The sequence below is a fragment of the Tachypleus tridentatus genome, chromosome 3, assembly GCF_004210375.1.
Source record: "Tachypleus tridentatus isolate NWPU-2018 chromosome 3, ASM421037v1, whole genome shotgun sequence".
In the NCBI taxonomy this organism is placed as follows: Eukaryota; Metazoa; Arthropoda; class Merostomata; order Xiphosura; family Limulidae; genus Tachypleus; species Tachypleus tridentatus.
The window spans coordinates 67,432,727-67,721,084 of record NC_134827.1 but is presented as its reverse complement, the minus strand read 5'-3'; the positions used below and the strand labels follow the sequence as shown (position 1 = coordinate 67,721,084).

The 288,358-nt window shown below is 33.1% G+C and overlaps 5 protein-coding genes across 13 annotated transcripts in view; 3 read left to right on the top strand and 2 right to left on the bottom strand.

Annotated features, from left to right (window-relative positions):
- LOC143247044 (acetylcholine receptor subunit alpha-L1-like) overlaps positions 1–24,801 on the top strand; it is a 100,511-nt gene extending 75,710 nt beyond the window's left edge. For all 3 annotated transcript variants that reach the window (XM_076494367.1, XM_076494366.1, XM_076494368.1), the window contains 2 exons: positions 21,610–22,437; positions 24,031–24,801. In XM_076494367.1, coding sequence (XP_076350482.1) covers positions 21,610–22,437; positions 24,031–24,228 — 1,026 coding nt within the window. In that variant the 3' untranslated portion in view covers positions 24,229–24,801. The remainder of the gene's footprint in view (positions 1–21,609; positions 22,438–24,030) is intronic.
- A 49,310-nt stretch (positions 24,802–74,111) lies between these two features.
- On the bottom strand, positions 74,112–76,572 carry LOC143246090 (uncharacterized). Its single transcript, XM_076492306.1, has one exon. It carries the CDS (start codon positions 76,502–76,504, stop codon positions 75,203–75,205), a length of 1,302 nt encoding a protein of 433 aa, XP_076348421.1. The 5' UTR covers positions 76,505–76,572; the 3' UTR covers positions 74,112–75,202.
- Positions 76,573–84,155: 7,583 nt separating this feature from the next.
- On the top strand, positions 84,156–133,059 carry DCTN3-p24 (Dynactin 3, p24 subunit). The gene is made up of 7 exons (XM_076494365.1): positions 84,156–84,465; positions 97,319–97,403; positions 102,679–102,765; positions 104,429–104,509; positions 118,106–118,164; positions 124,801–124,860; positions 131,591–133,059. The coding sequence occupies exons 1-7, from the start codon at positions 84,358–84,360 to the stop codon at positions 131,678–131,680; spliced, it is 570 nt and encodes a 189-aa protein (XP_076350480.1). The 5' UTR covers positions 84,156–84,357; the 3' UTR covers positions 131,681–133,059.
- Positions 133,060–142,776: 9,717 nt separating this feature from the next.
- On the top strand, positions 142,777–150,421 carry LOC143245890 (uncharacterized). Its single transcript, XM_076492143.1, has 2 exons — positions 142,777–143,290; positions 150,243–150,421. The coding sequence occupies exons 1-2, from the start codon at positions 142,777–142,779 to the stop codon at positions 150,419–150,421; spliced, it is 693 nt and encodes a 230-aa protein (XP_076348258.1).
- Positions 150,422–154,604: 4,183 nt separating this feature from the next.
- On the bottom strand, positions 154,605–241,634 carry LOC143247042 (ubiquitin-conjugating enzyme E2 Q1-like). Of its 7 annotated transcripts, none has more exons than XM_076494364.1 (11): positions 241,291–241,634; positions 224,500–224,633; positions 217,717–217,818; positions 199,295–199,383; positions 195,622–195,797; positions 179,833–179,984; positions 174,786–174,893; positions 160,439–160,540; positions 156,772–156,897; positions 156,061–156,127; positions 154,605–155,622 (listed from the first exon to the last, which is right to left on the bottom strand). In XM_076494364.1, the coding sequence occupies exons 2-11, from the start codon at positions 224,524–224,526 to the stop codon at positions 155,591–155,593; spliced, it is 981 nt and encodes a 326-aa protein (XP_076350479.1). In that variant the 5' UTR covers positions 224,527–224,633; positions 241,291–241,634; the 3' UTR covers positions 154,605–155,590. The 7 variants fall into 7 exon arrangements, with proteins under 7 accessions (XP_076350479.1, XP_076350472.1, XP_076350473.1 ...); XM_076494357.1 differs by having other exon boundaries at positions 224,529–224,633; positions 241,291–241,633; XM_076494358.1 differs by lacking the exon at positions 174,786–174,893 and having other exon boundaries at positions 224,529–224,633.
- Between the last annotated feature and the right edge of the window lie 46,724 nt (positions 241,635–288,358).

Here is a 288,358-nt window from a genome sequence, read left to right as displayed (position 1 = left end):
AAATAAACATAAGTATCTATAAATTATAAGTATCTTTGTCACTTATATAACAAACTTTATAAAATAAACATAAGTATCTATAAATTACTTTGTCACTTATATAACAAACTTTATAAAATAAACATAAGTATCTATAAATTACTTTGTCACTTATATAACAAACTTTATAAAATAAACATAAGTATCTATAAATTACTTTGTCACTTATATAACAAACTGTATAAAATAAACATTTATAAAATAAACATAAGTATCTATAAATTACTTTGTCACTTATATAACAAACTTTATAAAATAAACATAAGTATCTATAAATTACTTTGTCATTTATATAACAAACTTTATAAAATAAACATAAGTATCTATAAATTACTTTGTCACTTATATAACAAACTTTATAAAATAAACATAAGTATCTATATACTTTACACTTTATAACAAACTTATATAAAACAAACTTTATAAAATAAACATAAGTATCTATAAATTACTTTGTCACTTATATAACAAACTTTATAAAATAAACATAAGTATCTATAAATTACTTTGTCACTTATATAACAAACTATAAAATAAACATTTATAAAATAAACATAAGTATCTATAAATTACTTTGTCACTTATATAACAAACTGTATAAAATAAACATTTATAAAATAAACATAAGTATCTATAAATTACTTTGTCACTTATATAACAAACTTTATAAAATAAACATAAGTATCTATAAATTACTTTGTCACTTATATAACAAACTTTATAAAATAAACATAAGTATCTATCTATAAATTGTCTTTGTATAACTTATATAACAAACTTTATAAAATAAACATAAGTATCTATAAATTACTTTGTCACTTATATAACAAACTGTATAAAATAAACATTTATAAAATAAACATAAGTATCTATAAATTACTTTGTCACTTTATAAAATAAACATAAGTATCTATAAATTACTTTGTCACTTATATAACAAACTTTATAAAATAAACATAAGTATCTATAAATTACTTTGTCACTTATATAACAAATTTTATAAAATAAACATTTATAAAATAAACATAAGTATCTATAAATTACTTTGTCACTTATAAAACAAACATTTATAAAATAAACATAAGTATCTATAAATTACTTTGTCACTTATACAACAAACTTTATAAAATAAACATAAGTATCTATAAATTACTTTGTCACTTATATAACAAACTTTATAAAATAAACATAAGTATCTATAAATTATTTTGTCACTTATATAACAAACTTTATAAAATAAACATAAGTATCTATAAATTACTTTGTCACTTATATAACAAACTTTATAAAATAAACATAAGTATCTATAAATTACTTTGTCACTTATATAACAAACTGTATAAAATAAACATTTATAAAATAAACATAAGTATCTATAAATTACTTTGTCACTTATATAACAAACTTTATAAAATAAACATAAGTATCTATAAATTACTTTGTCACTTATATAACAAACTTTATAAAATAAACATAAGTATCTATAAATTACTTTGTCACTTATATAACAAACTTTATAAAATAAAGATAAGTATCTATAAAATTGTCTTTATATATAACAAAACTTTATAAAATAAACATAAGTATCTATAAATTACTTTGTCACTTATATAACAAACTTTATAAAATAAACATAAGTATCTATAAATTACTTTGTCACTTATATAACAAACTTTATAAAATAAACTTATGTATAAATTACTTTGTCACTTATATAACAAACTGTATAAAATAAACATTTATAAAATAAACATAAGTATCTATAAATTACTTTGTCACTCATATAACAAACTGTATAAAATAAACATTTATAAAATAAACATCAGTATCTATAAATTACTTTGTCACTTATATAACAACCTTTTTAAAATAAACATAAGTATCTATAAATTACTTTTTGTCACTATATATAAACAAACTGTATAAAATAAACATTTATAAAATAAACATAAGTATCTATAAATTACTTTGTCACTTATATACTGTATAAAATAAACATTTATAAAATAAACATAAGTATCTATAAATTACTTTGTCACTTATATAACAAACTTTATAAAATAAACATAAGTATCTATAAATTACTTTGTCACTTATATAACAAACTTTATAAAATAAACATAAGTATCTATAAATTACTTTGTCACTTATATAACAAACTTTATAAAATAAACATAAGTATCTATAAATTACTTTGTCACTTATATAACAAACTTTATAAAATAAACATAAGTATCTATAAATTACTTTGTCACTTATATAACAAACTTTATAAAATAAACATAAGTATCTATAAATTACTTTGTCACTTATATAACAAACTTTATAAAATAAACATAAGTATCTATAAATTACTTTGTCACTTATATAACAAACTTTATAAAATAAACATTTATAAAATAAACTTTATATAAACATAAACTATAAATTACTTTGTCACTTATATAACAAACTTTATAAAATAAACATAAGTATCTATAAATTACTTTGTCACTATATAAACTGTATAAAATAAACTTTATAAAATAAACATAAGTATCTATAAATTACTTTGTCACTTATATAACAAACTTTATAAAATAAACATAAGTATCTATAAATTACTTTGTCACTTATATAACAAACTTTATAAAATAAACATAAGTATCTATAAATTACTTTGTCACACTTATATAAACAAACTTTATAAAATAAACATAAGTATCTATAAATTACTTTGTCACTTATATAACAAACTGTATAAAATAAACATTTATAAAATAAACATAAGTATCTATAAATTACTTTGTCACTTATATAACAAACTTTATAAAATAAACATAAGTATCTATAAATTACTTTGTTACTTATATAACAAACTTTATAAAATAAACATAAGTATCTATAAATTACTTATATAACAAACTTTATAAAATACTTTAAGTATCTATAAATTACTTTGTCACTTATATAACAAACTTTATAAAATAAACATAAGTATCTATAAATTACTTTGTCACTTATATAACAAACTGTATATAAAAATAAAATAAACATAAGTATCTATAAATTACTTTGTCACTTATATAACAAACTTATATAATAAACATTTATAAAATAAACATAAGTATCTATAAATTACTTTGTCACTTATATAACAAACTTTATAAAATAAACATAAGTATCTATAAATTACTTTGTCACTTATATAACAAACTTTATAAAATAAACATAAGTATCTATAAATTACTTTGTCACTTATATAACAAACTTTATAAAATAAACATAAGTATCTATAAATTACTTTGTCACTTATATAACAAACTTTATAAAATAAACATAAGTATCTATAAATTACTTTGTCACTTATATAACAAACTTTATAAAATAAACATAAGTATCTATAAATTACTTTGTCACTTATATAACAAACTTTATAAAATAAACATAAGTATCTATAAATTACTTTGTCACTTATATAACAAACTTTATAAAATAAACATAAGTATCTATAAATTACTTTGTCACTATATATAAAACAAACATTTATAAAATAAACATAAGTATCTATAAATTACTTTGTCACTTATATAACAAACTTTATAAAATAAACATAAGTATCTATAAATTACTTTGTCACTTATATAACAAACTTTATAAAATAAACATAAGTATCTATAAATTACTTTGTCACTTATATAACAAACTTTATAAAATAAACATAAGTATCTATAAATTACTTTGTCACTTATATAACAAACTGTATAAAATAAACATTTATAAAATAAACATAAGTATCTATAAATTACTTTGTCACTTATATAACAAACTGTATAAAATAAACATTTATAAAATAAACATAAGTATCTATAAATTACTTTGTCACTTATATAACAAACTGTATTTATAAACATTTATAAAATAAACATAAGTATCTATAAGTTACTTTGTCACTTATATAAAAAACTTTATAAAATAAAGATAAGTATCTATAAATTACTTTGTCACTTATATAAAAAAAATTATAAAATAAACATAAGTATCTATAAATTACTTTGTCACTTATATAACAAACTTTATAAAATAAACATAAGTATCTATAAATTACTTTGTCACTTATATAACAAACTGTATAAAATAAACATTTATAAAATAAACATAAGTATCTATAAATTACTTTGTCACTTATATAACAAACTTTATAAAATAAACATAAGTATCTATAAATTACTTTGTCACTTATATAACAAACTTTATAAAATAAACATAAGTATCTATAAATTACTTTGTCACTTATATAACAAACTTTATAAAATAAACATAAGTATCTATAAATTACTTTGTCACTTATATAACAAACTTTATAAAATAAACATTAGTATCTATAAATTACTTTGTCACTTATATAACAAACTTTATAAAATAAACATAAGTATCTATAAATTACTTTGTCACTTATATAACAAACTGTATAAAATAAACATTTATAAAATAAACATAAGTATCTATAAATTACTTTGTCACTTATATAACAAACTGTATAAAATAAACATTTATAAAATAAACATCAGTATCTATAAATTACTTTGTCACTTATATAACAAACTGTATAAAATAAAATAAACATAAGTATCTATAAATTACTTTGTCACTTATATAACAAACTTTATAAAATAAACATAAGTATCTATAAATATCTATAAATTACTTTGTCATTTATATAACAAACTTTATAAAATAAACATAAGTATCTATAAATTACTTTGTCACTTATATAACAAACTTTATAAAATAAACATAAGTATCTATAAATTACTTTGTCACTTATATAACAAACTGTATAAAATAAACATTTATAAAATAAACATAAGTATCTATAAATTACTTTGTCACTTATATAACAAACTTTATAAAATAAACATAAGTATCTATAAATTACTTTGTCACTTATATAACAAACTTTATAAAATAAACATAAGTATCTATAAATTACTTTGTCACTTATATAACAAACTTTATAAAATAAACATAAGTATCTATAAATTACTTTGTCACTTATATAACAAACTTTATAAAATAAACATAAGTATCTATAAATTACTTTGTCACTTATATAACAAACTTTATAAAATAAACATAAGTATCTATAAATTACTTTGTCACTTATATAACAAACTTTATAAAATAAACATAAGTATCTATAAATTACTTTGTCACTTATATAACAAACTGTATAAAATAAACATAAGTTTATAAAATATAACAAACTGTATAAAATAAACATTTATAAAATAAACATCAGTATCTATAAATTACTTTGTCACTTATATAACAAACTGTATAAAATAAACATTTATAAAATAAACATAAGTATCTATAAATTACTTTGTCACTTATATAACAAACTTTATAAAATAAAATAAGTATCTATCTATAAATTACTTTGTCATTTATATAACAAACTGTATAAAATAAACATTTATAAAATAAACATAAGTATCTATAAATTACTTTGTCACTTATATAACAAACTTTATAAAATAAACATAAGTATCTATAAATTACTTTGTCACTTATATAACAAACTGTATAAAATAAACATTTATAAAATAAACATAAGTATCTATAAATTACTTTGTCACTTATATAACAAACTTTATAAAATAAACATAAGTATCTATAAATTACTTTGTCACTTATATAACAAACTTTATAAAATAAACATAAGTATCTATAAATTACTTTGTCACTTATATAACAAACTGTATAAAATAAACATTTATAAAATAAACATAAGTATCTATAAATTACTTTGTCACTTATATAACAAACTTTATAAAATAAACATAAGTATCTATAAATTACTTTGTCACTTATATAACAAACTTTATAAAATAAACATAAGTATCTATAAATTACTTTGTCACTTATATAACAAACTTTATAAAATAAACATAAGTATCTATAAATTACTTTGTCACTTATATAACAAACTTTATAAAATAAACATAAGTATCTATAAATTACTTTGTCACTTATATAACAAACTTTATAAAATAAAAATTTATAAAATAAACATAAGTATCTATAAATTACTTTGTCACTTATATAACAAACTGTATAAAATAAACATTTATAAAATAAACATAAGTATCTATAAATTACTTTGTCACTTATATAACAAACTTTATAAAATAAACATAAGTATCTATAAATTACTTTGTCACTTATATAACAAACTTTATAAAATAAACATAAGTATCTATAAATTACTCTGTTACTTATATAACAAACTTTATAAAATAAACATAAGTATCTATAAATTACTTTGTCACTTATATAACAAACTTTATAAAATAAACATAAGTATCTATAAATTACTTTGTCACTTATATAACAAACTTTATAAAATAAACATAAGTATCTATAAATTACTTTGTCACTTATATAACAAACTTTATAAAATAAACATTATAAAATAAACATAAGTATCTATAAATTACTTTGTCACTTATATAACAAACTTTATAAAATAAACATAAGTATCTATAAATTACTTTGTCACTTATATAACAAACTTTATAAAATAAACATAAGTATCTATAAATTACTTTGTCACTTATATAACAAACTTTATAAAATAAACATAAGTATCTATAAATTACTTTGTCACTTATATAACAAACTGTATAAAATAAACATTTATAAAATAAACATAAGTATCTATAAATTACTTTGTCACTTATATAACAAACTGTATAAAATAAACATTTATAAAATAAACATAAGTATCTATAAATTACTTTGTCACTTATATAACAAACTTTATAAAATAAACATAAGTATCTATAAATTACTTTGTCATTTATATAACAAACTGTATAAAATAAACATTTATAAAATAATCAAAAGTATCTATAAATTACTTTGTCACTTATATAACAAACTTTATAAAATAAACATAAGTATCTATAAATTACTTATGTCAAACTTATAAAATAAACATTTATAAAATAAACATAAGTATCTATAAATTACTTTGTCACTTATATAACAAACTTTATAAAATAAACATAAGTATCTATAAATTACTTTGTCACTTATATAACAAATAAAATAAACATAAGTATCTATAAATTACTTTGTCACTTATATAACAAACTTTATAAAATAAACATAAGTATCTATAAATTACTTTGTCACTTATATAACAAACTTTATAAAATAAACATAAGTATCTATAAATTACTTTGTCACTTATATAACAAACTTTATAAAATAAACATAAGTATCTATAAATTACTTTGTCACTTATATAACAAACTGTATAAAATAAACATTTATAAAATAAACATAAGTATCTATAAATTACTTTGTCACTTATATAACAAACTTTATAAAATAAACATAAGTATCTATAAATTACTTTGTCACTTATATAACAAACTGTATAAAATAAACATTTATAAAATAAACATAAGTATCTATAAATTACTTTGTCACTTATATAACAAACTTTATAAAATAAACATAAGTATCTATAAATTACTTTGTCACTTATATAACAAACTTTATAAAATAAACATAAGTATCTATAAATTACTTTGTCACTTATATAACAAACTGTATAAAATAAACATTTATAAAATAAACATAAGTATCTATAAATTACTTTGTCACTTATATAACAAACTTTATAAAATAAACATAAGTATCTATAAATTACTTTGTCACTTACAAATAAAATAAACTTTATAAAATAAACATAAAAGTATCTATAAATTACTTTGTCACTTATATAACAAACTTTATAAAATAAACATAAGTATCTATAAATTACTTTGTCACTTATATAACAAACTTTATAAAATAAACATAAGTATCTATAAATTACTTTGTCACTTATATAACAAACTTTATAAAATAAACATAAGTATCTATAAATTACTTTGTCACTTATATAACAAACTTTATAAAATAAACATAAGTATCTATAAATTACTTTGTCACTTATATAACAAACTTTATAAAATAAACATAAGTATCTATAAATTACTTTGTCACTTATATAACAAACTTTATAAAATAAACATAAGTATCTATAAATTACTTTGTCACTTATATAACAAACTGTATAAAATAAAATTTATAAAATAAACATAAGTATCTATAAATTACTTTGCCACTTATACAACAAACTTTATAAAATAAACATAAGTATCTATAAGTTACTTTGTCACTTATATAAAAAACTTTATAAAATAAACATAAGTATCTATAAATTACTTTGTTACTTATATAACAAACTTTATAAAATAAACATAAGTATCTATAAATTACTTTGTCACTTATATAACAAACTGTATAAAATAAACATTTATAAAATAAACATAAGTATCTATAAATTACTTTGTCACTTATATAACAAACTGTATAAAATAAACATTTATAAAATAAACATAAGTATCTATAAATTACTTTGTCACTTATATAACAAACTTTATAAAATAAACATAAGTATCTATAAATTACTTTGTCACTTATATAACAAACTTTATAAAATAAACATAAGTATCTATAAATTACTTTGTCACTTATATAACAAACTTTATAAAATAAACATAAGTATCTATAAATTACTTTGTCACTTATATAACAAACTTTATAAAATAAACATAAGTATCTATAAATTACTTTGTCACTTATATAACAAACTTTATAAAATAAACATAAGTATCTATAAATTATTGTCAACTTAAAATATATAACAAGTACTATAAGTATATACTTTGTCACTTATATAAAACTTTATAAAATAAACATAAGTATCTATAAATTACTTTGTCACTTATATAACAAACTGTATAAAATAAACATTTATAAAATAAACATAAGTATCTATAAATTACTTTGTCACTTATATAACAAACTTTATAAAATAAACATAAGTATCTATAAATTACTTTGTCACTTATATAACAAACTTTATAAAATAAACATAAGTATCTATAAATTACTTTGTTACCTATATAACAAACTTATAAAATAAACATTTATAAAATAAACATAAGTATCTATAAATTACTTTGTCACTTATATAACAAACTTTATAAAATAAACATAAGTATCTATAAATTACTTTGTCACTTATATAACAAACTGTATAAAATAAACATAAAATATCTATCTATAAATTACTTTGTCACTTATATAACAAACTTTATAAAATAAACATTTATAAAATAAACATAAGTATCTATAAATTACTTTGTCACTTATATAACAAACTGTATAAAATAAACATATCTATAAATTACATAAGTATCTATAAATTACTTTGTATTATATAACAAACTTTATAAAATAAACATAAGTATCTATAAATTACTTTGTCACTTATATAACAAACTTTATAAAATAAACATAAGTATCTATAAATTACTTTGTCACTTATATAACAAACTTTATAAAATAAACATAAGTATCTATAAATTACTTTGTCACTTATATAACTTATAAAACAAACATTTATAAAATAAACATAAGTATCTATAAATTACTTTGTCACTTATATATAAAATAAACATTTATAAAATAAACATAAGTATCTATAAATTACTTTGTCACTTATATAATAACTGTATAAAATAAACATTTATAAAATAAACATAAGTATCTATAAATTACTTTGTCACTTATATATATAAACAAACTTTATAAAATAAACATAAGTATCTATAAATTACTTTGTCACTTATATGTATACAAACTTTATAAAATAAACATAAGTATCTATAAATTACTTTGTCACTTATATAACAAACTTTATAAAATAAACATAAGTATCTATAAATTACTTTGTCACTTATATAACAAACTGTATAAAATAAACATTTATAAAATAAACATAAGTATCTATAAATTACTTTGTCACTTATATAACAAATTTATAAAATAAAATAAAACTTTATAAAATAAACATAAGTATCTATAAATTACTTTGTCACTTATATAACAAACTTTATAAAATAAACATAAGTATCTATAAATTACTTTGTCACTTATATAACAAACTTTATAAAATAAACATAAGTATCTATAAATTACTTTGTCACTTATATAACAAACTTTATAAAATAAACATAAGTATCTATAAATTACTTTGTCACTTATATAACAAACTTTATAAAATAAACATAAGTATCTATAAATTACTTTGTCACTTATATAACAAACTGTATAAAATAAACATTTATAAAATAAACATAAGTATCTATAAATTACTTTGTCACTTATACTTATAAAATAAACATTTATAAAATAAACATAAGTATCTATAAATTACTTTGTCACTTATATAACAAACTGTATAAAATAAACATTTATAAAATAAACATAAGTATCTATAAATTACTTTGTCACTTATATAACAAACTTTATAAAATAAACATAAGTATCTATAAATTACTTTGTCACTTATATAACAAACTGTATAAAATAAACATTTATAAAATAAACATAAGTATCTATAAATTACTTTGTTACTTATATAACAAACTTTATAAAATAAACATAAGTATCTATAAATTACTTTGTCACTTATATATAACAAACTTTATAAAATAAACATAAGTATCTATAAATTACTTTGTCACTTATATAACAAACTTTATAAAATAAACATAAGTATCTATAAATTACTTTGTCACTTATATAACAAACTTTATAAAATAAATAAAATAAACATAAGTATCTATAAATTACTTTGTCACTATATAACAAACTGTATAAACATTTATAAAATAAACATAAGTATCTATAAATTACTTTGTCACTTATATAACAAACTTTATAAAATTACCATTTGGAAAATAAACATAAGTATCTATAAATTACTTTGTCACTTATATAACAAACTTTATAAAATAAACATAAGTATCTATAAATTACTTTGTCACTTATATAACAAACTTTATAAAATAAACATAAGTATCTATAAATTACTTTGTCACTTATATAACAAACTTTATAAAATAAATATTTATAAAATAAACATAAGTATCTATAAATTACTTTGTCACTTATATAACAAACTTTATAAAATAAACATAAGTATCTATAAATTACTTTGTCACTTATATATTACTTATATAACAAACTTTATAAAATAAACATAAGTATCTATAAATTACTTTGTCACTTATATAACAAACTGTATAAAATAAACATTTATAAAATAAACATAAGTATCTATAAATTACTTTGTCACTTATATAACAAACTGTATAAAATAAACATTTATAAAATAAACATAAGTATCTATAAATTACTTTGTCACTTATATAACAAACTTTATAAAATAAACATAAGTATCTATAAATTACTTTGTCACTTATATAACAAACTTTATAAAATAAACATAAGTATCTATAAATTACTTTGTCACTTATATAACAAACTTATATAAAAACTTTATAAAATAAACATAAGTATCTATAAATTACTTTGTCACTTATATAACAAACTTTATAAAATAAACATAAGTATCTATAAATTACTTTGTCACTTTATATAACAAACTTTATAAAATAAACATAAGTATCTATAAAATTACTTTGTCACTTATATAACAAACTTTATAAAATAAACATAAGTATCTATAAATTACTTTGTCAATTATGTAACAAACGTTATAAAATAATCTATAAAATATCTATAGATTACAGTGTCACTTATATAACAAACTGTATAAAATAAACATTTATAAAATAAACATAAGTATCTATAAATTACTTTGTCACTTATATAACAAACTGTATAAAATAAACATTTATAAAATAAACATAAGTATCTATAAATTACTTTGTCACTTATATAACAAACAACATTTATAAAATAAACATAAGTATCTATAAATTACTTTGTCACTTATATAACAAACTTTATAAAATAAACATAAGTATCTATAAATTACTTTGTCACTTATATAACAAACTTTATAAAATAAACATAAGTATCTATAAATTACTTTTGTCACTTATATAACAAAGTTTATAAAATAAACATAAGTATCTATAAATTACTTTGTCACTTATATAACAAACTGTATAAAATTATAAAATAAACATAAGTATCTATAAATTACTTTGTCACTTATATAACAAACTTTATAAAATAAACATAAGTATCTATAAATTACTTTGTCACTTATATAACAAACTTATAAAATAAAAATAAACATAAACATAGTATCTATAAATTACTTTGTCATATTATATAACATAAACTTTATAAAATAAACATAAGTATCTATAAATTACTTTGTCACTTATATAACAAACTTTATAAAATAAACATAAGTATCTATAAATTACTTTGTCACTTATATAACAAACTTTATAAAATAAACATTTATAAAATAAACATAAGTATCTATAAATTACTTTGTCACTTATATAACTTATATAAAATAAACATTTATAAAATAAACATAAGTATCTATAAATTACTTTGTCACTTATATAACAAACTTTATAAAATAAACATAAGTATCTATAAATTACTTTGTCACTTATATAACAAACTTTATAAAATAAACATAAGTATCTATAAACTTTTCACTTTGTCAAACTTATAAAACAAACTTTATAAAATAAACATAAGTATCTATAAATTACTTTGTCACTTATATAACAAACTGTATAAAATAAACATTTATAAAATAAACATAAGTATCTATAAATTACTTTGTCACTTATATAACAAACTGTATAAAATAAACATTTATAAAATAAACATAAGTATCTATAAATTACTTTGTCACTTATACAACAAACTTTATAAAATAAACATAAGTATCTATAAATTACTTTGTCACTTATATAACAAACTGTATAAAATAAACATTTATAAAATAAACATAAGTATCTATAAATTACTTTGTCACTTATATAACAAACTTTATAAAATAAACATAAGTATCTATAAATTACTTTGTCATTTATATAACAAACTGTATAAAATAAACATAAGTATCTATAAATTACTTTGTCACTTATATACAACAAACTTTATAAAATAAACATAAGTATCTATAAATTACTTTGTCACTTATATAACAAACTGTATCAAATAAACATTTATAAAATAAACATAAGTATCTATAAATTACTTTGTCACTTATATAACAAACTTTATAAAATAAACATAAGTATCTATAAATTACTTTGTCACTTATATAACAAACTTTATAAAATAAACATAAGTATCTATAAATTACTTTGTCACTTATATAACAAACTTTATAAAATAAACATAAGTATCTATAAATTACTTTGTCACTTATATAACAAACTTTATAAAATAAACATAAGTATCTATAAATTACTTTGTCACTTATATAACAAACTTTATAAAATAAACATAAGTATCTATAAATTACTTTGTCACTTATATAACAAACTGTATAAAATAAACATTTATAAAATAAACATAAGTATCTATAAATTACTTTGTCACTTATATAACAAACTGTATAAAATAAACATTTATAAAATAAACATAAGTATCTATAAATTACTTTGTCACTTATATAACAAACTTTATAAAATAAACATAAGTATCTATAAATTACTTTGTCATTTATATAACAAACTGTATAAAATAAACATTTATAAAATAAACATAAGTATCTATAAATTACTTTGTTACTTATACAACAAACTTTATAAAATAAACATAAGTATCTATAAATTACTTTGTCACTTATATAACAAACTGTATAAAATAAACATTTATAAAATAAACATAAGTATCTATAAATTACTTTGTCACTTATATAACAAACTGTATAAAATAAACATTTATAAAATAAACATAAGTATCTATAAATTACTTTGTCACTTATATAACAAACTTTATAAAATAAACATAAGTATCTATAAATTACTTTGTCACTTATATAACAAACTTTATAAAATAAACATAAGTATCTATAAATTACTTTGTCACTTATATAACAAACTTTATAAAATAAACATAAGTATCTATAAATTACTTTGTCACTTATATAACAAACTTTATAAAATAAACATAAGTATCTATAAATTACTTTGTCACTTATATAACAAACTTTATAAAATAAACATTTATAAAATAAACATAAGTATCTATAAATTACTTTGTCACTTATATAACAAACTGTATAAAATAAACATTTATAAAATAAACATAAGTATCTATAAATTACTTTGTCACTTATATAACAAACTTTATAAAATAAACATAAGTATCTATAAATTACTTTGTCACTTATATAACAAACTGTATAAAATAAACATTTATAAAATAAACATAAGTATCTATAAATTACTTTGTCACTTATATAACAAACTTTATAAAATAAACATAAGTATCTATAAATTACTTTGTCGCTTATGTAACAATTTTTATAAAATAAACATTTATTAAATAAACATAAGTATCTATAAATTACTTTGTCTCTTATGTCACAATCTTTTTAAAATAAACATTTATAAAATAAACATAAGTATCTATAAATTACTTTGTCAATTATTTAAAAAAAAAATTTATAAAATAAACATAAGTATCTATAAATTACTTTGTCACTTATATAACAAACTGTATAAAATTAACATTTATAAAATAAACATAAGTATCTATAAATTACTTTGTCACTTATATAACAAACATTATAAAATAAACATAAGTATCTATAAATTACTTTGTCACTTATACAACAAACTTTATAAAATAAACATAAGTATCTATAAATTACTTTGTCACTTATATAACAAACTGTATAAAATAAACATTTATAAAATAAACATAAGTATCTATAAATTACTTTGTCACTTATATAACAAACTTTATAAAATAAACATAAGTATCTATAAATTACTTTGTCACTTATATAACAAACTGTATAAAATAAACATTTATAAAATAAACATAAGTATCTATAAATTACTTTGTCACTTATATAACAAACTTTATAAAATAAACATAAGTATCTATAAATTACTTTGTCACTTATATAACAAACTTTATAAAATAAACATAAGTATCTATAAATTACTTTGTCACTTATATAACAAACTTTATAAAATAAACATAAGTATCTATAAATTACTTTGTCACTTATATAACAAACTTTATAAAATAAACATAAGTATCTATAAATTACTTTGTCACTTATATAACAAACTTTATAAAATAAACATAAGTATCTATAAATTACTTTGTCACGTTATACAACAAACTTTATAAAATAAACATAAGTATCTATAAATTACTTTGTCACTTATATAACAAACTATATAAAATAAACATTTATAAAATAAACATAAGTATCTATAAATTACTTTGTCACTTATATAACAAACTGTATAAAATAAACATTTATAAAATAAACATAAGTATCTATAAATTACTTTGTCACTTATATAACAAACTTTATAAAATAAACATAAGTATCTATAAATTACTTTGTCATTTATATAACAAACTTTATAAAATAAACATAAGTATCTATAAATTACTTTGTCACTTATATAACAAACTTTATAAAATAAACATAAGTATCTATAAATTACTTTGTCACTTATATAACAAACTGTATAAAATAAACATTTATAAAATAAACATAAGTATCTATAAATTACTTTGTCACTTATATAACAAACTGTATAAAATAAACATAAGTATCTATAAATTACTTTGTCATTTATATAACAAACTTTATAAAATAAACATAAGTATCTATAAATTACTTTGTCTTATATAAAACAAACTTTATAAAATAAACATAAGTATCTATAAATTACTTTGTCACTTATATAACAAACTGTATAAAATAAACATTTATAAAATAAACATAAGTATCTATAAATTACTTTGTCACTTATATAACAAACTTTATAAAATAAACATAAGTATCTATAAATTACTTTGTCTTTTATATAACAAACTTTATAAAATAAACATAAGTATCTATAAATTACTTTGTCACTTATATAACAAACTTTATAAAATAAACATAAGTATCTATAAATTACTTTGTCACTTATATAACAAACTGTATAAAATAAACATTTATAAAATAAACATAAGTATCTATAAATTACTTTGTCACTTATATAACAAACTTTATAAAATAAACATAAGTATCTATAAATTACTTTGTCACTTATATAACAAACTTTATAAAATAAACATAAGTATCTATAAATTACTTTGTCACTTATATAACAAACTTTATAAAATAAACATAAGTATCTATAAATTACTTTGTCACTTATATAACAAACTGTATCAAATAAACATTTATAAAATAAACATAAGTATCTATAAATTACTTTGTCACTTATATAACAAACTGTATAAAATAAACATTTATAAAATAAACATAAGTATCTATAAATTACTTTGTCACTTATATAACAAACTTTATAAAATAAACATAAGTATCTATAAATTACTTTGTCACTTATATAACAAACTTTATAAAATAAACATAAGTATCTATAAATTACTTTGTCACTTATATAACAAACTTTATAAAATAAACATAAGTATCTATAAATTACTTTGTCACTTATATAACAAACTTTATAAAATAAACATAAGTATCTATAAATTACTTTGTCACTTATATAACAAACTGTATAAAATAAACATTTATAAAATAAACATAAGTATCTATAAATTACTTTGTCACTTATATAACAAACTGTATAAAATAAACATTTATAAAATAAACATAAGTATCTATAAATTACTTTGTCACTTATATAACAAACTTTATAAAATAAACATAAGTATCTATAAATTACTTTGTCATTTATATACAAACTGTATAAAATAAACATTTATAAAATAAACATAAGTATCTATAAATTACTTTGTTACTTATACAACAAACTTTATAAAATAAACATAAGTATCTATAAATTACTTTGTCACTTATATAACAAACTGTATAAAATAAACATTTATAAAATAAACATAAGTATCTATAAATTACTTTGTCATTTATATAACAAACTTTATAAAATAAACATAAGTATCTATAAATTACTTTGTCACTTATATAACAAACTTTATAAAATAAACATAAGTATCTATAAATTACTTTGTCACTTATATAACAAACTGTATAAAATAAACATTTATAAAATAAACATAAGTATCTATAAATTACTTTGTCACTTATATAACAAACTGTATAAAATAAACATAAGTATCTATAAATTACTTTGTCACTTATATAACAAACTTTATAAAATAAACATAAGTATCTATAAATTACTTTGTCACTTATATAACAAACTTTATAAAATAAACATAAGTATCTATAAATTACTTTGTTACTTATACAACAAATTTATAAAATAAAGATAATATTTCTAAATTATTTTGTCACTTATATAACAAACTGTATCAAAGAAACATTTATAAAATAAACATAAGTATCTATAAATTACTTTGTCACTTATATAACAAACTGTATAAAATAAACATTTATAAAATAAACATAAGTATCTATAAATTACTTTGTCACTTATATAACAAACTGTATAAAATAAACATAAGTATCTATAAATTACTTTGTCACTCATATAACAAACTGTATAAAATAAACATTTATAAAATAAACATAAGTATCTATAAATTACTTTGTCATTTATATAACAAACTGTATAAAATAAACATAACTATCTATAAATTATTTTGTTACTTATACAACAAACTTTATTAAATAAAGATAAGTATCTATAAATACTTTGTCACTTATATAACAAACTATCATATAAATATTTATAAAATAAACATAAGTATCTATAAATTACTTTGTCACTTATATAACAAACTTTATAAAATAAACATAAGTATCTATAAATTACTTTGTCACTTATATAACAAACTTTATAAAATAAACATAAGTATCTATAAATTACTTTGTCACTTATATAACAAACTGTATCAAATAAACATTTATAAAATAAACATAAGTATCTATAAATTACTTTGTCACTTATATAACAAACTGTATAAAATAAACATTTATAAAATAAACATAAGTATCTATAAATTACTTTGTCATTTATATAACAAATTTTATAAAATAAACATAAGTATCTATAAATTACTTTGTCACTTATATAACAAACTTTATAAAATAAACATAAGTATCTATAAATTACTTTGTCACTTATATAACAAACTTTATAAAATAAACATAAGTATCTATAAATTACTTTGTCACTTATATAACAAACTTTATAAAATAAACATAAGTATCTATAAATTACTTTGTCACTTATATAACAAACTTTATAAAATAAACATAAGTATCTATAAATTACTTTGTCACTTATATAACAAACTGTATCAAAGAAACATTTATAAAATAAACATAAGTATCTATAAATTACTTTGTCACTTATATAACAAACTGTATAAAATAAACATTTATAAAATAAACATCAGTATCTATAAATTACTTTGTCACTCATATAACAACTGTATAAAATAAACATTTATAAAATAAACATAAATATCTATAAATTACTTTGTCACTTACACAACAAACTTTATAAAATAAACATAAGTATCTATAAATTACTTTGTCATTTATATAACAAACTGTATAAAATAAACATAACTATCTATAAATTACTTTGTTACTTATACAACAAACTTTATTAAATAAAGATAAGTATCTATAAATACTTTGTCACTTATATAACAAACTGTATCAAATAAATATTTATAAAATAAACATAAGTATCTATAAATTACTTTGTCACTTATATAACAAACTTTATAAAATAAACATAAGTATCTATAAATTACTTTGTCACTTATATAACAAACTGTATCAAATAAACATTTATAAAATAAACATAAGTATCTATAAATTACTTTGTCACTTATATAACAAACTGTATAAAATAAACATTTATATAACAAATTTTATGAAATAAACATATGTATCTATAAATTACTTTGTCACTTATATAACAAACTTTATAAAATAAACATAAGTACATATAAATTACTTTGTCACTTATATAACAAACTTTATAAAATAAACATAAGTATCTATAAATTACTTTGTCACTTATATAACAAACTTTATAAAATAAACATAAGTATCTATAAATTACTTTGTCACTTATATAACAAACTGTATAAAATAAACATAAGTATCTATAAATTACTTTGTCACTTATATAACAAACTGTATAAAATAAACATTTATAAAATAAACATCAGTATCTATAAATTACTTTGTCACTCATATAACAAACTGTATAAAATAAACATAAATATCTATAAATTACTTTGTCACTTACACAACAAACTTTATAAAATAAACATGAGTATCTATAAATTACTTTGTCATTTATATAACAAACTGTATAAAATAAACATTTATAAAATAAACATAAGTATCTATAAATTACACTGTTACTCATACAACACTCTTTATTAAATAAAGATAAGTATCTATAAATTACTTTGTCACTTATATAACAAACTGTATAAAATAAACATCAGTATCTATAAATTATTTTGTCACTCATATAACAAACTGTATAAAATAAACTTTTATAAAATAAACATCAGTATCTATAAATTACTTTGTCACTCATTTAACAAACTGTATAAAATAAACATAAATATCTATAAATTACTTTGTCACTTATATAACAAACTTTATAAAATATACATAAGTATCTATAAATTACTTTGTCACTTATATAACAAACTTTATAAAATAAACATAAGTATCTATAAATTACTTTGTCACTTATATAACAAACTGTATAAAATAAACATAAGTATCTATAAATTACTTTGTCACTTATATAACAACCTTTATAGAATAAACATAAGAATCTATACATTGCATTGTCATTTATATAACAAACTTTATAAAATAAACATTTATAAAATAAATATAAGTATCTATAGATTACTTTGTCATTTATTTAACAAACTTTATAAAATAAACATAAGTGTCTAGAAATTACTTTGTCACTTATATAACAAACTGTGTAAAATAAACATTTATAAAATAAACATAAGTATGTATAAATTACTTTGTCACTTATACAACAAATGTTATAAAATAAACATAAGTATCTACAAATTACTTTGTCGCTTATGTAACAAATTTTATAAAATAAACATTTATAAAATAAATATCAGTATCTATAAATTACTGTGTCACTTATATAACAAACTGGGTAAAATAAACATTTATAAAATAAACATAAGTGTCTATAAATTACTTTGTCACTTATATAACAAACTTTATAAAATAAGCATAAGTATCTATAAATTACTTTGTCACTTATATAACAAATTGTGTAAAATAAACATATATAAAATAAACATAAGTGTCTATAAATTACTTTGTCACTTATATAACGAACTTTATAAAATAAGCATAAGTATCTATAAATTACTGTGTCACTTATATAACAATCTTTTTAAAATAAACATAAGTATCTATAAATTACTTTGTCACTTATAAACAACCTTTATAAAATAAACATAAGTATCTATAAATGACTTTGTCACTTATATAACAAACTTTATTTTCATGAATCTGCTTTTATCTCTTCATCGCTTTGATAAGCATTAAATTTTCCAATTAAAAAGTGAGCTACTGTCTTATCTAAGTCTTGGCATTTTCAAATTAAGTGTGATCGAATTTTCCACGATGAGAACTGAGCAGTAAGGAATTCATTAAATCATATCATTCCTAAAAATGTATGTGTGAACGTTTCCTCTTAAAGAGTGAAAAGTTAGGACCTCTCTAAACGATTTTATTTTTTGTAAAATACAAGTGAGCTTTTCTAGTTAATAAGTGAACTATGATGACTTGTTTAGGACATATTATTTGCAGTCGAGTACAATTTAATTTTTCTTTTTTCTAGTTAATAAGTGAACTATGAGGACTTTTTATAGGACATATTATTTCCAATAATGTACAATTTTATTTTTATTTTTTCCAGTTAAAAAGTGAACTATGGAAATCCTTGCCGTTCTTGATGCAACAAACAATAATTATACTTACCATTAATGATGTTACTTAATTGTTATTTTGTGTAGAGAAAAGTCGTTTATCTATTTTCAACTGATGTATTTGTGGAACGTCAATAGAAAACAAAACTAAAAGCTAAAAACAGAAAAACAGCTAAAATGACTTCAACCTAAAAGTTACTTTTGCCTCTAGAAAATGTACTAATATGCCCTATAAGAGTCATTGAAGATTTCTAACTAATAAACGTAAGGGAAAAGTTATTTTTATTGCTTCCGCTTTAGATTTTATGTGCCGGTTGGTTTAATATATGCATTATTTTGTGGATATATTTTATGTATATTATTTCGTAAATATCTAAATAAAGCAAATAAATCCTTTCCTCTTGATCTCAAAAAAATTTAATGACCCATCATACAAACGTTATTTGTTCAAAACTACAACTGATTTTCTGAGTTGACCTTGCCTATTTTGAAAGTGACGGAAACATATTTGTTTGTCTCGTTTTCTTCCAGGTTGATCTACGGCATTTGGAAGAAGTAGAAAACACCAGCCTCGTGCCTCTTGGAATCGACTTATCCAAATTTTACTTAAGCGTAGAATGGGATATCATGTCTGTACCAGCCAAGCGTAGAGAGAAATACTACGCTTGTTGTAATGAGCCATATCCGGATATCACGTTTAACATCACATTACGCCGCAAGACTTTGTTTTACACTGTTAACTTAATCATTCCTTGTGTAGGCATAGGTTGCTTATCTATCTTAGTTTTTTATCTTCCTTCCGACAGTGGAGAAAAAGTTACATTATGTATTTCCATTCTTCTGTCATTAATTTTCTTTTTCTTAGTACTTTCTGAAATTATTCCCTCCACTTCTTTAGCGTTGCCACTTCTGGGAAAGTATCTTCTCTTTACCATGATTCTTCTCACCGTAACAGTCCTGGTAACTATAGTGGTTTTAAATGTACACTTTAGATCTCCTTCCACTCATAAATTGAGACCCTGGGTCAGGAAGGTATTCATCCGAACGCTTCCGAAACTTCTTCTCATGAGAGAACCACAGTACAAAAATTATAATGATAATGACGACAAACAAGACGATAACCAGGATAATGCCAGAAAAGGTCGAACTTCTAGTGTTTCTGAGAGACAAGGGCCTTGTCAAGGTAGAGAAAATATTTCTAATCCTCTTGGTCGGTCTACAGCAGAGGAAATCATTATTCAAGAACTTGAATCGAGTCCAGGTTTTCTGGAAAGAAGATTACCGGAAAAAATGGAAAAGACCATTCATAATGCAATGTTTATTGCTCAACATATTGACAATCAAGATGATTTTGACAGTGTAAGTATTTTCTTTTCCTATGAAAACGTGCCCCGCATGGCCAAGCGTGTTAAGGCGTTCGACTCGTAATCTGAGGGTCGCGGGTTCGAATCCCGGTCGCAACAAACGTGCTCACCCTCCCAGCCGTAAGGACGTTATAATGTTACGGTCAATCCCACTATTCGTTGGTAAAAGAGTAGCCCAAGAGTTAGCGGTGGGTGGTGATGACTAGCTGCCTTCCCTTTAGTCTTACACTGCTAAATTAGGGACGGCTAGCGCAGATAGCCCTCGAGTAGCTTTGCGCGAAATTCAAAAACAAACTCTTAACGACCCCCTCCAGTACAGCGGTATGTCTCCGGATTTACAACGCTAAAATCAGGGGTTCGATTCCCCTCGGTGGGCTGAGCAGATAGCTCTATGTGGCTCTGCTATTGCTATAAGAAACACACACACACCCTATGAAAACATAGATTAATTCCTCAATTTCTTGCAAATCACAAACTATCACTTTGGAACAAGTAATTTCTGTTGTTCTCTTTATATTATTATTATTCCATAAAATATATTCCAATAATTTTAGCTGTTTGGATATACAAATAAATTTATAACAATAATCAACTGATGTTTTGAAAAAAAAGTTATTTCATAATGAAGAAAACACGAACTTAATTACATTAAACGTTTATAATACGTTTGGGAATCTTCTTTAATAATCTGTTTTGTACTTCTAAATTACTTGAAATTATGTTATGAAAATTCCAAAACTTTTAAACAGTTCTTCATGTAGTTAATTTCGTGTTTTATTATTATTATTATTAAGAAAATTTAACAATATTTTAGTCCGTTATATACCCCCCATTGAGTACATTATCTGGAACTGTTTTGATTGTTTAAATAAGCGACTCATATCACAACTACAGCCGGTATAAAATTAATATTGGATGCCATATATCATAATTACCTTTTGGCAGTATTTATTAATTTGTAGGTACTGTGATATCACCGAATATTGATTGCGTTTTTGAATGGTATGTAACACTCAGATTTTGGTTGGGTATTTAGATTTTCCAAGACGGGGTATCTCATGTATAACGTTGGGAGAACAAATGGGGATAAAATGGGGAGAACGTTGGGGATACAGATGAAATTGCTCGAGCCACTGGAAAACGAAACACTCATTCGAACTATTCCTTTCGAAGACATACTAATCAAGTCATCTGCATAACACAGAGTCTATGAATTTTTTTTTGCAATTAGACTTGAAATATATGCTGAAAAATGGTTGTTTTATTACACCATACATGAACATGGAAGTAAGAAGGGAGGGCTTGCCTTTAGTAGGTGACAACCTTCAAAAGGAGTCTTTTGAAATAGAAAGTAAACTGCAGCCTTATTATTGACATGGACAATCATCAAATACAACATGGCCGGAAATGGTCACATTGGAATTTAAAACATTCATGGGTCTATTTTTAGAAAATATTTTAAATACCAGAACAATACAAATTTAAATTTATTATTTTGCTATATATAAGTCGAAGGTTGTCATAGAATCATTTTTCTATTACTCAGAAAGTTTTCAGATATAATTTACATACTTTATGTATATTTCAGATAAAAGATGATTGGAAGTATGTTGCTATGGTGCTGGACCGACTATTCCTCTGGATATTTTCCATTGCATGCATTGCTGGCAGTTTCGGTATTCTTCTTCAGTCTCCTTTTCTCTACGACACAGACAAACCGATTGATGTCAGACTCTCCAAAGTGGCTCAAACACAAGAAATGCCTTATGACTGGCTTGAAATGTAGATTTATTGGAATTCAGTGTATTTTTAAGCGTTAGGAACAACTTTCAAAATCAACTATGGAAGAAATACAAAATTTACTAACATTTAGAAAATAGTTCAGTAGTGGTTCCTCGGAATTTTTTACTGTTCTAAAATCATCTTTATTTAAATAAGCTTGTTTCTTAAGTTTTCTGTATATTTGGTTTATTTTCAAAACATAATAGGTAAAGGTGTTTGTAATCCAACACTTGACGTTAGACCTTTTGAAAATATCATTAATATTCATAATAATTTAATGACTAATTGAACTTTCCTAAGAATAATAATTCGTGTTATAATAATTATTCTTAAGAATTTGTGTTAAAGACTTCATTTAAACTTTTGAACAAAATACAGTGTCTTTGCCAAACAGCATAGTCGGGTTACTTTCTAATCAGACAATTCTTAGTTTTTTGGAGTACAACGTAAAAAATAGGTAAACAGATTTTCTAATTCACGTCTTCCTACATATAGGTTTTATTTATTAATGTTGTTAGCTAAATGTCTTAGAAGTTTCTCCAGTAATAAATCCCAGTTTTCTTCATGGAAATGAAAATACTGTGTTGTGCTTTTTTACTGTCAAATTCACGCACTGTAAATAAAAAGGGATGTTTAGTTGAGGTGTTGTTGAAAATATTTTAAATTTTTGATTGATTTGAAATACATAAAACTTTATTGATGGAGCAAACAACAGTTATATTTCATGGTGACACCGTTTCCGATGCAACAAATAATGACTATATTTCACATCATTATAAGTCCACTCTTGTTAAACACACCATAATTATACTTCAAATCATTATAATCCAACTTAACTCTTAAAATTAGTTTGATTTTATGCTGACGATTTTTAAAGTTTCAAGTAACAAAGAATTACTTTTTATATTTGTTATGTATTAATATTTCAAATAGCCTGAAACTGAGTTAAATTTAAATTTAGAACTAAAACAAATACAAATATGAATCCTGTGATATTTCCCAACAAGTTTGATACAAACACATTCTTTTTCAATAGAAATAAATTTTGATAAACAAACAATAATAGAAGTTACAATAACGGTTATTACAAATAATGACCTATGAACAAAAGCTTTACAAACCCACAAACGATATAAAGTCTTTGTTTTTTAGTCTGGAATTTCCTTGATGTCTTATTAAGGTTAATTTCGAGTTGATGTAGGTACAATTCATTTAACAGAGAGCTAGCTAGATCTGAGTTCTTCATTCTTTGCTAATCACATGTCGAATGTTTCACCACTGAAGTTGTATAACGTCTTCGCAAAAAATACAAATGTCCGATGTGAATCCTCTGAAGTTGAATGCTTTGTAGTATTCGAAATCATTAAACATTCATGGTCAAATGTCTGAAGTTACAGATGTATAAGTATTAATCACGATTATAGTTTCTGACGTTTATAGTATACCAACTATATCAGACCGATAATATATACTGTCTTGGTGCATCGCATTTGTTACATTTATAAGCGCGAGGAGAGTTTCTAGAAATTTCAGTCTACACAAGACTATAGACGATACCCCAGTGTTTATGTTTACACACACATATATTGTTGATTATTACACTCAAGAATCTACTACTTTAGTGAATAAGCGGGAATTTTGCAATACAGATTAAACAGTATAAGTTGTGTACATTTCTAAATATAAATTTATCTCAAACAAACATTGTTTAAACCAGATATTTGCTAGAAGATCCGTCAGGTATCATACAAAAGTTATTTCAGGATAAATAAAGTAAACAATAATTCATAATTTCTTTCAAAAACTTGTAGAAAATGATAATAATTTCCTTGACGAGAAATAGTAAAAGCTTAAAACCAAACTTTTATAAACAAACGTCAACTGTACTATTTGTGTTATTTAAAACTGTTAACAAATAATCAATGTTACTGAAAATTATATAGAACTTATAGATATTTAGTCTTGCGCTCAAAAGCTGTTCACAGCTTATAAACTGAAAGTAATTATTTGTTTATTTTACTTTAGTTTTACCGGTGTGAGCTAAACAGAGTCCTGAGAGGAAAACTGTTCTTGAAAATCAGCAAGTTCTACACGATTAGTGAGGTTTCAACGAAAATGGAATATAAACAATACTAATTCTATGACCACAATCAAACTATAGGGACTAAGCACACCGTAGGCAGTACTAGTACATAAATATTTGTCCAGCACTTTTCAGAATGAATATATTCATATCAGTTGTAACTCGTCTATTACATATAATTTCTAGTTTCAAAGCAATAAAACAACAAGCTACAACCGCCAACATTCGTCAGTGCCACACGTCTCTGCCTAACTCCAACATGGCCAGGCCAGGCATGGCCAAGCGTGTTAAGACGTGCGACTCGTAATCTGAGGATCGTGGGTTTGCATCCCCGTCGCGCCAAACATGCTCGCCCTGTCAGTTATGGGAACGTTATAATGTGATGGTCAATCTCAATATTCGTTGGTAAAAGAGTAGCCCAAGAGTTGGCGGTGGGTGGTGATGACTAGCTAGCTGCCTTCCCTCTAGTCTTACACTGCTAAATTAGGGACGACTAGCACATATAGCCCTCAAGTAGCTTTGTGCGAAATTCCAGAAAATAAACAAACGAAAACAAACCAATATGGCCAATATTTATACCAGAAAAATTGTTTAAAATGGAGAAAAATTAAAAACGATTTATATCAGTGTTTGAGACCTGCATACAGATTGTTTAGTTCAAGAATTATCACTTAGTTTATTCAAAGATTTAACATTTAATAATTATTTAATTTTCATAATAAAAGTGTATTTAATTGTTGTACTAGGGATTTTGCAATATTGTTGACGTCACCTTACTCAAAGATTTTAAGCTTATCTCGTTGTGTTTAACATTGTTGCTGTTAGAGGGCTTGATATTTTAGATTTTTCTTTTTCGTGTTATAAACACGTGCAGATACAGAGAATAAGTAACTAAACTGATAAAAGTAAAAGTGAAAATAAGTTAGCCTACATGATTGTCACTTTGGTCATATCTAAAGTGACTTTCACACACTTTGTATTTTAATAACAGAGATAAAGGGGGATAATTTGTTTCGTCAAAAGTTGTTTTAAAGTAAATAAGACTGTCTGTGTGGACCTTAACAAACATAGAAATAATCATTTAAAGCTCTGGATACAGTTGTGATAATCAACGGTTATACTTGTGATTTTCAAGTGAGTTTCACAGTTTCTATTGTAACAGAGGGGATTCAGAAGAATAACTCATCTGGTCAATTTGTTTCTAAAGTAATGAACCAGTTTCTGTGGACTTCTGACGTAAAATATAATTATTGAAATCTCTGGGTACAACTGTGGTAACCCAGGGGGTAACATAAGTGAATTTATCACTCATCTCATTGTGATAAACAAGTGGAGGCAAAATAATTAGTTTTTTATCTGGGTTCTGAAGTAACTGAACAGGCCTGTGTGGACTTTTGACAAAAAGAAAGAATTATCTGAAGTCTTAGATCCAACTCTGGTAATCTATAATGTAAAGAATTTTACATACTGTTGACTTCGTTTGGATATATTATTTTAAATTATGATTTCTGTGACATATTGATCACCTGTGAAAAAAAGAAAAAGCCATCATTTTTTGTTTGTCGATGTGTAGAAACTGTAGAAAAATTCCTTATAAATTAGTTAAGATGACGCCAATCAATTAGCCAAGTATTCTCAAAATTAGGCACTATGTCAATACAGTTTGTTTCATGTAATTTTATTAAACGAATGTTGCTATTTTCATTTAAATTTCTCTAAATATGAGCGCATAAAGCTCAAAATATACAGTTTTTAGTTCTTTGATACCTAAAATCCTCACATGAAGTAAAACAAAAATAGATGTCTGAGCGTTCTGGATCATGTTTTAACCATGTCAAGTTCGAAGACATTCCGTCAAGGAATGGTTGTAGATTGGAAAGTTTTGGGGAGAAGAAAGAAGAAGAGAAAATAGCTTGTCTATATGAAAAGACATTGTAATAAAGCTAAACTAACTCTGAAGAGGGAATGATAATAAGATGAAAGAAGAGCCATTATGTATGATTGATAATGAAGTAAGAAAAAAGGCATCTAGCCCTTAAGAGAGAGATTTATTTCTTTTTAGCGCAAAGTCTTTTTGGGCTATCTGCTAATGTCCACTACTGAGAATCGAACCCGGAATCTAGCGTTGTAAGTCTGCAAGCCTATTATTGTTCCACTTGAGATATGGATAAACATATGGAAGAAGAGGCATTTAGTGGTTAATAGAGACTATTATTGATATTGGAGAAGAGACATACAGCCATTAAGGGAAACTGATGATAATATGTGAGAACATGAAAATAGCTGTTACATGAGAATTATAATAAAAATAGAGAAGAAACATCTATCATTAAGAGACACTGCTAATAAACTGTTAGAAGAAACATCTATCATTAAGAGACACTGCTAATAAACTGTTAGAAGAAACATCTATCATTAAGAGACACTGCTAATAAACTGTTAGAAGAAACATCTATCATTAAGAGACACTGCTAATAAACTGTTAGAAAAAAGATCTATCATTTAAAGACACTGCTAATAAACTGTGAGAAGAAACATCTATCGTTTAGAGACACTGCTAATAAACTGTGAGAAGAAACATCTATCGTTTAGAAACACTGCTAATAAACTGTGAGAAGAAACATCTATCATTTAGAGACACTGCTAATAAACTGTGAGAAGAAACATCTATCATTAAGAGACACTGCTAATAAACTGTGAGAAGAAACATCTATCGTTTAGAGACACTGCTAATAAACTGTGAGAAGAAACATCTATCGTTTAGAAACACTGCTAATAAACTGTGAGAAGAAACATCTATCATTTAGAGACACTGCTAATAAACTGTGAGAAGAAACATCTATCATTTAGAGACACTGCTAATAAACTGTGAGAAGAAACATCTATCATTAAGAGACACTGCTAATAAACTGTGAGAAGAAACATCTATCGTTTAGAGACAGTGTTAATAAACTGTGAGAAGAAACATCTATCATTAAGAGACACTGCTAATAAACTGTGAGAAGAAACATCTATCATTTAGAGACACTGCTAATAAACTGTGAGAAGAAACATCTATCGTTTAGAGACACTGCTAATAAACTGTGAGAAGAAACATCTTTCTTTAAGAGACACTGCTAATAAACTGTGAAAAGAAACATCTATCATTTAGAGACACTGCTAATAAACTGTGAGAAGAAACATCTATCATTTAGAGACACTGCTAATAAACTGTGAGAAGAAACATCTATCGTTTAGAGACACTGCTAATAAACTGTGAGAAGAAACATCTATCATTAAGAGACACTGCTAATAAACTGTGAGAAGAAACATCTATCATTAAGAGACACTGCTAATAAACTGTGAGAAGAAACATCTATCGTTTAGAGACACTGCTAATAAACTGTGAGAAGAAACATCTTTCATTAAGAGACACTGCTAATAAACTGTGAAAAGAAACATCTATCATTTAGAGACACTGCTAATAAACTGTGAGAAGAAACATCTATCGTTTAGAGACACTGCTAATAAACTGTGAGAAGAAACATCTTTCTTTAAGAGACACTGCTAATAAACTGTGAAAAGAAACATCTATCATTTAGAGACACTGCTAATAAACTGTGAGAAGAAACATCTATCATTAAGAGACACTGCTAATAAACTGTGAGAAGAAACATCTATCGTTTAGAGACACTGCTAACCATAAGGTTTCAGTTAAAGTAATGCCCGACTTTAGGTTCAGAAAAAGAGAAAGGATTTCAAACGCTTTTAATGTTATTTAATCAATAATGTATGTTACATTATTTGATCCAATTATGGACTTGAATTGAGTTTTACCAGTAGCCAGTGCTTCTTAGATGCTGAATAAAATTTAAAATTTCAAAAATCAATGGTTTGATACTATTATTTTAGCCAATTCCTTACCAGTCATATAGTTCTAATGTCTCAAACAACCAAAGTATGGCTATTGGAGCTTTCTGTCTCACTTTCAACATCAGATACTCTTCTTATAATGGCATATATTTTTAAGATTCTTGTAACTTGATTATGTTTGTATTTCTGTACTTTGTTGCTGAAATAAAATATACAACAGAAAAGATTAACTATATACAACTTTCTTGTAGTATTAGCAATTACTAAACTAGAATAAAACACTTGAAGAAAGAATGGTAAAAACTTTGGCTATGAGGTTGTACTATGTAAAAAATATCAAGTGTTGCGATGTTATCATGCCCATTCCTTCCTTGTTTCCTGACTTTTTGTGCTCCAATTCTTACTTTTTTTTCTTAAAATTCGTTTTGCACTAGTAAAACACCATAGTCATAAAATGAATTGTAGAATTTCAAATGATAAGTCATCCACGACTGTAGATAGTATGCTCTATATTTCGATCTTTATCTGTTAATTATTTTGGTAATGGAACTATTTTTACTAAAAGATATTTCATAAATAATCACCTACACATCTTGCTTTGTCACTTAATACTTTTAATGATACTATGTTAATGTTTTACAAAGAAACGTTTTTTATAATGAAATTACCAGTTTCTAACTCACTAGTACTTACGTATAAAAAAACTAGCATTATTCATAATACTGTTCGTCTAAACATTTGGAAAACTACCTGTTTTATAATAATTATGCTCTATTCTGTACGATTGCCAGGGTAGAAAAAATAATTGAAGTATAAGTTCAATTAGGGCTGTATCTAAGAGATACAGACTTCCATCTTGAACATTGTATTTGATAGTAATCAGTTTTCGAAAATTATCCAAATTTGAAAGTAAAATAAATAGAGAACCTTCTACTTCGAACATTACAGGTTGCCCCTAAATCATTATATGTCCAAAACACCAGTATTTCAAAATATAGATTCAGCCAACAACTTTAAGAGAAAAAAAAATACAAATTTCAAACATACATAAAGCTGACATTATGGTCCATTAGGGGGACTTTATATAGAGGGGACTCTAAAGACAAATACGCGATAATTCTTCTGACACTCCAAATAAAAACTCATACATTTTGTGCACACCCAAACAAAGTAAGTATTCATACTTTCCACACAGATAAATGTATACAAGTAACAGTTAACCGTCCTAACTAGCTTCTGTTAGGTTCGAAGGTGACTGTAGATGAATCAAAGACTGTTGCCCAATGGGAGAAGTAATTCTTGACTTTCAGAACTACGTAAATTGTAAGATAAACTAATATATGTATAATCACATAACTTAAGGAAACAAAAATATTATTTTTATCTATTCTCTCATTTTTGTTACTGGTATGTGATGAATACACAGTCGTAATGTTTATTGTAATATATGTGATTATTGTAACTTATAGGATTATTATGTAGGCCTTGGAACTCTATACAATCGCTAATTAGTGATTTGTACATTATTTAATACTTTGTAAATAAAATCAAAGTAACAAATGATTTCTAATGTTTTTACTTTTACTTTAAAAACAGTTCGTTTAAAGGCTACCTAGATTGTAAGTTAAACTAGTGTGTGAGTAACCATATGAGCAAATCACGACATATGCTATTCAAATGTACAAGCTGTACTAAATGCGTGTGTTTTATTATACCAAAGCCACTCGGGTTATTTGTTGAGTCTATCGAGTGTACGAGATGAAACGAAACTATTCATTTTACGTATTTAAAAGCTTTGCTCGTTAATAAATAAACGGATATTGAAGTAAAATAACAAAGTTGACCCTAAATATAATACAGAACCAATACGGTGTCCGAAAATTCTATGGGACGCCCCCTGGAGACTTCATGTAGAATTCTCCTTTCTCGGCAGCATTCTATGTACCTATCTGCCCTCCAGGCTTCATACGAATAACTACATTGAATCAATACACTTTAGGCAAATAAAAATACTTCCTAGAAAACCTGACAATAAATACTGATTTTTTTTTGTGGAAATTCTCCTTAAATATCTACACTTTACCATCGAACTTTAGAGAAATAATTAATTCATTTACTAAGGTGTATCCATACTTTGTGAAGACTCTTAGACAAATAATACACATACTGTCAACCAAGGACTATATATTCTTCACATACTATAGAATAATATTTAAAACGTTCAGACACCGTTTCACGAATAGTATCCACCGACATATTTATTCGTATTTGCCCATATTTAAGAATTCTAAATTTGAAAACATTATATTATTAAGCAAGAAGGTCTCCTAGTAAAACAGCAGATCACGCTCTAGGAACTGATGAAAATTTTCGTACAACAAATGGAATTAAGCCAACATTTCAAAAGAGATTGCATACATGTATAAATTTAAAAAAGTAATATTATGGGATTAGAATATCAGAAGTAGCAATATTCGTTTATTTTGTATCAACGCCTAGTCTTAACCATGATTTAACATTTCAGCATCTGTCTCATCACATGTAATTCATACAACAGAATATCAATGTAGAGTGTAGCGTATTTACTGTTATAAGTTTATTTTAATAACATCACAGAGTGAGCAGCACACTGAAGCACTGATTCCATGAAGCTAAAGATGCTTCCAAATAGGAAAAATATTGTGAACAATATGCCAACAACAGGCTTGAAGATGCAGGGCAACGTGACACATAGTAATACGAGCCCAAATACAATCTGAAGGGAGATGAGGATGCTGCTGCTCAATCCAATGAGAATGTTATGTGACTATAAAATGATAAAGGGAGGACAGAACATCAAACCACTATCCACTCTCTGACAATGACAAGCACACTGAGAATATCAGATAAAATGATCAGTGATCCATGCACAACCTTATTCCAAAGGGGGAAAAAGCACCAACATACCACATTAGAGACAAGATCCATTAACGAATAAATTGTGCACTAGGAAAGTTGTTAGCAGGATTGAAACTAAATTCAGTAACAATAGAGCAAATACGACAAAGGACATCACCCCAAAAGACATCATCCCAAAAAACATCAGAAGTGGAAAGAAACCAAACTCCAAATAATTCCAAGGCAGAGCTGGTACATTTCAAGCTGAAAGGTGTATCAGAAAAAGAAACTCACTAATCCAAACTTTGGAAGATTTAACTTTGGAATGTATATTACATGTGTGGTGTGGTTAGATGTCTTACACTTACATTTAACCACCATTTAGTTAGGAAATTTAACGATATGCAGATATGAACACACTATTAGTTCTTGTGTATTGTTTAGCAAGATAAATCTTATAACAATCTGAGCAGTAAACGCGTATTCTAGTCTGTCATCCAGTTTACTACTTTCACCGAGTTATTCGCTTTTTCAGTAAATTGCAAGGTTTGTTATTTATCTCAGAGAATATATAAGATTTGTATCTATTTATTTATATTAATTATACTGTATGGATATACTGTCATATCCATCTTACTCAAATGTTGTCTTGGAATCACTTTTTGTTTAAATATCCATAATTATTTTAATTTTTCTTTTCTTTATTGTTTGATTCTGAATTGGCTTTTAACTGGTTTATCGTTAAATCGAAGAATTATGTTGTATGAATGTTGTTAATATAAGAATAATTAAACTTTGAACACAATGAGTGGGTCAGATGATGAGAACTTTGCATATAGAAGTACGGTTTTAGGAAACCTAATTTAAGAATTTTAAATTTTTGGTATTTACTGTTCATATTTTTCAACAAAGCATAATAAGGAATGATACATTTACATTATTATTAAAAACATAAATGTAAAAATAAACTGACGGAAAATGCATTAACAATATTACGCCAATAAACATTAAATATCCATAACAGTGTTATATCCATAATCAATTAAATACATATAAAACGATTAACAGATATAAAAATCATATAATACCAAAGTACTAATACATGGGTTGTTACTTTTTAATTTAATTCAGTAAATAGTACTTATTCATTACATACTATTTTCTCACTTTGTTTTTTTAATTTCTTGCAAAGCTACACAAAGGCTATCTGCGCTAACCGTTCCTAATTTAGCAGGGTAAGGCTAGAGGGTTTGTTTGTTTTGAATTTCGCGCAAAGCTACTCGAGGGCTATCTGCGCTAGCCGTCCATAATTTAGCAGTGCAAGACTAAAAGGGAGGCCATTAGTCATCACCACCCACCGCTAACTCTTTGGATACTCTTTTACCAATGAAGAGTGGGATTGACCGTCACATTAAAACACCCCACGGATGAAAGGGTGAGCATGCTTGACGCGACGGGAAGTCGAACGCCTTAACCCATCTGGCTATGCTGCGCCTACTATGATCAGGACATGTAATTAAATGTATTATACTCTATATTTTGAAAGTACTAATTCCATTTTTTTCTCGAAGAGGATATATCAGATCAGTTAATATATAACGATAATATATCTCTGTTTTCAAACACACTCACTTTTGTGTTAAAATAACATCAAGGAAAGTTAGAACTTAGCAGCGAGTTCAAAATAAACATGTATTATTTCCATATTTCATAATAGTTTAATCTTACGTCGCTAGATAGCAAAACAATACACTAGTATATAACGATATTTCGGCACGCGTCTTTGCAAAAACATAGAATTTGAAAAAGCACTTACACTAAAATTAAATAAAGAGTTACCTTAAATAAATATATCAAACAGTTGAAGGCTTAACATAACTGACAGAGTTATGCACATGTTGTGTCTGAGTTTAATTAACGACAGTTTTTTCACTCTATAATGTACTGTTTTGGTAGTTGTCTTCTCACTATGAAATTTTCCGTTGTGCGAAACCTGGAGCTGTGTTCGTGAATTTTGGTGATCGTATGAAGTGTACTTGCTGACTGTTTACATTGTACAGTTGTTACATTTAGTACAAGCATATTTTCGCATTATAGTGTTTATTTCAACCTGCTTTAAGTGGACTGTTTCAGGGAGGTCGGGAATAAGTACTGTCTCCCCCACCCACCTGGCACAATCACCGTCAGTCAGATTTATGGTCGATTCAGACTCTTTACCGCCAACTTTTATAGATTCATTGTGTGTCCTGTTTCCTCTTTCCATAGTAATGTTGAAAGTAGGAATGTCAGTGTTAATATTTTCACTCATGGAAGTAACGTTAGTTTTTTTAATATTTATGTTCCTCCTGTTATTCTTTGATATCGCATGCTGATAGAATAGTCTCTAGGTTAAATAAGGAGAAAAGAATAGATTATGCTAGTCTGTGATACAGGTGGAACACAGAAGTGACAAATCAAGAGACATAATGGAAACGATGTAGTCTTTTAGAAGAAAAGGGTTTGACATGTTTGCAAGGGATATTAACTGGACTGGAAGCTAATTAGGAATAAATAGTGGTGAGGGTAAAGATAAACAAAACTGAAACGTAGTGGAAAGTTTAACTAAGGGAAGCAGTATTGAAGTAGCTATAAGAATAAGTTTAATTATGCTTGCAATGTTAAAAGCATATGAAATAAAATAGATACTTTTTGGCAATGGTAAGAATAGAAGATAGATATAATGTAAATAATTAAAACATCATTAAATGTGGATGATTTTGACCACAGGAATGTCTATGTAATACATTATTATAGGTTATTTCATCGAAACAATACTAAAGAGAGAAGAAGTAGCTTCATAAGTAAAATGTGAGTTACATCCTGTGTAAAATGAGAATACTAAAGATAACAGCAAGTAGGTTGAATTCATTTGGGTTTCTGTTAGTGGATATCAAGGGAAAATCTCCTAATAGAAATTTGTTTCAGACCATCACATGAACCTGATGGAATCTGTGAGAAACACTACAGTGAGATTAATATTTCATAATTATGGTTTATTTTCATTTCAGTCATATTGGTTAGGATATGCTAGAGTCAAACCATGAGAGAGAGAAACATGGAAACTATACAAGATTGGTTTCTTCACCAGTTGATCAAGGAACCTGGTAGAAATAATGCTATCTTAGATTTATTGTTTTCTTCTAATACATGAATGGAGAGGATGAAAACTGGGTAACACATAACTACAAGTTATCATTGCTCAATTACGTTCGATGTTTTGCTGCAATAATAATATTTGATTTTAAATGTCAAAAAAGAACATTTTGAAGGGGTGCAATATGAATTGTCTGCTATGAACTGGGCAGCTAAGCAAACGTGAAAAAAAATAAAGAACATATTAAATTATTTGAAATAAATATATAATTCTTACAGAAAGAAAAGAGTAACTACAAGTAAAAATCAGGTTACCTTACAAAAGATATGAGATAAAAGTCAAGAAAAGCATAACAAACTTAAGTAATTTAAACTGACTAGTATTATAGAAGGTTATAGCAAATCAAGAAATTTAGTCAAGCAGGATTTTAGGACATCCAAAAAATATGTAGGAAAAACGTTAGCTGAAAATAACTTATCAGTAAGGATATTTAAAATACATTAGTGGTAAAAACATGTTAGGATGGAAATAGTTCTATTGAGGGATGACAAAAGAAGGCTTAGATTTAATAATTATGAATTGCCTAGATTACAAAATTATGCTTTTTCTCTTTAGTATTTAAGAATAAAGACTTAATCAGTATTCTTGATATGAACAATTTATAGATGAAAACAAAGTTGAACAAGATAACTGCATAAATTCTGTGCTTGTTAAAATAAAACTGAGGAGTTTAAACAAGGAAAAGGGTCGTTGGAAAGATAATGTTTACCTTATGGTTTTGAAGGATTTAATATCTGAATCGCTTGCCACAATTTCTTTGTAAGTTCTTGAATATTAGACATGTATCAACGAATTGGAAATTACCTAATGTCACTCCTGTTTTCAAGAGAGGTAATTAGATATTGCACCAGCAATTATAGGCCAATTATCTTGCTTAAGTTGTAAAAAAACATTTTAGAAAGTCCGATAAAAGATGCTCTATAATGTAATTTGACAATGTTTTTTACAATGGGTTTTCTCATCATCACTGATTAATGTTTAGTATTTAATTGAATAACAACACTAAGGGAACATTTTGCCCGACAACCCTCTTAACATTCTTTGACGAGGGTAAGAGTGTAGATTTGTTATATCTGGATCCTCAGAAAGCATTTGACAAATACAACACTGGAGAAAACTTCTTTATAGCTGTGAGTAATAAATTGACTAATTGAATATAAAAGGGACTGGATGGAAGAAAGCAAAGAGTTGTTACAAGTGGAGTTCTGTTAAACTGGATTAATATCACAAGTGGAGTATCTCAGGGCTCAATCTTGGAATCTTTGCTCTTTGTGATTTACACCAATGGCACAGATAAAGTAATAGTAAATAAATTACTTGAATGATATAATAGATGTATTAAAGAATTGGATGTTTCTTGCTGTGAAGAGGATGCTACTGCTTTTCAAATGGATTTAGATCATTTAGCGACTTAGGTAAATAAATGGCAAATGGGCTTAAATTGTAATAAATGCAATATATTACATGTGGGTTATTATAATCTAAATTATAAATGTAATTCGGATGGAAATAACTTTAACAGTATCATGAAAGAAACTTCTCTCAGTATAATAGTTGATCAGTCCCTAAAAACCATCAAAACAATGTGCTGTCGCTATTGGCAAAAAAAAACAGATTTTCAAATTGTATGTACAAAAATATTTAATACAAATCTAAAGAGGTTATAATTTCTTTGTATAGGTCGTTAGTTACGCTACATTTGGAATATTTTGTTCAGTCTTGGACTCCTTACCTTAGGAAAGACGTCGAATTATTGGAAAAAGTTCAGAAGAGAGCTATTAGTATGGTATCTGTGATAGTTTGGTTGTTTTACAAGGAGGGGTGAAAACTCTCAAATTACTTTCACTTGAAAAAAGGAAAAATTAGAGTGAATCTGATGGCAGCGTTTAGGATTGAAATGGGAATTGGTAGTTTTGATGCATCATTTTTAGCATAGAACTAGGGGATAAAATTATAAATTTTGGCAGGGTAGGGGTTATCTTCAGCCATGTCACTTTAATCTTTTAAAAAGAATGCTTGGCTTTGAGAATGTTCTGGAAAGAGTGAATTTAAGTCACTTTAAAACTTTATAAGTGTATGACTGATAAGGACTGGCTTTAAGATTCGTTTTATTTATTTATTTATTAACAGTTTTAGTTTAGTTTAGAGAATGGAAGAGAGAGGATTATTAGTTTGTTTGTTTTTTGATTTTGCGCAAAACTACACGAATGCTATCTGCGCTAGTTGTTCCTAATTTATCAATGTAAGATCAGAGGAATGGCAGCTAGTCATCACCACCCACTGCTAACTCTTGGGCTACTCTTTTACCAATGAATAGTGAAATTGATTGTCACATTACAGCGCTCCCACGGATGAAAGGACAAGCATGTTTGATGTGACGGAGACTGGAACTCACGATCCTGAGAATACGTGAGGAGCGCCCAAACCAGGTGGCCATGCTGGTCCTCAGTCGAGATAAGCCAATAGGTTTCCTATTGTTCCTAAACATTATTTCTGAGAGTAACAATACAAACTGAAAAATAGTATTCTTTCAAGCGACTGGTTTAATATTCCACAGTACAAAGTTAGGATGGTTTACAGTTTATTTATGAGAATATTATTCTCATTACATTAATAACATGACGTTATTTATTTATTCCAGAAGGTTTTTAAAGAAGAAGAGTTTACAAACGTATTTCAACCACACTATTTCTGATCCATTTAAATAGTTTATCGTGAGAGTTAATCAAGACAAATATAACAAACAATTATGGTATGCTTGAAAGTTCTGTTTCTTGTAAATATTATATCGGTTGATTGACCAACTATTACAGTTGTATTAAAATATAGTGTGCTTAATAATAATATATTATGTAATTATAATTAACTGAAATCTTTCAGTCTATTCTTCTTTACACAACTTTCAGTACTTCCATTGTGCTGTCTTCCTTTATTTGTTGCTTATGAAGTTCTGAAAACAAATTGTGTTTGTCCTTTGGATCTAAAACAGAAACCAACCAGCTACCAATATTCCAAACAAATGAACAACATTAGTTTACACTTGACAGTTTGAATAGCCAACAGCCACTACTGACATCCAAAATAACCAAAGGAAAGACAACAGTTGGACATTCGAAAACCTAATGGTCTTTCATCAACTGCTATCTAACTCTACATATCCCACTTCAGTCTTTGGTTTGGTTACCTCTCCGAAGTCGTATTTTGTTAGTAGATAAACATTTCATAAAGCCACTTCGTACTTATTCGTGCCTTGTTGTTCTAGAGGGAAAATTTACACTTGTACCTACATTTAAATTATTGTAATAACCACATCCTGAGTTACTTATTATCATATTTGATAAGTTGTTTTATATTATCAACAGTATTATTTTACTTTCACATACAATCTCTAGTGAAATATAAAATTACCCATAAATATGTCGCATTGAGGAATGTTCACTAGCCAAAACTGATCTTTTACTTGTTCGTAATATATAATTTATGTCGAGGAAGCCAAAGGTGCACTCACTACTAAGAATAGTACTGTTTTCAATACTTCTATGTGATTAGTATAGCAACAGATAGTAATAGTGCAAATTTTCAATTCGGGACTATACTTTAGGTCAATCAATTTTTACTATAATAATCTGGGAACAATTCCGTAATATTTGCCTTTTGGTACCAACGTTTTCATAATTATTTCGAATATTTTACCTTTGATATAACATAATCCGCACCATTTTAATATGAAAGTTTCATAGTATGTTCAAGGACGATACAATAGAAAACAAACTTGAATGTAATCCATTTATTTAATAAAATATATTAACCTAGGACATTGAAAATAAGTTAAATGAAATAAAGTAACACAACATTTACTTTATTGAGAGGTGTTAAATTGTGATGAATAATTATTTTAACACAAATCTAGCTTCGTTACACCAACAATTTGACCATAGTCTTCGTAAAATACTAGATGTATAGTTTGTTCCACAGTAATGATAAGCTACTTCCTGCCATTTAAAACTTAACAGTAAAAGGCTAATAATGCAGTATGTTTAAATGCAATTCCTGTTTATGAATCGAGAGTTACGTCTACGTTATTTTAAAATACAACAAATACTTCTAAAATTATCAAAGTTTAACCCTTAAAATGCGTCCGTCATCAGTTGATGCTGCTACCTGGTGTTTGAGAGTTAAAATATTAACTTGTTTTTAGCAATAACTGAAATATTATGTTATTTGGACAAGCTTTTGTGTGTCTGTAGTTTAGCACATAGCTACACATGGGGCTATCTGCACTGTGCTCCTCACAGATATCGAAACACCGTTTTGAAATATCATAATATAATGTTCAGGGACAACAAGAAGCTTTATTGTTCATTTTGGCTGTCCCATCATCTAAGCCAAACTAAAACTATTAAATTAATAAATTTAAGAATTTGTAGTTAGCCCTTTTCATTCACACATCTGTTAAGTTTTATTTTAAACTTAACCAGATGTACTGTCTCTACAATATCCGAAGCAACCCTTTCCATAGGCCAACCATCCTGTTTGAAAATTCTTGCCTAAATCTAGATTTCTGTCCTAAAGTTCTGTAATTCTAGCTGTTAAGTATGAAACATTCTGATGCATGAACATTAGCAATACCTTTCACAATCTGAAACACCTCAATCAGATCCCCTTTAACTCTGTTTTCAAGAAAAAACAATCAAGGATCTTAATATCTCCTCATATGACACCTCTCCATCCCAAACACCATTCTATTAACACTTCTTTGAACCATTTAGAAGGGTTCAGTATCTTTCCCCCGGTACACAATACTCAAAGCCAGTGATCTATACAAGGAAATTATAACCTTCTGAGACCTGTATTCAATATTTCTGAGATACAACATAAAGCTCTATTTGCCCTGTCACAAGCAATAGCACACTGCTTGAATGGCTTAAGTAACTGATCAATCATTACACCAAGATCCTTTTCTTCAATGACACTGTTAAGGTTATTCCTATCCAAATCATGCTTACTATACAAATTATGATAGTTTACATGCAATATTATGCATTTATCGTACTTCAAACCCATCTGCCATCTATTAAGTGTTCCAGATGTGGAATACTGCTTAAATATTCCTTATTAAAAAGCCACAGAAGAAACAAAGTTTAATAATCCAGTCATCAGATACTAGATTTCCTTTATTATCCCATATTCTAATATTTTGTTTACCCTTAATGTACTTAAATAAATCCTTACTGTTAATATTTAACTTTCAGCCAACCTTTCCTCATACATCCTTTTTGATGGCCTAATTTTCATTTTAACTAAAGTTTCTTGATTTTCTATAACACTCTAAATTTTCTGCTACACCAGTGAATTTAAATATCTCAAATTTATTATGCTTTTCTTTAATTTTATCTCTTATACTCTTTCTGAGCTAACCTTATTTTTATTTGCAGCTATCCTTTTCTTTCTCTGAGGAAGATCTTTACCTCAAATTTTTTTAAAGCCACAGTATTTGATCAATATCTCCAACAACTCAAATGGATTCAATCTTCTTTCTATTATTTTTGATATCCTCAACTGTAACAGGATGTAACTCAAATTTTACCTATAAAACAACTCCACCCCTCTGTCATACTTTATCGTTTTAAAATGACCTGTAAACTTGTATTTCAAAAAACATTCTGTCATCAACATCATCTGCGTTTTACAATGTTTCGGTTGTTCCCATTATATCAAAATCATCCATTCCTCTTAGTGCTCTAGTCATCTGTTTTATTTCTTAGCATCACAATGGTAACAATTAAACCTGACCTTATAACCACTCCTATACTCATTTTGTACGATAAACTTTGTTCTGCATCTTTTTCTTTTATATTTAATTTATCCTGTCCTTCACCACTATATAACCCTAGTTTTAAACATTTTCCACAGACGAGTTAATAGTCGTAGCAAATAAGCCAGTCCCTTTCTTATTTAAATATAAACCATCTATTCCAAAAAGCTCCCATCAACTGAACATATCCCAACCAATCAATCTGTTCATCCTTACGTACTAACCTAAGTCTATTATTTAGCTGTAATGATCAACTTATAACTTCATTCCCACAGTTAATCCTGGGTAGCATACTTGACAAAATTAAATTATGGATTTGTTTAAATGTCTTTATCAGCCTCTTCTACGTATCAATTAGTTCCTCTGACCTATCTTTCCCTACATCATGAATGTGCAGTTTTGCTAGCCCCATTTATTATATCTCTTGCTGTGTCAATTATATCCTCCACTTGAGCCCCTACATAGCATCTTCTGACTCTTTTCTCCCTATCCCACAAACTATTCTATCCATATGCCATATCAATGAATCGCCTAACTTCTTTATAATCAATATCCTTCTCTGACCCTTTTATTTTTCTTCCCTGCAATAGTTCCTTGTCTCCTGAAGCCAAGAACTGAAAGTTGTTACACAGTAGAATAGTTACAACTACATTCAATATTTTTAGTGTTAACACTAATAGTACTGATTAGCAGATGTATACCTTACATGTAAACACGTAAGCTCCTGAAGTCATGTTGTAATTTCCCACAGTCTACATTTCTCTTTATCTGTTTTGATTAGGACAGCTTCTAACTCTTCCCCTAAAAGAAACTACGTACTGTCCTAAATTTGTAGGTTACTACTGCAAAGGACATGTGTAAATATTTCTGAAGACATGTTTGCTTAATTTGGTCTGGATATTCACAGAAACTTAAAGAGCGGCTATCCTGTACTAACTGCTATTATTTTTAAATTGATGAACTAGAAGGAAAGTAATTAGCTCACAAAAGCCATTACTAAATCTCTATATACCATAACCAAATAGTGGGATTTGACCATTACTCTTATAACCCAGCCTTGATCTACACGCAACTTATTTACCTGCAACAGAACGCAAATTATAAACTTGTGAATCAAGAGGCTTTATATTATCCATTAATGCGTGTTCTGTCAAAAGTGTGTAGGACATATGTCTAAGTTATTTACTCCATTTATCTGCATATCGTGTATTTTTAGCGCCCTACCACGATAAAGCGGTATGTTCTAACTCACACCGTTAGAATCCGGGTTTCGATGCCCGTGGAGGGCAAAGCATAGATAGCTCGTTGTGCAGCTTTGAGTTTAATTCCAAACAAATATTTTTTTAATAAAAGGTTTTGTGTCCCAACACAGAGATCTGTGTGGTACCAAAGTTATTGCAAACTGTTAATTCTTAAATAAAAACGTAAATATTCATTTGATTAAGGCTGTAGATTTAAAACTGAATCTGTTTCAATCCTTAAATCGTAGGATGTTTAATAAAAGGAGAAAACAACAGTAAACCAGTGATATAAAAAGTTACAACAGCATTTTTTAAGAATACTGCAAGGAGGTCACTGACTTCTACTACAAACATTGAATATTATTCAATTAGAGTCAGTTTATAAATTCGATATAACTGAATTTAATTAACATTCTGTACATTAACAACTTCCATTCCAGGGCTAATAATTCTACAAAAAATTCTACAAATCAATTATCCAATAGAACGTCTTTACAACAGAATATAAAACACAAAAACAAATCAATATTATATATTACAGATTTGTAACATGAACAGTGAATTAGTGAATGTTATAACAATGTTGAATAATCCCAATTATAAACAAATGCAATATATTAAAGAAACAAATAAACACTAATACTGTTACCATTATAGAGATACTGTAAAATGCACTTTTAATAATTATTACACAAAACTAGAACTCAAAATCAGGAATATAATCATGCATAACAAAATAATGTTTTATAAGAAAAGAAAAGATACTAATTCAAACAAGCAAAATGAAAAGATCTTCGTCATAATAAAATAAAGTAGAATACAGAATAATAGCACAATTATCAATACAAAGTTAGTCCTAATTAAAATAAACGACATGTATGTATAAAAACACATAAAATAAAATACATAAAGGCTGGTGAAACGTACAATAACTACAACACTTACTTGGAAAAAGAATTAAATAAACTATTCATAGGGATCACACATAAAAATGTGAAACACAGTTATTATTGTACAAAACCAAGATATAAAATACTGAAATGCAAAAATGTTAAGCATGTGAAAAATAACTACATTTATGAATAAATACCTCCACCTCCATAAAGAAATAACCAATGGAGATATCTATATTTACAACACTTACATACATGTATACACAGTTTCTCAATTAAGAGAGAAAGCATACAGAATATAAATATGCACCAATAGGAAGCCCAAAGTCCAATTCCTCTAATTTCAGCTTTATCAGTATACTTTTCAAAGTGACAATGACTAAACACTGTTTATGGTAATGGTCTGGATGAGATCACGCTAGGATTCCTTCTCGATTCTGGAGAGTGGGCTACCTCTCAAATACAACTGGTTCTATTCTCAATTGTACAAGTCTCATTCTTCAGTCCACTTTATGATTATCTTCTCCCAGTGTTGCTTAGGCATTGGAGTCTCTTGCGAGATTAGTTACACAGGCATGATTATAGGTACGCAATTGGTTTTCTATCGTCAACCATCTCCTGGACAGTGATATTTCAGCTGGAACTTAGACGAAAGACCCTTCTCATTCACCCAAAATTTCGTGGCTGCTAAAAATGTTGGTGCCAGAGCTGGAAATGGTACCTGACATGTGGTAACGCTGTGAGGGGCGATAAATAGGATATCTAAAGATAAATATTGGTCCTCCTCACTTGACTCCGGACGACAACCCTCAAGATTAGCTATTCTCAAAAACATCTTTGTGGTGTTGGAGTGTAGTGGACCCACTTGCAGTTCAGAATCCACTGATTTCTCAGCTGCAGGTCATAGAACCTCCAGTGTAGAGTGGAACTGGATTTGACCAACTGGTCCAAGTCGATATATGCTGACTGGCTTTGAAAGACCTTAGATTTGGTCCAACAACTGAAAAATTAAGTCCCGCAAGACAGATGTGTTGACTCACAATACATCTTTATTTTTACATTGTATGTAAGGCAATTATTGGACTCGTTTTTTTTTTGTTGACAGCTTAAGTCAAGTTGTTACCAAAGAGGAAGTTTTGGGTTTATTGGTTCTCATTGTACAGATTTTATATTACAGCATATAATACTGATGATAAGTCAGCAATACATAGAATCATTGACAACTGGTTAGGCAACTAAAAATAGCCAAAAGCATAAATAATTTGACTTGAAGTAGCAAACGACATTATATTTAATTAATCAGAAGAAATTCATGTATGTATGCAAATTGTAAACATACCGTACTCTAAAGTCCACATTCATGAATAAAATAATGAAAAATTTATCTTGATCAAACGATATTTTTGCAGGTTTCATATAAACTTACACCTTATTTGTCCATATAAGATGTATTCCTATGCGTGTGAAATTCTTGACCTGTAGAATGTACTGGGTCCTTCATTTCATTGACCTTTATAACTGTGTCAACTAATGTGGTAAATTACATAACTTTCGTCAATACAACTTACACCTCAAGCGGAAAACATTCCCTCAATTGAAAGTCAGAGAGATTTTGTATGAACAAATCACTTAGAACTTGGTAAATAAGTGTTACACAGTTGTTTCAGTCGAGGTTTTAAACATAGTTATTTTTGTACAAACTGTTGATGGTCTATGTATTATGTACATTAGCACCAGCTATTATAATGTCAGTTAAACAGGTATAATCCGATTTTATATGTACCTATCTTATATAGTGCTTGTTTCTAATGCAAAAGAAAATAATGGGGTATCTTCATTCCCTGGTCTGGCAAAAACAGGTGGATAATGCACTCAACTCGTAATCTGAGGTGGTTCCACGATTTTTACATAAGGAAGCCATTATTGATTTGTGCAAGAAGGTTAATGTTTCTGTTACTTTGAGCACTGTTACTTCACATCTGGAGGTTCTACATTCCACTTTTCCTGAGAGTCTGAGGGTTTTGCTTCTGTCTAGGTTACCAATCTATGACTTTTCCCACATAGTTTCTTTGTCTCTTTATAAGCCTTCTGCAGACGGTTATTTTAGCTTTGCGGGGTTGTCTATGAATCGTATCTATTGTATTATATTACAGGTTCGTATGCAACCCTTGACAGTAAATTATAATAAGATATTATCAAATAAGTAGAAAAAAGAATAACGAAAGACTTGTTTCGATGTTCTTGTTGGGTTTAGATAAGGTGTTTTACTTTGGCATTATGCAGTTAGAACACAACTGAACTCTGTTCTTAAGGACTTCCATCGAACTGGTTATTTTCCTTTGTCAGTTGTCATTAGAATATTTCACCAGTTTATTTTTTTCGTTGTGTGATTAGGTTCAGCAACTGTGTAATTTTGTTTTTCATTTAATTTCAACTATAATGGGTCCTGTTGTTTTAGAGAACGTGAGAAATGTCTATGTGCTTTGGTGGATTATTTTTAGAACACATCTAAGATTTATGCTCAGTTATATTATACTTTGAGTTAATTAGCTAAGTGGTCTATTTTTTATGTACGGAAGGTATTTTTGTCGAAAGGTCAATTTACTCATTTGTTATATTATATTAAAACACGATAAAAATAAGTTTTTAATTAGTTTTGTAGGTTTTCTCAGTAAAGTAACTTTGATGGTTATTATTTCCTGTATTCTACATGAGGTAAGTTGGTGAAATGTAGTTTTTAAGAGTTATATCATTGTGTCTAGTTTTACTTTAAAGTTTACTGTTGGAGTTTATGGAATTCGTTACATTATTTATTTATCCGCTTTGAGGTTGGTTCTTTTGATTTTGGTTGTTGTTGTTTTTAAAAAAATCATGTTTATTATATTTGTATTTTATTTGCCTGTTTTTACGTACCAATACTCTGAGCATGCCTTTTCCATGAAAGAGGGTTAATAAAGGGACAAAATCGAACCATGTAACATCTTGGAGGGCAACTCCCTGTTTTAGTAACTATTTATTATGTAATTAGTCTAACGTTGTATTCCTTTTACTTGTAAATATAGATTTTTATACAAGTACTGTTTTAATTTTTAAAGAAATACTTTATTTTTATCCATTTAAGATTATTTAAGTTATAATTATTTTGAGCATAAAATCATGGCAAGTTTATAAACATGTGAACTCTGATTTGTTTAATCTCTCTTGCTTATGAGGTGCTACAAAGGGCACCGATTATTTCTGGAAATCTCCAGCTTCTCTCGGAACCTGAAATTAAATCCTATATTTACCATTAAAAGAAGAAAGAACAAATTATGTTCATGTTGTAATTAAACAAGATCAAGATGCGTTTAGGGATCAAGCTATTTGAGCAAGCCATATGGTATAAAATTATAGTGATGAATATCTCGCCAGAATATGCAGTATGGTAAGTTCCGTTATAAATGAATATCTATGAACTTGTATGTTACTATTAGAAAAAAACAGCAATATATAACAACAAGGTGTTGTATGATGAAACAGTGAAGAAAAGAATTCAACAGAAAAATATAGGCCAGCAGCATCAAAACTACTTAGTTTTGCCTGGACAAGACTTCATCTTTAGTTCCAGTAGTTCCCAGTTGAGGGAATGAAGATTTTGGTTTGTTTTAAACCCTCATGAGCAGCATTAGTCCTCCCAAACCAACTAGCCCTTCACATTACACTGCTCTTTTCATTTGTTTGTTTTGTTTTGAATTTTGCGCAAAGCTACACAAGGGCTCTCTGTGTTAGTCGTCTCTAATTTAGCAGTGTAAGACTAGAGAAAAGGCAGCTAGACTTCACCACCCACTGCCAATTCTTGGGCTACTCTTTTACCAACGAATACTGGGATTGGTCGTTACATTATAACGCCCTCACGCTGAAAGGGCGAGCATGGTTCGTGTGACGGGGATTCAAACCCACGATCCTCATATTACGAGTCGAGTGCCTTAACCACCTGGCTATGCCTGGCCAGACTCTTTCATAGTTAACACGACCACAAGAAGCATAACTGTAAGCCCTCGCAGATTTATTGAACAGCAGATAAAGAGGCCGTATCTCTTAAAGTTAAAATCGTGTCATCAGCATGTTAAAAAAGAAGGACTTGTGAAAGTAAAAACAGAATAACCCAAAATAGACTTGCAGTGAACAAATATACAATACAAAGGTTTGCACAAACCACATTAAAAGTGCCCACAAAGAAAACCCATGGCGGATGCCATTAGCGATCGGAAAACAAACATTTGTAATATATATATAATCGTACTGACAATCTCATAATAACAAACGTGAAGCAAGCATAACACTGAGGACCACATACAGTTCATTGAAACAAGGTAAATAAATATACACGTTCAATCCTATAAAAAGTTTTCATTTGATTTAACTCAAGTAACAGCACACCTTTACCTTGAACTTTCAGAAAATCAGCCAGTAACTTTAGTAAATTCGTTACCTTCACAATATCTAGGCCCATAATTAACCTTATAACTCTAGGAAGGTATATTGTCAGGACTCTTGCGAAAATTTCAGAATACACATTCAACAAAGTAATAAATAGGTCGTTTGGTAGAAGTCAAACATCTAGGACAATCTTCAAGAATATGACTTATACAACCTTACCGCCTACATTGAAATAAACACTCATCACGAACTATCTCATTAATTACACCCACAAAATCGTCAATAAAACGTAATGAGGTGAAAACACTAGAAAATATTCAGAAGTAAAACCATCCAAACCTGAAGATATTTTATCAGTCATCCCAGATAGCGCTGATAAAAACTTGGTAGTCATATCACCATCTGCATTACTAATAAACTCATCAACATATGAAGAACATATTGTAAAGGGGAATCATCCACCCCCTAATTTCTTTACAACAATGAACAATACCGAAACAGAACCTGGTCTGTCTGACAGTCACTAACGTTTCGACTTCATTAAACAAACTTTTAACTTATATTGACGATGATGTTCAGAACGTAAAGAAATATTTAGTCGACACGTAGCCCTCTTCAATTCAATGAATACCCTCAGGTATAGCCCGCAGATCATACAACCGTAATGAAGACCTAAAACAACAATTCTCTAAAACCCGTAACTGTCGGTTAATAACTCGTTCTAAGAAAACTCGCCAGAAAAAGCACTTCCTCGTACCTCATGATTCAGTCTTATCATCTTTGCTCTTTTTGATTTACATGAATGACACAGATGAAGGAACAGTTAATAAATTACTTAAATTTGCAGATTATATTAAGGCTTTGGATGTTAATAGCTATGAAGAAAGTGCAGCTGGTTTACAAAAATATTTCAATCATTTATTGAGTTTGGAAAATAAATGGCAGATGGATTTTAATTGTAATAAGTTCAAGATAATACATGTGGGTTATTATAATTTTAAATGTAAGTATAATTTGGATGGTAAAACTTTAACAACGTTATGGGAGAAAGGGATTTTAGTGTAATAGTTGATCAGTCTCTAAGGCCATCCAAGCAGTGCAATGTTACTATTGGAAGGACTAATAGGATTTTATGTTGTATTCACAGAAATATTGAAAACAAGTCGAAAGAGGTTATAACTATATTGTATCATAATTCTATTATATAGGTTACTGGTTAGATCACATTTGGGACATTGTGCTCAGTCTTATGAAAGACATCAAATAGATGGAAAGGATTCAGAGAAGGGTTAGTAGAATGGTGCCTGAAATGGAAGACTTGTCATAACAGTAGAGGTTAAAATCCATCAAATTGTTTTCTCTTGAAAAAGAAGAGTTGGGGATATCTGATTAAAGTGTTTAAGATTGCAATGGGAGCTGATACCGTTGATGCATAAACTTTTTCTTCATATTTAACAATGACAATAGGAGGAATAAAGAGCACAACTTTAAATTTTGGCAGGATATGAGTCATTTTGAGCTAAAATAGCTTTATTTCTCTAATAGGATGGTTGGTCTTTGGAATGGGTTGCTTTCAGATGTTGTAAAGGCAAAAAACTTGATAAGTATATAAATTGTAAGAACTGACTTTAAAGGTTATTTTTATAAGTTAGTTTGGATTGTGAAACAGCCAGGATTGACTAGTAGGTCCCATGTTGTCCCAAAACGTTATACTAATTAAACATACAAAAGTGCATTATTGTAGTCACAAATGATGAAAGAGTAGTTGACATTAAATAAGTAACAAATCTCATTGTTATACACACTGTACAATCATGGTATTTTGTCTTCTGGAAGAACTACATTAACCTATGAAAGAAATGCATTTTTCTTGTTTTTTCAACATGTGGTATCTATATATCATGCAGATGTTTTAAATTGAACTATTATAATTTATTCTTTTTCATAAAAAAAAATTATACAGACCTGCATGAAACTTACATAAATATACATATCTAAATTTATAATTGTAATATAGTGATTTTGAGTTGGGTTTTGCAGAACAAAATTCTTTTTTGGTTTTTATGTTCCTACTGCCCCAGGGTCATTTGGCTGGTCCATCTAGGCTAGGGTCAACCGAGTATTAGTGTTGGACGTTCTCAACAGGTGTTTGGATGCAGCGCTCACGAAATCCTGGCGTTGCTGCAATGTTTGTTTGTTTTGTTTTGGAATTTCGCACAAAGCTACTCGAGGGCTATCTGTGCTAGCCGTCCCTAATTTAGCAGTGTAAGACTAGAGGGAAGGCAGCTAGTCATCACCACCCACCGCCAACTCTTGGGCTACTCTTTTACCAACGAATAGTGGGATTGACCGTCACATTATACACCCCCACGGCTGGGAGGGCGAGCATGTTTTAGCGCGACGCGGGCGCGAACCCGCGACCCTCGGATTACGAGCCGCACGCCTTACGCGCTAGGCCATGCCAGGCCTGCTGCAATGTCCTTGTTTGGCATTGCAATGTGTTCCCTGGCAAGGCTTCGTAATGGTTGGGGACAGTGGGCACTGAAATGCATTGTTTTTATTGTGGGTACTCCCATTCACGAAAAAAAAATGATAAACAGATTATCGGAAAACTACCACTCACAAACAATTCAGTCACCATTACAGTCAGATTCTGTACCTCGATTTCTAATTATGCATTCCTTATGCGAGAAATCCTTGACAGATGTCTCCCTTTTTATTTAAAAGGGATTAGACGGGTTTGCTGGCTCCTCCAAGTCAGTAAAGAAGTTACGCTCTGGAGACATTTTGGTGGAAACATTTTTACCACAATATACCAAACTCCTCTTGAAATCGAAGGCCATTAGGGATATACCCATCGATATTACTTCTCGTGCAAATTTGAATTCTTCTAGAGGAGTTATAGTTGAGAGAGATTAAAATAATATTTTCGAGTCGGAGATTCTCGCTGGTTTCCCTAGCCAAGGCGTTTCTACAGTGCAACACATATCCACTCTCAAAGATGGACTTATGATGCCTAGTAATGTTCTGATATTAACGTTTACATAACCACATCCACCTGCCACAGTCAAAGCAGATTACCTGAACTGCAAAGTACGGCTATCAATTCCTAATCCTTTCAGATGTTTCCAGTGTCAACTGTTCGGCCACTTAAAGATATCATGTCTTGGTTATTTAACATGTACTCGTTGTGGTGGCAAAGACCACGACGGCTGCAAGTGCAAACTGAAATCACACTGTGTTAAGGGTAGAGGTTCACACACATCTTACTCTTACTTCTTGTCCTAAGACAGTGGAGGAGGAAAAGGTGCAATGCATGAAGACTAATAAACAATATTTTCTACCCAAAGGGTCTGAAATTATTGTCCATCTCCATCTCAAACATATGCTGCTGCACTCTGATTCACTGCCACAGTGGGAATGCAGACAGATCTCTTTGTGCCTCCAGCAGAATAATTTACAAAACATCTGAAGAGTCTTTTGCTCTCAATGGTTGAAAGAGTTGACGAATTTACCTCTACTTCATTTCTGTCCCGCCATTTCTTCCAGTGACGGGCCGGTTACATTTTTGGCTTTGGGTTCGGATATTTCCTCGGGTCCAACCTCTTCTACAGCCCCGAGATGCAAAACAATTATTCATTCACGCCCTCAGTCGCTGATATCTTTGTCTACTCCACACAGGGCAGGATCCAGAGAGGTCGACAGACCTCCGTCCAATAAAGAAAACAAGCGTGGTTGAAAATAAATGGGCTCCCTGCCTCATATACCTCCAAATAAATAAAAATGGCCACTTTGATACAGTAGAACTGCTAGGGTTTCATTTGAATATAGATGACATTAAATATATGATTGATTCTTATCATCCTGTGTGTCTCTCATCTTATACAATTTTTTAAAATCCTGCTGATGCAGTCACATTTTAGCAGTTTTCTTTTTACAGAAATGACAGGTTGTGTGATGGACGAGTGCAAGGAGGGATGACACTGCTGGTAGATCAGCATGTGTCTACCCTGTCTTTGCCGCTGGATACACCATGGAAGATGTAGACATCCGTGTTTTCTTGGGTCTTACCATTGCTGTTTGTTCTCTCTACCTGGCTCCTGATGAAACCTATGATCAGTCAGACCTCAATAATCTTACTGAGCAGTTATCATCTCTCTTTTAATGGACATAATCCCCTCTTGGGTGGTGCTGATATTGATGGGAGGGGTTGTTCTATAGAGTGTATGCTCTCGGGTCACAACCTTTCGCTCTTCAATACAGGCTCTTATACTTATTTTTATGCATCTAGTCAGTATTTTACTGCTAATGATCTCTCTATCTGCTCCCCTCCATTTTTCTCTTACTTTTTTTGAATCATTGACAGTGATCCTTGGGGTAGTGATCATTTTCCTATCATTTTCAGAGAGACTGGCTATGGTCGATAAACACCCGATCCGCATGTCTGGCTGTCTTTACTGTTCTTTCGAAACTTGAATCTGCCGTCGTCTGCGAGCCATAAATAGACGACTGCGTGACAGCAGTGACTAACTGTATTTTCCAGGCAGCTGCTCAGTGTACTCCTAAAACATCAACATGTTTTCCTCAGTATCGTTGTCCGTGGATGAATCCTGCCTGCCACATGACGTGGATAGCCCTAAAATGGGTCTGGGATACCTTTCATAGGTATCCCACGTTTCTAAACCACCTTGCTTTTCAGTGGGCCTATGCACATGCTCGAGAGGTCAAATGTCAAAGCCAAAAGTAATCTTGGATTAAATTCTCATCTAACATCTCTTCTACCTCCAGTTCGAAAGCCATGTGGGACAATATTCGAAAGACCAGTGGACAATGTACTTCTGCCCCCTTCGACCTTGCGCTTTGATGGCCAGGAAGCTAATGATGCCTAGAGCATCATTAGTAATCTCGGCGACATCTTTTCTCGTGCATCTACCACTTCTGCTTCAATCCCCATTTGTTAGCTATCAAGACATAGAAAGAGCAATCGTGTCGTTCCTTTCAGACTGATCATTACTATGACTATGACCCTTTACGCTGGTAGAACTCATGATTGCTCTTCACCAGTCTGGCATTACATCAGTCAAACCTGCTGATATTCACTACGAGGTGCTGTGACATCTTTTCCTTTCTTTCTTGCTGTTCTCTGGCTGTTTGTAACTAGATCTGGTAAGAGAATGTTGTTTTTTTTCTGATGTTTAGCGCCAGGCTATTATCCTTCCTGTTTCTAGATCTGGGAAGTATCCCAAGATCCTTTCAAACTACTGTCCAATTGCTTTGACGAGCTGTTTGTGTAAGATCGGAGAGAATATGGTTAATGCTCATCGTGTTTGGTTCCTCGAATCGAACAACGCTTACCTAGTATGGGTACCGACGACAGTGCTCGATCATGGACCACCTGATTCGACTTGAAACGTCAATCAGGAAAACCTTTCTCAAGTGACAATATCTTGTTTCTGTATTTTTACCTTGAGAAAGTTCATGATACTACTTGGAAGTATGCCATCCTGCGAGACCTCCACTCATATCGGTTGCGTGGTCATTTTTATTTAACATTTGTTATGGACAGGCGATTCCAAGTCCGATGGGTTTAACACTTTCCCGTTCTTTACAACGGGAACTCGAAATCCGGAGTGTCACACTTTTCATTATAAAGATTAATGCCATCAGTGAACAACTACCCCTACAGTTGCAAACCGTCTCTATGTCGAGGACTTCCACATCTCGTGTCAGTCACCAAGAATGGGGTTTATTGAACGGCAGCTACAGGCTGCCCTCAATCGTTTACTGAAGTAAACCAGCAAATGGTTTGAACTTTTCTCGTTCTAAAATCGTTTCCATGCACTCTGCTGCCAAGCTCTGTTTCAGAAAAGCTGTGCTTCCCGTGGTCCATGAGGCCAAATTCTTGGGGCTTATCTTTAACTGTAAGATGACCTTTATTCCATACCTCAAGCAGCTACGTGTCAAGTATACAAGTGCATTAAACATCCTCAATGTCCCCTTTCCTACGTCTTGGGGAACAGATCAATATACTATACTGAAAATCTATTGTGCCCTAATTTACTTAGAACTGGACTACGAGTCTCCAGATTTGTCAGGATCTCGGCCATGAAGATGTTGGACACTGTTCACCAACAGGACTTTCAGCTCTGCAGAGGAGCTTTCCAAATTTCTCCAGTCCAGAGTTTGTACACTGAGTCCCATGAACCTCCTCTACACTTCTGCTGTTTGCAACTGTCTTTACTGTCAAAACTTCGGTCCATACCACAGCATCCCTCCTGGGGTTTTGTTTTCCTTCCTCAGTAAGTCATGCTTTTTTCAGAATAGACAGTCTGAAATTGCTCCCTTTGGCCTTTGTATTCAGGTGCAGTTAGATGAATTATGCCTGTCTTTAAACAACCTTGCTGTATCCACTGGTCATCTCATCCCACCATCCCTTACCCAAATGAGACTTTTCATTAATTCTTTAAGTCGTCTGAATATGAATACTTCCAGTTGGAAGTTCCCATCTTTTTTAACCATTCTTTCATTCCCATTTATACAGATGGTTCGATACCAGGTGGCTCTGTGGGCTTTGACATGCTTTGTTGTGGTTCAGTGGTTGCGTGCAGAAGACCCTCTACAACTTCTGTGTTAACTGCTGAACTATACACCATTTATCTTGTCATGGATCATATAGAACAGTACACGAACCATACTATTTATACCGATTCAATTCTCTGTTAGTTCTATAATCGCTTCATTTTTAGTTTTCATCCTGTTTTGTCGATATTTAAAATCGATTGACCCATTCCTCTTCAGCATCTACTTCTATCCAGTTTTCCTGGATACCAGGCCAACATAATAACAGGGTTTTCCAGATAAAACCTTCTGTTGGATTTTGGCCGTCTTGTTTCTGTAAGTTGTTCTGCATATTCGAATCCCCATCACACTAAACATGCTCGTCCTTTCAGCCGGTTGGCGTTATAAAGTAATTATCAATCCCACTATTCATTAGTAAAAGAATAGCCCAAGAGTTGGCAATAAGTTGTGATGACTAGCTACCTTCCCGCTAGTCTCACACTGCTAAATTATGGATGGCTAGCGTGTAGCTTTGCACGAAATTCAAAATAAGCCTTTTGCGTGAGAAGTCTCTGTATCCGTTAAATACTGAGAAGCAAATAATATATTACCACAGATATCACAAATAAAATTTGTAGAGCGCTTGCCTTGTGTGCAACAAGTATTACCGCATTAAAATGAAATAATCACACCAAGAAGCTTTATTCTACTTACTATGTGATACTTTATTTCAGTATTACATGATAAAACATGTAATTTTTTCATTTATTTCAAACATAAAACTGACATGAAACTTCCCTCTTCAGAGAGAGCAGTAGAAAAATAACATATATATATATATAGTGCATTCTTCAGAGTGAATAATTGAATAAAGCAAGCATATGATGAAAAACCAGGAAGCTATGAAGATAAAGTAAAGAAAGCAATAAACTAATTTTCCTACACTTGTTGGTCAGCTACTAATTTCCGTATAAGCGACGACGTAGACATGCTGAATAATGGAAGAATTTTAAGATATTTACTGTGAGATAACTTTGTTTTATCAGGATAACTGAATTCACGAGAAATAAAGAAACTGAAGACAACTGTACCATAATAAACAAATGCAGTAACTCATGTACTTCGTTTGTCACAATGGACAGTTTAGTTTGAAGTTGTAATTTATTAAAAGGAGATCGTCAGTAAGATTGGTTTTGTTGACGTACTTTCCAGACAAGATAAATGTTACGTTGCTTAGTTACCTGGTTAACGTAAAACTTACCTGGAGCTACTACCGCTACATATGTTTATTTATTTGTCTCTCACCTTTATATCTTTATATCCAACATCTGAGAACGCTCTCTATATTTCTACACTCAATTACACAACTGCATTTAAACATGTGGTCAGCTATCGGTTCGTTATCTCTTCCTTTCTTTGTAAACTTGACGATGACCGAAGAAGGTCGAAATGTTGTTCGCTCTTCTACATAGTGCTTTCTCTATCCATACTCTTTTTTACATATGTATTATTTGTCTACTTTCGAACAAAGCTATTCGAGGGCTATCTCTATTTAAAGTGATAGACTAGAAAGAAAGCAGCTAGTCAGTATCACCCACCGCCAACTCTTAGGCTACTCTTTATCAAGGAATAATGGAATTAACCGTTACATTATAATGCCGCTACTGATGAAATGAAGAGCATAGCAGATGACAGGATTCGAACTAGAAACCCAAAGGATGTCTGTCTAGATCTTTAACTACCGAGTCATACCAGGTCCTACTAATCACGTGCCTGCTGATTCTACTGACAGTAGAAAATATGACTAGTGACCATCTAACTTCACATATTACTAGTCATCTTCCCGCTATTTTCACCATGGGAAGACAATAAGATGATACTTGAGTTGAATTATAAATAATAATACGTAGCTAGAGAAAAAGGGAATGTTATTGTTTCTTTGTTATTAAGCACAAAGCTATACCACAGGTTTATCAAAAGAATGTCAAAATACAGTTCTGTTTTATATATCATTCTATCCTAATTTCATATCACCTGTGATTTTCATTTTCTGATTCACATATTCTAAGAAATTTAAAGCAAGTCATACATAACAAATAATTATAAAATACAGCTGGCTTATTGTTACTTGGATATCCTTTTACAAGTCTTTAAATAAAATACATTAATATACTCTTCAAAACAAGAAACGCAAAAGGGATATTTTTGTTATTTTAAAGAGAAATATATGTAATAACGTTACAAGCTCAGAGTATGTGATGTTACATGTGTTAAGGCAGTGATTGTCAGACCAAAATTACAATAAAAGTTGTGCACTTCGAAAACGGAGGAAAACATCGGATTTTTCGCCAAAACGCATGCGTGTCCAATAAATTTGTTTGAGAGATTTGCATGTTCTGCAAGTGCAACATGTACAAAATCCCTATAAAAGTGACGGGTTCTCGGTTTCCATAGCTCCGTGTTAAGCCACCGACAGGCAATACAGTTACGCCAAGACTGACTGAAGCACAAGCAACAACACCATTGGTCGCTTGGAAGCAGGCGAATCTCGATCAGTTGTTGCCAGAACTGTGAATGTCCACCCAAGCACCATCACAAGGCTATGGAATCGTCACCAAGAACATGGATCAACTCGTGACCGTCACACGAGATCTGCCAGATCGTGGAAGGTGACAGGACCACCATTGCGACGTCTACTGCCTCAACCATACCAGGGCTGCGTAGGATTTCCAATCAGACCATACACAACCGTCTACGAGATTCTTAGGCCCCATGTGCAACCCATCATGGTGAACGTCAACGACGTTTTTCAACATGACAACTCCCGTCCTCACACAGCCCGACTCACCACTGTCTTCTTGAGACACCACAACATCAACGTTCTTCCCTGGCCCTCAAGATCACCATATTTAAACCCCATCGAACATCTTTGGGACGAGTTGGACCGACGTCTGCGACGGCGACAACCTCAACCGCAGACTCTACCTCAGCTTGCAGCAGCTTTGCAGGTTGAGTGGACAGCCATTCCACAGGATGTGATTCGTCATCTCATCGCTTCCATGGGCAAGAGATGCCAAGCAGTTATTGATACTCACAGGGGGCATACTCGTTATTGACGTTGAGTGACGTTAAATTTCACCTAGTAAGCGTGGACTTCGCCTTTGCAGTCTTTGGAGGTTCAGCAGTGAATGTGCAAAGTTTCACACATGTCATACAGAACTACCCGGAATAAACTTGTTAACAACTTGTCTCATATTTTGCCTTTTGCATTTCTTTTTTTGAAGAGTATATATACTTTAATATATATTCACGAATTTCTACAGATTCTGCTACGGATATTTCTAGAATTTTATGAGATAGTTAGAATGAGTATTTAAATAAATTTGCTGTGAAAAAAGTAAAACTTTATTAGTTATCCCAATTCTGTGTTCAACTGAAAACGTTTCATTTTTACATGAAATTTTAAAATGTTGTACTAAGTTACTTGAAGTTATTAAATGTTGTGCCAAATAAAGGTAAAACAATTTTACCTTTTGAAGCTACGTATTTCATGTGTTAGTTATAAATCAGTAAAATTTATTTACTGTTAAGGGGTTAAAATATTGCTATTGTTCTTTGTCATTATATATGTGACATTTTCATGAAGTACTATTAACAGGTAACCACAGTTACTTAACATGTTGAGCACACCTCACTTTACCATTCGTTTTTATCACTATCCCAAGCGGTCCGGCATGGCAAAGTGAGTTAAGGAGTTCGACTCGTAATCAGAGGATCACGGGTTCGAAACCCCGTCGTACCAAACATGTTTGCCCTATTAGCTGTTGGGGCGTTATAATGTGGCCGTCAATTCCACTATTCGTTTGCAAAAGAGTAGCCTATGAGTTGGCCGTTGGTGGTGATGACTAGCTGCCCTTCCTCGAGTCTTACACTGCTAAATTAAGAACGGTTAGCACAGATACCCCTCATCTGGCACAGACAGTCCTCGTCCAGCACAGATACCCCTCGTCCAGCTTTGCGCGAAAACAAAACAAAACACTATTCTAAGTACTTAATGTCAACTGTATATAACACTGGCCTCCTGTGGTGGAAATATAATGCTTAATATTTCGAAACTATCTATATGGATGTTGTATATAACATACATTAATTTTAGATGTTGGCAGCTTAAAACAATTGCCTCTTATCGTAATCACACACAACGTATTGTAGAGGTGAGCTTTTTAATTTTTATTTAAAAAACTACGTGATTAGCAAGTGATATGTTATTTTCTTCTAAGTGTGGCTCTTTAAAAAGGTAAAATTTTGGTTTCACGATTAAGTTTTTAGAAAAATAATAATAAGAGTTTATTTTTATATTTTTTGTATCGTTTCAGGTGTGTCATTATAAAGGTGATTTGTTTGCCACATGACTACATCTTTCAACATTAGGCGATCAAACCAATGACGATTCAATGTTCTAATTATGCAAGCTTAGTATTTTTTTACTGGGGGGAATTTTAAGCTGTTAATTGGTTATTGCAATTTAACCTCGTAAAATTATCTGCATTTTATGCATTCTGGGTAAAATAGCATTTTATATTCAACTAATTTGATTTTGCATAACATTATGTTTGTATACATTACATTATGTTTGTATACACTCTGTGATGGCAGAATGAAATGTTCCTCTTTCTTTTCAGTTTAGACAGTTGAACATTTCCAGTTCACCAAATTTTTCAATAACGTCCTCTTCTAGATGTGTTTTGGCTCAATATATATCTAAGAATAGTTAGTTGGCAATGAAACATTACGTGTGCTTTCTAGTGGAAAAGAAACCCGTAGTATACACAGTTGCATCACATGTACGTATGTGTAGGCAACGATTATAACCTTTGATGACTCTTGTGAAAACTTGATCATCTATACCTGTTCCCTGTTTTGGTGTGGTAATGACCAACGTGTGGTTCTATGTGTAATGGATGGGCTTTGAGACATGACGCTTTTGTACTTTGTGTACAGTCATTATACTTTTTCAGTCATCTTCGAATTTTCTGAGACTGATTTTAGATCTGCCTTTCGATCGCATAATAACAACTCTCCGTGTAGAAAAGTGAGTTATTAGTTAATATTGCAAACTCGTGTCTTTCGTATTTTTGTTATTCTAATAACGATAACATTTCTCTTTTTCAAACTATCAGGTTCAAATATTGAGACTTAATTCGACGTAACACTTTCTGCATTCCATATTCTGTTATATATTCCACTAGTATAAGACTGGGAAGTAAGAGTAACTGACAGTTACAATATAAATCAAATTTTATGATCCATGGTTGCAGGGCTCTAAAGAACATATTTTGGCCTCTTTCAATACTTACGAGATTAAAATGTAATGATACTCAAACCCATTTCCAACTATTAAGAGTATAATCTAACAATAATTTTCTCGTCTACATGGCTTATTTTATTCGAACCTTTGTCTGTGAAGGAAGTGAACAATAAGAGAGAACTGACTACATCTGATCGTTTCCAAAAGTACTTCCTTCAATCTGGACAACAGTTTAAAAGCTTCCATATAATATTTCTGTTGAAAATGACTAGCAGTTGTTAGGTTTATGACTGTATAGTAATAATAGTGTACACTTTCACTACCAAAAAATACATTACTAAAATAAATCTGAGTAAAAATCATGATAAATATGATACCACCATTTTTCCCATAAAGCTACGTACAAATATGAATTATTAGGGACTTTGGAATAAACTCCTCAAAGGAAGAGGGGCAAAGGATCCATTAAATACGGAAAATCACAACATGAATCCTTTTTAATCAATCCAATAGTTCGTGATAAACACTTCTCAGACGTCTGACAGCAAGCATTGGAAGTTGTCTCTTCAGGAGTGACATTAAGCATTGAATATATACACCTTTTCAATGGGCTCTCAAGTATTAAATGTTGGCAAGTATTTTCTTTTTAAATCCTATTAAATGACACTTTGTTGAGGCAACACAGTTCAACACAAAAGTAGCAAATGCAAAAACTGAAAAGTTTTTCAAGTAAAGTATCATTATTTTATGTCGTCAACAATCCCGTTAATGGCTTGATCTTTGTCCTCTGTTCTGGTAACTTCTATTAACTTGTAACAAATACAGGATATGTATACTTTAATACATATGACTTCCATAACCCCTTTATTAATGTTAGTCAGGAGGCTCGTTTCACCAAGCTGAAAAGTAGCAACACGTAAAAGTTCGTGGCCTTTTAATGACGTGGCCTTCCACATGTCCCTAATGTTTGTGGAGAGGCAAGATTACTTCATTATCATTTGTCGTATCAATGAATGATTTAAAATTATCTTGGTCTGGTCATATCAATTAGTGATTTACGATTATTTTGGACTGATCATATGAATTGACAATTTAGAATTATCTTGGTCTGGTCATCATAATTAATGTTTTACGATTACTTTGGTCTGGTTATAACAATTAATGATTCACGATTATCTTGGTCTATCATATCAATTGATAATTTAAGATTAATCTGAGCTGTTCATATAAATTAATATTTTACGATTATTATGGTCTGTCATGTCAATTAAGGTTTTACGAATATCTTGGTCTGATCACATCAGTTAATGATATTCGATTATTTTGATTTGGTCATCATAACTGATGTTTTACAACGACCATGGTTTGGTTATATCAATTAATAATTTACGATTATTTTGGTCTGGTCATATTAATTAATGTTTTCCTCTTATTTTGATCTCATCATATCAATTAATGTTTTACGATTATCTTGGTTTGGTCATTATAATTAATGCTTTATGATTATCTTGGCCTGTCATATCAGGCCTGGCATGGCCTAGCGCGTTAAGGCGTGCGCTTCGTAATCTAAGGGTCGCGGGTTCGCGCTCGAGTCGCGCCAAACATGCTCGCCCTCCCAGCCGTGGGTGCGTTATAATGTGACGGTCAATCCCACTATTCGTTGGTAAAAGAGTAGCCCAAGAGTTAGCGGTGGGTGGTGATGACTAGCTGCCTTCCCTCTAGTCTTACACTGCTAAATTAGGGACGGCTAGCACAGATAGCCCTCGAGTAGCTTTGTGCGAAACTTCAAAACAAACAAACTGTCATATCAATTAATAACACGATGTAAAAAAAAAAATACTTTTCCTTATTTCCAATTGCTCATGCCTAAAGTAATTAGAAAAGACCTATTTTTCTCTTCAAACGTTGCTTTTGTGACCTGGGTAATGAAATTTTTAAATTTACCCATTTTCCAGAACATTCCAGGTAGATTCAGTGCTGAGTAGCTGATAGAGGCTTTTCTCGAACTTAAAAGAATTTTCAAGAACTTTCTAGAATGTTGTAGAACTTACAAGAATTTTCTAGAATGTTGTAGAACTTACGAGAATTTTCAAGAACCTTTTAGAATTTTCTAGAACTTTCCATATTAATATATATACAGGGGCTCACCACTCACCACTTCAGTTTAGCTCTAACTGTCTAAGTGAACACATAGACCTATCCAAGGAGGCTTTACCAAGTTTCCCTATTATCTTTGCCTTTGTGGCAGCAAGGACACTGCAGTTCACTACAACAGGTAGCACTGGCCACAACGAACAGTGTTCTCTGTGGGGAGGTACAATGTCAAGTTTGAGCTACTAGTGGACCTCTAAAAGGTGTTCTTCCCACCATTGCACATGAAATTGGGTCTTATGAAACAACTTGTCATAGCTCTTGACGACGAGTCCACAGCCTTCAGGTACCTTCAAGACTTCTTCCCTAAGCTGTCTAAGGCAAAGGTCAAAACTGGTGTCTTCGTTGGACCACAAATAAAGAAGATTCTGGAGTGCACAAAATTCCTCAAGAAGCTCAGTAAGAAGGCAAAAAAAGCTTGGGGCAACTTTGTCGTAGTGGTTCGGGGCTTCTTGGGCAATCACAAGGCCGAAATTTATGTGGAACTGGTTAAGGCTCTGGCGAAGAACTACGGTAATATTGGCTGCAGGATGTCCCTAAAAGTCCATATCCTTCACGCTCATCTTGATAAATTCAAGGAGAACATGGGAGCATACTCAGAGAAGCAAGGCGAGAGTCTCCACCAAGATATACTGGACTTTGAACGCCACTACCAAGGAGCGTATAGTGAAAACATGATGGGAGACTATATTTGAGAGCTGATGCGTGAAGATGATTTACATTACAGTCACAAATCTCGAAAAACTACTCACTTCTAAACATTTTGTATAACTTTATTATAAATACTAGTAAATCTAGATTCATATGTTGCTTTATTCAGACCTTATGTAAATGAAAATGTGCAAATTTGCCCGTTTTTACATAGAAAACAGATTAATTTCTCAATTTCGTTATTTAGGTCACAAAAGCAAAGTTTGAAGGGAATAATGGCCATTTTCTGTACTTTTACAACATAAGCAATTAAGAAATAACATATTCTATTCAAGAACAAAATTTGTGTTACATAGTGTAATTCAAGATTATCTTGGTCTGGTTATACAGATTTAATGTTTTACGATTGTTTTTGTCTGTTATATCAATTAATAATTTACGATTATCTTAGTTTTTAAATTAAATAATGTTTTAAGTTTTTCTCGGCCTTGTCATATCAGTTAATGCTTTACGATTATTGTGTCTGGTTATATCAGTTTATTCTTTATGATCATCTTAATCCAGGTTACTTCTTGCCTTCCTCGTAACATTTTCTTTTCAAACATGTCATGCATTCTCTTGTTTTTAATCATAACGTCTTTATTCTAGTTATTTCGTTTTCTTCATAACACTTTCTTTAGACTTTTGAATTAGTTCTGTATTATCTTTTTGAAGTATTTGAAACAAGTATTTATCCACTTTTTACCAGGGATATGTTTAAACAATGTGTATTTCCTTACTTCTGGCAAGTTGTTATTTACGTAAACATTTACTTCAGATCCATATGACTCACGTTACACTTAACCCTGTTTTAACATCTTTATATCTTCAGTGTTTATATTATCCGTTTACGATTTCTTACGTTCTCTTAATTGAGGCTTATTGTTTTACACGTCAATAAGCTCTAAAATTAAACACTTATGTAGAAAATATAATTATAGTCTTTAAAAAAATAATTAGTTGGATTAGGATTTTGTTTGAGTCGTTGTCATCAATAAATGGATTATACACTTCTCGTCTAGAAGTTTCCACGTGTTTAAGTTCTGAATACTGTGCTGACACAGGCAAATACGAAGATACCCAACTTCTCCTTCAAACTTCGATTATAACTGTAATAATTTTACGAGTTATTGTGTATTTTACGTTAGAAATAAAAGTTTCGACGGAGTTAAAGTTAATGGTTTAATTTTAAACACGAACATAGGTTAACCCTAGCTTGTGTTATAAAACATAATGATCGGTCATTTAGTTAAACACAGGAGACAACTTCATTTTATTAAATTAATAAATAAACAGGCAAAGAATTCTACCGTTAAAAAAATAAAAAACTCTAATTGTTAGGTTGTTAACAAATGTAACATTACAGATTTTAAACACACGCAAAAGTGCTGTTAAAACTTAAACCAAGTCATCTTTTTTTAGAACTGCTACAGATAATTTCTGTGCTCGACAGCCAATTTGAAGATAGGTAGATCGACAATTGTCAGTAAATGAGTTTTCCTTTGATCGACGATTTTGCTTTCATTGGTTTTTACCTACAATATTATAATTAATACTTAAACCTGTAAAACTGTTTCTAAAACTGTAAAACAAAGATACATACTAATATCAACTCATTCAGATCTTCGTATGTATAACGAAACTTTTACCTAGCATCAAAAACAATCGAAGTATATTTAAAAAATGACGTAACAGACTAGTTATGGAAACAAATTACCTAAGCCATTACGGTGATACGTCGTTACCGAAAATTTTCTGATATACGTAGAACTTATAGAGGCAAATAAAACGTCGATTAGTTTAACTATGTGGTTTTTATGTTATCTTATTGGAAATCAAACTAACATTTAGAGCTACATAGTACTATATCGAAACAGTCACCATAATAACAGCGTTACGTATTGATTACCCGAAACTACAGAATGTTAGATAATTCGAATATTCATGCTTAAAACGACGACGATTATCTTGTCAATAGCGTAACCTTTCATTGTTGTTATCAGAGCTTATATGCAAGTCCACATAACTATTACTTTATCGATATAGTTTTACAATAAAAGTGAGTTACATTTCGTATATATAGTCTTGACTTCAAGTTTATTGCTAATTACGTTACTCACCTGTAATTTACTAACCCTTGCTTATATAGATAAAGAACTGTGCTTCATTTTCATATTATTTCCATTGTCTTTACGCCAAGATTTCGAACTTTTATTTGAGTGCTCTTTTTCCTTCCATTTCCAACATAGACCATCACATTTAACCTTAGAAATCTAGTTTTCGAACTTAGATTTTTTTTCAAAAACGATTTGCTTGTGCTGCATATAAACAGTATATTTTACTGTTTAAGTCACGTACAAACAGTATGCTTTATTACTTATGTTGCATTTAAACAGTGTATTTCATACTGCTGGGTTATTTTTAAACAGTATGTTTTATTGCATATGTTATGTTTATACGTTTTATTTCTTATTTTATGTTTAAACAGTATGCTTTATTGTTTGTGTTATGGTTAGAAAGTATGATTGATTATTTGTGTTTTGTTTAAACAGCATGTTTTATTGCTTGTATTTTGTTTAAACAGCATGCTTTATTACTGGTATTTTGTTTAAACAGCACACTTTATTGTTTGTATTTTGTTTAAACAGCATGTTTTATTTCTTGTGCTGTGTTTAAACAGCATGTTTTATTACTTGTGCTGTGTTTAAATAATATTCTTTATTTCTTGTGTTATGTTTAAACAGAATGCTTAGTTGATTGTATATTGTTTAAACAGTATGTTTTATTACTTATGCTCTGTTTAGAAAGTATGATTTATTGTTTATGTCAGGTTTACACAGTAGCAGGTGACGGAGTACAACGATTTTAATATCAAGGCTTAGCAAATGTGAAAAAAAAATACTAGGTGATGGACTTAACGATGACGCCATCTCGGCCTTGCTTACACTTTATGACAAGCAATCAAGAAAATAGCCAATAAGATGATGATGACTCATACGATCATCCACAACCAACACTATCAGAGATTATTTAGTGCTTTGAAGTGGTTCTTAACTGGAGTGAAAGGCAGAAAATGCTATAACTGGAAACGTTATTCATCTGAGGAACATTTTGTGATTTGCATAACGTGAAACGTCGAAGACAACGCGACTGACTGTTCTTTTTAAGAAATGATTTGTGTTGCCTTATTATGGTAGACATGCATTGCATTTTGTATTTAATATTTCTGTTCATGTATTGTAAATATTATTCTTTAGGTGCATATACATGCATTTCTAACTGCAATCACTTTATATGTGAAATTCATATTTGTTATGTCGTGTAAGCCATGTGAACTGTGCTAAATGATGAATTACATACAATGTATGAAATACTGGGAAAAGAAAGGCCATATCTTTCACCAAATTTGACGATCTTTGCAACTAAATGTATCTCACAACCGCTGGTATGAGTATTAACACTCAATGATAAAGCAAAGAACAGCGTTTCAACCTTCCTAGGTTATTTTCAGGTTAACTCTACTTTATTTTAATAAATGTTTTCATACCCATACCAACCGTTCTAAGATACATTTTTATTTTAAGTGAGTTTCTCGTCATCAATAATTTGTAACGAAATCTAAAATAATGTAGGATATAACAACTATTATATACAACTATATAATTCCTTTCTACAGTTTTTCACCCATGAGGTGGTCGCGGAAACTTCGCTTCCATCGTTTGTGCTATTATGGGATCCGAGTGTAGTTCCTCATGCACTTCAAGCATTCCCAATTTCGCATCGTATTTCAATTATATTATTCACGGCTGTATGTGATACTTAACTTATATTATTGTTGGTTGTGTTTAGTATTTCGTTTATATTATGGACAGTTATATATTGCACTTTGTTTATATTGTCAATTTTGAAAACTATGAAAATTACACATTTGTATGACTTGAAAAATATCAGAGATTTCTGTATTGTATTCTCTGTTCGCAGTGAAAGAAACTGAACATAACCAAATGATCTCAAATACTAAATATATCTTAAAGATTATTGTTATTTATGTATTTGTATTTATATAGAATACTTATTAACGTTAGACTGTTTATGCTTTTTCATGTTTAGTATAGTTAGGCTTTCTTTTTTAATAATTCAGAAACTTTTCTTGTTCTTGAAAAATTACAAGATTTTTGTATCCAGGCGTTGAAGATAAAATTACAAGATGTACGTATCCAGGCGTTGGAGAATATAGAATAACAAGATGTATGTATAAAGGCGTTTGAGAAGGTAAAATTACAAGAATTATATAACCAAGCGCGTTCGCATCCCCGTCGCGCCAAACATGCTCGCCCTTTCAGCCGTGGAGGCGTTATAATGTAACGGTCAATCCCACTATTCGTTGGTAAAAGAGTAGCCCAAGAGTTGACGGTGGGTGGTGATGACTAGCTGCCTTCCCTCTAGTCTTACACTGCTAAATTAGGGACGGCTAGCACAGATAGCCCTCGAGTAGCTTTGTGCGAAATTTCAAAACAAACAAACTGTCATATCAATTAATAACACTATGTAAAAAAAAATACTTTTCATTATTTCCAATTGCTTATGCCTAAAATAATTGGAAAAGACCTATTTTTCTCTTCAAACGTTGCTTTTGTGACCTGGGTAATGAAATTTTTAAATTTACCCATTTCCCAGAACATTCCAGGTAGATTCAGTGCTGAGTAGCTGATAGAGGCTTTTCTCGAACTTAAAAGAATTTTCAAGAACTTTCTAGAATGTTGTAGAACTTACAAGAATTTTCTAGAATGTTGTAGAACTTACGAGAATTTTCAAGAACCTTTTAAAATTTTCTAGAACTTTCCATATTAATATATATACAGGGGCTCACCACTCACCACTTCAGTTTAGCTCTAACTGTCTAAGTGAACACATAGACCTATCCAAGGAGGCTTTACCAAGTTTCCCTATTATCTTTGCCTTTGTGACAGCAAAAACACTGCAGCTCACTACAACAGGTAGCACTGGCCACAACGAACAGTGTTCTCTGTGGGGAGGTACAATGTCAAGTTTGAGCTACTAGTGGACCTCCAAAAGATGTTCTTCCCACCATTGCACATGAAATTGGGTCTTATGAAACAACTTGTCATAGCTCTTGACGACGAGTCCACAGCCTTCAGGTACCTTCAAGACTTCTTCCCTAAGCTGTCTAAGGCAAAGGTCAAAACTGGTGTCTTCGTTGGACCACAAATAAAGAAGATTCTGGAGTGCACAAAATTCCTCAAGAAGCTCAGTAAGAAGGCAAAAAAAGCTTGGGGCAACTTTGTCGTAGTGGTTCGGGGCTTCTTGGGCAATCACAAGGCCGAAATTTATGTGGAACTGGTTAAGGCTCTGGCGAAGAACTACGGTAATATTGGCTGCAGGATGTCCCTAAAAGTCCATATCCTTCACGCTCATCTTGATAAATTCAAGGAGAACATGGGAGCATACTCAGAGAAGCAAGGCGAGAGTCTCCACCAAGATATACTGGACTTTGAACGCCACTACCAAGGAGCGTATAGTGAAAACATGATGGGAGACTATATTTGAGAGCTGATGCGTGAAGATGATTTACATTACAGTCACAAATCTCGAAAAACTACTCACTTCTAAACATTTTGTATAACTTTAGTATAAATACTAGTAAATCTAGATTCATATGTTGCTTTATTCAGACCTTATGTAAATGAAAATGTGCAAATTTGCCCGTTTTTACATAGAAAACAGATTAATTTCTCAATTTCGTTATTTAGGTCACAAAAGCAAAGTTTGAAGGGAATAATGGCCATTTTCTGTACTTTTACAACATAAACAATTAAGAAATACCACATACTATCCAAGAACAAAATTTGTGTTATATAGTGTAATTCAAGATTATTTTGATCTGGTTATACAGATTTAATATTTTACGATTGTTTTTGTCTGTTATATCAATTAATAATTTACGATTATCTTAGTTTTTAAATTAAATAATGTTTTAAGTTTTTCTCGGCCTTGTCATATCAGTAATGCTTTACGATTATTGTGTCTGATTATATTAGTTTATTCTTTATTATTATTGTGTCTGGTTATATCAGTTTATTCTTTATGATCATCTTAATCCAGGTTACTTCTTGGTTATGACAAGCTGCCTTCCCTGTTGTCTTACACTGCAAAATTAAGGACGGCTAGCGCAGATAGCCCTCGAGTAGCTTTGTGCGAAAGTCCAAAAAAAAATAGAACTTCTCGGTCCCGCCTACTCGAAACATTCTATATTCCAATTAAGCCATGCAAACCGCCATTATGAGGACAAAGAACAGCTATGTAAGTCATACCACTTTTTTTATTTTCTCTTCAGACTTGACATCAGTACAGCAATATACGCTAAACTTAAGATATCCGTATATTACATCTATGGAAGTTGCCACTTTTCAGTGAAATTGTTGTATAATGTTTCACGCGATACGTATGGTTCATCTCTAAAGGAGTTAACAATAATATAATTTAATTGTCTTCTCTTAATATTCGATTTTAAGATATAATGTATCTAATTGTATATTGAAGTATTTCACAAGGGGATTTCCTTCTGGCTGGAACTATTTAATCTAACTAATTAAAGTAGTAAACTATACAATCTCAGACAGTTTACTCTAATGAACGAAGTGACTCCAATCTGAAGTTCTTCTGTAATCGTCTTTCATTAATATTTCCTCAAGCAAATTAATTGTGAAGGTTCATGGTATGTTTTACGACATCAAAATATCGGATTCTTGAGTAAAGAATCACATTATGCTAATATAAAAATAGGTAGGTAAACAACGATTTATAAGTATAAAGGATAACTTTACTGATGGTGAAACATCTACATGTTTCAACAGTGTAGTATATTCCATCATCAATAAAATTATTCCTTGTACTTATAAATCGTTGTTTACTTACCAAACATTAAAATATCATATTATTTTTCTGCCTTTAATGTTTCATTCACGTTTCATAAAAATAGTCACTTTTGACTAATGTTTTTACTCGAAGCACAGAGCAATTGTGTACTTCTGTTGGAAACTGTTTTATTAACAATAGAGTATTTCACACAAGACAAATTATTGGCCATCCAGGAGTTTCATTTGGAGGAACGTTAGCAGTTAAATTACAGTCTGATTTAACTATAACTTAGGCATAGCTGTGTATTTTTTCAAATTTTAATTCTATGGCTATATATTCAATCATTTTTGCTAAGACTATTTCTTTTTGTAACATTTTTTGATTTAACTAACTGAACGTATATTTTCTGATATATGCACATGAGTAGGAGGAGTGATGTAATCGAAGATGACAAGGCCATAGTTTTAAGTTTTGCCACCAGTTGTATGATTCTAAACTGATGTCAAACCTTGATACTATTTAACATTACTTTACATGCATTTAGAGAGTTTATTAAACTGACTCATTGAAGGTAATTGACAGACGATTAAGAAAATACGCAGACTAGAAAAACCATCTGTTTAGAATAACAAAGGTCAGTTCTGAGCTGACCAAGTCTATGTGGTTTGAGAACACTTAATACGGGTTCGATAGTCTTGTAAATGTGTAATAGAAACGACGTTTAGAGATTTGTATGTGTTTAATGATAGATGAAAATCTTTAACCACTTGATTAAGCTAGTTTTAATTATCACTTCATTCTTTTTAGAACAGAAAATATAATTAACTAATAATTTAGGTCTTGATTTATACTTCAACAATAATTCTGAATTATTGTATCGTACTTTTTAGGAAAAAAATTAATTGTAAATGAATTAGTGTTAATTGTACGTTTTATGACTTGACTTAAATATAAATGAATTAGTGATCAGTATTCTTTTTAGTATGATTTGATGAACTGGTATTAAACGTGCTTTTGAGAGCGATTTAATTAACTAGTGATTCTACTAGCTGTATACCTGTCCTCAAGACGGAAATTAATGAAAGGGCATAAAAAATGCAATTTTGAATGTAGAAAGATAATATTATCAGTTGTTTGGTAATTTGAATCTTTGATCTTATTTTTATAATATATTTGTGTACTTTTAAACTAGTTCTCATTCATTTTATTCTCTAAGCTTACCATTTTTAATGTATCCACATGTGTTTTTAACTAGTACTCAATAAGTTGGTTCTTTGACCTTACGTTTTCTAATGTACTTACATGTGTTCTTAATTAGTTCTCAGCAATTTGTTTTTTTGGTCTTACCTTTTCTATAGCACACACGTGAATTATAAACTAGTTCTCATATTACTTTTGATTCTTTTTGTTTGGAATTAACCACAAAGTTACGCAATGGGCTATCTGTGCTCTGCCCACTACGGTTTCCGTTGATGGAGTCCAGTTAATTTGCCCCCCAGTGGCTCAGCAGTATGTCTGCGAACTTACAACGCTAAAAACTGGGTTTCGATACCCGTGGTGGGCAGAGCACAGATAGCCCATTGTGTAGCTTTGTGCTTAATTCAAAACAAAAACAACATATAGTTAATTCTTCAATACTTTCAAAAAGTTTATATAAGTACATATATATTTATGAAGTACCCTATAAATAATCTCGGAGAATAATTTTCCAAGTAACTATATACCTTAAAGTACAAATATAAACTACTGCTCAAAAAGGTTGTTACATGTTCGGAAAATGTGATTTTTTATCATTTACATAAATTCACTTTGTGTATTGTCCTTAAACGTTCAAGTTTTATTTCTCTGTTACCCTGCATTACCGGAGTTCATTTTGAATCGGTTTAATTCCTTGAACATGGAAGTGTTTTGTGACTTGTCCCAAATGCAGTGTCTGGGGTGAGGTATAAAAGCTAGGGATTTTGGTGTTACTTTTGTACCCTACCAGCTGGCTACGCGTTTTCAACTCTGTAAATATTTTAGACATTATGCCAGGTCCCGCTAACGTAGGTTTGAGAAATAAAATGGTTGCCTACAACAACGCTGGGTTGAAACGAGGCTATATTGCAAGACGACTTTGTGTATCCAGGCAGACCGTCAACAGAGTTCTCAGAAGAAGAGCTGCAGCCGGAAGTGTGAGTCCCAGCAGATCTATGGACTGTCCACGTGCCACTACAGCAAGCTATAATCGCCGAATCCTTACCATTGCTGGTCGAAATCGTACGATGTTTTCCAGGTCGACTGCTTCTGAGTTACGCGCGCAACAACTGATCTGGATTTCACTCCAGGCGGTTAATCGACGGTTGGTGCAAGCTGGATGGTCAAGAAACCTAAACTGACAGCAAGACATTGCAACAACAGGCTGCAGTGGGCTCAGCGATACCGTAATCTGACGATCGCACACTGGAATCATGTAGTTTTTGCTGACGAATCCAGATTTATGCTCTACCCCACTGATGGACGGATACGAGTGCGTAGGTTTCCTGGAGAACAGCTGAATGATGAAAATATTCAACCTGACGTTGCAGGATGCGGAAGTTCAGTGCACGCCTGGGGTGCTTTCTGTTCTGTAGCTGTCAGACAGTTGGTCATTTTGGATCAAAACGTCACTGGTGCTGTGTATCAGGATATCCTGGATCGCCACTTGCTGCCATTTGCCCATGGTATTTTCCAGGACACTTTTCGACTGCAACAGTACAATGCACCAAGCTCATAATGCTCGCAATGTGCAATATTTCTTGCAACTTCGTGGTGTGTCGGTCCATAAGCAACCACCTCTAAGCCCAGGTACCGACCCGATAGAGCATCTCTGGGATGAACTTGGCCCTGCAGTCAGGAATAGGAACGATCCCCCTACAACCCTGCAACAGTTACGACAAGCACTGACTGAAAAGAGGAACAGAATTCCAAATCCAAGACTCGTAATGTTAGTTGAGAGTATACCACGACACCTAGCGAACATTATTGCAGCATGTGGGTGCCACACACGTCATTGAGTAAAATATTATGATGTGATGTAATTGTTGCGCGTTTACTAAAAGTTTGAGATTGATACTAAATATTTTCACAAAATGACAGTCTTATTTGTTTTGGCTTAGAAGTGGAAAAAAAGTCAATTTCTGGTGATACAGATCTTTACTTCTACAGAAATTTTCATAAAAGTTTGTTTGTTTGTTTTTTGAATTTCGCACAAAGCTACTCGAGGGCTATCTGTGCTAGCCGTCCCTAATTTAGCAGTGTAAGACTAGAGGGAAGGCAGCTAGTCATCACCACCCACCGCAAACTCTTGGGCTACTCTTTTACTAACGAATAGTGGGATTGACCCTCACATTATAACGCCCCCACGGCTGAGAGGGCGAGCATGTTTGGCGCGATGGGGATGCGAACCCGTGACCCTCAGATTACGAGTCGCACGCCTTAACACGCTTGGCCATGCCGGGCCATTTTCATAAGAAAGACATAATAATGAAATATTATCTAAAGAAGAGGGCCCGGCATGGCCAGGTGGGTTAAAGCGTTTGACTCGTAATCTAAGGGTAGCGGGTTCGAATCCCCATCACACCAAACATCCTCGCTCTTTCTGCCGTGGGGCATTATAATGTGACGGTCAATCCAACTATTCGTTGGTAAAAGAGTAGCCCAAGAGTTGATGGTGGGTGGTGATGACTAGCTGCCTTCTCTCTAGTCTTACACTCCTAAATTAGGGACGGCTAGCGCAGGTAGCTCTCGTGAAGCCTTGCGCGAAATTAAAAAACAAACAAACAAAACTCTTTAGCTCATTACTTTAAAAAATACGAAATAAGTGTTTCTATTCTATTTTTAGAAAAACCCAATCTTAGTATTTCTTGTTGAAACATCTTCCTTTATTAATAAAACACTGAAGGTTGAAGAAGAATCTCACTTGTTGGTGCTGTGTGCCGTATTTCATGTTGAAACATCTTCCTTTATTAATAACACACTGAAGGTTGAAGAAGAATCTCACTTGTTGGTGCTGTGGGCCGTATTTCATGTTGAAACATCTTCCTTTATTAATAACACACTGAAGGTTGAAGAAGAATCTCACTTGTTGGTGCTGTGTGCCGTATTTCATGTTGAAACATCTTCCTTTATTAATAACACACTGAAGGTTGAAGAAGAATCTCACTTGTTGGTGCTGTGTGCCGTATTTCATATTGAAACATCTTCCTTTATTAATAACACACTGAAGGTTGAAGAAGAATCTCACTTGTTGGTGCTGTGTGCCGTATTTCATGTTGAAACATCTTCCTTTATTAATAACACACTGAAAGTTGAAGTTGAATCTCACTTGTTGGTGCTGTATGTTGTATTTCATGTTGAAACATTTTCCTTTATTAATAACACACTGAAAGTTGAAGTTGAATCTCACCTATTGGTGCTTACCATTTTAAAGCAACTGTAACATCATTTAACATGAACTATTTATTTCTCAGTAATGATAATATATTTATATTCCCTTGCGTTTAGTTTAATATCGATAAATCTATGACATATAAGGTAGAATAATAAAACAACTTTATCCAACATTCTTATGTTTGTATGGTTTGTAAAATCATTGTAAAACATATTTTAAAAAGCATTGGGCATTTTTCATTTGAGAATTAGATTTAATTTTGAAAAACCTCTTTTTAACGTAAGTTTTAACCTAAAAAATTTCTTAATATATTTAATTGAAACATTTTACTATCACTCGGAAACTTGCTGCTAAACTTTAAACGGATTTAATCGACTCTGGCAACAACGATTTGTAACCTCAATCTTAATTTGTAATCCTTAAACAGCGGGTATGTCATAGGTAGCAACATCAATTCATGACGGTCGCAGTTTAAGGGTTAAGATATTTCATTAAAACTGTCAAGTAATATTAAATGTAAATTGAAAAGTTCCCAATAATATATCACTAAATTACTAAGTTTTCAAAATATTTCAATCAAACTTAATATGGATAACAAGGTGTATCGTTTACATCCCTTTGAACTGTGCTACCACGACCCCGTAGGTGAGGAGCGCTCCTGCTATAGTAAGAATGAGGGACCTGTCTAGGGTGAAAAAGTTCCAGGCAGTGAAAGCAATCTTACTGTTCATCAGTTCCAGAGTAAGAGACTTCATCTTCAAGTCTGTGCACAAATCCATGGTCTGTAGGCTTCGAGTGAACAGCATGCGGATTTGTTGGAGAGATTCTTCTGATAAATCGGAAGTTGTTGCAGCGGTTAAAGTCATCAGAAAGAAGGTGACGACAGGTAAAGAGTTGAGAACAGCCGCCATCCCCAACGGCAGTATAAAGGATACCGCTAATCTAGAAAAAGCTATGCGATAGGTAATTTCATTTAGCGACACCAACAAAAAATGTGAACACCAGACAAACACTAAAGGGGAAAAAAGCGATTCCACCAGTAACACAGCATTTCCAAAGTTGCAATGCTCTTTCCGTAATGTCATAATCCTTTCTCGGAAATGTTTCTCTTTCTTGGGTTTTCCAGAAAACATCCTGCAGCTGTAATCGGCTTTTTTGTTCCAGCAGCTTAAAGCTAGTCCCATCAATGTACAAAGGGATACGTAAAAGGCCATTATGCCAGCCAGGACACCCCAAGTAACGACAACAAACAATCCCCGTTCAATTGCAATTAGACCGTATGACAGCCAAATGGGAAATGACAAACTGGAGAATCCAAAATAGTTGTATTGTAAGATACGTGGAAATTTCCAAACATAGAAGACGTTTAACCAAAGACAGGCCAAAAGAACTATTAAACAACAGGTGTAGGCATACTTTGTTGGTCTCAGAGTCTTTTGCACTATACGTCGCAAAGAATAATTTAATAAGGGGACAATCTTCTGTTCAAAGAATGTAATCAGGTTGACTATTTCTTGTTCTTTATAGACCAAAATATCCACAGTTATTGCTGCCGACAAGCTGTGAAAAGTATCCGTAATACTTTCCCAGAAGCCAAGGCCGTCATCCTGGAGCCACAGGAAGATTATCTGGTTGAATGCTCGAGCCATGGATAAGTGAAGGTAAATAATTACAAAAATTCTTCGCCACTGAAACCTCTTTCCAAAGCACAAACTTATGTGTTCTCCTTCATTCGGATCTTTTCTTGGCTTAAGGCCTAACAAACAACGTAATCTGTGCAAAACCGTGTAATCTCTTTCGAAATCAATATTTTCATCACAAACCGTTGGATATGAAAACGTCTTTTTATTCCAAGAATCTTCTTTCATAAAAAACGAATTTTTGGTAAACGTTTTATTCAGTGAGCTCATTTCCAATGTAGCTTTTATTGCCAGCACTTCGACTGGGAGAGGTAAGTTTCGCCACCGCAACTTGTGTAAACACTACACAGCCGAAATCAAACAACGTTAATTCCATTGATTACATTTGGCTACTTGAACACTTGAACATCCAATCAGTTAGAATCTTGATCTATGACGTACGTTTATAGCCTAAATTATATTCAAGTATATGTGTGTGTGTGTAGACTATTATTCAATTCGCAACGTAAAGCCGTTTGAAGACTAAAAAACTTAGAAGTTCACAACTACAACTTGAATATACTTAAAAACTTTATGAATTAAAGTTCTCCTACATGTATATGTATTCAAAATTTCCTAAGAAAATTACAAATACATAAAAAATATCTGTTTTGTTTCTGTTGCTAAACTTCTCCACCGTCGAAAGTGACGTAACAGTTGCACTTACCAGTTATTAGTTTGTTTTGAATTCCGCGCAAAGCTACACGAGAGCTATATGCGTTAGCCGTCCCTAATTTAGCAATGTAAGATTAGATGGAAGGCAGGTAATCATCACCACCCACCGCCGACTCTTGGGCTACTCTTTTACCAACGAATAGTGGGATTGACCGTCATATTATAAAGCCCCCACGGCTGAAAAGGCGAGCATGTTTCGTGTGACGGGGATTCGAACCCACGACCCTCGAATTACGAGTCGAGTGCCTTAACCACCTGGTTAAGGTATGGCGGGCCTGTTAATAATTGTGCCTAACCAAAACTCACAAGCATGGCCTGGCATGGCCAAGCGCGTAAGGCGTGCGACTCGTAATCCGAGGGTCGCGGGTTCGCGCCCGCGTTGCGCTAAACATGCTCGCCCTCCCAGCCGTGGGGGTGTATAATGTGACGGTCAATCCCACTATTCGTTGGTAAAAGAGTAGCCCAAGAGTTGGCGGTGGGTGGTGATGACTAGCTGCCTTCCCTCTAGTCTTACACTGCTAAATTAGGGACGGCTAGCACAGATAGCCCTCGAGTAGCTTTGTGCGAAATTCCAAAACAAACAAACAAACAAACTAACTAACTAACTAACTAACGAAATGCATTTTAATGAAAAAGAGAAGCCAGTTTTATTTTGCAAGTTGTTTTTATAAAGGTAAGTAAAATAACATTTTAACGGCCCAGTAAATTGAAGCATTATTGAAGATTCTGTCAGTTTGTAAGTTCTCTTAGTACTGTTTAAGGATATCAAATATATATAGTTAAAATTACACGTTGATATAGGTATGTACATTTACGTTTTATAGTTCGATATACACAATAAAATACATTTAATATGACAAGATTTCACGACCAGTGCTAAAAAAATTCAATTTTATTTTTCACGGTCTTTTCTTTCCAAACAATATATTCAATTATATAAAGTGGTAAACTTGGTACCACTTAGAGAAATTAAACATTTTATAGACTATTACAACTTTTTCTATTTACACACTTTAATAATTATCGATTTCAGTATTTGACACGATAGTTATCGTTTGCTAGCTATCGTGACTAGTTCTAGAATTTGTATATACTGTCGTGTGACGTCATTAGTGAAGCTTCCAGTCTTACACCAGTAAGTCTAAAATGCCAAAAATTGGGTTTCGGTACCCCTAGTGTGTACATCACAAATAACACCTTATGTAATTTTTCTAAACATTAACAATCATTATTTAAATTAATACGTGATAAAATAAGTATGTGTTGCGTTTACCATGACTGACGTATTAGCCAAGAGATAGATTATTACTGGTTAGCTACAGTATGTCTAAGATAAGTCTTGGAAGCTACAGTTGTGGTTACCTAATTTCTGTAGTAATTTGAACACTTGAATATACCTTATATATAGTTTTAACGTCCTGACTGTATAAGTATGTATCTGATGCTGGTGACGGTGAGATGTGACTTATGCACGAAGTTTGTAACAAGTTTTGCACACTACCACTTGTTTTATTGTTTTAGCTAATTTGTAAGACACACTACTTCCTTTTGTAGTTTATTTAACCTGTATTATGCTGTTATCGCATGGGAACATTAATTCTTGTACAAAATCTTACGGTTACAAAATTTACTTTATCTATCTTTCCCAATACCAGCTCCCCGCTAGTATAGCGGTAAGTCTACGAATTTCCAACGCTAAAAGCAGTGGTTCGATTCCCTTAGGTGGGCTCAGCAGATAGCCCGACATGGCTTTGCTATAAGAAAGCACACACACACACACCGATTATGTTCCTATGTGTACAAAGGCAAAGTTTTACAACAAGTCTTTTATCTTTGGCATCAAACTAATCGAAATTACATATTCCTTTTATAAATTAGTTTCCATTTGTCATTTGTCGTTCATAAGAATCACAAGAAAAGTTTTTCATAATGGTATCACACTGGATCAGAGAGAAGTTTCCGGACTTAGAAGGTAAAATCCACTATTCGATTCCTAATCAGTGGGCAGGCAGTTTTTCGGTGTAGAAAATACTGGATTATGTCGTCATCTCTAGAACCACCATCATCAGAACTATTTTATAAGTAAACATTCGTGTTTAATCATATTGAATCTGTTTTAGGTTTATGCTAACTGCTATAAAGGGAGAATAGTTTAAGATGGTAGTTGTTACAGGACAACAGACGAAACTGGTGAAAATGAGACAAACTCTTCAGTAAGATGAAGGATACAACTCTAATGAGATTATAATTATGACAAATTTTAATTCCAGACATATACGTTTGGAAATGACAGGGGCAAATCAGGGTGTGTGTTTGTGTGTGTTTTTCGTATAGCAAAGCCACAAAGGGGAATCGAACCCCTGATTTTAGCGTTGTAAATCCGGAAATCAGGGAAAGACGTGTTATTTTAGAAACTGTTTACGATGGTTTTCTTCACAAATTGGATGGTGAATCCCTTAGGAAGAGTTCTATTTTAGATTTATTGTTAACTTTTAATACAGAAATTTTTCAGTGAGTAGAAGTTGTGCAACATCTAGGTGCAAGTGACCATTTCTCAATTAGATTTGACGTTATGCTGCAAATGAAGATAAGAAATAATGAAATTACAATACCAAATATAAAAAAAAATTAATTTTAAAGAATTATACAAGAATCATCTTCTATGAATTGAGTAACTGAATTAATTGAAGATAGTGATTAGACGTAGAAAAAGTTTCAAAATATATTTTTAAGTAATTAGGAAACTATAAAATCGAAACACTATAAGGATAAAGATTGGCTGTAAATGTAAAAATTAATACTATTTACTTATTTAAATATATTAAGGATAAGCAAAATGTGAAAACGTAAGAAAGGTATTTAAGGAATGACACAGTATGATTATGAGAGTTTTATTATTAGTCTCTACATTTTCTTAAATGTATAAAAATAAAGTTTTAAATAAAATGAAAATAAAAATAAAATATTAAACAAATTTATCATATTAATTCAACGTTTAAAGAATGATACCGCTTTTGGGTTTGATAATATTCATCTGAAGGTTTTGAAGGAAGCCGTAAGGATTGAATATGTGAGCCATTTGCTACTATTTTTTGTAAGTTCTTGAAGGGCAGGCAGATGATAAAAATTATCCACGTAATTATAGACCTGTTAATCTTACACCAATGATGAAGAAAGTTTTTGTAAGTCTGATAACAGTTGTTTTACAAAGTCATTTAACAAAGCTTCAAGTTTTGTTGGGTTGTCAGCAATACTTCTCTCAAGAAAAATATTGCCTTACAAATCTTTTGACATTACTTGAAGAAGATTTAGTGGATCTAGATTTTCAGAAAGTATTTGATAAAGTCCATATAAAATGTTTTTAAAAAATTATATATTTAGGTATGGGGATATGTTAACTCGTTGGATGGATGGAAGGAAAGAGAGGATTGTTCTAAATGGATTTCAGTCAAACTCGATTAATGTCACAAATGGGGTACCTAATGATTTAGTGTTGGAACTTGTTCTCTCTTTGATATAGATCGATGACATAAATGAAGGAATGGTTCAATAAATAATTTAAATTCACTATCATATCATTTCACTGAAAGTAAGGAGTATTACGTCTCTTCAAGAATTGCCACAACATGTGCACAGTGATCCTAACTATCCTAACATAAAATACTCTGCAAATATTTTACCATGGAAACAAAACTGATAGGTTATAAGGCTGGTCCTCAGTATTATAGCTGTCGGAACAAAATACGTAGAGGCCAGTGTTTGTAGTAAATCAGGATTGTCAGCGGTGTGCTTACGAAAAGCAAGTAAAAATTAGGAGTTTGGAGTCATGACCGAAATGTTTTGTGATTAGTGTAAAAATTTAGGCCTGTTCCAATGCAGTGGGCACCATGCACAACGTGAAATAACATTTCAATAACTAACTTACGTGACCTTCTACTTTGGACCGGAAATTTGATCCAAGTTGGGAATATTATAAGCATTTTAATTTGTGTAGGAGATATAACTAACACCATCTTAATTGCTAATTGGTTTTAATTCTAGTTACACCAATTAGGAGGTAATATTCTAGCCAACCTCCTGAACAGTTTATAAGACTAGAGAGAAGGCAGTTGGACATCACCACCTACCACCAATTCTCGAGCTACTCTTTTACCGACGAATAGTGGATTGATCGTTACGCTATAACGCCCTTACGGCTGAAAGGGCAGGCATGTTTGATATAATAGGGATTCGTATCCGCGACCCTCAGATTATGACTCGAGTACCCTAACCACCTGGCCGTGCCGGGCCCTCTTCCCATTCATATTACGCAAAAGGCACGTTTCTTTTTTTCGAATAATCTGAATACGTTTTTATGATTTGAGTGTGTGAATATTTTTATGTCAAAAAAGAGATTTTATTACATTGTTTTCTGGTAGGAATTTAAAATCCTCTCACATAAGTATCAATATAAGGGCTTATACTAAAGCAACCTTTAAGGACTGGAATGCTTGTTCACATAACTTACTCTAAGTGATGTATCTACCGTAGTAGGATCCAATAATGGTAAGGCGATATTGTAAAGGTCGGTCGTGAACCATTGGTAGTACGACATTATGATATATAGATTTTGGTCACAAGTTGAAATCAATCTAACATCACTATCCGTATAAAAAAATAATCCTTTCTCTAAAAACAACATGACCAAGAAATTATATTTCTATACATATGAAAGTGCATTTTTCTTTTTCAAGTCCTTCTTTTTATTATTTACTGGAATACAATTTTCACTTTCTTAGCTGCGGACTTGAATATGGATATTTGTATCTCTTCTTCACAAGTAATCAGTTATAGAATAAAATCTGGTGTTTTTGCAGTATCGGTAAAACTTTCACACATTTCAATTATAATATACATTATTACCTTACTCAAAGTTTTATATAAGCTTTAAGAACACAGTATTTATATACTTATAATACGATGTTGTTTGGTCAGGGTGACTTTGTAGGAAGAGGTATCGGAAGTATTAATAGTATTTGTGTTTTATATTACCTGCTTTCAACATCCAGCTTCCAAAATGTTTCACGTGAGTAATTAATAGATGGTCATTGGCTGCAGCTGTGTTTTACGGTATGAAATTGTAAGGTCACTGGCCAAAGGAGGAAGTTCGTACAGCTCAAGAAACGGCTCTTCATATCAGTAAAAACTTAAGAGTAGAAACTTGAGCTAAGTTTATGAATTGCTGTGAAAATGGCAGTCATTTTGTTTTCATTACACTTTTCCATGGAGAGTGCTAATGCACTGTCTGAAATATGAGGCGTTTGTGTGCCCTCTACCACACTATGAAAATATTGTGCTGCTTGGAATTTAATAGTTTTCTTCGTTATCTGTGAGTGTAATTAATGTTAACTTACGTCTAAGATAATATATGCTCATTAACAAGGTTGAAGGAGATGGAAATCTCCAATTAAATACTCTTTATTTAACACTATCAACCCATAAAATTTCTTTCAGATTGATTTGGCGACGTAGGAGTAGTTAGATAACGGACAAACAGAGATGCAACAAATTTTCTTTTGTGCTCTCTCTCTCTATATATATATACATACACACACACACACACATGTATGTAATATAGCATCCAGCTACAAATTTTGTAAACGTTCATAGCCCAGACAAAAAACGAGTAACTCAGCTTGTGTAGAATAAATGATAAATTCAGAATAAATACTATAACATTACAAGAACTTATGTTGTTTGTCGTTTTATAAGTGCACTGCTATAAAAGGGACTACTTGCACTCTGTTCACATTGAAAGAAATGTATGATGCATTCATATTCCGCACACCAACCAATTAAAAACTTGAACCAACCAGCAAGTTTTGTGTTCATTTACCTTAGTTTAGTGTTGTGACGGACTAAAACAAAATGTCAATACAAAGTCGAACAAAAACAGTTTAAACTCCAGCAAAAAAATCCAAAATAAAACTTGAATACAAATGAAATACAAATTTTATCACTGACAAAAACACACAGTTAATAAATCCACGCATGGATTTACTTTTATACCTTCATTTTAATACCTATGTTTGTTTTAGTTTGATGCATGTCACATATTCTGTTGGATGTGTATTGCACAAATTCCGCCTGTTCTCTAAATTTGTAGAAGATTCTTGACAGATAGAATCAATCATATTTACTTTACGAAAACGATATTGTGTTTTCGAACATTGTTTAACATTCGAGAATCTCGCTTTAAACTACATAAACCAACGCGCCAAGAGACAGATTATTATTGGTTAGCTGCAGTCAGTCTAACATAAGTCTTGGAAGCTACAGTTGTGGTTAACACTTATTAATCGGAAAACTACAGAATTTAACAAGAAACGTTTATGAAATTCGAGCATTACAAACCTAAGAAAAGACAGCACTAGCTAAGGCGAAATGTTTGTTTGTTTTCGAATTTCGTGCAAAGCTACACGAGGGCTATCTGTGCTTGCTGTCCCTAATTTAGCAGTGTAAGACTAGAGGGAAGGCAGCTAGTCATCAACACTCACCGCCAACTCTTGGGATACTTTTTTACCAACGAATAATGGGATTGGCTGTTACGTTATAACGCACCCACGGCTGAGAAGGGGAAGATGTTTGGTGTAACGATTACAAGACGAGATGTGACAATATCAACTCAGCATTAATTTACCTGTCGTGGACCTGGACTATCGATAAAATATTTAGTTCTAGACCAGACGGAAGATTTAGTATAGTTCGTAAAACCCTTGTATGTATGCCATCATTTGTAATAAATATTAGTAAAAGCCTTTAATGTAAATTGATAAAGTGTATTATTATTTGTACATTAAAATATATTTGTTGTGAGAAAGAAAATCGTACGTATCAATCTTGTTAATACTGAATCTCGATTTCTAGCGGTATGTGTTTTTTATAGCAAAGCCACATCGGACTATCTGCTCAGCCCACCGAAAGGAATCGAACCCCCTGACTTTTTTTTTTAACCAATGCAGTGACGTTTTGTACCTCGTAAATTTTCGGAGCTATTCGAGCCGACACCGATTTTTATTTTCTAATTAGAAAAATACAGTCTATCTTTATTTACAGAAATGAACATTATTTATTATTTAATGAAACTTTTGCAAGTATTCAGTTTTATTAAATTTATTTAACGGTTTTGATGACAATAAACTCAAATCATATGACGTAATAGGCAATCTGGTTGGCATGATCGAGTGTTTTACGTGTATCGATAAGTGTTAAAATGTTGTCAGACATGTTTTGTATTTAGAAAATAATAATAATAATCATTTCGCATCTGGGGACTTAAATTGGGAAAGTTCTGTTCAGAGTGTTTGTCAGTAGCTTTAAGTGTAACCTTCAGAATATTAACTATATACATATATATTTAATATCGTATTATGTTTCAGCAAGAACAGACACTGGAATGTCTGGAGAGACGTATAGAAAAATTAGAAGACAGAATACATGGACGAAAGTTGAATAGTAACCACAGTTCAGAGCAGTCGGTAAGATACTAATATTGAAAAATAAAATTTAATTGTATACCTAATATTATATAACTGTATCTACATGTTTCTTTATGTTTGTTTTTTATTTATGAATTTAAAATTTTTTCTACAGTGAATGTTACCATTAGAAAACATGATACAAATTGTAATCTTTTTAACTGTTCTTGATCTGGAAGTTCCATTTTATATATACAGTACGTTTTGAGCTATTTTACTTTTATTAGTTATTTACTTTAACCTACTGAAACAGTTACGTAAACATAAAAATAGCATGAAACCGTGATTGCCAGTAAAAGCATTGACGAATGAATATATGACTTCCTAATCTTAGGCCTACACTGGTATAGTAAATAATGTTAAGCTGCATGCACATCTTTGGGCAACCTTACTTGCTATCTTAAAATTATTGCTTGTTTTCAGTGATGATAGACTTCTTGGGATATGCATTGAGTAATGATAATTTTACTGAAACATCTTGTCTGATAAGTTTGTCATCACACAACTCTCAGCTTAAAACAACTAAAAAAAGGCAGATGAGAAACAAAACTCTAGTCTATTTCTAAGGGGTGACTGTTAATTTTCCATTTCAAATTACACTAAATAAACCTGCAAATTTACAAAATATCAGTTGTTAAATATCATGGGGAAAAATAATTATTGAAATTTGACATGCAAGTGTTCACTTGACACTCAAACTGCTCACCAGTTGAAACAGGATTAACAGATTTTAATCTTTGGATACTTATAATATCTTATGGAAAAAGTGTACTCTGTGGTCTTTTAAGGCTAACCTTGCATAAACTTGATCCCTAGAACTGAGTGTATGTAACTTGTGTTAATCTGTACCTACTAGTCATCTTAGTAGTCAATCTTGTTTGTAATTGTGTAATTGTAATTTGTAATTGTAAGGCTCAGTATGGCCAAGTAGTTAAGGCACTCTACTCATAATCTGAGGGTCAGGGGTTCAAATCGCCATCACACCAAACATGCTTGCCCTTTCAGCTGTGGGAACATTATAAAGTAATGGTTAATCCCACTATTCATTGGTAAAAGAGTAGCCCAAGAGTCTTACACTGCTAAATTAGGGATGGCTAGCACAGATAGCCCTTGTGCAGCTTTGTACAAAAATCAAAAAACAATCTTTAGAATTTGACTTAAGCAATTCTAATCATATGCTTTGTCTCGATTACCTACGTTTTAAACTCCATACAATTTTTAGAATTATCAGTATCATGTAATGTCATATTATATTTCCTTTCTCAAGCAAGTAATTACTTTATTCAACTCATTCTTTTCTCTCACTTTTTGTAAGCAAAATATTTACTGACAAAATATTTCATAAACTTTTGCAAATGATAAATTAAGCTTTATATTTTTTATCCTGCATTGTACAACAAATACCATAACTTCTAATACTAAGAAAAACACGTGGTAGAAAAATGGATGTTTTAAATCTTTGTTCTACATCTTTCCAACTAAAATATTTCATATATGGATGTGTTGTTTTTTCAATCTCTATAAAACTTTTGTTTCAAAGACTATTATTAACTTTTGCATATTTTACATTTATTAGTTTAAAGAACTTTATTACAAATGAGAGTCCTTTTAGCTGAATCTTTAATACATGTCCAAGTGGGTTAAGGTGTTTGACTCGTAATCTGAGGTTTGCAGTTTGGAATCCCCATCACACCAAACATGCTTGCTCTTTCTGCCATGGGGATGTTATAAAGTGACGGTCAATCCCATTATTTGTTGGTAAAAGAGTAGCTGGTGGTAGGTGGTGATGACTATCTGCCTTTTCTCTAGTCTTACACTACCAATTTAGAGATGGTTAGTACAGATAGCGCACATGTAGTTTTGCTTAAAGTTCAAAACCAAACCAAATCACAAAGTAGAATTTTATACAAACAGTGCAATGCTTTTCTTACATTACCTTGACATTTCATTCAAAGTCAGTAAACTTGAGTAGAATAAAAAATCTTACAACTAAACATATTTTAAAAAATGTAACTTGTTTTGGCTGTACAACTATATCAGATGAGATAGTTTAAGATCTTGTATTGTTGGAAAACAAATTATCAGAATTTTATTTATGGTTGTACTAATTTTCAACAGTTTTCAAATATATCAACAAATTAATAGTCTGAGATTTTTAGTGATTGGTAATTTTCTGGATCAGTGATCAGTTTGCTTCTAGCAAATGAAACTTTAGCAGATGACTAGATCCCTCACATCCATCATTGTCAGTAGGACAACTATTTACAAGATGCCCATTGGGCCTAGAAGATGTCTGAGATGTGTATAATATTGTCTTCTGAATGCATGAGTGTCTTTTTTTCTTTTTTTGGCTTAATTTCTTTGCCTGTGCTCAAGTCACAATGCATGAAGGAAACTCATCTGGATTCCTCCCATCAACAACGTGATCCTTAGATGAAACAACAATTGGCTTGCTAACCATTTTGGGTTCAGTAACAACTTTTTTCCCCAGCCAAATCATTTCCTAACAATAATAATGCATTATTAATTGTCAGAATAGCTCTTACTCTAACCATAGCTGGTCCAGAAACTAGTTCTGATATTAAATAAATGTTATGAAAAGAAACATTAACAAAACCACCCTTAATACCTTGAACAGTAAAAACTGATCAGTGTCAGAACGTGAACCTAAACACAGTATACCTTCAAACAATGACTGAGTTACCTTAGTTTCATGTAGAATATGTATGGGCACACAGACTCAAGGTCTATGTTCCTCCCTAACTACATCAGCTTTTTTATTAATGACTGAAATGAACAGCATTTGGTGATCTGGTGAACTACATCCATGTGGGGACAAAACTGCACTAGGTGTTGTCTCCTTACTTCTCTCTCTCTCTTTCAAATGCTAATAATTGGACATAACATGACCAGTTATTTAACAGCAGGCAGGCCTTGATGATTTTGATAGTTTTATCCAGACTATTAGAAGATTTTGCATTAGAGAGCTAGATTTTTCAGAAGAATCCTCAAATTTAGTGATTTAAACAGGTAAACATTTTTTGCTGAGATGGCAGGAATTTCTTTTCATGAAAAATAGTTTTTAATTAAAAGTCATTGCTTCCTTTAGTGTTTCATCTTTATTTTCATCTAAGTAAATTTTGAGGTCATCACTTGTACAATGTTCAAATTCATCAATTAAACATACTTGGCTTGTTTTCTTGAAACTGTTGCTAGTATGCATAGAATTGCACTATTGATCAAATTAAGCCTCTATTTTTCATGTGGGAGAATTTCATATAGGTTTGATTATCTTGCTTTGATAAATCCAACGTTTAGAGATAAGCCCCCTCTATTTTAATAATTTATAATAATAATTTATACAGTCTTCTACAGCGAGTGAGTAACATAAGATTCTTATGCTGTACCAGTTAAAACACTGTAGTAATAATGACCATTTTTTAATGGGCCATTCCATGGCTTGGGCAACTTTCACAAAATGCTGGAGATATTTATCAACTTTATTTTCATTATTAAATTGTGGGACCTCCATATATTGGTTGAGTTCAAAGTTGTCATTTTGTCTTGGTCATTTGAAGTTGAGACTAATTTCCATTTTTTTTCAGTTTCAGTGCAAGCCTTTTAGGTCTTGAGATGTTTGTTTTCACTTTTACCTTTGACACGCTCCTCGGTGTGGATTCCTATACGTGGTGAGGGGACCTCCCAGGGAAGGTTCTGTTCTGTCTGGTTACCTTCTCTGGGATCTAAACATCTACCCACGTGTTTGCCGTGCGTGGCGACCTGTGAAGGGGAGGAGAGGATCCTGGTGGTTGAGGGGTCCAACCCTAACACACCACTTTGGCCTCGAATTCCTGTAGACGGGCGGCCTTTGGGTGGCCCCCCTTAGGTCAATCGGCTGGTCCACTTGGGCTACAGTCAACCAAGTACCAGTGTTGGAAGTTCTCAACGGGTGTTGTGGACATTGTACCTGATGCTGGTGTTTGGGTATAGTGCTCACTAAACCCTGGCGTTGCTGCATTGTCCTTGCATGACTTTGTAGTGCGTCTCCTTGTAGGGCTTCATGGTGGGTGGGGTCAGTGGGTACCGAAATTTTTCCTTTTTCCTATGGATCCTCCAAAAAATTTAAATAAAATTGTGAAAAAACAGTCAATGGATAAGCGACCACGTCTTGAAGACTCTGAACAGCAATCTTCAACATCAGTAATACACTTACCTCATTTTCTTATATTACATTCTCTTTCGGAAAAACCTTTAGGGCAAATGTCCCCTTTTTTTATTCAGAAGGGACTAGAGGGACTTGCTGGCTCTCCAAAGTCAGTAAAGAAGCTTCGATCAGGTGACATATTGGTTGAAACATCCACATCCCAACACAGTGAACTCCTCTTGAATTCAAAGGCAATTGGGGATATTCCTATTGAAGTTACATCTCATGCTACTTTGTATTCTTCACAAGGAGTTATTGTTGAAAGGGATTTGAAGAACATCCTTGAGTCAGAGATTCTCGGCGGTCTCTCCACTCAAGGAGTTTCTGCAGTGAGGCGCATCACCACTCGCAAAGATGGAGTTACACTGCCAACAAATACCCTAATTTTAACATTTACTTCACCACGTGCACCTGCCACCATCAAGGCAGGTTATCTCATTTGCAGAGTTTGGCCATACATTCCAAACCCTCTTCGATGTTTCCAATGTCAGAGATTCGCCACTCAAAGACATCTTGTCGTGGTTCCCTGACATGTGCTCGTTGTGTAGGCAAGGACCACGATGCCTATGACTGTGACATGAACCCACATTGCGTCAACTGCAATGGTTCTCACCCATCTTACTTTCATTCTTGCCCAAAATGGTTGGAGGAAAAAGAGGTGCAGCGTTTGAAAACGATACATAACATTAATTATCCTGAGGCTCGGAAATTGCTATCCACCACTCCATCTCGGACATATGCTGCTGCACTTCATTCCACAACTACAGTGGGAGTGCAGACAGATCTCTCTGTGCCTCCAAGAGAATCGTTTTCAAAACAAATGAAAAGCCTTTTGGCCTCCGTGGTTAAAAAGGTTGATGAATCGACTTCCACACCCATCTCTGTTCCTCCCATACCTTCCAACAAACCTCAAGATCCACGTCCTTCAGTTTCAAATACAGGCATTTCTTCTGATACATCTTTTTCTCCCACCACAAGAGACAAAACAATTATTCGTTCACGTCCTCAGTCATTGGATTCCCCTTCCAATAACAGAAACCTGCCCACTCGACCCAAGGCAGGATCCATGGAGGTTGACAGACCTCCTCCGACTAAAGACAGTAAAGAAAAAATATGTGGTTGTAAACTTCACCTACTCGTTCTTAAAAATGGCCACCTTGATACAGTGGAACTGTCGAGGTTTACGTTCTAATCTGGATGATATAAAAACGCTGATTGCTTCCTACCATCCTGTTTGTCTTTCTTTACAAGAAACATTTCTCAAATCTGCTGATACAGTCTCCATTCGGCAGTTTTCTCTGTACAGAAATGACAGGTTGAGTGATGGTCGAGTACATGGAGGGGTGGCACTGTTGGTTGATCAGCATGTGCCCACCCTGTCTTTGTCACTCAACACACCCTTGGAGGCCGTAGCCATCCGTGTTTCCTTGGGTCATACCATCACTGTTTGTTCTCTGTACCTGTCCCCTGGAGAGACATATGATCAATCAGACCTTGATGCTCTCGTTGAACAGTTGTTGTCTCCATTTCTAATCCTGGGGGATTTTAATGGATATCATCCCCTCTGGGGAAGTGCTGTTGATGGGAGGGCTCGATCTGTAGAGTGGATGCTCTCTGATCACAATCTTTCTCTTTTCAATACTGGTTCTTCCACTCATTTTCATGCACCTAGTCAGTCCTTTACTGCTATTGATCTCTCGGTTTGCTCTCCTTCATTATTCTCCCATTATTCATGGAGGGTTGATAGTAATCCACAAGGCAGTGATCATTTTCCGATCCTTTTGAGAGAGACTGGCCGTGGTCGATGCCACCCTCACCCGCCTGCCCCTGTGGAAGCTAAATCAGGCAGACTGGTCCACTTTCACTGCTCTCGCAGAACTTGATCCTGCCATCGTAAATCAGCCATCAATAGACAACTGTGTAGCAGCAGTAACTGGCTGTATTATATAAGCAGCTGCTCAGTGTATTCCTAAAACCTCGACACGTTTTCCACGATATCCTCGTCCGTGGTGGAATCCTGCTTGCCACTAAGCACGGAAGGCTCAAAAACGGGCCTGGGATACTTTTCGTAGATATCCCACACTTTCAAACTGTGTTGCTTTCCAACGGGCCTGTGCACATGCTAGGTGAGTAAGACGTCAAAGCCAGAAGGAATCTTGGATTAAGTTCACAACTAGCATATCTTCTACCACTAGTTCCAAGATCATATGGGACAGGATTCGAAAGGTTAATGGGCACTACAATTCTGTTTCCCTCTCAATCTTACTCTCTGATGGTCAGGAGGTGACTGATGTCTGGAGCATCGCTAACACTCTAGGTGAAAGCTTTTGCTGGGTATCTAGCACTTCTGCTTGTTCCTCCACCTTCCTGGCCATCAAGACTCGGGCAGAGCAATCACCTCTTTCCTTTCGAACTGACTGTTTCTTTGACTGTGATTGTCCCTTTACACTGGTGGAACTGAAAATGGCCCTTCATCGGTCTGCCAGTACGTCTGTTGGACATGATGATATTCATTGACATGCTACACCATCTATCTCCTGCTTCTCTTGATGTCCTTCTGATTGTCTTCAACCGAATCTGGCAGGAGAATGTTTTTCCTGATGCCTGGTGCAAGGCTATTATTTTACCTTTCTCTAAGCCAGGGAAAGATCCCAAGATTCCTTCAAACTACCATCCAATTGCTTTGACGAGCTGTCTCTGTAAGACCTTAGAAAGGATGGTTAATGCTCGTCTTGTTTGGTTCCTTAAATCAAACAACCTCCTCTCGCCCACCCAGTGTGGGTTCCGTTGACAGCACTCCACCACAGACCACCTAATTTGTCTTGAAACATCTATCAGTGAAGCCTTTCTCAACCGCCAACATCTTGTATCAATATTCTTTGACATTGAGAAGGCTTACGACACAACATGGAGGTATGGCGTTTTGCGAGACCTCCATACATGTGGTTTACGTGGCCATCTACCCATGTTTATTAACAAATTTTTAATGGACAGGAGATTCCAACTTCGTGTGGGTTCGACACTTTCCCGTTCTTTTGTACAGGAACTTGGAGTCCCTCAAGGCTGTGTATTGAGTGTTACACTCTTCAGTATAAAGATAAATGCCATCACTGAACAACTCCCTCTCACTGTTGCGAATGGGCTGTGTGTCAACGACTTTTACATCTCATGTCAGTCATCAAACATGAGATATATTGAGCGGCAACTACAAATTGCCCTCAATCGTGTACGGAAGTGGACTCTGGCGAACGGCTTTAATTTCTCTCTCTCTAAAACCGTATGCATGCACTTTTGCTGTCGATGGGGTATTCACCCTGATCCTGAACTTCATATCGGTGAAGTTTTGATGCCAGTGGTCCCGGAGACCAAGTTCTTGGGGCTAATCTTTGATTGTAAACTGACCTTTATACCACACTTAAAGCAGCTTCGGGTCAAATGCACAAAAGCACTGAATATCCTCCGTGTCCTCTCTTCTACCAGTTGGGGGGCAGATTGCTGTTCGATGTTAAAGGTATATCGTGCTCTTATTCGATCGAAACTCGACTATGGATCAATGGTCTATGGCTCTGCCAGACCCTTGGCCTTAAAGATGCTGGACCCCATTCATCACCAAGGACTTCGCCTCTGCACTGGGGCTTTCCATACCTCTCCAGTTCAAAGCATATACATTGAATCTCATGAGCCTTCTCTACACCTTCGCCGTTTGCAACTATCTTTACAATATACTTTGAAACTTCGTTCCTTACCAAAACATCCCACCTGGGAATGTGTTTTCCTTCCTCGGTGGGCAGTACTTTTTCAGAACAGATGATCTGTCATTGCTCCATTTGGCCTTCGCATCCGGGCGCAATTGGATGAATTGGGTCTGTCCTTGGATAACATTGCAGATTTCACAGGTCGGCCCATCCCACCATGGCTTATTACAGCCCCCAAATGTGACTTTTCTTTCAGTCACCTAAAAAAGGCAGATTCTTCAGATTGGAAGTACCGTCTTTTATTCAATGAATATCTTTCAAACAATCATTCAGTTCCCATTTATACAGATGGTTCCAAATCAGGTAATTCAGTGGGCTCTGCTATGGTTTGCTGTGGTTCAGTAGTTGCGCGCAGAATCCCCTCTACAGCTTCTGTGTTCACTGCTGAACTGTATGCCATATCTCTTGCCCTGGATCATATTGCAGCTGAGCAGTACTCCAACTGCACTATTTATACTGATTCGCTTAGTTCTATACTTGCCTTGGAATCGCTACACGTTGGCTCACATCCTATTCTCGTTGATATTCAAAACCGACTGGCCCATTTCTCATTAACTGCTACTTCTATCCAGTTTTTCTGGATACCAGGCCATGTTGGTATTTGAGGGAACGAGCTTGCAGACACGGCAGCTAAATCTATCTGCTCCGGCACTGTCACCAGTGTGCCTATGCCGTACATGGACTATGGTCTTGTATTCAAGGCTCAGCTCCGTGCCAGCTGGCAGTCCACTTGGAGTGAGCAACGCGATAACAAGCTTTTTCAAATAAAACCCTATATTGGGCTTTGGCCATCTAGCTTCTGTAAAGTTTGGAAGGAAGAAGTTGTTCTAACTGGACTACGTATCGGTCACAGTTTTTTAACTTATCGTTTTCTTTTATCTGGAACTGATGCACCAATGTGTAGTTTGTGTAACACTCAAATCACTATCAGCCAAATTTTATATTCTTGCCATTGTTACGATTCTCAACAACGGCAATATTTTAAACATGTTTTTTCCCAGGGTTTATCTGTAACATTGGATAGTGTTATTGGTGATGGTGACACTGTCCACCTTGATAAAGTTTTTAGTTTTTTAATGGCCATTAATCTTTTTAATCTCATTTAAGTGTTGCATATTTATTCATTACGCCTTTTTAATTGTGGTTCCTTTTTTACAGTTTCATTTTCTCTTGTACAATTTGACATTGGTAGATGGCTAGAACATTAAATAACTCGACACCAGAACTGGAAAGGCCAACTTCAGGTGACTAACGCTACTGTTTGAACTATCCGTTTGAACTACTCGTTAGTTGTCCTGGCGAGTTGTTATTATACTTTTGCTGCATATCATTTCACACTTTTACTACTTTACCTTTTAGTACTGACCATAATGACACATAACCCAGAACCAGGACTGGAAAGACCAACTTCAGGTGACTGACGGTGGTTCTTGAACTTACCTGTTAGTCTTCCTGGGGGTTATGATCATTACCATTTTGCTAGAGTAAATACTTTACAACTTCGTATACTCCGCTTTCTCTCTTAACATTGTAGACTAGGTTTCAACATTGTTTTTATACTTTTTTGTTTTACCTTCATTTCCATTTATGTCTTTTACTACATTTACTTTATTTTTACATTTTTACCGGATGTTTGGCGCAGATAGCCTCGCTGCTTTGTGCCATAAAACACTAAATCAATCAATCAATCAACCTTTGATATGAGCTTTTTCCAATATGATATTGGATTGTTCTTTCTTGTTCAAGCTCAATTTGTTTGAGTTTCAGCTGTATTTCTACCTTTGTTACTCATCTCTGAATGGCTAGTGGAGACACTTTTTTTAATGCTTCCTCAGACAACCAATAATCATCAAGTATTTCAGTAATGTTTTTTAGCTCATTTTTTTCTAATTGATTTCATAGCTTCTAATCCTGAAATTTCAGCCAATTCACTTTTTGATTTTGCTTTCTAGTTGAAGTGATTGAAGGAGGGTGATTCTAGAAAAACATTGATAATCAGACATGATAAAATATTGTTGGCATTGATATATATAAATTGAATTATGATTTCAATTTATAATTAATTGTTTTCTCTGATTCAGTTTTCAGACACAAGCTCCCAGTTTATTATGTCACATAATTTATCTTGGAGGAGTCTCTGATTTGTTAATTTGCATACATTACATATTACAATTTTTAATAGCCAGAAATTTGAAGTTGGAAGTTAATTAGATGTCAATATTTATCAAATTTATATTTGCTAATGAGATTGATATACATAATTTATAATAAGTTATTACAAATAATAACTGATGTACAAAAGTTTTATAAACTTACAAACAGTATGAAGTCTTCTATCTGGTATAGAAATGATTCTTTTAATGTTGGTTCTGGAGAGCAAATTAATTCTGTGTTGAAACACAGGTACACTTATCTTGATTAGAAGTTAACTAGTTGCTTCACTGAGCACACGAATGTTTCACCAATTAAAATGTCTAATAACCTCATAGAAATACTGATGTCTGAAGTTAATTCACTGACTTTAAAATGGTTTGTATTGCTTGGTCTATTAATGTTCCTGGTAAAATATCTGTAGTTTTTTAATTAATAAGCATTTACTATAGTTACAGCTTTCTAGGTTTATAGCTTACTAACTGTAGCAAACCAAAAACAGTGTATCATTGTCTCTTTGCAAGTTGTGATTTATTAACTTTAACATGAGGTTTTAGAAAGCTCAGTTGGCAACAGTACTGGCAATCTTGTGTTTTACATACATGCATCATACATTGTTGGTTCTTACACTCTAGAACATTCTACAACTTTAGAGAATATGTGAGACCTTTACAATACTTAATGAACAATATAAATTGCATACATTTCTAAATCTGTATTGAACTGAAACAAACATGGATATAAAATAAATACATAATAGTAAGTCCATTACACAACAGAGATAGGAAAAATGATTTTTCTTGTCATTTGGGTTCTGAAGTAACTGAACTAGCCTGTGTGGATGTGTGACAAATATAAAGATAGAATTATTTAAAGCTCTGTATACAGTTGTGGTAACCAACAAAAGAAGCCAAGTCAGTAAAAGTTAATTTAGTCAAAATAAAATTGGATTGTATGACTGTTAGTTTGGCCATAATGGTCAATATTTTAAAATGTGTTTAACAGAGATAAGGAAAATAATTTATCTTGTCAAAGACTGTTATAAAGTAATTTAACCCCTCTGTGTAAATTTTGACAAAAAGGAGACAATTATATCAAATTCTGGATGCAACTGTGGTAACCCATGGGTTAACTTTAGTGAATGTTTTGTATATTGCTTGCTAAGAAACAGAGTAGAGAAAATAATTTGTCTTGCCATATAAGTTTCAAAGTAACTGAACCAGTCTGTATGCAATACTGACAAGAAAAGATAATTATTTGGAACTCTAGATACAGCTGTGAAATTCTATTGTGTAAAGAATGTTTATACATGCATTTGACTTGTTTTCAATATATTATTTTAAAACAAGTGGATTGTGTGATGTCTGTTTATTGTTCAGACTTACAGCCAACAAGTCGTAGACACCTACTATAAAGAACCCAACCCCATAAGCAAAACCATAACAGAATGCATCAGAACTACATTTCAATATTGCTTGGCATTTTGTATGTAGTATGATTCCATCAGATATTGATCTTTTTTGGAAATAGTGTGTAACTTTTCAATGACATAAATATTCATATAACAAGATTATAAACATCTGTTCAGGTTGAAATTTTGACTTTTCAAATGGTAATATCAGTTGTACTTAATGGCATCAAAAACAAAGGAATATATATCATTTGGAGCACTAGATCTTTCAGAAAGAGACTGCAACAAATTGTACCCCAATTACAGTAAACAATGTGACATCTGGTAACAATGAGACATGAAGGTCATTGGCAAAAGCTGTCCAGGCAACAGAATACAACATAATTAAAAAGATCTGTATTTGTAAAAATAACAAAATATCCAGGAACCTCACTGACATTTGACCAGGCATTTGTTTTCTTAAGTAATTCAAGTCTAAATAGTCAACAGTAGAAACAAATTCCAAAAAGTGATTTGTAACATATTGAACATTTTTGAAGGGATTCATAATTATTGTTAGGCACTGTTCCAGGTGCTAATTAAGGATCACGAGAGTGGACACAAATGTCAAGGTGTACTATGTTAGGCACTGTTCCAGGTGCTAATTAAGGATCACGAGAGTGGACACAAATGTCAAGGCGTACTATGTTTACTATAAAGCCAATATTCGAGACCCTTTGTACCACTCAGAAATACTGGATTTGGATGAAAATAAGACCAAAATGATATGACCATATATTTACAAAGATAAGACTTTTAGTGAAATATCCTGTTCTACTGTCACATACCTCAACAGATGGAGAATGAAATGTGTACTTATGCTTTTTGAAATGAGAAAAAATCTAGCCAAATTGCTTTACACAACACTATGGATTTCTCTGTAATCAAACTGTTGAAACTATTATTTGGAAGCCATGAACTTGCACTTAAGATGGATTATGAAAAAGACAAGAATATGCGGTTTTTGCTTTGTACATGAAAGCATTACAGTAGAACAATTTGCAGTTAATGATTTACTGCAAATTTATTTCAAGATAACTTTTCATCGAATAGAGCATGATTGGATTTGGTGACATGACTAACAATAAGGTAAGACTCCAAAATTGTTTTAATATAATGTAGTAAGCCCTAAGTAGAGGTGTTTTATCTCTTTTATTTAACATTGTTAAGAACTTTTATAAAATGTCTTTGGTACATTTGTTGGAGTGGTTAAAGAAGAAGGTTTAAGACAAAAACTGATAGTTTTAAAGGAAGTAAGGATAAGTTTAAAACTTTACTATTAATTTTATGTAGTGTATTGAAGCTTTGACCAAGATTCAAAACCAACTGCAGTCAGCTGTCACTGGTAAAGATAAAATCACTGATGTGTTTGAGAAATGTAAGTATTATATTAATATAACTTTCCATACCAGTTATACATTGCACTAAACTTTTTGACCAACATACAAGTGATGTATAAACTTGCATCCTCAATACATACTTTACTTTAATGTAACTACTGAAAACAGTATCTGTTAATATTGTTTTGATAAATCTAAAAGCAAGTTCTATATCCTTTCTATTTTATATAATGTGTTAATAAGGTCATGAAAAAAGAAAATTACTGATTCTTTGACATATTCTTCGCCTATTGAAGAAAACATGGAGTTTCATTAATAGTGTGTACATGTAACTTATTCATAGTGTGAAATGTGTAGTTTTATTAGTAATTCTTTCAAACTACACATATATATAATATTTAAAGCTCTCTCATGTGCATGAAATTAACATTTGTTTTTTTGAAAAATCAATAAGAATTTAAAAACAAAGATGTTGGTAATTCCATAAATTTTACCTGTGATATTTAAAACATTGAAGATTCAGCAGTAAAACAAATCTATTACACATGTACAGTAATTTCCTGTGATATTTTCATATCAATGCATGCTACAAAATTATCAGTGAATATAAAGGGAAAAGTCTTTAATGTGAATTTATTACAAACCACCAAATGATACTGATGGAATTAATGAGAAACTTTACAAGGAGCTGTTAACGAAGTAATACTTATTGGTAACTTTAATTTCAGACATAATGATTTAGAAATGCTAAAGTCAAACCATGAGGGAGAAAGGTTTCTGAAAGTTGTTGTGGGTGGTTTTCTTTACCAATTAATCATGAAATCTACTAGAAACAATGCTATTTTAGACTTAATGTTAACTTCAAATATAGAAATGATCAAGAGGATGCAAATTGGGGAGCATCAGTATGGAAGTGGTAATTGCTATATTAGGTTGGATATTTTGTTGCATATGGAGATAAGGAAGAATGATATTTTGGTTACAGATTTGAAAAAAAGCAAATTTTGAAAGGATGCAACAAGAATTATCTGTTGTGAACTGAGCAGCTGAGTTATTTGGAAACACTGATCAGATATGGAAATTTTTTTTAAATATTGAAGTTAAACATATTCTTTAGAGAAAAGAAAGGACAGCTGCAATTTTAAAACCAGGTTGGTTCACAAAGTGTTTTGGAGAAAATCATAAATGTAAGATATTTCAGTTGACTGGTATGAAAGGAGACTTAGAAGGAGTTGGTGAAGCAATAAATTATGACATAAAAGACGTAGGAGAAGGAGTTAGCTGAAAACGAAAAAATTAACAATGAAGATTTCTTTAAATACATTAAGGGTAAACAATGTTAAAATGAGGGTGGGACCCTTAAGAGATGATAAAGGAAGGCTGGTATTTGATGATTATGAAGTGGTTGGGTTATTAAATTCTGCTTTTTCTTTGGATTTTACAAACAAAGGTATAAGCAATATTCCATATCTTGAACAGACAATAAATGGAAATGAGATCAAATAAGACAGCATCAATTATGAGCTTGTTAAGAAAAAATTGGTAGGTCTAAAGAAACGATAAGACTTTTGGGCCAGATAATATTTCCCCTGGGGTTTTGAAGGAAGTTAAAGATTGGGTATGAAAGCCACTTACTACTGCTTTTTGGTTAGTCCTTGAATGGTGGGCATGTACCAGAGGATTGGAAGTTAGTTTATGTAACACCTATTTTCAAAGGAGGTGATAAAAATTGTCCCAGTAATTATAGATACATTAGTCTTGCATGAGTTGTGGGAAAGTTTCTTAAAAGATGCTTTGCAAAGTCATTTTAAAAGGTTTAGAATTTGATTAGATGATCAACCTGTTTACACTAAGGGAAAATCTTGCCTTACAAATCTTTTGACATGCTTTGAAAATGTTACATAGTAAGCTTGTAAAACAGTTATAGGTATGGGGGATAAGTTGACTAATTGTATAGAAAAGTGATTGGATGGAGGAAAACACGGTTGTTACAAATGGAGCTCAATCAAACTGGATTAATGTCACAGGAAGGTACCTCAGGACTTTGTCTTAGCACTTTTGCTCTTTTTTGATTTAAGTCAATCAACATAGCTGAAGGAATAGTCAATAAAATTACTTAAACTTGCAAGTCTTGGGTATCGTTATCTGTGACAAGGATGCTGCTGATTTACAAAAGGATTTAAATCATGTAGTGGCTTTATCAAACAAATTACAGATGGGATTTAAATTATAATAAATGCAAGATAAGGTATGTGGGCTTCATAATTTACTGTAATAGTCAATCATTCTCTAAAGGTATCCAGGAAGTTTGCTGCTGTTATTGACAGAAATACTGAATACAAGTCTAAAGATGTTATAATAACATTGTACAGGTCACTGATAAGGCTAAATTTGGAATATTGTTTTCAGTCTTGGGCTCCTTACCTTAGAAAAGGCATTGAATTGTTTGAAAGGGCTCAGAAAATTGTATCTAATATATAGGGATTGTCATACAAGGAGAGACTGAAATATCTCTTTGTTTTCTTTTGGAAAATGGAAAAATATACATGATTGAGGTGTTTAAGAATATGAAGGAAATTGATATTTTTGATGGGGTATCTGAGGGTGTGGGGGGAGTATCTGATTCATGCATTTTTAAGATTGAGAAGGGAATTGATGGTGTTGATTTATCATCTTTTTTCATATTTAATAGTGAGAATAATAGGACTAGGAGATAAAATATAAATTTTGGCAGGGTAGGCGTCATTTCAGCTAAGACAGTTTTGTTCTTCTAACAGGGTGGTTGGTCTTTGGAATGAGTTGGCTTCAGATGTTGTAGAGGCAATAACTTTAAGTGAGTTTAATAAAATTTTTGATGATAATATGAAAGATAAGGCTGGCTTTAGAGGACAGAACAACTGAGATGAACCAGTGGGTCTCATGTTGTCCCAGAATATTCTTATGCTATTCAGAACACCTTTCACAACCTATGAATATAAGTGCAGTGGGAAATAGACAACCCAGCCACTGTGGAGGAGTTACAACCAGTCTTATTGTAGATTTTAAAAATTTACTTAACTGTACTTAAATGCTTTTTATGCTGTTAATATTCTTAGTAGTTTAGAACTAAGAAAATTACTTTCCAATAAGGATTTTGCTTTTTTTTTTCATTGCTGTTCTCTGTATGCAAACATTTTTCACTCTCCACAAGCCTTGATACTCCCACCTACCCGATACGTTTGATGTGGTACAACTGCATTGTAGCATGCAACAACCCTCCTGATGCAGCTGGCTACCTCTACACTGTGGATCCCAGTGCTAACATTTTGTTTTTGTTTAGCCTGATTGGGTTGACAAGTGACTTAGTTCTATTTCATTCAGCATTATTATGTGATAATTTGTGTATTGAATTTGTTTTATCTAGTGAAGTTTTTCTTATTTGACTTCATAGACTTGTGTTAAACTAAAACTTCGTAACACTTACCACTGTCATTTCTGTGGCCTTAGGCCCAAATATCTCAGGAGAGTTATGATCTTCTTTTCCTGCAAAATAGATTCTACCATCTGACTTATTAAGTCTACTGTACCAGGTCCAAGAACACCACTACCTCGTGTATGTAGTTTAATTGTTGACATGTTAATCAGCTTTGTACTACCTCTTTCTTTTGTCATGCAATCAAGGGCTCAGCATGAAAAGGTTCCCACATTTTTCATTGACCATTTTGTACTGTAATTTTCCAGATATGATACCTTTTTCTGTCTGTTAGTTTGCTCTTCCTCTACAGATTTCAGGGTCCATGATGTTTATTTCATGACCCAGTTCCATTTTGAAATTTGCATTTTTCTGGACTCTCAACTGCTTTAATCTTTCATATGGGTTTGGGAAGGAAACCCTGAAAATGTCAAGTAATTTTCATAGTTCCAGTTTTTCCATTTTTGTCTATTCTTTCATCCATCCTTCATGACTCTTTACCAGATCCCTGCAAGGTTCCAGTGGGAGACTTATTCCTTCTCTTTCTTTTGCTTTTTCCTTATATACTTGACTTTTTTATTGGTGGTGCACACTTTTCTTTAAGGCATCTTCCTTGCTTTTTTTTTTGGGGGGGGCACAGTAAGTTATGCTTTTAGTGTTTGGAGGTTTAATGACCTCCTTGGAATCTAAGTTGGTAGCTTTGTGATAACTTTGCACCTTAGTTTTCAACATTCACAACCCTTCTATACCTTGTTACTGTGCCATCCTCTTCTTTCTTGAATGTCATTAATTTTAACTAATTCCAGTTAACTTTATTTAATACATTCACTTTTTGTGTTTACTGAATCATTAATTTTTAAAACATTGTCACCACTTCAGCTGCCTTAATTTCAACTGGCATTTTATTGCAGGCTTCACATTTGGGCAAGTTGACAGGAGATTTGTTTACATTTATTCACAGAGAGAATGAAAGTTACACAGGCCAACCTCTGACTCCAGACATTGCTCTTCTGAGTACATTTGCATTGGTTCCACAATCAGGTCATTGTGGTATTCTAGGTACTATGTGAAGACAGTTAAGGTATTATATTGGAAGTTTTAATTTTCCTAGACTGAAAATGTATTTCCAATAGAAACTTCATCTCACATGTCCTTTCCTACTTCTGGTATTTTTTTGGTGCCTAATCTCGAAGTGAAGATTGAGTTCTACAATATATAGGATGTCAGTTGCAACAGGAGAGTTTTGCACTTCATTGATGGAGGATATGTGCATGCTACAAAGCAGCTGTATGATGTGGGGCTCTTGAGGCTAGTGACTGCTATATGTAGTTTTTAAGGTTGCAACAATTTTGAACACACCACTCGAATCATCTATAGTTATCCAATATTCCAACAAAGACAAGTATGTATCTAATTTATTCCTCATAGGTCAATTTTTTAATTGAGGCAAAGTGCACATCTTCCACTATTAGTTTCAGTTTAAATAGTTTCTTTCTAATGAAACCAAAAATAAACACTGCGTGAATAAAGTGCAACTTGTCTTAAATAAAATCTCAGTTTTTTATATAAACATATCTCAGTACACTACAGCTAAATATGTTACTAAAATCTTCATTCTTTTCTCTTCACAACAACATAACATAATTTTGACATGACAAATAAGAGTTTCCTGACTGCTCATATTCAACTCATTTTTAAACATTCACTAAATCTATCAAACATCAAACTTTTGTTCTATTATCTTTTTTTTTTTCTTGGTTTGAAATGTTTACAATATTCTTAAGTGCATATTTATTCTCACTAAAGAATATGTCCTCTGTTAAACTGAGTTATTTCTAATAATTGTTTTTTATATATTCCAGTAAGTGAATTAGAAAAATTCCTTGATCCAGGCTATGCTGATAGTTTGACTTTAACAGAAGCTGCAAAACTGGACATTATGCTTGAAGGTTTGTAAAGTACTAGTAAGTCAGTAGTAGCATCTATAAAACCATTATATGTGTATGTAGTTATAAGTCAGAATATTTAAATGTGGACAGTATATTTGAAGGGTTTACCGCATTTATAATGCAAACATTTACGTGATACAAAGAGAATGTTTGTACCTGTAAATTAAGAAGGTGAATGATACTGTATTAGTCCATTATGGTTTCCTATCAGTTACCCAAGTCACTGCTTTATATCTTTATTGTTCAAAAGGTTATTAAACAAAGCTTTAAAAGGATCCAAGTTGATCGTACATCATCTCTTAAAATAAACAGTTTAATTACACATGGAATAATTTTGTTTTAAATCAAGAGTTTATCTATTACTGATAGCTTGTTCAACAAACTCTAGCATATTGATATGTATAGTAAAAGAGACTATACATTATTGTAAAAGATATTAACAATTACCCACCTTCATGTTGTTTTTACAGTACGGCTAAACATTAATGTGGAGCTTAAATTATTGATGTGGAGTTTCGAATTTGCTTTAGTTTTGATTTCATTAATAAGAAATACAGTAATTTATATTAAGTATTTTCTTTACAGCTTGAATGACTTTGAAACAACTTCTGATGTTTCTTTTAACTATTTTATGACAGGTCAAAGACCATGTCATTGTGTTTGTTGACTTGGATTCAAAATTTTATCGAACTACTAATTTATGAATTTATGTCAAGAGGTTTGGAATCAAATTGTAAATTATAATTAATATGTTGGAAACATATTTAGGAGGTTTTAATGATTACACAAATAATATTTGAGATTTTGGGGACAAAGAATAGATTTTCTAATCATAACATAAAATCACTTTCCACTCAGAATAGTAATGAAACAGACTGTTTTCACAAAAAATGTTTTGTATAAATATTTCATTACAAATTTGATTTTTAAATACAAAATGCTTGTAATCTTTACTGAGCATCTACCAAATTTTGTTGTATCAAAAGTTATAGTGCAAATACTTAATGTGTGCATGTGTGTAGACAAACTTGTATATATTATTACTGGACCAGTAGTGAAAGTGTTAAATGGACATTTTACAGTTGTAATATTTTTAAAATATTACACAGAAATATTAAAGTGTATATTGTTTTAAAGTATCTTTAGTATGTGGAACATAGGGAACTTGAACAATATGGTACATGATATGAAGGTATTTTTGGTTGGAAGAGTTCTTAAAAGTAGTTAGTTTTTAAAGAATAATTTACAGAGTTACTCTTTGTTGGCAGGATTAGTTTTCAATAATAAATGGGGTCTGCCATGGCCTATTGGTTACCACATACAGTTGAGTTAATGTTTTTGTGGTTCAAGTCCTTTATCTCCTGAAAACCCCTCTTCACTGTAAGTCCATGGGTCTTATGATGATGATGACCAAACCCCATTATTGCATCTTACAACACTACCACAAGAGTTGGCAGTGGATGATGTTAATAATTGTCTTACTTCCCTCAAGTCTGTTTCTTCAAAATTAGAGAAAGCTACCATGATTCCTCATGTAGCTTTGTGAAAAATCCACAAACAAACAGAGTGAGGCTTTTAGCAAGGTTGTGTTTTTGTACTGTAGATAAAGATTTGTGGGATAATGTATTTTAAAAAAAGTTATTTTCTTATTTTAACATTGCAGAAGAATTAGTTCGTCATATTATTGACAATCTGCAAAAAGTTGAAGATATGAAAAGTGTGTTGGACAGTGAGCATATTAAAGGTAATTTTCTGTATATAATGTTTAAGATTAGATTTGTTAATGAATGTATTTAGACTTACAATATAAAGGTATATAGATCTGTTAAAATAGGTTAAAAATACAATTAATACAAACCTGATTTTTATATCCTTCTAATGAACATTGGCTATTAGTGAAGCTGTTTAAACAAAATATTTAGAAATCTTACAAAGAATAAATATAAATAAAAACAGATCTAAGAAAATTAATTTCATATAAAATTATTTCTGTGCAAGGATGACTTAAATATAAACATTATTTTAAAATGTTTACACTTAAGTCATAACTACATGTTGATAGATGTAATGTGATTATTTATAGATTGAATTATGAGGGTTGATAATTATACCAACATTCTATTGGTGGTGTAATAAGCTGATTGATTGGCAGAGTATGAATCTGCTAGTCATTTTAATTAATGGTAAATTATCTGTGATAGGCAGCTAGGAACAATGACTGTTAATAAATGTTTACAATATGCTCTTAAAGGCACATGTAATTGAATGAGTGAATAGAAATTTTCTCACTACTTTTATTTTCCCAAGAATTTTAAATTGTTGGCCAATATCTCTTATCAAAAGGTTTTAAAAATGTTGAATAAAGTAAAAATGAAGCATTAGGTGAGGACGTGATTACAAAGCTTTCAACTAATAAGACATTAAAGATGATTGTGAAACTGATACCTTTATTATACCTGAAGTTTCCAATTACACTTAAAACTGTTTTAAAAAACAATTTAATTTTAATATGAATATTGAAAAAAATGCAAATATTTGATTACTTTTGAAAACAAACTACTAGAAATTTTTCATTTTCTAGTTAAATGAAAAAGTAGTCCTACCAAGTGAGAGTAATGTGGTTTTTTTTTTTACATAGGCCTAATTTTTTTGTCTGTTACCACATGTATGTACATAACTATAACCCTTTTACAATGGAAGTCCCTTTAAATGTTCCTAAGAAACAAAACTGTTATATCCCTTTCTGAAAACTTGTAAATTAATTTACTTTTATTACTTTTCTATAACACATAGTATGAATTACTGATTAATAGCAGGAAATGAAATTAAATCTCACAAAATTAAATGTATTGTGAAAAATGTAAAACCTTAAAATATAAATTCCCTTGAATTGTTCTGTCCTCCATGTGCACAGTTTTTGTTTGTTACTAGCATTGAGGTCCCCACCTAATATTCCATGTTTACATGTGGTATATCTGCATTTTAACATGCAAATTAAAATGTAAACCATACACCAGCAGAAGTGCGACACACTCTCTTGATGCAGCTGACTCCCTCTGTGCTGTGGTTTTTTGCTAGTTGGTTAGGACGTGATACCTTTGTTACTCAACTGCTTTTGCCTCTTGTACCTTTTTTGGACCCTTTCACCTGCTTGTGTGAATTTACTGGTTTGCTTGCATCTCTGATTTCATATGTTGTGGCTGCATGCCAGTGTTATGTCTTACTTTCACTGATTTTCTCTCTCTCCTGCCCCTTATTGTGGATTCTTCTACATGGTGAGGGCACCTCCCAGTAAAGTTTTTCACTTTACCTCCTATGGGATCTAAACCCACGTGTTTGCTGTGACCCATGAAGGGGAGGTTTCTGTTGGTTGAGGGCTCCAAACCTAACATATCACTTTGGCCTTGAATTCCTGTAAACAGGTGGCCCTTGGGTCAGTTGGCTGGTCCACTTGGACAAGGATCAACCAAGTACCAGTGTTGGATGTTCTCAACAAGTAGTGTAGACATTGTATCTGATGCTGGTGTTTCGGTATAGTGCTCACGAAACCCTGGCATTGCTGCAGTGTCCTTGTTTGGCATTGTAGTGCGTCCCCTTGGTATGTGGGGTCAGTGGGCACTGTTGGTTGATCACTGTGCCAACCCTGTATTTGCATTCAACACACCTTTCAAGTCCATAGCCTTCTGGGTTTCCTTTGATCGTACCTTCACTGTTTGTTTTCTCTACTTGTCGCCTGGAGAGACCTATGATCAACTAGACCTGGATACTCTCATTGACCAGTTTTTGTCTCCCTATTTAATCCTGAGGGACTTTAATGGGCATCATTCCCTCTGGGGAAGTGCTGATATTGATGAGAGGGGGCGTTCCATAAAGCATTTGCTCTCTAATCACAACCTTTCTCTTTTCTGTAGTGGTTCTTATACTTATTTTCATGCACCTAGTCTCTCCTTTACTGCTATTGATCTTTCAGTTTGCTCATCTTCACTGTTCTCCCACTTTTCATGGAGGGTTGACAATAATCCATGAGGCAGTGATAATTTTTGTACAATTTTGAGAGAGACTGGCTGTGGTCGATACCTCCTGATCTGCGTGCCTTGGTGAAAGCTGCATCAAGCAAACTGGCCCTGTTTCACTACTCTTGCAGAACGTGATCCTGCCATCTTCTGTAAGCCAACAAAAGATGATTGTGTGGCAATAGTAACTGACCATATTACATAGGCAGCTGCTCGATGTATTCCTGAACCTTGACACGTTTTCCACAATATCCTCCTCCATGGTGGAATCCTGCCTGCAACATGGCATGGAAGGCTTGAAAACAGGCCTGGGATACTTTTCATAGGTATCCCACACTCTCTCACTGTATCACTTTCCAGCAGGCCCGTGCACATGCTCGTTGAGTAAGACATCAAAGCTAGAAGGAATCTTGGATTAAATTTACAACCAGCACATCTTCTGCCATCAGTTTAAAAGTCACATGGGACAACATCTGAAAGGTCAGTGGGTAATATAATTCTGTCCCCATCACAATCTTTCTCTCTGATGGCCAGAAAGTAGCTGACACTCGGAGCATCTCCAGTATCCAGGTGAAATCTTTTGCTGGATATCTAACACTTCTGCTGCTTCCTCCACCTTGCTAGCCATCAAGACTAGGGCAGAGTGATCACCTCTTTCTTATTGAGCTGATTGTCTCCATGACTATAATTGTCCCTTAACACTGGTGGAATTCAAACTGGCAGTACATTGGTCAGACCTGATAATGCACACTATGAAATGCTGCACTATCGATCTCCTGCTTCTCTTGCTATTCCTTTGATTGTTTTTAACTGGATGTAGCAGGAGAATGTTTTTTTTTTATGCCTTGCACTAGGCTATTGCTCTACTTTTCTCTAAGCTTGGGAAGGATCTCAAGATTCCTTCAAACTACCATCCAATTGCTTTGAGGAACTGTCTCTGTAAGACCTTAGAGGGGATGGTTAATGCTTGTTTTGTTTGGTTCCTTAAATCAAACAACCTCCTTTTGCCCACCTTATGTGGGTTCTGATGACATTTCTCCGCTATGGACTACGTGATTCAACTTGAAACGTCAATTAGAGAAGCCTTTCTCATACGACAACATCTTGTATCAATATTGTTTGACATTGAGAAGACTTATGATACAACATGGAGGTATGGCATTTTGTGAGACCTCCATATATGTGGGTTATGTACGCATTTGCCCATTTTTTGTTAATTTTTTAATGGATAGGCGATTCCAAGGTCGTGTGGGTTAGACACTTTCCCATTTTTTCTACAGGAACCTGGGGTCCCTCAGGGCTGTGTTTTGAATGTCACACTTTTCAGTATAAAGGTTAATGCCATCACTGAACAACTCCCTCTTACTGTTGCACACAGACTCTGTGTCAATAACTTTCACATCTAATGTCAGTCATCGGACATGAGGTATATTGAAAGTCAGCTACAGAATGCCCTCAATTGTTTATTGAAGTGGACCACAGCAAACGGTCTTAACCTCTCTCTCTCTAAAACTGTTTGCATGCTATTTTGCTACCAATAGGGTATTAACCCTAATCCTGAACTCCATATCAGTGATGTTGTGCTACCTGTGGTCCCTCAGATGAAGTTCTTGGAGCTTATCTATGTCCCTAAGCTGACCTTTATACCACACATCAAGCAGCTACTGGTCAAATGTGCAAGAGCACTGAACATTTTCCATGTCTTCTCTTCCACCACTTGGGGAGCAGGTTGATGTTCTGTGCTGAAGATATATCGTGCTCTTATTCAATCGAAACTCGACTATGGATCTCTGGTCTACGGCTCTGCCAAGACCTTGGCCTTAAAGATGCTGAACTTTCATCATCAAGGACTTCAGTTCTGCACCAGGACATTCCACACTTTCCCAGTTTAGAGCATATACACAGAGTCTTATGAACCTTCTTTGCACCTCTGCCATTTGCAACTGTCTCTTCTCTATGCTTCAAAACTTCATTCCTTACCAAAGCATCCCACCTGGGGTTGTGCTTTCCTTCCTTGGTGGGCCATGCTTTTTCAGAACAGATGATCTGCCATTGCTCCTTTTGGCCTTTGTATCCAGGTGCAGTTGGATGAATTGGGTGTGTCATTGGATAGCATTGCTGTATCTTTTGGTCAGCTCATCCTACCATGGATTCTTACAGTCCCCAAATGTGACCTTTCTGTAAGTCATCTGAGAAAAGTAGACACTCCTGATTGGAAATACTGTTTGTTATTTGCTGAACATCTTTCAAATCATCCTTCCATTCCTGTTTATACAGATGGATTGAAATTAGGTAACTGTGTGGGTTCTGCCATGGTTTTTTGTGGTTTGGTGGTTACATGTAGAATCCCTTCTGCAGTTTCTGTGTTTGCTGCTGAACTATATGCCATTTCTCTTACCCTGGATTACATAGAAGCTTGGCAATATTCAAATTGCACTATTTATACTGAATTGCTTAGTTCTCTACTGGCTGTGGAATTGCTTCATGTTAGTTCACACTTTGTTCTTACTGACTGGCCCATTTCTCTTTAACATCTACTTCTATCCAGACTTTCTGGATGCAAGGCCACGTTGGTATTTGCAGGAACGAGCCCACCAACACTGCAGTTAAATCTATCTGCTCTGGCACTATCACTGATGTGCCTGTTTTATATGTAGAGTATTGTCCTGTATTCAAGGCTTGGCTCCATATCAAATTGGCAGTCGACATGGAGTGAGCAACTCGAAAGCAAGCCTTTCCAAATAAAACCCTCTATTGGACTTTGGCCATCTTGCTTCCATAAGGATCGGAAAGAGGAAGTTGTTCTGACTGGACTACGCATTGGTCACAGTTTTTTAACTCGTCGTTCTCTTTTATGTGGGACTGATGCACAAATGTGTTGTCTGTGTAACACTTAGGTCACAATAAGTCACATTTTACTTTAAAAATTGAACTTTGTTTTGTTTTACCTTAATTTCCTTTTATGAATTGTACAAATGTTTCTTTAATTTTACCTTTTTACCGGATGTTTGGCACAGATAGCCTAGTTGCTTTGTAAGATAAAATGCCAGACTAACCAACCAACTCTCTCCTAATCTCCTTTCTTTTCTCTAACCATTCCTCTTTCCATCTGTTCTTCTGCAGTTCATAGACTTTGGTGCTGTCAATCTTGGTGTTGACTGTCCTATAGAGTCAAGGCTAAAATGTCCTATTTTGTTTGGTTTATAGACCTTTTCTCTCTATTTGCTTTCAGTTGTGGTTTACTGGGGTTTCGGTTACAGAGCGTTAAACTTTGTTTTTCAGCTCCCCTTTCAATATTTCCTGTTGTCATTATTTTACATCTTCCAAAGGATTTTATTTCTTGCCAGTATTGTTCCATGGCAATGTTTGTTCTAATGACTACAATTGCTATTAGATAGATTTACTTTCCTTTTTCAGGTTTTATTCCCATTTTTTCATGACTCCCATGCAGTCTCTAGATAAATGTTGAATCTTACATCTTTCATTTCTTAGTCAGTTTTGCATCTTCCCTTACTTTCCCATGAGGAATTTTTTCCCTTTGGTTGTCTTTCACGCCAGGTCTTGGGAAAACCAAGGTATACATTCAGATGCTTCTTTTCTTATTTGAGCGTCCCAACAAGCCTCTTGCAGTGACCCTTTACTCCTCTTTGAGAGGCAGCTTGTTTTGACTGGTTGATTCAACTTAGAGATATTTCAAACCCATTTCATTTCTTATTCTTTTTGGTGTTTTTTTATTTGTATGTCTGTATGGTGTAGTTTTTTACTCTTATCTTGAGGGACATGATTGTTTTTCCATGCCATATCTTTTCCTTCTTTAACAATGTGTATAAGGTTCTCTCTCTTTTGAAGACTTGGGCCTTATGAATCTTGTACCCCTTTGGATCATACTCATTTCTGACATCTACAGTGACTGCATGTTCTAAGGATTCTTGTTTGGGATTCTTTATCATCAACCATTCTTCTTTCTTCTCCCTTGCTAAGACTTCACTTGGTAATTTAATAAAACTACTGCTATAGTAGGTGTTCCTCTTACTCTTTTCCAGGTCTTCTTTTCCCAGATGCTACCTTGATGTGATGTTTGTGTTTTCACACTATTTACCTCCTTTTCTGGACTCACTTTATACAAGTTCAATGGCTTGTTGTATTTTAGGTGTCCTGAGTTATGTCATGAATCATCTCTTGAGGCCTGCCAAGATATATTACCTACATATGTTCTCATGTTTCTCAAGTGTTCAAGTGGCTGTGCTTTTAACTGGACACTATTCTCTTTCTCATTGTTTTTGCCATTCTTCTCAACACCCTGACTCTCATTTTCTGGTTCCCTGGCTCTCTTCCCTAATCTTTAAATGAAAATACTTTCCATGAGGACCAGAGGTGTAGATTGTGGAGAATGGGGGGGATACATCCCCCTTCATTTTAGGTGGGGGGTATGGTGCATACAATCATCCACCCCTACAGTTTGGTCTGTTGAATTGTTTTATTGCATCACAGGCCTACAAATTGTGTTTGTTCATGTGATTCTCGTGTTCTTACCAATTACATAATTAGGCCTAGATGTAGGCTTTTTCAGTAGCTGAAATGTACATCTTTAATATAGGCGTGCTTCTAAGCTTTTCGATCTAAGCGATAGTTCGTATCAGTCAGTAGGCCTAAGTATACATGCAAGGCTTGCAAGCACTATCACAGAATCTACATACGTCTTTTACATAGTGTAAGATGAAGTAAAATTTTCATCACAACAGGTTGAACAGAGCATGAAACTCGAAAATATCACTCCCAAACTGTGATCTAGACCTGGCAGGCCATTTGTAGCTTGTAGCTGCATCAATCTTATGTGTATATTGTGCGGTTTTCCTTCCCCATTTGTTCTTATGCATGTCTAGCCAGTTTTATTGTTGAATGCCTTACTCTCCTTAGCTGCCGAAGCCGCTGACCATAGTGTACGTTCAGTGTACAGTTAACGACAGGTTTGGGCCGCTCAGATCCAGACATGCCTTTAGTCTAAGCCTTGATTTTACAACAGGGCTCATTAGACCTGTGTTTGTGGCCCTCATTAATCCATGAAATTTCAGATTATCACTGCCCTCTAATAAAGTGCTGGTGCTTTATGGTAAAAGAACAATATATTCTCTTATCATAGATAGTAAGAATATTGTATTTTCTTGTATAATTAGAACACAAAAGGAGCAATTTCAACAGACTGAAGCCTCTACTCGAATTGTATTGCTAGTTTTTGTTTAGGTGTTTTTATTTAACAGACGTGCTTATAGACATTACATAACAACGTGTTTGCCTTTTAATGAGCTTTAACAGGAATATAATATATTTGTGATTGTTTAAGTATTTTTCGAGAAACTTGCAATTACTTGTGTTGTAACTAGCACACATTATTGTCCAGCGATGCCCAGGCGATCATTTGGCTTGGTAGTCACTGTGAGGTTCGCACGTTCGACTTAAATACATTGTACAGTTCAGTCCTAATTCCATTCTGTTCTATCTTCGTTCGTTGTACGTTAGAGTTTTTCAATAAAGACTGTATTTTAGCCTGCTGAGTCATCTGGGAAACAGATTCCAATTATGACAAGCAAGTGTCTGAAACTTTCCGATATTAAACAGTTCTGTAAGCCAGTTATTAGTACTACAAGTGATAATGTAGATGCAGATAATCCAACAACCTCAAGCAAAGAAATAGAAACTTGCCATACAGAGGAAATACCATGTTCATCAGAGTATGAGTCTGAAAATGCTTGTGCAACTACAGTATTCAGATATTTGTGAAACAAGTTTGTGCAGTAATGAAAAATCTGACACTCCACAGATACAGTGTGGAAAGCCATATCATCCAGACTCTCAACTAATACCATGACAGAAAGTAAAATCTCAAAATATCAACTTCCAGGGCAAGTGGTTTGATGAGTTCCCATGGCTGCACTTCAATAATCAGACTCAAAAAGTCGTATGCTTTCATTGTGCCAAGGCAGAAAATAGAGGCCTTTTTACAGGAAAATTGGAGAGGCCAGTGGAGTATACCTTCATATCTACCGGTTTTTGCAACTGGAAAAAGGCAAAAGAGAAATTCAACAAACATCAATCCTCCTTTCAGCACAGATTCGCTATATCTCCAGAAGGTTCACTTGATGTAACTCCAGTGACTGTCCAGCAACATGATGGAAAAAATAAGCAACAGGAAGAATGCAAAAGAAGTCCAGCGAAAATATTCAGAAGTTTACGTTTCTTACTGCGTCAAGGTTTAGCATTACGTGGACATACTGATACGAAGGGGAACTTCCTGCAGTTAATGAAGTTCCTGGAAGAGGAAGATCCTGAGTTGATGGCCTACTTGTCAAAGAAAACCACATTCACATCACCCCAGGCTCAGAATGAAATAATGGAGATGTTCAGCCATCAAGTACTGAGGAACATAGCACACAAAGTGCAGCAGAGTAAAATCTTTGCATTAATGGTTGATGGCACTCAAGATGTTACAGGTGCCGAACAGGAAGCAATATGTGTTCGATACGTAGATGAGAACCTTGACGTCCTTGAGACATTTCTTGGTTTGTACAGTGTTTCCAATACAAGTGGTGAAACAATATCCTCGACTATACTTGATGTACTGACTAGACTCAATTTACCACTGTCAGGATTAAGAGCACAAACTTATGATGAAGCCGCTAACATGAGTGGTGCATACAGTGGGTGTCAGGCAAAAATAAAAGAGAAGCAACCATCAGCTTTGTTTTTTCACTGCGGAGCACACAAGGCTAATTTAATAATGCAATATGCAGTTGAAGCTTGTGAATGTGTTTGAGATTCTATCCAGTGAGTACATCAACTTGGTGTCTTGCTTCAGATGTCAGACAAATACAAGACAATCTTTGAAAATATTGTATCGTCAGACAGCCACAATGGTCCAGTTAAATACATCTGCCCACTGTGTCCAACATGCTGGTTGTGCCGCCTATCTGCAATTGCATGTGCTAATGATCACAACAGTGGTATTGTTGATTCTTTGTCTGAATTAGCAAATGAAAAATCAGATTTAGCAGTGAAAGCACGAGGTCTGCTGGACAGATTTGACAAAGGAAAGACAGTTTTAGGATTGTTGATGGCTCAGCATCCATTAGCTGCATTACAGGAACTAAGCCATGTATTCCAAGCAAAAGTAGCTACAGTATCTGGCATGATTGAAGCATCTGCAATGACAATTGAGCAATTGCAGGTATTGCAAACAGAGGAAAGTCACAACAAGATATTTGATGAAGCTGAAAAAAAGGTAACTTCTTTAGATCTGGTGCCTAATTTACTACCACGCATTCGCAGACCCCCCAGAAGAATCACAGGTGATGGCTCAGCACACCATTCTGCAACAGCTAGAGATTACTACAGAAGCCAATATTTTGAGTTTGTGGCCACAGTTATAGAACATCTGACCACTGGATTCAATTCAGACAACAATGACTTGAGGCAATATCTGGCACTTGAGAACATGATCACATCTGGCAAGATTGACAACTTGGTTATAAACTTCTGTCCAGAAATTTCTGCACAACAGGTCGAGTTTCAGTTGCCCATGTTCAAAGGAACAACAAAAGCAGTATCTCTGAAAGGTGCAAAGGATGCTTACTGTAAAATGCATGAAACAAGCCAGCAGATGTTTAGTGAAGTGTTTCTTCTCATGAAAATTTTGCTTGTATGTCCAGTATCCAGCTGCGAATGTGAACGCAGCTTTTCTGCATTAAGACGGCTGAAGACGTGGTTAAGGTCAACTATGTCTCAGTGTCTTCTCAACCATGTGGAAGTTTGTCACACTCACAAAGATGAGGTCGACAAGATAAATATAGAAGAGCTTATGAAAGAATTCATAAACAGTTCATCACAAAGGAGGTCTACGTTTGGGAACATATAGACTAGAGGGCTAAATGAATCTTACTTCAATGAAAAGTATGAATAATTATGTGCTACATTGTATTGATGTGTAATTTTCAAGAGTTCGCAAAGACATTTTAATTATTTTTATCAAATAACATGAACAGTTTTTCAGTAGATATGAACTTATCAAGGGTAATTACTAATTTTATTAATATTTAAAAATGTAATTCATGCAATGAAAGTTATTAGTAACCTTGTCAAGTATAATGGCCATATTTTATACTGTCCAGTGTGCAGGAATAAATTCATGTGGCAGTTAATTTGTGACACATTTGTCTTTATCCTATTAACATTTTGAAAACTTTTCACAACACCTCACTTATACAAACTTACATGGAAACCTTGAAGTATCGTGGTAACAAGATTACTCTGTGAGTGCATGTTTACAGCTTTCAGGTTCACATAATCAGAGATTACCAATTTGCAAATTGAACAGTCCACATAAGTGGTTGCAAAAATCATCCTCCCCATCGGGTTGTCAGTATAGAAGGTGCTTTTCCCTTCTACTTCCTTGTCTTGAGGTTAAAATAGTAGGGGTCTTCCTTCTCCTGTGGAGTGGAAAAAATATATCCAGTGTTACCTGGGTTTGGGCTGTAATTGACTCAAAAAATGGTTTAACATGCCCTAGTTACTTTACCCCATTTGTTGTTTCCATTTATTAATTGGACTTGCATCTTTTCTATTGATAGCAGCAACATGTAACTTTAGAGTGGAAAAAGAGCATGCATTTATACAGATGTGGTGCAGTCTTTCAAGGATGTGGTTGTACATCTTAGAGTATTACATTCCATGGATTCTATTTGAGTTCCTTCTGAAGAGTGTTCACCTAGATAACATTTGCATCAGTCCTTCCACTGTTTCATTGAGGGATGCTAGTTATTATGTGAAAAGAGGTCAGGTATTTTATTGTAAGTTAACATTTTGGAACACTGAAAATATATTTCAGATAGATACTGACCTCTAACACTTTCCACCCATGTTCCCCACTTCTGGCATGTGCGTGCGTGTTTTTTTGTTTTTTTTACTTAATCTCCAAATGATTGTTGTGCTTTACAGTATCGAGGCAGTCAGCTGTGCTAAAAGGGTGTGGTACTCCTATTGGTGGTGGGTTGTCACATGTTAATTTTATCAGGTGAACAAAGTTTTGTGGCTGTATTTTTTTTTTGGTTTCATGTGCTGAGTCCAGTATGGATGATTTTTCTGTTTAAATTGTTTATCAGTTTTTGTGACCTTGAGGTTAGGAAATGCTATTTGGTTAGTTTTCTTTCATATTCACAGGTGAACTTAATATTGAGGTGTATGGAGTTAATGTGGTTGAAAAAAATCTGTGTATTCTGCAGATGTGAGACCAGCAGTTGTTTTGTGAACATATCTATACCAGTATAGAGGTGGGTGTAAGACTGAATTGATTATTTGAGATTCAATCTGCCATGAAAATGTTGGCTAGAACTCGTGATGCATGATTCCCCATACTTAAACCATTTATTTGTAGGTAGTTTTGGTCTTTGAACATAAAGCTGGTTTTGGTGGCAGTGGATTCTATCTGGGTTGGTAATTGGTTGCTGGGGATGTGTATTGGTTTGGGGTCTTTGATATAAAGTTCTAAAGCTATCTTACAGGCTTCAGTTGTTGGGACTTCTGTGAAGAGGGAGATTACATCAAAACTGGCCATTAAGGCTTTATGATTTAGTTGATTAAGGATATATCTGAAGTTGAAAAAATCTTTGAAAAAGGAGCTGGCTGATGTTACATATTTGGAAAATGCTTTCCAAGGTTGTAGTTGAATGATACATAGGTTGACATTATAGGGTCTGTGTGTGCATTAGTCTTGCATAGGTAAGAATAAAGGTTTTCTGGGATTGTATTGTTTTTATAATTTGTAGTAGGATTTTGTTTAGTTGGTTTTCATGTGGAAAAAAATGCAAAATCAAAAAACCCCTACTTATACAACAACTCAAATCAAAATTAAACCAACATAAAGGAACATCTTTATACTTATACTAATTAATAACTTGACATCTAACTGCAACGTCACCTACAATTCCATACCTGTTTACACTTGTCTCTAAAATGTGCCCAGCAACATTCAGTTGCAAAGTCTTTGTTAACCTGAAGATGACCTAAGAAGGTTAAAACATTGTTCTGTACTTTATTTTATTTAAAGTTTTAATACCCATACCAGCTGTCTTGAGAGAATACATTTTTACTTCAAGTCGATTTCTCATCATTACGGACATGCATGAATAGTAGTGACATAGAAAGAATTTTTCTATTTACAGTGGATGAACTGGAGAGAATGGAATATGGTAATAAATAACAGAACAGATTTTGGATCAACCACAAAAATATTGATAAAGAGTGGAACACAGTTTTTTAAAGTTATTTGTATAGTTTCACTACCTTACACTATAGAAGAAATTGTAAACATCCATCAAAGGGTAGCAGTAGTGAAGATACTTTTCAAAAAGGTTGGTAAACAAGTGTGTTCAAAATATCTGAAGCATCTTTGTGAACTAAACTGTAACTGACTCTGTTACTCATTTGAGTGGATTTTGCAACTGAGCTGTTCTAGTCATTGTCACTGTTTTTTGTGGTTTAGGTGTTTGTAACAGTCTGGCTATGTTTCCACAATCTGTTGCATTTCTTTTGCACATTTTTTAAGTAGTGTCTAGTATTTAAACAAACATAACAGCAGTTAACTTATCACTTACAGTTTATGGAACGGTGTGTAGGTCACAGCACTGAGTATATAAAAAAGTTTAGTACTTGTCTCAGAGGTGCAACTTGCTTGCTGATTTTTGTTTGTGTAGAGTTTGTTCTGAGGATTGTTAAATGAGATACGAATGGTTAAGGTAAGGTAATAACATCTACATTGTTATGTCAATCTTAGATAAAGAGCAAGTGATTACAAGTATGGAATCCAAGAGTGTTTTGATGGGATTATAGGATGACTGGGAGGAGAAATATGTGGGTCAACTGGTGAATATTCACTGTTTAACAAGTAAACAAAAGGAAGTTGTAGAAAATGCTGTATTTGTAGGCCATATGTTTCCTGCTGTCATACAGTAACAGTGAATATCATCTGTCAGCTGTGTGTATATATAGTTATATTTCATTGTTTGTCAAACCTTATATACAAGGCTACTATTCCTTCTACTTTATCTGCAAGTATAGATTGTTCTGTCATACATACAGTTCTTTCTGTTCCTGTATAGATACTTATTTCTTGTTCTCAATATTAGTTCTTTATGATAATTTAAGTATAAAAAGTGAGAATGTTTAGTTATTTTCTAACTAAATATATTTAACTTTTATGTATGAAAACTTTATTTAAAAATGACTTGTGATGAATCAAAACCATCATCCATCAATTGGTTTCCTTGCTTTCTTTTCAGCAACTCCTGGACTCACTTCAAAATTAGCAAACTTAAGTCAAGTTCAGGATAAACAACAGGTTTGTTTCACTTGTTTATTTTTTGTATAAGAGAATAATATTGTATACATTTTAGCAGTGTTTATAAATACAATCTGAATAATATTGTACAAGTTTTCCTTCTAGAAAGTCCAGAAAATGTTTTCAGAATTACCTTTTATGAAACTTACCTCTCCTTTAAAGATGTTTTTGAAATGTGCTTAAGTGTTTTTCACATTAAAAATTTGTTGTTCGTGAACAATTGCTTAGGTATATACGTGTACAGCCTAGTTGATGTGTGTTTTGTGCCCAGATGCACTGCAAGTTAAAACACAAAGTTAGTATAACACTATTTTTCTTCTTATTTCTTCAACTGCTTGTTTATAAAATCATCGTAATTAAATTAACTGTTTTCAAATGAGACCCAAAACTCAAGAACTTTTGAATAGTTCACTATTCTTCCTGAACCATTTCAGTTTTGGGCCTCATTTGAAAACCGTTGTAACTTTTATGTGTGATTAAAATAATCAAGTTACAATACCAGCAAGTCAGTGTGTTTAACATAATACTGTCAGCAGTACAAGCCACAAAAATGTTAAGAGTTTGAATTTAAAATCACTTAGTAGGTAGGTCTATTTAACAAAGGAGAGGCCTGGGGCTCAAGCTTATCTTAAGGATATTGAAAGTGTCATTTGAACATTTTGCAAAGATTTTAATGTACATAATTCTAATTTAATATTTTGTAATAAAGTTTACTACAGACATATATAAATGTAATTACCTTCCTCAGATATTTGTGATTTATCTGCAGACTGTATAATCATGTTGTTGGTGAAGTCAAATGTGATAGCATGTCATTGCTACACCTAGTTTATTTCACAAATGTGTCATTGAACAAACATTGGGCATATATTCACATTCACTTGGAGCCTTGTAAAGCTTCATGGGCTTTTACAATATAAAATCCAACAACACAAATTTACCACCAGTAACATAATTGAAATGTAATGAACATCTTTTGTAATAAGGAAAACCTTTAATTTGTGAATGTTGAAAAGATTTAAAAATTTCATTATGTTTAGATACATCATCAAAACATTGCACATAATTCTCTGTAAGAATAAACAAGATAGTATGGTATCAGAAGCACTTTAACATAACATTTTGGGATGAAACACCAACTACTGTTCCATCCTCCAAACTCAACTAAAAATAATTTATAAAAATCTTAAAGCCAGCCCTTATCATTCATATACTTATCAAGATTTTTCTCAAACTCACTTAAATTTACTGTCTCTACAACATTTGAAGGTAACCCATTCCAAAGACCAACCACCCTGTTAAAAAATGAAAGTGAGCTGAAGATGACTTCTCCCCTGCTAAAATTAATACTTACATTCCGAAGTACTACTATTCTCACTGTTAAATATGAAAGAAATGATGCATTAAGACTATGAATTCCCTTTATAACCTTAAACACCACAGTCAGATCACACCTAACTTCTTTTTTCAAGAGAAAATATTGTAAGAGATTTCAGTCTTTCTTCATATGACATTCCCTCCATCCCATGCATCATTTTAATAACCCTGCACTGAATTTTTTCCAACAGTTCAATGTCTTATAATGTGGCTTAACCTTTAAAATGAAACTATAACCTCTTTAGACTTGTATTCAATATATCTGTAGATACAACCTAAAATCCTGTTTGCCCTACCACTGGCAACAATACACTGCTTGGATGACTTAAGAGATTGATCAACTATTACACCAAAATTCCTGTTTTAATGACATTGATGTAATTCCCATTCAAACTATGTTAACCCACATGCATTATCTTACATTTATCATAATTAAGAGCTATCTGCCATTTATTATTAGCCCAACTCTGTAAATAATCTGAATCTATTTGTAGAGCAATAGCATCCTCTTCACCTTAATAAACTCAGCAGAGTTAAATAATCTGACCATTCTTACATCTATGTCATTGATGTAAATCATGAAGAACAAAGGTGTTAAGACTGAATGCTTGTAACATTAATCCATTTTGACTGAACTCCATCTGTATCAACCCTTTGCTATACAGTTTGCTAACTTATCCTTCACATCCTAATATGTATAATTGTTTTAAGTGGCATCTTGTCAAATGCTTTCTGTAAATCTAAATACACCAAATCTAAATCCTGACTTTCATCTACGTATGCAATAACTGTTTCGAAGAATGTAAAAAGATTTAAAAGGCTAAATTTTTCCTCAGTAAAACCATGTTAACTATCCAATAAAATTCTAAACTTTGTTAACTAATTTTACCTAACATCTCTTAACAGACCTTCCAACACTTTTCCCACAATTGATTTAAGAGTAATGTACCTATAATTACTGGGACCATTTGTATCACCTCCTTTAAAAATAGATGCTATATTAGTTAACTTCCAATTCTCTGCTACCTGCCACTGCACAAGGACTGACAAAAAAATAGTAGTATGTGGTTCACATATCCAATCTTTTTAAACTTCCCAGTTTTTCTTAACAAGCTTAAAATTAATAAACTCATCTTGTTTAAGTTTGTTTCCATTTATGAGTCATTCAAGATGTGGAAGAATGCTTCTCTCTTCATTAGTAGAAACTGAAGATAAATTTAATAATCCAGCCATCTCAATCATCAGATATCAGCCTTTGTCATCCCTCAAGAGACCTAACCCCATTTTAATACTTTAAACACTTTTAACTAACCTTACTTTCTGATGAGATAAAAGATGTTTTATAAGGAATTTTGAAACTCCTTTCTGATGAATTTAACTCTTAAACCAGTGGTTCTTAACCTGAGTTCAATCGAACCCCAGGGGTTTGGTGAGTCAGTCTCAGGGGTTCGGCGGAGGTCAAGACGCACACTGTGTGTGTGTGTCCATTCCATTCATTCCACTCGTATGATTAGTGACATTATGCTCCACTTGACCATCATTAGCTGCAGCTGATCACGTCACATCACTTGGCCTTAATATCTGTGCTGCAGGGAACTTTGTGCACTTAGCAGTTGACTTGTGACTGTAGTAATCGTGCGTTATTTGTGATTTTTTTCTTAATCTTTCAATACCTTTATACTAACTGTCGAGCAAAAACAGAAAGTGGTCGGACAAATACGTACAATATGGATTCACATGTATAACGGAACATCATGGGAGTCCTCAATGCATGATTTGCAATGCCAAGTTGAGCATTTCTAGTCTAGCATCGGCAAATCTAAGAGAACACTCCCTAAAGCTGCATGGAGATGGGAAATACAAGAATACAACGCTTGCTGAATTCAAGGTAAAGAGAGCCAGGTTCAATGAAAAAAACTACTTTACCTGTTCTCGGCATTGTACCCATCTACAAAACGATCATCCCAGCATCATACAAAGTTGCATACTGGATCGCAAAGCAGGGCAAACTACTTGTGGATGACTTCTTCAGAGACAATGATCTTTCATGGGATATGATTTCTGCAGTTGTTTGGGCAGAGCTCCAGTTATGCTGGGATAAAATTATGGTTTTGGTGTGCTGGTGAAAGCCGATGCACTACACATCATTGTTTTGCACTGTGTTCTGCACAGGCATGCATTGGCAACAAAAACTTTGCCTTCAAAACTGGCAGAAGTATTAAAAATTGTAGTGGAATGTGTGAACTTTGTGCAAAATAGTGCCCTGAAGCACCTCATGGCTGATATCTTCAATGATCTCAATCAACAGGTGCAGGGCGGTGGAGTCAACATCATTGAAGCAGAAGAAAACCTGAAGGCTTTTCAAAAAAAGCTATTGTTATGGAAACAATTAACAGAGAATAACTTCACAAACTTTCCCCTACTGGACAACTGTGTAAGTAAGATCGAAGATGTGTCTGAAATCAGAGACATTTCTGTACTTGGGGAACTGAAGCAAGCAATTGCCATGCACTTAGATGAGGCTCTCAAAGTCTCTCGACGGATACTTCCCCACCAGAGTGTCATGTCCAGCATGGTCACCCATGCTGTTCACAGTGTGACAGCAGTTCACGTTTAGTGTTGTGACAACAGGTGTCAATGATGAATACCTCAACGAAATCATTGAACTTCAGCAGAACCAGGTTCAACAGCAACTTTTCAGAACAAAAACGCTCTCAACGTTTTGGTGTCACCAAATCGTAATTACCCTCTTATTTCTAAGAAAGCCCTTGAGATACTTATACCGTTTGTTACAACGTATCTTTGCGAGCAATCTTTTTCGAGGATGGTAGACATAAAAACGAAGAAAAGGAACAGACTTTGTTGCCAAAATTATATGAGAGTGGCACTTGCCAAGGTGAAGCCGCACATTTCTGAACTTGTCTCTGAAAGGCAACAGCAAAAGTCACGTTGATTTGCAGTAAATATTCATTGAGTTATGTTTTTGTTTTTATGTAAAATTCGTGTTTTATTGGTTTAGTTCATTGAACACAGTGGTATTGTGTGCAACTGGTGCATGGTTCATTTTGTGCACTAATAAAATATCTACTTTTGTTTTGAATTTGAAAAAATCATTTTATTTTTCCAATTATGAAGGGTTCAGTGAATGCAAGTACGAAACTTCCTGGACAAGGTTAAGAACCACTGCCTTAAACAATGGGAATTTTGTATGTAGCAGCATCAGTTGATGATGGCCATCATTAAGGGTTAAATATGTTTTACAAGGAATTTTGGAAAATTTTTTAAACTTCTTTAAATGTGGACAGAAATTGTCAATAATAGATGGATAAAAGTTGTGACTACCTGCACATTGTGAAATTACTAATTAATAAATGTGCAATAATAGGTAGAACTAGGCAAAATTGTATTTTGAACTGCAGAAGCAAAAATAGTCATTAATGGTTATACTTATTTTACATTAGCAATCACATCTAACTGACTATACTTAATTATAAATTACATTCTAGTGTATTGTTATTACACATGTACTCCATATTACTGCATAAAAGTTCAAAATGACTAATTGTTTAAAAATTTGTTGAAATAGTGGCAAATTTGACTCTCAAGTATGATGGGAGCATTGTGTATGGGTTGATTTGTTGATTCAGAGATAGTTTTGGCTACGATTAAATACAGGGTGGTCATATGACTTGTCAATTTAAATATAGTCTTGATTCTTATTATGTACAGGTTGATTTGCTGCAGAGATAGATTTGACCACTGTTATACTCAGGACAGTCATAAGATTTGTCAAGTTAAAGATAGTTTTCACAATTATTATGTACAGCTTGACATGTTTATGACTTATCGGAGAGTATATTCTCAACTAAATACATCAGATAAGTGTCTGTTTTGTCATAACAGTAAAAGCTGAGATTTTGAACTAAAGATGTTACATCAGGTGTCAATGGAATTTTTCAAACATACTTATATGTTTGTTAGATATAAATTAAGTTTTCTTTTCTAGTGTGTGAACTTATTTATTCTGTATTTTAAAATGCATCTATGAAAGCTGCATGAATTAGTTTTGGACAACCAAGACTAAAGAAAGTGCTAAACATTTTAAATATTGTTAGATATTTTATGGCAAAAATAACTAAAATGTAGGAATTGGGAACTTACTAGGTTATATAAGAAAATTGGAATGTAAAAAAACGAAATTCTCCATCAGGAATGTGTGTAGACTGGTATTTTGTGATGTAATTCAACAGTTCCTTTATGCTGAACTCTCACTGAGTTTTTGCTTTGTTTTTCTAGCTATTTGGAGATCAAAGAGGAAAGAAAGAGTAAAATTAAAGGAAAGCTTTTAGGAACATGAAGCTGTTAAAGATAAATAACTAATTGTCTGTTACAATCTGCAGTCATTCCAGGAAATAAAAATATATTTAGATTTTATTTCATATTTCACTATAGCTGATTTTGCTGCACCTGTTGTTAAGGTAGAGAACATAAGAAATTGAATGAAAATAAAAATTGTTTTTCAGAAAGACCTTTAGGAGGTTTTAAAGGTTATTGAAATAAAATATAAGAATAAAAGAAATGTTTTCATTGTTAGCATGAAAATCAGTTTTCACTCAGTAAAGGTTTCATTAATTCACAGAAAATTTTTTAGTAAAAAATACTTTGATAATAAATCAAATTTTCTGGATGTATAACAAAATTTTAATGGTTACTAATTGCTTGCCAGATTTTGTGAAGATATACTTTGTAAATTCAGTTATACCATATACAGTATCATTGTTATGTGGTGGTTACAAGCTTGGTCAAAAAGACTGAGCCCACATACAGTGAGTTAAATATGTGGAAAGAGGAGTTTTTAACTAAATCAAATTGATTCAGGAACTATTGTTAGAAGAATTTTAAGGAGATTATTGCGAGAAGAGTGTTGGTGCCAAATATCTCGAGTACATATTGTTATAATTAATATTAATAAAATAATCTTGTATATACTGAATTCTAAGTCAAAACACATAATAAAGTAAAAGTGGTTGATACCAGCCAGTTGCATCACAGTGGTTCAGAATTATGCTGCACTACCTGGACTGTACACTTGACATGTGTTTTGTAAAGGGACTCTGTAACTGGAGGGAGGAGAGCCTGTGCTTTAGCCAATCCTAAATTATCATAGTATGTAAATCATATAATTGTATTATTAGCATTTTAAAATTTTACTGTATGACTACAGTTCTTTATTTTCAGTAATTTATTTCGTTCCAACAGGTACAAGAAGAGGCATTAACAGAAGAAGTGAGAAATTTGTTAAACACATACAACAAAATTGTATCCTTTTTCCTAGTGTCTTTATATTGTATTATAGATCAAGCTTATTGTAGTTAGAATGAAGGTAGTTGGAGCAACTGTGTTGGACAAGAAGAAATAATTTACATTGAACAATTATTATTTCACCTCGTTTCACGAGAAAATATGAAAAATTGAAATTTTCTTATCTCTAGTGACTGTTAAAATAGTTCACAATGCATTATCTCCCCAGTGGCTTGGTGGTATTATCTGTGGATTTAAAATGCTAAATACAAGGTTTCAGTAATTGTGGTGGGCAGAGCACAGATAGCCCATTGTGGAGCTTTGTGCTTAACTACAAACAAATGGACACAATGTGGAATATGTATTAAAAGCTTTTAGAAAAAGTATGTAAAGTGTATTTTAAAACATAATTAGTTTTGTAGTTAAGTATTTAAGTTTTTTTTATTAACTTAAATGTTGATAAATATAGTTCTGTTGTGATTTGAAGGGTGGCAGAGAACTATAAATATTAAAAGATATCTACTTTGTTAATGTTTGGTTTAATAGAATTCTAAATTACATGGCAGTAATTCAGTTATTATTTCACAAAATATTCGCATTTCTTTCATTACATTTCTAAACATAAACATTTAAGTTGAAGGTTTTACTTTATACTAAATGTAAACTAATTATAAACTTAATGAACAATTCCAACAAGTTTCTAATCAGGAAATTCAAACCAGTTTTGAAGTTGAAGAGCCAAAGAAAGCATTTATCAACATGTTTTTCCTTCCAGTCTTAGATCCTTTGATTAATATTCTTTGCTGAGTATTTCAGTATTTCATTCTTCTTTGAACTGAGTCTGCCTCACTTTTCACATTTTCAGTGTACAAACCTGCTGAAGAGCTGCTATCATTTCAGAAGCAAGACTGAAGATAGCAACAACTGATTTGTTCAGTTAAGATGACCCGTAAATAACTTTTCACCGTGTTAGAGTGAAATGTCTATCTGACTTCAGATTTGTGTTGTTCACATCAGGCATAACATTTACATCCTACACAAGTGGGTGCTTTCTCGTGCTTTTTCCCATGTATATGCAGGACCCATAATTTTTGTGTCTATGTGAATGATTGGAATGCAGTTCTTTATGTTTCTTGAGGGTGTTAAATTTGTCTCTTTTCCAAGATTGTTGAATGAAAATCCAAGTAACTTTGTTGTCATGTGCTTTTCAAGCACAATAAAGAAACATGCATAAAAATCCATTATTATAGAATCTTACTTGAGGAAGATTAAAAGTAGAAACATTCATTTTCTCATCTCACATGGTTCAGGTCTTGATGGTTCTGTCTTAAATATCCAAGGCTTCTTCAGAGATTTTTCAATTAATAGAATTATAAAACATATTGTCATAAAATCCAACATGTTTTCACTGCCTCTATTGTACTTGTTAAGCATAATTTCATAAAGCTTAACTTGTTACTATAACTTTATTTGAATAGACATGCAAACTACTTGCTTAATTACAGTTTAAGTGCAGTCTTGCTACACTGTGTTCTTTATGGAGTCTATGAAAGTGCCACTGCAACGAGCATATGTCAAGGACCACGATGCCTACAAGTGTGAAATGGACCATCATTGCTTCAGTTGCAAGGGCTCTCACCCGTTTTACTTTCGTTCTTGCCCTAAATGGTTGGAAGAAAAAGAGGTGCAGCATTTGAAAACAATTCGAAACATTACTTACCCTGAGGCTCGAAAGTTGTTGTCCACCACTTCATCTCGGACATATGGCTGCTGCACTTTGTTCCTCTACTACAATGAAAGTGCAGACAGATCTCTCTGTCTAAAGATGCCTCCTAAAGAATCGTTCTCAAACCAAGTGAAAAGTCTTTTGACCTCCATGGTTGTAAAAGTTGATGAATCAACTTCAACACCCATCTCTGTCCCTGACATACATCCAAGATCCACTTTCTTTGGTTCTGGGTATGGGTATTTCCTCTGGTACATCATCATCTCACACCTCAAGATGCAAAACGATCATTCGATTACGTCCTCAGTCGCTGGAATTCTCTTCCAACAACAAAGACCAACCCAAATGACCCAGGGCAGGATCCATGGAGGTCAATAGACCTTCCTTGAAAAAAACAGTAAAGAAAAAAGATGTTATAAACAGAAGGGCTCTTCACCCAATGTGCCTACACATAAATAAAAGTAGCCACCTTGATACAATGCAACTGTTGAGGTTTACATTCTAACCTGGATGATATCAAAGCACTGATTGCTTTCTACCATCCTGTATGTCTTTCCTTACAGGAAACATTTCTGAAACCTGCCAATAAAATCACCTTTCAGCAGTTTTCTTTGTACAGAAAAAACGGGCTGTGTGATAGATGAGTGGTACTGTTGGTTGATATTTGCACTCAGCACACCTTTTGAGGCCATAGTCATCTGTGTTTCCTTTGGTCGTACCTTCACTGTTTGTTTTCTCTACCTGTCACCTGGAGAGACCTATGATCAACAAGACCTGGATATTCTCATCTCCCTTTTTAATCCTGGGGGACTTTAATGGACATCATCCCCTCTGGGAAAGTGCTGACATTGATGGGAGGGGCCGTTCCATTAAGCATAGGCTCTCTGATCACAACCTTTCTCTTTTCAGTAGTGGTTCTTATACTTATTTTCATGCATCTAATCTGTCCTTTACTGCTATTGATCTCTCAGTTTGCTCACCTTCACTATTCTCCTACTTTTCATGGAGGGTTGACAATAATCCACAAGGCAGTGATCATTTTCCTATAATTTTGAGAGAGACTGGCTGTGTTCGATGCCACCCAACTCCCATGCTTAGGTAGAAGCTGGATCAAGCAAACTGGCCCTCTTTCCCTGCTCTTGCAAAACTTGATCCTGCTATTGTTGTAAGCCATCAATAGATGACTGTGTGACAGTAGCAACTGACCATATTACATGGGCAGCTGCTCAATGTATTCCTAAAATTTTGACACGTTTTCATGATATCTTCATCTGTGGTGGAATCCTGCCTGTCACATGGCATGGAAGGTTCAAAAACAGACCTGGGATACTTTTTGTGGGTATCCCACACACTCCCACCTCATCACTTTTCAGCAGATCTGTGCACATGTTTGGTTGGTAAGATGTCAAAGCCAGAAGGACTCTTGGATTAATTTCACAACCAGCATATCTTCTACCACAAGTTTTAAAGTCATATAGGACAAGATTTGAAAGGTCAGGCAGCAATGTAACTTTATCCCCCTATTGTTGTTGCACTCTGATGGCCAGGAAGTAGCTGATACCCAGAGCATCGCCAATACTCTAGGTGAAAGCTTTTGCTGGGTATCTAGCACTTCTGCTTCTCCCTCCACCTTTTTAGCCATCAAGAGTCGGGCAGAGCGATCACCTCTTTCTTTTCAAGCTGATTATCTCATTGAATATAATCGTTAATTTACACTAGTAGAACTCCAACTGGCCCTTTGTCGATCTGGCAGTACATCTGTCAGACCTGATAATGTACACTATGAAATGCTGTGCCATTTATCTCCTGAATCTCTAACTATTCTTCTGTTTTTTTCCACTGGATCTGGCAGGAGAATGTTTTTCCTGATGCCTAGTACCAGGCTATTGTCCTACCTTTTTGTGAGCCTGGAATGGATCCCAAGATTCCTTTGAACTACCATCCAATGCTTTTAAGAGCTGTTTCTGTAAGACCTTTAGAGATGATGGTTAATGCTGCTCTTGTTTGGTTTTTCGAATCACACAACCTTCTCTCGCTTACCCAGAGTGGGTTCCAATAACAATGCTTCACCATGGGCTACCTGATTTAACTTGAAATGTCAATCAGAAAAGCTTTCTTCAAACAACATCTTCTATCAATATTCATTGGCATTGATAAGACTTATCATACAACATGGAGGTATGGCATTTTGTGAGACCTCCATATATGTGGGTTACGTGGGCATTTTCCCATTTTCATTAAAGTTTTATTGGACAGGTGATTCCAAGTTCGTGTGGGTTCAACACTTTTCCATTCTTTTCTATAGGAACTTGGAGTCCTTCAGGGCTGTGTCTTAAGTATCACACTTTTCAGTGTAAAGACTGATGCCATCACTGAACAAACTGTTGCAAATGAGCTCTTTATTGACAACTTTCATATCTCATGTCAGTTGTCAAACATGCGGTATATTGAGCAGACTGCCCTCAATTGTTTACTGAAGTAGACCACAGCAAACAGTTTTAACCTTTCTCTCTCTAAACCCATTTGCATGTGCTTTTGCCACCAAGGGGGTATATGCCCTGATCCTGAACTCTGTATTGGTGAAGTTGTGCTTCCTGTGATCCCTGAGATAAAGTTCTTGATGCTTATCTTTGATTGTAAGCTGACCTTTATACCACACATCAAGCAGCTATGGGTCAAATGTACAAGAGAACTGAACATCCTCCATGTCCTCTCTTCCACCACTTGGGGAGTGGATCGATGTTCTATGCTGAAGATATATTGTGCTCTTCTTCGATCAAAACCAGATTATGGATTTTTAGTCTACGGCTGTGCCAGGACCTTGGCCTTAAAGATGCTGGGCTCCATTCATCATCAAGGACTTCGGCTCTGCACCGGAACATTCCACACTTCCCCAGGTTAGAGCTTATATACAGAGTCTCATGAAACCTCTTTGCACCTCTGTCATTTGCAACTGTCTTTACCCTATGCTTCAAAATTTCATTCCTTACCAAAGCATCCCACCTGGGGTTGTGCTTTCCTTCCTCAGTAGGCCATGCTTTTTCAGAACAGATGATCTGCCATTGCTCCTTTTGGCCTTTGTATCCAGGAACAGTTGGATGCATTGGGTCTGTCCTTGGGTAACATTGCTGTATCCACTGGTTAGCCCATCCCACCATGAATTCTTACAGTCACCAAATGTGACCTTTCTTTAAGACATCTGAGAAAAGTAGACACTCCTGATTGGAAATACTGTTTGTTATTTGCTGAACATCTTTCAAACCATTCTTCCATTCCTGTTTATACAGATGGATTGAAATCAGGTGACTGTGTGGGTTCTGCCATGGTTTTTTGTGGTTTGGTGATTACATGCAGAATCCCCTCTACATTTTCTGTGTTCAATTCTGAACTGTACACCATTTCTCTTGCCCTGGATCACATAGAAGCTAAGCAGTACTATTTATACTGACTTGCTCAGTTCTCTACTGGCCCAGGAATCACTTCACGTTAGTTCTCACTGATATTTAAAACCGACTGGCCCATTTCTCTTTAACATCCAGTTCGATCTACTTTTTCTGAATACTGGTCTACGTTGTTATTCATGGGAACGGGCTCACTGATACCATAGCTAAATCTGACTGCTCTGGCACTATCACTGCTGTGCCTGTTCCATACGTGAACTATGGTCCTTTATTCTAGGCCAGTTGGCAGTTGACTTGGAGTTGGACTTTGGCTGTCTTACTTCCGTATGGATTGGAAAGAGGAAGTTGTTCTGACAAGACTACGCATTGGTCACAGTTTTTTTAACTCGTTTTCTTTTATCTGGGACTGATGCACCAATGTGTTGTCTGTGAAACACTCAGGTCGCAATAAGCCACATTTTACTGTTTTGCCATCGTTATGACTTTCAACAATGGCACCATTTTAAACGTGTTCTGTGCCAAGGTTTATCTGTAATGTTAGACAGTGTTGTTGGCGATGGTGACATTGTCCATCTTAGAAATGTTTTTGGTTTTTTAAAGGCCATTTATCTTTAATGGTATTTAAGTATTTTAATTTATACATTAAACCTTTTTTAATGTGATTCCCTTTTAAGAATCAAAGTATATCTAGTTTGATTTGAAATTAGAAAATGGCTGTAATGTCAAATAACTTGAAACCATGACTGGAAAGGCCAACTTCAGGTGACTGACGGTGGTTTTTATACTTACCTGTTAGTCTTCCTGGCAAGTTATGATAATTACAATTATGCTACAGAAAGTCCTTTACAACTGGTATTACTGTAGTTTTTCTCATACTGCCGTAGACTAGATGTAAACATTGGATTTAATGCTATTTATGTTTTTAATTCAAAAATTAAACTTTGTTTTGTTTTACCTTAATTTACTTTTATGAATTTTAATAATTTCACTTTAATTTTAACTTTTTATGGGATGTTTGGTGCAGATAGTCTTGTTGCTTTCCACTATAAAACATCAAACCAGACAACCTTCTCCAATACTGCAGATATTGCCAATTTAAGAGTGTTTTGTAATTCTAATTGTAAACATATCTATATAACAACATTAATTTATTTAAATGTTTTCTTTGCTGCTACATTATTGGGGCTATTTAGACTATATTTCAAGCTTTTATGTTAAAAAGTAAGTTTGTTGTAACATATTGCTGTTTTTAACTAATTTTTATCAAATAAGTATTCAATATATAAATATTATGTACGAAGTAGATAAGTAATATATTTTTATTTGTGTCAAATGTTTAATGTAGTTTTGTTATTTTTGTGAGTAAAGTTTATTTTGCTTAATTTTAAGCTCTCAATACATTTTCTTTTATACATTTGCGACATAGTTGGCTTACCTTTATCAAAATATGTAGCATATAATAAAAGAAATTTGATATTTGTTGATCTAAAAACCTTCTTGAACTCAAAATAGACTCAAAGAAATTAATATTCCATAAACAATGCCTTCATTTTTCCAAGACATTCCTGAGTTGTTTTGTCTGTAAACAAGAAGTTATAGTATTGTCTTTAACAAATTGTAGATAACTACCCTCACAAAATACTTTGTCACAGCTGATGAAAAACTAACTAAACTGGAAATAGCTGCAAAACCCAAGAAATTACTACAATAACATAGTGTTGTTTATTTGTTGTCATTGATATATATCTATTTGAAGTATTTTTATTTGTTTTTTCCATTTTTGTGAGTATCAAAAATGGTTTACTGTATTTTTATTTTAATGTTTGGAGATAAATTGTTTTTAAATATTGCATTATTACACATTTGCTGTTTTCTAAACAAATTATTCAGTTTAAAAAATTTTTAATACCACATTACAAACTAAATGCTATATTTATGTAGTAATGACTATTACAAAAAAATATATATGTACTTTGGCATTGCACATAACCATGTTAACATGCTAAACTTCGGGTATCTTTCATTATATTTAGTTAGAACTTAATTCATTGTGTATTGGATGTAATGTATTTATTAAAAGTCTCAGTACTTTTGTATAATGCCCCTTGCAAAAGGACTACCTAGAGAACGTTGAAACATAACAGTTTTTATTTTGAATTACCTTAGTCTCTCGCTCTTTCAAAATAAGCTGTAAATGAATATAAATAAAATGTATCTTAATTAGATATAAGACATTTTTAATAAATGAAATCAGAATCCATAAATCATCAGTTAATAAAATAAATTGCATAAAACATGCTGACATGAACTGTGATGTATAAAACCACAGTTTGTATTCCATTCGTTTGTGTGAAAAAGAAACAGCAAGTTACGTGCAAATACCTGTGTTTGTATTAAAATTGTGTGTGAAAACCTGTGTTTGTATTAAAATAAGTATAAAAAATCCATCATCTGGATTACACTGGGAGTAACACTGAATCTCTGTAGTGATGCGTACATTCGTTGGTACCATAATTTAAAATATTAGTAGCTGTAAAAACATGGTCCACTTTTAAATTTTACTAGTAGAATTTCTTGAATTTAGCATTTTAAAATGTGATATTAATCATTGCTGGTTTGTGAATTTCTTTCTAGTGGATAGCACAGACTTCAACTTTGAAGTAATCCTAAATATGGTAAAGCTGAAAGTTTACATTGCTGGTAAATTACAGCCACATGCAAACATCTCTAATTAAATGAATGAGCCATCTAAAAATTATTTAAAATTAATTGTTATTTGTGGTTAAGATTTTATTTTTTTGCAATAATATAATTGATTATAAATTTCTTAGCTGTTTGCTTATCATTCATGCACTGTTTATGAACGTGCAGAAAATCTTTGTGACCCAAATATATAACACTTGATTCTTTAAAAAAATAGTGTACTAGTATTGTTTTAATTATAGGTTATGAAATAATATAGTTTGCTTCATTAATGGGTAATAGGAAGAATAATATACCTCAATGTTTGTGATTTTGGAATTACCTGGTGTTAACTGCACCTTTAAACTGTATGATTGCATATTTAATAAACTTTCAGTGAAAACAAAAGTTGGTTACACTTCATTTTTTCCTTTTAAAAAGAAGGTTGAATCTAAAGATTTTTTGTCAGAAATGTTTATCTTTCATTTCTTGGGAATTTTCATGTTTGTTGTTTATACGACCATCATAGAAATAATCTTCACACACATTTCAATATATAGAGAAGTATGGCATGCATAATGAAATTGTATTTTTTCTCAATTCCAATGATCAAAATACCCTCACACCCCTGTCCAACCTATTCATTAATCACTGTGTATAATGCAAACTTTTTTTCAATTTTAACATAAATATATTTTGAAATATGATAAAAAAAAATTAAGAAGAAACAAAAACATCTTGGGGTGTCTTTGATACATGCTTTGTGTGACTGTATAACAACTGTAGTTTAGTATATGTTAACCTAAATGCTATACTTCTGTGTATTAACAAAACTACATATTGTAATTATAAAAAGGTTGTTAAATCCTGGCTATTACTACGAAAAACACATTTCTTCTCAAAACTTCCATAAAGATAGTAATAGATTAGTAGCCAAATTTTAGGATATAAACTAACTCATGTTTTGTAAAAACAAAATTAGTAACTTTATATTGTACTGTACCATGCATGAATCTTAATTTCTGTTATGAGCTATAATAAACTGTAGTGTACTCGCATATTTATTAATAATTATTACACTGTTGCATCGTCTGTTTTTTTCTCACAGTGTACTGTATACATTGCTATTTGCTCAGTTTCGGTTGTGTCAATAGCATGTTAACTATAATTGTATTTGGTTCACATATTTTTTACAGAAATGCCATGATATTAATTTTAACTTTATTATACTCTTTTCAGTTTTTTGTTGTTGTTTTTCCAAATCCATTAGAAACTACAAGGATAAATGAAGCTAATACAGCTTTTCTCTTGCATTTTTTGAGATTATCGAAATGTAATAATAGAATGAAAGTACTGTAAGTTTAAAGTATGTTTGGCAGCTGATGTTGATACAAACTGTGATGTCATGAAATTGGGTTCCATAATTGCATATTGTATTCACCAACATTACAAGTTGATGAATATAATATGGCATTAAGCAACTTATGGTAATTCTTTGAACACTTAGCAGTACGTACAGACCTGATAAGCCATGCTTACAACAAAATTAAGTGTGAAACATCTAGTAATCCTGGAGTCTCTGAGATTGATGATTATATGAATACTACATAATATGTGGATTGGAAGCCATCAGGAAAGGTCAAGCACTACAGCCAATCTGCTAACACTAAATTACACACCTGTACAGCAGTGGTGTAAATACTATACCACCTTAGGACACAGCTGTACAGTAGTGGTGTAAATACTATACCACCTGAGGACACAGCTGTACAGTAGTGGTGTAAATACTATACCACCTGAGGACACAGCTGTACAGTAGTGGTGTAAATACTATACTACCTGATACACAGCTGTACAGTAGTGGTGTAAATACTATACCACCTGAGAACATGGCTGTACAATTGTGGTGTAAATACTATACTACCTGAGAACATGGCTGTACAGTAGTGGTGTAAATACTATACTACCTGAGAACACAGCTGTACAGTAGTGGTGTAAATACTATACCACCTGAGAACATGGCTGTACAATAGGGGTATAAATACTATACCACCTGAGAACACAGCTGTACAGTAGTGGTGTAAATACTATACTACCTGAGAACACAGCTGTACAGTAGTGTGTAAATACTATACTACCTGAGAACACAGCTGTACAGTAGTGGTGTAAATACTATACTACCTGAGAACACAGCTGTACAGTAGTGGTGTAAATACTATACTACCTGAGAACATAGCTGTACAGTAATGGTGTAAATACTATACCACCTGAGAACATGGCTGTACCATCGTGGTGTAAATACTATACTACCTGAGAACATGGCTGTACAGTAATTGTGTAAATACTGTACTACCTGAGGACACAGCTGCGCTGTAGTGGTATAAATACTATACCACCTGAGAACATTGCTGTACAATAGTGGTGTAAATACTATACTACCTTAGCAGCTCAAAAAAAATATCGTCTATGCCAGAGAAAAACTAAATTAGCGAGTTGTATTCTGGGAAGTAACTATGGATATTGCTTTATTACTACTTGAAACTAATCAGTTTATCAAATGAGTTCTTAAAACTGAAAATGTTTAAGTTAAAAAAGCAATGAGACCAAAGTAAATAATAATGTGTTCAAATTGAAACAATGAAGATTAAATACTTTAAACACTGGGCTGAACATTACATTTATGTTATGAAGTTTGTTATTTTATGAGATCTAACATTCATTGTTTTAAGAGTAAGTAAGGTATAACCAAACTGCCTATATTTATTGTTGCTGAAGAGTAGGTGTGTTTTGCACGTGTAATGATCTTTTGAATGTATAGTTTTAGTTAGACACTAACTTTGTATGACAGATCTTCGAAAAATGGAATGTAGTTTTATAAATTTGTTAACTAATCATATGGATTGGATGATAACCGGGTAACCAGGCTGACTAGTGCAAATATCCCTTATATAATTAATTATTAATTTATGATCAGATAGAGCCATTTGCTTAAAAGCGGGACTAATATCAAGATGGTAACTAGTGTAATTTATTAAATATATTTGTCTTAAATTTCTAAATATGAATATCAAAACAGAATGTTTTATCAGTTGGGTACCCTTGTTTAAAAGTAAAAAAGGTTGTTATAATAGCTTAATCAGTAATATCAATCAGATTAACATGAAACAAATTAAATATCTGTTGGCTTGAACTACAGTTGCAGAAAGAAATTTTGTTTTAAAGCAGGTTATGTTTTTCAATATCTTGAACTACCAAACGCATCTTTTGGCCAAATAAAACTCATTTAGCCACTACTATTAATTAGCGGTAGTGTGTTAGTTATACGAGAACGTTAAGTTTCAGAGTTGCTGTTTAGTGATTTAATATTTAATGATTATTTAATTTTCATAACTATATTGTTAAAAGTTAATTCATTTATAGCGATAGTATTTACACGTTTCGTTACGTAACTGTTTTATTTCGTTATTTTTAATATTGTTACTAGAGGGCTAGATATTTCTAGATTTTTTTGTCGTGTTATAAACACCTATAGATAACAGAGGAGTAGAAAGCAAGTCAGTGAAGGTGGACTGCGTGATTTGCAGTTTAGCTATGGCGAACAATTTCTAAAATAAAAGTATCACGGCTTGTATAGGCAAAAGAGAGATATACAATACGATTTTAATAATTTGTCAGCTGGGTTCTAAAGTAACTGACCTAGTCTGTGGGGACTTTTGACATAAAAAAGAATTATTCATAGATCTAGGTACAACTGAGATAACGATTTTGTTTGCACATACGTTTGGGTTGTTTTAATTATATTATTTTAAAATAATAAAGTGGGTTGTGTGCTGTTCGTTTATTGTTGAAATTTATCTCCAACATGTCATGGCACCTGTAGCAAAGAATCTCACCCCGTAGAAAAAACTTGACAGTGTGACAATTTTATTATGAAATGTTAGTAGCTATAATTTTGTTATAGTACAACCAAAACTAATGTTTATAAAGAAACAAAGTTATAAAGAAAGAAATAAGATAACGCCTGAAACGGTTTGAGAAGTACTGCGATGTTAAATAAAGGAAATAACATGTTAAACATCTTTATGTAGTGTCTCTAGGAATGTCACTCTGACTTTAATATCTGACACTTAAATAAACACTTAGAGCTAGTTACAAAAAGTGATGAATAACATTAGGTCTTCTGCAAAACGTGAAACCCAAGAAGCGAACTGAAACTATTTGTTTTATTGTTAATGTTGCTGAAATGTAAATTCAGATATTGTACTTTGTCAGTAGTGACAGAGAATTTTCTATAATAAGCTTTAGTGAACAAATATGTTTGGCTGTGGAAATGAAACCTAATGATGTGCTATAAAGTATCTAAATATGAACAAGTAGCTTTATACTAATATGGATAAAAAAAACAACTGATAATTTGTACATATATAAAAATAGTGACCCAGCAGCAGTATCAACTGTTGTCCAGACATCTTAATGTATAAAAAATAAATCACGTATATATAACCCCCACCAGCGTGTCTACAATAATATATGGAGAAGTTATAATCTAAATTAGTGGATGCACTTCAATAAACATGGAAACGAAAGAATGTGATGATCAAATAAAGTCGGCTTAAGACTGGATGTGTATCTTAACAGCACATAAACCATTTAGATTTTGATGGACAGATCTGCAGCCACACACTTTGTTACACTATGAAATTTGTTAGTTACGTGACAAGCACGAGTGTTTATAACATGCTAATAAGGTGGGATTTTACGTTACTGGACTCAAATGTCTCCAGCCTTTTTACCACTATAGTCTGGAGCGAGGAACGAACTTAAGTGGTCAGTACAGTTGTGCTATATGTAGCTACGAGATTACTAGATGAAAATAAATTACTATCTTTATGTTCGAAACTATGGCTAGGTGGGTTAAGGCGTGCGACTCGTAAGCTGAGGGTCGCGGGTTCGCATCCCCGTCGCGCCAAACATGCTCGCCCTTTTAACCGTAGGGGCATTATAACGTGACGGTCAATCCAATTATTCGTTGGTAAAAGAGTAGCCCAAGAGTTGACGGTAGGCGGTGATGACGAGCTGCCTTCCCTCTAGTCTTACACTGCTAAATTCGGGACGGCTAGCGCAGATAACCCTTGAGTAGCTTTGCGCGAAATTCAACTACAGTTCAAAACTACCGGGTGGAGTTTCGTGGTGAAATACCAACAAGATATTTGGTATTATCCACTCAATTACAAATATTAGAAATAGCGCATAGTGATAACTGGAGAACTCTAAACGTTAATAGTTGTCATTATTTTAATTATTACTGGGGTTACTGTTAAAAACGTTTTTATCTAACAACTGTAGCGTGTCTGTAGCCCTGATGTTACATGACAAACACACCTATAATTATGTTCTGAAGGAAATGAAAAACAAATCTATACATGCCGAAAAGCTAGTCGATTCTTATGTAGTGACAATTGAACTAACAAATAATGAGTTCCCCGCTGTTACAGCGGTAGGTCCAGCCATTTACAACGCTAAAATCAGGGGTTCGATTCCCCTCGGTGGACTCAACTGATAGCTCGATGTGGCTTTGCTATAAGAAAACACACAAACACAGCAAAGAATGAGCCAGCAGCATCCAGTGAAAATAAATAAAATTAGAAAGGAAAGTACTGTAGAATATCGTTCACGCCTTACACGCTTGGATCGTGTATTTTTTGTCACTTCTGCTATGAAAATACAGAGTTACAATACTTTCCTGATATTCCCATATTTCAGAAACCTGTAGTGTGTTAATTATATTGTGTTAGTAGTGTTGATACTGTACAACAAATGGGCGGAGTTTACGATTAGTGAGTACAGCGCGATTTCTCGTTAGTGGTGCTTGCTAACTAAACTATGTGTACGTATGTTGTAAGTTTTACATACTTATGTATTGGAAGTAATCATAAAGTCAAATTTCATAAGTAAATCAAATGCTATAAGAATTAGAGGAACGAATTATCAATTGAAATTAAGTGACACAAATGTTAACTTTGCTCACTTCGATAGTTTCATAGTGTTGGTCACTTCTACATATACTATAGTCAAGAGAAGTGCCAGTACCTGGTGAATTTGCTGGCAAATCCATCAAAACTATAGTTCATACTATGTTTAACAAACAGGAAAGTTATTTACTGCAAGAGTTTATAGCCGCAACAATTGATATATAATTTTTTTGATGGTTTGCAAAACATTTTCTTTTATGTATTCTTGTGCGCCCTCTTGTGCTTAAGTATAAGTCTAAAAAGTTATAACACTAAAAATCGAGGTTCGATACCCGTGGTTGGTACAACACAAATAACCTACATTGTAGGTTTCTGTTTAAAAACAAACAAACAGAAGTTTGTGCTTAATTTTTGTGAAGAACAACATTCAAAACCACATTTAAATGAGAGGACGTAAGTTACGTTTATAGAGTCGCATAGAAGTCCACCTATGTTGTTCAAGCAGAATTAATTTTTATTTTACATTGCATGTAATAAACGTTTTCATTCAAGTACACTGGAACTGCTACTTTTTACTTGGGGTGCAGGTTCACTAGTTACCTCTCTATACTGAAGCATAGGTTCACTTTTCTGACATTTTTCAGGATAGGTTGACCAGTGTTCCTCGTTACTTTTTTTTTATTCTAGATAAAAGGATTAAACTAGAAAACTTTGTCATCTTACTTATTAACCCAACCGGGAAGCAATGAGACCTGGTGAAATATTATGGCTTATTGAAGTTGATAAACCATTTTCTATGCCAGTTGACATGTGTCATCCCATCGTGGATCTTTTGTTCTGGATTATTTCTGCAATGAAAGATAAGAGAGACAAGATACTGAATGAGACAAGTATCAACTCTATTTACAACTCTCTCTAAGCTCCCAAAGTCATAATAAATTATGCTATACTTCTGTTTATTTCCTTCAGTGGTTTAGGCCCATTGCTCTCTATTGCTATCTACTACTCAACACTACCCACAAAAATAAATATATTTTTTTGGTATTTTTCCCTATTAGGTTTAGCTTTTCTTCTCTCCTCCATTAGATTAAGGATTTCTGGAGTAATCCATTCTTTTTGCACATTCCACATCCAATATTATGCCAACCCCTCTTTGATGGTCATCACCTCCTGAGTATAGAATCGTGAACTCATCTGATGTTATACTGCCTGCTCCTTTCCATCTCACCTCCGAAAGTCCGAGTATGTTCGTCTTCATTCTTCTCATTTCTTCTTTAATGTTCTCTAATTTACCTTTTTGCAGCATTGTTCGAACATTCCAAGTTCCAATTCTTAGTTTTTTTTCTGTTGCTGACAGTCGCTTGATGACGGTCTGGTGTCACCTGTCGCACATGACTTCCCTTACCGAGCGAGGAGTTTTCCGAAGTTCTGGAAACCCCATTGACGCTGTTATGACATATTTTTTAGTTTGGCTTGCCCATAGGTTTTTCTTTGCAAAATGGTACCTATAGTAGGTTGCAATTACTTGCTATGGGAGCAGTGTCCATACAGGATCGTTCTGCCCAGCCATTGTTCCTTAGATTGGAGTCATCTGCCTGGCCAGATTGAGTGTTGCGCCATGAATGACACTATGTCATTTGCCTCGCACTCATCCACCACCTGCCTTCCATGACTTCATCGTAACCCTGACACGGGGGGCTAAATGGGTACTCAGTCTTGCCCAAGGACCTCCCATGGGCTAGCAGAGGGAAGGAGCGCTTTACTGTTCATTTGTCAGAGCGTGCTCTGACCCACTACCCAAATGTTTTCTTTAACACTATGAAAAAAAACACATTGATAGTGATAACATATAAATGAAGTATTAACGCCTGTTTGATTTGTTCGATGTTATTTTTTCAGCACTAACAATTTTGCATTTTAATTGATAGACTAGAGGGAAAGAAGCTGTTCATAAAATTCATTGTAAATAAAAGTATACTAGTATGATTGTTGCTGTTATAATGTACCCACAATTTCATAGTGCATAAAGCATATTATTTTATGGCCACCAAATGTGTATAATGAACTCTCAGATTTACAGTTTTTCATGCCATAAATACTGGGACACGCCGTGACCATAAATTACTGTAATCTTTTCCCTATAATTTTATATTCTTTGACTATGCTATATTATATTTATAGCATGATTTTAAGTTCACTTTAACTTTATTCAGAATCGTCTAAATTGCTACAATACGGATTTGCAGTGAGTACAGTGCAGACAGTCAATTGTGATTTGTTTGTGCTTAACAATAAGTTAAGAAGCATTTTAAAATAATCTTATAACTAACTTATACTTAATTTAGATATCTTGAGCTACCAATGATGGAAACATGTAAGAAACACTCAGGACTGAAAGAAAACAAACAGAGTCATCAGTAGGGTGTCCACAGCCACAGGACCTCTTTGAGGATATCTTTTGGATAGTTTCTGTGATTAACTTACACATGATTTTAATGAACTTTTTTCTTTTATTCTTTTTTGCTACCAAGAAAACTTTCCTGTTAGGCATCAAAAATTTCCTTTCCAAAGAGCAGGACGTGTTCTTTCTTCAGATGATTGGCCAGACAATTACATGGGCTGATATATAAATTTCTCAACAAGTGGGTTTCTCGACATCACTGATTAGTATTGTTACACTGGTTTGGAATAGACTGACAAATCCTAGCTTTCTAGCCATCCAGTCGGAAAAGTACACCCTTGTGCAAATTAATTGAAACAAGATGGAAAATTACGATTTTTTTAATTTTTTGCGTTTTATTTCTGAGAATCCGAAAATTACTTACAAATTAATACATGATATGACCGCCTTTATTTTTCAGAAGATCATTAATCTACTTTGGCATCGAGTTCAAGAGTTGACTGCAATCTTTACTAATTTTTGGATCGCGGTACCACACTTCAGTTATGGCCTCAATTAGCTTATTTTTCGTAGTACAGTCTTTGCCCCGAAGTCTTTCTTTACAAATCGCCCAAAGATTTTCAATAGGATTTAAGTCCGGAGAATTTCCAGGCCAGTCCAGCACCTTTATTCGCGTTGTAGTCGTAAAAGTCTTCACAAGTTTTGATGTGTGGCACGATCTTGCTGAAAAATGCTAGATCCATCTGGAAATCTCTTTTTCAATTCTAGAGCGACTCTTCTCTGCAAAACTTCGATGTACTGTGGTCCTTGCATCATACCTTCTACGATATGTAAGCCTCCGACGCCATAGTAGCTGAAAAAGCCCCAAAACATCTTCAAGGGATGTTTTACGAACTGACTGATGTGAGATTCTCAAAGTTTCTCACCTGGAGATCTGCATACATGCAGACTTCTTTGACCCTGCGCAAAGAAATGAGTTTCGTCACTGAATAACACCTTCCTCTATTGTTCTTGCGTCCAGTTCTTCTATTTAAAACCCCATTGATACCGTTTTCTCTTCATTGAGTTGGTAAGAAGTTGTTTTTAGACTGGTCTTCTTGCCCTTCTAACGCAATTTCGAATGTCGTAATATTCCTCAAAATTTCGTCATATATCCTAAATATAGATCGACCGTACTGCAAAACACAGCTAATGACGCCGTCTGTGTGAAAATATGACTATTAAAGGAAATCGGCGGGTCCAACGAGCCTACATCGGCCGCCATGCTGAAAATATTGTAAAATGACCATTTGTTTCAATTAATTTGCACAAGGGTGTAAGTGGAGTTGTCACTGTTTTGATGATCACTAAATATTTTTTGGCACAAAAGTGACTATGGCTATTGGAGGGTCTACCAGTTAGATTTTCTTTACAAAGCAGGAAGTCTTGAACGAGTTGTTTGGTAGTTTATCTTTGGTACTTCCATCTGATACACTGTGGGTTTCAAGACAACGTTTTCATTAAACATGAGCCCAAATCTCGTTCCAATTGCCTTTTTTTCTTGGCATATCTCCCGTGAACATGCTAAGTACTTCCTAGAGTATTTCTCCTTGGTTGGCCACTCAGTTTTATTCGCTTTTTTATTTTTTGTGAAGAAAAATGCAATGTTGCCAAGGAAGAATGGATTAACACCCAGTGTACAGAGATTGAAAATAACATAACAAGGTAAAAGACAGCAAATATATGCATAAGAAAATTAGTGAAGTGACAGGAATGACTCCATCAGCAAAAACAGGATGCTTAAAATCTAAGAATGGAGAAATCTTGATGGATAAAAAAGATATACTTAACAGATGGTCAGAATATATTGGGGAACTATATAACGACAACAGAAGCCCAACCCCACACATAGAAATAGACACAGAAGGCCTTCCAATTATGCCTGATGAAGTGGAACATGCAATGAAGAAGATACATAAAGGCAAAGCAGCTGGTCCAGACAACATACCCATTGAACTTTTATTAGCCCTAAAAGAAGTGGGAATTCAGGAAGTGACAAAACTACTGAACACTATTTATGACACGGGTGAAATACCGGAAGACTTTAAAAAATCAGTCTTTATTGCATTGCCGAAAAAGCCCGGAACAACTGACTGTGAACAGCACAGGATAATTAGCCTAATGGGTCATCTTACCAAGGTTCTTTTAAGAGTGCTCATGTCTAGAATGAGGAATAAGATAAGACCAGAGATTTCTGATACTCAGTTTGGATTTATAGCCGATAAAGGCACTAGAAATGCAATTTTCGCTCTAAACATGCTCATGGAAAGATAACTGGAAGTACAAAAGGATTTATATCTATGTTTTATCGATTATTCTAAAGCCTTTGACACAGTGAGACATGGTGACCTATTCGACATGTTGTCAGACCTGAACATCGATGCTAAAGATCTAAGAATTCTTAGAAACCTTTACTGGCAGCAAATGGTAGCTATGAAAATTGAAAATGAATTGAGTGAATATAGACCAATTGAAAGAGGGGTGAGGCAGGGATGTGTATTTTCACCAGATCTTTTTAACTTATACAGCGAAATAATCCTACGAAATATCAATGAACATCAGGAAGTCAAAGTAGGCGGATGCAATATCAACAACTTGCGCTACGCTGATGACACAGTCCTTATTGCGGACTCCGAACGAAATCTACAGACTCTCCTCACCACAACAGTAGACGAGAGTGAAGAAAAAGACTTGCAGTTAAACGCAAAGAAAACAGAGTGCATGGTTATCTCAAAACAATCAATTACACCCACATGTAGCATAATTGGCAAGGACATGAAAATAAAACAAGTCGAAAGCTTCAAATATCTTGGATATACTATAACATCAAATGCAAAGAGTGACACAGAAATAAAGAAAAGAATTGCAATGTCCAAGGATACTTTCTATAAAATGAAGTCCATATTCACAAACAGGAACATAACAAATGTCCCTAAAATTAACACCTTGAAATCATATGTATGGTCTGTTCTCTTATATGGCTGTGAGAGCTGGACACTGAAGAAAGATACAGAGAAGAGATTAGAAGCTGCTGAAATGTTGTTCCTTAGAAGGATGCTAAAAATATCATGGACTGAAAGAAAAACAAATGTGGAAGTCATGGAACTGGCAGGATACAAAAGGTCCCTCATGAAAACTATAAGAAAGAGACAAATGGAATTCTAGGACACATCTGTAGGAAGAATGGGATAGAGAAACAGATGTTATGTGGAAAAATAGAAGGGAGGAAAAGCAGAGGGTGTCAAAGAACTAAATATATCGACAGCCTCAATAACTATGTCACCAAGAACTCAATGAGCAACATCGAGTTGATAAGGAGGACTGACAACAGAGAAGTCTGGCATGCCATGGTCGTCGATGTCTGCCACAGATTTGACACATGAAGAAGAAGAAGAAGAAAGCAAACATAACTTAATTTACAATGACTTTCAAAGGAATTTTTGTAAACGTCAGTGGGGATAAAAATTTAAGAATATCCTTCCTTTCAGATTATTTCTCTGTATTTTAATATTCTTAAACACGAAACTAAACAATAATTTAGCTGTGCTCTGACCATCGTGGGTATCAAACTTTGATTTTTAACGTTAATAAACCATCTGATTTACCGCTGACCAATAAATGACATATTGTATTGACAAAAAGGTTTTACGTATTAATTATCAATTTCATTTTGATGTCTATCTGCTGTAACTCATTAATTTGCTATTTTGATCTAAGAAACTACAGCAGGTTCACAATACTTTTGATGATAAAATGTAACTAAAATAATGTAAAGTTCAGTGTTAAAATTATGATTTGAGATCATATATTTAAATAGATCTCGTCGAGTGCTTTTCAAAACCATATAGTTTACACATTTTTCTGTTATATAACATATATAATAAAGTAACAACATTTTCAAGGGAGATCATTTTTTTGTCCACCCTCTGTATATCGAGAGCAAATACCATATATGAACAATATATTTTGGCTTTATAACTCACTATTTTATGTCTTGATATGTTTCTTCTTCACTCAAGGTTCATCTTATGGTTAAATTTACAGAATCTAGTCACGATCTTTGATATTGGTACAGTTTTAAATAAGTTTTGTCATTGTAATTCTCAAGTGTAAATTATCATGTTTAAGGGAGTTTGTGCAGTTAAAAAATTTAAAACATATGCTAAAATTGACTTCATTTTTAACTTTCAAAATGTTTTTAATTGCTAGTGTAATAATAAATAATGAAATATAAAGTGTATAATAAAGAAACGATAATAAACCATTTTTTAAACATATACCTTTCCATTTTTATATCCTTATTTTCTCAAAATTAATAAATTTAGTTTATCTAATTCTATTTGTATTTTCTTATAACTCAAGGGTGGGAATTAATTCGTACTTCATCCAAGGCCTATCAGTGCATTAACACTGGTGTGTTACAAGGATTTTAATAACTCCATGCAGAAAATCTGCACGAAACTTAACAAAAATTACTTAAATACACCCTACAACAAATATATTGTAACGTAGCTATGAAAAGATAAAAATTAACAATTATTTTAGCTGCGGCAAAGGAAAAATAAATTTTGAAAATTGTAATCAGTTTTTGTCAAACTGTTAACGTTTTCGTGGCTTATGAGCTGTAAATGAACTAAAAAGTTGTCAACGTTTCTTTTGTTGGCTCTTTCAGTAAAAACCTTTATTTATTGTAAATGAAATTAGTTAATTTATTAAGCGAAAACTGTAATCAAATTAGAAACAAGAGCACCACAGTAATGTATAATATGTTGATTTGAATGTTTTGAACTTTACACATTCCTTCATCAACAAACAAGAATATTACACGATATATATATATATATATATATAAGTATCATGAAGTAACAGTGACTAAGAAACAACATACGCTGGAAAAAATAAACGAACGAAAAAGAATAAAATAAAAGTAAACATGAAACTATTACATTTTGATGTTCATTAGAACACAGAACTTTAAACAAAAGTTTAGCCTGAAAACCTTGATGTTAAGTCTTGGAAATGTGTTATACGAATAGGTAATTATCGATTTCACAATGCGTATCAATAACAAAGCATGAATGATTTTAAAATAAGCGGTTGGTTCTACTTGGAACTCCCAGGTGGTCATAAGCTTGTATTTGTTAACTGGCCTTTCGTTTTGTTAATACAGATAACTTCACATTCATCACAAGTAAATGTTTATACGATCTATAAGCACATAGGGTAAGGTAGAATGTCTTTAATTTGAAATAATTTTTAATTAGAAGGAATGTTCTGAATACAAGCTGTGTAAGCAAAAATTATTTGATAGTTTTTGAATTCCTGTTTTAACAATAAAACTTGTCCTGACAAAAAAGTACCGAAAGATTTGTAGTAGTATAGCATCTATTTAAGTGATATTTTGCTCGTTAAGAGATTATGTTTATTCTCTAGGAGATGCACGAACCAGCCGTTACTAGTTAAGGCGTTTTGTAGAAATTTAGCTGAAGCAAAAATTGAAGGAAAATGGAACATATATCAATAGACTCTCTTAAAGAGGTTTGATATGATTTTCAATTTTATAGATGTAAGTAGAAAGCTGTCGAATCGGGTGTGAAGAGCTTGTAGTATTTTTCTTTTTATAAACTTATACTAAACTGGTTATTTAGACAATACATACATTGCTGGCCAAAATCTTAAGACTAATGAACATAAATAAAAAATATGCATTTTGCGTTGTTAAACTCAACCAGTTTTTGAGTAGAGCTTCAAAAGATGAAAACAAGAAAAGGGAAAATAAAACTTTTTCAGCAGTTAATAGGGAAAATGTGAACACTATGAAATTAGCCTAAATACTAGCTGTTCAAAAGTTTAAGACCATACTAAAAAGAAGTCCTAAACAGGGTAGGAATTGCCCAACAAGAGGTATCAGTAGTGAGTTGCACGGCCGTCATTGCAAATAACTTTAAACATTCGCTTTGGCATGTTCGATGTAAGCGTATGCAGAAGGTTGGCTGGAATGTTATTCCAAGTGGTGAAGATGACTTCACGAAGATCATGCACAGTTTGGAATTGACGGCCATTTTTATTGATTTCCTATAGACTATAGTCTGCCCCCAAACATTTTCAATGGGGTTCAGTTCGGGCGAACACGCTGGATGTTCCAAAAGAATAAAGTTATTAGCCATGAAAAAGGCCTTTGTACTGCGGACATTGTGGATTGCAACGTTGTCCTGCTGAAAGATCTAGTTATTTCCACACAAGCGAGGGCCTTCAGTCAATAAGGATGCTCTCTCCAACATGCCAATGTAGCCAGCTGCTGTTTGTCGCCTGTGTATAGCCTGAAGCTCCATTGTTCCATGGAAGGAGAAAGAACCCCAGATCATGATGGAACGTCCTCCACTGTGTCGTGTAGAAAATGTCTCCGGTGGGATATTCTTATTGTGCCAGTAACGTTGGAAGCCATCTGGACCATCCAGGTTAAATTGTTTCTCATCAGAGCACAAAACCTTCTTCCACTTTTCTACATCCCATGTTTGATGCTTCTCAGCAAAATTTAACTGAGCTGTTTCGCAGTGTGAAAGGGGGCGTGGCTTTTAAAGACGTTTACGGTTTTTAAAGCCTTTCTCTCGTAGATGCCATCTTATTGTTTTTAAGCTACATTCTGCGTTCGTAAGGGCGTTAATCTGGTTCGACGATCGGCTGGTGTCTTGCCAGACAACCTGTCGAATACTCCTGCTCAAAGCCGGCGAAATTTTCTTGGGCCGACCACTCGTTCCTTATCCCTTAGAGTCTTTTAAGAAATTTGCAACAGCAGTTTTACTACGCCCAATCTCACCAACGATGGCACGTTGAGAGAGACCTTACTTTTGCAGCTCGACAATTTTGCCACGTTTAAACTCTGTCAACGTTTTAACCTTTGCCATGTTTTTACCCAATGCAATACAGGAGATGTCAGTAGGAGATGTTGACAACGCTAATACTTGAACACAAATGACTAAATTTCGTTACATGTTTACTGATTAATGCTTCGTTTCAGTATGGTCTTAAACTTTTGACCAACTACTATTTAAGCTAATTTCATGGTGTTCACATTTTCCCTGTTAAATGCTAAAAAGTTTTTTATTTTTATTTTCTCTTTTCTTATTTTCATCTTTCGAAGCTCTACTCAAATAAATGGTTGAGTCTAACAACGCAAAATGCAAATTTTTTGTTTATGTTTATTGGCCTTAAGATTTTGGCCAGCAGTGTATATAATAAAAAGTTTTTATTAGCTACATTTGGGCCATATTCCTTTGGTCAACTTAACTGTTAAAATTACAAAATTATTTAACTATAGCATAAAATTTTGCTCTTAACATTATCAAATGTGTTGAATTGGCATACAGGTCAAAGATAAAACTGAAGAATTTTAAGAATTATCAATATTTCTTTGTTCAAAACATTTCAGTTATACAGATGTATATTTATACCTAAACTGAAATTTCGTAAATGTTTTGAGAAATAAAAATATAATTCAAGACATAGTTTGTAATAGAAGCGAGTAAAATTATGTAAATAAAAATTACTTGCAGTTCATCGTGAGTGCTTTTTTCAACTAGCTCGTCAAAATCAAAAGTAAAGTGTTCACTCATAGTTATGTTTGTACATGTGAGTGTGTCATAGTTAAAATCACTCTGCCATCATTTTATGACAAAGAAGAATACATCTTTACACAAATAAGTTTTTGTACAGTTGTTCTGCATTCTGTTAGTGATATTTTTGGAAAATGAATGTACGAAAGTCATAAACGAGTCTTAATTCTCTTACTGATTCTTTTTTAAACTTAAACTTACTGGATTTTGTTTCTATTTTTTGTGTCATGCCGTCCTGAAGTTTGGGATAATTGTAACCTGGAATAAGTTGAAATAATATAAATAACTTTTTGTCAGCTCAAGGAAATCATTTTTGGATTAAGCAGTTCATGTGAGAAAGGTTATTTTTTTGTTGTTGTTGCTTATTTAAGTAAATTTTAATTCAAATTATTGACTGTCATTATAAATAAATATTCAAGTGCATTGTACAAAATTCTCTATAAATAAGCCACAATTTGCTAGTTTTACATTACCTCCACATACAGGAGCGTAAGATAGCATATTGGGATAAAAAGCTCTAGACATTCATAGGTTCACTGAGGTATTTCTTCATTAATCAGCAAGACACGAAATTTTACGAGTCACGTACAACTAAGGAAAATAGTGATGGATAAATGATGTATAAAGTTTGCCACTGTTTTTTGAGCTACTAGTATCTTACTGCAGTTCTGTGAATGTTTGAAACAATCAGCAACTTTTCTGACTGATAATGTTTCATGACTGAATTTCGCTTCTGAGGTCGACACATTATCATTATGGTGTTCTGCCAAATTTGTCAGGATGTACATTTCTTTCGATTTTGGAGGAAAATTGAGTCTCCCCAAACACTACCAGCATCTCAGCTTCACAGTTGGTAATAGGCAACTCTTTGTTTCATCGTTTGTTATAGTTGAGATGTGAAACAGGTTAACATATCAAGACTTAAGATAATTGCAAAGAAGGAGTTGAACTATTTCATCATGCATTTGAAAACGTTTCAACTTGGAATGAGTGAACTCAGGAAGAGGCAGTGTGACCCTATGTAGAGCTGAGTGATCCAAAGACGCAAGTTCAAAGGTGATGGCTTCATGAAAATGTGGTTAAAACTTGAACGATCTAAAGAGTGCGTCAACTGGGACTTACCCAGTCACTGGTTACAATCACGTGTTTTGTTTTGCAAGACAGGACTGTCAGGAACAAATAATACTCCATGAATCATTTCCACAAAAATGCAGAAGAATTTATGCCAAGTTGTAGCCTCATGCAGTTTAAAACATTAAAACCATATTTTGATCTAACTACGACTGCATATAGCGTCATAGTAGCTGGTTCAATACACCAAGAATATGCTGTAACGTCATATGTGTTGGTAAAGATGTAAGGTTGATTTCTTATTGGTTGTTGAACTTGCCAACACTTTAATATTCTACATAACAGTATCTCTGATGGAAGCCACTATTTCAGCCAGCTACTACAAGCTTCTTTTTTGCAAATGATGTCAAGCTAGATGTGATTTAAAGATATATTTTCTGACTACATTTTGATCATGTTGCTCATGCACCAGTGTTGGTTCATTCTATCTTAAAGATCGACCTACTGTAGAAACTGTTGTCCAGTTTTGCTTACAAAACAAGCTAACTACAGTTCTAGAGAAAAACTCTCCAGCGCCCGAAAATTATGAACTGCATACTGTTACGATGCATATTTTTGTAAAAACTTACTCCAGACATTCTGCAAATGCATCGCCTGATCCAATCACTGATTAAAGCATGGACTAACCGAGCTGAAGAACATGGCCTCACACTAATTAGGGAGCCTCAAGCTATGACTACAAATATATTGCACGTATAATTTCTGTCTCGAAAGGGCCTCTATAAGTTGAAAAGCCTAGGGCCAATGAAATCTTTAATTCCGCCTTGGCCTGATCACTGACGCATAACTAATGGTTTTATCAAACGCGCTCTGTGTGACGGAATTCTGTATAAAACGTCTCAAGTTTACGTTAGGAATGGTTTGTTGTGAATTTCATGAAAAACTACACGTGGGCTATTTGCGCTAGCCATCCCTAATTTAGCAGCGAAAGACTAGAAGGAAGGCAGCTGATCATCACTACCCACGGCTAACTCTTGGAATACTATTTTACCAATGAATAGTGGGATTGATCGTCACAATACAACATTTCCACGGCTGAAAGGGCGAGCATGTTTAGTGAGACAGGGATTCGAATCTGCAATCCAAAGATTTTGAGTCGAGCTTGAAATCACATGATCATACCAGGACCATTAGGAAGAAAGAGAGAAGTGTTTTTGAGATTTGGTTTAGGTTGAGTGGCCATTTTCAGACAGATTTTTCTGTATTGATTTTTTGTCTTGAATTTTGTGCAAAGCTACTCAAAGGCTATCTGCTCTAGCCGTCCCTAATTTAGCAGTGTAAGACTAGAAAAAAGGCAGTTAGTCATCACCACCCACCACCAACTCTTGGGCTACTCAACAAATACTGGATTTGACTGTCACATTATAACACCCCTCCACAGCTGAAAGAGCGAGCATGTTTGGTGCAACAAGGATTCAAACCCGCAACCCTCAGAATACGAGCCAAACACCTTAACCCACCTGGCCAGGCTATTTTAGAAATAGGATTAACCATAACATTATAACGCACCCACGGCTGAATGGGCGTGCATGTTTGGTGCAACGGGGATTCGAACCCGCGACTGGCATATTACGAGTCGAACGCCTTAACCCACCTGGCCATGCCAGGCCTTCTGTGTCGAATTCCAAAGTTTTTGAACCTATATATTAATTGTAATTTTTTTGTAAGTTATTATTAGATTTTTTGTTTAGGACTCTTTAAGAGTTAGTTAGTGTAAGATTTAGTCTTAACGTTTTGAAAATATAAAACTGGAGTGATTATGTTGTATTGGAGAGACAGTTCCTACGTGGATCTACTAAGAAGGAGTGAGTTTTTGTTTATTGTTCACTGTACACGTTTGTAAATTATATATCAGTTGATATATACAATATGTTCATATTTTTATGTTGCAATATATATATAGTTATATATCTATAAAACTACAAAACTGTAGAGTTGTAATTTTTTTGTTTTTATGCAGTAGGGTAACATGGAATTGTAACAATACATGCACAATAAGTTAGTTATATTTCTGAATATGAAAGTTCTTTTGTAGTTTGCTACAAGCACAGTATGACGCATTGTTGACGTCCATCGTGGTGATAGAACTGATGCACAAAGCTCTGTCCTATACGAAACAAAAAAAAAAGGACTGTATTTACTAAAATCGTTATTTATTCAAGTTTTGGCTTCATACTGATAGTAGTCTGTTGCTACAAACATTCAGTTATTTACTATCCAAGCCAAATATCTAATGTTATAAACATTGTATTTCTCCCCAGGATGAATCTACAGCTTCCAGAGTGCTTGAAGTCTCTAGTCAAGCATTATGCTAACAAGGATCTAACTGTTATTTGTAGAATCAGGTGTTTGATACAATATAACCACCACGAAGGCTTCCTTGATTGTTGCTAAAATCAATTTGATGTTGATATGTAGGATAACCTTTGGAGAGCGCTTGGTTTTCTCGAGTGGTGACTGTAAGATACACAACGATCTTTATCTAATTTTGGTGGGTAAGCCCGTAATTACGTGTTGACATATTTTTGGTAATTCACACATATATATATATATATATATTTGTTTTAATATACGATGTCCAAGTTTCTGGTTACTAGTAACTCCAAATAGTTTAAGTAAGCATATTTAAGATTCCTTTCAGCAGTATGAAAGAAACATATACAATCTTTCTTACATCTGCAATATATACGGTCAATAATTTTGGTCCTGGAAAGTTCTTAAAAGTTCTCCTCACAATCCAGATGGTGCACAGTGACATCATTTGTTATTTAAGCTTTGTGGCATTTTTTTATCTTACTTTTGTGTAAACATTGTTTACACATAACTCATGAAAAATATTTTTCAATTTTGTTTGAAAATAAGATTATACAAAACATGTATTTCCAAAATATTTTATGTAAGTGCTCAACATAGCTTCCTTATAGACTCGCAAGAAGTGTTCTATCTGTATACATTATATACAAAAGGCAAAAAATCTCGTTTCTCTTGAAAATTTTACAGTAGTCTATAAATGTCTGCTATTATAGCTACTGTACGATACACAAACTCAATTTATTTTACTGTTACTTCATCTATAGATAGTTGTACTTACACGTATTGCATGCTATTATTAAAAAAATAATAACTAATAAAGTTTTCATTATTTATCAATATTTGCGAGTTAATTCCGAAACCTTTGAGTTGGGCCCCCCTCCTCCTGAAACTCAAGGCTAGGACCATATTTATCGTCTCTCTCACACAAGTTTGTACTTGTAATTTACATTCCACGTCTGAGATGCTTTTGGAGTTTATATAGGGGACTGTAATTGAAATATTTCTCATCTGTGTGGAAGAGATTCTATCTTGTGTTTGGTCACATGCTTCAGGATTCCTCTGAGAATCTGACAACTGTATTCCAGCCCATCAAGGATGCAAACTTGAAACACAAGCTGGGTAGGTTTTTATTCATGTACATAAAAGTGGTTTTTGAGACAAAAATAGTAAACATAAATGAAGCGTCCACTGACTGTGTAAAGACAGCTTTAAGACTGGCCCTAGTTTGAGAATTTCATAACTTTTCATGCTGTATTATTTATGGTTTGTTGCCAATTTCATCAAACTTGACAGAAATCAATACTTTATGTCGAAGAAAAATATGACCTCTTCATATTGTTTATAATTTATGACTAGTTTCTTGAAAAATTGACAGACTGATTCATGCTTTGTGTAGATGAATGAATACGAACATTTCGTATTAATGATGGTCCGTGACCAATTTCTCCAAGTTAGCCACACTATTGTCTGGGTTGAATGCATTAAAGCATGGTTTGTGTGGTGAAGAAATATTAACATGTATTCATTACCCTACAGCACGCTTCCTCATCAAGTATGCTATAATGTATGACCAAATGGATCCGTTTATAACTGTAGTACTTCCAACGCATTACAACCGCCCTCGGCTTGTATGATAGGAAGCTGTCTCTTCAAGTGGACCATGTGACACTGAATGCTCCGATGACCAGATAAAATGGCCAATTGATTGCAAAATCAACGACTGACGGTAAATAGCATTCTTCACTATCCAAGCTGTCAAACAGAGCTTCACCATTAGATGTTGAATGGGCACGCGATAGCTACTTCATTATTATACAGTTGAGCAAAAGCATAAAGTGATGCTGCAATTTTTACTGTACGAGGTATTCATATTTTGACCACGTTTTAGGGCGGTTGTGTAACTGAGTGTAGAAATGTAGAGATTGTGCTTAGATGTTGGATATATTTATTGTTCGCTCCTTTACATAGTGCTTTCTCTATTCATACCAGCCGTTTTTACATATAATTTTCTCTACAAGTGGGTTTTCTCGTCATCACAAATCAACCAAATAAATATTAGTGTCATATTTTGTGAAGTAATTCAAAATAACTATTACTGAGAAATTTAAATGAGATGCAAAATACTTGATTTGCTCTCTAGTAATAAAAAAATTGCGTATTTCTCAAAGTATCAGTTGAATCAACCAGTTGTGTATTAGTGACTATCTTTTAATGTTTCTATAAAAATCAAACATCTGTATAAAACTAAGGAACTATAATCAGCACTATACAGTAAGTTCATAATGGAAAGAATATTCTAATAAAATTAATCTGCTATACGTTTCTATACATTGTCTTGAAATAAAAATTAGTTTATTGTACAGGGTAATATTAAGTTGCTTTAACTTTTTCTTATACAATTTTCTTCAAAGAGAAGAATAAAAAATTCACATCAAAGGATCAAAATGTAATATCTGTGGTTTACAATTAACACAAGATACACTGTTTTTGCATATCAGAATCACTTTTAATATCAATGCTTTGGCGATAGCTTTTCTCCAAAAGGAGAAATACTTACAGATTTAATGTATCAACAACAATTATTCTGATGTAATAAAAATCAACAACTTGTGTTACACTACAGAATCATTTCATGGACTTTGTGATAATTGTTTGCATAAACAAAATACATAAGATGAAAATACAGAATTAATATTTTGTACAAAGAAAAAAAACAAAAACAAGTGGCTTTTTCCTAGTTGGTTCAGATTTTCTATCCCGTTTGTTTAATAAGCCTCAAGTGCTCACTGATAAAACCAAATTACATGATCTGTTTTAAATGACCTGGTATACATGTACTTCATTCCTGACTTTTCTCAAATTTGAAGACAATAGAAGTTGCAAAACAGGATTCATATTACAGACATGTAAAAGTTGCAGTTTACATAAAGATCATACTGAAAGTTGCAAAGATTTTCTGCTTAGAGTTGTTTGATAACTCACACTTCTGTTTGTTGTAAGTTGTGATCACAAAACCAGGTTACTGAATATCCATTTCTTACACATCATTTGAAGAAAGGCCATATAATGTCCTCATATGCTTGTAATTCACATGAAATTTTCAAAATATGTTACAAAAAACACTCACCAAGAGTCATCAGCTGATGTGTTTACAAATAATCTTTGTCCAAAGTTTTGAAATAATATCTAACACAGGAATTCATTCAGAAATATATATATATAATATATATACTATACAAAGAATTACGTTTATTCTATTCACACATATTGTGAACAATATTCAGGAAGTCCAAACTGTTATTTTACATTTCTTTAAGTAATGAAGTGAAATATAAAAACTTCAGCTGTTTTTCTTCTTTATTTGAAGCATTGATCAAAGACCATGAGACATTATCAAAAAAGGATAAAGATTCTCTATCACTACAGATATCTCATACATGTATACTCATTTCAGACTTTTTACATTCTTGTCAACCATCCTCTTTTGGTGGTGTGAACCAACCTAAATGAAAGTATAATTACATTTTTTACAAGTTCATACCAACTGCCACTTTTGCATAACTTGTAAAACAACAGAATATTAATCTTTATATTCAAACATGGTGTTTAACAATGAACATGAAATTACTCTATGGGAATACACATTACACAGCAGGTAGAAAAGTATTCTGAAAAACAATATTAAAGAGCAAAACCACAGAGAAATTGTTATCACTACCTTTTAAATTATATTACTGAAGTAGTTACTAGTACACCTAGACAAAACTGGTAAAATTACAGATACAGAAGAGTGGGTACTACTGTACCATTAAACTGAACAAATCATAGATGGAAGTTCAACTACACATTCACATGTAAACAAATAAAAATATTGGTGGGCATAAAGTTCTTTTAACTTTAAAAATGTACCTTTATAGTAGCAGGTACATCCAAAACTTACCATTTTTTTCATGGATTTGGACAAGGGACCTAAAGGACTTTTGGGCATGAGCAAGACTGTACTGTGCCTATATTAAAATTCACAAACATTCTCACATAACCACAAAACTATTTTTTTTACATATTCCTAAAAACAATACTGTATACTGGGTAAAGCTATTTTAATGAGGTTCATATATACATAGAATATACATATAGAATGACATAAATAGGTACAATACTATTAATTACATTAACTGTTAATATGCAATTAAAATCAGCACAATAAAATATTAATGAACTTAAGATAAAATGAGAATTTAAAAAGTTTTAGTAAAGATTCCAGTGTCATTCATAGTTGTCAACTTAAAGTCGTACCAGACAAAGATTCCAGTGTCAATTCTAGTTGTCAACTTAAAGTTGTACCAGACAAAGATTCCAGTGTCAATTCTAATTGTCAACTTAAAGTCGTACCAGACAAAATCCAACATCAACGTTAAACTAGCTGGCTAACATGTTAAAGTAATTATGGGTATGGAGTTTAATGTTTATACCCACAATGTTTTTACTCCTACTGCCTTTCACTGTCTGCAGCTAGTTGTTGAAAGGCAGTTACCCTTAAAAGTACATATAATTCTAAAAGTAGAAATGAAACCACCTTAAAATTTCTACTATATGCACACCTAATGTTTCAAAGAAATAAAATAAAATGACTTTAAATAGAAGTACAAACCTTAATATTTCTTATGTAGTTCATATTCCTAACCTGAGGTATTTCTCTTGGAAACTGATACAAGTATAACAATAGAAAGCCCAGACAAGCCCAACTACTTGAAGTTTGTCTTTCCATCCTGGTATACTGAATAAAATTATGATTTTAAAATTCAGCTACTTAAATGTAGCTGATGACCTCTAGTGACACAAAAGATATTTTCTGCATTGAAAGTTTATTTTTTAAAATACTTTTCACATTTATTAAAAAAACAGTGTTAAAATATTTTAATATATAGCATTTCTAACACTTATTATTTTTAGTTTATTATGAATAATATAACACTATCCATAAAAAACATTATTATCATCACAAATTATTAAAAATCTTTGCAGCTGAAAAATAATGATACCTTTATTGGATATACCATGCATGGCAAAATTAAAATAATGTCTCTTATCAAAAACAGCCAGCTTTTATTTGTCTTTTACTAAATTAATTTCTAAGTATAAATAGTTAACATGAATGTCATTCCTAGCACTTTTCATCTGTTACAAGTTCTTTGTTATGTTGAATTTGATGAAAAATCCAAGTTATTTATGGCAATTAAATCATCACTGGAATGAAAAATGTGTGCATCTATTTATAATTTTTTATAAACAAAAACAAGCCCAAACAAAAATAAAAAAAACACTGCATGAACTGAAAGTACCTTCAGGGTCAAGCTATAATGTGGGATATAAAATGTATTCTAGGTTTTAGAGGTGAATTTGCAAGTAGGATCCACATTGAAGTGGGGCTACACCGTGTGTCATATATGAAAAATAATAAAATAATCAAAGAAATAGAAATTAGGAGAGTGAGATGTGGTTACTCACGTCCACAACGTCCCACATCTATATTGCCCTACGCTGCCTGCAGACAGTTGTGGGAAGGTGACTACTCTCCCAAAGTAAAGAAGAAAACAAAAATAAATAAATAATAAAGAAAAAATAATAAATCACTACCACTTCAGGGTAAGTAAGTTAAATAAACTTGCCTCCTGATGGTGACACTCCAGCCCCCATTATGATGGAAAAGCACTAATTAGTAGCCCACTACACAAATTATATTAGTATAAAGGGTCCCAACTGGTTATATGAACTAAACAGTATAACTTCCAACCACCACCCATTAAGTCCACTGTAACTCCCAATTTTCATACTCTGAATAAGTCTTTATATGATACTGTATTCATCCACATAAAGTAGTGCCAAGTTGTTTAAATGACCTTGTTAACAATAAAAATAACTACAGAACAATATTTTGACCTGAGAAGGTTGAAACATTGTTCTGACTTTATTTTAATTAAAGTTTTAATACCCAAACCAGCCATCTTGAGAATACATTTTTACTTCAAATGCATTTATCATCATCATGAATCTGATCCATCATTTACAAAATGTTCTCTTCTAAATAACCAAATCATAGCAGCTAGTGTCTGAGTTACTAACATTTCTTTCAATAGTTCAACCCTACAGATATCTGCTGATGCTTCATACAAATACCATGAATAGCTGTTTCTTTCTCCAGCTGACAGTTGAACAATTATGTCATGGAAGCAAAAATGTATCACTTTTACAGACAGAGATTACTGTTTATGTTGCCCGAGATGTGGATATAGGTGATCATTGTATTAGTTGATTCTAATTTAATACAAGATTTCAAACTTTGCTTCCCATGGTTATAACCCAAAGGTATAACATATTGCATATCTCTTTCTGTATGGTCTTGGTTACCAAGTTGTTTCATATTCCTTTGTTTTCCAATGCCATTAATTATAAAGTACATCATCATCATCAAGTTCTCAATCTGAACATATCTTGGATCTGATGTATGATTATTTTACATTAAAAAGAGCTGTTAGATATCTATCCCAAAGCAATAACTTTTGAGTGGTATTACACAATCTACTAAATGTCAAACAATATTAAAATGTAGTGTATTGCTTCATGACATTCCACCACAACATCATATAGGCTGTGACTATCACACCAATTGATTTAAATTGTGTAAATATGTGTTCAGCCCTCTGTACTAGCTAGCAACTATATACACATAAAAAAAACATCTTTGTCCAAGTGTAAATGCTAGATTTAAATTGTACATTGTGGTAGAAGATACAGTTAATGTCTTAATCATTATGCAAGTACAACTATGATTAGGACACAATCAATAAATACTAATTATTGAGTAGTTTTATAGGCTTATTTAATTCCTGTAGTGCACACTGGTGTATAGTAGATGCATTAATACTAGAAATAAATGATCCTATAACACCAAAATGTTATTTAATTGGACACTCAGTGTATTCTTTTACACCTTCAGAAGTATTCACTAAAACACAAACAGAAACTAACAGCACAAAGCTTCAAATGGTACAAATAATAAATATTTATATAACATGCTTTTGACCTATTAAGTACTAAAGCTTGTTGTTAACAGAAATAATGTTTAAATAATTAACTGCTACTTGTAGTAAATAACGTTATACCAAAGCTACAGAGCAAAATATGAAAAGTGGTATGTTAAAACTAACCAGAATAATTAAAACTATTGGCACCATCCTTTGTCCCTATTCATCTGTGGTCATAGTTCTTTGATGGAAAGATTCTTTGAACTTTCTATTAGTGTGCTTGGTGAGGATTTATATAAATAATAGTGGTTTCAAGTTATTTATAAATAATTAGTACGTTCTCCTATCCTTTTGTGTTGGATTCTTCTGGTTTTTCCTATGTATGCAAGATGGCAGAGGTTATATTTAAGATGGTGAATAACACTGGAAACAAGACACCAGCTTACATGTAACCACTGCCATCACACATAAGAGAAACCAACACAAAAGGAAAGGAGAGCATGTCAAATTTCTTTATAAACAATAACATAAAAATTGTAGAACATTTTTAACCCTAACTGTCCAGACATCATTAACTGCATGTCATGAGGTTTTACTGGCTTACATTCAAAATTTTATTAAACTGTTTTTTATTTATATTATTCTAATTAGTACAGCATAAAACCTTAACCATAATACATATTTTAGTACAAGTTTTAAGTTCTAAGTTTTATTATAAGGCAGTACCTAAAACAAATTCTGAATTACTCCTAGTGTGACATCTAGACATTGTTCTTCTCTACTTTATCCACCACCTCTCCAATAAGTACAAAATTAAAATGCAAAAAAACTGTTTAATTTTTGAAGTGCCAGGAATTTGATACTGGACCTTCTAGGTGGAAATAGTATGTGCCATACACTCATATGAGCATTCCCCACTAGAACTAAAATCAATGTTTTCAGGAAGGGTATCCAGGTGTTGAAGACTGATGTGCTAGATTGACTGAGTTTTGACTTAAGTGGAGGAAGAATGTCTTTTATCCTGTTTCCTAGAAGATTGTATAATCAAGCTGGTTTTTAGAACATATGATACCACTGTAAATATCCACCCAAGAGTACAATAATATAATTATAATTAATATAATGAACACGTTACAGAATGTATCATCCAGCAAACAAGAGATGATGTTAGTAAAGTTTTACACACTTAAAACACACCTTCACTTCTTTTTTCAACACATATCCACAAACACAAGTAAATGTTCATCATTTATCATCAAAACTTTGTTAAAGAATACCAAAAACTGACATTACCGGTAACTTGGTTCCACATAACTTTACACGAGCTTTTCCTTTAACCAAGGTGGCAGCAATCTGAAGGACTATAGCTTCTACAGTATAAGCACTACTCCAACCCTATAATCGACAAAACAAACATTTACACACAATTTCAATTCATGCCCACAGAAAACGAAATAAAATGCAGTAACCAAATATTCATTAAACTTGTACCACAAGAGAGGTTGATACAAATATCCTTAGGCTAGTAATCCAAATCCCTTTCTGAAAGTAATATATTACATCACAACAATTCTTAGGTTTACCAATTTCATTTAAAATGTGCTCTTGTTTAGGAACATAGAAATGAAGCTCACCAACACTCTGGGTTGCAACTGGCAGGCTTGCAACTTTGAAGAGCCACAAGTATTGCAAGTTATTTCCCAATATAAGACCCCACAACCATTTTTTTCTTTTTGCTTAAAATAAAATATTTTATTACTGCCAGAAATTAATTCAGTGGATACCTTTACCTTTTCATGTACTATAAACAGAATATGATTTCTGGAAATATTAAGCACATAAAAGGATGTTAAACATTGATAAATTCTAAACCTCATGCAGTAGCAGCTTCACAAATACACCACCATCTCATGTTGCATCAACTTTATGAAAAACAACAAAATTTAACTGACAGTAAAATATTAGCTCTGAAGTTACTTTAGTCATTAATACTTTTAATGTTTAAATAACAGAGTAGTGTGAGACAGCCACTGCTCATGAACCAAGAATCAGGTTATGTAACACATTAAATAGTTTTAGGAATAAAACTAATATTTTCCATATGACAATGTCAAAGTGTGCATATCATGACTTATTCTTTTCTGATATGACATACAAAATTTAAACAGCTTGATTATTAATGTACACCACTAAACTTTGCTGGAAAACAGTTTATTATTTTTTTAATCAAGTGTTAACTTCATGAAGGAATATTTCAACAAATTTCATTTTTGTGTCGAGTGACAAGTCTGAGCTTCAGTTTGAATTTTCAAACTTCTAAAACAGGTTCCTGCAGTTTTCAACCAATCAGAAACACAAACTATACATAATTCTGTGCAAGAATCAAAATTTGAACAAGCTACATTCCTTACTTCTAAGATATACATAAATTTGCAAAACCATTAAAGAAGCTTTTCCCCTCTCTGACTTACAAGACTGTTTGTAATTAGCATTACAAGCTTACAGACATGCTTATAACTAATATCCAGTTTTCCTACTGTTATACTTTGCTTCATGAGAACTGCTTGGAGTGCTAGAACTTCTTCTTCAAATACATTTTTCATTTATTATTATAGATTTTTTAACAAAATTAGTGAAAATGGAAAAAAATTATAATATTCTCAGACAGGTTTAACAAACCTTTGAGAATACAAAATATAAAAAAATTGTACTAGCTCAACTACTAGTGCAGAATACAACTAGGTCAAAGGTTTTTTATGATGGCTTTATGAGAAAGATGTATCATCTGAGGCTACAAAACCTATCTGCACTTTCCATGTTTATATTTCAATCACAAACATTCTGTACTTACTATTTTAATCAAATGTCAATTTTTTTGAAACATGTAACTACAGACTGGGATCCTGAGAGTAATGATAGGCTGTATAAGAATTATATAATAAGCTTAAAACTTCATGACATAAAATATTAACCCTTTAAGTACATACATTTTGTTCAGTAATATCATAATCAGATAAGTTCAGAATCAGAATGATTGACAGTTTGTACAAGTTCAATTGTCTCTTCAAGTGTGAAAACATTGGAGTGATTTAATGTTATTTAATGATTGTTTACTCTTAACAATTTTAAACTACAAATATCACCAATGTTTTAGTCATCTAGTTTTATATAACACTGTGTGTCATGTTGAATATTAATCCTCTTAGCTTGTTTGAGCAGAAAACTCATACCACATTATGTGGTCACCATACAGCAATAAGCATGTCTAAAGCAGAGATGCCAACCATTGCGATTTGAGCGTAATCATTTTGATTTTGGTGTATACATTACGATCATACACTCATACAGACAAATATTTCGAGTTGTTGCAACTCCCAAATTATTATATATTATATAGGCCTATACAATAAAGTGATAAATTGTTCCCCCAGGGCTTGAAAGGGGTGAAAAGAAAATTTCTAGTGAGATACAAATAAATTTTGATAATAAATAAAAGATATAGTCCAAATGGCTACTTGTGATAATCATGTTTGTGCATGAAATAATAAAAAATATTTGTATCTCTGATGTCTACCAATAGTTTGAGTGAGGTGCTTTTCCATACTGGGTATGTGGGGGAAGCACTATAGTTACATCATTAGTACTTTTAAGCCAATCAGCGCTCACGTAGATGGGTATTTCTCGTTTTCTAAGTGGCACAGAAACACCAATGCAATCATTCACAAGATGGAAAAAGAGAGGCCTCGTTCATAAGATTGTCTTGTTTCTGGCAAATCTAAAAGGACTAAAACTGTGAATCAAAAATTTACGAAAGAGTATAGTGCAAAATATCCAGTCATTGCATCAAAAGTCAGTGACAGTCATGCGTTTTGTACAGTTTGTCACATTGATTTTTCTGTGGCGCGCATGATGGGATAAACGATTGTTTCAGACATGCAAAATCGGCATCTCACCAACAAAAGGCTGAGATGAAGACAAAAAATGATGCAGATAACGACATTTATGAGTATGAATTTAGAATATGAAACCATAAATACAGAAGTGATGTTCACGCAATTCGTCATTGCTCATAATTTACCCCAAGCTGTACCCGATCATGCAGGACATCTATTCAGAAAAATGTTTTGCCAGTATGTTTGTTACTCTGAACTAAATAAAAAGACATAATTTCAAAAGAATTTTTTAAAATTTATTTATTAAATACACAAAACACAGTCATAAATGAGCAATCTATAGCAGTAATAAATAATAATAATTATAATAATAATATAATAATAAACAGCTTAGAGACATTGGTCAGGCCTAGCAGCCTCAAATGATAAAGGGCTCTGTCCACAATCATTATGCTCAGTCATTTGAAATAGTTGGCATCTCTGCTAAAGGGTTAAAATGTGGTACAGTTGATGACAAGAAGGTATGCTTGCCATGTTAAAGTTATGTCAACAAGAGAAGTCACTATATTATATTGTAAGCTAAATAATTATCTTATGTGTGTAATAGAAAGAGCTGATGCAGCATTTAAAAAAATTCCTTGTACTTATAATTAAGTTTATTTTGGCCAAAGGTTAGAAACGTGGAATTCAGGAATAAGGAAGATAAAAAGAGTAGCTGCTGAATGTAAAGATATACAAGTTATTTAAACAGACTTTGAAAAAGTACATGGCAAGGACACCTTATGTTATAAACTGATAAAATGTTATATAAATAACACTGATTTCAAGTAGAAATTACATATTAAAGGATCAGTACAAACTAAGGAAAACAATAAAGATTATTTTGAATATAGCTAGTAGTCCACATGTAGAAGAAATACCATACTGGAATTCTGGTTTGTAAGCTCTTTGACGTGGGTTGTGATGGCTCCAAGTTTAATGAAGATAAGTCAATATCTAACTATCACTCCTGATGACTGTGATGTAGAATATGAACAACACAGTCCATTTTTTTTAGGGCTGTACCATTTTCACTAAAAGTTACTTTTCGTGCAACTACTTCACCTTGTATATTAATTTTTAATATTTTAATATAAAAAGTATTTTATTCTTAGCATGGAAAATACCTTTCACTCAACTTAAGAAAGCCACAGAATAAACATTTAGTATTTAGCATAAAAATGATTCTAAAAATCTGTTTAACTGTATAAAATAGACTTGTAATGTTCACTAAAAGCTTCCAATTTTTATGATGAAACACATGGTAAAGTCAAAGTTATAAAACACAGTTTCACAGTTCAAAGTTGGTCAAATCAACAAATGTCATTTTTACTGGGTTCAATAAATTTAAATGTACAAAATTATTTTAGCATATTAATATAAAAACTTTATTAAAGGTATTACAATTGATATTTTAACATATTAACTTATTCAGGGCAGCTGGTACATACCTGGATTCTTGTTTTTACAATTCTCACACAAGATGTTGGATAGTAAATTTTTGTGGTAATGTTGCCCACTGACATATACGTACCATCTGGAAGCTACAGCATCACATACAAGTTTCAGCAAATAAAGGTGTTTTTGAAAGGGGTGGATATGGATAAAAGAAATTTTTTTTGAATACTGCAAGTACTTACCTTAGAATTAAAAATCTATGAGATAAAGGCTCAAGGATGCCTTAGACTAGAAAGCCAGACAGCTGTAGGTGTACAAAGAATTTGCACACAAATAAATTATATTAGTGTATTCTTCTCTGTGCACATAAAAATGTATTTAAAATTACAATAGATACACAAGTCTCCACAAATAGTTCCCATAATGTAAACTAAATACTCATATGAACCAGACAGACAACAGAAACATACTTAACTTGGGTTTGTTATATTTGTATATTTTTTTAACCTAATTATAACCACTGACACTTCAGGCACTGAGTGAATCTCTTGAGAATTATATTATGAAAGTTTTATTTTACATAATTTTATTTGTTTGTTTTTGAATTTCACAGAAAGCTAAATGAGGGCTATCTATGCTAGCCATCCCTAATTTAGCAGTGTAAGACTAGAGGGAAGGCAGCTAGTCATCACCATCCACTGCTACCTCTTGGGCTACTCTTTTACCAACAAATAGTGGGATTGACCATTACATTATAATGTCTACATCTCTGAAATGGTGAGCATGTTTGGTGTAATGAGAATTCAAACACACAACCATCAGATTAGGAGTTGAGGACCCCTAACCAGATGGCCATCCCAGGCCCTCTGAATTTTGTTCAATTTAATAAAGTATTTCCATATTTTAACTGATCTCACAACCACCATATAAAGTCAGGAAGTAAATATATGACTACAGATTCTAAAATGAAAACATAAAAGTTTAGTCACATTTCAGTTAATTAAACATTATGTATGTATATACATTACTATTTACAAACAAGTTCTTAACTTTTTTTTAAAACATAAAATGGTAAATAAAGAAAACAATTATCTCTTCTAGTTACAACATTCCTACTCATTTGCTGTTTTTCACATGTTGCTAAGCCTTATAAAATTTCCCACTTGGAGGATGTGAAATGAAATAATTTTGTTTTAGGTTTTACATATACATTTGTATAACCAAAAAAATCACAAATTTTTTTCACTGATACAATAAATTTATGAATTTTAATAACTAAGCTGTATTTGTATCTAAGAAAAATACAAAACCTCAAATAGACTAAAGATTCAACTTACCAGCATAAAGGTGTGTCTCAAAAGAAAGAAACGATGGTACTATGTTACGTCGTCCAGAAATAAATGTCGGAATTCTCATGATGATATTTAGAAGCTGAATATTGAGTAACTTATTTTTGGTTGATTTAATCCAATGTTTGTCACTTACAAGGTGTCTTAACTGTCTGCTGTTTCAATTCAGAGTACGTTTCCTTACCCCCATGGTGGCATGGATAAGAAGGACTTTCATCTGATTTTCCTCTATGACTTCAAACTTGGACAAAAAACTACCAAAACTACATGGAACATCAACAAGATATTTGGCCAAGGATCTGATAATGAATGTACAAGTTTTGACATGGAGATAAAAGTACTGAAGACCACGAAATTCATGGAAGGAAGCCATCCTTAGATAAAAACATATTAAGAGAAGCAGTTTAGACAGATCCTCACACAACAGTACATGAGCTTGAAGAACAGCTAGACATAAGCAAATCAATCAAGCATTGCCAACCACCTGAGTACAACTGGAATGATGAAAAAATTGGATAAGTGGGTTCTGCATGAGCTGACTGAAGATCAACAAAATTGGTATTATGAGACCTGTCATGGATGACTCAAAAAAAAAAAAAACTGAATGAATTGAGAATCGAGGTTCTGCCTCATTCACCTTATTCCCCAGACATTTCCCCTACAGATTCTCATTTTTTCAAGCACTTTGACAACTTTTTCAAGAATAAACACTTTCAAAACCAGGCAGCTGCAGAAAAAGCTTTCAGGGAGTTAACTGACCGTAGAAATTCTGATTTTTACAGCAGCGGCATAAACAGCATTGTTACATGCTGACAAAAGTGTGTTGAAGCAAATGGTGCTTATTTTGATTAAAGCATGTTTTATAACACTGGTTTACTCTTTTCCAAACTTTGCAGTTTAAAAACTGCATTTATTTCTGAAAAATCTAATATTTGAAATGGCTGGGAAAATCACAAATGGGACATCCTAAGCTTTTGGTTGGTTATTCATGTTATGTACAGAAATAAGTGTATATAAGAGACCATTTCCTAAAGCCAAATGATGTGATCAGAGCCATTGTGCTTGATTCAAGAGATTAGCAATACATCAGCATACAGGAGGTTTTTATTTTATATCATAGCTTTTAAATATCAGTAATTTGACTTCCTAATTTGTATTTTGACATCACAAGCATCTAATTTGAACTATAGCTGCATTCAACTTACTACATGACACAAATAAATGTTTTGGTATGTTTGTGTAATATTTACTTTTAAATTAAGAAGTTAAATAATATATAATATGAAAACTTAAATTATAATCTACATGTTTATACCATACTTAATGAAATAAATTCATAAAATAGAAGTTACATAAAATTTTAATGCAAGTCAACAAACGTAATGACATTGCCTCTGACCCACTTACCTGTAATAGTGGAGTTAATCCATGACACAAAGTTTCAGTGTCTCACATTCAAAGTTTTATTAACAAAATGTTTGTATACACTATACCAATTAGTAATAGATAAAATCTTAGTTAATAATCTATATTTTAATAGTATACATGTTTCAAGTTCTTAACTCTATAAGATAATTTTAAAAAATGTGAATACTCCTAGTGTGACACTTTTTCTTGACATCTTTATTTTATATACCCTCCAGTAAACACAATATTAAATGTAAGTTACTTACTATAAAATTTTCATTGTTGACAAACCATAATTTTGATAGCCTTCAATTTTGTTCAGTAACATAGCTATCAAAGAGAAAAAGAGACCTCTCCGGTCACACATCACATCCTCTCTTCCAGGATATGTTAAATACTTCTTTCTTACAGTTAATCATATATCACTTATAGCCAATAGAAAGTTAAGGTTTTCATCTATCAAATAGCACATTGCATAATGCTGTGTTCTGACCATATGAAAGTCAGTTTCACTCAGATTACAATCTACATTCCACTGAAAAACATAACAACCAGCTTGGATTAATATGTAACAGTTCTTGTTGCACAGTTAAAAAGCCAGAAAAACTAAATTGGAGGTTATTGTATATTTGTTGCATGTTATTAGTCAATGTTCTTTGGTGCATTACTTAATTAACTAAACATTTAGTGCAATGCTACCAATACTGTAAAAAAACAGTTCAGTGTCCTCAACAGCAAGTAAAGTAGAAGACTTGTTAGTATTTATTTCTTGTTTATCATGTTTATTCTTTATTGTTAAAAAAGCAACTAAAATAACTGGTTGGTTGGTTTGGTGTTTTATGGCGCAAAGCAACTAGGCTATCTGTGCCAAACATCTCGTAAAATGCTAAAATTAAAGTAAAATTATTAAAATTCATAAAAGGAAATTAAAGTAAAACAAAACAAAGTTTAATTTTTGAATTAAAAAAACAAAAAAAACATAAATACCATTAAATCCAATTTATACATCTAGTCTGCAGCAATAAGATAAAAATTACAGTCATACAAGTTGTAAAAGACTTTTTATAGCATAAATATAATTATCATAACCCACCAGGAAGACTAACAGGCAAGTTCAAAAACCACCATTAGTCACCTGAAGTTGGCCTTTCTAGTCCTGGTTCTGAGTTATTTGATGTTATGGCCATTTTCTAATTTCAAATCAAACTAGATGTACTTTGATTCTTAAATGGAAATTACATAAAAAAAAGTCTTAATGTATAAATTAAAAAACTTAAATACCATTAAAGATAAATGGCCTTTAGAAAACTAAGAACATTCCTAAGATGGACAATGTCACTATCATCAATAACATTGTCTAACGTTACAGATAAACCTTGGGACAGAACATATTTAAAATGGTGTTGTTGTTCAGAGTCATAACAATGACAAGACAGTAAAATGTCAGAACAACTTTCTCTTTCAGATCCTTAAGGAAGCAAGATGGCCAAAGTCCAAGAGAGGGTTTTATTTGGAAAAGCTTGTTTTCATGTTGCTAACTACAAGTCGACTGCCAATTGGCACATAGCTGATGCTTGAATGAAACAGGCACAGGAGTGATAGTGCCAGAGCAGACAGATTTCCCTGCTGTGTCAGCAAGGTTGTTCCTGAGAATACCAATGTGGCCCGATATCCAGAAAAACTTGATAAAAGGAGATGTTAAGGAGAAATGGGCAAGTCGGTTTTGAATATCGGCAAGAACAGGATGTGAACTAACATGAAGCGATTACAGGGCCAGTTGAGAGCTAAGTGAGTCAGTATAAACAGTGCAATTTGAGTACTGCTTAGCTTCTATGTCATCCAAGGCAAGAAAAATGGGATAAGTTCAGAAGTGAACACAGAAAATGTAGAGGGGACATAGTCATCTGATTTCAAACTGTCTGTATAAATAAGAATGGAAGGATTGTTCAAAAGATGTTCAGCAAATAACAGACAGTATTCCAATCGGGAGTGTCTCAGATGACTTAAAGAAAGGTCACATCTGGGTACTGTAATAATCCATGGTAGGATGAGCTGACCAGTGGATACAGCAAATGTTATCCAAGGATAGACCCAATTCATCCAACTGCACTTGAACCCACACAAACTTAGAATCGCCTTTTAATTAAAAATTTTTTAAATAAAGATGGGCAAATGGCCATGTAACCCATATATATGGAGGTCTCACAAAATGCTATACCTCCATGTTGTATCATAAGCCTTTTCAATATCAAAGAATATTGATACAAGATGTCATTTGAGAAAGGCTTCTCCGATTGATGTTTCAAATTGAATCAGATGGTCCATGGTGGAGCACTGTCGTCGGAGCCCACACTAGGTGGGCGAGAGGAGGTTCTTTAATTTAAGGAACTAAAAAAGTTGAGCAATAACCATCCTCTCCGAGGTCTTACAGAGACAGCTCATCAAAACAACTGGATGGTAGTTTGAAGGAATCTTGGGATCCTTCCCAGGTTAGAGAAAAGTAAGATAATAGCCTGGTGCTAGACATCAGGAAAAACATTCTCCTGCCAGATCCGGTTAAAAACAATCAAGAGAATAACAAAAAAAGCAGGATATAGATGGTGCAGTATTTCATAGTGTACATCATCAGATCCAACCGATATACTGCCAGACTGATGAGGGACCAGTTTGAGTTCAACCAATGTAAAGGAATGATTATAGTCATAGAGACAATCAGCTCGAAAGAAATGAGGTGATCACTCTACCTGAGTCTTGATGGCTAAGAAGGTGGAGGAAGTGGCATAAGTGCTAGATACCCAGCAATTACTCTCACCTTCAGTATCAGTGATACTCTGGGTATCAGCTAATTACTGGCCATCAGAGAGCAAAATTGAAAGGGGGACAGAATTATACTGCCCACTGACCATTCAAATCTTGTCCCAAATGAATTTGAAACTGGTGGTAGAAGATATGCTGGTTGTGAACATAATCCAAGATTCTTTCTGCCTTTGATGTCTTATCCACCAAGTATGTGCATGGACCTTCTGGAAAGCTATGCAGTGTGAGACTGTGGAAAATCTATGAAAAGCATCCCAGGCTCAATTTTGAGCCTTCCATACCACATGGCAGGCAGAATTCCACCACGGATAAGAATATCGTGGAAAACGTGTCGAGGTTTTTGGAATACACTGAGCAGCTGCCTGTATGATACAGTCAGTTACTACTGCCACATAGTCATCTATTGATGGCTTAGAAACAATAGCAGGATCAAGTTCTGCAAGAGCAGTGAAAGAGGGCCAGTTTGCTTGATTCAGCTTCCACCTAGGCATGCAAGTTGGGTGGCATTGACTACAGCCAGTTTCTCTCAAAATTATAGGAAAATAATCACTGCCTCATGAGTTATTGTCAACCCTCCATTAAAAGTGGGAGAACAGTGAATCTGTGTAAACTGAGAGATCAATAGCAGTAAAGGACAGACTAAGTGCATGAAAATAAGTATAAGAACCAATACTGAAAAGAGAAAGGTTGTGATTAGAGAGCAAATGCTCTATGGAACGACACCTCCCAATCAATATCAGCACTTCCCAGAGATTATGTCTATTACAGTACCCCAGGATCAAAAAGGGAGATGGCAACTGTTCAATGAGAGCATCAAGGTCTGATTGATCATAGGTCTCTCCAGGCAACAGGTAGAGAAAACAATGTGTTTGTGTTTTTCTTATAGCAAAGCCACATAAGGCTATCTGCTGAGCCCACCGAGGGGAATCAAACCCCTGATTTTAGCGTTGTAAATCTGGAGACATACCGCTGTACTAGCGAGGGACAGAGAAAACAAACAGTGATGGTACAACCCAAGGAAATACAGATGGCTACAGCCTCTAAAGGTGTGTCGAGTGCAAATACAGGGTTGGCACACTGATCAACCAACAGTGCCATCCCTCCTCTGCACTCGTCTATTACACAGCCTGTTTTTTCTGCACAAAGAAAACTGCTGAAAGGTGACTGTATCAAGCAGGTTTCAGAAATATTTCCTGTAAGAAAAGACATACAGGATGGTAGGAAGCAATCAGTGCTTTGATGTCATCCAGATTAGAACGTAAACATTGACAGTTCCATTGTATCAGGGCAGTCTTTTTCATTTATGTGTAGGCAAATTGGGTGGAGCCCTTTGTTTAAGGCCACGTCTTTTTTCTTTATTGTCTTTGTTCAGAGGAAGTCTGTCGACCTCTATGGATCTTGTCCTGGGTTGATTCAGCAGGTCTTTGCTGTTGGAAGAGGATTCCAGTGACTGAGAGTAGGAAGTGGATCTTGGGATTTGGTGGAATGTATGTTAGGGATAGAGATGGGTGTTGAAGATGATTCATCAACGTTTTTAACCATGGAGGTCAAAAGACTTTTCTTTTGGTTTGAGAATGATTCTTTTGGAGGCATAGATAGATCTGTCTGCACTCCCATTGTAGTAGTGGAATGAGGTACTACAGCATACATCTGAAATGAAGTGGTGGATGATAACTTTTGAGCCTCAGGATAAGTAATGTTTTGAACTATTTTCAAATGCTGCACCTCTTTTTCTTCCAACCATTTAGGGCAAGAACGAAAGTAGGATGGGTGAGAGTCATTCCAATTGACACAATGAGGGTCCATTTCACACTCATAGGCATTGTAGTCTTTGCCACTGCAGAAAGCACACGTCAAGGAACCACGACATGACATCTCCAAGTGACCAAACCACTGACACTGGCTCTACATTGCAATTAAGATAACCTGCCTTCATTGTGGCAGATGGACGTGGTGATGTAAATGTCAGAATGAGGACATTGTTTGGCATCATAATTCTATCTTTGCAAGTGGAGATGTGCCTCACTGCAGAACCTCCTTGGGTGGAGATACCAGCAAGAATCTCTGACTTGGGGATGTTCTTCAAATCCCTCTCAACAATAATTCCTCATGATGATTTCAAAGTAGCATGAGGTGTAACCTCAATACGTATATCCCCAATCGTCTTTGAATGCAAGAGAAGTTCACTGTGTTTAGATGTTGATGTTTCCACCAATATGTCACCAGAGCAAAGCTTCTTTACTGACTTTGGAGAGCCAGAAAGTCCCTCTAGTCCCTTCTGAATGAAAAATCTGCCCTAAAGGTTTGTTTGAAAAAGAATGTATTATAAGAAAACGAGGTACAAGTGTCAGAGATGTTGAAGATTGCTGCTCAGAATCTTCTAGATGTGGATGTTTACCTATGGACTGTTTCTTCACTATTTCATTTAAGTTTTTATTTGGAGGATCCATAATAATAAAAAAAATTTTTGGTGCCCACTGACCCCACCCACCATAGAGCCGTACGAGGGGATGCACTACAATGTAAAGGTTTTGTGAGCACTACACCTAAACACCAGCATCAGATACAATGTGCACAACACCTGTTGAGAACATCCAATACTGGTACTTGGTTGACCCTAGCCCAAGTGGACCAGCTGACTGACCCAAGGCCATCCATCGACAGTAATTAGAGGCCAAAGTGGTGTGTTAGAGTTGGACCCCTCAACCACCATGATCCTCTCCTTCCCTTCACAGGTCACCACGCACAGCAAGCATATGGGTGGATGTTTAAATCCCAGAGAAGGTAAACTGAAAGAACAGAACTTTCCCTGGGAGGTCCCCCTCACCACATACAGGAATCTGCACAGAGAGGAACTAAAATGAAAAAAAAACAGCTTTTCTTTAAGTTGGTTAATATAAGATTAGTTAAAATAAAATAAATAAATAAATAATAATAATATCAAAATTATTTCATGTGGCAAGCAGTACATGCGTGATGTAATTCATAAGCATGTGTTACAAGTAATTTAGAACTTATAGAGGCACAGACAGTAGCTAGGCACATTTCAAAAGGCAATAAAAGTTAATTATGAACAGATATATACTGTTACAAACCTGGAGCTAATTAGGATAAACAAATGTAGTTTCATGTTACAATCTTAAGTCATTCTTGAAAGGAAAAAAGTAATTTAAATTTATTGCAATTTATTTTTGGTGGTTACAAATTTGGTCAAATTGACTGAGCTTTTAAAGAAATAGAGCAGAGAAATATAAAACAATGTTTTACTAAAAGCAAAATGTTTGAAATGTATTTAGAAGGTTTTAGTAAATCTGAAATTTCTGAGATGATAGAAAGTATTTTTAATCTCAACATGAGAGTTATTTAGCACATGGACTTTTCAAAACAAATATTCAGTATATCTATGGGCAAATCTTTATTTTAGTTTATTAAAAATATTGTACGAAAATAAAATCTATAAAGAGTTTGAAAGACTACAAAGAGGTCACACATCATTAGTCAAATTGACTGAACATGTGCTTAGAGAGTAAGAGAGATAACAGTTGTTTTGAAAGTTATATGGCTGTTTGTGTCACTTCTCTTGTAGAAAACATTTTAAGGTGAAATGAATAACAAGAGCATTTCTAGATGACATACTATTAAATAAAAGAACCAACATGAATCCACAATGGAATTCTAGCCTTAGGATACATTCAAAGACATTTTAATACAAGTCAAAAGAGATAATTATCTTTACACAATTCATTATCTATGCCTCACTTACAATACTCTTTACAGTTTGTTCCCCCTTACTACAGAAAAGACTGAATTAATCAAAAGGATTCAGAAGAGGGCTATTAGGATGTCTTCAGAAATGGAAGGGTTATTTTAGAGAAACAGATTAGAAATTCTTCAACTTATTTTCTTTTGGGGGAAGAAGTGTGAAAAGTGCTTTTATTAATGGTTAGAAAATTATATGAAAGGCTGATAGAATACAATACTCCAATTTCAATGATATATTCAGAAAATAAAGGGATTAAAGCATTAAATGACACAAGTTAAAAATTTGGAGAAGATGGGATCCAATTAACAAGTTTTATTCATTTTTTAATAGAGTGGTTAGTTTATCAAATGAGTGGAGGCCAGCATCTTACAAAAGGAATCAAACATTTCCTAAAAACTGAAATGGATTTAATATTCACTTTTATCTCTTGAAGGTGTGTGTTTGTGTGTTTTCGTCCAGCAAAGCCACATGGGGCTATCTGCTGAGCCCACCAAGGGGAATCGAACCCCTGATTTTAGCATTGTAAATCTGTAGACATACCGCTGAACTAGCGGGGGGCATCTCTTGAAGGACCAAGTAACAAATGCAATTTGTATATGAAAGTTGTAATCCTGTATCCACTGAAACTTTCATCTCTGTTACCAGATATTATTGTTATAAATTACAACCATGAAAATGGTTCACCCACAGTGAATTTCTTCATATGTTAGATATCATTACAGTTTATGTACCTACCATTTTTGCTCAGTTATTTTTTTTAACAAGAAGTATTTTGATCAGGAATTTAATTTAAAAAAAAAAAGAGTAAAATTTACGTTTCACATAAATTCATCAAAAAAAACTGACAGAAATAATATATTTACTTACTAAAATAGTGTTTTATTTTATCTGGTTTTATAAAAGTTTTGATCCGACCATTCTTAAAGTGTACCTAGAAAAGATAACTGTTCTTTATTCCTATTAATATTTTTCACCTGCTTTGTCAGTAATTCCATACAGATGGCACCACCTCCAAGGACATAACCTCCAGATATGATTGGGTGGACAACTCTAACAAATGGAGGCTCAAAAGGGAAGGTTTCCTGCCAGAAGAATTTTTATAGAAGTCAAAGAAGTACCAACCATCATCATCATTTTCATTTAGTTTTACAAATATACATTTTATGAGTTTTAATCACAAGTTAAACTAATTCAGTTCTGAAACATACAGAAAAATATTTTCAACCAAAATTTAATGTAAACTCCATCAGTAATCTGAGCTCAGATAAAGGAAACAATATATAATCTGCTTAAACTACATAACAAATGGAAAGACTATATCTTCATTCCTTTGTTGTTCTTAATTTAGTTAGTGTTTTTAAAGCTAATTTATACTGAATATGAAGGAATTTACATCCTCTTATTGCTTTTTAAATGAAATTTCACATTATTGTTTTCATATCGAGGATGGACAGACAGACAGACATACTTAAAGTGAGAAGTTTAAACATTTTTGTTGATTTTAATAAACTAATGATTTTTGTTTTTTTTACATAAAATATGAGTGATTTTTAAAAATAATTTCATTGTTCCTCTACTAACACTATCCATACTTTAAAAATTATAAAAAGTATATTTTAGTTGTTATAATAAATCAAATTTGTTATCTATTTTTTTCTGGGTGAGGTGCGACCAAACTCCTTGGAACCAATATTGTTTGGCAAACTGAAGATACTGCCATAAGGTTCAAATAACCAGGTACACTTACATACACAAGTATTTGGTAAGTAAAAAAATGTTTTCACTATTTCTAATTGTTCATTTGCAAAATAGAAGTTAGAGCTTCAACTTTATGACAGCACAACATATTATGACATAACCTGCATAAAATGAAACAACATGGAAATAATTTCAGTTTTATAAAAACTATTTGAACAATCAATATATTTCAATGAGTAATGTTACTCATTACTGACAACTATGATTGGAAAGTAACACAATAATTACTGAAAAATAAATCTGAACTAATAAAAAAATCTTCAGATCTAAGAAGTCTGTACACAAAACAAAAATCAGACTTTTTAATTAAATATTTTTACAACAGATTTGTCCACGAATATATATAATAATTTCTATATACTAGTCCCAGTGCAAACTGGTTTTCACATTAAAAGTACTTTTCTTCATTTCAGTAATCTATGAAGTAAATTTCATGTATATTTAAAGTAAAACATTATATTTTATCTGTTATTTTCTCATAACACTACTCATAAAACTTTTCTCATAAAACTACTATTTTATGAATTTATCAAGTTTGGTATCAAAGTGTAGATTATAATTTAAAATTAAACATTTATAGAATACACCTAAACATTGATTTTCTATGTCATGTGGTGTGTTGAATACAGAACTGGTTCAAATTAGTTACTTGTGATGTCAACATACAAAGTCTAATAGTTCTGTATCAATTAGGATATTAAATTTTTTAAAAGACAGAATATAAAATAAAACTTCCTATTTTTTCTACATGCTGACATATTGCCAATCTACTGAACCAAACATAGTGGCTATGCTCATCTTCCTTGATTTTTGGAAATGGTCCCTTACATAAACTTAATTTATATGTCGTATAATAACATATAAAGTGGTGTTCTCAGCCATTTTCAAGTATTACAATCTCATCTCATTCTTTCAATACAAAATTTCAAGCTAGTAAGTTGAATCTTTAGAATTCTCAACATATAATATTTTTAGACCCAAATACAACTTAGTTACTAAGGCTGATATATTATAGTGGCATTCTGTGGTATTGATACAGTAATTTATGATTTGTTTTGGTTATTCAAATGTATATATAAAAACCTAAAAAAGATTCTTTCATTTCACATCCTTCAAGTGTGAAATTTCTTAAGGCTTAGCAACTAACAACAAGCAGCTGCTGAGTACACAGATGGTAACTAGAAGAAATAACTGGTTGACTTACTTAATTATTAAAACTTATTTGTAAATAGTAATAATTTATATACATATATAATGTATTATAACTGGAATGTGACTGCATCTTATGAAATACTAGTCCACTAAAACACAGCCAAGAAGGTCACTTTTATATTATTGGATATGGTAACATGAACGTACACATTTCTCACCATTCTAACTTCTATCATGTTACTCAGTAATGGCTGAAAGGTTAATATAACAAAAATAATAAATATATGTGAATATGTAATGTCATGACATCATAGCTGTTTGTGTTGGGGTTATAACATGTAGTCATTTTAGAGAGAAAAAAATCATTTATATTTATTTTCTAATTTTTTATGGTGCTTCTGAGATTGTTTTAATCTGTTGAGCACAGAAATTCTGATCACTGTGAAAATAACAGATAAAATATAAAGTTTTTTCATAAAAATCATTTGATAATTATTAGAATGTTATAAATATTTTACAGGTGAAATCTGAACATTTTCTGATACATGAAAGTATTCTTATTCTTAAAATGTAAATAGTCAACATTCTCAAAGAAAACACTTAACAATAAATTCTTTAATTAAATCATCTTTATTTGATTCAAAAACCTGATATTTAGTGTAAGAAAGCCTTACCAATAGCCTGCAAAATTCAGTCAAAATATGGGTACATATTAAAAAATCATTGTTTAATTACTTTCATGTTACAAGATGGGTGGATTCCACCCAACCTATAATGAAAAGGTTGACTGGACATTCAATGTTTCACTAATTTCAGCTTTTTTCATTTCTGTGCTTCTACAAATTTATTTCAAATAATTGCAGCTTTAAAGAAGGCCTACAAGTAATTAAACTACTCAGTTAACTAGGAATGTAAACGTATAGAATCAATTAGGCTAACAACTACCTAAGTAAGCTCACAAAAGGTTATATGTGCTGTTCCAACCAAAATATTGAAATTTATTTCTTAGTGATACAAGTCCACAGACATGTCACTCATGTATGTGTAGTGTGTGTGTGTAGGGGGGGGGGAGAAGAAACACATAATTCACAACTCACTGATAAACAGTTTACCACCACAATCAACTGTGTATAAATCCTTTATAGACATAAATTACAATTCAAATTTCTTTCATGAACAGCCTATTATAATGATGAACCAAGTCTAATCCCCTGTAGACATGATTCATAATTCTTCATATTTAACAACTTCCCACCTTGATCAACTTAGTTTAACATCCTATAGACATATACCATAATCCCCAATTCACTGAGTAATAGTCCATCATTACAGTCATCCGAGTTTAATAAACTATATATGTTATTGTAATCCCCAGTTCATTAAGTAACAGATTACTTACACAGTTAATCATGTTTAATCCCCTATAAGTATACATCACAATCCCCTGTCTATTGAGTAACAGGTTACTTCCACAGTTAATAATGTTTAATCCCTTATAGGAATATATCACAAGCCCCAGTGTATTGAGTAACAGCCTAATTTTGTAGTCATCTGAGTCTAATCCTCTATGGGTATATATTATCATTAACAAAGCATTGTCACACTCTAAAATGGCACAAAATTACTGAAATATATTGTAATGTTTTTAAATAAATTTTGAATGTTAAAATTTACTACAAGAGTGATGTTACTCTCTGAAAAGTATAAGAAATAATAGGATGTCAAAAATTCTGTGTCATTGTAATGAAACATTTCATGCAGACAATATGGATGTTTTAAAGAGTTGAAATAAATATGAAACATGAACTTCAAATTAATACAAGAAATATAATTGTTAAAAGCTGCCTCCAAATGTTTAGAAATTATGTACCATGTTTTTGCAACTAGTGTGAGATAAATTTGTGAATTTACAAGTGATTTTATACTCAGCAGAAATTTGTACTCAAGATAATTGTAAGACCAAGGCACCTACTGTTTGTAGCCCTATCAGCCATACAAGTTAAACCAAAAGTCAGATAAATTATAGATATATAAAAGTTTTGGTTTGAAATTCCATAAGCCCTAAGCACTGTGGTTATTGTACCTAATAAATAATTAAGCCCTAAGGAGAACCTTGAAATTAGGGACACCTTTCTAATTGCATCCAAATACTCTCTAGACAAAGATTCCCTTAACATCAGAAATTAGCTATACAAAAACGGCTTCCATACTGACAGTAACAAATTTCAGAATTTAACACCCCTTTTCTAGGATGTGTTCAGACCACATGTTTTTGTAAGTTGTACATTGCTATGACATGGAGCATTATTGACAGGAGGTATTTGGGGTATGGATTAGCTGTTCCATTGTTTTCTTTATTATTGGTTAAAGTTTCAAAGTACTTCTCTTCAGAGTTTTGAGTGCTCAACATTTCACACTTAGTTTCTGTGTTTATTTTACTTTCAATAACTGAAATAGAAATCCGCTGGGAATAAAGCAACAAATCACCACTTGTGTCATCAAATTATTTATGTGACACTGTAATACAACAGAACACAAACACACACACCCACACAGGAATCAGTCAACTTGATCCCTCCTCTGAGAACATGATATGGAATTAATCAGCTTATATATCCTACAGTATTTACAATGAGTATTCCTTAGAATACATTTTGAATCTGTGAAAACATTTATTACAGTATGTGGTTCAGAGCTGATCCAATAAATATTGCAAGTGTATGAACACTGATCATCCTTCTCAAATGTTTAGAATTTAGCAGTACACCAAGACATGAATAAAAAAGATAAACTGTCCACTTTACTGAATGCCTGTATAGACACTAAATGTTAGGTCCTTATTCCAGAATAAATGAGGTGCTAGTTACTAGAAGGTTTATTTTGATTACAACTAATATAGAAAAGAAAGAGATTAAAATCATTTGTTCTTAATAGCATGGTGCCAGCTGTTGTGATATGCTTGTTAATCAATCTTATACTGTATCAAGCAGGTGGATGAAGGGTTAAATACACACCTCATTATACCATACCTTATAAATTTTATTTAAGAAAATCCTTCATTAATACATGCATATACTGTACCTTTCATAATAATAAATGAGAAATACTTACATTAAACAAAATATTAAGAAGAATATAATCTTTTCCATCTTTCTCCTTCAACTGTGCCAAGTCATTATGTAATGGACTATCTGGATCAACCATAAGCAACTTAACATTCCATTCATACAAACTGTCATTCACCAAGTCAACAGTAAATACACCTGAAAAGTAAAAATCAGTGACTTTAGGTGATTAAAAAAAAGGGGGGGAGAGAAGAAAAAAAAGGTTCTAATTTAATTTTAAATCATACATATGACAGTAACAATACACCCTTCCAGATATTAGTGGTGGCACTATCTTTACATATGAGAGTAACAATACACCCTTCCAGATATTAGTGGTGGCACTATCTTTACATATGACAGTAACAATACACCCTTCCAGATATTAGTGGTGGCCCTATCTTTACATATTACAGCAACAATACACCCTTTCAGATATCAATGGTGGCATTATCTTTACATATGACAGTAACAATACATTCTTCCAGATATTAATGGTGGCACTATCTTTACATATTACAGTAACAATACACCCTTCCAGATATTAGTGGTGGCACTACCTTTACATATGACAGTAACGATACATTCTTCCAGATATTAGTGGTGGCCCTATCTTTACATATGACAGTAACAATACAACATTCCAGATATTAGTGGTGGCACTACCTTTACATATGACGGTAACAATACATCCTTCCACATATTAGTGGTGGCCCTATCTTTACATATGACAGTAATAATACACCATTCCAGATATTAGTGGTGGCCTTATCTTTACATATGACAGTAAGAACACACCCTTCCTGATATTAGTGGTGGCTCTCTCTTCTCTTAATTTTCACAAAGAGATTTCATTTTAAATCAAGTTCATAAATTGTAATATTTGTATAATCTGGAAGATTATTTTGAAACTTTAATGGAAAATAAACAAGCTGTATATTTAACTCATATAAACATGAAGTTACTCATTTTCTGCTAATAATACACCACAAAAATTGATTCTTTTCTGAGTGCCAGGTTCCCATTGTGACTAAACATTATTATTGTTCCTTGTATTTTCTCCCATTTTATTGATGCACAGGACTCTGCAAGATAAAACTCAAATCTAGAACAGTTCTGGACTCTTGCAAGTGTAAAACTATTTTTGCATTTGAGTCATAAATCAAATTTTTGTTTCTTAAATCTTAAATGTTTTTTTCAGGTATGAAGTGCTGCAGTTGCACAACATGTTACTAATTTCCTGCTATTTTGTTTTTCTTCTTTCTCTCAATGCAATCAATCAGTGCATGTGTTAGATGGAAGCAAACAATGCTATCAAGTGGTTGTTGATAATATGTGATTATTAGTACGCACTTGTTGCTGTAAAATAAATAAATATATGTAGTCTCATTTCTATTTTCAAACATTAGTGAAGTTAAGTTAAGCCTACCTGACTACTATATCTAAAAATATTTGTTGAGGCCTGTATACTGTAACCCTTTTATATACATCAAAACTGTGTTAAGACTTTTAAGTTCTGGACAAATGATATCTACTTTTTATTTAAGAGTCAAAATGTAAAATGGCATTCAATTTCCTACAAAGGCAAGAGAAACACTGACTACCTCATTCATCTTTATTATGTTTACTGGAAAGAAACAGTGATCAGTTAAAAACTAAAAAATAAAGAGCCTGAAGAAATGTCAAATATCTCTTAAATTTCCTGAGTATGTTCACAAAAGTCATGATTTAATCATAACTGAACCAACTTTCAGTGATCACAATCACTCTATTAAAGCTTACCAGAGCCAAAGAACTTCTGAACTAGTTAAAACAGAGAACAATGTATAGAAATATTACAATGCAAATCTGATCACACTAGCCTGCTGCAATTTGCACTCTACTTCCATCATTTAGACAATATAGGAAACAAAAATTGCAAAACATTCATTAAACACATCAACAATTTCCTTAAAAGTTCACAATAACTTCTGAGAACATTACAGACCACTCACACTGTATATACTAAGAAATATGACTCTTACCATTATCAGCTGGTTACAAATTAAAAAAACAACAAGATGTAACCCACATGCCAAAACTGAGTAATTATTAAGTGTTAATGAACTACATGGAGTAATAAATTGACAACTGTTTAAATGTTTTAATTTCATTTACTGGTTAAGTATAACTGGTTAACCACACTCAAAACTTTTACAAATAAAAAATTTAATAAAGCATATTTCTTAATATATCCTGTATGAAAATATTTTTTTCTTTTTCTATATACAGAATGCCTCAAGAACAAAAAAATTAATTTTTAATATAAAACAATACCTCAGTAATTTCATGAGCGTTCAAACAAGTGAAATAAAAAGTAATACTGTTTGAAAATTATTTTAAAAAAATATGAATCTTTTCCCATGCACATAAACCTTTGAAAACCTGTTTTAATACAAATGGTGTGAATGACATACTTAATTAAATAAAAAACTATTGGTACAGATAGAAGTTTTAAGGTTGATAGCATTGAACACATAGGAAAGAAAAAAAATCAGATTTCATATTGCAGTGTACTACTTTAGGTAGTACTTAGAAGAAAATTAAAAATATTCCAAAATGGTTCCTTTTAAGTTATCAGGTAAAAATATTTCAAGCCCAATTCATGTAATGATAATAAATTACCTTATTTCCTCACTTGATTTTTCTACAAGGCTAAATACTCAGGCTTGAAATGTGCTTTACACCTACGTTAACTAATGTGAAACAAATCATGGTAACTGATTCACTGCTTTATATTGAAAATATTTTTCTACATAAACTAATGACATTTAATGATCATCTTTATAATCTTTATTCAAATGTGCTAGAACAAAACTTGATGTCATACCTTTGAACTTTAAACTTAGCCTGCCTTTATGACCAACAGCTCTCTCAAGTTAACAGACAAATACTATAAAACTATGTAGCTTATAATAACAATTTTGTGTAATCAGAGTATAAATGACATTACAAAATATATAGCTTATGACAATAATGTTGTATAACCAGGGTATAAATTACATTATAAATCTACATAGCTTATAATAATAATGTTATATAACCAGGGTGTAAATTGCATTATTAATCTATATAGCTTATAACAATAATGTTGTATAACCAAGGTATGTTTGCAAAAGTCCTGATTTTTCCTATTAACGTAAAGTAGGTGTGGAATATCAAAGATTTTTTGACACAGGGTTACAATACATGATATGATATAAATGTCAAACTAAACATGACTTAAAATATTATTTCAATAAACATAACAAAAAGATATGTTATGTATATTCATCAGTTGAATATACTTTCAAATTACATCAGCTGACGTGTTGGTATGAAACTCAAATTTTACACCGGAGAACCTTCTAAAATGTCGAAAGTTGCACAACTTATCACTGATTATAGGTTGACAGTTATTAAAGCTGAACTACTAATTTTCTGTACAAAATAGTATTTATAACTTCCCTTAACCTTTCATAGATGGGTTACAGGTCAAAGGTAATGTCCTCGTGTGTTGACTTACATTCAAAATGAACTACTATTTCATGAATTTCTGTTAACATGTTTGAAATCAAATGGAAGATTATAATTCAAATTTTGGTATTATGCAATATTCAATTTCTTCATATTAAAAGTAAATATTGAAAAAACACAAACACTGATTTTTATGGGTCACGTGGTATGTTGAATGCAACAATAGTTCAAATTAGATTTTTGTGATGTTAAAATACTAAGTCTATAGTTTTCTATGAATTAGGAACTAAACTTACCAATATTTACAATCTAGAATATAAAATAAGAACCTCATATCTTTTCATTTTGCTAATATGTGGCTTATGTATTGAATTAAAGAGAGTGGACCTGTGGACTTACCTTTTTCCATTTTTGAAAACAGTCCATTATATACAATTACCTCAACATATGATATATGAATAACAAATGGACAGCTTAGAATGTTCCCCTAGTGATTTTGTCTGCCATTTTAATGTGTGAGATGCCCATCTTGTTCTCTCCAACCAAGATTTGCAGGAGATAGTTTGTGTCTTTAGTTTGCTCGAAATGTCTTATTTTTTAGACCTAAGTACAACCTAGTTACTAAGCCCAATAAATTATAGTGAAACTATACTGTATTTATGTAATAATTTATAAATTTTTGCTTATTCAAATGCATGTACAAAACCTAAACAAATTTTGTTTCACATCCTCCACATGAAACATTCTGAAAGGTTTAAAAGCCTATTTCAAGCAGGGACTGCATACAAAGTAACTAAAAAGAGATAACTTTACTTCTTTATTTACCTTTGTATGTTTTAAGAAAAGTATAATAACTTATTTCTAAATACTAATACTCTATACACATATGTAATGCATAAATAATTGAAATGCGAGTGTGTATTACAAAACACAGCCATGAAACTTAAGTTTACTGTCTCTTCAACATCAGAAGGCAACCCATTCCAGAGACCAACCACCCTGTTGGAAAAATAAAACTGTATTAGTGTATTTGTGTTCTCTAGTTCTACTATTCCTACCATTTCGTATGAAAAAAGATGATGCATCTACACTATTGATTCCCTTTAGAATTGTAAACTCCTCAGTCAGGTCCCCCTTCACTACTTCATTTTCAAGAAAAATAATTTCAGAGATCTTAATCTTTCTCCATATGACACTCCCTGCATCCCAGGAACCCCTACAGTAACCCTTTCCAAAAATTCAATGTCCTTCTTAAATTAAGGAGTCCAAGATTGAGTGCCATACTCCAAATGTGACTGAACCAGTGACCTATATAATGAAATGATAATCTCTCTAGAATTTTACTCAATATTTCAGTAGATACAATACAAAATCCGATTTGCCCTACCACTAGCAACAGCACATTGCTCAGAGGGCTTTATTCTTGAATTCTCTTAACATGGGCTTGATCGATTTGACCAAGTTTGTGTGATGCATAGTCAACGATACCCAGTGTTAAAGGGTTAAAAGAATGATCAACTATTACACCAGAATCACCCTCCTTTCCAACTCTGTTAAGATTCTAATAAAATTATAATTTAAATTTTGATAACTCACAAGCATTATCTTGCATTTGTTACAATTAAAACTCACCTGCCATTTATCTGCCCAATTCACATAAACACCTAAGTCACATAACACATTTTATTTAGTGATCGTGGAATTGAACAGAAACAGCTGACACGTAGTGTTATCTGTGATGTTAGTCAAAGGGCAAATAGTTTGTGTACTTTTAAATGTTGTTTCAACTTTTTATTTTTGCTTCTTTGTATTATGATGCAAAATACATCACACTGCAAAGCATAAATTATATAGACTGATTATTACTACACAATAAAACTGAAATTTGTTTAATAAAATCCTTCTTTACTGGTCATACATGGGTTTCTAGTAAGAAGAGCTTCACAGTGTCTTGAACCCACATCTTGCATGCTGCTGTTTTAAGTATTTCAGCCAATACCAGAGAACATCAGGTTGTCAAGGCTTGCAACACAAAGATTTGTCTAAACTATCTATGTTAGTCCTTTACAAGACATTAATTACTGTTGTACAGTATGGTTCACTCTTGTGAAATATTATCTATAATGACTTTGAACAAATCATTCTTCACTAACCCTATACAGATAACAATAGAATCACATTAAGCCTGACCTTTTAAAGAAACAACTTAAAGAATGATTAGACTCCTGGGCCAGATATTTTTCCAAGAACTTTGAAGGTGGATAACAATTATATTCAGCCATTTCTTTTTTTCCTTGAATTGTAGGCAAGCTACACAGTGGGTTATCTGTGTTATGCCCTCTAAGGGTAACAAAACCCAGATTTTAGCATCATAAATCTTCAGAGTTACTACTAAGCCACTGGCAGCATCAGTAGTAGAGAAAGTTTTCAAAAGTCTGATAAATGACTTTTCAAAGGATTTATTAATACATTTTTCAAATTTTGTTGGATAGTCAGTGTGGTTTCACAAAAAGAAAATCTTGTCTTACCAAGTTTCTTATATTCTTGAAAGAGGTTATTGCTTATGTATATGTTGTAAAAGTGAGAATTTTGTGTACCTAGGTTTTCAAAAGCACCTGACAAGGTGCCACATTAAAAAAATTACCTGTAGATAGATGTGAAGGAAAAGTTGGCTGAACAGATATAAAAACAGTTAAATAGAAGAAAGTAGAGAGTTGTTATTAATGGACTTCAGTCAAACTGGATTAATGCCACAAGTCCTTTTATACTTTGATTTATATCAACGACATAGATGTAGGAATGGTAAATAAGTTATTTACATTTGCTGATGTTATCCAGTCTAGAACGTTTTTAGCTGTGCAAAAGGAGATGTTACTCTGCAAAAGGATTCAGGTCACTTGGTAAGTTTGGCAAATTGGTAGATAGCTCTTAATTTGCAATACAATCAATCTATATTGATTGTCATAATTTGAATCATAAGTATAATTTTGATGAGAATAATCTTAATATTTTAATAGAATAAGTTCTTAATATTCTGAAAGGTCAGTCTCTTAAGCTATCTGAGCACTCTTGTTGAAGCTAGTGGTAGGGAAATTACGACAAGTTTAAAGAGGTTAAAATTTCAGTGTATAGGTTAGGCATACATTGGTGTACTATGTTCCATCTTTGGCTTCTAACCATAGAATAATTTTAATTTGTTGCAAAGGATTTAGAAAAGGAATATTAGTGATATACCATAGATGGAAATGTTATCATATGATCCCTGAAATTGTTTTCTCTAAAGAAAAAACAAGAGTTAGAAGGACATTTGGTTGAAGTCTTTAAGACTGTTAAGGAAATAAATGGGGTGAACATGTTATATTTTGTTAATACTTAAATGGTGAGTGTGAGAACCAGGATACATAACTTTTGACATGGTTGGTGTCACCTTCAGTTAAAACATTTTCTAAAAGTTATTTTTCTAACAGGGTAGCTGGCCTTTGCAATTGATCTCCTTTAGATATGGTGAAATCAGTAAACTTAACATGATGGTTCCCAAGCCAATTATCCAATACTTTCCAGGGTCCCACTGATCATTTTACAATTACTTTTTCTTACAAAGAGTATATATGTAGCTGTTGTGTCCCAGCCAATACGTAGCCCTTCAAAGAGGAAATAAAGCATGACTCTTTGGTGGGTTATGTGGTTCTTACTGGAAGACTTATGACCCACCTGTGGGTCATGCGGGAGCCAACATGTTAAAGGAATTTTATGCTCTTGCCATGACAATGTTTTAGTCTTACATTCAGTTTTATAAAAACTACTTATGTTATAACGATTAGTATAGCATAAAATCTTAGCTAATAATCTATATTTTATATATATAGTATAAAAGTTTAAAGGTCTTAATATTACAAGTCAATATTTAAAAAATTTTTATACATGGAATGATGTCAGGGTCAACAGACTGCTGAGTGAATCAGTATGGATCATACAATTCATATATTGTATAGTTTCAATATGATTCAGGGCAAGAGAAATGGCATACAATTCAGCATACCACTGTAGAGGGGACTCTGTGTGCTACAACCAAACTGTAATAAACCATGGCAGAGCTCACAGAGTCACATGATTTTGAACCATCTGTATATATGGGAATGGATGGATCCTTTGAAAGATGTTCAGCAAATAAATAGCGATATTTCCAATCAGGAGTACTGGCCTTCCCCAGATGACTCAAAGATAGGTCACAGTTGGGGATAGTAATTAGCTATGGTGGAAGAGGCCAATCTGTTGATACTACTATGCTATTCAAAGATAGATCCATTTTTTCTTATTGGGCCCAGACACAAAGGCTAAAAGGAATAGTGGCAGATTTTCTATTATAAAAAAATGTGTCCCACTGAGGATGGAAAACATAACCCCAAGTAGGATGCTGTGGTAAAGAGCAAAGTTTGGAAGCATACATAAAAGAAAGTTGCAAACAGTGAATATACAGAGGGGGTTCATGGGATTCCACATACAAACTTTGGACTGAAGAAGTATGAAAGGCCCCAGTTTAAAGCCAAAGCTCCTGATGGTGGATAGGATCCAACATTTTCAGAGCTGAGGTTCTGGCAGAACCATCAACCATAGACCCATAGTCAAGTTTGAACCGGATAAAGGCACAATAAATTTTAAGCATGGATTATCAATCTGCTCTCCAAGAGGTGGAAGAGAGGACACGAAGGATGTTCAGTGTTCCTATACATTTGACACAAAGTTATTTGATATGGGAAATAAAGTTTAATTTACAATCAAATATAAGACCTAAGAACTTTGCCTCATGAATGACATGAAGTACATCATCATCAATACAAAGTTCTGGATCTGGTTGGTGGCAGAAATGTACACAAACAGTTTTAGGGAGAGAAAGTTGAAAACCATTTAGTGTGGTCCTCTTAAGTATATTACTGATTGTAGTTTGTAGCTGCAGCTCAATAAACCTCATGTGTAATGACTGACATGAGATGTAAAAGCCATCAACGAAAAGAACATTTGCAACTGTTCATTGACGGCATTAATCTTTATAATAAAAAGCGTGACACTCAGAACACAGCCCTGAGGGACTCCAAGTTCCTGTGGGAAAAAAACCGGAAAGTGTTGAGCCTACACGGACCTGGAATCAGCAGTTCCTTAAAAAATGCTTAATAAAAAGTGACAAATTGCCATACAATCTGTATGAGTGAAGGTCTCGCAAGATGCCATATCTCCATGTCGTATTATAAACTTTCTCTAAATCAAAAAAATAGAAACAAGACATTGTCGCTTGAAAAGGCTTCTCTGACTGATGTTTCAAGGCAAATTAATTGGTCTATCATGGAGCATTGTCTTTGGAACCCACACTGAGTGGGTGAGAGAAGGTTGTTTGATTGAAGAAACCAAACAAGACGAGCATTAATCATCCTCTCTAAGGTCTTACTGAGACAACTCAAAGCAACTGGATAGTAATCAAGTAATCTTTGGATCCTTCCCAGGTTTAAGAATAAGGAGTACAATAGCTTGGTGCCAAACATCAGGAAAGACATTCTACTGCCTCCTTGCTATTCTCCTGGATGTCTTTAACTGGATATGTATATCATCAGGTCCAACTGATGTATTGCCAGACCGAAAAAGCACAAGTCTGAGTTCTACCAGTGTAAGAGAGTGATTGTAGTCATAGGGATGATCAGTCAAAAAGAAAAGAGACAATGTTCAATTTGTGTTTTAACAGCTAAGAAGGAAAGGGATGAATTTGAAGAGCTAGATACATGAGAGAAACATTCACCAAAAGTATTGGCAATGCTCTGAGCATTAGCAACTTCATGGCCATTGAATATTAAGGTAGAGAGGGAGGCAGAAGTATACCATCCACTCACCTTCCAGATCTTGTTCCATATGACTTTTGAACTTTTTTTTTTGGTGGTTGAAGAAATGCTGGAGGTGTATTTCATTCAAGATTCCTTCTGGTTTTGATGTTTAACTTGCTGAGCCTGTGCATGGGCTTGTTGAAATGCAATATGGTTTGAAAGCATGGAATATTTACGAAATTTATCCCAAGCACATTTCTGAGATTTTTGTATTACAGAAAAAGCAGAATTCCACCATGGCCACGGATGCCATTGGAAAGATGTTGAGGTTTTGGGGATGCACTGAGTAGATGCTTGGACAATACAGTTAGTAACTGGTGCTGCACAATCATCTATCAATGATCTACATAAGATGATAGGATCAAGTTTCAAGAAAGCAGTGAAGAGGGCCAGTTGGCCTGGTTCAACGTCCACTGAGGCACACAGATCAGGTGGCATTGACCATGACCAATCTCTCTTAACATGATAGGAAAATTATTACTACCCTATGGATTGATGTCAACCTCCCAAGAAAAGCAAAGAGGAGCAGAAAGAAAGATTTATAGCAGTAAATGACTGACTGGGTACATGAAAATAAGTGTAACAGCCAGTATTGAAGAGAGACAGGTTGCAATTCAGAAGCACATGCTCTATAGCATGACCCCTCACATCAATACTAAAGCCACCCCCAGAGAGTATTATGCCCATTAAGATTCCCCAAAATTAAAAAGGGGATTGGCAGTTGCTCAATGAGGGCATCAAGGTTTGATGAATAATTTTTCCAGGGGTAAGGTACAAAAAGCAAACAGTGATGGTATGACCCAAAGAGATACGGATGGCTACAGCCTCCAAGGGCATATTCAATAACAAGGACCAGGTGGGCACATGCTGATCAACCAGCTGTGCTACTCCCCCATGTCCTTGTCGTACACATGACCTGTCATTTTGGTAGAAGGAGTATTGTCGAATTGTGACTGTATTAGGAGGTTTTAAAAATGTTTCCTGTAAAAAAAAGACATTTAGATAAAAGTCAACCAAATCCTTGATGTCATTCACATTTGATTGAAAACCTCGACAGTTCCATTGGATTAACTTGGCCATTTTATTTTGGAGTGCATGGCAAGGATACCTGATCTTTTTTTTCTTTACTGGATGTGGGTCAATCACTCTATTGATCCTGCTCTGGATCGAGTAGGCTGGTCGGTGTTTGTAGACATATGTTCCAGTGATTGAGGATGTAAATGAATGGTTTGTTGAATTCTTGGGGTGTCAAGAGAGGAAGACATCATGGAAACACCTACACTTGAACAAGGTAAAGTTGGGCAATGACTGGAAGATGTGGTAGGAACACAGATAGAAGTAGGTACTGATTCATTAACTTTGTTGATTTGAGGGTGCTAGATTAAGATGTGCTGTTAAGGAATCTGTAGGAAGCATGGAAAGATCTGTCTGGGCTCCTACTGTAGTAGTGGAACACATTACAGCAGCATAAGTCTGAGATGGAATTGGGAATACTAATTTCCAAGCCTCTGGGTAAGTAATATTGTGAAATGTCTTTATACATTGTACTTCTTTCTCTTCTATCCATTTAGGGTAAGAAGTAAAACAGGAAGGATGTGGACCATTACAGTTAATAAAATGCAGTTCTAATTGGCATTCAAAAGCATCATGGTCTATACCAGCACAATGGGAACATGTTAAGGAACCATGGCAAGGTGTTTTTGAATGACCAAGTCATTGACAATGAAAACATCTAACAGGGTTAGGAATATAAGGCTGTACCATACAATTCAGATATCTTACCCTGACTGTGATAGGAAAACATGATGTTGTAAATGTTAATATTAGAACATTTGTCGGCTCCATAATCCCGGGTACAAGTAAAAATTTGGCGCACGGCTGTAACACCTTGGCTGGTGAAACCTACAATGATCTCTGACTCAAGAATGTTCTTTAAATCCATCTCAACTATAACTCCTCTGGAAGAATTCAAAGTAGAATAAGGTAACCTCAGTGGGTATGTTCCCAATGGCCTTTGATTTCAAGAGGAATTTGGAATGTTTGGATGAAGATGTTTCCACTAAAATATCCCCAGACCATAATTTCTTTACCAATTTAGGAGAGCCAGCAAGCCCTTCTAAACCCATCTGAATAAAAAAATGGAGACATCTGCCCTAAGGGATTTTCAGTTAGAGAATGTATAATTAAAAATCGTGGAACAGATTCAAGTTGTGAGTTTGACCATACAAAGTCATCAATGCATGGTCGTTTGCCAGTAGTACGGTTTTTTCTATGCTGTTATGCTTGTTTATTTTTTATTTGAGGGATATCCATAAAAAAAAAAAATATTTTGGTGCCCACTGACCCCATCCGTCACGTAGCCCTGCATAAGGTCACTGCAGCAATGCCAGGATTTCGTGAACACTATACCGAAACACCAGTATCAGACAATATCCACTGCACCTTTTGAGAACATCCTATGCTGGCACTCAGTTGACCCTGGCCCAAATGGACCAGCTGATTTATCTTGGGGTTGCCACCCTAAAACAGTCCATCTACAGGAATTCAAGGCCAAAGTGGTGTTGGAGTTGGACCCCTCAATCACCAGGATCCTCTCCTCCCCTTCATGGGTCACCATGCACAAAAAACATGCATGTAGATGTTTAGATCCCAAAGGAGGTAAACTGAAAGTGCAGCCTTCTCTGGGAGGTCCTCTCACCACATACAGGAATCCACATCAAGGAGCTGTGAAAAAAAAAAATGTCAAGATTTTATGAATACACTGAACAGGATTATTATAGGAAAAATAATCACTGTTCTGTGGGTTTCTGTCAACACTCTAAGAAAAGTAATAAAAAAGTGAAGGGGAGCAAAAAGAGAGATCAGCAGAAGTAAATGATTGACAAAGTGCATGAAAATAAGAACCAGTATTGAAGAAAGGTTGTGATCACAGAGCATACACTCTATGGAACAACCCCTCACCCAGCAGTATCAGTACAATCCCAGAGGAGTTTACATCAATTAAAATCCCACATGATTGAAAAGGAAGATGGTAACCATTCAATGATGGCATCAAGTTTTGACTGATCATAAGTCTCTTCAGGAGACAGGTGCAGAGAACAAATAGAGATGGTATGATCCAAGGAAACATGGATGGTTATGGCCTCCATGTTTGTATTGAGTGGCAAAGACAAAATGGGCATATACTGATCGACTAGCAGTGTCAACCTTCCATGCACTTGTTCATCACACAACCTGTCATTTCTGTGTAAAGAAACTGCCTAAAGGTGATGGAATCACCAGGTTTCAGAAGTGTTTCCTGTAAGGAGAGACACACAGGTTGATAAGAATCAGCAAGTACTTAGATTCCAACAAAACTCCAGACAGTTCCACTATATCAAAGTGGCCATTTTTATTTAAGTGGAGGAGAATGGTGCAGGAAACCCTTCTGTTTTCGACCATATTTTTTTTCCTTTTTTGGACAAAGGTCTATTTGACCTCCATGGATTTTGCCTTGAATTAAGTAGGCAGATTTCTGTCTGTGGACAAAGATTCCAGTGACTGAGGGTGCAAACGAATAAACACTTTGCATCTTGGGACTGGAAAAGGAGATGAACTCGAGAAAACACCCAAATCCGAAGCCAAAGAAAGTGGATCTGAGCTGCCACTAGAAGGAATGGCAGGGACAGAGATGGAAGTAGATGCAGACTCATCAACTCTTTTAACCTTGGAGGGCAAAATACTCTTCAGATGGTTTGTAAATGATTTTGATATTTAAAAAAATCTTGAATTTCTTTGTAGTGACACATTTTCTCTTCTCTATTTGTTCCATCACCCCTCCAAAAAAAAGTATGAAATTAAACATAAATTACTCCCTAAAAATCATCACTGCTTAAATAAAGCATAATGCTTATAGCTTTAATTTTGTTTGGTTACAGAAATATCAAATAAAAAAATCAGGCCACACCCACACTTTCAGAATTTGTTCACAGTTTTCTCTTATGTTCAATTATAAATCATCTATAACCAACAGAAAGAAACAGTTTTCATCTATCAAATGACATATTGTACAAGTGTGTTCTGGACAGATAACTGTCGGTTTCATTCAAAGTACAATCTTTGTCCAAATGGGAAAGTTAACAACTAGATTGGGTGAATTTGTAATGCCTCTTGAAAAACTAGGAAAATTTTGGGAGTTAAGAGACATTATATAATTTCTGCATGTTATTAGTCCATGTTCTACGGTATATTATTTAATTAACTAAAAAGTATTTAGTACATCATTACCATTAGTATAAAAATATCATGAATAAGTGTCATCAACAATCGACAGCAAGGAAAAAGAAGACTGGATAATAACTATTTCTTGTTTTTCATATTTATTTATTTATTATTAGAAAAGTAACTAAAATGTAAAAATATAAATCTTTTTAGTTAAAATTATATTAGGTAGAAATAAATAATAATATAATAACGCTTCACAAGCCACACAAGTACGAGCAGTATGCAAGTTATGTAATTTGATAAAGTAATATTAGCTATATGTGCCACAAGTAATTTACAATTTACAAAGAGCAATAAAACAATACAATTTAATCATGAATAGATGTACACTGTTAGGAGTTGAAAGCTAATTGGTACAAACAAATGTAGTTTCATGTTGCAATATGAAATCATTCTAGAAAGACAAAAGGGGTCAATTTAGATTTATTTCTATTTTTTGATGGTTATGAGAGAGGGTAGAGAAAATAAATAAAATGCTTGAGCTGTATTTAGATTTTAGGTAGTACATAAAGGAAGTTTGAGATTATTAACATGAGGAAAAGTATTTTTAATCTCAATATGAAACTTTTCTTCACACAGATTATTGAAAACAAATATTTAATATATTCATGGTCAAATTTTTATTCTAGCTTACTAAAAATATTTTACTAGAAAAATATGAGTTTTGTAAGTGAAAGACTTATAATGTTAACTAAAAGATTGACAAATTTTGAAGTTGAACATACTATATTGCAAGTTAGAAGTGTTAAATCTACTAAGACTTATAGATGAGTAAAAAAAAAAGAGATAGCAAGGTCATAAACCTGACTTGGCCCATGTTAAGAGAGTTTATGGAAAGCTTGATATGTGCTTAAATGATAAGTGTAAGTAAATTTCAGCTTTGAATTTTTTTGAATAGTTTAGTGGATGTGACAGCCTTTACAGACCAACAAGTCACTTGTCTTCAAACACTGTGTTAAATAATTTTATACTGTCACTACTGTCACCTATAAAGAGTCAATAAAGAATGGTTTGTCAAAAACAACTAGCAATGTTACTGTGATGCAACATCACACCCACAAATTTATATTTTCTATACAGTAAAAATAATATACATATTGTTTAATTTTAAGGTTCACAATATTACAAGTCTTTAAAATTATAAGACCTTTAAATGTTTTCATGTATTACATAAGAACATTGTAACAGAAGTTTAAAGATTACATAATAAAGCAAAATAAAATTTGCATTACTGAGAAAAATTTGATACATATTTGAATTTTATTTTTTATTAACGAAATAATTATAGAATAGTATTAATTTTATACTATGCTGTGAAAACTGCATAAGTCATAATGGGTTAAAAAATGAGAAGTTCCAGAATAAAACTTTTCTAAAGTTTCAGTTTACCTCTTTTCAAGGTACATTATTTGGTCCTTACTACTCTGATAAAATGTTATATCTTGATCAACACACAGGCTAAAATCTACCTAATAAACTGTTATTGTAGAGTAAGTCAGTTTTTAATTATAATCATTATACATAATTGTCGTTAAACTGAAATTATAGCAAAATGGTTTTTCAAGGAAAAAAATAAAACACGTAAGGGTTTTGGGTGTTATTTAATATAATAATTAATAAATAAATAGAAAATATATAATACAAACAAACAAAAAGATAAAATACTTTTGTAACTTTTGGAAAGGCAAGATCTCTTACTTTATAAGATTTCTGGTTGATTGTTGTTCATTGCTTTATTCAGTTTCTGTGAATTAAGCAGAAAACTGAAAGCCCAACTGTTATCTCTTCAGCTGAAGTCTTTCAGTACCATAGACACATACAACTCCCTTTCTAGAGTAGTGCTACTAGCATGCATTTCAGTTACTAACTGAACTTCAACTTTGAAATAAATGTTCTGAGAAATATGTATGCCATAAAATCAATAATTTAATTTAAAAAAAAACATAAATGTTGTATATAAAAAATTAATTTATCTTTGAAAATATTGGTATTGACATGACCAGTAGTTACATAGTAATAATACAACTAGTACTGTCTGTGCATATCTAAAATTAAACCTGGCACTGGAGGAGTTGTTCATTTAAATGTGGCAGTAAAAGATATAAGAGTAGAGTATAGGTTTGTTTGTGTGAATCTAAATTAAAAAAAAAAGCTTCTGAGTGTATTTGTACCTTTTTTAAAACTTTCTGATCGGTAAACATCACGCAGTTCTTTCATAAGACGATCTGTGGCCTGCACAGACCCTGATATTGAGCCACGCAGGTAATCTTGCCTTTGGGTTTGTTGTAACCTTTCTAAAGTGGCTGAATGTTCGCTGCTCAGGTTGTCTTTTTTCTCCTGTGATGAACTAAAATAGCAACAACATAAACAATTTCTTGCTTTACTACCTTATACAACAAACTTTTTTTTTTTAGTTTTCATACAATCCCAGTATTTTGTCAACATGATATCACCATAGCCTTTAATATTAAATTACATCGAGTAACAAAACCAGAGAAAAATGTCAGTTGACAAAAGATAAATTTTAAATTTTTTTTCTTATTATTAATCATGAAGTAAGTATTAATCAAAATTATTCAAAATCATGCACTGAAAAAATGTTTTCTCAAAGCTTGCACACTTTCTGTTATAGTTTTATTCAGCACAATGAAATAACACACGTCTTATAATGTTTTGTATTGAATCCAATAATTACCTTTGACTATTCCTAACACTGGTTAAGGGTGGTAATACAACTTAAGTATCCTACATTTCATAATCTGATAGAAATGTGTATCAATATACTGATCTATATAAATGCAACAAAAACACTAAATCAGATATGCTTCATGTAAGTTTTGTAGGACTTCTATCAAAACTTTAATCCTAATTAGCTTAAAAGTATTTTATGATACAAGTGACACAAGTTAGAAAACAGAATTCACTATGTTGTGCATACACATACACAATATTTATTTTGCCTTCCCTAATATAAATATGTATGGTTTACATACTGATTATCATCACAGATTTATAAGCATTATACTGCAACTTGCAGTATTACTTTCCATGTTATTGCAATTTATTATGAATCAATCACAATACTAAAGTGATGAGATATATTTTGTTTCAAAACTTTATGTATGAACAACACATACCAATACTTAAATATCAATAAACAAAACATATTAACTTGAAAAAAATGAGTTAATAGGAGATTAAAGTATGTGTGGATGTACATTCATTCAAGTGCCCATTTCCTTGGCTGTGGTTTTGCTAGACAGTAGATAGGGCCAGTGGGAATCTTGTTAATCCACTCATGCGCGTCACTAATCAGATGATGAGGCACTTGGCTACCTAAAGAGACCCATAGTTACTCCTGCCGATTATCTGTGCTTGGTTGAACTTGTTCACTTCGACATTCAGAGCACTGAGCAGAAATCACATTGCATCAGCACCATCCAACAGGCAGCATATTTTTTTTAGTTTACTCGGCAATAGTTACCCGTCACACTGGCATGTCAGCCAGTAAATTTATGAACAAATAACCTTGAAACTTATTTATGTCTAATCTTTTATCTGTTTTCCACGTAGTAATGTTTTCTTCATAGAGAATGTGACAAAATTAAATATATATGTAACACTACATAAAAATAACACTTTCTTCAAATGTTTACTGTCGCATAACTGAACATCTTTGCCCAGGTTGCAGCACCATTTTTTTAGTTTTTTGTATCCAACTCACTGTTTCAACAAGTACCCTAATAAAACATTACTTTAGTCATTAAAACTTTCATTTTCATCATCCTTGACCCCTCTCTATGGGCTCAGTATAATATTTGCAAGTCAGAATTGATAAATATTTTCCCAATCTTATTTCTTTATGAATTTCATGTACAAAGATACACTGTAAGCTGTGTGTGTGCAAGCAAACTATGAAATATGTCGTTTAGAAGAAAAAAAGTGTGAATTGTACATTTAATAGTTACAGTTAACAAGTTACAATATATAACCAACTTCACTGTATTTGAAAAATACACAAGTGTTTTGACTTGTCTAATACCATAGTGTAGAACTTGCCAGAAAAGAATTATAAACATTTTGTAAATGGCAAAAAGGAAGGGCATAAAAATACAGTTATGCTCTGTTTCAAGTCATGTACATTATGAGTTGGGTTTAACTGTTTCACTTAGTTGTCAAATATAAGTCAAATTGCCTTCATTTTTAAGTCAAGACAAAAACTGTTTGTTCAGAAGTCATTCATATAACAAGTTTGTTACTACAGACTTGTCAAGAGAAATAACAAAAGATATCATAATAATCATAACAAATGAAGAAAATTAGAAATTGTTTGTTAGTTTTATAAATATTAATTATTTTGAGAATAACAATATTGCAAAAAAACTTTAAAGTGTTATTTTGATTATTTGTATCACCACTTTATTAGCACTTATACACATTTTTTAAAATGGGTTGAACAAAGTTGTAAATGTAAACAAGTTTGATCATGTGATACAGTCTGGTTGATGCACCATTTTATATTCTTTTTTGCTTTCACTCAAAAGGTCTTGGAATAATGCAGCAGCTGGTCCCTGTTGTTATTAAGATAAGTACATTCATAGTCAGTCAGTCAAACAGATATAGAGAAAGGTAAAAATACTGACAACATTCAATGAAACAATGGTCAGTGTATAAGTCAAATAGTAGATGACATGGTGGCTAAAACACTTTTGTTGGTTTACTAGCCCCAAGACATTAGTCTTTCAACTTGATCAGCAATGGAAAAAGGCAAATAAATTGTCTGAAACAGAAAGAATTTTGGCCACAAAGTAAGAAGAAAGGTGGTTAGACAGGACAGTAAAGTTCAACTGTGACCAAACAATAAACCAGAAGATACATTGGTTTGATTTGAATTTTGCACAAAGCTACACTAGAGCTACCTGCACCAGCTGTCCTTAATTTAGCAGTGAAAGACTAGAGGGAATGCTGCTAGTAATCATCCCCCACTGCCAACGTTTGGGCTATTTTCCAGATGAATAGTGGGATTTACTGTCACATAATGTCTCCATGGCTAAGAGGGCAAGCATGTTTGGTAGGGCAGGAATTCAAATATGCAATCATTATATTGCAAATCAAGTGCCCTAGCTACCTGGCCATGTTGGGACAAAGATATAATCATCAGAAACCCAGAGCCTAAAACTGTGGTCAAGAGAGTCATGCCTTTTCTTTCTTCACATGAATATGAGACGAAAGGTTTGGAGTAAGCCACATGCATCACTCCACCCCTCTTATTTGGTTTTAATTGTCTGTGCCTCTAATTTATTGATGGTTTGGGGCATCATTTCTTAACATTTCTTCTGGGTCTCTTGGGTTTTTATACAAGGCAGAATGAATATCACAGCATAACTCAGTATAATTTCTATTAAATGTGTCTTGTGATGCTTCATGTGTACTCTGACAGGTGCAGCTGTTTCAGAGATAATAATGTTCCCATACATTATGTACAAGTTGTGTGTGCATGATTAGAGGAAAACGACAGATTTTACATATATTCCCATGGATACCAAAGTACCAAATTTTAAATCAAATTAAGCACCTGTGGGATGAAATATAAAGACAATCCTCTGAATACCTCACTTCATAAATTAAATACAACATTAATTACTCAATGGGGGGAGTATCTACATTCAGGACATCTTTAAGAGCCATGATTTTTATCCAAATGGCTATCAATCTCTGCATCTAACTGTCAAATGATGTGTAAGGTTCTCTGGCAAGATACATATAGCAGTAATGTTGTACAAAATCAGTTTTTATTTTATAAAAGAAAAGAATCCTGTTCAAGTAAATTGTAAAACAAACAACCTTGTATCATCTTCCATTTCTATGTGATCATCATCATCCTCAATTTCTTCATCTTCGTCTTCCGAGTCATCTAATAATTCATCTTCAGACTAGGTGAAAAGAAAAAAATTATAAATTATTACAAATTTTCTTATGATAAATAATTAAGAATAATGGATGATCATAAATTAATTTTTTTACCACATGGGAATACTGTTGTCTCCTTATACAGAAGTGTTTCAGGAATTCATATTTTTGTATTACCAGAAAGAAGGGATACTCCCTTCAAACTTTCAAATTGCCAGTTTCAGATAAATAATGAAATATTAAATGTGTCTTTTTTTTTTAAGAAATAAACCTAGCACTAAGATTTTTTTCCCTATAAACATGAGAGTGAAAGTTTTTTCTTAAAATTTAAACTGATACCAATTGCATTACTCTGAAAGTAACACTACTTCAGCAAATTAATGCACTGTATTAGATAAAAAACAAAGATTTGGTTATTTAAGTAAAGTGAAATAGCACATGACAGTCTTACTGCTAAGCATATAGCTATAGTGACATGTTTCCATTCTTTCATAAAGTACAAACAATGAAAAAAGTCTGAGAAGAATTTCAATAAGTATATTGGAAAAACTTTACACAGTAATCTTTTCTTCAGTTACTTACTGAAGGTGCAATCAGGTGATTTAAAGTTAACTGGATTAATATCAGTTTTAATCAGTACTGCAAATGACAATAAAAGTATATTAGTGGCAGAGAAAAATCAAATTTAAAAGTAACTTATGATTGATACTTTTGACTGATATGGGTAAATATTAACAAACATGTAAAGTGAAATATACTAAATACTACTATCCTATTTTAATTCATGTTACATGTTGTGAATTTGTCTATACATTCCTCCCAGCATTTTGAAACTAACAGAACAAAACCTTACAGGCAGATTCAATATGCCACAGTCCTCAAACAAAATGTTAAAATGGACTTAGAATGTTACACAGATATAACAGGGATCTAGAAGTAGATTTGCAAGATTTTAAACACAAATCTGTTCCAGACCATCTTGAGATTATTTTTGAAACTGTATTCATACCCCCAACTTCCAAGCTAGTGAAACCAAAGGTGCTCAGATACCACAGTGGAACCAACCCCTCTATAGAAGACCTATATGAGTAATTGTGGATAATAGAGGATCTTGGCTGATATACTAGAGCCTTTGTGAATCATGAGTGTGCATTTAAACCCTGTAGCAAAGCATATGTATTTTATGCTCTTCATAATAATGAAGAAAAATTAAAAAGTTGTTGTCAAATGAATTAATAGTGACTTTGTTTAGTGTGTCCTCTTCTAAAGAATAAGTTAGATTTTAAATAAACAAACAATAGAAAAAAATTGTAAATATGTTTTAGAAAAGAATAGAATCAAGTAAAAAAACCATGTTGGCTCACAAATGGTAGAAAATTAAAAAAAGGCATCACACAATTAAGAAATTATTAATTGCTGGTATTATAGTACATCAAGAAAGGTGGTCTAATAGGAAATCAGGATATCCAAGAAGATGTATGAAAAAACTTGATCAAAAACAAAAAGTATTTTGTTAAAGTACATTAGGGGTAAACAAAATGTCAGGATAGAGATAGCTTGTTGTTGTTTGGCATTTTATGGCGAAAAGCAGCTAGGCTATCTGTACCAAACCAATAACAACAATATACAATGAAAGTGAAAGTATTATAAGGCATAAAGGGAAATTAAGTTAAAACAAAAACAATGGCCCAAAACGTAAACAGAATTAAAAAGGCCAATGGTTCTTAAAATATTAAAAACATCTTAAAGGTGCATAGCACAACCTTTCCCAATGACTCTAGGATATCAATATCAGGGATAAACATAAGTAAAAACATGTCTAAATTGATGCCATCTCTCACTATCATAATGATGGCACAACAGTAGAATGAGAGCTATTGTGACTTGAGTATCACACATACCACAAACTGGTGCATCAGTCCCAGATAAAAGAAAATAATGACTTAAAAACTGTGGTAAATGCATAGCTTAGATAGAACAACCCTCCTTCCAATCCTTATGAAATTAAGGGAACCGAAGTTCAACAAAAGGTTTTATCTAGAAAAGCTTATTGTCATGTTTCTCACTCCAAGTTGATTGCCAAATGGTGCAGAGCCAAGTGTGTGTATGGAATAGACATGACAGTGATAGAAACAGAGCAGACCGACTTAGCTGCAGTGTCAGCAAGCTCAACCCTGCAAATACCAATGTGACCTGTTATCTAGAAAAACCGAATAGAAGTAGATGATAAACAGAATTAGGGCAGTTGGTTTTGAATATTGATGAGAATAGGATGAGAACTAAGGTGAAGCTATTTCAGGGTCATTAGAAAGCTAAGCGAGTCATTATAAATAGTACATTATAATGAAAAATATCACACTAAAGACACAGCTCTGATGGATTCCAAGTTCCTGTGGAAATGAAGGGGAAAGTATTGAACCAATACAAACTTGGAATCACTATTCTGTTACATTTTTGATAGAAATGGACAGATCCCCATGCAACCAATATGAATGGAGGTCTCACAAAATGCCATACCTCCATGTAGTATCATATATAGCTATCTCAAGGTCAAAATAAAACAGAAACAAGATGGTGTCACTTCAGAAAGGCTTTCCTGATTGAAGTTTTTCAAGTTGAATCAGGTGGTCCACAATGAAGCACTGTTGTTGAAACCTACATTTGATAGGTAAGAGTAGGCTGTTTGATTTGGGTAACCAAACAAGACAAGCATTAACCATCCTTTCTAAGATCTTAGAGACAGCTCATCAAAGAAGTTGGATGGATGTTTAAAGGAAAGGGAAAAATTGAGAACAAGAGTCCAGAGCTAATCATAAGAAAAATAATTCTCCTACCAGGTCCAGTTAAAAAACAAGAGAAATGGTACAGCAGGTCTGACTGATGTACAATTCCATTGTAAAAGGGTGATTATAGTCATAAAAACAATCAGCCCAAAAGGAGAGAGGTCTTGATGGCTAAGAAGGTGATGGATGAAGCAGAAGTGCTAGATGCATGAGAAAAGCTTCTGCAGAAAGTATCAATGATGCTCTAGGCATCAGTAACTACCTGGCCATCTTGTCTATATGATTTTGGAACTGGTGATAGAAGAGATGCCAGTTGTATACTTAATCCAAGATTTCTTCTGGATTTGATGATCTAACCTACTGATAATGTGCATAGGCCCACTGAAAAGCAATGCAGTTTAAAAGTGTGGGACACCTATGAAAGGTATTCCAGAAGAGTTTCTGAGCCTTCTGTGCCATGTGGTAAGCAGGATTCCATCATGGATGAGGATACTGTAGAAAAAGGTAGGTAGGCAGGTATTTCATGTGCCAAACAAGATGTAGTATACTCTAACGATATATGGAAATTAAGGTAAAAATACGTAAAATTAAGACCCACCAGGAAGACTGAAGCGTTAAGTTCAAACTTGCTGTCAGTCACCTGAAATTGGCCTTTCCAGTCATGGGTTCAAGTCAAAATAAAAATTAAAATAGTTAAAAGAAATCATTTTAAAACAGTATATATTCCAATAAAAACCTTAAATTTAGTTAAAAAAACCAATGGCTTTTAAAAATGTAAAAACAAGAATGAGGCAGCCAGTATCACCATGACATTGGCTAACATCAAGGGCAAACCTACCATAAAAATTAGTTTAAAATGGCATTGTTATACTTGGATATAATGATGGCATGATAATAAAAAACGTATGATTGGGACCTCAGTGCCACACAGACCACACATTGGTGCATCACTACCAGATAAAAGAAAGTGGTGAGTTAAAAAACTGTGACCAATGTGTAGCTTGGCCAAAACAGCTCCCTCCCTTCCATCTTTATAGAAACAAGATAGCCAAAGAGCTAAAGAAGGCTTGATTTGAAAAAGCTTATTATTCTGTTGCTCACTCCAGGTCGACTGCCGACTGATGTGCAGTTGAGTGAACCTGATAATGACCGAAGAAGGTCGAAACATTGTTCACTCCTCTGCATAAAAAATTTTCTCAACCCAAACCAGCCGTCTTTTACATATATATTTTTCTCTACAAGTGGTTTTCTCGTCATCACTGATTATCGGTCAGTTACCTCTTTCTTTCTTTGTGAACCTGACGATGACTGAAGAAGGTTGAAATGTTGTTCACTCCTCTACAAAAAAAATTCTCTCAACCCAAATGAGCCAGTATGTTTTGGATACTGATAAGAATAGGATGGTAACTAACATGGAATGATGTCAGGGTCAACAGACTGCTGAGTGAATCAGTATGGATCATACAATTCATATATTGTATAGTTTCAATATGATTCAGGGCAAGAGAAATGGCATACAATTCAGCATACCACTGTAGAGGGGACTCTGTGTGCTACAACCAAACTGTAATAAACCATGGCAGAGCTCACAGAGTCACATGATTTTGAACCATCAGTATATATGGGAATGGATGGATCCTTTGAAAGATGTTCAGCAAATAAATAGCGATATTTCCAATCAGGAGTACTGGCCTTCCCCAGATGACTCAAAGATAGGTCACAGTTGGGGATAGTAATTAGCTATGGTGGAAGAGGCCAATCTGTTGATACTACTATGCTATTCAAAGATAGATCCATTTTTTCTGATTGGGCCCAGACACAAAGGCTAAAAGGAATAGTGGCAGATTTTCTATTATAAAAAAATGTGTCCCACTGAGGATGGAAAACATAACCCCAAGTAGGATGCTGTGGTAAAGAGCAAAGTTTGAAAGCATACATAAAAGAAAGTTGCAAACAGTGAATATACAGAGGGGGTTCATGGGATTCCACATACAAACTTTGGACTGAAGAAGTATGAAAGGCCCCAGTTTAAAGCCAAAGCTCCTGATGGTGGATAGGATCCAACATTTTCAGAGCTGAGGTTCTGGCAGAACCATCAACCATAGACCCATAGTCAAGTTTGAACCAGATAAAGGCACAATAAATTTTAAGCATGGATTATCAATCTGCTCTCCAATAGGTGGAAGAGAGGACACGAAGGATGTTCAGTGTTCCTATACATTTGACACAAAGTTATTTGATATGGGAAATAAAGTTTAATTTACAATCAAATATAAGACCTAAGAACTTTGCCTCATGAATGACATGAAGTACATCATCATCAATACAAAGTTCTGAATCTGGTTGGTGGCAGAAATGTACACAAACAGTTTTAGGGAGAGAAAGTTGAAAACCATTTAGTGTGGTCCTCTTAAGTATATTACTGATTGTAGTTTGTAGCTGCAGCTCAATAAACCTCATGTGTAATGACTGACATGAGATGTAAAAGCCATCAACGAAAAGAACATTTGCAACTGTTCATTGACGGCATTAATCTTTATAATAAAAAGCGTGACACTCAGAACACAGCCCTGAGGGACTCCAAGTTTCTGTGGGAAAAAAACCGGAAAGTGTTGAGCCTACACGGACCTGGAATCAGCAGTTCCTTAAAAAATGCTTAATAAGAAGTGACAAATTGCCATACAATCTGTATGAGTGAAGGTCTCGCAAGATGCCATATCTCCATGTCGTATTATAAACTTTCTCTAAATCAAAAAAATAGAAACAAGACATTGTCGCTTGAAAAAGGCTTCTCTGACTGATGTTTCAAGGCAAATTAATTGGTCTATCATGGAGCATTGTCTTTGGAACCCACACTGAGTGGGTGAGAGAAGGTTGTTTGATTGAAGAAACCAAACAAGACGAGCATTAATCATCCTCTCTAAGGTCTTACTGAGACAACTCAAAGCAACTGGATAGTAATCAAGTAATCTTTGGATCCTTCCCAGGTTTAAGAATAGGGAGTACAATAGCTTGGTGCCAAACATCAGGAAAGACATTCTACTGCCTCCTTGCTATTCTCCTGGATGTCTTTAACTGGATATGTATATCATCAGGTCCAACTGATGTATTGCCAGACCAAAAAAGCACAAGTCTGAGTTCTACCAGTGTAAGAGAGTGATTGTAGTCATAGGGATGATCAGTCAAAAAGAAAAGAGACAATGTTCAATTTGTGTTTTAACAGCTAAGAAGGAAAGGGATGAATTTGAAGAGCTAGATACATGAGAGAAACATTCACCAAAAGTATTGGCAATGCTCTGAGCATTAGCAACTTCATGGCCATTGAATATTAAGGTAGAGAGGGAGGCAGAAGTATACCATCCACTCACCTTCCAGATCTTGTTCCATATGACTTTTGAACTTTTTTTTTTTGGTGGTTGAAGAAATGCTGGAGGTGTATTTCATTCAAGATTCCTTCTGGTTTTGATGTTTATCTTGCTGAGCCTGTGCACGGGCTTGTTGAAATGCAATATGGTTTGAAAGCATGGAATATTTACGAAATTTATCCCAAGCACATTTCTGAGATTTTTGTATTACAGAAAAAGCAGAATTCCACCATGGCCATGGATGCCATTGGAAAGATGTTGAGATTTTGGGGATGCACTGAGTAGATGCTTGGACAATACAGTTAGTAACTGGTGCTGCACAATCATCTATCAATGATCTACATAAGATGATAGGATCAAGTTTCAAGAAAGCAGTGAAGAGGGCCAGTTGGCCTGGTTCAACGTCCACTGAGGCACACAGATCAGGTGGCACTGACCATGACCAATCTCTCTTAACATGATAGGAAAATTATTACTACCCTATGGATTGATGTCAACCTCCCAAGAAAAGCAAAGAGGAGCAGAAAGAAAGATTTATAGCAGTAAATGACTGACTGGGTACATGAAAATAAGTGTAACAGCCAGTATTGAAGAGAGACAGGTTGCAATTCAGAAGCACATGCTCTATAGCATGACCCCTCACATCAATACTAAAGCCACCCCCAGAGAGTATTATGCCCATTAAGATTCCCCAAAATTAAAAAGGGGATTGGCAGTTGCTCAATGAGGGCATCAAGGTTTGATGAATAATTTTTCCAGGGGTAAGGTACAAAAAGCAAACAGTGATGGTATGACCCAAAGAGATACGGATGGCTACAGCCTCCAAGGGCATATTCAATAACAAGGACCAGGTGGGCACATGCTGATCAACCAGCTGTGCTACTCCCCCATGTCCTTGTCGTACACATGACCTGTCATTTTGGTAGAAGGAGTATTGTCGAATTGTGACTGTATTAGGAGGTTTTAAAATGTTTCCTGTAAAAAAAAGACATTTAGATAAAAGTCAACCAAATCCTTGATGTCATTCACATTTGATTGAAAACCTCGACAGTTCCATTGGATTAACTTGGCCATTTTATTTTGGAGTGCATGGCAAGGATACCTGATCTTTTTTTTCTTTACTGGATGTGGGTCAATCACTCTATTGATCCTGCTCTGGATCGAGTAGGCTGGTCGGTGTTTGTAGACATATGTTCCAGTGATTGAGGATGTAAATGAATGGTTTGTTGAATTCTTGGGGTGTCAAGAGAGGAAGACATCATGGAAACACCTACACTTGAACAAGGTAAAGTTGGGCAATGACTGGAAGATGTGGTAGGAACACAGATAGAAGTAGGTACTGATTCATTAACTTTGTTGATTTGAGGATGCTAGATTAAGATGTGCTGTTAAGGAATCTGTAGGAAGCATGGAAAGATCTGTCTGGGCTCCTACTGTAGTAGTGGAACACATTACAGCAGCATAAGTCTGAGATGGAATTGGGAATACTAATTTCCAAGCCTCTGGGTAAGTAATATTGTGAAATGTCTTTATACATTGTACTTCTTTCTCTTCTATCCATTTAGGTAAGAAGTAAAACAGGAAGGATGTGGACCATTACAGTTAATAAAATGCAGTTCTAATTGGTATTCAAAAGCATCATGGTCTATACCAGCACAATGGGAACATGTTAAGGAACCATGGCAAGATGTTTTTGAATGACCAAGTCATTGACAATGAAAACATCTAACAGGGTTAGGAATATAAGGCTGTACCATACAATTCAGATATCTTACCCTGACTGTGATAGGAAAACATGATGTTGTAAATGTTAATATTAGAACATTTGTCGGCTCCATAATCCCGGTACAAGTAAAAATTTACGACGGCTGTAACACCTTGGCTGGTGAAACCTACAATGATCTCTGACTCAAGAATGTTCTTTAAATCCATCTCAACTATAACTCCTCTGGAAGAATTCAAAGTAGAATAAGGTAACCTCAGTGGGTATGTCCCAAATGGCCTTTGATTTCAAGAGGAATTTGGAATGTTTGGATGAAGATGTTTCCACTAAAATATCCCCAGACCATAATTTCTTTACCAATTTAGGAGAGCCAGCAAGCCCTTCTAAACCCATCTGAATAAAAAAATGGAGACATCTGCCCTAAGGGATTTTCAGTTAGAGAATGTATAATTAAAAATCGTGGAACAGATTCAAGTTGTGAGTTTGACCATACAAAGTCATCAATGCATGGTCGTTTGCCAGTAGTACAGTTTTTTCTATGCTGTTATGCTTGTTTATTGTTTATTTGAGGGATATCCATAAAAAAAAAAAAATATTTTGGTGCCCACTGACCCCATCCGTCACGTAGCCCTGCATAAGGTCACTGCAGCAATGCCAGGATTTCGTGAACACTATACCGAAACACCAGTATCAGACAATGTCCACTGCACCTTTTGAGAACATCCTATGCTGGCACTCAGTTGACCCTGGCCCAAATGGACCAGCTGATTTATCTTGGGGTTGCCACCCTAAAACAGTCCATCTACAGGAATTCAAGGCCAAAGTGGTGTTGGAGTTGGACCCCTCAATCACCAGGATCCTCTCCTCCCCTTCATGGGTCACCATGCACAAAAAACATGCATGTAGATGTTTAGATCCCAAAGGAGGTAAACTGAAAGTGCAGCCTTCTCTGGGAGGTCCTCTCACCACATACAGGAATCCACATCAAGGGGCTGTGAAAAAAAAAAAAATGTCAAGATTTTATGAATACACTGAACAGGATTATTATAGGAAAAATAATCACTGTTCTGTGGGTTTCTGTCAACACTCTAAGAAAAGTAATAAAAAAGTGAAGGGGAGCAAAAAGAGAGATCAGCAGAAGTAAATGATTGACAAAGTGCATGAAAATAAGAACCAGTACTGGAGAAAGGTTGTGATCACAGAGCATACACTCTATGGAACAACCCCTCACCCAGCAGTATCAGTACAATCCCAGAGGAGTTTACATCAATTAAAATCCCACATGATTGAAAAGGAAGATGGTAACCATTCAATGATGGCATCAAGTTTTGACTGATCATAAGTCTCTTCAGGAGACAGGTGCAGAGAACAAATAGAGATGGTATGATCCAAGGAAACATGGATGGTTATGGCCTCCATGTTTGTATTGAGTGGCAAAGACAAAATGGGCATATACTGATCGACTAGCAGTGTCAACCTTCCATGCACTTGTTCATCACACAACCTGTCATTTCTGTGTAAAGAAACTGCCTAAAGGTGATGGAATCACCAGGTTTCAGAAGTGTTTCCTGTAAGGAGAGGCACACAGGTTGATAAGAATCAGCAAGTACTTAGATTCCAACAAAACTCCAGACAGTTCCACTATATCAAAGTGGCCATTTTTATTTAAGTGGAGGAGAATGGTGCAGGAAACCCTTCTGTTTTCGACCATATTTTTTTTCCTTTTTTGGACAAAGGTCTATTTGACCTCCATGGATTTTGCCTTGAATTAAGTAGGCAGATTTCTGTCTGTGGACAAAGATTCCAGTGACTGAGGGTGCAAACGAATAAACACTTTGCATCTTGGGACTGGAAAAGGAGATGAACTCGAGAAAACACCCAAATCCGAAGCCAAAGAAAGTGGATCTGAGCTGCCACTAGAAGGAATGGCAGGGACAGAGATGGAAGTAGATGCAGACTCATCAACTCTTTTAACCTTGGAGGGCAAAATACTCTTCAGATGGTTTGTAAATGATTTTGCTAGAGGCACAGAAAGATTTCTCTGCACTTCCGCTGTGGCGGTGGAATGGAGTGCATTACCATAAGACCGAGATGGAGTGGAGGACAATAACGTCCAAGCCTCTGGTTAGAGATATTGTTCAGTCTTCAAGCATCAGCACTTCTTTTCCCTCAACCCACTTAGGGCATAGAATTAGAGTAAGAGGAGTGTGAACCACAACAGTTAACATAGTGTGGTTTCAGTTTCAGAATGTCCAACACTGGTACTTGGTTGACCCTGGTCCAAGTGGACCAGCCAACTGACCTTTGGGGAAGGGCACTCCAAGACTGCCCATCTACATTCATGGGTTGCCACAGGTGGCAAACATGTTCAGATCCCAGAGGAGGTAAACTGAAATTACAGAACCTTCTCACCATGTACAAGAATCCAAGTCCCTTGAGGGATGACAAAGGAAGGCTTGTATCTGATGATTATGAAATGCCTAAATTATTAAATTCTGCTGCTTCTTCAGTTTCTACTAATGAAGATTTAAGCAGTATTCCTCATCATGAACAACTGAGAGATGAAAAAGTTGAACAAAATAAATGCACAAATTCTGAGCTTATTAAATTAGAATTGGGAAGTTTAAAGAACAAGGTCCTTTTGCTAGATAATATTCCCTTTAAGGGTTTTAAAGAAGATAAAGGATTGGATATGTGAGCTATCTGCCACAATTTTCTGCAATAACTTGAAAGTTGGACATGTATTAACAGAATGTAAATTAGCTACTGCCACTCCTATCTTCAAGGGAGGTAACAGAAGTTGTCCCAACAATTACAGGCCTATTACTTTTACATAAGTTGTGGGAAAAAGTTTTGGAAAGTCTGATAAAAGATAATTTACAAAGTAATTTAACAAAGCTTAAAATTTTATTAGATAGACATTACTTGATTAAGGGAAAATTTTGCCTTGCAAGTCTTTTGACATGCTTTAAAAATGTTATTGTGTACATAGATAAGGTTAACAGTGTAGATTTGGTGTATCTGACTTTTTAGAAGCTATTTGTCAAGATGCCACAAGAAGCTTGTAAAACTAACTGTCTCTTATGGTGTGAAAGATAAGTTAGCAGACTGGATTAACCTGTTCAGTGCCGTAGACAAGATAACTTGTCCAAGCCGATCGATAATACAGTGCCATCGATAATACGAGTTAATTCATTCTCAATAATACCTAACTTCAATGCCAGATGTCAGCACCATACATGCATTTGACCTACTTACAAATTGTTTCACTTTCGATCCAAAATGGCATCACAAAAAAAGTTACAAAATGAAGAAGCATTAGAGTTGTATTGTAGCAGCTTAAATACTTGGCAGTCAACAGGTTAAAGGTGGCTAGATGGAAGAAAGCAGTCAAACTGGATTAATGTCACAAATGAGGTACCTCAGGGCTCAGTAGTAGCATCTTTGCTTCTTTTGATTTACATCAATGACACAGATGATGGAATAGTCAATAAATTACTTAAAATTATATTAAGGTCTTGGATGTTGCTAGTTAAAAAGAGGATGAAGCTGATTTACAAAAACATTGAGATCATTTATTTAATTAGAGAAATAAATGGCAGATGGGCTTTCATTGTAATAAATGCAAGAAAAATCCATGTGGGTTATCATAATGTTAAATGTTAATATAATTTTGATGGAAATAATGACCTTAATAGTGTTACGAAAGAAAAGGATTTTGGCATAATGTTTGATTAGTCATTTAAGTAATTTAATGAAAATATCAGAGTTGTCATCACAATGTTTATACCAAATTCTATTGTTACATTAACCTTACTTCAATCTTGACATTCAAACTGGCTCATATAAAAACCACACAGCAATGATGACAATGAAGATACTAATCTTTAAGAATGCCTGTAATATTTGTAAAGGTGAAAAACAAGTCTTCTACATTACTTTCTTTCAAATTAATAAAGTCTATAATTTTAATTTTTCTTCACTTTTCTAAACAACTGATGAAGCTTTTTTTCCAGGACTTCCATAAATAAACAAACTAAATAAAATGAAATACCTTTCTTTTAAACCTATCACAACGAGCTCAGTATAACATACACACAAGTTCGTCAACACGTTTGCACGTTAAGTATCTGCACTATAACATTTGAAAGAGCATGTGCATCTTCACAAAATTTAGTGGACTATTATTAAAGACCACATGTATGTTGTATAGAAAGGTCAATTTTTTTACTAAAAATTTGTTTGTGAAAATAGTCTTTTACTCATTCAAGTGCAAAGTAATACTAAAAATCTGAAGTATAATTTATTTAATCCCTAAAAACCTCCTAAACACATTTAAAATACCTTCAACAAGATTTTATATATTGTTATTTTCTGTACTCTAACTATGTGGGGTCTGTCACTTCATCCAATCTTGTAACCATCATAAAAAATTAGGAAATAAACATAAGTTATGCTTTTTTTCACATTACAATGACTACATATTATAACATGAAAATACAAATGTTTAGTCTAAGTAGCTTTAGTCTCATAATGCTATATATATTTATTATTTTTTATTATATTGACCTTCCAGTCATGTCAAGCTAACACTACATAGCTTGCACTGATGTGGTGCACATGCACTCATGTTACTGTATTCAATAATATAAAACTAACCTTTAGTTTACCCTGTCTTGGTTGCATTTTACTGGACTAGTATTTTGTAATATATAGTCACATTTTAATTATTATAATATATTCATATATACACACACATACATGCATACAGATTATTACTATAGAAATAAATTATTATTTTTCTTAAAATACAGAACAATAAATCAAGAAGTGAGGCAAAAAGTTAAATCACTTGTTATGATGACCTATGTACCTGGTTGTTGCTGAACATTGGTTGTTAAGCCTTTTAAAATTTTGCATATAGAAAATATTGAACAAAAATTGTTTTAGGTTTTATATATACAGTTGAATAATCAAAATATCATAAATAACCACAGTAATACCACATAATTCCACTAATTCATTCAGCTTATTAATTAAGATGTATTTAAATTGAAAAAAAAACACTTCAAGCACACTGAAGACACTACATCCTTGAAAACTTGAATTGAAAGAACACAGTAGCTTTATCAAAGATTAAAACTGCTTTAAGAAAACTACTATGGAGACATCCTAAGCTGTTGAATAGTTATCCACATATCATATACAGTATTAAGAGTATATAAAGATGAACAGGGTTACCATGTTTGATTCAGTAAATGACCACATCTATGGAAAATAAAAAGATACAAGGTTTTGATTTTACATTCTAGCTTGTAAATATTAGTAATTCCAGTTCCTAATTTGTATGAAAATACAGACTTATTATTTTGAAATCATAAACACCTAATTTTAAACAGTACTGCATTCAACATATCAAGTGACAATACTTAAATGTTATTTTAATATTTACTTTTAAATTAAAAAAATAAACTCATACATAATATCAAAGTTTGAATTATAATCTACAATTTGATTCCATACTTACTGATATAAATTCATAAAATAGTTGTTCAATAAAATTTTAAGTGCACGTAAACAAAACGATGACATGGCCTTTGAGCCCTGACCCACTGCAACAGGGTTAACCTCGATTACTTTTATCTAACAATTCTAAAATATTTTATAACACGTCTTCTTTTCTTAAAAATGCAAATTTTGTATATGTAAATTAGCTGTCTTATATTTTTACATACCTAAATTAGATACTATAGGTCCATAGTCACTACCCATTTTGTAAACCTTGGAGCAGTGAATATTACTCTTCCCAATGGTGTTACAAATATACAGTTATTAATTTTTTAAATCAACTGATGCATCTTATTAGGATGATTATTTTACTTATTTCATTAGTTTTCCCATAACTTTTCTCAATCACGACAAATGCACAGTTTCCTATCACCATTACAAAAACTCAACTATTAATTACATTTAAAAAAATGTTTTAATTGGATATGCATCTATTTATAATTAAATTTCATTGTTTTATTGCCCTTTGAACAGTGTCTAACTGCTTATTTATGCCATTAAAATTTGTAAATAACTCGAAGTATATACATCTCGGGTTATATTATTAAATTATACTACCTACAGCTACTCCTGTGTTTGTCTCACAAAACATTTTTATATTATTTATTTTTTGTAATCTAATCTTAACTAACCTAAAAATATTCCTATTTCTACATTTTCCTTTTATAATAATAAATAGCATGAATAACAATAAATAATGTACTTAGCCATTTTTCTTGCCATTTAATAATTGTCAAGGACACTTAAGCCTACTTTTTTTCAAAACTAAGGGTAGTATGTATTATATAATGCATAGACTAATAACATGCAAAAAACAGACACCTTTCTCTTCTTCTCACAAATTTTTGGGCTTTCTAACTATGCAACAAGAGCCATTACAAATTCATTCAAATTAGTCGTTAAGTTTCCCACTGGAACACTGCTTGTACTCTAAGTGAAATTTACTATTATTTCTTCAGAATGCAGCATTATGATTGTCTGTTGGTTATATGCAATATACTGTTAAACACAAGAGAGAACTGTTAACATATTCTAAAAGAGAGGATGCAAGAGGTGGCTGTGACACGAAGGTTCTGATTTTCTGTTGGTAGCTCTGTAACGAAACAAAATTGAAGGCTATAAAAATTATGGTTTGTCTGAGCAATAACAATTATATAATAAGTAATTTACAATTAATTTTTCACTAAGGAATGGTGAAAAAAATAGAGAAGACAAGATGCCTAGAGAAGTATTTTAAAACATTTCTTTGTAGAATTATGAACTTAAAACTTTATTATTATTATTAAAACATGGATTATTAGCTAAGATGTAATTCTATACCAATTGTGTAAAGTAAACCAAAAGTAGTTTAATACAATATTGCATGTAAGACACTAAAGCTTTGTGTTACACATAAGGATACCTGAGGGTGGGGAGAGAAAAAGAGTTTAAACATTAGCCAAGGTAGACATATATAGTGAAGTATAATTAGAAGATTTGATCATTTGTTTAAATTAAGAGAAAATCCAAGTATAAAGATACAATAATCATACTAGTATGTTTCTGCAGTGGAAATACTATTCATTCCAATATTAAAATTTCAAAATAATAAATTACATTTCACCACAAATAGTGATGCATTACATAGTTTTGAGAATATAAAATTCCCCATACAGTGCATATGATAAACAGTGCACTAAGAGCAAATTTGTGCTTCCAAGTTTTATATTTCCTATTCATACGGACATCTAGGTCAGTCCACTACTACCTATACAGCAAAACACAAAAAAGACAAAATTTGACCAGTGTGCTCTACATTCTGTTATTTTATGAACTAAAAGGCATTGTAATTGTAATTAAAGAGAATTGTGTCAGTGAGGCCCCTCTGACAAAAAGTTCAAGGGTCAATTGAAAAACTAAAATAGTCACAGTAGTCTTTGTTTGAAACAAACTTCTGATTATTCACTGACATAGTTCCATGTAGGAAATAAAGCTAAATGTTACAGTGTACCACGAACTGCATTACATATTGCTATAAAATTAGTTTTTGTAATGTTTTATTCCACATTTTCAAATTATGTTGTATTAAATAACCCAATTAAAACATTTTGCAACAGTTGATACTCGAATTTCCCATTAAAGGGTCAGGTGCATTTTTATTTTTTCATCATCACAAGTTATATGTAAATTTATTTATATTTTGTCTCTCTCTTCCCCTATGCCAACGTAATTCACCACAGAATAATTATTGCTCGCAGGTTTTAATTTTCCCTTTCATACAGTTTATTCTAATTCACCATGAGTACATGAAAGCCAGGAATTAATTAATAAAAACAAGGTACAAAAAACTGCATATCTAGAGTACTATACACATATTTAGTGTCTATCATTTCTATCTGCACTCTGAAACAGTTGTGTAAATAATGAAAAATGTGACAAGGGATGACTTTCACCTTCAAGACTATTTTGACAATGTAAATGATCCAGGAGACTTGAATAAAATGTTTTGAAGTGGAGATAGTATTATTTGCATTAATCCTTTTGTGATATATGAGTTCATTTAAAAGTAAATATTAAAATAATGCACCTAAATATAGATTTAGTGAGTCACGTGGCATGTCAATTGCAGCACCGTTTTAAATAAGATGCTTGTTACATTACAATACTAAGCCTACAGTTTTGTACATATTAGAAACTCAAATTACCAATAAAAATAAACTAGAATATAAATAAAGAACCTCGTATCTTTTTATTCTGCTGAGATATGACTCACATACAGAATCAAACTCAGTGGCCACATTCAACTCTATTTTGGAAATGGTCCTTTATATAGATTTATTTCAATATATGATAAAAAGCAACCAATTGACAGCTTAAAATGTCTCTAGTGGTTTTCTCAACCATTTATTTTGTGAAAAGGCTACCATGTTCTTTCAAAGCAAGATTTCAAGAAAGTAGTTTGTGTCTTTGGTTTCCTCAAAATTTCATATTTTTTTAAAACCTAAATAAAACTTAGTTACTAAACTTTCTAAAATATAGTGGAATTCTATGGAATCAGTATAGTTATTTATGAGTTTCTTCAACTACATATATAAAAACTAAAAAATGGTTTGATATCCACCCTGTTCAAAATTTTAAAATGTCTGAGCAAGTAGTTCATAGTTCATAGCAAGAAGAGATAATTGTTTGCTTTACTTATTTATTTATTCTAAATTTTAAGTAAAATAAGTTTATTTCTAAATAGTAATAATCTATATACATATATAATGTATAATAATTTAAATGTGACTATATTACAAAATACTAGTTCACTGAAACACAACCAAAACAGGAAAGACTAAAGGTCAGTTTTATATTATTGAATATAGTAACATGAGTATGTGTGCACCATGTCATTGCAAGTTATGTAATGTTAGCTAGACATGACTGGAAGGTCAGTATAATAAAATAACAATAAATATATAACATTACAAAACTTAAGCTACTTAGACTAAACATTTCTATTTTCATGTTATAATACGTAGTCGTTGTACCCCGAAAAAAGCATAATTTATATTTATTTCCAAATTTTTTTATGATGGTTATGAGGTTGGTCATCTGACAGACTTCTCATAGTTAAGGTATAAAAAATAAAATATGAAGTCTTACTCAAAACAAACATCGAGTGTATTTATGAGGTTTTAGATATTACACAAATTATATTCGAGATTTTTTGGGATGAAGAATAGTTTTTTTAATTACTCTGCACTCAGACCAGCAACATAACAGACTTGATATTTTCATAAACAATCTGATTTTTTTGTATAGAAAATACATGTAATCTTTACTGAATGTCTACCAAATTTTGTGAAGATACACATGCTGTATCAAAGTTATCGTGCAAATATTTAACATGCAAATGTGTGGATGAACTTGTGTACACTACACTGAGTCCACTGAAAAAGGGATAATAATATTACTATAGGACTCTGCTGGTTTTTTCTCATATACAAAACTGTACTACACTGTTAATTTTTAAAGTAAGATAAGTTTTTGATAAATATATATTTTTGATCAAGAAAAGCTGAAGAATGGAAAAAAATAGGATAACATTTCAAAGTATATGTTTTCAAAGCTATTATCTCTGTATCTCTACAGGTGTAAAATGTTCAGAGTCCTCTTACTTGTGAAGCCCTGAGCAATTTGTCCCCTCCCCTAAGCATACATTTTGTTTCATACTTTAATATTTCTTTACATCTTGTACTGTTGGCATTTTATACATTTTATTAAAGCAATGTAGTCATTAAATTCACCATAACATAATACATATAAAGAACTACTACATATAGTGCTTTAGTGTCTGTGTTTTTTTAATTCAACATTTAAATAATCAAAAGATCTATGTAAGTGATATTTGATGTCTGATTACTATGAAAAATATTTTAAAGCTGTTTTTATGTAAGAGGAAAAAAATATTGTTAAAACTACCCAAAAAATTCTTAGAACTATCTTTGAATTCCAGACTAGCAAACAAGCCTTTTGTTTTTTGGTTTGTCAGATAAAACTAACTTTTTGTTCAAAAAGTGATAAAAAATTTTTTAAATAAAATTATTTGCAGCTTCTGTTTAAAAACAAAATTTTTATTTGTTATATTCTTCAATTTTATCATTTCCATCACTCAAGTTTGTTTGTTTTTTGTGGTTCTTTAACAGTTTGCTTAGTATCTCGTACTTTTGTAATAAAATTCATAATCATGTATATATAAACTTAATTTCTTGGAAAAACTTTTCTGATTTCTAACTTGAATCATTTTAATATAATAAATTTGAAAACAGTTCTTAAAAATATATATGAAATACACAAGAAAGTAATAAACTAACAACTTCCTAACGTTACATTATTTTGTTTACTAATACAGGAGAGTAACGACTGTTTACAGTTTCTGTTTAAACAACTTACCTGAAACATATAATTTCCTTCTAGTGCTTCAAGATTAGGTAGATCAGGCAAATTATGAAGCTTGCATAATTCTTGAAGCAGAATTCTGACTTGTGGTAGTATCTATAATGAAAAACAATACTATAATATAACCCCATCCTATATGAAACTAAGGTAACAAAAGCATATACATTATATAGTTTTCTAGCTAAATAATGGCCAGAAAAGAATTTTTTTAAATATACAAGATATAGAATTGAAAGTACATATCAATAAAAGTGTGCAATAAGTTCTTAACTACTACATTGAACCAATCTTGATGTATGGTTGCAAATCATCGACAATAAATAAACAAATGGAAAAATCAATTAATAGAACCAAAATATGGTTCTTGCATAGAATCCTTAAAGTTTCCTACAAACACCAGAAAATAAGTTCAACAGCATACATAAAGAAAAACAGCATTAATAACAACAGTATAAAAAAGACAAGAAACTGGTTGTGGTCATGTAAAGAGAAGGGGGATAGAACATTTGATAACAACTGGGACATATGTGTGGAAAAAAGGTTGATGTAGACAATAAGATCTAGGATAGCTCAACAATTTGGCTACACATAGAGAAGGTGACTGATGTAATTACAAGTACCTGGGAAAGGTGGAGGGACATGACTCTCTATGCTACAAAACACAACACTTGATGCTCATATTATTCTGATCCATAGAGCTACAGAACACTGTATTAAATTTAGGATTTTTCAAGTTACACTTTATATTCAAGACTTCATTTACTTTTGTAAAACTAGTTATGACAAAAAAAATAACAAGATGCCTTAGTTCAAGTAAATTAAGCAGAAACTGACACATACATGACAACCTTAGAAAGTAAACCCCAAAGCCATGTGAAAGACATCATAATGCATATGCCGGAAGCTTGAGCCTTTGAATAGTTAGATGCATCATATCCAATCATGGATGCCACAGAGAGCCTAAAAATAAGTAGACATATCAGAAGGTACCACAGAATCTACCAAACTGTTATAACCAACAGATTCTGACAATGAATTGAAACAAATTATATTTCATACCCTATGAAAAATATGAAATAAAGAGAAGATTGAAAGTAGTAATCCTCTCTTGTCTAAAAATGAAGTACATAAAACCCAATTACCAGTATATGGGTGATCCAATGAGACCAACCCATTAATTAAGAGTTGAAAAATAAAAAGTAATCCAACTGAACCTTGCAATGCAACATCTATTCTGTTGGGATAACTTTCTGGACTGAGGCAATGAACCTGCCATCACAGGAAAATTGCAAGCTAGAGGGGGTGATAAAATTGGTCCCAAGAAAGAACATACAAAATTTGGAAATAAAGTAGCCCTAGACCACATGCCTTCTTTATAATAAATATAAGATACCACCATGGAATGGTAGAGTGAAGCCTGATGCTTTACTCCTTAAGAGGCTCAGACCACAATATCTCACCTGTTAGAGAGAAAGAAGGGGGAAAAAAAAATAGTGCAAGGAATCTTTGTTGGCTGTGCATTCTCTGAATTCTTAAAGGTTAGTATTGGTACCCCATTCCTGAAGCAAGACATTTGTTAAGCATGAACCACAATACCCATATATGGAAAAAACAAAAAAAATTTGCTCCCAGACCTTTCAGCCATTTAATAAGTTGGAAGCTCAAAATCAACCAGAAAAAGGCCCGAAACATCAAATATACTAAAAATTAACAGAAGAAAAACAAAAGCAGTTTATCCCAAAATGGTCTCCATTTCTCATATGTCTGTTAAAAATCATGGTAAAGGAAATTGTTTAAGAAGAGCACAGCAACTGTGGGCTAAGTGCCACATCTGCCTTTGGGAATTGAACCCTGAACTCCAGGCACTGTAGATCTCTAAACTTTCCACAGACAAAAAGGGGGGCTGGAAATCCAATAGATGAAATAGCAGGCACACATGAATCTAAAGTAACTCCAAAGAACTGAGGATCACCCCAAAATGCAGCCTTAGAGCAATCTGAAGGACCATCACAGATACAAATATACGTCTCCATCTCACTATAAACAATGATACTTATGGTCTTAACCGTGACAGTAACCAACAACCCTGCAATTATTGTGCAGCATTAGACATTAGAGTCAGAGGTGGGAGAGAAGTGACTCAACTGGCCTCGATGAAAGAAATAATCAACTTCCAATTATCAGAAGAAAGCCATTTGGCAATGCAAAAATCACAATTAAGCATGTTAATTAGTGCAACATTTCTGTAGAGAAACTAGTCTAAACACTTTGTCAAGAAAAAGTTATAAAATCATCTAAATGATATGCTTATATACAGTATCAGAATGGATGACACATCAATGTGGGTGGAGAGCATCATGAGACAAATACCATCAAGGACAGTTGAGTGGAGTATAAAAGACTGAAGAAAAAAAATTAAATAATGATTAGATGGACAAAGAAGAAACCCTGGCAATCAAATAATAGCTCAAGTGGCACAAGAGGTATGTTTTGGAAACAAAACTTTAAACAATTCTGGCAATTTAACATTACAGAATTTTGACATCTAAAACAAATGGCTACAACACATTACTGTTTAGATATAGAAACAAATAGAAAGACAGTACCAACAGCACTGCCAAAAATCAGTTCTTATTAAAATACAAAATAGTAAACAACAAAACAAAATTAATACATGAATTATGTAATAAATAGCTAGAATACCATTACTACAATTTAAATATAACCATGTTAGAAGTAATGAAATCAATGTATCAAATATGCTATAAGGCATGTCCAACATACTGTAGCTAATCTAACTGGAACTAACTTGATAAACAAGTGAAGTGAGCAACAAATAAATCTTTAACAGCAAAACTGCGAGATAAGATTTGAGAAAGTTCAAAAATAATATTCAGAAAAAAGAAATTAAATTATGAATACAGAATATAAAATAACAATATATAACACAATATACAAAATAACTATATATAAAACAACAATGGTAATTAATTAGCAAAAAATGTAAGATGAAAAAATTTTTTTTTTTACAATAAACTGAGCCAAATCATTAGCTTGGTTACTTCTAAGCATCAATTACACTGGTTATTGCCACATAAAATAGAGTAAAATTATGAAAAAGAGATAATGTTGCAATATCACACAAATAATTATGTTCCCTGTTACTACAATTTTCATTTATTCCAACAATGTAAGTAACTGAATTACTGCCACTATGATATTTCATTATTATTTTTAATTAATTCAAGGTTGGGGAGCTCAGTGTTACAATTCAAGAAAGTAAACATTAAATAGCAATTTGGTTTTCTGCTAATTACGTTTATCAATTATTCAAAGTACCCAGTGCTCAAAGAAGAATATTCAATGAGTCAAATGTAAACAAGCCAATAACTGCTTATAAGACTAATCACCCAACACTAACAATATACATAACATCTATAAAGCTACTTTACCTATACATAGTAAGTTGGTTGGTTAATGTTTTTTGGTGAAAAAGGAGCAAGCTTTTCTAAAACTGTTAAAAATGTCAAATGTAAAAGCCTATAAAATGCAAGATAATACCAAGTTCAAAACTAAACAAAGAATGAAAATCAGGTAAAAAAGAAACTTAAAATGGAATTAAAAAGACATATGGCCTGTGAAAAGCTAAAAACACAACTAAGTTTGCATCATCTTTGCTTATGATATTGTCCAATGATAGGAATAAACTATTAGAAAACATACATAAAATGGTGCCACTTCTCACATCTTAATGGCAACATTGACAATAAAATGTGTACATTGTGACTTAAATATCACAAATACCACACACACACACACACTGGTTGGTCAGTACCAGATAAAAGAAAATGATGAGTTAAAAAACTGTGACCAATGTATAGCATAGCCAAAAACAACTTTCTCCTTCAAATCCTTATGGTAACAAAACAGCCAGAGAGTAACAGCAGGTTTAACATGAAAATGCTTATGACACTGTTCACTCCAAGTTGACAGTCAAGTGTTATGCAGCCAAACATTGAATAGAGGCCAACAGTGCATACATTGGATGAGCACAGCCGTGATGGCACCAGAGCAGACAGTCTTAGCTGTGGTATCAGTAAGCTTGTTCTTGTGAATACCTACATGGCAAGGTATCCAGAAAACTGGACTGAAACAGAAAACAGACAAAAATGGACCAGTTATACAATAACTTAAATTCTCCATAAAACAACAGACACATAACAGATATAAAATTTGAAGTTACCTCATTCACAGAGCATAATTTTTAAATCCAATCTGGAAATGTACAGAAATCAGTTGTGGGAATATTTACATGGAAATGCAACCATGAAATGCTGTAGTATAAAACCTGTGATCACCCAATACAAAATAACATTACAAAGAGGCAATAATGATCATAAAACTAAAATAAAGCGACACTATGAACCCTAAAATTAATTGATTATGATTTGACATCATATGACAGGTAGTGGAAACTATTCTGAGTAGTGTAACCACAAAAACTAAACAAACACACACACAGTTTAACCCAGGGAAATTAAACAGACAGTTTTATGCACAACTCCTATACAACAGCTGTGTATTTCCATCGTCATACATCCTTCCACAACAATACGAAGCTTCAATATGAGCGATAGTTTAAATCTGTAAATACTGTATCATTATCAGTACATTTAAAGTAAAACTAACACTGTCCTTGTCTTGTGAAAAAATGAAGGTCTAAGCACTAATCCATGAAGTTTGTCCTAGTAATAACACTGTTAATACATATGAAATTTACTTTAAGATGTACAATGTTAACATTCTTTTGTATGCATACCTGTTGAAAACACTATCTGTATTTTCAAACACTGGACTACACTAAAATATAACAAACATATGTATTAACATGTGTGTATGTGTGTGTGTGTGTATTTTATATGTACGTTCACATATACATAAATATTTATTCTATTTTTTTAAAGCATATTGCCATCAGATAACAGATTTTTCCATAAGTATTTTGATGTTATATCATAAATTCTTTAAAACATTCACAAGACCTGAATAAAAGCTCCAGAATGAAACAAAAACCTTGTCAAACTGTGAATAAAACTATTTATCATAAGATAGTTTATATATTTAATTCCATCATTTCCATAATACCAGTCTAAATCAAGTTCACACTATTTAAAAAAGTATCTGAATAAAATCAATGTTGTCATACTGCACATGAAATGAGATTTTCATTTCACTGAAGACCTATGAAAGGAAACTGAATATTTACATATCAAAGGAATAAAATATTATATGGCAATAAATAAGGAAGCTGCTTTAGATTCCTTTTCTAACATAATAATACTTTAAAATTAGCTATATGTTATAGATTTAAAACATGAACACTGGACTTCTACTTACACACCCACTCTTGAAAATGAAAAGTAAAAATTCATACCCACCCTTCACATTCCAAGAAATAACCGATTCCTCCCTTTAACTTCTGTAAAGTGCCAGCATCCACTACTATGGATGGAAACTCATTCCATCAGTCACCCATGCTGTTAGAAAAACAAAACTGTCTTAACTGTAGCCTAACCTGTTTTCCCAAATTTGAAACTTGGTGCCCTCTTGTATTATTGTCTTCAGAATACAGTATAAAGAAACCAGAGGCCTTCATATTATTGGTCCTCCAAATAATCCTGTAAAACATACTAAGCTTCTTTTCTGCATGTCAATATCCTTTCTTAGACAGAGATCAAAACTTTTTACAGCATTCTAAGTGAAGTCCAATGAATGATTTTTATACAGAATTCTCTTCTGAGCTGTAATTAATGTCCATAAATAGACCCTAAAATTTCATTACCTTACACTAGCAACTTAGCACTGCCCTGTCCACCACCATACCAAGGTCAGTTACACTACTGAGTTGGTTTGTATGTACATCACATATGTGATCCAAATTACAAGTCAAATGAAGTCCTAGTACTTACTACATAATTTTCCAACTACAAACAAAACAAGTTACTCTGTAAAACCTTATCATTTTTAATACTGTTAGAAATACTAAAATAGTTTATTTCTTTTATCAACAAACTTAACAGATTTATTAATTATATTAATATCAACATTATTAATATAAATAGAAAAAGCAAAAGGTCCAAGCACTTGTACCCTAGTCACTCCATTTGTAACAAGGTTCAGACTGTCTGGAGTCACAGTAACTTTTATTTTCTCTCCTCCAACCACCCAACATATCCAATGAATTTGTCATTCCCCAAATCCATAATGATGTAATTTTCTTAACAAATTTGTATGTGGTAGATATCAAACATTTTTTTAATATCTAATTATACCACGTTTAGATTTTTTTTTATTAACATAGTAAACATCTTCAGAGAAGTTAATTAATTAAAACGAGATACAAGTATGATGAATCCACTTTAGCTTTAATATCATATTTTACTTAGAATTTAAGTTGTTTTTTTCAACCACATGTTCATCACAATATTTTCAACTACATAACTTAGCCTAAATAGACTACAATTTGGCCACTTTCATGAAAAAAATTATCTTGTCCACAAAAATGTGTGTAAAAAGTTTATTTTACAAAACAAACACTGCTATCAGTGAGATATCAGATTTAAAGTACATTCTTATATACTCAATATGTACATAATGACTTCTTTTTACGAAGCATTTACAAAGTTCAAATTCAGAGGTCATTAGAAGTTGTATGATTATTTTAAAGTATGTTTAGATAATGCAGAAATGGTTTATTTTAACATTTAAAACCTTTACTATTTTTATATTTAGAACTCTCTGCATACTAAGTTGTCTTTCCCTGAGGTATTGCTGAGCATCTGTACAGCTGTTGTTATACTAGAATCTTCTGTCTCTGCAAACCAGACTGGTGGAGTTGAAGGATAAGCTTCCTGAAAAAAAGAAGAAACTATTCAGTGTGTATCATACAAGTTAATCTGAAAGTAATTACTCATTTGGATGTTTATGTTTAAAAATACACGTTTTACACAAATTATGTCCTTTATAGCCATTATCAGAAAATTAAATAATCACCAAAGTGCAGCTAGTCACTTTACAATTTACACTCCAAATTCAAGTGAAGAGTTGAAAACAAACAAAACAAAATTACTACTATGTTGATTATAAACTTTCATGGTTTAGCTCATAATAACCACAGAATCACTGTGACACAGGAAGGTTAAATTAAACAAGGATGTTACGGGTATCATTTAGATGCAAATGTCAATTGTGACATTGCCACAAGTGCAGCTCATTTAAACAACATAAAACTGAAAAATGTTCAGAAAGATGATGTAGTTACCCCAAAGGATGCAATGCTGAAGCAATTCTCACAGAATATTTTACAGTTCATAACATTATCAGAGAACCTTGTTTCTAATGTACATGAACTGATGAGACAAGCTACAATTTAATAAGCAGATTACTGACACTGAAACTATCACCAACATCAAATACAATACGACTGAACAAGCCAGTGTAAGTCACATCAGTACAAATTATGTTGTCCTGTGTCTGGATATGTCAGTTTCAACTGTTCTTACAGGTCTTTGGTCATCTGTGTAATGTTTTCTTACAAGTTGCATCCTGGTCAATCAAATAGCACTAAAGAAGATAAATTTAACCCAACAAATGTATTTTGAATTGCAGTTCTTTGCAAGACTGTAAGTTAATAATAAAAAAAAACAAAAAAACTGCCAATATCTTACAGACTGATGTAACACATTTCACTCTTTCTAAAAGTGCCAAAATGTAAAACTGTTTTACCTGGTAAGAAAATTATCCACATGTATCATTTCCCACACTCCTACATTATGCTAAGATGTCATTGTGGCATGTTTTCACAGTTGACTGTTACTAGATCATACTTTATCAAAGAACCAAAAGCAAATGGACTGCAAATTTGCACAGTTGATGCTGCACGGTACCATGCAATTTTCACAACAAACATGATACACTGTTGCAGTAATGAACTTGATAAATACTAAGGTTTTCATCCCTATCCACTCTTGTAACCAAATGAGGTATGTCTTGTAAGAGCACCTTTAAGACAAATGTTTTGTTACTTTCATTGTAAATGACTGTCACACAATTTCAGTCCTAAAAAGATGCAGTTTAAAAGTGGCCAACATACCAGAAAATGATAAACAATGATGCAGTAATGTCCACTATAACATAGATGCAATGTCTTCTCCATGCTGAATGAGCATAATTTGAACAGCTACTATGACTGATCAGGCACTAGGTCATTGTATCTCTCCTTGTGGTAATGTGACAGTTATGACATAAGCATGCTCAGGATACCCTCTGAGGGCCCTAATTAAAAAAAGTACATGATCACCATCTCTCAACAACCAGATGAAAATATATCTTAAAAAAAAATAATATAGGGCAAAGGTGGTCAAAGGTCTGAAACAAGGATGTATGAAAGCTCCAAGAATTAAACACAGGTTCAAATCTAGAAGGGGAACCATACAAGGAGAATGACCAATTAAAAAAGCAAAGAGAAAAGTTACAAAAACTTGAAGAAATAAAGTATGGCCAGTAAATTAAAAATTCTATGCAAGCAACTGTAGAAATGAGTAAGAGATATACAGAAAAAATGTGACAACTTGGAGAAAGGAAGTAACAGATGGACCAACATCAATAAATTATTCACTTGTGTTGATAAACTATTAGAGTAGATAGCTTACAAGAGTACAAAACTGGTTTAATGTGCAATAAAATACTTCTCAACTTGCAAGGGGCTGGACAAAAGTAACTTGTGAAGATAAAGTCATGACACATTATGGTGGAAGGTAGGAGTCAAAAGCCAATCTAAGGACTCCCCAAGTAGGAAGAGGTACAGGAGCTTGAATTGTGATAAAGCACAAGCTGAAATTATGGTTGAGCTGATTAGAGGGAAGCAATTAGAAGAATCTGGATATGGGTGCTGCAAACTAAATATAGTATCCTCAGAAGGAGTCCAAGAGGAGGAGAAACAAAAAAGGTCAAATCAATCCTTTCTCAGAAATTTTCCCAGCAATCTGAGACTAGTGACCAAAAGAGTAGAAGCTTGGTGTCAAGGAAAGTTGCAAAGGTATCATAAAAATGACTCCCAAAATGAATAAAACATACACTAAAATACAACAGGATGCAAGAACCACCATGTTGGAAGGATCCAGTCTAGGTAGGATAGCTGATCCACCACTAAGTTTACAGTTCACAACAGGCTGATGACCACATGCTGTGGTTTAAAAGTGACTTTAGATCAGTGGATCTCTGGACGTATTCTAATGACCTGCCAGTCTAATAAATTGGTGCATCCCAAAAGAATAAGGGACCACAGAAAGATGAAATTTTACCTTAATCATTTGCAGCATAGGGGAAATTACCCACATCAGACAGAAAAAAAAAATACTATTTTAAAAAGAAGGATGACAAGAAACTAGTTCCAATGGTGAAAGATTAATGATGTGTCACCAATTTCAGTGTTACTTATACCATTTTTCTCATGTGGGACACTGACTTCCAGAAAGTAGGTCAGCCACATAATAAAGTAGGTATCAATTTCACAAGTCATAAAACAGTATAGTGAATTATTGCAATTTGTTTCATTTGTTTATCAACTAAAAATATGATAAAACATGGTATTAAGCTAACTGATTAATCCATTTTCATCGAAACATTACACATTAACTGATAAAATCCATATTGCAATAGTCTCCTCTGTTTTTTTTCTTTTACTCATATTTCTATGTCATTTTGATGGGAAAATATAGTAATATGTATAAAAATTGACTTCTTAAATAACTATATACCTTTAGTATTTCTGCCATTTCCAATACTCATATTTCATAATATCAACGGAACCTCCAACAAAACCAAATGACTTCACAATAAGCTAATCACATTCCTTTGCATATCTAAAGCTAATAACTGTTCAGAAGTTTCTGGTTACAATTATGATATATCATTATAAAGTATTTCATAAGATATTTCAAAAGCAGATGCACATAAAATATTAGAATGCACACTTCTGTTTTCTGCATGAAATAATACATAGCCAAACAATTATTCTGAACCAGTGGTAACGAAAATTGCATAAATGCACAAAGTATGTAAGCTAGAAGCAAAACTGAACCTGCCTTTTTATCTTTGCAGTACAAAGCACAGTGAAAGCTAAATATTTAAGCAGATTGCTTCCAATATGTTTATTAAGATGCAAGAGATCTGAGGGCATAGACAACCAAAACTGAAGAATGAAGCACAGGAGACTAAAATAGAGGAAGGCAATGAGGGGTGTAGCAAAGAAACAAAAGAATGACAGACATTATCTTCTATATGCACATATTACAGAGTAAATGGGTTTAAACTCTATCTTCAAATGGAATGTAAAGGAGTAACAAAACAGATCTAATTATTGTAGTTTATGTGGACATCTTGACAAGTAATGAACAAGAATGAAACATCACCTATGAAATATAACAAAATATTATCATTGATATGCAACATGTTACACAATAAACTGTTATGTCTAAACACATCTTCTAAATGAACAAAGGATTAAGTAACCAGCTTTAATCATTAGAGTCAATGCAGGGTGATTCAGTAAGTAACAAACATAAAACATTATGTACTATGTGTACTGTGCTCTAGGTAATGAATGTACCAGTGTAATTCACAACCAAAAATCTTTTACTTCTGTAGAAAAATGAATATAGCTCCTGCCACTTACTAGTGTAGTAATTAATGGAAAAATTTTTGTAGTAGTGTTCTGCAATTCTGCACAAGATCTGTGCAGTTCACAGAGTAGAGCTGCATATATAACTGCTCTGACACAGTTTCTACTAGTGCACTCATAAATGATCCATTTACTTTACAACCAATTATTATTCAGTTTGTATGAAAACAACAATATTAGGCCATCCCTCTTTCTATTTGTTTTAAAACACACAGACATGTTGATGTAACTGATTGCAGTAGAGCACGAAGTAACATGGCCTATCATGGTTACTGAGAAACCACAACATTTTGAACTATTTCAAGCCACTTGACAGTAATAAGTCTGTTGAAAAAATCTGCAATGAAATTATTGACATAAATCAAAAACATATGGTGGTCTCTCACACACACAAAGCTTAAAGAGCCACATTCAACTGACAACTAACTGACTTGACACAAGTTGGCAAAAGGACTTCTCTCATGTTGCAGAATAACATACAAGATATTACAGCACAAAAGCTAAACATAATTCACTTGTTAAAGGTTTGGAGTTGTGTTTCACTCCTAGCTTTTTAGTGAAATTGCTAACACTTGTTGAAAATAAATATAAAAATGATGATGTCTTTAGATGACTTTGCACTACAAGCCCATTAGATAAATTCAACCTCTAATTATTCATACAAAACTACAGACAAAGGATTTTGATATTTCAAATTTCTAATTTGAACCAGTGCTGCATTCAAATACCCTATGACACACAAAAATTTTACTTTTAAATTAAGAAATTAAATAATATATAATATGATAACTTCAATTATAATCTACAGTTTGATAACAAACTTATGGAAGTAAATTCATAAAATTCTTAATGAGAGTCAACAAATGAGATGACATGGTCTTTGACAGGATTAACTAATATATTTATTACTTTTTTCATTTTTTTTAAACCTGAACATTGAACAAGCAAGTTGTTAACATAATACTGTGTCACTAATTCAGTTTAATTGCATTCCATTAATTTCTCTGTGTTTCAACTTAAACTGAGTAAGTTCTTATGGACCAGCAGTCTAACATTGTATTTAATAAGAGTGCAGAAAATATTAAAACCTTTAGAAATTTGAATTTTTAAAATGTGTTCTAAAAATATGCATTTTAAAATGTTACACATGTTATGTCGTTTACATATAAAAACAGCGATTTTCCAATAACTAAGCTAATATGCAAAAATACACGCAGACAATAAGTACAGTTATTACTTCCTAACACCAAGCACATGCATACTAGTATATAAGATACCAGATAACTAGCTGTACATTGAGCTTTTGCATTGGTTAATGTATAGAAATAATGAAAGATTTATTCTCTTATCAGTCATCTGATAATACTGCATGAACTTTTCCAGATATAATACTGGAGACAGTCGTTTCTTTGTGTTCATAAGCATGTTAACAATGTTGGAATGTTAAGTACAGTGATTGATGTCAAATAAATTATTTAATTAAATAAAATTACGAGTAAATTAATTAACATCATGAAAGTAAGCCACTAGCTGAAATTAGAATTTCAATTATTCTGAAAATTCAAGTAATCAAAATATTTCTATTTTCTGTTGTTCAAAACAAAGCTACATAATGGACAGATGGGTGAGAGAATTCCTTCAATATGAGAGTCTCTAGTTTTATTTCTATTACCATTAAATATACTTGTCCTGTATCTATTATCGCACAGCTACCCAGTCTATCAGCTATTTTCAATAACTCTAGTCAGCAATCTGGTGGTGGGTTTGGCATTTTATGGCAATGCATAGTTTACTTGGGACAAAAATTCCTCTTTCTCACCCTTATGGAAACAAGATGATCAAAGTCCAACAGTATATTTATCTGGAAAAGCTTGTTATCACATTTCTCACTCCAAGTAGACTACCAATTAGCAGGTATCTGAACTTTGAATACCAGGCATGCCAGTGATGACACCAAAGCAGACAAACTTAGCTGCATTGTCAGCAAACTTGTTCCCACAAATATTGAAATGATCTGGTTCCCAGAAAAAAACTGGATAGCAGTAGATGATAAAGAGAACTGGGCCAGTTGGTTTTGAATATCAACTAGAACAGGGTGAAAACTAACAATAAAGTGATTCCATGGCCAGTAGAGAGCTAAGAAAGTCAATATAAATAGTACAGTTCACGTGTTGCATAGCTTCTATGAGATACAGGGTGAGAGAAGTAGTGTACAATTTGGCAGTAAATACAAATACTATGGAAAAGATCCTGTATGCTACCACTGAACCAAATCAAACCAAGGCAGAGCACACAGAGTCACCTGATTTCAAACCATCTGTACAAATGGGAATGGAAGGATGGTTAGAAAGATATTCTTTCTAAAGATGGTTCTTCCAATTCAGAGTAACTGCCTTCTTTATATGGCTCAAACAAAGGTCACACTTGGAGATGGTAATAAGCTACAGTGGGATAGGTTGGCCAATGGAGAAAGCAATGTTATACAAAAACAAATCCAATCCAGCCAGCTGCGTGTGGATACGAAGGCCAAAAGGTACAATGGCAAATTGTCTATTCTGTAAAAGCATGGCCTACTGAGGGAGGAAAACACAAACCCAGGAGGGATACTTTGATAAGGATTGACATTTTGAAGTATACCCTAAGGACAGTCTTAATAGCTCAAAAGGTGGGGGATGAAGCAGAAAGGCAAGATGCATGAGAAAAGCTTTTGCAAAAGTATCATCAATGCTTTAGGCATTAGCAACTTCATAGTCATCAGAGAGCAAGATCTTTGGAACTGGCAGTAGAAGAGATGCTAGTTGTGTACCTAATCCAAGATTCTTTTTGGATTTGACATCACACCTGCCGAGCATGTGCATGGGCCCACTGAAAAGCAACACAATTTAAAAATATGGGATATCTAGGAAAGGTATTCTGAGCCCATTTTTGAGTCTTCCATTCCATGTGGCAGGCAGAATTCCACCATGGACGAGAATACTATGTAAAACATTTCAAGGTTTTAGGCATACACTGAGCAGCTGCTTGAACAATACAGTCAGTCATTTCTGCCATGCAGTTGTCTATCAATGGCTTGTGTATGATGATCAAGTTCTGGGAGAGCAATAAAAGAGGGCTAGTTGACCTAGTCCAACTTCCATCAAAGCACATGACACGAGTCAGATGGCTTAGACCACAGCCAATCTTTTTCAAAATGAAAGGGAAAGAGAAAAGTGAAGGGGAGCATATAGATTAATAGCAGTAAAGTACTGACTAAGTGCATGAAAGCAAATATAAGCTTATATTGAAGAGAAAAATGTTATGATCAAAGAGTATATGCTCCATGAAATGACCCCTCCCATCAATAGCAGCACCATGTCAGAGGGGATTATGTCCATTAAAATCCCTCAGGATTAAAAAGGGAGACTGTAACTATTCAATGAGGGCATCAGAGTTTGATTGATCATAGGTCTCCCTAAGAGACAGGAAGAGAACAAAGTCATGGTACAACCCAAGAAAACACAGATGACTACAATAATGGCAAGGCAGGCAAATAATGTTCAACCAGTGGTTCCACCCCTTCATGCACTCATCCACCATACAACCTGTCATTTCTATATGAATAAAACTGCCAATAGGTGGCTGCACTGACAATTTTCAGAACTGTTTCCTGTAAGGACAGACACACAAAATGATATGAATCAATCAAATCCATAAAGTCATCTATATTCCAATGAAAACATCAACAGTTCCACTATATCAGTGTCCATTTTTTATTTAGGTGGAGGAGAATTGGGCAGAGAGCCCTTCTGTTTTTTGCTACAGTTTTTCTTTTTTGGAAAGAGGTTTACTGTCCTCCATGAATCCTTCCCTGGATAGAGTAAGCAGGTCTCTATCTGTTGACGAAGATTTCAGCGAGTGAGGGCATGAACAAATAATATTCTTCATATTGGGGCCAGAGAAGAAGCTTGACCTGAGGAAATGACTGAACCTGGAACTAAACGAAGTAGACTCAGGAAGCCATCAGAAGAAGTAGCAGGGACACAGATAGTAGTAAACAAGGACTCATCACCTCTTTTAACTACAGAGGGTAAACAGATTCTTCAGATGCTTTACAAACTACTTTGTTGGAGGCACAGAGATATCTGTTTGCACTCCCACTGAAGTGCATCAGCATATGTCTGAGATGGAGTGTGGGACAATAACTTCCAAGCCTCTGGGAAAGAGATATAGTTCACTGTCTTCAAAAGTTGCACCTCTTTCTTCTCCACCAACTTATGGCAATAACTATAGCAAGAGGGGTGTGAACCACTACAGTTAACACAGTGTGGTCCCAGTCCACACTAGTAGGCATTGTGGTCTTTACAACCACAATGAGTACATTCAAGAACCATGACACGATGTCTTCGAGTGACTGAATTGCTGGCACTGGGAACATCTGAGAGGGTTAGGAATGTAAGGCCTTACCTTGCATTTCAGATAACCTGCCTTGACTGTGGCATGTGGACGTGGTGACGTAAATGTCAAAATCAGAATACTGGTAGGCAGCATAATTCCGTCTTTGCGAGTGGAGATTCAGCACATTACAGAAATGCCTTGGCTAGAAATACCAGCAAGGATCTCTGATCTGAGAATGTTCTTCAAGTCCCTCTGAATAATAATTCCTCTTGATGAATATATCCCTGATGTTCTTCAAATTCAGGAGGAGTTTAGTGTGTTGAGGTGAGGATGTTTCTGCTAAAATGTCTCCAGAGTACAACGTACTTACTGACTTGGTCGAGCCAGCAAGCCCCTCTAATCCCTTTTGAATAGAAAAGGGAGACATCTAAGGAGTTCTCAGACAATGAGTGCAAAATGAGAAATCTAGGTACAGAAATTGCCTGCAAAGTGGATTGTTAAATGGTCATCCATTCATGGCCATTTACCAATTATTGTTTTTTACACAATTTTAGTTTTTCTTCATGAATGGGGGTGTACATAATAAAGTAAGAAAATTTGCCCCACCAACCATGGAGCTTTATGAGGGGACCCACTGCAATGCAAAACAAAAACATTGCAATAATGCCATGGTTTCATAAGCACTTTACCCAAACACTAGCATCAGACAAAACTTTTCCACAACAATGGTATTTGGCTGACCCTAGCCCAAGTGAACAAGCCATTTGATCCTGGTGGGTCCATCTCAAGGCTGCCCATATAGAGGAATTCAAGGTGAAAGTGGTGTGTTAGAGATCACCAAGCATGGCAAACACATGGTTGGATGTTCAAATCCCAGAGGAGGTAAACTGAAACTTCTCCAAGAAGTCCCCTCACCACATACCAGAATCCACCTTGAGGGGGTCTGTACATATGCAAAACACCACCCTATTTGTTGATTTCTTTCCAGAATTTTTCTGCCCATCCCAAGAAATAAATATTTTTATTAAAACATTCAATGTTATATTAATCATATCTAACCATTCAAGAGGTTTCAGTCACAATGTCCCAAACTCGTGTGTCACAAGGGAAATTTGGCTTTGAAACGTAACTGTGCGAGACTCGGAGGTGTGTCATGCACTCTCACTCATAAAGTTTGGATGAACATTAAACATTAGTTAATTTCTTAATTTAAAAATAAATATAAAAAAAATTCCTAAATTTAAATTTTTGTGTGTTACATTGTGTATTAAATGCAACTTTGGTTCAAACTAAATGTTTGTGATGCCTAAAGAGAAAGATGTAGTTTCTTACAAATGAGAAACTCAAAATGTCATTAAAAAGCTTATACACATCTACTTCATTCTACAAATAAATTGCTCACTTCTGCACCATCTTCTCTTTCACACATTGTTAATAATTCTCCTTTATGTTTAATTTTATGTAACCTATAACCAACAGAAATTGGTTAGTTGGTTGATTCAGTGTTTTATGGCACAAAGCAGCTCGGTCATCTGCACCAAACGTCCGGTTAAAAGGTAAAAATAAAGTAAATGTAGTAAAATTCATAAAAGAAATGAAGGTAAAACAAAACAGCATTGAAAAACATAAACAGCATAAAACCAATGTTGACATCCAGTCTACAATGTTAAGAGAGAAACTACAGTAAGAGAAGTTGTAAAGGACTTTCTGAAGCATAATGGCAATTATCACAACCTGCCAGGAAGAATAACAAGTAAGTACAAGAACCACCGTCAGTCACCTGAAGTTGGCTTTTCCAGTCCTGGTTCCAGATTATGTGTCATTATGGCCAGTATCAAAAAGTAAAGTAATAAAAGTTTTAAAAGACATGCAGCAAAATTGTAATAATAACTTGCCAGGATGACTAAAGGGTAGTTCAAACAGCAACATTAGTTACCTGAAGTTGGCCTTTCAAGTCCTGATTACGAGTTATTTTATGTTACGGCCATTTTCTGCTTTTCAAATTGAACTAGATAGATCGTGATTCTTAAAAGGGAACCACAATAAAAAAGGTTCAATGTATAAATTTAAAACATTAAAATGACATTAAAAAGATTAATGGATTAATGAATTGGAATGGAAAGATTGTTTGAAAGATGTTCAATAAATAAAAGACGGTACTTCCAATCGGGAGTATCTGCTTTTCTCAGATAGCTTAAAAAAAGGTCATATTTGGGGAATGTAAAAAGCCACTTTGGGATGGGCTGACCAGTGGATTCTGCAACAATATCCAAGGACAGACCCAATTCATCCAATTGCACCTGGATGCAAAGGCCAAAAGGAGCAATGGCAGATCCTCTGTTCTGAAAACGTATGGCCCACCGAGGAAGGAAAACACAACCCCAGGTGGAATATTTTGGTAAGGAACGAAGTTTTGAAAAATATAGTAAAGACAATTGCAAACAGCAAAGGTGCAAAGAATGTTCCCGAGATTCTACGTATAAACTCTGAACTGGGGAGGTGCAGAAAGCCCCAGTGCAGAGTCAAAGTCCTTGATAATGAATGGGGTCCAGCATCTTTAAGGCCAAGGGTCTGGCAGAGCCGTAAATTAATTATCCATAGTCAAGTTTTCATCGAATAAGAGCACGATATATCTTTAACATAAAACATCGATCTGCTCCCCAACTAGTGGTAGAGAGGACATGGAGGATGTTCAGTGCTCTTGTGCATTTGACCCATAGCTGCAATAAATGTGGTATAAAGGTCAGCTTATGGTCAAAGATAAACCTTAAGAACTTGATCTCAGGGACCACTAGCAGTGAAACTTCACAGATATGGAGTTCAGGATCAGGGTGAATACCCCGTTGGTGGAAAAAGTGCATGCAAACAGTTTTAGAGAAAGAGAAATTAAACCTGTTTGCCATGGTCCACTTCAGTACACGATCGAGGGCAGTTTGTAGTTGTCACTCAATATATCTCATGTTCCACTTCTGAAATGAGATGTGACAGTCGTTGACATATAGCCCGTTTGCAACAGTGAGAGGGAGTTGTTCAGTGATGGCATTAATCTTTATACTGAAAAGTGTGACACTCAAAACACAGCCCTGAGGGGCACCAAGTACGGGAAAGTGTCTAACCAACAATAACTTGAAATTTCCTGTCCATTAAAAAATATTTAATAAAAATGGGTAAATGGCCACATAACCGTATATATGGAGGTCTTGCAAAATGTCATACCTCCATGTTGTGTTATAAGCCTTCTCAATGTCAAAGAATATTGATACAAGATGTTGTCGTTTAAGAAAGGCTTCTCTGATTGATGTTTCAAGTTGAATCAGGTGGTCCATGGTGGAGTACTGTTGTTAGAACCCACACTGGGTGGGTGAGAGGAGGTTGTTTGATTCGAAGAACCAAACAAGATGAGCATTAACCATCCTCTCTAAGGTCTTACAGAGACATCTCGTCAAAGCAATTGGATGGTAGGTTGAAGAAATCTTGTGAACTATCCCAGGCTTAGAGAAAGGTAAGATAATAGCCCAGTCCCAGGCATTAAGAAAAACATTCTCCTGCCAGATCTGGTTAAAAACAATTAGAAGAATATCAAGAGAAGTAGGAGATAGATGGTTCAGCATGTCATAGTGTACATCATCTGGTCCAACAGATGTACTGCCAGACTGATGAAGGGCCAGTTTCAGTTCCACCAGTATCACCGATACTCTAAGTGAAAGCTTTTGTTGGGTATGTAGCACTTCTGCTTGTTCCTCCACCTTCTTGGCCATCAGAGAGCAAGATCGAGAAGAGGACAGAATTGTAGTGCCCACTGACATTTTGAATCTTGTTCCATATGACTTTGGAACTGGTGATAGAAGATATGACAGTTGTGAACTTAATCCAAGATTCCTTCTGGCTTTGACGTCTTACCCACCTAGCATGTGCACAGGCCCGTTGGCAGGTTACAGAAATGTTTCTTGTAAGGAAAGACAAATAGGATGGTAGGAAGCAATCAGTGTTTTGATATAATCCAGATTAGAACGTAAACCTCGACAGTAACTGAGGACGTAAACGAATGATTGTTTTACATCGTGAGGCTGGAGAAAAGGATGTATCAGAAGAAATGCCTGTACTTGAAACTGAAGGATGTGGATCTTGAGATTTGTTGAACCGTATGGGAGGAACAGAGATGGGTGTGGAAGTCGATTCATCAACCTTTTTAACCATGGAGGTCAAAAGGCTTTTCATCTGTTCTGAAAACGATTCTCTTGAAGGTACAGAGAGATCTGTCTGCACTCCCACTGTAGTTGTGGAACGAAGTGCAGCAGCATATGTCCGAGATGGAGTGGCAGACAGCAATTTCCAAGCCTCGGGATAACTAATGTTATGGGTCATTTTAAAACGCTGCACCTCTTTTCCCTCCAACCATTTTGGGCAAGAATGAAAGTAGGAAGGGTGGGAATCATTGTAGTTAACACAATGTGGGTCTGTGTGACACTCACAGGCATCGTGGTCCTTGCCACCACAACGAGCACACGTCAGGGAACCACAACAGGACGTCTTTGAGTTACCAAACCTCTGACATTGGAAACATCGAAGAGGGTTTGGAATGTACGGCCGTACCCTGCAAATTACATAACCTGCCTTGATGGTGGCAGGTGCACGTGGTGATGTAAATGTCAAAACCAGGATATTTTTTCGGCAGTGTAATTCCATCTTTGTGAATGGAGATGCACCTCACTGCAGAAACTCCTCGAGTGGAGAAACCAGCGAGAAACTCTGACTCAGGGACGTTCTTCAAGTCCCTCTCTGCAATAACTCCTCACAACGAATTCAAGGTAGCATGAGGGGTAACCTCAATAGGTACATCCCCAATTGCCTTTGAATTCAAAAGGAGTTCACTGTGTTGAGATGTGGATGTTTCAACCAATATGTCTCCAGATCGAAGTTTCTTTACTGACTTTGGAGAGCCAGCATGTCCCTCTCGTCCCTTCTGAATAAAAAAGGGGGACAATTGCCCTAAAGGTTTTTCTGAAAGAGAATGTTATGTAAGAAAATGAGGTACAGGTGTTACAGATGTTGAAGATTGCTGCTCAGAGTCTTCAAGATGTGGTCATTTATCCACTGACTGTTTTTTCACTATTTTATTTAAATTTTTTTGTTGAAAGATCCATAGGAAAAAAGGAAAATTTCGGTACCCACTGACCCCATCCACCCTGGATCCCAACGAGGGGATGCACTACAATGTCATGCAAGGACAATGCAGCAACGCCAGGGTTTCGTGAGCATTATATCCAAACACCAGCATCAGATACAACGTCCACAACTTCCAGCACTGGTACTAGGTTGACTCTAGCCCAAGTGGACCAGCCGACTGACCCAAGGGAGGTACCCAAAGGCCGCCCGTCTAAGAAATTCAAGGACAAAGTGGTGTGTTAGGGTTGAACCCCTCAACCACCAGAATCCTCTCCTCCCCTTCACGAGTCGCCACGCACGGCAAACACGTGGGTGGATGATTAGATCCAAGAGGAGGTAAACTGAAAGAACAGAACCTTCCCTGGGAGGTCCCCTCACCACAAACAGGAATCCACACCGAAGAGAACTTGATTTAAAAGGTTTCACTAGCCAATCCATACAAGCAGCTTCTCTTCCAAGAATTATTATTCAGTTCTGAATAATAGTAAAGTTTTAAATAATAGTACAAGGTGGAAAATGTCCCCTAATCCATATTTCATGTCAAATATTGTTCTGGGTGGTTTTTTATTGAAAGGAAAGGGAATTAAAATGTGCACACATTTTAAATTTAATCTTTGCTGGTTATAAACATGCTGTAATGTTAATTTTATCAATCATTTATGCAAACTCACTAGTTATGGACTGGTAACCTGACAACAGCAATGCTTTGACTTTGAATTTCACATAGGCTTTAGCCTATACCGTTTTAGGACATCACTCCTGACAAGTGAAAAGAGTGCTATCATTAGATAGCTTAGCCCACACTTAACTCTCAATGGCTAACATGAGTGATAAATGCTGCAGATTCACCAGAGAAGCCAAAATTTAATAATTGTATAGTCCTTAGTATTACACAGGTTGGAAAAGAACCTGAAAATAAATCATCATACGTGTACAATTACTTGCAACTATAATATATGGTCAATAAAGAGGTCTCTCAAGAAAACACAAACAGAAGCCAATCATTCATGAAATAATGGAAATAAAGTTCCAGACTGTAGATGAGGCACGAAACTGCTCAGAAATATTTATAACCTCCAGATATTTATTAAATATTTTTATTATATTTTTTTATTTTTGCATGTTGGCTATCCAACATGCAAAGTAATTTTCATTTTAAGATTAAAAATTCTTTTATGCATCAGAAAATTTTGAAATTTCATATGTAAGATCCTTGTAACATCCAAAGAGTTTCAATAAATAGTTCTTAAGAAAACTTTTGTTTTATTTGTTATTTTCATTACTGTATATCTGTACATGTTGGGTCAATTTGACTGATTTTGTAACCACCATATTAATTAGAAAATATAAATTATACTTCTTTTTCTCTAGAATGACTACAAATCATCACTCCAAAATAAATGTTTATTTAGTCTAAATAGCTTAAATCGTATATAGAGAAAACAAACAGTGATGTTACTACCCAAAAATATTCCTGATGCCTCCAAGGGTGTACTGAGTGGTACAGTCAAGGCAAGTACACACTGGTCAACTAGCAGCACCAGCCCTCAATACACTTGCCCATCACACAACCTGCCATTTTGGTACAGGGAAAGCTGCTAAAAGGTGACTGCATCAACCAATATCAGGAATTCCTACTGTTAGGATAGACACATAGGATAATATGAATCACTCAAGGCCTTAATCTCATCCAGACTAAAATGGAACCTTAACAGTTCCATTGATCAAAGCAGGCACTTTTACTTAGTAGAAGACCAACTTGGTGTAGAACCCTTTAGTTTATGACCATGTCATTTTTCTTTATTAGGGGAAGGTCTGTTGATCTCTAGGGATCCTTCCAGCAACTGAGGGCATGAATGAATAATCCTTTTGCATCTTTTGATTGTGAAAGATGAATCCTAGGAGATACCAAAAGCTGGGGCCAAAGGAAGTGGACCTGGGCAGTAACTGAAAAGAATGGTGAGGTCAGTGATAGGAGTAGATGGTGACTTGTCAACTCAACTATCCACTGAAGTCAAAAGACTCTTCACATTATGCAAAAACCTCTGATGAAGGTACAGAAAATGATGTCTGTACACTTACTGTAGCAGTGGAATGTAGTGCAGCAGGGTAAGACTAGATGGAAGGCAGCTAGTCATCAACACCCATTGCCAATTCTTGGGCTAATTTTACCAATGAATAATGGCACTGCCTCTTATAATGCCTCTAAAACTGAAAGGGCAAGAATGTTTGATATGATAAGGATTCAAGCCAATAACCCTCAGATTATTAGTCAAGTACCTCCTGGTTAATGTTTTGAAGTACAAAGTTTTATGCTAGTAAGAGTTTTTACATATGATAAAATATGGCAAAAAGTTTGGATTTTTTTCAAGTTGTACTTAAGGATCTTATCACACAAGCCATTCCAAAAAATACTAAATCCAACATTATTTATTAAATCAACTATACATTTACCACAGAATGATTACTGGATTTAGATTTAACTAACTGGCACAACATTCTACTTTTAGTTTTATACTACAGTGTAAATTACAGTGATTTTCATTACTGTTGTCATTCTTTATACATGAACACAGTTTAGATTACAATAACTGCAGCTGACCTACAGTATTAGTTATATGGGATCTGCATAAAATGTTCAATTACAAATCTTTTGGAGTTACACAATGCCCCCCACTGGTACAGCAGTAATTCTATGGATTTACAATGCTAAACTCAAGGGTTCGATTCCCCTCAGTGGACTCAGGAGATAGCCCAATGTGGCTTTGCTATAAGAAAAAAAAAACACATGCAGTTACAACTGTTATTTGTTTAGTGCAGCCATTACACGTCTTTTCAAAGGAAAATCATGATCCAGTCCCAACTACTACTACCAAACACCTACAAGTCCAACTATTAAGCATAAGTATGAAAGCAAAAAAAAAAAAGTCCCAAGAAATGACCCCTTAGCTGAGACACACACTTTATTATTAATAACAAATCAAAGTAAAAAGGCTCAGTTTGACTAATCATAATTTACTTGTTTTTACTAAAGTCAAAATATGACTTCTCTCTGTCTTTTGTTTTAATCTATCTTACAATCTATACAAGTTTTAAAATGTTTAAATTTTAAAATTGGAGTATTTTATTCACGAGTACGATTCATTTCTCACAATCTCAGTCAAATTATTTTTTAAAATCGAAGTCAGTATTCTCGACTTTCATCCTAATCTTATATTCGGTTACGAATTTACTTTTTTGAGAAGTGTAACCACTTTAAGATTAAGGAAGGAGAAATTAAAACTTACTGTAATATTTGCATGAATTTCATACTTCTTTTCATTTTTCCCAACAAATCGACAAGTCAATTCATCGACGGAGGCTGCAACCACCTGAAATCTTTCATGCGACTTCGGAAAGTGTAATTCTAGTGTCTTTATATCCTGCTTCAAAGTATTCAAACATGCCATTTTGTCATCTAGAAATCATTACAGAAAAATAAAATATTAATGTGTACAAAACTGAGACTTCTGTGTCCAATCCTCACTCTGTAAGTTACAAATTCCAATTTAAAATGTCAATTTCTTTCTACAAATCTCTCAAATTGTTGTTCTCAATATGGCGTTGTGTTCCCAGCATAACAAGACGCATGCGCAACAATAGCAAGAAAAACATTCTTTGTTATTAATAATTTTTAGTTGAAAAGAAGCTCTCAACTTTATTTGACTTGCAAATTTATTCATTTTCTGTCAGAAACAACAACAAAAAGAAACAAAAAAGTTAGCAAACATGAAAGCAAATATTTCAGTGAAGAATTAATAATATTTTAAAGTTGATGAAGTAAAAAACCTCATAGACCTTCTCAGTTACAACCATTTACTTGTAAGGCCCATCATCAGTTTATCTGAATCATGGGTGAAAAATAACTTTAAAATTTTGGGAAGCAGATGTTTATTAAATATTTATTATTGCGAGTTTCCTATGGACCAAGAATAAATATATATATATTATAACGCAAATACACCATGTTCGTTTCTCTGCGGTGACAGAGAATAGATAATCAGTACGTAGTTTTGAGCTATACAAAAATACACAAACGTTATTACTAACTCTGCGCCTATGGTATAATACAACCATTTCTACTGTATTTGCTTTTCTCTTCTATTTTATTTTAATATCGTCTTTCTATCTTTTCTCTATCCCCTTCTCTCCCACAAATAAATGGGGAACCTACTTAGTAACAAGTACTTAAATACATGACTTTTCAAACGGTCACAGATTGCCTCTTCCCCTTTCAATAACAAATTAGTACACTGGTAAGTCTGAGGATATGCAACGCTAAAATGAGGAGTTCGATTCCCCTAGGTAGTCTCAGTACACAATAACAAATTATTTGTTTTATGATCTAAAGGTCTCGCTATGTAATTCTATGGGAGGGCCAGGGTGCAGGAGACACACCTTTAGACAGAGCTACAGATACTCCAAAACACAAATTAAAACTAAATTTAAAAATATATTTCTTAGGTTTGACCACGACGAAATACAATAGGGTATCCTCAATAGCCGCAGCACTTGAAATACTTTTAAGCGAGATTAGAGTAAATGAATCTATGAAAAATTTTTCCTCGTTTTGTTATTAACTTCTTCCTTTTTTTTTGCGCTGGCAGAACGAAGCAAGGGGTGCGCGTATACTTGAATTGAATCTATTATTCATCAGGAGCTCTACTAGTCTACCTTCAAATTGAAATTCGTTTAGGCAGGATTAGAATAAATTAATCTATGAGACTTTGGGAGTGGTCAGATACATCAGTTGAAGAGGTTTGATTTCCTGGGTCCAAATTAGATTTCAAATCGGTCAAGAGATGATGGAGCTATAAGATAAAACTTTAACTTGAAACGATCAGAGATATTTTATGAGCCGCTTCGTCGCGGCTAAAAATGATTAACACGTGGATTAAGTCTCATAAATCACCATGTATCGTTTTAGAGCAAAATAGTAAAAAGTAATTTAATTACACGACTTTATCTCAGATTTGCTAACGATGCGAAGAACCATTTGTTTAACTATTTGGACAATATTTTGGTTGATACAGCTCACTCACTATTTGAATTTAGAATCTTGATTATAGTACATATTTAATAAAGTTTATGAGATGTCACAACACTTGGCAATCGCCACCTTTCCCTATCAGTCTTGCAGCCTTTCCTTACTAATAAAGACGTTATATATACTCTACCCACCACGGGTATCGAATCTCGGTTTCTAGCGTTGTAAGTCTGCAGTACTACTATAAGGCACTTGTAAAGACCTGTGACAGATTTATTCTTGATTTTCTTGTTATAGATGCAGCCAAATATTTAGACTTGGGACACAACAATCGATAGACTTTGCTTCTATCCATTTTATGGCCGGTTAACACATAGTTAAATTCTTTGTATCTTATATACATTGTGTAACCACTCAGGAGACACGTTGCATGTCTCACTTCCTTTGCGAATCTTGCTTCATTATATGTCTACTTTATTGTAATACTGACCAAGTATTACAAACATGCATCATGAGAACACCAAAACGATGCTCTTTTAGGTTTCCATAGTATACTAAACTGAGGGAAGCTGGACCATCAAAAGCAGTTTAGCAAAACGTATTTCAGTATGTTATATGGAAATATCAACCAAAGAAAACATTAACAACAACAAAATATAAAGAAATAACGACTGTATATATGTTTATATACATATGCTATGACAATAGAATGCATTCTGTGTACAAACAATAAGCAAAAGTTTGAAACAACCTTTCATGGTTCTTTGACATTCTCTGGGTAGCTCTTATAATTCATCATGGATAAAGGCGTCAAATAAATGAAAAATAACAATGTTTCTAATATCAGCGCATTTTATATTTGTCTACTAAATAGGCGCAGAGACAAAAGCATCAAAAGAAAGATATTTGCGGGAATTCATTTAACAATCTCCGTTTACTTTAGTATGTGGTATATACGTGAGAGATAGAGAACTTGTCATATCAACATTGTCCATGTTGGAATTGCATGGTATGCTTTGGATTTAACAAGTATCAGTAAATATCTAACAAATAAGAGACAAATGTACTATGTTATACAAAACGGTCTATGCATTTAACAGCTCAAAAACATATTAACTAGATGCACAATAATAAACGTAAAACAAGTTTGTTTTTTGTTTTTGAATTTCGCACAAAGCTACTCGAGGGCTATCTGTGCTAGCCGTCCCTAATTTAGCAGTGTAAGACTAGAGGGAAGGCAGTTAGTCATCACCACCCACCGCCAACTCTTGGGCTACTCTTTTACTAACGAATAGTGGGATTGATCGTACCATTATAACGCCCCACGGCTGAAAAGGCTACCATGTTTAGCGTGACGGGGATTCGAACCCGCGACCCTCAGATTACGAGTCTCACGCCTTTACGCGCTTGGCCATGCCGGGCCCGAACGTAAAACAAATCCATTTGACCATTTTCATGCAGTAGAATGCAATTTTTTATTGATTTGTAAAATTAATTAATTAATATGTTCAAAATACGAACTGGTGATTTTATTTAAATATTCCCTCAATATATTTCGAATGTCATTTATAAAAACTACTAGTGATAGCAATGCCATTTTAGGTGAGATTAAAAGGCCCGGCATAGCCAGGTAGTTTAAGGCACTCGACTCATAATCTGAGGGTGGCGGGTTCGAATCTCCGTCACACCAAACATGTATGTCCTTTCAGTCGTGGGGGCGTTATAATGTGACGGTCAATCGCACTATTCGGTGGTAAAAGTGTAGCCAAAGAGTTGTCGGTGGGCGGTGACGACTAACTGCCGTCCCTCTCGTCTTACACTGCAAAATTAGGGACGGTTAGCGCAACTTTGCGCGAAATTCAAACCAAGTGCTCTCATTTTGTTAAAAGTTTGAGGACAAAGAATGTAAGTAACACAAAGTTACAAAAACCTTTAAACCAAGCGCTTTTGAAAGCACTCAGGTTATAGTTTCGTATCTTTGTGTCAAATCGATTTTTGAAACTACATATTTTCCCTAATATCGTGAAAGAATGAATGTACATGATAAGATGAACTTGGGGTGAAAACTTGAACCATTAATCCTCTGTTTAGAAAAATAGAAACAATTAAACACTTTGGTGTTATTTTGAATTAAGCACAAAGCTACACAAAAGGCTATCTGTGCTTTGCCCGCCACGGGTATCCGAAGCCGGTTTTTAGCGTTATAAGTCCGCAGACATACCGCTGAGTCACTGGGGGGCGTTAAACACTTTGATTTTGTCCTCCATGAAAATTTACAGAAAATGCTTTGGTTTGTTTAAAATTTCGAGCAAAGTTACATAAAAGCCATGAGCGATAGTCATTTCTAATTTAGCAGGGAAAGACTATAGGGAAAACGGTTTGGTATTGCTACTCACCGCCAACTCTTGGGCTACTTTTCTACCAACAAATAATGGGATTGATGGTCACATTATAATGTTATCACGGCTGAAAGGGTGGGTATGTTTCTTGTAACGGGGATTCGAACCTACGACCCTCAGATAGAGAATTAAGCATCCTAACTACCTGGTCATGTTGCACCATTACGACAAACGATTTTTTAATACTGTATTTAAGAGTGTTTTCTGGACTATATGTTTATATTAAAATTGCAAATAAATTACCAAATCCTTTCTTTTTTAAATTCGTATATTACTGAGAGAAGTTACAAAACATGCCAACATAATACATCTTTCATTCCTCCCCGTATTTCACACTTGTCCACAAATTGATAGTCAAAATGAAACTTAAGACCAATAAATACACTTATCAGTGATGACGAGAAACCCACTTGTTGAGAAATTTATATGCAAAAACGGCTCGTTTGGGCTGAGAAAACACTTTACATAGAAGAGCGAACAACGTTTCGACCTTCTTCGTGAACCTGACGATGACCGAAGAAGGTCGAAACGTTGTTCGCTCTTCTATGTAAAGTGTTTTCTCAGCCCAAACGAGCCGTTTTTGCATATAAATAAATACACTTGAATCTTGCCACTTGATCATGACCACATTAACTTACCTTTTGGGCCAGGTATGGCCAGGTGTGTTAAGGCATTCGACTTAATCTGAGGGTCGCAGGTTCGAATCCCCGTCGCACCAAACATGCTCGCTCTTTTAGCCGTGGGGGCGTTATAATGTGACGGTCAATCCCACTATTCATTGGTAAAAGAGTAGCTCAAAAAGTCGGCGGTTGGTGGTGACGACTAGCTGCTTTCCCTCTAGTTTTACACTGCTAAATTAGGAACGGCTAGAGCAGATAGCTCTCGTGTAGCTTTGCGCGAAATAAAAACAAAACAAAAAATAACTTATTTTTCTTTCTAAGAATATCTTTACACTATATTTATAACACAACCCTTTATTAAAGAATTATAATCAACATGCGATAGAACCTTTTAATTGATATATATTTAAAAATATTAAAAACAGTCTTTGAATGCAAATGAAAATGTATAACTGATGAAACAAAAACTTTTAAACAAAATTTTAAAAGTTAAGATATACAATAAAGTAAACTAACCAAAAGAAATTTTATCACACACACAAAATCCACAGAACGTTTTATTATATACAAAGTATATTAAGTAAAGCGAAATGTGTGTGTCTGTGCTACTTGGTATTCATCACCCAGAGTTGACCAGTTCGAATACAGTTCCAAATCAGGAACTGTATTGGTCATTAAGAGAAGAAAACAAACAAATAATTAATTTTTGAGCTACATGGTGTAATATAACCCGTATGTTTTACCCACAATACATTTCAATTTTGAAAAATCACCCAAACTTGCTTCTTCATCTAACAAAACCAAAACCAGGAAGGCACCATTAAAAAAAATCCTGAAATTAACTGCCTTTACCATCATAACCTCCCCAGTGACAAAGTAAGTCTGCGAACTTACAACACTAGAAATAGAGTTTCGATATCCTCGGTTGGCAAAGCACAGGTAGCTCATTATCAATCCCACTATTCGTTGGTAAAAAAGTAGCCCAAAAGTTTGTGGTGGGTGGTGATGAGTAGCTGCCTTCCCTCTAGTCTTACACTGCTAAATTAGGGACGGCTAGCGCAGATAGTGGGATTGATCGTCACAATATAACACCCGCAAGGCTGAAAGAGCGAACATGTTTGGTGTGACTGGGATTCGAACTCGCAACCCTCGGATTATGAGTCGAGTACCTTAACCACCTGGCCATACCGGGCACTTAAAGAAGTACATTGTTTGTTTGTGGTATATATGTATGGTTAGACGAATTAAAAAAAAAACTTGCTTGTCGTTGCAGAAAGCACTGTCGTTTCATGAACGTTACATTTCGATTGGTACCGTAACAACCAAGATATTCGCGTGACAAAAGGTCGGCTGTACGTCTTTAAATAATATATTGTGATTAGAAACTTTCTAGTGATGTACACGAGTGTATTGTTTTAGGATTTTTACCCAAGAAGGAGGATTAAAAAACCCTGAATTAGGGTATAACTCTACGTTTTATAGACTTTTGGCTTTTAATTTAAAGACATACAATATAATGATGAATATCTCCACTTGCATATAGCCAGAAGAATCATTGTTAAGTGTGGAAAATATCCAGCATTTATATTTTTTGAAGGATCCCTTGACAAAGAGTTCCGAGGACCGTTTTCAGAGAAACATGTCTCAGTGGTTTAGAATAGTGGGTACAACACATCTCTCTACACTTGCAATTGATTATTCATGCGTCAAAGGTTACAAGTGTCTGCGCTATTCTCCTCTGTTGGTACTAGTTGGGATTTATCTTTCTGTACAACAAGAAGTACCCCTGCTTGCTCCATAACTCATAAAATTCTATCTTTAGAATTCATCATTTAGTGGAGGCTTATACTTCATTGTTACTATTACCTATAGAATAAGTGGCTATTTCAGTTCCCACGTGGTGTACAGAGTTGGGATGTTAGCTGATATATTCATCTGTTTCTCCATGTTGTTCATGATGAGCCTTGACAATCTTATTACTAAGCACCATTACTGAATTTGACATCATTTTTAAAGTTTATTAACCGTGTCAACAAAACATGGGCCACTTGGAAGGCGAACTTTCTACTATACAACTAGTACTGATGATGTTTCTTGAAGACAATGACTTCAAGCAGCTCTTTCTTATTTTTTCAGTATCTGTGCCCAGGAATCGTTAGCATGCAACTAGTGGACATGGATATACGTTTTACTTTATTTTGCAACTGTAATAATTACTATGAATCCACTTTTACTGGCAGTGATTCAACAAGAACTCAAGTCTTGGCGTGGACACACCAGTACCACAACATATTTTAAATCAACTATTAGGGATTGGAATGTTTGATCACGTTCTTTATTCCATCCAAGATGCACCTCCAACAGTGTTGCTATGTTTGGGAAATTGGAAACAAATACTTAGTAATGTGAAGAAAAAAACCAAAAGACTGCTTAGTTACAGTTTAGGGTCAATCTCTCACCATAGCTAGCTTAGTTGAGCCTATAGAAACACTATCTTTCCTTACAATCTCTCTACCAATGTAAGTGAACACTTTCCAAAGTAAATGTCATGTCTGCTTTATTAATACGCATGACTACCGTCCTCTGATTTCCATGCGCAGACTCTAAAAAGTGATCAAATTCGAAAACAGACCAAGAAAGTCTCCCATTGCACATCTTCAGTGCCTTTTGGAGTGACGGGTGTGTTACAAACAGCAGAGAACATGATGTGAAAGCCTCAGACTTGCTCATTTTGTCCAACTTCACTTGCGAGTAATTTGGTGCCTGTCATAAAATGTTGAATAAATGAGAACCTTCTACCATATCCAGACGGTCGGCCATTTGTAGTAAAGAAAGGATATCAAAACAAATTACTGCTTTCGTCGATATAAAATCAGAAAAGAACGTTGGTGTGCCTTCATTGTTTTTGACAATTACGATTGGAGACACCCAATCGCTCTTTGAAATTTGTATGACCATGTCCTTTAACGTTTGCTGTATTTCAGCACTGGCAATTTCACATGTTCTTCGGGGAAACTAGCGCACTTCGAGGGGGAAGGGCTCCTGAAGCGATACCTGATTCCAATTAAAAAAAAAAGGGGTGGGAAATAACAGGTTCTTTTTCACTGTCTTGTTATTGTATGGTAATGGCTGATTGGGTCGAACAATAGTAATTCAGCACCACAAAGATGCAGACGACGAAGGCTTAGTAAAGCAACCAGCTTCTCTCAAATACAAATGATATCTTATCAAGCGAAATATGGCCCGGCATGGTCTAGCGGGTAAGGCGTGCGACTCGTAATCCGAGGGGCGCGGGTTCGCGCCCGCGTCGCGCTAAACATGCTCGCCCTCCCAGCCGTGGGGGTGTATAATGTGACGGTCAATCCCACTATTCGTTGGTAAAAGAGTAGCCCAAGAGTTGGCGGTGGGTGGTGATGACTATCTGCCTTCCTCTAGTCTTACACTGCTAAATTAGGGACGGCTACCACAGATAGCCCTTGAGTAGCTTTGTGCGAAATTCCAAAACAAACAAACAAACAAATCAAGCGAAATTAAAGCAACTGACCAGACACATAGTTTGACAAAATTTTGTTTATTTACATAGACAATCACAACTATATTTGCAAGTTAGAAAGATTTCTGTACCATCCGAGAATTTGATTAAGACTGAAAAAATTAATAGCTAAATATTTATTCCAATAGATCCAAGCTTCCTGGTGTGTATTGTTACGCATATCATCTGGCCACATTTATTAATCTAAAAACAGAAAGCACTGGTATGTTTCAAGTAACACTTTTCTTCTCTCCTATAACTACAAGTAGAAAAAAGACGTAGTATGTTTTAAGTCCCGACCATTCATAATCTGAAGCTTTATATTCAACGAAACAAATAAAACCAAACAGAAAACCTATGATTTGGTTAAGTACCCATGGTGTCTTAAACATATACCAGACAAACATACTACACGGCAAAACAAGTAGACAGGACGGACAAGTAGCAACCTTTAAAATAGCCTAATTTAAAATAAAATACCATTAACAAACACCAGACAGTACCCCTTACTAAAGATGATGAACATACAGAATACGATATATATCAATAATACCTTTAACATAGTTCTCTAAATTTAAATTTGGTAATAAGCCATTTGACATCGAAGTGTACATACATACTTAAAAGGGTAGACTGGTCGTAGGTGAAATTAGCCATGTACATAAGTTTGTGAACACAATTGCAGGGGTTGAGGACATTGTGCTGAAACTACCAGAACTGTCACTATGTTGTTACAGTTCATGTAACTACGTTTAGTCATATTTTATCTGACAATTGTCGTTTCCATTACATTTTTTTAAATGTAAGACTGTCACGTCCAAAGCGTACCACTTCCATCTTCTTACGTTCCACACTCCATCTCAGGACACTGGTTTCCCAGTGACTATTTTAACCACCTAATCGTACATAAGTTCACAAACTCTTCATCTGGCGATCTGATTGGCATTCTTCCTGTGGAAATGTTCGTGGATTCTCATCTATTACAACATAATAAACGTTACTTACCAAGACTGGTATGTAACTTATTGCAGGTCTCTTTTATATATATATATATATATATAGGTATTCCTGGTGCCAGTTCATCCTTTGTTTTCCAACGTCTAGAACAGTCTAAATCCTTGATTGGAACACATTTTCATCACCTGAATGTATGTAAGTTTCGCATTTCTAAAAAGTGAACAGCCTTCTGTGACATTATACTACATACTAACTACAAACAGTGTCAAAAAATGCAGTTCTGATACCATTTTGGTTGTTCCAAACTTGCTGGTGTGCATATTCAAAACTGTTTCAATATAAGGTACTCAACACTTTATAAATACTTATTCAAAAATGGTCAATTCTCTAAAACGCACTATGCGATATTACAATTCGTATAAACAAAGAAACAGAGAAAGCAAGAGTCTTCAGGTATTTTTAGATGTGATCTGCATTTCTCATTAGTACAATTCTAAATGTGTCTTAAATATAACACCTTCTGAAAGAAAATCTATAACTACAGGAAATGAGTATATCTTGTACATGTATAACAAACAAAGGAATAAGACAACACAGACTAAATTCACTTATTTGCATACTATACAATAACACTGTAAAACCGAAATTATTTCACATTTGTATAACTTGTGTTAATTTCTCTAGACTAAAAGAGAAATTTCACCTAACACAGAGGTACAAGTCCCTAATAGTTTAGCATGGTTGAAACTTATATTTACATGTTATATACTGAAAATGGTGTCTGTTTTTATCAATGTATGCGGTCTTTCTGCAAGTATATGTATACCTATAAATTTATAGGTAATTACAGCTAACTAACTGTAAAGTCCAGGGTTATTTATGACAGTTGCTATGTATATAATAGTCAATGGCAGTCGGTAAATACAAATATAGTTTGAGTCTCAATTTTCCTTTCCGTCGAAATGTTTAATTTCGTATATTAGAACAAAAATAGCGCTATTTCGAAGGTTTATCCATTGAGTAAGATAGAAAATTAAACTAGAAGCATTAGTGTTAGCAGCTTCTGAAGGATGGTGTTACGTAACAAAAAAGGGATGCCTGATATTTGATATTTGTCAATTATTACTACCAATACTTAAATTGACCACGAATCACTAAATTGGGCTGATCAGATTCAAACATCTGAATGGTATCAGGTTGTACGAAAAATAATGGAGGATTGTAACTTTTAACTTTAATAGGAAATAAAAAAAACAACTCAGAAGCAAATTTATTAATTAAAATAGAAACCTAGTAAATCTACAGACGTTTCCAAACGAGAAACAAGATAAAACTCTGAAGTCCTAGATCTAAAAAATTCTTTAAAGCCATTCTCTGCCACTGCTCTTTTGTTGAATCTTTTATCCTATTAAAAACTTTCCAACTACTTGAAGGAGTGGTAGTCGGTGGGCGACAGTTCTGGAAAGTAAGGAGGATGAGGCAATGTTTCATATCCCAATTCGTTGAATTTCTGGAGCGTCCTTTCAGCAACGTGTGACCAAGCATTATCATGAAGCAAGATTGGTTTTCCTCGATTGACTAATGTTGGCATTATTTTTACGTGTCTTTCTATGCATTACTTCCAATTATTAACAATAAACCTCTGCAGTGATAATTTCTCTTTGGTTAAACAAGCTGTAATGGATAATACTAGCCGCAGACCACCATACAGCGACCATAATCTTCTGTTGGTGCAACTTTGACTTTGGGAAGTGTTTTGGAGCCTCGTCACGGTTGAGCCATTGTACAGATCGCTTTCTGTTGTGGAAAGATCCACTTTTCGTCGCACGTGACAAATCGATCAAGAAATGGGTCATTTCTGTTGCGCAATAGCAGCATAGAGCACAGTTCAAAACAGCAATTTTTCTTATTTTCGATTAGTTCGTGTGGAACCCACATGTAGAGTTCCCCCACTTTTTCAATTTATTCGAGATGGTCCGAAATTATGAAAATGTCAATACCTAATTCTTGTGCCATTTTTCGAACAGTATAGTGCGGTTTTTTTTCCACTGATGCTGTCAATTCATCGTTTTCAACAGCAGAAGAACGTTCTCCACCTTCCTTATTGTCAAGACTCACATTTCCATTATGAAACTTTTGGAACTAATGCTATACTGTACTTTCGGAAATGGTTCTTTCGCGCCATGCTTAGTTGGAATTGTTTGTGATGTATTATGACCAAGTTTGAATTCGTGCAAAAAATGATGTGCAACTTTTTTTCTATCATTAGTTGTAATGGTCTGAAATATTAGAAATAAAGTTTTAGAAAAGAATAAAAGAATTAACAAATAGATGAAAACTCTAGTTTTTCAATAGCGTATTTGAAGTCGTAAAAAAGACAGGTTTATTATCCATATAAATAACTAAAATTTTAATGTAAAACTCCGCCATTATTTTTCGAACAACCTAATAGTACTAGTTCAAGGGTTAAATTTGTTCAGTATACAACACATAAATTGAGTAACACATCAATCAATTATAAACTATCAATTTGTCCAATTTTAGACAATGTGAATTGAATAGTCATTGCAACTGTAGTGACAATGAACTCTACTAGCAATGATTATTGTGTTTTTAGGTGTACGTAAAACGAAAATGTTAGGAATTTTGAAAGGCTCAACAGAAGAACCCAGAGTTGAACGCTAATTGCTATGTAGCAAGATGAAACACAAAATCTGACCTCTGTATGTTAGTGATTGCAGTACAAGAAGACATAGCATGTAGTACGGCACATTTTTAAATAGTTATAATGGTGTGCTATTATAAAAAAAAACAACATGAATGGTCTTGTTTTGACCTTAGAATGCTCAATCTAACAAATAAGAACTGCAGTATACACAAGAAACATCTAATTATGTTTCATACGACGCAAAATAAACCTGAATGTTATTGAGGGAACCTCTTTTGATTGGTTAGACCGTAAATAAATCAGATATTGAAGAAATGAATAAGTTAAAGTACAACGTAAACACTATTTAGCATGGTAATAAAACGTATGAAGATACAGTTATTTGGAGAGATGATTTTCCAAAAAATCAGCCATTAGATCAATACTGACATCCGATCTGGTAGGGATTGAAATAGATCAGTACTTAACAAAAAGGGTTATAACTATTACCTTTCTAACTCTTTAACGTACATTCATTATGGAATTTCTGCAGGATATGTTGAACAAACTAGGCAGTTACGAGAGATGTATGGTAGCATAATAGCTATGCGATCAACAACTCATAAAATGTGGAAGGAAACATTTATCTTCTGAGCTACTTACAATGTAGTGGCGTGATGTATATCTGCAGTAAAGACTACAGAACTACTTAGTGACGTGTGATCTTATTTCTATCATACAAATTGCATGGGACTAACTAGATTTCTGTATGTAAGTCCTCTGCAGTTATAAGATGAATCCCTAGAACATTGTTGGTTGCAAGAAGTTCTGGTGAAGCAAGAGACTAGATGTATTTTGTATTCAATGTTTTTCAACCTGTAGATTTTATTTTGTGTAGTAATAACACTGTGCTGTAGTAGCGTGTGAAACGATATAGACCAGAATGAACCAAAGCTTGAGTGTTTCCTGTTGTGATAGATTTGGTCTGAATCATTTTGTTTGTTTATTGAATCTTTCACAAAGCTACTCGGAGGTTATTTGCACCAGCCATCATTAAGTTATAAGTGACAGATTAGAAAGAAGGTAGCTAGTAAACACTGATCTTGGGCTGCTCTTTTATCAACGGAAAGTGGGATTGGCCGCCACCTTATAACGTTCCCACGGCTGTAACTGGAAATGTGTTTGGTGGCAGGAAATGAATTCGCGAACATTCTAACTACCAGGCTTAACCAGACCCAGGTTCGAGTAGTGGGTTCGTCGAATCACAGATGGCGACACCATCACACAAAGCATCTTTTCCGTGGTTTCTAACATTTTTGCAGCTGGACAAGAACACCCACAGCTAACTATTGGTAAGTTTGTAGGATTTGATCGTCATTATCAAAACACACATAAAACAAAAATCAAACTAACTTCCACTACTACAATATCCTCAATCTAATACTTTTAGAACATGCTATGTTCTCTTCGAAAAATAAACTCAAAACTATTACATTGCTGTTCAGAGCTTTAAGTCTGTAGAAAACATTGAAAATGCCTGATGAAGTGCAAATGACTCATTTCGAGTTTTTTAATGCATTACAATTATTATACTGTGTTACTGGAATGCTACAACGAGAGTTGGAAAGTCACTGAATCCTCGCTATCTCAGAGAAATTGGATTTATTATATTATTGTTGTACTTCGTGGAATGGCTATTTAAGAGGGATGGAATTTCAATATCAGAAGTTTGAAAGAGATTTGTTTGTTTGTTTACAATTAAGCATAAAACTACACAATGGACTATTTGCGCTCTACCCATCAGGGGTATCGAAACATGTCACTTTGCCAATGGGGGCTCTGAAACAGAAGATAAAAAAAATCAACTTGAAATTAATTGTTTGTTTGTTTTTATTTCGCACAAAGCTACTCGAGGGCTATCTGCGCTAGCCGTTCCTAATTTAGCAGTGTAAGACTAGAAAGAAGGCAGCTAGTCATCACCACCCACCACCAACTCTTGGGCTACTCTTTTACCAACGAATAGTGGGATTGACCGTCACATTATAACGCTCCCACACGGCCGAAAGGGCGAGCATGTTTGGGGATGCGAACCCGCGACGCTCAGATTACGAGTCGCACGCCGTAACACGCTTGGCCATGCCGGGCCTCACTTGAAATTAAATCCATATGAATAAAACTGTACAGAAAATACATAAATCATCATTTGAGAAGCAGTTTTGGAATTCCTCATCAGTTTTGAGAGAGCTAAAATACAACTTTTTATTTATTTTTTATTTAAAAAGAGATTCGGAATGGAAATAAACGGCAGTATATAATAAGATATCAATCACACTATATCTAGTCCCGACAGGGCCTTTATCCCCGTAAGAGGGTCTTTATCTCAGTATATAATAAAACTGATATTATTAAGATAAAGGTTGAAAAGTGTCATTTTATTAGTTTTTTATGTAATTACACGCAAGAATTAGAGAAGGAATATTTTAGCATCGCTAGATTATTTATTTTAAGACCAAACTGTTTATTATTACTAGCTACGTCTCCTTGAATCAACCTACTCATAATTTACAAGAACTAATGAACCAGTAAAATAATTTTCTTCACTCTGGAGCAGGCCCGGCATGGCCAGGTGGTGAAGGCACTCGACTCGTATTCTGAGGGTCGCGAGTTCGAATCCCCGTCACATCACACATGCTCGCCCTTACAGCCGTGGAGGCGTTATAATGTGACGGATCAATCCCACTATTCGTTGATAAAAGAGTAGCCCAAGAGTTAGCAGTGGGTGATGATGACTAGTTGCCTTCCCTCTAGTCTTATACTGATAAATCAGAGACGGCTAGCGCAGATAGCCCTCGTGTAGCTTTGCGCAAAATTCAAAACAAACCAAACCAAATTATTCTGGAGCGTTTCAACTGACCACAGCGTCAGAAACTGAAATAATAATTACAAGAATTTCTGAAATGAAAGTAAAGAAACGTGTAATACTTTTTACAGTTTAAAAGTTTGGCTGTTTTGTAAAACGAAATGTACGAATCATTCAAAGCACAAGCATAAATAAGTGAGAGAGGAAATGTAATAGATTTAAAATATTTATCCTCTCATGTTTGGGAGCTTAAAGTATACTATATATTTCGAAAATATATGTTACCTCTACTTAAAATATCTTTACTACATAATTATTCTAACGAGAAAAATTACTCACGTAATACATTTTATAATTACATATGTTTCAGTTGTAACTGGTTATAATTACGAAGTACTCAGCAACTTATATGCGTTATTTTAAGATAATGTTGAAATATGAATAGTGAGACTCAATGGTTTGTGCAAAATGCCTAAAGTATGAATATGTTTGAATTAGTTTGTTTGTTCTGTTTTTGAATTTCGCGCAAAGCTACACGAGGGCTATCTGCGCTAGCCGTCCTTAATTTAGTAGTGTAAGGCTAGAGGGAAGGCAGCTAGCCATCATTGCCCACCGACAACTCTTTGGCTACTCTTTTACCAACGAATAGTGGGATTGACCGTCATATTATAACGCCTCCACGGCTGAAAAGGCGAGCATGTTTGGTGTGACGGGTATTGTAACCCACTACGCTGGGATTACGAGTCGAGTGTCTAATATGTTTGGAAGCGTCCATTGTAGATAGGGCTTATTTCAAAAACAAAACTATGTTTCCCAACAGTTGCAATACACATTCAGCCTAGTCTGGATTAAATATATTTTTGATTTATTTTACGGATCAAAAATATATATTTTGTTCAGTTATACTTCATTTAAAATAAATAGTAAATGTAGCCAAAATACAGTATTATATTTGACAAAAAATAAATGAAGGCGTAATAACAGTGATTCAAAAATAAACAAATATATGTTATTTTTTATTTTAATCTCATATATCCTCCTGGTGCTTCAAAATATAAATACGTGAAATGTTGGTATGATATCTGAAGTTGTTAAATGTTAAAAAATTATTCTGTGTTAGTCGAGGGTTATTATAATATTTTATAACGCCACAGACATATATCATTACACGTACATACACAAAAAAGGCCAAAGTATTTCATCAAGAAAACCGAGTGAGCTCATTAATTCACCAGAGAAAAGTCCCATATCAACTAAAATATAAAATTTTACTTGCAGATAGAAGAGCTAAAACCAGGAATGAGATTCTATTATAAATTTGTTTAAAGTTCATATTTATGATCTTGAGCGGGATGAAATTATCTTGCACATTAATCGTCGACATCACAAAAACTAACATTTGTGTTTGGATTAAAAACATTGTTTTCAAATGTACTGAAGCCACAGCGTTAAGAAACGCCCAATAAATAAAATATAAAGATTTCAAGGAAACTACAATCACAAGTCAACTTTAAAGTGTGACATCCTAAAAATCGTATCATATGACGTTTATCATAATTAAAATTAAATATGGAACTCAATGATGTAAAATGCATAATTTTCTAACATGTTTATAATAAAAACTAAATAATAAACCCAAATTTTACTTCATTTATTTCATATTTTGTTTCTCACTAATAAGTGTAAATAATAATAATACTAAAATCCAACTACAACTATGGAAAAGACGAACTTACGGTAAAAAATACTTATTAATTTATACAATATATGATGCCCCCCGCTGGTACAACGGTATGTCTACGGATTTACAACGCTAAAATCAGGAGTTCGATTCCCCTTGGTAGGCTCAGCAGACAGCCCGATGTGGCTTTGCCATAAGAAAAACACAATACATGATTTTTATATGCAAAAACGGCTCGTTTGGGTTGAGAAAATATTTTACATAGAAAAATATTTTCTCAACCCAAACGAGCCGTTTTTGCATATAAATTTCTCAACAAGTGGGTTTCTCGACATCACTGACAATACATGATTTTTTTATTTGAGTTAATACCTTGTTTACAATTTCATCAATATTTATCTAAGTTAAAGTTTTTTATTTTTTTTTTTACTTTATCCTCCTTGTTTATTCACTTTGTTATAAGGTATTTGTACTTGATAAAGCTTCAGTCTAAGTCATAGCACAGTGGTGCACAAACTTTTTGCGTCAGGAGCCACAAACAGACTTCTCCTAACCGTTGGGGGCCACAAAAGAGTGAAGATTAAAATCGTTCCACAGTTGTTTCAAGACTGCTTCCAGATGATCATCAGTCAGCTGATTGCGAATGTTGTTTTTGTTCAGTTTCATATGCGAGAAAGCCTGTTCGCAGCAGTACGTGCTGCCAAACATGCTGGTGTGGACAAGTGCGTTCTCTTTCAGATTAGCAAATGTATCAGGCAACGTTTTGTAGAAGTCAAGCGAACTGTTTTCTCGGCAAATAGCACGCAGTTCATCAGATGCCTGGATATCAGTAAGTTCGAGCTGATATTCCGCTGATAAGTACTGCCGGAACAACTGCAACTTTGTCCTGAAACCTGAGACGTGATTTGCAGGCTAACAGACAAGCTGATTTTTGCCTTGCAACTTCAAATTCAGATCATTCAAGTGTTGTGTCCTGTCGACCAGAAAGGTCAAATCAGCTTGTAATGATGGATCAATCATGGAAATCACTTCTGTGTCTTTGTTCTTGCTTCTGAGGAATTCTATCATCTCATCAATCAACTCCCAGAATCTTCTGAGCATCTTCCCTCGACTCAGCCAGCGTACTTCACAGTGATACACAAGGTCACCATAGTCTGAATCAATTTCTTCAAGAAGACTTCGAAACTGACTGTGATTGAGCTCTCGTGATTTGATGAAATTAATGGTTTTCGTCAGTAATGCCATCAGTGCCTGAAAACCAAGTTCTTTACTGCACAGGTCTGTTGGTGAATAATACAGTGCAACTTCACCAACTGTCTGTTCTGCTTTCCTCCATGCTTCATCAACAGTGCTACCAGCCCGCTACTTTCTCCGGTCATGGCGAGCGCTCCATCAGTTGTCACACTTACCAGTTTCATGAAATCCAATAAAACACTACTACACAGTCGTACTTTCTCCTCGAATATAGCAGACCCAGTTGTCTGACCCTTCATGGAACCCATGTCGATTAGTTCCTCTGTGATATCAAATGATGACGACACACCACGAACAAAAACTACTAGCTGTGCTGCTGAACTGATGTCAGTCGACTCGTCTGCTGCCAAAGAGAAGCAGACAAAGTTGGCTGCTTTATTTGTAAGCTGCCTTGTCACGTCTGCTGAGAGGTGTGAAAGTCTTCGTTGAACTGTCATACGATTCAAAGCCACCGTCTGTAGCTTGCGAACTGCTTCCGGACACAACTTTTTCAATGCAGTAATCATGCATTGCTTGACAAAATCACCATCAGTGAACGGTCGGCCAGATTTCGCTATCATCAACGAACTCTAAGCGCGCGAACTGTCTATGTTCGATTTTCCCGTTGGACATCGGGAGCCACTCGGCGACTCGTTGCGGGCCGGACTTTGTGCACCACTGTTATAGCATATACACAAATATTTTAGGTTTATCTTTAACTTTTAAAACTTTACATTCGAAAAGTCGAAATAAATAAGTAAGGTTAACTAATAATTTTAGTTTATTGATTCAGTGAACTCCAAAAAAAATTAGTAAACTACAGCAACATGTAAAAAAATAATACTAAAATTAAAATTAAAGGGCCTTCTACTCACTGAAAAATCTTCCATTTTGTATTACGTGCGCTATCTAGATAACGAACTTAATGTTTATTCTAATAATGACTTTAAATGACTGTACAAAAAAGCATAAAAAGAAGTAACTGTTTTCAACAAGATTTCACCTTGACAATAAAAGCATGTAGCTCATAACTAATTGAACATAAAAATTACTTTTCAGGCAGGGGCGCAGCCAAGGGGGAGTTGGGGTTAACCCCCCAGGGACCCAAACCTTTTAGACAAGTTCAGTTGCCACCTGTGAAATTTCATAAAGATCCGTGATTGCATGACAGATAATTTCACACACAACAAATGGTCAAATACAAATTTCTGATTGAACATTCTTTTAATACAGCAAGTTTTGTCATAACTAGAGAAATACAATCGAATATCTATGAAAGGCTCAAACGCCTGTTCATTCTTGCCAGAACATCTACAACACAGTTTGGTTCAACTTTTATATCACGGTAAATGTATAATGAGGCCAGGCCATTCAATCGATCTTCAGTGGTGGTATTTCTCAAATACGTTTTGAGTCTTCTGATTGTTGAAAATGAATGCTCCACTGAGCTCGTTGACATAGACAATGTGGCAAATACTTTCAATAGTCTAAAAATGACTGGGAACATTTCTGCATTGCACATTGCATATGCATCTCTGACATGTTTTGGTCTGTTGTTCGCAAGTGATTTGTACCAAACCCTAAGTTCACCTACTGCAGCTAGTGAAGTGCTGTCAATGTCAAAGGATGATACAGTAATTCAAACTTAACCAATCAAGTATTTGTAGTGGCATGAAATATTTTTTGTAACATAATCACAGCATACATTTTAGCAGGCACATAATACATGTCTGTAGGTTTAAAGTGATATCATGATATAATTAAAACTTATACTTTATGCAATAATTTACATCGTCAATAAAACGTTTATTACACAGTAATCAGTAATTAAAACGTTCACTAGTCTGTGACAAAATAATTTTCACACGTTACTTTATCTCAAGTTTTACAATTGCGGAGTCTTAAAGAAGGACATTTAATTTCCATGTCATTATTAAGCCCAGCAAAGACAACATGATAATTAAAACTTATTCATTCAAGTAATTAAAGTTTTTAAGTACTAAATTATTACACTTCCTGCCATAGAAGGACCATAACGCACACAATACATGTTTGTAGGCTTAAACGCCCTAAAAAACAATATCATACAAACATTAAAACTTGTATTTTATCATATTTTACATCATCAGTAAGACGTTCATTATGCAATAAAGCTTTTGTTAATTTGTATCAAAATAATTTACACATTTTACAAAGGCGTACTTTCACATATGTTTTATTACTATCGTAGGATTTAAAACTAAAACGATATCCTCACCATCTAGGTTTTATTACGTTAAAAGTCATTATTTGTAATTAAAATAATAAATGATTGACTTACTGTATTAGTCAATCTTCTAGCTAACCACCGATCGTCTCCAAACGCACGTGAAATTTGTGAAAATATGGAATGCATTTTAAACTGTTCATAGTTTCTTTCAAACAATGTTCTGTAAGGCACTTTATGTTTCACAACTCATATATAACCAATAATCACCCTACAGCTCTATATGATAAATACTGATTACTAATGTTTTAAAATACCACAACTCTGAGACTGTCAATATCGAAACACACATAATTTTTGTATGTTGTTTCTATTATAAGTTTATAAAACTAACGAACTTGTATCTAATGTCAAATTAAAATACTATATAGACAGTTATTTTTGATAACACCTGATCAAATGTAAAGTATTTTCCTTGAAGATACTGACGTCACCAACACACTAACTAATTATGATGGCAGTTATCGGTGACAACACCTGATCAAATGTAAAGTATTTTCCTTGAAGATACTGCCATCACCAACACACACACTGATTATGAGACAATTATTTAAAACACTAAAACTTTTAAACTGTAGAACTTTAACACGCCCAAGACATTACTAACAAATCAAATCATACTATTTGAAAAGATCACCCTTCCCCCTCCCCTGAGGCAGCCAATCAGCATCCTTTGGGCACGATAGTGCAAACCTGATTAGTGTTATAAATCAGTGTGAAGCTAAAAACAAAATAGGTATTGATAATTACTGTCAAATAATCACGTAGTGCCTTCAAACCGCAGCAAGTAAAGTAATACCAAAACAACAATACGAAACTATAAATAATACATGGAAACCACACAAACAACTAATAACACTAATCAAGCACAGACATCATTTAAGAAGACAATACGTGGAGACAAGAGACAGAGAATTAAAAACACAAATAAACAAAATAAGAAACCAAATCAGAGCAGACGTTAAATTATTAAAACAAGAAAAATGGGACGATTTCTGCTCCCAACTTAATGAAAAAAATAGACCCGAAATAATTTTGAACACACCTGAAAATACTCACTAATGGAAACACAATAACAAGAAAATACCCACCACTAGAACATAATAATACCACAGCACATACAAATAAAGAAGAAGCCCGAACATTCAAACAACAACTTCAAAACACACAACGACACAGAGACAGGAACGTATACTTTTATAACAAAGCAAACAACTTCATAACGAATAACAGTTAACTAGTTGAACCACTTTTCCCAGTCATCTTAAATAACTATCAAATCAACAACATAAACGAATACACAAACACAATTTCCGCACAAGAACTCATAGCACCAATAACTAACATAAAAAATAAATCTCAAAGAGAAGATGGTATACAAGCCATCCTTCTTAAAAAAAGGCACTCCGAAATTATTTGATTGTTTGTTTGTTTTGAATTTCGCGCAAAGCTACTCGAGTGCTATCTGCGCTAGCCGTGCCTAATTTAGCAGTGTAAGACTAGAGAGAAGGCAACTGGTCATCACCACCCACCGCCAACTCTTGGACTATTCTTTTACCAACGAATAATGGGATTGACCGTAACATTATAGCGCCCCCACGGCTGAAAGGGCAAGCATGTTTGGTGCGACCGGGATTCGAACCAACAACCCTCGGATTACGAAAAATTATTTGAACATCTCACAGCAATTTTTAATTTATCATTATACTCTGATTATATCCCGATTTCTTGGAAGCATGCAAATATATTAATGTTCCATAAAGAAGGAAAGCCAGCTACTAAACCAAATAGCTACCAACCAATCAGCCTGATCAGCTGTGTATAATCAATAATAGACGCTCCAAATTCCTGGAGATAACATCAAAATTACCAGAAGAACAAAATGGTTTCAGAACATTTAGAAAAACTGTCGACAATTTATTCAGATTAACCGAAGCAATCATTGATAGTTTTAATAAAAGAGAACGTGTTTCTCGATATTGAGAAGGCATTTCATACTGTATGGCATAACGGTCTCCGGTTCTGAATGCAAGAAATGGGATTACTGCAGGGAACTATTCGCTGGCTATCAAACATTCTGGAAAACAGAATATGTAGAGTTAACGTTGAAGGGACCTTCTCAGAGTGTTTTACTCCAGAAGCTGGTGTCCCTCAAAGAGTGATGATTAGCCCTATTCTATTCATCATGTACATGAATGATATGCCTCTAAAAGATCCAAACAATGGATACTCATTCCAATTCGCAGACGCTATGGCAGTCTGGAAAAGTGCACCAATTTCAGCAACAGCAGCCACAAACATAAAACCACAGCTAAATAGATTAAGTGAATATTGTTAAAAATATAGAATTGAAATAAACACAACTAAAACACATCTAGTAGTATTCACTAAGTTAACTCAACATAAAAAGGCACAACCTCAGATTCATATGAATAGAGCACTCCTTCAGACTGCTACATCTGCAAAATTTTTAGGACTTACATTTGACTCGAAACTAACGTGGATAAACCACGTAAGCAAAAATTTGGCGAAAAACAAACTATGCTAGGAGTCTAACTGGTAAGAGTAGTGAAGCAACGTCAGATAACATCATAAAAATATATAAAACGTACGTAAGACCCTTCATTGACTATGCAGCCCCTGCATGGGTAAACGTAAGTAAAAACTTTTTCAAACAAAGCTAAAAACAATACAAAATACACTAATCACAACAGTTCATAAAGTACCCAGAACAACATCATTAGAATTCATGCATAAATACGCACACATGGAAACAATAGCAGGTAGATTCCTACATAATACAATAAACTATTTTGACAAAAGTTGGAGAAAAAAATGAACTAGTAAGCGAACTTGACAGGTACTGTATACATGATGATGATAGACCTAAACACCTTTCCGCAGTGAATATATATTTTCTAAATAAATAAAGGCCACCTATAAACTAGACTCCACGTTAGTTTAGGGGTTAACTAATAAACATTGAAAGTGTTTTTTTATGTAAATGTTTTATAGTTGATACCTATCTAATGATAGTGCAAATAATTATGGAACTGTAAAGAGAAATGATTTACTTGCACCAAGTGTATATGTAAATAGTACATGGACATTGCCCTGAAAGGAGCTTCAGTAATACGGGTTACTCTGGTCCTCGTGGCAGTATATTGAAATGTGCAATCATGTGATAAAAAAGTACGTGGAGTAGAAATAATGTATAAAAATATTCAATCATATGATATAAAAATACATGGAGCAGGAATAATGTGTGAAAATGTTCAATCATGTGATAAAAGTACATGGAGTAGGAATAAGATATGGAAACGTTCAATCGTGTGATAAAAGTACATGGAGTAGGAATAAAATATGGAAACGTTCAATCATGTGATAAAAGCACATGAAGTAGGAATAAGATATGGAAACGTTCAATCATGTGATAAATGTACATGGAGTTGGAATAAGATATGGAAACGTTTAATCATGTGATAAAAGAACATAGAGTTGGAATAAAATATGGAAACGTTCAATCATGTGATAAAAGCACATGGAGTAGGAATAAGATATGGAAACGTTCAATCATGTGATAAAAGAACATAGAGTTGGAATAAGATATGGAAACGTTCAATCATGTGATAAAAGTACATGGAGTAGGAATAAGATATGGAAACGTTCAATCATGTGATAAAAGCACATGGAGTAGGAATAAGATATGGAAACGTTCAATCATGTGATAAAAGCACATGGAGTAGGTATAAGATATGGAAACGTTCAATCGAGTGATAAAAGAACATGGAGTTGGAATAAGATATGGAAACGTTTAATTATGTGATGAAAGAACACAGAGTTGGAATAAAATATGGAAACGTTCAATCATGTGATAAAAGCACATGTGAATAAGATAAACGTTCAATCATGTGATAAAAGCACATGGAGTAGGAATAAGATATGGAAACGTTTATTCATGTGATGAAAGAACACAGAGTTGGAATAAAATATGGAAACGTTCAATCATGTGATAAAAGTACATGGAGTTGGAATAAAATATGGAAACGTTCAATCATGTGATAAAAGTACATGGAGTAGGAATAAAATACTCAATTGTGTGAGATAAATGTACATAGAGTATGAATGACACACTGAAAAGTTTAATCATGTGGTGTAAAAGTACATGTACATGTTAGCTTTGGTCATAACATAAGTATCTGTTATGTTAGGAATAACATATGAAATGTTCAATCATATGATATAAAAATACATGTGATTGATTTATTCGGTAAATAATTCAACAATTTGAAAAACAAAAGAACATAATACACATATTAAACCCATGATTTTCAAAAGGATTAAACACCGATTTATGTTTGAAAATATATATAAAACTAGAGGCAACTTTAATTACATAGAGCCAAACTGTAAGAACTATGAAAGATCTTCTCATGGGCTGTATTTGGGTAACATCTTGTAAAATTAAAATGGACTAAAAACGTTTTAGTCTTTGAAGCCCTTGATTTAGTTGTGGTCATAACGTAAGTATCTGTTATGTTAGGATTAAACTCATAAGGTAATTATATGATTACTCTCTGTTTTTTTGCTAGATTGATAAATGTTCTTCTTAAGACAATTTAGTTATTACCCAGAGACGGTAAGTTATGGTTGTTCTTAATTGTGAGGGTTTATAAGGTTGAAAGATAATACATCATGGAGTTCAACATGAACTGTTACTACATGAACATCACTACTTCTGTCAGTCTTACAATAACGTACAATAAAAGACAATAAATTAATTCTTCTGAACATTAAAGTTATGGGAATTTTGTTGATGTTTGTAATAAAACCCTGGACTAATGGTAAAAGGAAGAAGTGTAGGCTTTGTACCACTGGTAGGGTGAAGTGTAAGACCTGTACTAGTGGTAGTAGGGTGAATTGTAAGCCCTGTTCTAATTGCAGTAGAGTGAAGTGTAAGCCCTGTACTAGTGGTAGGAAGGTAAAATGTAAGCCCCGTATTAGTGGTAGTTATGTGAAGTGTAAGCCCTGTACTAGTGGTAGTAATGTGAAGTGTAAGCCCTGTACTAATGGTAGTAGGGTGAAGTGTAAGCCCTGTACTAGTGGTAGTAGGGTGAAGTGTAAGCCCTGTACTAGTGGTAGTAGGGTGAAGTGTAAGTATGTACTAGTAGTAGTAACGTGAAGTGTAAGCCCTGTACTAGTGGTAGTAATGTGAAGTGTAAGTATGCACTAGTAGTAGTAACGTGAAGTGTAAGCCCTGTACTAGTGGTAGTAGGGTGAAGTGTAAGTATGTACTAGTAGTAGTAACGTGAAGTGTAAGCCCTGTACTAGTGGTAGTAGGGTGAAGTGTAAGCCCTGTACTAGTGGTAGTAGGGTGAAGTGTAAGTATGTACTAGTAGTAGTAACGTGAAGTGTAAGCCCTGTACTAGTGGTAGTAATGTGAAGTGTAAGTATGTACTAGTAGTAGTAACGTGAAGTGTAAGCCCTGTACTAGTGGTAGTAGGGTGAAGTGTAAGTATGTACTAGTAGTAGTAACGTGAAGTGTAAGCCCTGTACTAGTGGTAGTAATGTGAAGTGTAAGCCTTGTACTAGTGGTAGTAGGGTGAACTGTAAGCTCTGTACTAGTGGTAGTAGGGTGAAGTGTAAGCCCTGTACTAGTGGTAGTAGGGTGAAGTGTAAGCCCTGTACCACTGGTTATTGTTTAAACTTTTCTCTTTTTGTTAAATCTTACCTAATAGTAAACTATAGATAAATGGAATATCCAGAGGAACTGCGTTACGCAATTTGAGTTTAAAAGAACGAGGGTTTGTTGAATTGCTGTAAAAGTCCCTAGATCGATACAACCCACTGAATAGGGTATTACCAATTGCACGCTCAGTAAGACTAATAAGCTCCACATGTCACTTGTCTTGCAAGAAAAAAAAAGAGAAGACATTAAAGAAGCGTGATTGAATCTCTATACTTTAGGAAAAAATCGAGAACAATAATCGTCTAGAGACTACCATGAAGCTGACTCGGAGCAAAACAAAGAATCAAAGAGGAAAATATATTTGGTTCTCGTTCTCTTTTATTGTTTTTACTTACATGTTCTATCATTATAAACTATGTAAACAACTTTACTTCACGTCATTTTGCACGTCAGGTGCAAAAAACATTTAAGAAAAAGTTTCTTATAAATAATTTGTAATATATTCGTTTTTAGTTTATTTGTTCGTTAACATATTTTATTATTATTTACAGTTTTTACCGTAAATAAACTAATCTGTAAACCAAAGTGGTAAATTGTAACAAAGTATCTAACATTACCAATAAGCATGTATGCTTATTACAGGCAAACTGAAAACATCAAACCCTTCGGTGCTTAATCCAATAAAATTACAGTTATTTCTCATGACGTTTCACATAATATCATAAAGTTTCCTAAAAGCCTAGCTAGGCCCGGCAAGGCCAGGTGGTTAAGGCAATCGACTCATAATCCGAGGGTCGCGGATTCGAATCACCGTCATACCATCATGCTCGCCTTATCAGCTGTGAGGGCGTTATTATACGACGGTCAATCCCACTATTCGTTGGTAAAAGAATAGCCCAAGAGTTGGCGGTGGGTGGTGACGACTAGCTGCCTTTCCTCTACTCTTACACTGCAAATTTAGGGACGGCTAACGCAAATAACTCTCATACAGCTTTGCGCGAAATTTAAAACAAACCAAAGTATCATCAAAACTCACATCGTTGAGGACTTTTCGATTCTTGGCTTATTAGTGGTTCAAGAGACATTCACAGAAGAGAACGACTCGTAAAAAGGTCACTCTACAATCCTGGGGCCCTAAAACCATCTGGTTTAAATACATGACTTTCTTTCCTGTGGATTTTTATTTTAGTTTAGAGTTTAATTGCTATCTACTCATCGTTTCATGACATAAAACTGGTGGGTCTCTTCAAAGTACCTTTAATTTAAACATAAATGTAAATTACTATACACTCTTTCATCAAATTATGAAAAACAATAAACTGGATACTTTCTGGTTACGTATTAAATTCTTCAGCTTATGTTAATTATTGTTTGTTCAGTTGTTTTACGCAGATGTGTGGGCTGAATTATTTACAGTAGGTATTTATGACTTATTGGCCATAAATTTCAACAATAAACAAACAAGACACAATACGCTTGTTTTAAAAATGTGTTAAAACAAGTGAAACGTATATACAAATGTTCCTTAAATATTAAGTCACCTCATTTTTATCCAGACTTTTTAAAAATTGTCCACACATGCTGGTTCAGTTAATTACTTTACTGATAAGAGAAATTATTTTTCTCGTCTCTGTTGCTACAATACAATCAATGATAATTTCACTTACGTTACTTTACATTTTTGGTTACCACAGTTGTATCCAGAGCTTCAAAAACTTGTCTCATTACATTAAGAGTCCACACATGTTTGCCGAATTACTTTAAAACACAATTATGAAAACGAATTATTATTCTCCACTTTGTTGTTACAGGGACTGGATTAGAGCACTAAACTCGCATTCTAAGGGTCGCGGGTTCGAATCCCCATCCCACCAAGTATGCTCACTCTTTCAGCCGTGTGGACTTTATAATGGTAAAAGAGTTGCCAAAGTGATGGTGGGTGTTGATATCTAACTGTCTTCCCTCTAGTCTTCCAATACTAAATTAGGGACGTTTAGTGCCGATAGCCTTCATATAGCTTTGCGCAAAATAAACTAAACAAAACCTTTGTATTAATACAATCTGTGATAATTTCACTTTCAAAAACAACATATATTTACAATATTTTTATACTATATACAATGACTGTCTTCAGTTCATGCACAAAGTCTACTTACACAGTTTGCTTACACAGTATTTGCAGTTCCTTGATGGCTTTATTGCAGGTTTGGTGTATTTCTGAAGATACAATACCTTCACCATGAACCCCATACTCTCAATGTTGCACCACTGAAGGTATTGTTTGTCTTAACTCCTTCCTGCAGGTATAGTTCTGAATTATTTTGATGACAAATATGATGACCAGATACTCTTATTCTCTCACAAAGAAGTTTTTCCCAATTTTCAATAGATTTTTATTCATTTATATTGCGGGAAATAGTTTGTCTTTATGTTCTTGCAGAAGTATTGTTCCAATTCTAGCTTTTGAAGCATCAGTCTGGGCAATGAACGGTTTGTGAAGAATTGGTCAACTCCCTAATATGTTCTTCAATTGCTAGAATGTCATCTGCTGTTTTTTGTTCCCACGTCACCTTGCTGGTCAGGCACGTTAGTAGTGCAGCGCCTTCATAATAGTTCGTGATGAAATTACTATAGTAACCCCAGAAAGGGTCTGACTTACTAGTTGGTCAATATAGCTGATACATCTTGTATTCAGGTTAGCCTCTCCTCTTCCTCTGGCTATCTGCCATTTGTACATATTGTGATCAACAAAATACAACACAGAAAAACTTATGTAGTACTTCGATGTCCTGTTGGTCAAACAGATGTCTCAGTTTATTCATGTGGTTCTTCAGTTCTTACTGTGTGAGTCAGAATATTGATGTTTCTGTGCAACATCTTCTTTATCATCCAATTAAATTTTGCTATTGAGTTTACTAACCCAAATATCGTCCTCTTAAGTTGGTAGTTTTTGTCCGGTACTACAAAGATTATATTCTTCTTTAGACTCTGTTTCCATCAGGATCTGCTAATAATCTTTATTGAGTTTTGTCTTGGAAAGAACTTTTGGCAATCCGGTTTAAGTGGAAAGCCTCTGGGTTGCCCATAAGTTTAGAGGGAACTTCTTCATGAGATTCAGGTCGCAGAAGCAGTTTGAGTCTTCTTCATTTCTCATGATTACCACTGGTGAACACTAGGCTGAATCTGAAGGTTCAATGATTACAGCTTCTAACATAACTTCAATTCTTGCTTGAACAGGCTTCTTATTGCATAGAGTATCTGATAGTATCTGGTTGTGATATCAATCTAATTTTTCACAAGGTCTGTATCGCCTGGTCTATCTATAAATACATTTGAGCACTAGAGCAGCAGATCTTGTAGCTCTTCCTTTTCCGTGTCAATAATTTCTTCACTGATGTTGATGTTTCTGTACATCTAATCTCCAACCAACATACTTAGGACTAGTGAGTCTCCATAGCTCTGACTAAGTCACTGTATTCTGCTTCTGTTGTCAATGAGAGCTACAGCTGCAACGTCTACCTGTGTCTAAATAATTGCATCTGTTAGATCTTCTTTGATGTACAAATACCTCATCAATATACTAGCCTGGTAGTTGTTGGTCTTCCTAGTAAGAATTTGTTGTTTCATGTGATAATAGAACCACGGACTTCTGTCCCATCATCAAACATTGATCCATGGCTTTCTTGTCACAGGAGTACTTCTGCCTGCCTTAAGCTGGATACACTATCACTCAATTAAGTCGATAGGTCTCCTCCAGTCGATTTCTGAGGTCTAACGTTTCTACTTTCTACACTACCTTCAGTAACTTTATCAGGCCTTGTATTATTCTTATGTACATTAACTTGAAGGGTGAGCATCCTGCACTCACTAGTGGTACCTATTTCTCAGTAAGCAAATAATATTGTCTGCATATCTCTCTTGTCACATACTCTACAGAATGCTCTTTGAAACTTAGTTGTGTCTCTTACAAAGTATATTACATACGGGGTTGTATGAAGTGGTGAAGATCTGTCTAGTGCTGATGACTATACTTATCTCTTGCATCAGTTCCGAGATAAACTGGGTTCCCTGGCACTTAAGACTTCTTTTGGAAAGTCTACTCTGCAGAACACTTCCAGAAGGGCTTTTGTTACTCTCTCTGTCTTTGGCAGTGCCATGGCTTCTGGATAACGTGTCGCTTAATCCATTACACTCCAGTACGAGTTGTCCTTATTAGATACGGGTGCTTTTGATCTAATCAAGTCCACAACTACTCTTCTGAATTGCTCTTATAGAAGAAACATTTCACCTAGAAGCATCTTGGCTATCTTCTCTCTCGAATCATTATTCTATAGGAGATGTCGTATGACCGGCAGAATCTGGTCACATTTATTTTGACCCTGACCAATGGATGTTGCTGGTGATTCTATCTGTCATTTTCTATGCTCCTAGATGTTCTCCCCAAATCGACTTTTAAGCTAACTTGATCACTCGAGTCATGTATTTTGTTGATACTGTGATCTGTTTATCTTCCCCAGTAGAACTGCCTTGATAGATCAGGTACAGTGCTACTTTCCAAAGCTCTACTCTGTAAGCTCCTTTCTCTTGCGTTTTAATTTCTCCAGGGCATTATCCCAAAGTTTCTTCTGTGCTTTCTTCAATTCCCGTAAGCCTACCTTCGAGATGTTACTTTTAGAGACATGCAGAGTCTTAATTTCTTGCTTACTTTTCTTTCAACTTTAACCGTTAATCATTTGACTTGCCACTTAAAATCACTCAATATACCGGTCCGCCCACTTGATCACCTCGTCAACGTTTCTTAGTGCTCTTTCATTTAGGAAAACTGACATGTCAGTTGAGCACGTGATCATGAACTGTTTCTTGATGATCTTCTTCTCTAGGTCCTGTTATTGTTCAGTATTAGTGCCCAAGCAACTCATCTTCCTCTATCCACTCCTGTTGTTGTTCAATATTAAAACCCAAGCAACTCATCTTCCTCTATCCACTCCCGTTGTTGTTCAATGTTAAAACTCAAGCAACTCATCTTCCTCTATCCACTCCTGTTGTTGTTAAATGTTAGAACCCAAGCAACTCATCTTCCTCTATCTAGTCCTAATGTTGTTCAATATTAGAACCCAAGCAACTCATCTTCCTCTATCTACTCCTATTGTTGTTCAATATTAGAACCCAAGCAACTTATCTTCCTCTATCCACTCCTGTTGTTGTTCAATATTAGAACCCAAGTAACTCATCTTCTTCTATCTACTCCTGTTGTTGTTCAATATTAGAGCCCAAGTATCTCATCTTCCTCTATCTACTCCTGTTGTTGTTCAATCTTAAAACCTAAGCAACTCATCTTTCTCTATCCACTCCTATTGTTGTTCAATGTTAGAACCCAAGCAACTCATCTTCCTCTATTCACTCCTGTTGTTGTTCAATATTAGAACCCAAGCAACTCATCTTCCTCTATCTACTCCTTTTGTTGTTCAATATTAGAACCCAAGCAACTCATCTTCCTCTATCTACTCCTATTGTTGTTCAATATTGGAACCCAAGCAACTCATCTTCCTCTATCCACTCCTGTTGCTGTTCAATATTAGAACCCAAGCAACTCATCTTCCTCTATCTACTCCTTTTGTTGTTCAATATTAGAACCCAAGCAACTCATCTTCCTCTATCTACTCCTGTTGTTGTTCAATATTAGAACCCAAATAACTCATCTTCCTCTATCCACTCCTGTTGTTGTTCAATCTTAAAACCTAAGCAATTCATCTTCCTCTATCTACTCCTATTGTTGTTCAGTATTAGAACCCAAGTAATTCATCTTCCTCTATCCACTCCTGTTGTTGTTCAATCTTATAACCTTAGCAACTCATCTTCCTCTATCTACTCCTATTGTTGTTCAATGTTAGAACCCAAGCAACTCATCTTCCTCTATCTACTCCTATTGTTGTTCAATATTAGAACCCAAGCAACTCATCTTCCTCTATCTACTCCTGTTGTTGTTCAATATTAGAACCCAAGTATCTCATCTTCCTCTATCTACTCCTGTTGTTGTTCAATATTAGAACCCAAGTATCTCATCTTCCTCTATCTACTCCTGTTGTTGTTCAATATTAAAACCAAAGCAACTCATCTTCCTCTATCTACTCCTGTTGTTGTTCAATATTTGAACCCAAGCAACTCATCTTCCTCTATCTACTCCTGTTGTTGTTCAATATTAAAACCTAAGCAACTCATCTTCCTCTATCCACTCCTGTTGTTGTTCAATATTAGAACCCAAGCAACTCTTTCTCTACTCACTTATCAAAGTCAGTCTAGTCTTAGAACCCAAGGAACTCATCTTTCTCTATCTACTTATCAAAGTCAATCTCTCTCGTTATATATTGCGGTTGTGATGTATACAATACTTTCGCCATTACTATAGCTATGTGTGTGTACATAGGGTTGCTTTGCTCACTGTTGTTTATGATTACCATCGTTTATCACTGAAGAATCCTGGGTGGCTTGCCAATGTCAGCTTTTGTTTGTATATAAGGGCTGGATTTTTTGCAGCCAACATCTTTGACTTTTTGGCGATAAATTTCAACAACAAACAAAGAGCACACATCCCACTCGTTTTTAAATAGCATATTAAAACACGTTAAAAGTATATACACATGTTCGTTAGACAGTTAGTCACCATATTTGTACACATATCTTTAAATGACCGTCTCTTTTTGTCAAATGTGCACACAGGATTGTTCAAGATTCAATTACTTTACAACATAACTGACAAGACTGATTATTATTCTTTACTTTGTTCTTACAATAACATCTCCGACAATTTCATTTAAAAATGCAGTATTAGGTTTTTACAGATAACATCACATTTGCGCTATCTAAGTATATGTGTCTCTCTCTGACTTTGTCTTTTCTTTGTCTTACTTTCTATATAAATAACACCATGTACATCTATTTATGGCTTTAAAGAGGCTTAAAACTTTGACAACACGACGAGAAGGATCTGCTTCGTCATTAGATATTGAGTCTGAAGTTCTAATATGTTTTGTTTTTCGTTTGGTATCAGGCTTCTCTGTAAAACTATCTGTATTTTCATGATTTTATTTTTTACAAAAGAGTTAGAAGAATCTGTAAATCTATTGGATTATTGATTTCTTCTAATTGTGGGCGACTGATGCCTTTCATGATTTCTCTAAAAAATTCTTTGTTCACTAAAACCTTTTCTTTGTTTATTTTAAACTGCTAAAAACAATTAAAACATGCGAACAACACACAAACTAAACTGTATGATAGCGACAATAAATAATATTTACAACTGGAAAACAGCTACTTATCACTTGTACCTCTAATGAAGGACTGTATAAAGATAATATTTATAACTGAATAACAGCTACTCATGACTTGTACCTCTAATGAAGGACTGTATAAAGATAATATTTATAACTGGATAACAGCTACTCATGACTTGTACCTCCAACGAAGAGGCTTGTATAAAGATAATATTTATAACTGGATAACAGCTACTCAGGATTTGTACCTATAAGCGAATAGGCTTGTATAAAGATAATATTTATAACTGGATAACAGCTACTCATGACTTGTACCTACAATGAATGTGTAAAGATAATACAATAAAACCTGTCTAAAGCGGAATCGCACGGGACCGAGTAAAATTTCCGGCTGAAGCAAGTTTTCCGGCTTAGACAGTAAAAATGCATTTCCTTAATTATATATAATTTTTGAGCGAAACGTTATACTTGCTAAACTCAAGGGAAGTAAGACATTTGTGAATAAAGTTATTACACTGTTTATGCTATATTTATTAGATAAAGAACAAAAATAGACATTCAAAATATACATAAATACACAAAATCTTAATCAAATTTATTTGAAGAAAGAGTCCAGTTTCAACTGTTTCGGTTTTTAATGGACTTTTTCATGCGGTTAAAAGAGAACGACAATTCTACGGCCTTTTCATGAAGTTCATTTTTGCATACAATGTGATTGCGTTAATATAACTTAACACTGGTGATGAAGTAGGTATTTCTATTTCCTCACTATCTTTTCCATTTTGTTCATCTTCTGAGTCTCTCACACTGTTTCCATCTTGCGATTCTATTCCAGATTTTAAATCAATTTCTTCAGTTTCTGTTAAAACATTCTTGTCAACATTCACAAAACTTTCCGCGTTAATAGAATCATCTGTGTCAATCTTCTCAATCAGAGTTTGGATTTCACTAGAATCGTCATAACAAACAACTTCTCCACAATATCCTTGTTTCGAAAGCACTTTATTACCAATCCATCTTTTACACATTTGATTGAATGACTTAAACTTGCAATTTCATCTAACACGTCAATTTTCATGGTCATTTCAGATGCTCTCTTACAGTCATCCATGTTTGCAATAATTTGCTGAAGCATCAATTTTCTGTATTTCAATTTTGTACACTGTATAATTACATTATCTAGTGGCTGTAGAACTGATGTTGTACATGGAGGTAGAAAGATTAAAGAAACATTTGAAAGTTAAACATTTGGGTGACAAGTTACATTATCTAAGAAAAGTAGAATATTCCTATTTTCTTGTTCCATTCTTTTGTTTAATTTCTGAAATATAACACTTGTCATCCACACTTTATTATTCGCTTTCTATTCCACAGGAAGTTGATTCTTCCTTAAATTTTTGAAACAGCGCGGATTTTCACTTTTACTTATTACCCGTTGTTTCTCCAGTTTTCCATCAGCAAACGCGACCAAAAGTACAGTTAATCGTTCTTTCGAATAGCGACCTCCGAAATAATGACGGCAGAAAAAAGAACAGAATATATTTAACCAATACTTACTGTAACGAAATGTCTGAGAATTTTTAATATTCAAACAAATTGTTAATTAAACAAGAATTTATTAACATTTAAAGAAATTATTAATTAAATAAGAAATTAATATTTAATCAAAACCATTTTTCCCGCCTTACTCAGGTTCTAATCCCACTTGTTGATAGATGAGGTAGGTGAAAGATAGTTTTCCCTCCGCGTTACGCAGGTTCCGTCATATAGAGGGCATTTTATTGTTTGTTTGTTTGTTTTTGAATTTCGCGCAAAGCTACACGAGGGCTATCTGCGCTAGCCGTCCCTAATTTAACAATGTAAGATTAGAGGGAAGGCAGCTAGTCATCACCACCTACCGATAACTCTTGGGCTACTTTTTTACCAACGAATAGTGGGATTGACCGTACATGAGAATGTCCTCACTGCTAGAAGGGCGAACATGTTTGGTGCGATGGGGGTTCGAACTCGCTACCCTCAGATTACGAGACGAACACCTTAACCCACCTGGTTGTGCCGGGCCCAGGGCCTTTTATAAGAGAAATCTTAAGATAATGCTGCAAAATTTTTATATTTCCGGCTTTTACAGGTTTTACTGTATTTATAACTAGGTAACAGCTACTCATGACTATTACTCGAATGAAGAGGACTGTATAAAGATAATATTTATAACTGGAGAACAGCTACTCAAGATTTGTACCTCCAATGAAGAGGCCAGTATAAAGACAGATGTTTCTTATTATTACAAAAGTCTTGACTTCTTTGTCGATTTTTCTTTTTTACGGATTGGATTTGCATGGCTTCGTGGGTAGTGCTTTTGAACCGTAATCTGAGGGACTCAGGTTAGAATCCAGGTCACTAAATGTGCTCGGTTTTTCAGACATAGAGTTTTATGTCAACTACACCATTTTATGGTTAGGACTCTTGTTGACTAACTAACTGCCTTCCCTTCAGTTTATCGCTTCTACATTAGGGACGACCAACACAACTAGATTTCGACAAACTTCCCGCGAAATTCCAAAAACAAAGAAACAGACTGAACAGAATTTTTATAAGTTCTGTTTAAAAAATAAGACTTCTAACAGCATGAGATCCATTTATCAACTCTGCAAAAACAACAACAACAACAACAGCTTGTTATTACTTCATACATAAAGTATCATTTCAAACATTCTTCATTCGACTCGCAGTCTGAGATCCGCGGGTTCGAATCCCCGTCTTACCAGACATGCTTGCCTTTTCAGCCATGGGATGGTTATAATGTTACGACAAATTCCATTATTCATTGATAAAAGAGTAGCCCAAGAGTTGGCGGTGGGTGATGATAACTGCCTACCTTTCCTCTACTAAATTAGGGGCGGCTATCGCAAGTAGCTCTCGTGAAGCTTTGCGCGAAATACAAAAGCAATCCACAAGTAGTTCAAAATAGAGCAAATGCCTGTAAGCTGTTATGATAAACATTTTGAAAACTGTAAACAAAAATTACGTATAAATTATCCACAAAATCTAATTATTTTGAGTAATAAACATCTTTGTCAAATATCTTATTTTACATTTCTTTAAATATCTTAAGGTAACGGTCTAGTAATTAAAGTCTCATAGTAACCAAAACAAATCTTATATCTTGTTATTACGTGCACGGCTTTTACAAGCCAATGAAAAATAATCACAATTAAACTTGCTACAAGACATTAGTATTAAGCCTATTACATTTTAAAACACAATAATTACAAGATTGTTTTATAATATTATTGCGACCATACTATATTTGTCATATAGTGAGGCCGACTGAGACACCCAGATACTGTTGTGTCTGTCGCAACCCAGACGACTTCAAGCGCTCGAGCTTGAGGAAACGTGTCGTCGGCAGTTGATATGACAAACATATTGGTTGTAATATGATTATTACACACACTTCTAATTCTTAAAAATCCCTAAAGGACTAGATTATGAATGTAGTTTTAAAATGAAATTTGCTTAACACTAATACCTTGCAACAAATTTTACCTTTTGCTGAAAATTTACATTGACAGTGATATAGTTTACAACCGTGATCTATAGAGCACGTGATACGACACTTTTTCGAACTCCCACAAGAACGTTTCAGCGTTATATGTTTGGTTAGTCAAACAAATCAATGAACCGTATAACAGGTACGATATTCAGCTATCTATTTGATTGGAATTGATACCTAAAAATCGACAAATGTATGTAAACAGGCAACTGCTCATCTTTCAGACTTTAAAGTTTGCAGAGTAGACTGTAAAACTTAAGATGTTTACAAAAAACACTTTAAAATGTCATGCTAGTTCCTTTTAGCTTGTAGCGTTACTATTGTTAAAATAGCGTTTAGTTGCATGTGTACTCTTCAGTTGTCAGTTTGTTTGTGGCGCTGTAACTCTTAATAGGTTGAAACGTCTGGTTTGAATAGAATATTTCTCTATTAATCAAAATTGTACTTGGTCGGTTTTTGTAACCAATTGCTTATCACTGATCAGATATAAAAATATCGTCTTCCTTTCTAATCATTAAAAAATAAATTTTGCTATTATAAACCTCTATTTTATAACTAATTTACTCTTATCTCTAGATTAATTTAGCATTACATTATAATGGAGTACATGATATATCTAACCTACCTCTTATTTTATAATCATTGTAATGTTTCAATTTAACTCCGTAACAACGCATATTATAGTTGGTGAACCTTGTACTATAACACATTAAGACTGGCATATTTTAAGCCTAATTTACTAGCAATTGTTTACATTAAGGTAAAGTTTGTATCTATATTTTATAAATTAATAATTCTATTCTCTTTTTAGGCTTATTATATTTTTGAACGTTACAGTCTTTGTTACGTCTCGTGATAGAATTTAAACATATATGTTCGCCACATCCCTTGCAGATAAATCGTTTTGCTTAACACCAGAGCAAGCCAGGCCCTCTGAGACCATATAGAAGTTTGTTTTGGAATTTCGCACAAAGCTACTCGAGGGCTATCTGTGTTAGCCGTCCCTAATTTAGCAGTGTAAGACTAGAGGGAAGGCAGCTAGTCATCACCACCCACCGCCAACTCTTGGGCTACTCTTTTACCAACGAATAGTGGGATTGACCGTAACATTATACACCCCCACGGTTGGGAGGGCGAACATGTTTAGCGCGACGCGGGCGCGAACCCGCGACCCTCGGATTACGAGTCGTACGCCTTACGCGCTTGGCCATGATATAAAAGTTATAGTTCTTAAAAGTACAATAAGCCTTATAAAGGCTAGCGTAAAACACAGACGCCCTGCAGAGGAATTCTAATGTCTCCTCATGACTCACAATCTACCAGTCTCCATTATCTTAATTATTTCTACAGCTACTCCAATTATTTAATTAATTTTTCGGTTTCCATTTCCCGAACTTAATTCAATTCAACTCGTTTTAATTAAAAGCAAATACTTTCGTTTCTCAAATTTGTTTTTTTTTCCTGTGTGTCTATTTTACTTTTCATTCTTTAAATTCCACAGTATTATCTGATTCATATTTTTCTTCCAACTGTTTGTTGCCAAGCTTAGTTCAATTCAACTTTTTGAAATTCCCAGTTTTGTATTTTTCTTTCTATGCTTTTCTTGAAAAGCTGTATTTGGCAGAAAATTGATCATTCAGTAAGTAAGAATTAGAAAAAAAAAGTACTTTTCTATAGACTTTCAGGAGGCAGAACAGGGGGGTTCAAAGGCCGTAAAGTAAAATTACAGTGTAAAAAACTGGTCAAACTTTTTTGTGTCAAATCTAAAAAATAATACCCAGATGCACACTTCCAGATTCCATTAGTATCATCAGCTCTGACTGGTTAAATATCAACCAATTAAAATCGTCAATTTATACTCTTTTAAGGTTAACTTATTAAATATTACATTATAATAGATTTACCACAACGTATATCTACATTATCAGTTACTTAACAGTCAGAGTCATCTTTAAACGTAGTCCTAACTTCATAACTTTTAACACTGAAGTAAGCTTAACATTGCTTTATTGTTGGTTCACCACAAGGTAAGCTTAATTTATTATTTCTTGTACAGTATTTTGAAAATGAATAATAATAATAATAATAACAATAATCTCTAATTGGTTAAAAATTAACCAATTGAATCATGAAACATAATGACATCAATTATTATTGTAGATTAATCTTGCTATGATAAAATTAACTTAATTTAAAAAATAAACGACATGGCCACTTTAAATCATTACTTTATCATCTGAAGTCGTTATGTTGCGGGTTCGAATCCCTGTCGCATCAAACATGCTTTTACTTTCAGCTGTGTGGGCGTTATAACATGACGATCAATCTCACTATTTGTTGATAAAAGAGTAGCCCAAGAATTGACGGTGGGTGGTGATGACTAGCTGCCTTCCCTCTAACCTCACACTGCTAAATTAGAGACGGCTGGAACAGAGAACTCTCGAGTAGCTTTGCGAATAATTCAAAACAAACAAACAAATCGTTATGTCATTCATTTTTCAAATAGAATAACCGTATTATAGCAACGGCTGTTTTAGTATCATTGATACACTACTATCAGTAATTCTGAAAATTGTTATTAAACTCTTGTTCTTCTCAGAAAAATAATATATATTTATTACAGAAGTACTAAAGCTAAGTAATACAAAAATTAGCATCCCAACTGTCTTTTTACAATTATGAAACAGGTGCAACTTTCTTCGTAAAATCGTTTATCACTTTCGAACTTGTGATTAAGTTATTATCGAGCTCTGGATACTTTGCTGCATCGATTGCAGATAATGTTATACACGAGAGAAACGATAAAAAATAAACCTTGCAGTTAGGCCTATCTCGTTTCAGAAAGTTTGTTTGTTTGTTTGTTTTTTGAATTTCGCACAAAGCTACTCGAGAGCTATCCGTCCCTAATTTAGCAGTGTAAGACGAGAGGAAAGGCAGCTAGTCATCACCACCCACCGCCAACTCTTGGGCTACTCTTTTATTAACGAATAGTGGGATTGACCGCCACATTATAACGCCCTCACGGCTGAAAGGACGAGCATGTTTGGCGCGATGCGTTTCAGAAAAAGTAGCACAATGCATCTCAAACTTCCGTTGATGTTGGGACTGTTCTCTAAGTGTAAATTTTATTTTCCGCTGCTCGCTATCAGTTGGTATCAGAGGACGTTTGCGCAGTCTGATATTATCCTTATATTCATAATATCATTGTGAGTTGAAGAATGATAAGCTGATTGTCCATCATTTCAACGAACATAATGAAGAATATAAATACGACTTTGAATTTGGTATTTTCAAACTGAGTGACACCTAAAGGTGGAATAAAATTTCAATTTTAAAAGAGACAGATCTTTAGCTGAAGGGACTCGGCATGGCCAGGTGGGTTAAGGCGTGCGACTCGTAATCTGAGGGTCGCGGGTTCGCATCCCCGTCGCGCCAAACATGCTCGCCCTTTCAGCTGTGGGGGCGTTTTAATGTGCGAAATTCAAAAACAAACAAACAAACAAACAATCTTTAACTAGTTTGTTTGTTTTGGAATTTCGCACAAAGCTACTCGAGGGCTATCTGTGCTAGCCGTCCCTAATTTAGCAGTGTAAGACTAGAGGGAAGGCAGCTAGTCATCACCACCCACCGCCAATTCTTAGGCTACTCTTTTACTAACGAATATTGGGATTGACCGTCACATTATAACGCCCCCACGGCTGGGAGGGCGAGCATGTTTGGCGCGACTCGGGCGCGAACCCGCGACCCTCAGATTACCAATCTTTAGCTAAAAGTGCATAACTGGTAAATCATGAACTTGAACCTTAAACTTTGAACTGTAGTTTAGTGTGCTAACCCCCAGGCCACGCAAATACTATAACATGGGAAAATGCACCCGGAGAATAATATAAAAGGAACTTCCCCTCTCCACATTTTATTTCAAATATTCCTTTGTGCTTATTTTTATGATTGTCAGCTAACTTGAGTAAATTATTAAGTAATTAACTAGACTGGTACATGACGTAACTGACAAAGACAACGAAAATTATAAAAAGAAACAAATTGATTGAATGGCATCTGAGAGTTTGCGTTGTGAGTAAGTAGTTGGAAATATATTCCCTTGGTGCTGCTATAACAACAGGATTTCCTTTTCAAATTAGTTCATAGTCACGGAATAGTATTTTTTAAATAAACAACCATGTTAGCTTATTAGGATATATTTTCACATTGAGTATGTAACCTATAATAATTTATTTATTTTCTTTCTAATATTACAAGTGTGAAGGTTCTTGATTATGTATATTTAAGGTACTCTTCTATATATCAATTTTCACTTATTTTTTATTTTGTTTGTTATTGTTAGAACAACAAAAACGTTTTCAATATTTGCCGACCTGTTTTGAGTTTGTCTTTACCTTTGAATGGATAGTGTCGAAAAAGTCGTCCATCTCAAAAACAGATAGCCTACAAAATGTGTTCAGTGATTACCAAAAGTGTGACGTCGTTGGACTTTAAGGTTTAGCGAAATAAAGATGTGATTTTTTGTAATTTTGGTTTGTCATAACAATTTTCTGTTTATATAATTGTTATCCAAGCGTCTGTAAACACACACTATTTTTCGTCGCGTTATTTAAATTTTGTCAAGAGTCCAAGTTTTGTATGAATCATTTGCAACACTTTTAATGTTTTATTTGAAACAGATGACAAGTAATTATTACTGCAGGCTTTCTGTGTATTATTATGTAAATTAACATGCTGTGGTTCTCATCACGATGAAGAGAAGTTTAATATACACGTGAAACTTTGTTTTAATACCAATCTGCTGCTAAGTGAGTACAAAAAAAAGAACCATATTTCTGGTAATCATCTGGTTGAAGAAACTGCTTATTCATCATCGTATTTTTACTAATTGACGTTAAAAACAATTTCTATTAATATGCATATTTTCGACAACATATCTGCTGCTTGAAAATTCTTAGTAAAATAGAATAAGCTTTAATATTTCGTTTTCATTGTTTTATTTTTAGTGTACCACTGTGAAAAGTATAAGAAAGAAAAAATAGTAACGCCTTGTTCACTTTCTTTTCTGCTTAAGAGTTACAATGGGCATGTGCCTGGTTGTTGAGATAAATAAAATCACAGCCTACTTGGAAAAAGACATAAAGTTCTCAGAACAAACGTATCGTTTCTCTACGTGTTCGGCTTTTACAAACGAGAGGAAAGTTTAGAACTAGACTGAAAAGAAGAAACTGTTTGATAAAAACGCATTAAAGTCTCATAATGGCACACGCGTGTTTACTGAAAAGGCGTCTGCTTGTTTTGGAATCTCAGAAGTCTGAAGAACCAAAATATAAAACATAAAAATATCTGTGTTTTGAACAACAGTCGTTAGATCTCGCTCTTCTATGCTCAGACTATGCTTTTAACCGCATCATGAACACATTGAGGAAACTTTTGATGACGACAAATACACGTTTTTCTGGTAGAAACGCCATGAACATGCCTTTAAAATCATTTCTCTTTTCGGAACCAGAATGGTTCTTTGATTTAAAAAAAAAAGAAGTAAATATACAAAACCTGACGGAGACTAAGTCAGAGGTTCTTAATACTTGTTTTACCATATCTTTCTGTACAAAGGGAAAAAACGATTTACATTATGTTATCTGAGCTATTGATACACGAAACCTCCTAGCTAGTTCACGTAATGTTAAATCATGCACACTAACTTGTAATTAAACATTTGAATAATGTTGACCACTGTAAGTCCAGCGTATCCTGGGATCTACAGGCTTTAATATCAGATGAGAATGTTGTTTTCTGTTTTGACTCATTTTACTCTGTACTGGGTACTTTTCGTTCCAGCATGTGTCTGAAAATATTAAGACTAAAAAAATTTGTTCTTTAATTTATTTTTGGTTAACGCTTTCATAAGTTCAAATCGGTTTTAGTTTTTATGTTATTACAACAGATTATATCTCTCCCAAAAAAGAGCAATACACATGAAGTAAAGTAGGTATAAATCATATCTCTGTCATTTTTATATCAATAACACTTGACAAAAATACAAGTAGAAATAAAAAACACCATTATAAACCTCATTAAGTGTTGGCTAAAAACTAAAAGAATGAGAAATGAAATGGCCTAATAAACCCTAATTAATGACTTACAGAAAAAATCTTATAAAGTAAATAAAGTTGTAAAACTATAGGACGAACCACCGTGTAATTCCAAATGATGTGGCCTGGCATGGCCAAGCGTGTCAAGGCGTGCGACTCCTAATCTGAGGGTCGCGGGTTCGCATCCCCGTCGCTCTAAACCTGCTCGCCCTTTCAGGCGTGGGGGCGTTATAATGTGAGAGTCAATCCCACTATTCGTTGGTAAAATAGTAGCCCAAGAGTTGGCGGTGAGTGGTGATGACTAGCTGCCTTCCCTCTAGTCTTACACTACTAAATTAGGGACGGCTAGCGCAGATAGCCCTCGAATAGCTTTGTGCGAAATTCAGAAACAAAGAAACAAACAAACCAAATGACGTCAAGTATTTCAAAACTGTAAAAAATTTACCACCATTTTATAAATCGTGTTACGTATACTAATTCACGTCGGTTGACTTTCCGATTTGCTATGTTACGTACGTTACGTATTACTATATCAAATTACTGAAACTTAAATTTAAATTTAGAAGTTCATGAAATGTTAATATATATCAAACTTATGATATTTGCCAACAAGAGTGATATACACAATTTTCTTTTATAACACAAATATATTTTAGTATACAAACAAAAACAATACAATATATAATAACGGTTATTACTAATAGTTATATTCAACATATTTACAAACTTAAAGACAATACTGTTGTTGTTTTTAAAGTCCACCAATATTCTTCTTTTAATGTCTCTCGGCTGGCTTCTTTTATTCGAATCAGCTAGTTTCACGAAGTTTCAACACTGTTGTTGATTCTTACTCTCAAGAATCTTTTATAAATTTTTATAACAGCACTATACATCACAAGCAAAAAAGAAAACTACACTGAAACAAGCGTAGGTATTAAAATAAACACATAATGGTAAATATATTACAATCTTGATAAAATATGTGAAAGAGAGCAACAGCGCTAGAATAGGCAAAGGTTATAATCAAAGATATTGTGACAAAAATTAGGACAAATGCTGCAGAAATGTATAACTACTTTATACAAAACTTTATAGAGAAACAATAGTGAAAACAAGGAATACTAAGTCCAGCTAAACGAAAAACAATTTGATACTAGCTAAAAACGACCGCAGAACACTATCTTCCATATCACAGGAAATCTGAACCACCGATTAAAGTTATAGAACAACCAGCTCGAACCCTAAACATCTAACTTTTAAAATCTCAATACAATGCCCTACTATGTAATACGGAAAACTGTCTTACAAAAAAGTTTATAATCTAAAGATAAGTATCTTGTCTCCTATGTTGTTTACATGTAGGATCTTCTATCATACATACATAGGAGAGATCGGAAGAATTCTACAACCAAGGATAGGATAATGTATTCACTCATTTTATAAACAGCCTTATTTTGAAACCTTATCAAAAACCAGTCACGAGCAGAATATATGTATTTAGAAAAAAGGTTTGAAAGCTGAATGACGACCATAACTTCCATATAAAGAAATAACTTAGAGGCCATTGACGAGCAGAGTTACCATGTAAGGAAAGCACTTGAAGATCAGTCACGAGCACAGCGTAAGTGCTTATTATAATGATACTAATACTGACGTTGTTGTTGGGTAGCATCTCAATTCCCTTGACATCGACATTTATTATAATGATATTAACACTGACGTTGCTGTTGGGTTACATCTCACTTCCTTGGACATCCACATTTATTATAATGATATTAACACTGACGTTGCTGTTGGGTTACATCTCACTTCCCTGGACATCGACATTTATTATAATGATACTAATACTGAAGTTGCTGTTGAGTTACAACTCACTTCCCTGGACATCGACATTTATTATAATGATACTAATACTGACGTTGCTGTTGGGTTACACATCACTTCCCTGGATATCGATATTTATTATAATGATACTAATACTGACGTTGCTGTTTGGTTACATCTCACTTCCCTGAACATCGACATTTATTATAATGATACTAAAGCCACCAAGCAATACAATCCACATCTAGAATCCTACATTCATGGATCATCTAAAAAGAATAGGTAAAATCTGTTTGCGAAGGTTATCATTTCTAACTGTGAGATGGTGGACTAGATGGAAACTAGCCAATTAAATCCACTTACAATCACCTCAAGGGCTATTCGAATCATCAGGTCATGCTATGCTGTAAGTAAAACCTTCAAAAAAGGAGGGAATGATAGTTTTGCAGAATATCAAATACTAATTTTAGGGTAATAAAGATTGATTTACAGTTTAAAAACTGGTCAATGTAATTAAAAATATTATAATTTTAGTTGTTTTATGAGACTCTCTTTAACTATGTATTGACATGCAGGTTTCATATCTTTATTTTAGAAATAATTGAAGTATGTTGATTTTTGTCTATCGTTGTATTTTATTTGAAGGGTATGTATGGATTTTCTTATAACAAAGCCACATCGGATTATCTGTTGTATCTACCGAGGGAAGTCGAGCCCCTGATTTTAGTGTTGTAAATCCGTAGATTTAAAGAATATAAAAAGCAAAATTAAAATCGAAGACAAAAATTTAAACATTTACCACGATAGAAGGGTTCGACAATGACCGGTAATAATATATGCTGTTTAAATTTTTAGCTACGTTATAACTGAAGTAAAATTATTAGATATTTCAAATATATAACATATTTTGAGACATCTGCCATATTATCCTTAATCTTCGAAAACCTCGATTCAGTACTGTTAGAAGAGAATTGAAGAACGAATTGCACAAGACTTTATCAAAGTAAACCAAATTATTATCTACACAATAGAAATATATGAGGAAAGGATTTTGGAATCTGATGCGTAATCCATTTAATTACAGAATGGGATAGAGACACGGGTAAAAGTTTATAAGATTACTGTAACTGAGTGGATAATTTTAAGATGGATACATTGGGCAAGTTTCAAAGTTATTTCATATGAAATGTAAGACAGACAATTATTATGTAATAGCTTCTACCAGAAAAGCTGCTACAATTATACAACAATAATTACAATTAATAATAAATAGTCTTAATTATAAGTAACAGACAAACTACAAAACAACTTGTATTATCACTTTGCTTGAGCTGATTCCACTTTCCGGTTTGAACTGATTCCACTTTCCGGTTTAAACTGATTCCACTTTCCGGTTTGAGCTGATTCACTTTCCGATTTGAGCTGATTCCACTTTCCGATTTAAACTGATTCCACTTTCCGGTTTAAACTTATTCCACTTTCTGATTTGAACTGATTCCACGTTCCGGTTTAAACTGATTCCACTTTCCGGTTTGAGCTGATTCCACTTTCCGGTTTGAACTGATTCCACTTTCCGGTTTGAACTGATTCCACTTTCCGGTTTGAGCTGATTCCACTTTCCGGTTTGAACTGATTCCACTTTCCGGTTTGAGCTGATTCCACTTTCCGGTTTGAACTGATTCTACTTTCCGGTTTAAACTGATTCCACTTTCCGGTTTGAGCTGATTCCACTTTCCGGTTTGAAATGATTCCACTTTCCGGTTTGAACTGATTCTACTTTCCGGTTTAAACTGATTCTACTTTCCGGTTTGAGCTGATTCCATTTTCCGGTTTGAACTGATTCTACTTTCCGGTTTGAACTGATTCCACTTTCCGGCTTGAACGGATTTCACTTTCCGGATGAGATTAATTCTGTAGACACTGAGCTTCTGACTCTTGATTTATTACGTCACGAAAACGCAAATGTTTCAGTGTAGTTGTATTAAAATCTACTCTTGTCAGTCAGTACAATTACGGGAGAAAATGTGAAGGTTGACCTTTCTAATGAGTCTGTTGATACCATGCATAATTACTGTGATTTTGACATCTCGAGGTTTACGCTAGTGTGTGGTGACGTAATTGATCATATGCTACTGTAACTCGGATTCATCCACAAAGTTTTATCAACTTGTAGAAAGATGGTGTTGATTATTAGATATTGTGTTGAGTGCACACCCTGCTGCCCATTACAATCCACCTTTTCTACACATTTACTTCCAATCTCCCTCGTGTCTGCTAACACTAGATTGGAAGTTAACAGGTGTATACCTGATGATATCATGTATTTCAGAGTTAAAATGCTCCTTTTATTATTATTCTGATCTGTTCAGTTTAGAGGCATAGACATTAATGATGATCATATGGCACATATGATGCAATGGAAACCTTAGTGTCTTTAAGTGTTCATTAATTCCAAGTGGAGATCATATGAATAATGAATTTTCATTGTTAAGTCTACTCCATGTATTCTGTTTGTACTTTTTCTTTTCGAAATAAACTGTAATCGCATCGAAGTTCTTCAAACAAGTTGATCTCTGAACTCTGAAGTCTGGGATGTCAATATTATAACGAGAACTAAAACTAATATTCAAGGTTTAAATATAAACATTTAAAACATTCAAACTATCAGTGTTTTAAATACAGAATTAGTATTATTTTTACTT

What these genes read in the sequence shown, in the direction of transcription:
- DCTN3-p24 (XM_076494365.1), top strand. Translation starts at nt 84,358, where the DNA reads ATGTTTCAGCAAGAACAGACACTGGAATGTCTGGAGAGACGTATAGAA. An exon ending in ACCACAGTTCAGAGCAGTCG is followed by an intron (nt 84,466 to 97,318) that starts GTAAGATACTAA and finishes AATTTTATGTAG; the next exon opens with TGTATTGAAGCTTTGACCAA. An exon ending in TAAACACATACAACAAAATT is followed by an intron (nt 124,861 to 131,590) that starts GTATCCTTTTTC and finishes AACAAATTGTAG; the next exon opens with ATAACTACCCTCACAAAATA.
- LOC143246090 (XM_076492306.1), bottom strand. Translation starts at nt 76,504, where the DNA reads ATGAGCTCACTGAATAAAACGTTTACCAAAAATTCGTTTTTTATGAAA.
- LOC143247042 (XM_076494357.1), bottom strand. Translation starts at nt 241,452, where the DNA reads ATGGCATGTTTGAATACTTTGAAGCAGGATATAAAGACACTAGAATTA. An exon ending in AAGGAAATTATATGTTTCAG is followed by an intron (nt 199,384 to 217,716) that starts GTAAGTTGTTTA and finishes CTTTTCACCTAG; the next exon opens with TCTGAAGATGAATTATTAGA. An exon ending in ACTACATAAGAAATATTAAG is followed by an intron (nt 156,128 to 156,771) that starts GTTTGTACTTCT and finishes ATTTTAATATAG; the next exon opens with GCACAGTACAGTCTTGCTCA.
- LOC143245890 (XM_076492143.1), top strand. Translation starts at nt 142,777, where the DNA reads ATGACTCCATCAGCAAAAACAGGATGCTTAAAATCTAAGAATGGAGAA. An exon ending in TGGATTTATAGCCGATAAAG is followed by an intron (nt 143,291 to 150,242) that starts GCACTAGAAATG and finishes TCTATCTTAAAG; the next exon opens with ATCGACCTACTGTAGAAACT.